Source organism: Coloeus monedula (assembly GCF_965178545.1).
Source record: "Coloeus monedula genome assembly, chromosome: 3".
Taxonomy (NCBI): Eukaryota; Metazoa; Chordata; class Aves; order Passeriformes; family Corvidae; genus Coloeus; species Coloeus monedula.
The window spans coordinates 84,271,546-84,559,903 of record NC_138783.1 but is presented as its reverse complement, the minus strand read 5'-3'; the positions used below and the strand labels follow the sequence as shown (position 1 = coordinate 84,559,903).

The window sequence follows — 288,358 nt, the reverse complement described above, 5'->3', positions numbered from 1 at the left end:
AATAGCACTGTACTTTTCAGGAATCGCTTTTGTACAGAAGTACTTCCGGCTCGGAAGTTCATACCTGGGGTCCGCTGTTCTCAAGAGGGCCTTGAAGGTAGGTTCATCAACGATGGAGGCTGGATACATGCCCTCGCAAATTAAGCTGATGACTGCAGATGTCAGTTCCTGATGTTTTTTGTTTTCATAGTTCTGGTAGGTCTTCATGATGAGGCTATCTTGAACAACCTGCTGTGATGACTCCGGCTTGATTTTTGAAAATGCTGTGGCAAAGGCTTCCCTCATTTGCTCAGTGTTACTTTTCACAAACTCACAGAATTCATCAGGGTGATTTTTCTCAAGGTGGTAGGAAAGGTTGGACGTGTTTCCTGAATAGGCAATCTGTGCCATGCAAATACGGCAGTAGATCTTCTTCCACTGTAATATGCATCCTTCTGCATTGGTATCAAACCCAAAGTACTTCCACACTTTACTCTTTGCTCTCGGGTGAGCCACTAACTTTAGGTCTGATGGGGAACCTTCTAAACTTTTATTCTCCATTGCTTCTTGGCCACCGTCCCACCTTTTGATCCTTCACTCATTAATGAGTACCTGATAAAGGCAGTAAGATAAAGATACAATGAGAAAGCACAAGTTTGACCACACTCAACTATGTGAAATCAGCGTTTCTGTGAATGTATCAAGAAACCTAATCACTAATTACATTTGCAAATTTAAAGATAAAATATGCAGGAAGTGTGACCTACAAGAAGCCCATTGGATTGCCAAAAATTAAAAAGGGTTTTAATATATCCCATTCTGCTGTGAAACTGAGCTAGAAGACGTGAGTAAATCTTTTTTTCTGGAATTTCATAATTCTGGGTAGAGAAAGCATAACCACCACCACAGACTTGATAACTTACTGTCACAAAAACTGGTCTTCTGCTACAGAATTTTCCTGCCTCTTAAGTTAGAACTAGACCAACATCCTCTTGCCAAAGAATTACTGAACTTCGCTGTTAACATTTATTTCAATTGAAACCTGGCACTGAAGGAGCAAAGGTTTTCTTGTTTGTTTATTTTGAAAGAAGTTCTGTTAGTTTGATCTAACTGTTCCAGCTTTTGCTTTAAAAAAAAAAAAACAACATAATAAAAAATCTGAGGTGCAAATTATGGCAATAATCTGCTCCTCTCAAATGTAAAGATGATTTCTGACTGAAATAAAATGAAAAGGAGCTTGAACCTACATGCAGCTCAACAATACGTCTGACACCTTTCCTGTCCTTCTCTTTCTGAAATCAAAGTCATCTCCTGAAGTACTAGTTCACAATCCTGGTTCCTGGAATAATAGTGCATTATAATTACAGGGAAAGCAGACAGGGAAGCACTAATAAATGTTATTATGCACATCAGCTGGAAAATAATTTTGCTGCATTTTCTTCAAAAGGCTACAAAAGTTGGGAGGGGATGACACTAGAGATGAGTGTGGTGATAAGGCAAGACTTGGCAATCTGTACCTTGATTATCTGCACAGGAAAACTTCTTGTGTAGTCACACACTTGAGGCCTACAGTGTCTCTGTGAACAGTGCTGGCAGCTGGCACCCACCAGAGCTGATCTCACTTCACCAAAAAGCCAAGTCACAGCACAGTGCAATTGCACCCTGACACTTCCCTATTTCTTCCACACCACTGTGACAGCAACAAGCCCTTTTCCACGGCCTTGGCCAGCATTGGAAAAGAGAAGGAAGACATTAGGTAAACATAGATGCAGCCTCCTCCACAAAAATGCAGAGAAAGAGAACAGGAGAGGAACCTGAGGAGCATCAGACTGAAAACAATGGCACTGCTACTTCTCTGCTCCTTGGGAGCTGCACCTGTGCCCAAGCCCAGAAATCCTCAGGTGGCAAGACTGGCTGGTTAGGGCAGGAAGAAACAATCTGACTTTTTCATATTGCTGCAAGGGAATATTAAAAAAAAAAAAACCAAGTACATGTGCAAGCTTCCCTGGGGTGCTTTGTGTTGTTGGTGAACATTCCCAAAAAAACCAATTTTCTCTCTGAACTATAGCTGCTATTTTGCAACATTTTCTGAATGTCTTGAACGGAAAACCAAACACAGGTTAACCAATACCAAACATATTTATCTAAACACAGCTGTTGGTTTAGAAGCAGAATGAGAGATGCAGGGCAAGCATTTTATTGGATTTTTTCTGAAGATTTACTTCTGGGTGTAGACACTTTGGGGTTTTTCCTGAGGGAGGGGCAATGTTCTGCCTACTAGCATGCCTTCTACTGTGATTCATTCAGTGCCTTTAAGTTGCCAGGATAAACTATTGATTCAACATGGTAATGCTGCCTAATTCCAAACATGTGCATATCAACAGCACCAAGGTATGCAATCCCACAAAAACTGATGATTTTGAAAGACCAAGTGGTGTAATGTGCAATGAGGTAACCCTGCCATGGCATCAGATAGTGCACTGACAAGACATGTCATATCGATACATATTATCATAGCTTTTAGATTCCTCCATTTCAATCCATGACATGTTATCTCGAGAAAGCACAGAGGCTCATGGCATTTCATTAAATCTTAAGAGTTTCCTCTGCAGTTACCTGGTAATTCCTGAAAGTAAGGAGGAAGGCACTGTAATAAAAGAGTTGATGCCCCTTTAGTATTTAAAATTAGTATGACACACCTTGGATCATAAAAAGTTCATCACCAACTGATAAAGTAGAAGTTATTTCAGAGTACGGGAGTGTTACAGTCTCACCCCACTCTTCATTCTTATGTATGTCACAGCTTTGCCATCGTTCTGCGATGTATCAGGCACTTGGCAGTAGTGGCCCAGAGCAGCATTGTCACAGCTAAGGATATGCCAGTCTACACAGCCTTTAGTAGGATGCTGCAAAATACACTTCAGCTGTCATGATAGCTCAAATATAAACTGCTAATCATCTCTGCCTCTCACTGAGTGCTATACAGCATAACTGGCATTATGAACACAAACCAAAAACCCCACACTTCTCTTTTCTCTCCAAGAAGAGGTAAACTTTTCCACTTTCAGTGAAACAGTGCTCAGAGTCAACTCCTGGCAAAAACAACAGCAACCCTGAATTACCACGCACAGGAGAGCACCTTTGGAGAAGCTGCTGTTTCTTTCCCTTGCTTCCTCCATACAGCTGGCCAACACCATCAGCCAGTACTGAGGCAAGGCTTCTAAGAGCCGGCAGAGAGGATCCCCTGATGGCTTTCCAGTGAGCTCAGCTGCCACAGGAGGAGGAGGAGAAGGAAGAGTCCAGACTTTCTGGCCCTAGCACCTCATCCCTGCTGTTCTTGGGCCAGGCTGTGCTGTCTCCTCATAACTCTCAGACCACCCATCTCATTCTCCTAACACAAACCCAGGACTTCTCTCTCTAGGGCAGGCCTTGGGCCAAAATAATAATGCTAGTGATGACTTGTGTCGTGGAGGGCAGCCGTACTACCCTCGCAGGCAGGGCTCGGTTTCCCCAGTGGCGAAGAAAATTGGTTCAAAACCCACACAAGAGTCACTCAGATTGTGAAACCAAGCACGAGAATGTGAGGAAATGGGTGTGCAGACACCCTGCAACCTTAGCTCTACCTCCCTGTGCATGCACAGCAATGGCACCCTGTGGGTATCCTTGTCCCACAACCTTTGTCTCAGTCAGCACAAGGGCAACCATAAAGCAAGTGATTCCTCATTCTAAAACTAACTTAATAACTCTTTTAGGGGCATGCGTGGGAAGAAGGTTTAACTGCTAGATGAAACTGCATCTTTGCCTGCCATCAATCCTTCCTACCTGGTCACTTCTCTACTCATCTCTGGATGATTTAGAACCTGGAGCTCACACAGCTTTGAGCAGGAAGTGCTCAGTCTCTCACTATGCTTTACTCATATAAAGTAAGGGCCCTCAAAATATGAATCAAAATTAAGAGATGCATGATCCTAAATCAACATTTCACAATTAACTGTAAGGAAACTTAGTACAAATGAGGATACTGAGTAACTAACAATTGGGGAAATAAAATACATGTATGAAATTTCAATCATTTTTAAGAAGAACAGGAGTCACCTTTAAGGTCTCCTGAACTTAATCCACATTACCACCTTCTTCAGATACAGTTTTCTACATATTACATGTTCCAAATTTAACTAAAAAGACTTCAACACTACTACATAACACTCAGCATTTAGGTTCCTCCTACCAAATTTCAATGAGATATGTACAGTAGAAGAAAAAATGCAGAAGAAAGATGCCAAATAAATTCTTTGAGCAGCTTTTAATTATATGAACCATTTTTCTTATCAGTAGGATGACTTTTGGTGATCATATTTCCACTGGTAATATCCTGGTGTCACAATTAATATTAGTTTATCTTTTATCAATCCACTGATTAGATTTGTGTTTTTAAAAAGCTGTTTTAATCAAGAACTTTAGTCGTGCAGAGCTTTTTTTAATTCCCTCCAATTAATTAAGATTAAGCCCTGTAAAGAAGTCCAAGCAGTAATTTCTAAGGAAACTATTAATAGTTTAAACCACTGAACACTAAAACTACATATTAGCAGTCATACTGTTTATGCAATTAGTACTTGGAGAAATGTTTTTAACTTAAGTTCCCCTTTATTTCTGCACTTTCCTCTATGCTGATTTTAGTTAGCAAAGCAATCGGTGACTGCACACACTGTTTAATAGTCCCAGCTCTGTATTTCCCTTCCCTGAGCTTCAAGATCAGAATTTTAGGTCAACTTTCCTACTCTGTGTTGAGGTGGGGGACATTCTCTTGAATAGAGAATGCTACTATCTTTTCAGTTTGCAACTCGAAACAATTACCAAGTTTTTGCACTGAACTTAGATTTCAGAGATCAAAGTCTTTCCCCAAAAAACTGTCTTGAATCCCATCTACAAAAATCAGATGAACTCCAGTAGGATGTGAAAGAATACATGTGTCACGTTTAAAAGCACATGTGCCAAGAGCACGCAACTCTTAAGTAAGGATAAGGAAAAATAAAAGTGAAACTAGTTTACTTGGATTAAAATCCTGAGCACTTCTTCACAAAAAGGAAATGAAAGCAAGCTTTTCTTGGAAAATTCAGAGGCAGAAGGGCTGCACAGAGACCAGAACCCTTTACTCATCCACAAAGCTAAAGGACAAGCCAACAGGCATCTCTCTCTGTTAAATCTTCCAAATGAGATCTGCACTGCTGCTGTACAGAGAGTGGGAAGTCTGACATGGAAACTGAGGTGAAGGAAGCCAGGATCAGAGGAATACCTATCTCTGCCTCCCTGTCCTGTCCTTCTCAGCCCCACTTTGCCACTCCAAGCTTTCCCCAGGAAGGCATTCTTACAATAAAATGCCTGTGCTTGTGAGAGTTATGGACACCCCCTCAAAAAGATACAGAACATTTTAAACATATACACCTTTCTAGAGTACTGTCTGAAAAAGGTACTCAGGATTTTCTTACAGAAATTGTAGTTTACTGATCCAAGCTTGTTCTAGTAACACTTTTGCTTTTTGTTGCACTGACATCACTATTTTGAAGTTATTATGGAAACGAGGTTCATCTGGGTAAAAAGGTTCCAGTTGTTAAGGTGAATCACTTCTTTAAGCAATGGCTGGACACAGCGAGTCAAAGCATGGCAGCACGTAACTGCCAAGAGGGAACTGCATGCAAACAACTAGCTGAGAACAAAACCACTTGTCCTTGGAAAAAAAACCATCCCAAGTTAGGGCTAAAAGAAAACTTTTCACATCTGTCAAATCTGCCTTGGTACCACTTAGGCAAGTGACATTTCCCAGGTTGGATCTTCACCGCCTTCCTCCGGCATTTCCAAATTCAACACCTTTTTATTCAATAGCAGACTGCAACAAAACACTGGGTCATATTTTTGTCATGCTATTTCTCTGTGGTTCGAAAAAAGATTTGGAAAGTGTTACACACCCTAGGCAAAATACCCAAATTTCCTCTGCCAAGAAACGCTAATGCTAGAAAAATGCTCAGATGACTTCAAACCATATGCACATCTGCCCTTTTTGTCACCAGGGTCGTCTCGTTTGTTTGCAGGTTTTATTGCTGCCTTTTGAGAATGAGAAATCTCATCCAGCAGAAGAATAAGGAATGAACAAAAAGTAGACAAAATGCTACCCAACGATGCCACATGTGATAAGAAGAACAAATACTCTCCTATCATGTGGTGTACTTGTTCCATCTCCTTCCCAGTACTTCAGATATTCTCTATGCCAATATCCTCATCTGCCTGAACTCCTTACTGAAACACTCGGCCTCTCAATATTACTTTTTTTACTGTTCCTCTGGTTAAAAATATCAACAGGGCCACAAAAGCTTACTTGCGGATAAGGACAGAAAGTTAAAGGCAGAGACTTCAATGCTAGTGGTATGCTCAGCTCTGATGATAACCTACACATCTGTCCAAACTCATAGCTTGCTCTAAGTTTATAAACTCAGAAACGTTTTAGAGTCTTCGAGACTAATGTGAGCAGATTGTTGTTTTTCTGGCAAACTCAAAGTTTCCCCTAAGTCAGCATTTAACATGCTGCTGATCCAAATCACTGAAAAAACCTAACTTCTCAACTTCTCAAACAACGACTAACCTGAAGTCCCTTAGAAAACCTACAAGTGTCACTCACTTGTCAGCTTAAAAGCTATCAGCGAGCGACAGCCGGTGTCAAATACTAAGATTTTGGAGCACAGGTACGTTCCCCTCCTGGAGCAGTCGGGACAGGGAGGCCGAAACCGGCGGTCCCGGCCGCCCCAGCGGGGTGGGGGCACAGCGGGTGGCAGCGCCAAGAGAACCCCGGCCGGGGGAAGCTGCCCGCCGCTACCCGCCTTCCAAGCACCTACCTGAGCTGAGGGAGGGAGCGCCCGCGCGGGTCTGAGCCGAGGTCTCAGGAAACACTGTCAGAGAGCCAAAGAGAGGAAGAGGAGAAGCGGGGACCCCCGGCCCACGAAGCCCCCACGCTGCCTCGAGAGGCCACAGTCAGGCCGCCGTGCAGCCAGGCGCCCGTCCTGGGCCCGGCCCCCCACCCCGCCCCGCCCCGCGTCCGGGGCGGCCGCGGCCCGGGGGCCGGACGGGGCGGTGGGGCCGGGGCCCGGCTCCGGCAGCGAGGGCGGGGTGCGTCGGGGGCGGGGAGGGCGCCCCGCCAGTCGCAGCCCCCCGGGGCCGCTGCCCTCGGGCGGTGCGGCGGGTCCTGCTCGGCCGGGCGAAGGGGAGCAGGGGAGGAGCCCAGCGGCGGCGCCCGTGCCCGGGCCGCCGCGGTGCCTCAGCCCCTGCCCCGCTGCGGGGGATGCGGCACGGGCCGGGCGCCCCGCGCTACAGCCAAGGTCGCGGCTGCCCTGCCCTGTCCTCTCCTCTCCTTCCCTTCCCTTCTCTTCACTGTCCGCCGCTCCCATCTGGGCCGCGCGGTCTCGGCCCCAGGGCCCCGGAACTGCCGCCTGCCCGCGGTGGGTGGGGGGAGGCGCGGCAAACTTTCCCCTCTTCGCGGCGGGGGCTGCCGCCCCCCGGCCCGGAGCCGCCCCGCCCCGCCCCGCGGCGCCGGCTGCAGTGCTCACCTGAGGCCGGGGGGCAGCGCGGCTGGAAGCGGCGGCGCAGCTGGTGCAGGATGACGCGGAGGCCGATGCAGTACACCCGGAGCAAGGGCACCAGCGCAGACAATAGCGACATGGCCGCCTCCCGCCCCGCGGCGGCAGCAGGCTCAGGGCGCGGCGGGGAAGGCACTGGGCGAGCAGGCGGCCGGCGCGGTGTTTCCGCCGGGCCGGGCCGGGGGGCGCGACGCGGCCCCCACCCACCCACGGAAGGGAAAGCGCCGCCGCTGTCACAAGCAGCGCCCGGGCTCGCTGCGGCTCCCGCCCTTCTGGGCATGTGCGGTGGCGGGGGAAGGGAAGGGGCGGCGGCGGGCGGACCGGCCTCGGCGGCGGCGGCAACGGCAACGGCAACGGCAACGACGGCGCGGCGGCTCGGCCCCCGCCGGGACGGCCGGGAAGCTGGGCAGGGGGAGACGGAGAGGGGCGGCGGGCGCGACGGAGCAGCGAGGGGGGCGGCGGTGGCGGTGTGACAGCCCGCCCGGTGAGGCCGCCGGGGTTGGGCACAGAGGCTCTTGCTGCCCGGTCTGTGACAGCTACAGGCAGTCAGTGCCTAGGCGGAGTGAAGCACACGGCGTTGCTTCAGGATCCCGTAGCTGAAAACGCTCGTCGGGTTGTCTCACCATTTCCCTTCACTCTGGCACAAATGAGGGGCTGCTGCGGCGTCGCTGGGTCTGGGCACGGCCTCTGACATCTCGGGCATCCCTCAGGCTTACTCATCTCGAGGTCTCAGTTGCAGATACCGATTTCTCCAAATGCAGCTCAGTGTACGGAGCCTTCCTGCCTCAGGAGCCGGAATTCTACACCTGTCTGACGAAGACCTTCTTTACAATGATTACTGGTATATCGCATGCTATATCTCGAAGGTTTCCTGTTGTCAGTTTTCAATCCTCAGCCTTAGTTTGAGTACTTAGTCCGAGTACTCGGGACAGAAACTATCTATCTAAAACTCCTGTCTACCACTTCTTCTGGTAGGTGGCTGGTTTCGGCTACAGGAAATACAGCGCCTAGCCCTGATGTCGTGATTTTCATTCACAGAACCGGGGGTTTTCAAAAATCCAGATTACCCTCAGTATCGATACAAACCAAAAATCAGTCATTGCACAATAGGAGACGTTGGCCCATATATTCAATTTTAAATCTTTAGGTAACTTTTTGTCTTTGAGAAAGATGAGAAGCCGTACAAAGTTCTGGAAGTGTGTTTGAAATGTAATCTCCTAGCCTTTAAAAAAACCCCACTCCATACTTTCTAAAAAAACAATACAATTAACAACATACTTTTTCAGTATCAGATTACATTGCTCAGCAGAACTGACTTCATGTCTTCTGTTAGAAATACATATCAAGAAAAAGCATGGTGTGTAGTTGCTCCAGGATAAAACCAACCATTTAATTTTATGGATCTCTGATGATTATTTTTCTTTATTAACACATAGAATTAGACAAACATAAGTAATAGACATCATGAAGTCACATCAATGAGGGATTCATTCCTAATGGATACTTTTTGCAAGCATGCGTGGAGCAGTAGAAAGAGCAACACAAAACAACATGAAAGAAGAAACACATTTAGTAAAGGTGAATTATTCTTTCAACTTATCTCAGTAAAAGTCAAATCTCAACTCTTTTATGTTGCTTTACATCCTTTTCTCAGAACTACACCATTAATGAAAGCCCTTTCAACATTAAATTGTTGCCTACAGTGTATTTACACAATCTGTATATAAATAAACCATACTTTCTCAGGTTTTCTAATATAAGAAAATCAATTGATGCATATTCAAGCTACTGCAATAAATACTCCTCTTTTTTCATTCTATGTCATTTTTTATGCTATCCAAAGAATTAGACTAACTTAGGGAAAACTAATGGGTTAACATTACAGTCTTACTGGACCCACTACTTTTTCTCAGGGTGTCAACAATGATTTTCAGCCCTCCATGGTTCATGAGTAGAGCTTCACAGAAAGGATAAGGAAATTTTTTTCCAACAATATATTATTTTTTTCTAAAGGCTTATGGGGCATGAGAAATGAAAATAATTACAAAAGGCTGTAGGTCTTTGATTCTTTTCAAATATTGTCTTATAATACATCCTAATTTTAATCAATATTTCCTTTTCTTTGGTTTTCAACAGCGTTCATCTTCTTATTGACACTTTGGTTTTTTTCTTGCAATCATTTACTGCAAAGCCTCGAGTATTCAGGCTGGAGTCTCATCCATCTATGTTAGATACCTCACTGAGACATTATTACCTCAATGAAGTTTTACATGTCTTAACCCTGGAAGGGACAAAAGTAGCAATCTAATTCCTCAGCTTTGCTGTATGGGCAGAGGACAGAGAGGCACTTCTGAAGACCTGCAGAAAGTGACAGCTTTCTCTGAGGCACTCAGAGTGCCTCCTTCTTTCCACCGACTACAAGTGAACTCACAGTGCCAGTGGGCAAAGTCAGCCTACAGCTAGAGCACTGATATCCTCTTGGAAACTCATCTGAAACACTCCTAACACTCTATCGACATATGATCCAGCCTCTCTGTCCCTACTGCAGGACTGACGTTAATGAGATCACAGTGCTTCCACCCACATTTTGCATAAAGATGCAAAAACTTGTAAGAAAGGAAGTGGGTGATGTTTCTAGACTCTAATTAAGCCCTGAGCTCCAACTTCCCAGCAGAATGGCATAATCTGCAACCATCGGGTAGCTTGGATGGTAGGTGTTGCAGGCTGAGAGCCTGCGCAGCCTGGAACACACGAGGCACAGGGCCACATCAGAGAAGGCAAAAGCAAATCCAAGGTTGGCCTAGCAGTCCAGATCCTCTCTGACACAGGGTGGAGACTTACAAGGTTATGCTTTGTTTTTCTTGTCTCCTGTATGACACATCTTTTCCACATATATGAATTTACTTCCCTTGGGTTTTTTTTGTCTTGAGATAAGAACTGGAGCCAACAACTCCTCATATCCACACACAGTAGGAGAGGTTAATGCTTTTTGCCCAAGCGTGGTGTAATAGTTGGGGCAGTCTTGTAAGATGTCAGTGACACATCAGTCCCTGTCTAATGGTAAAATGTACACTTGCACTCCCGTGCTTAGCTCAAGTCATGCTCTCAGCCTTATTGCACCTATGTCAAAGCTGATGGCCCATGTCAGAAAAAGCCAGACATAATTCTGACTGCTGCTAATTTTTCAGGCTTCTAAAAGGGATTTAAATGCCTGTCTTCCTAAGCTGGATTGTACTGGGACTTGAGGCAAGAGATAAGTGCCTATCTTCCCAGAACAGGATCTCCTTAACATGTGTGAATATAGTTAAATGTTTGAGGAGCTTTCAGGTTCAGTAGGGAGTTGCTCACAGTAATAGGCAGTGCTGGGAAACACTCACTTGGGGTTGCATGTGGAATTCATGTAGGGTTTTTTGCACCTGCAGACAATTTTGACAGTCTGCCTTTTTTTTTTTTTACATATGTCTTTTTTTTCTCCCTCTGTGACAGGAGGAGTAATTTTAGATACCCTCGAACCAGACATCATCTTACCTAATATTGGGCACTTGAGCATAGCAGGACTACATGGAGCAGCCTTCATAGTAGCTTGGGGAGGGTCAGTTACTTAGAAGAGGAAAGAAACTTTGCCAAAGGGAGAGGTGTCGGCAAGCTACACAGTAGAAAGTCCCAGGGACTGAGAGCAGGCTCCTCTGCTGTGGGCAATCATCTGATGGGACATACTTAGGTGTTTTCAGTAATGCTGGATAGACAGTAGATTGTCTAAGACCAGCCTTCTGTGTAACAGAACCATGGTACAGCATTTCCCCATGAAGGGGGATGGCTTTTGAACCCTCTCAGCCTTTTTCAGATATTTCACTTTCAAGAAAATGATCTCACTTGGAAAAAAATTACCTTTGCCAGTGTGGGTATAAGGAGGTGACAGCCAGGAACACGCTAAAGAAAAGAAATCTGAGGGATTTTTAGCCTAGCATTTAAGTTAATGGGAATGAGGCAACAGTGCTCAAATCCATATTCCCTGAAGAACCTATGCTTTTTAGACTAGAGAAGAACAGGACAAAATATGGACTAATAAGTGCAGTAGAGTCTTGGAATAGGGACAATTTCCCCTATTCCACAAAATGCTCAAACCACTCAGCTATTATGCAAGAAGCATAGTGTGCTTATTGCTCCTGCTGAGTTTTTTTTTTTAAACAACCATCTCTGCAGCAACTGTTGTATTTGTGCATCTAAGTATTCAGTGTATGTCACACTTTCAGGATGTATCTGGTCTGGAAAGCATGAGTAGTTTGGTCTGGGTTTGCATTCACCTTCCCTCATATGCCTTTTCCATATCAGGTAAGTTCTGAGCATCCCCCCTGCAGGTCAGTCAAGACTCATAGGCCAAAAAGTCAGAATAAGGTGTGCAGAAAAAAAGCAGTTACAAAAATAAAAATAATTTTTAAAAAATCTCCAAACATGTGCTTATCCACAAAACTTGCATGGAGACATAAGTATAAAGCAGATGAGGTGCTAACAAAAATACACAAGCTTTTGTTAAAAACGTCTATCATAAAACACTTAAAAATACAAAACATATTTAGAATTGAGCAGGGGTATTAACAGGCTTCAAACTGTACATGGCAACTTGTGCTTGGCTGAAACAAGAACAAGTCATATGGAAATTCTAGATGTAACCAGTATTATTTCAGCAGTGAAAATCAGTTTTTATGTAATTCCTGGATTTATTGGAAAATGTTTCTAAGTAGATTAACTGATTGATTAACATACATGAAATTTCAAAAGCCCTTTGACAAGATCCTGCACACAAGGGATGATAAGCACTCAGGGGATAAGAACCAGCATATTTGTGAAACAGAAAAATAGAAACACAATCCCACAGAGAGTGAAACAAAGTGATTGATTTTCATCAGGAAATCACAGCAAAATAAGAACAGGGTGTCATGTTTCCATTGAACATCCAACTCTGGCTAATACATTCCTTAATGCCTCAGATGGGGTAAGGGAAAAGCTGTTGCACCATAACGGCACCGTGTTATTTCTGTTAGTCAGGACAGGAGAGCAGCAAGGGAATTCCAGACATTTAAACAAGCAAGGTGTTCTGGCAATATTTCAACACCAAGAAAGTAATGCTATAAAAAAAAAAAAAAAAAAAGTTATTAATTATGCCCACTATAGAAATGGCTTTGTTGACAGTTCATTTGTGTTAAAAAATATCTAGTGTCAATAACTGTCATGTGATTATTTCAGTGTTTGTATAGGGATGTCTGCAAGCACCTGTGGCATTCCCTATGCAACACTGCCCAACCCATAGCTAAGACAATTTTGTTCGGGGTCAGCAAATGTACAGGAAGATTATTATGGTCCAAAGCAAGAGTTTTCCATGACACTCAGGTCCTCCATGTGTCTTTGATCTCTTACTTAGCAATATTTTAAGATAAACACATCTTTCATCAGAAATGTGGCTAGCATCATTCTAATATGAAGGAAATAATAAAACAGAATCACCCCTCAAAAACTGGGCATTGTGAGTTGATCTGCACCTGTATTTTTGTTGCATCCACTTGCAAGAATACTTGAGTGCCACATAAAATAATATTGCACAAGGCCAGGTTTGTGGGGAGAACGTAGCAGACCAGATTTCAGGTACATGTAATCCTGCCCATCCCCTTATCCAAACGGAACTATGACAACACTGCGACTGTTGGTATTGAAGTTTCAGGAGCAGAGTTCACTGGTCTCATCTATGCTGTTTGTGGGCACTTCCCTGAAGACTACGCTCACTGCTGTTGCAGCTGGCCAGTCAGCTTCAGGAAGCAGTGGGATTGAATCCTTTGAGGGCATGTGAGCTTTGGTTTTGGGCATGTCAGCTATAGATAAACAGGTGACTCCATGCCACCAGCAGGGTGTCCTTACACTGATGATGGATAGGTGACCAGGTCAAGGAAGCTGGGAGATGGAGTTTGAACATCAAGATCTTCAGAGTTGGACAGAAATGGCCAAAGTGGCAAGGACTGTGCCTCACGGACATGCATGTGAGGCTGGGCTGTGACTGATGTTTTAGACAGCTGGTGGAAGCACCTGCTGCTGCCAGAAGAGGGCAATTCTTACCTGTTGTGAGCTGGGGAACAGCTTTGTTCCCCAGTCTGTCTGTGTGTGCCTCATATCAGTATGAAGATACTTTTCCTCGTGTATTCCTGTTTCAGCAATTGACTTCTTAGACTGGATTCTTACACGTTGTCTTTAGGACCCGCTCTGCTTTTGTACTTGGCTCACTGGGGGCAGGTTCTGACCTCAGCACTCTCCAGCATCAGCATGGGAAGAGCATCTCTTATTTTTGCTGTTGTTTCTAAAGACTGACTGGGGTGTTTCCAGCTGCCTGTCTCTAGGACTGTGGCATATGAGAGAGCAAATGCTGTGATGGGTAAAGAGATGTGTAGAACAAGCTGGAGGGAAGATCAGGCCAAAACATGATGCAAGGGAAGACAAGCAGGTGACAGAAGATAGGAGCTGTGAGAAAGACTAGAGGTTGATTCACTTTGGTTTAACTTCAAACTTCGTTAACTTAAAAATGGTCTAGGTCACTGCTAACTTAGATCATGTCATGCAGTGGGTAGGATGAAGATCTTTCTGGTCTGTAGGGTGAGGATGTTTGAAAGCAAGTGGAGCTGAAGAGCCTGGTGCAGTAAAATCATCCATCTTGTGGCAGGGGCCAGCTGCCCCTCCCTGACCTCGGGCAGAGGTGTGCTGTGAGGTGGACCACAAACAGGAGGGATGCAACAGTGACCTGAGCTGGGACGTGTCTGGGGCCCGATGTTATGTTTCTCCATTCTATAACAAATATACTGGGGGATTATTGATTGTAGGAAATGGTCTCACAGTTCCTTAAGCCCATTTTATTACCCTTCTTTTTATCCCATTGCTCTGGCACAGATACTTTGCACTACTCTTTGTGAATGGGTCCTGTCTCCTTAATCTCCCGAGACACTTATTTCTGCTGCAGCTTCTTTGTCTAACCCCCTCAGCAATCTCTGCACTGTTACTTCTGCTTGTCCTGGGACAGCCAATGATCTCTCCCATTTTTCCCAATTCCATCTCACTTTACTTTCTAATCACCCAGACAAACCTCTCTCTCTGTCTGCCTACAATCACTGGATTCTCTGTTCTCTTGATCACACCTGCCTGTCAGTTGTCCAGAAAGATTACGTATGCCTTGAAATTTCCACTTACTTTAATAAATGAATGATTGCAATGTTATATAACTTGTTTATGTTCAGCCTGTGCACTACTGGTTTGCACTTTGGCTATTCTATAGCATTACATTAATTTACCAAGCACAAAGGAAAAGCTCACGTGGCCAAGACATTAACAGACTCAACATTTTAAATTTAAAGGGAAAAGTTGAACAAAAGAATAAGTAGGTCCTGCTGTTCTTGAGGACAAATTCACATATGACATAGACAAGGTAAGAGGAGACATCTGATGTCTGAGGAGACATTTGTCATTCCTTGTCCATGGGATGATCCAAGTCTCTGTAAACACTGAGCTTTATTTTTCATTCTTCATCTCATTTTTGTCAGTGTAAAAGCAAATCATAGTGTGATCAATGCCGAATTGCCTTAAGAACAACTACAGAGAAGATTCAGCAGGGTTCACACCTTACACTTTCTCTAATACTTGTCTGTGAGGAAGTGCAAAATGTTCCAGAATTGTAGTTTGACCCCCTAGAATGTATGCCCTAGAAATTATCACAGAAAATTCATTCTGCTTATAAAAATAATATAAAGGCTGGAAAAAGCCAAGGGCTCATCCTGGCAGCTGTTAAGAGCACACTTCTAGTTTTGACTGATCACTGGAACAGGCTCTCTAGGGAAGTGGTCATGGCACCAAGCTGCCAGAGTTCAGGGAGCATTTGGACAATGCTCTTAGTCACATGGTTTATTTTTGGGCAGTCCTGCGAGGAGCAGGAAGTTAGAAGCAATAACCTTTTCAGGCCCTTCCAACTTGAAATATTCTATGATTCTATGTCAGATTCCAATTTTACATATGATATTAGTCTTCATATTTTTTAGATGTCATAAACTATTTTGATTATACATAATCCATTACTTATGGTAATTTAATTTTCAAGTCTATTAAGACAGCAGTTTAATTCAACATCATCATCCTAATCTGCTGAGGCAGTAACGAATGAAACACCAGCCATTTTTAAAAATCTCTGACTAGATAATCTCAAATATGTAACAAAGTGGGTATTTCTCAGTCCTCTGGCTTCCCTGAGAGCTGAAATTTCTCAAGCCTGATAGATTAAATTCATATTCCCATGAGGTGCAGTGGTTAGAAATGATGCATTTCAGATTCTGGATTAGTCTTGGCTTCGTATTGCTTTCTAATCTGCTGCTGCTGTTTCAGTAATATCAGCCATTTACATTCAATATTTAATGACAATAAGCCTAACCTCAAGGACTCAGCTATTGCTGCTTGTATATATGTTAAATTCTTAGTGTTTGAGTTAGGGAGTTTGTGTGTGTGTGTGTACATCTAAGAGCATGTGTTTAAGTACCAGCATTCTAGTATAAAATGGCATAGGTATTTTACATACATAAGAAGCTTTTAAAACAGTTTTATAACGAGTATTTTTCATCAAGTAAAAGGCCTTAATCCAAACCAACCGACAATTCAAGAGATGAGTTGCAATCTTTAAACCTACTTCTTAAAGTTAGGCTATTTGTTATCTAGAAACTTGCAAAAATACCATCACACAGTCAGACCTGTCACTCTAAATGTTAATTGATAAGTTTAGAGTAAGCTGCTTTAGCAATACAGAACATTTTATTCCATAATCCCAGCTAGAAGATGTATTCCTACCTCCTGACATCACTTCAAAGCAGATTAATATAAAGTCTAGATTACTAAAGTGAGTTTAGACAACTTCACCAATAAAAAGTATATACATATACACTGTAAATGTATATGCATATTTATGTGTACAGAGAGTAAAATAAAATTTTGAAATTTTATTAAGCATGTGGAAGGGGAATGGCATTTCCTGCACCCAGGAGTAAATAGAGAAGTGTTTAAAGGCATTGGTTTATGCTGTTATTTCTTTCCACAAGAAAGCAGGGATCTTTTTGTATACAAATCACATTACTGCATTGTTACTACTTTGAATAGAGGAATTATATTGGTTATAACACTCACTAGCTACAAAAACTAGAGATGGAGAGCAAATTCTCCTGGTAGCCACATATTCAATTGCAAGCCCTAGCAAACAAGTTTTTATCCATCAAAAGTATAAATCCAGAAGCCTTTACTACTGTTTCAGATTAAAGAAGAATAAGCAACCAAAACCGTACATTACGTACAGGATGAGTAGCTTTATGCTCACAGTTTCACTTGCTGGGTTTCTCATTGCAAAACAAGAGGGTTTCCTGCAACTTGCATGTTGGGTCTTGCACCCATTTTACTTCTGGCCAGCCTGCCTTTTATTGGGGTTTTGCTTCTTAATTATGAGACTATTAACTACCAATTCACTATGCTTAAGTTGTTTTTTTCTCAAGGAGAAGCCAAGATAAAAACTGCATTTCATATCTGGCTTCCCTTGGTTTATGTTTGTCACTATATCAATTACACCCTTGTTTTGCATTGTCTTGCAACCGTTTACAGTATGTCATTAATAGCAATCAAGGATCTGATTCTGTCTTTCTTGCTGTTGTTGAATTAATAGGGAGAGTATGAAGTGAAAGAGAACTTTACTGCTTCATCAAAACACAGTTTGTTTACAGAAAGGTGCACAAATTTGCCTGTAACCAGACCCAAAGAAATGGCCTTTTTTTTACCTGCAGGTTTAACTTTTTTCTCTATTTAATTATTAACTCTTCCTGCTGCTAATCAAAAAGTTAGTTTAAATCATGATGTTATGAAAAAAAATTTTGCTCAGCTTCAGAAAGGCATGTGGAAGAATGCATGATCTGTAGTTCAGGGAGAGGATCTGGCACTGAAGAGCCACACTGGGTGAGATGGAAAATCAGCACAGATTTGTATATATCTGTTACAGCAACCAGGATCGGGTATCTCAGAGGGAAGTTTAAAATCTTTTCAGCAAACAACCTCCTACATGGTAATCTCTACTTTCCTTCTCCACTTATTATACTGCTATTTAGTAATGGTTGTTGTGCTAAGATTCTGAAGATTTTATATCCTTTTTTTTGTCCTGTTGCCATTAATTGTCTCTTTATGTATTTTTGATATGTAGACAAGACTCCAAATTATTTTTTAACTTTATTGTCTCTTCTAGCTGTGCTGCATTTTATTTATATGATTATATATGTCATGTCACAAAATATTTTAATATTTTATAATTTACCACCTTTTGATTTCATTGCATAGCCCTTTACTTTTGTACAAGGCAGGAAAGAAAAAAATCCCAGTCTATCTTTAAACAACTTATTTTACATACTGCTTTTTTGTGTTACTCATTTCCTGTGTACTGTAAAAGGTCTTTTATGTCCCTTCAGAGGGAATTCACAATACAACGCAATCTGTCAACTTTTATTTAGACACCCTTGTTCAAACTGTACAATGGAGTGTATTACTGTAACTGAGACTAATACACAGAAAGAGGTATTGATATAAAGAGTATTTAATATATTTATAGTGCAAAACTGCAAGTGTAAACTGGGCAGAGACTAACGTATGAGTAATAAGTGAACCACCGACAAGGGATGTTCTTGTTAAGGCCTGCACAGTATCAGCTAGTCATACCAGACTGCTGTCTACCCTATTTTGAATTGCAAGGTCATGTGAAAATACAGATGACAACTGCTCTAGATGTTTTCCTAAAATTCTGCTCCTAGGCTCTCTTGGCTGTCTCCAGCACTGGTGCACCTCATTATAGCCATGCAGCCCTGGCGTTAGAGGGTGAAATCTCTTCATGTGGTGAGAGTAATGAGATCGGTGCCGCCGATGGAGATGAGCCAGGATATCTAATGCTGCAAAATGCCTTTGAGAGCATCTGCCCTCTCATCAGCACACACAACTGCTCTCCATCTGTGCCATTCTCCGTACTCCAGGACTGCATCACCCCTTCACCAATTAGGCCATTATGCTGCTAAGGACAATTTGTAAGTAATATTTTTGGTCCACTTTCTTTTTCCAATTACATTTTGTTTTCCACTTAGAGAAAGAAAGAAAAGAAAGGTATTTCCAATGAGTTCTTGAAACATTTTAAACAGAATTATTGGTCTTAACTTTTCCTCTTTAATTATCTGCTTCTGCTACTTGGAATTTTCAGGGCTCTTTGAGTCCTGTAATAACTTGTGTGATTTAGAGTTACAATGATTTATTCCTGCTGGGGGGGGGAGGAACCATGCTGATTACTTCTCTCTTGTTTATGCTGTGTCATTCTCTATGCTCACAGTATGTATTGCAATGGGTTTTCTAAAAAGATAAAAAAACCCAATCAATATAATTTTCTAAAAGCAAATGCTTGATGTACACATTGATACACAAGCTGCTAACTATATCATAGGTGAAAATAAACACACCTGTTGAACACTACCAGGATACCAAGCACTCCCAATTTCCAATTGCAGCTCCAGCAGCCTTGGAAGCAGAAGAAATCCTGCCATATTTTGTGATAGTTAGTGGATTTGCAAAATCTTAGGCTTTGCCTATTTTTCAGTGTCCTTCTTTATTTGCCTATGGAATAAATGTGTATAGATGCTTCAGATTTTTTCCCAGAAGAAAAAAAAAAAAAGCAATTTCCCATATACCAAGAATCAAATGTGTTCCCTGTTATTTTCTTGCTTACACAGACCAGTCTACTGCAATCTATTATCTTTAGGCTTTTTACTATGCACTAGATTGATAGTTTCAATGATTTCCCCTTAATAAATTCAAGCCATTTTTCTGATCATTGCACTGGATGATGGTCCTAATTAGTACACATACTTTAGCTTGGTTGTTGTTTTTTTGTTTTTTTTTTTTTTTCTCCTAGACCAGCCAGTTTCCATTTACACAAACTACAATGATTCCAGTAGAGAAGTAAAACAACTGGATGTGGTTTTATGTGGTTGGTTTGCGTCCTTTGAATGAAATTCATTCACACCTTTAGAGAGGGACAAGAAGTACATAATTTTGAGTGCTCAGGAGGTGGTTTGTTGGGCATTCAGGCCTCCTGCACAAAGGGGAACTTTGCTCTTCTTTCAGTATTAGCATGGTGCCTGCAAATAGAAATCATATTACCTTCAATTATGCTTGCTGTGCATCAGTGGCACACTACTCACTTCAGGTTTATTTCACATTTATGAGAGGAGAATAGGTTTCACCACCCAGAAGATATATTTCTTGACAACTTGTAGCCACCAATAAAAATCTAACATAAATTATTAGTGACTAAAAACCACATGCATTTGAAATGTGGAGTGATTTTATCACGTCTGTCCAGTGTCTCCAGAAATTATCATTAATGATGATAGGAAATATTTGTGTTGGGGAGAACAAACGAGCAGGTAGAGATGGTGCACACCGGCTCTACACTCTGCTGCATATTAACTCATTTTCTTGACTGGGAATCACTCCACAGATTGACTGGTTTTATTTACCAGCCCTTGTAGGCAGAGTTTGGAAATGAGCAAAAAAGTGTGTTATGTTTATTTATTATATTGTTTTCTTGCTTCAGTTGACTCTCTGCAAAGCTTCTGTTTATTTTTCTTTGCTGCCTTGTACCTGCACTTGAAGCACGATGCTGCTGCCTCTGACCTCTCTACAGAGAAACCCAAACGCATCATGTCTCCATGTTGTGACTCTTCCGAGGAGCTGGCTGTGAAGGGAGGAGGGTCACTACCAGAATACCAAGCACTCCCAATTGCCAATTGCAGCTCCAGAAGCCTTGGAAGCAGAAGAAATCCTCCCATATTTTGTGATACTTAGTGGATTTGCAAAATCTTAGGCTTTGCCTATTTTTCAGTGTCCTTCTTTATTTGCCTATAGAATAAGCTAACTGAAAATATTCAAACTAAGAAATAAGACCTACTGTGTGCCTAGAAAGAAATATATCTATTAAGATCAGTGACAATTACATGACAAAACCCCTACGGACTAGTTAGTAGCGTCAGCAAACAAACATTGGTTTCCTAACAGAGATTCTTTTTTTCTGAATTTTTTTTTTCCCTCTGATAATCTGCCAGCTCCTCAAGCATATTTCTTCACCTCCTAATATTTTGAAAGGCACGGTCACTGTCTCTTTAGCACCCATGAGTTCCAATCAAAATATCAGCAATGAAGATGGATATCCCTGTCAGGCATCACTTCATCTCCTAGTAGATCAAGGGAGGAAAAGCCAATGTCATAAATCACTTTCCTTCAAGGGTATAGTCAAGTGACATGAGAAGTTAAAGGTTTAAAATGAAGTTTTAACTTCGCCTGTAACTTTCTCCGTCACAGAATGACAAAACCCCAGTGGATACAGTCCCACTTGAGGAAGGAGAGGGGCTGCATGTTCTTATGGCCCATACTGCCAACTATTTTCAGGCCTAGTACTAGTTGTGGTCCCTGGAACTGTTCAATGGGATTCTATGCTTCTATGGCCAGGAAAATCCAATTTGCAACTGTTGTATCTTCTCAAGAGTTACATAAATTCCTTAGGCTGAGAACTTTCTCTGATAATGGATGAAGGGCAAGAATCAAAGCCCAGCAAGTCCATGGATTGCATCTCAGTAGGCTTTGATTCCCTTTGACGTGACACCCAACTGCAAAATGAAAGGGCAGAGCTGCACAGAATATTCAAGAATACTGTAGAAAGGAGGATGGGGAGGGAGGGCTGGCTGGAAATACCCAGCAACCTTTCAGGTCTATAAAAACAGATGACAAACAGAAAATAAAACAGCAGCCAGAACGACCTTCCAACACAAAATGCTTCTCTCCATCAATCCTAGCAAAAAAAGCCTTGTTTCTCTCCAGTAGTCTCTTTGAGCAAGCCAGGAGCCAACCTTCATCTTCTAAATCCTTGGGGGCTTTTTCAGCCCTAAGAGTGGCCAGTCTGCTTTTGGGGCAGGTTTTTCAAGAGTGGGAAAAAAACCAGTGATAACTGAAATGTAAATGCTGTAGAAAATCTCTTATCCAAGCTGTGACTGTTCTGCTTTATCACTAGTCTCTGCAACGCTGCCTTCGAGTCTCAAATTTATTTACTGACCATAAGACCCCTGTAATTAAGCCATGATTTTGTTCCAGAAAGTGACCCTAGGTAAAAAAAAAATATATATATAAAAAAAAAATTTAAAAAAAGGCATCACATGATTCCACATAACTGCAAATGATATCCTCAATTAACCTCATATAACATCATTAATTGTCAGTGGGGTTGTAGTTAACTGGAAGGTGGATTTGGACTGCAGAACCATAAATCCAATGGGACAGCAGCTAAAAAAACACCAGTCAACTTGTGCAGCCCAAGCCAAGCTGCAGAGCTGATGGGTACAGCTAAATCATGTTGAAAATGTATAAACTGAAAAATGTTCCAGATGGTGTGTTCTTCCCCTTAAATACTCTCAGGTCTCACCTGGGGATATGAATATCTCTAGACATAGTCATACAAAAGGAAGCAATACCTAAGAAAATAAGTCTGGTATACAAAAAAAATATTTGAGCTCATACTTGAATGGCTTACTGGAAAAACCTTAAACTTTCCATACATATTTTTCTTCAGATACCAAGAGTATATTCTTCTCTAATCTCATAACCTAACCAAGGAGGGAACAGATCAAACAAATGTTGTCAGAAAAAATCAGAGACATTTTATGCTTTGCTAACATCCCAGTGCTGAAATGTCTGATGTTAGAAACAATAGAGCAAAAGATTTAAATGACTAAAAGCTATTTTAGAATGAATGTGTCTTGCATAAGTTGCATACACAGTAAGAAATAAAAATTAAGGAAAATTGCTCAAATGAAAAGCATAAACTGTGAAATTCAATAGACTACAACATGTAGGCCTGCATATTCTAGCTGCCATTGCTCTATTTGGCTTCAGAAACAAAAGTATTTAGGATAATTATAATTACAACCAGTAAGAGTTTCCACTCTTGGGGAAAACTTCATATTTCAATATTTTTTTTCATGCTGAATCAGAATTTTAAAAAGTCAAATTTGTCTCAGAAAAAAATTCTGAAAAGTTATGATTTTTAGGTCTTCCATATAGATACTGTCAAAACACTGTCCTATGTATATCAATATCTGCAGCATTTAGTAGAAACATATTGTAGCATTTATTTCCTTATTCCAATATGATTACAAAGTCAACATGAAAAGAATAGGAAAATTTAACACTTTCAACTCACAAAACAGAATATTTTGATGTTGAACAAGGATGTTGTGGAGGAGATTCTAAGCACTGTGGAAATGTCTGCATTTTGAGAAAAGAATATTTGTTAACCACTATTGTTTTACTAGCTAAATTTTGACACCTTCCAGCACCACTTCTCTTTGACAACATCCTGATTATATTGTCTATCTCTCCTTCTTGTTTCTTTCCTTCCTTTCCTTTTTTTCTCCTTTATATTAGTATAATCACAAAGCATTTTTATTAGTGTATTTGAATTTTTTTTTCAATGCCTATATGGAAGCCTTCACATCTTAGGACTACTGTGCAAAACCAAATACTCATAAAACCCAAGCAAGGCAAGTAAGCAGATAAAATGGTGGACAAAGAGAGGTGTGCATTTCAGGGGAGAGCTAGGATTAGAAGCAGCGTAGCCCTGGGCTTTAGACTGGGCTTCAGAATGTCATGCTTCTGGAAAAATGGCTCAGTGCATCAGTTCACAGAAGAGACTGGCCAGCTAAAGTGCTGTGCATAACCTCAAATTCTGTGTCTATTTCTGACCACAAAATTGATGCCCGTGGGAGTGCAGGTCGTGGGTGGAGCATCTGCAGGAGTCTGTTAGTTCAGATCAAGGCACACTCTTCTTGAGGCAGAGCTCCTGCCTGTCCCAGCAGACTGCCTGGCATGCACCCCAGAGGCATCTGGGCTACAGAAGAAGAGCCCCTTCACGAGATGCTCCTGGGTGTGCAGGTGTTCAGGCCATGCCATGGACCTGGTCCAAAGTAAGAACCCCTGGAGCACCAGATCCCTTTTCCTCCAGTCTGCTTCTGCTGAGCTAGTGCAGACATAGCCATAAAAATCCACATACCACCCACCAAATTTAGAATATTCCTGCAACTCTTTAGTTGAGATTGGACCTTTTTGAAAGTGTTTGTGAAGCATAATCCTTAAGAAATGTGGTAAATATGCTATGGAATCATACAAGTCTTATGGCAAACCACAGCACAGGTGCACCTGTGTTACCTACACATGAAGGTTATGTTTACACTGCAAGGTAGAGAAGTTCTCCTACACTCCCTGACTTGCCTCTGTAGCCCCTTAGTCTGCGTCTCTGTGTCTGGAAACTGCGTACTCAGGCAGGATGTCTTCTGTGACACCCTCACAGTAGATGTGTCAGCTGCACTGGGAGGTGACCAGCTCTCCTGAACACATTCTCAAATGCCTAGTTCATTGAAAACCCAAGCTGCAGGACACAATGACCTGCTGTTCTCCTTCTGACAGGCAACTGCATTGAAAGCTTTGCTGAAAGTGGGAAAAACAATGCTTGGTGATGACATGTCTCTTACCCCACCGCAAGAGTGCAGTTCCACAGCCCAGTTCATCCTGTCCCTGCCCTGTGCAGGCTGTGCTCCCCAGCCCTGACCTACATGGTCCCCAGAGGGAACGCTGCAGTGTCTCCTTGTGCAACTCTCAGGCACCTCTGCCACTGCTTCGAGTGATCTGCCTGTGTGTTGGACAAGCAGAGGATTTCCACAGAGCAGCCTCCACATCCAGACACCTGCGCTTGGTGCCTAAAGATGGGCACTGCAGGGATTTGCTCTTCACTTTTCTTTTCAATAAACTGCCTCCGATAATTGCCTTGGCTTTAGAGCTGAAGGCCTCTGGAGTAATGAACAACTGTTATTTCTAGTACAATGGGATCGTTGCCTGTAATGTTATCCCTTAATTGCTACTGCAGTGCAAATTATGAAAAGCAAGAATTATGAAAAGCAAGAATATCCAAATATAGAGACACTTGGCCCTTGTGACAGGAAATTAAGGTCTCTTCTCTGGCACTGCTGCACGCCCTGAACTCCCACTCAAGTCATAATGAATTACATACATTCAATATTTTGAAAAACAGGCTCTTAACCTCTACAAACAAGCTTATAGAGTTCATATTGTGTGTGTTCTGGCTCTCGCTATAAGTGTTCAGTCCTTTTTCAGATCCTACTGATCTCCTGGGCATCCTGGTCCCTTCAGAGTTAGTAGCAAAACTTGCCTGAAAAGGATGAAGTACATTTTTTAAAAATAATGAGTAAATCTGTAGGTGTAGTATCTTTTGAAGTTTTAGTGATTTGGATTACTGAATTGGTTATTTTTTACGGTAAGAAATAGCAAGCAAATGTTTCTGTATCATCCACAATATAAAATCTCTTATCTTCCTTCCTATTTTTGACACCTTGAGAGTCTACCATTTTCAGCATCTTGGATAAAATCTTTTCCATGCCTGTTCATGTCTTGCTTTGGTGCTGTACTCTTTAGAAGCAATAATGACCAGAACAAACTTAGACTTCTGAGAACGAGTGTGTTATCTCTACAGTGCCTTTTTAATATTTCAAGAATTAAGAGTCTAAATATTTAATCTCCACTGTGAAGTGTCTGAAAAGCGTGGTTTTGTCAAACAATAGCGGTAAACTGCTGAGGAAAGGTCCACTCCTTCTCTTACTGATGTCAGTGGGAATTTTGCCAGGAAGCTCAGCCTGATAAGGGTATAGCCCAAAGTAATCAGTTCTACAGATGATTACATGAAAAGCCCTTCATTATAGCATGATGATTGAGTATTATTACAGTCAAGAGACACAGACATCTTCTGGAACCAAAACCAAAAAACAGAATGCATTAAGGCTATTCCTCCTGTTTGGCAGCAGCCTTTCATCAGATGACTTTTCACATGTTAGCACAGCTACTTTGGTTTTGGCCACAGCCTGATATGCACAGCGAAATGAGACCAAATTTCCTCTTCCACAGTTCCTCTCTGCTAAAGGTCTCTCAGCCCATGAAAGCTGTGTTGTTTGGTAAGTAAAATATTTTTGGCAAACTCAGGAACATTGCACTTTTTTGTCCATCTTCTCACTTCAGTTCAAGGGCGTGTCTTGCTCCAAAGGTGCCTTTCCCAGGCTGGAGGAGGGCAAGTAGCTAAAGCTTGTGTGTGATGGCTGATGTCTTGATGAAGGGACACTGTGGCACAGATCCCCAGAGCCAGACGCCTGCTTCTGCAGCCTCACCCAGCCTCCCCGGTGCTCGAGCTGAGAGCAGGAGGAAGCAGGAGGTTATGGCCATGAATTGGGCACTGAGGGCACGGATGATGTGTGCAAGCTAACGGGGTGCCCTTGCAAACACGTTCAGGATCTTCACTGTTCTTCAGGAAGCATTTGTTAAGCAGATACACTGATGCAGTTTTGCACAGTTCATCCAAGAAAGTGAAGCTGCACAGTACCCTGCAAAAGCAAAGTCTGTATGAAGACAGGAATATGACTAGAATTTGTATTAACTCTGGATTAAAGTGTTTTATTATTACTTATGTACACGGAGGTTAATTTTCTCTCTATTACTTGGAGGTCAAACAGAAGCCTGCGCTCCCTACTGAAATCAGTAGTTTGCCATCCTAGAAAAATCTGAATTAATAAAGACAAAATGTAAATATTTATAAAACATACACAGTCACATCACTCAGTGTTACTAAGTCATTAATAGCGTCTGGTTCTGGTTTTTATTGTCATACTCACAGGAAAGTGCAGTGATGACAGTACGAAAACACACACACATAGCAAGTTTAACTTACATTTTGGGGAGGATTTTCTCCACTACATTACTTAGGAGAGAAGTTTTAATGGTGCATTTAAATTTATTTATTTACACAAATGTGTGTAAAGCACATTTGTATGTTGCTTACATTTCTTATTTGAAAGGAACTGTGAAACTGTCCCACTGCTTCCTGCCTAAAACTGCTCTCTGGATTGCAGCTCTGATTTCTCTGTCATGATATATGTTGTCAGGCTTTGTCTCCTCTTGAAATTATCATTAAAATGGTACACTGGCAAAAAGCCATATGTAATGGTTGGGAATTCTGAAATATTTTCCATTATTTTCGTAATAGCAGTTGGTAATTCCCTGAAGCTATGCATTCGATTAAATACCTTTTCTTTTTGCAGTCCTCTGAAACAGTGGTAAAAAATCACTGCTATTTCATTTTAACCTTGCAAGTGATGGGCAAAAATCAGTTGCCTAGCAAGCAGAAGTACTATTGTTTGTGCTAAAAGGTCAAGACAAAAATGTGCTGAAAACTTTCTGGATACTTATATAAAGAGATGAGTTATGACTTGGAAGTTATTTATTGCACAAAAGAGCCTGTACTTGACCCTCCGCATCCTGCTCTCACATACTTTATGTCACTTTAAGGAGAGGAATAACTACTTCTCAAACAAGCATTCTGATATTACAGAAAGATAACAGCTACCTCTCAGTTTAGATGAACTCAGAAATGTGCCTAGAAAATCATTTGTCATCTGCTATAGAAATGTCAGAGTTCCAGCTTAAGAAATAGCCATATGAAATCCTTTTCACTCTTTGACCATGTACGAAAAGAGCCAGCAAATGAAAAGTTATTGTGTTTATTTTCTATGGGCAGCCCCCACATCATAATGTGGTTATACTTTTCATGGAAATCCATCATACAATATACATATTACAGTTCAGACTATACCATCTACTCTAACTTATACTATGCTCTAGTTCCCAAGATCTTTGTACTGAGCAGCTCCTGTGTTACATGTTACAAACATGCTGCACCTTTCAGTTGGGTGTAAGTATTTCTGGGGCAACACAAGCTCAATTAGAGTGCAACATTAATTTCATACAGAAACCTTTGGAAGTGAGAGCTCAGTATGGGTTTAGACTTTGTGCAGATTGTAGTGGGAGGGTACAGAAACAATCTATGTGTTTTATGCAAACGGATTTTGCACACCTATAGCTCCTACACTCTGGAAGCACAATTAAACTGCCTGTCTACCACCAGCAGTAAAACCAACAGTTTTAAGAGGGGGGGTGTAGACGGAACCTCAGCTATCTTTCTTGTGGGATTTAAGACTCGGGAAAAATTTCTAGGAAAAACAGGAGAGAGCACAGCACCTCTCTCATGTATTGTGCAAAGCTGTCCTGTCAGCCACGCAGTACACTAGAAGGCATCACTACATCCTGTGTCTCTACAGTATAACCAGGAAGTCTGACAGACAAAGCTTTCACTTTACTCTCACACAAAGTAAGAGATCTGTCTGGACTAGGCAACCAAGGTGAAGCAAAATACTTCCCCTTTCCTTATGTACTGCTATGGATGCATAAAAAGGGGATTGCACATCAAAACATGAGGAGGGAGAAAGAAGTTTCTTATCTTTATTAAACTCTCAAACTTTGCCACCAAGTTTCCAAATTCAAAATATTTTCTTTTTCTTCCTCATCTGTCTCAACCCAGACCACCAGCTAATTCATATCTGGGTCCTGCAGTGAGCTCAGTTGGGCTGGCACAGCCTCTGGCAGCAGCTGAACTGCAGGCAGGTTCAGCATCCCACCTGCAGGGACTCTGGCAGGGTCAGGACTCTGGCAACTAATCCAGAAATCTAAGTGGCTCTGAAAATATTCAAAGAAGCATTAAAATAAAATTTCCTTTGTGTTATTAAATTATTCTTTCCCTCCAACTGTATTGCTTGTATCAACCATTTCTGAAATTACTGTTCTGGAAGCAAATGTACTTGCATTCTCACTGACTGGTTTTTTGAATTGATCATCTTTCTCGAAACCATAGAATCACAGAATCTTAGGCTGGATTGAGTTGGAAGGACCTAAGATCATCTAGTTCCAACCCTCCTGCCATGGCCAGGAGCACCTGCCACTATACCAGTTTGTTCAGGGCCACCATCCAATGTGGCCTTGGGCACTTCTGGGGATGAGACATTCACAACTTCACTGAGCAACCTGTTTCAGTGCCTTACTACCCTTATAGCAAAGAGTTTATTCCAAATATCTAATCTAAACCTGCCCTCTTTCAGTTTAAATTCATCCCTCCTTGTCCTATCACTACATGCCTTTGTAGAAAGTCCCTTCCCAGCTCTTTTGTAGGCCTTCTTTAGGTATTGGAAGGTGCTATAAGGCCTTCTCTTCTCCAGGCTGAACAACCCCAACATTCTCATCCTGTCTTTTTAGGAGAGTTACTTTTCAACACCTTTAAAAATAAAAAAAAGGGAAGAAGAGGTGGAGAGGTATTTATGATCTAATATCCTTCCTAATAACCACAGTAACCTGAATCTTCTAGAGGAAATTAGCATTTATCTCTTTCCTGGTGTAAATCATTCTAGCCCACTTTCCCAATTTACCTGATGGTGAAGTATTGCTAAGCAACACCACACTTGCAGGTCAGCTGCCACTTCATGACTATGCCGATGTCAATTTTTTTAAGGCCCACAATGTATTTTTTTCAAAGATTATGTTGCCATTTAAGAGCATTTAAAACTACTTAGCTAATCTTCCTACTGCAATACTTGCTCTTGCTTAGTCTAGAGTTGTGTTGCTATGGCTGAGTATTGCTTGGAGTGTCTAAATATTTGGAAGTAAAACCAGCCATTTTCTTCAGTGGTATAATGAAGTGTGGTATAAGATCAAGCCTGATTTTAATTATAAGTTGTCCCTTCTCTTCTTACTCTGCCTGCCTTCCCTGTTTTTCATGCCAACAGCAACTGTTTAATTTGACTTGAAGGAAAGCTAAACAGTTAGCCTCAAGTAGCAGATGAATCATTCTAATATCTGATAACTTTTCCAAATGAAGGCCTCTCTCTCCAGGAGCAAATGTCAGTCTCCATCACTTAACAAGCTTATCTGTGCCCATGTAGCAAGCAGGGACATGCTCACACTGAAAAGCTAATGGTGGGATTTTCACTGTGTTGCCAAACTGCTGAGTAGTACAGTGATATTGCTGATTTCCAGACAAAGTTCAGCACACAGCCTATGCCTGAGCAAGCACTGAAAAGTAGCATGTACAGGACATATTGCAAAAGTTCCAAACCATGCAACCCCCAAAAGTGCAAGGTGCTCCTCAGTGGGCCACCACTGGTGCTGGGGCATCTCCTGCTCTTGCTCTGGTCAGGTGCTGCAGAGGTGCCCTTCCTGTGGGAAGCCCTGGCATTGCCCTTACAGGTTCATCCAGACACTCACCTACTTCAAAGTACCAACTAAATATGGGTTTTCATGAAAGTAAGCACTTGGATACAGCACAGAGACCTATTTGATGCCAAGTATCTCATTAAATTGTCAACTTCCTTGCAAGCAGCACTCAGAGTAGCAAGAACAAGCATGGGAGATAAAATTCTCCAGCGACCTATGCTGGTAAACAAGGACTTCCAGGGCCAAGCGCTCAGGGCTGTGAATTCAAGCAGTGCTTGGCTGGCACTCAAGCCCCAGGAGCACAGGGAAGCCCAGGAAGAGCCATGGAGCAGGCACATCTCTACACCCAGGCAGCAGGTTTGCTGGGCAGCATCTCCCTCTGGAGGCTCTCCACAGATCCTGCTTCCCATCACCAGCCCCAGCTGGGCAGGAGAGTCCACCCCAAGCCACCATCTGAATGTGAGGCTTGGGCAAACTTGACTTCTCTTAGTACATTTTAACAGATGTCTGGCTCAAACTAGTATCTTCAGACTAAAAGAGCATTCTGTAAAATTAGTATTTTAGGAATTGTTTTTTCTAATCTGTTACCAAGTCTGTGAACCTTTTAGGATAGTAAAATGCTACTTTTTTCTACAATTCTGATCATTAGACAAACACTTTTCCTAAAAGTATGGGGAAGCTGATGGAATCAGATGAAATTAGAAAGTCAAAGTTGAGGATTCTAAGAACAGAATCTAATCAAATATAAACATGACAGTTATCATCACTGTCACAGTATTTACAGCAATTTTCCTGTTAAATTATCCATGTGTTTTCACCAACACAGAGGTTAGTCATTCAAGCCGTTTTAATTATATTTTTATATCGCTGTCTCATTTTTATTTGTTTGGATTTCTTGTTTACTAGATCTTTGATGGGATCTATACATAATGAGGTTTCTCATGCTTCCCTGAAGCTACATTTGGATTATCACAACCTTCAAAAACTTGAAGATGATCCTAAGAAAATTGAAAAGATGGAACCAGAGTTTTCACAGAGATCCACTGACTCCAGTAAACCTCTACAGAGCCCCAGGATCTCCCTCATCACAGTGGCAACAACATGCTCCCTGAATTTTTTTGATGGAAACCATCACATGCATTCAGCATGACAAAAGACTGAAAGTGAAAAATTTCTATCCAGCTTCTAAAATGTCAAGTAAAATGTCAGGTAGCACTGTAATAAAAAAGGAAAACCTAACATAAAACAGTAGTACTCTGATTAGCATGTTGCTTTCTAATGAATGTCACACATTGAGCAAAACCACTGGGCTTCAGAAATAATGAAGTAGTGACTGGATGAAAAAAATCACTGCAGTTCACCAGTAACTCCCAGAAAAGCTCCTTTAGGAAGTGAATCTTTGGATACTTCTGTAATTGGACACATCTTAGGATCAAATTCTCTCATCAAAGGGTAGATATCAAGATCTGACTAGAGTCAATGAGACCTTTATGGATCTAAGAAGAAAAGTTGGCATTCATTGGTGTTCCTCTAGGGAGAAGAGAGAGTAAAAAAAAAAAAAAAAAATTAATTAATGTTGTTCAGCTGATGGAGAATGACAGACCTTTTAGAGATGGTGATCAAAGGTAATTAAATTAGGTGACAGAGACCTCTCTTGTTGCCACTCAAAATGGAAGATCCAAGGAAGAGTGGTCATCCTAAAAAGTAATTATTTATGAATCCCACAAAATAAATCCAGTGGAATACACCCCTGAAAATTATCGGACATGAACCTAAATTAAACTCTGCACAGCAAAATATGTCTTGCAAATGGGGAAAGTGAAGTTTGCAAAATACATCCTTGATTTTTTAATCAATTATTATTACCACCCTGTAACCCAAGGGAAGTCTGCTGTGGATCAGGGAAACACAAGATCAAGGATGCTTCTAGCCAAAGGAATCTGCAGTCAAAGCAGACCACTCATGAGATGTGAAATAAACTATGCCTTGCAATTTTTTTTCAGCCATCTCACTGCAAATGTTCCTAACTCCAAACACCTGCCACCTTTTACACAGTCCTCCAGTAAGCTGTTTGTCAATGTTAGTACAAGTCTTTACTGTACCAAAACCAATCTTCTCTTTTTCAATACAGTGCTTTGAGAGACACAATGTATAATGTTTTATTACACTCTAGACATTTTACAATGTCTAGTAATTTTACTTCTCTTTCCCTCAGAAAATGTGGCATTATCCAATATGATTTTATCTTTGTAAATTCATGTGTGCTGCTCCTCATTTGCTCATACTTCAGATACTCAAAGACATCCTTTTCTACCATTTGTATCAGTAATTAACCATAGCTAAACAGGCAATGCACTGAATGGCAACGGTGGGATTCCTTGCTCCAATATTTTAAAGAATTGCATCCTTTCTCCCCTACACATTTATTGTCTATTTACAGATGTATTGTCTCTTTAGCTACCTACACAGGTGTTTTTCTTCAGCTGTTTCTCAACTGGTTACAAATTTCCAAAATTCATTATAGAGGATTAGATCATTATTCTGAGCTAAGGATCATGCGCAGGCCTTTTTTACGTAATTTTTAAAGAACTGATAGAATTTGTATGCAGTTCTGTTGCTACATGTTTATCTCACTTTTTGACAGACTCTGTAACCATCCCCTTTGAATTCTCAATAATTTGGTGTTTATTGCTATCCTTTTACTGTCCAAAATATTTCAGTGGCTATTTTCAATGGCAACAAATGAGTTGTCATAGACAAGTATGGAAATAAAAGTCAAACATCCTCAGATTATTTATTACCTCTTCACATTAAAAGCAAACCTTGGTTAGATGCTATAAACCTAGATCTTGTAATTTAGAGTCTAATAATTTCCAAAAAACTGGTGTAAAAGAATATATGCAACATGCAAACAGAAAGATTTTCTATGTCATATGCTTCTGTATGTTTCCACTGATATTTTTATAAAAATAATGAATGCATAAGAGGGTCATTTCTCTATAAAATACAAAAATCAAAGTGCTTGCTCTAAAAATGCAGACAGACAAGTTTAGCCAGGAGGTAATTCTAGTATAGAATGGATGTTCATTATTATTCTTTACAAACCTTGCAGGAAACGTGACAGATTAAAAATGTTCCAAGATCTGTGTTTTCATTGTCAGTGATGCTCGTGCAAAAGCAAAAAAAATTATATATCTTGGCAAGACAGTAAGACACCCACATAAGCTCAAGGCTATTCCTTTTCTACATAGATTTCAGTGTGAAAATGGTAGGAAAACCAAAATAATTTTCAAGCTCCTAGAGGGTACTGTCAACGGTGAAAAATAGAAAGACAACTATAAACATAATTATTCAAGTGCACCCTCTTAACTAGCAGGAAGATTTTGAAGGGCTAGCACAGAATTTTTTGAACGTGTTATTTTCCTGGTAAGCAAGACAGATAGATAGCAAGCAATTATGGGGTTTCCTCCTTTGCAAAACGCCTTACAAAAGAGATATTAACCAGACTGAATTGGTTCCTAGCAGAATGCATGTGGAGGGCAAGGCCTGATGCAGTTTTTAACTCCATTTCTTCAGCATCCCTGTTAGATGTTTTGCATAGCAGTACCTTCTGAACAAATTTTCTTGGGATCAATCTCTAACTGTCACTTAAGACTTCACTGGAAAATCTGCAGGACTGAAGAATGAATATTTGGCCCTTAGGCATGTAAATAAAGAGGTCATATTCGAAGTATTTTCCTTTTGTAACATGAAAGAGAAGATTCCCAAAGGATCCCTTGTGTCACTGGTCTGCAAGCCACTTCAAAAGGTACATGCCCTGCAAGAAAAAGGTACCCATTGCTGTGGTGGCACCTGTTACTGTAGCTGCTGCTCTTCCAGGTACATGGCAAAAGGGGGCAGTGGGGCACTGTACGTTTCAATAGATTAAACTAATGATCCCTGCAGATCTTTTCTCTACATTTCTTTGCTGCAAAAAATTATTACAATACCTAAAAAAGCAATCATGTTGTATTAATAATATCCAGACAGTTTAAACAGAACATCTCTTTTGCTTTCCCTGAAAATGGAATTCCTCTCCTTGTAAACGATTGACTGAAACTTCATTACTTCCAAATCTCCAGCCACAGGAAGTACTGCATTTTCACCCACTAATAATGGGTGAAACAACACCCAGTAATATCCGTGTTGGCTTCTTTTGCATTACCTCCTTCACATGCTCTCCAGGGAAGCTTGCATTCCTGCCTGTAACACATCTCTCCAAGTTTAAAATAACCAACAGTAGTTTAGGTGTCATCACATGGAACAGGTTTTGTTTCCTTTTCTGTGTCCCTAACTGTGTTGGTTTTAGCCAATGTGCCATGGCCAGTCATTGCTTATGTTGGGCTCTTTCTTAATTTATTGGGCTGTTCTACCTTCTGAATCTTTCCTAAGTGTTTCTAGACTTTGTCTGTACCACATGCATTTCGAAATGTGTTTGTTCATGCAACTTTAAACATTCAGCAACATCATCTGTTGCTTGCATATTTAACAAATGAGTCTTAAGGTCAAAGGTATCTTCAAACATTTCTAGTTTTACATTGTAATATAGTCAAATCTGAAGTTTGGGGTTGCTTTGGTTTTTCAGTTGGAGTCTAGGATAATGCTTCCTTTTGCTGAAAGCAGCAGTTCCCACTTCAGTGTAAGCTGACATAGATAATATGTCATTAAAAATAATGACATATTATTTAAGAGGAATGGTCACAGTAAAGAACCCTGCCCTCTCTACCCAACAACCCTCTTTCATCTTGTCAAGAACAGCCTTTAGTCTTTTTTTAAAATGACAAAGGTTTCCAGTGTCAATATACTCCTCAGGATGGCACTGCTCTAACCAGATTTATTAGCAAAGCTCTTACTTTACCATTATAAGCCAAAGTCTGGTACTCAAATATCATTCATTTCAAAATCTCACATTTTATTTAATGGCTACAACATGTCAGCACTGTCTCCAATGTTCCTTTGATGCAAAAAGACAAGGGGATGTGACAAGATAAACTTTGATGTGCCACAGCCAACCTGAAGTTTGAATTATTTATAAATGTTTGGAAAATTACATAAAATGATAGGGTATGATATGCAATCCATTACCACTACATTCTCAGATCAAAACACAGTAATCACCAACATCATTATCTTATCCCAGAGCAGTTTCAAGGGCAGCTCACTGGACTGGGATACAGAGAGTCGGTTTGTAAGCCTAATTCTTCCACTAGGAAGAGTAGTGAATTCAAGGAAGTGCCACCAGCCTCCTCAGCTTCAGTTTCCTCTCCTTTAAAGCAGGGGGACTAACACCCATCTTTTCTGTAAAGTGGACAACATGGTGTACATAGTTTTTGTATTTACAGTTTAGAGGCTGAATATTATTTCTGTTATTACAGTCTTTGTTCTATTTTTACAGTGATATTGTATTATTCCTACTACTTCAGTTTTCTGCCTCCAGGGTGCTGGGTCTTGAGCAAACACAAATGCAGGCTGGTGAAAGTCGACTGCTGTTTACATTCGAAAAATATTTTAGAAGCGTAAGACCATCCTTTCCACACCAGTGCACTTAAACTTACAGGAAAATCAATAATTTTCTCTACGATTGACTAGGCCTTTCCCAGTAGGTCTTGCACAGTTAAAATAAAAAATAAGCCCCCCTCAAATATAAACAGAAAAAATTTGCAATAGTGCTAACCATGCAAAAGGGCAAGGTTTTTTTGTAAGATGTTTATAGAAATATTTTTATGCTTTGGTTAACTCCCTGAGACAGAAAACCTTTCTTAATGGAAGAAATATTGTTTATTCGTACTTTTATTTATTCATTTTGTCCTTAACTAAGGACAAAAGTCCTTAAATAATAAAGCAATATAGTATTTCAGTGATGTACCTAACAAGCAATCTAAAACGAACTCTTCCTTTCTCCTCTCCTTAATTATTCCTAATTTCCTGATATAGGTTTCTGTACACATATGTCTTTGTACTGCTTTTTAATATAAAACTGTATATTAGGATTTTATCATTTGCATTTTATATCAAATTATAAAATTTATAGATAGATAGATAGATAGATAGCTGAACAAGTCCAGGTCAGGTGAAAATCAAGTGACTTTCCAAATCTCAGTGTTGGTGGTAACACTACAGTTTCTATGGTGCTTCAGCATCAAAATAAGGGCATTCCACATATCAAAGCTGAGGATTCTCTTGGAAGAGAGAATCCTTTACCCAAGGTGCTGAGAAGGAAAGGAGACAGGCATGGGCGGACCACCATCTTGACCAGAGATAAAGCCCATCAAGAAAGTTAATTCAGGAATGCCTTTAATTTGCAATGGAGTTTATTTCCAGTCTCATTCCTGTTGGCATAAGTGTAATGAAAAGCCATAGAAACTTCACACTCTCAGGAGTTCCAGGAGCTCCTTTTGCAAACAAAGTGGTTTCACCCTTCATTTCTGGGGCACTGACCCAGCTCATAAACTGTGTAATAAGACGTAATAAACTGTGACCTAAAATTAAGCAAAACAAGGACATCAAGGTATAACAGGCCACTTTCAATTCAAGCATCACTGGTAATAAATGCGTGCATATATGTGCATTTGTGTAAGATCTCTTTAAACTCACACTAACAAATCCTCTTGGTGCAAACCTTAATGTAACAGATATTACACAGAATGTTTTTGAAAACAGAACCATTATAATTGGTAAAAAAGAAGCCAGCAAAATGCAGGTAAATAAGAAAATTTACACGTGGGTTTAAATTTTTAAAAATTAACTTTTTACACATGGGAAAAAGCAAAATCAAGCTTTCTTTAGCAAGGACCATTATTCAAAGGACAAATTATTCTGGGCCACAAGTGCCATCTGCTACTATTACAGCAAGGGAAAGAAAAATGTAGTCACTTTCTGCTTTGAAAGTGCTTATTCTCCTCTCTTGTGATGCTCAGAGGTGATGATAATTTTGCACTTTTCAGTCTGTCCCCTATCAGGGCACAAAACCTGCTGCTTACACAGGAGAAAGGAAATCCAGCAAAGGTTTCCCGCAGAACAGCTCTGGTGAGAGGAAGCCGAGACTGGTAGGTGGCTATAGGGCTGCATGTTAGGATATAAAAGCATGAAGAGATTGTGTTGGAACTGAAATCAAGGAGTAGACACCATCCAGCCAGTTATGAGAACAACATTACACACTTACAACATAAGAGTTCTGAAACTACCTACTTTCTGAAATGGTAAGAGAAAAATAAATGGATTTCACAGTTTAAGCAACTGCTCTACTCATACAAATGTAGGTCAAAAAGAAATGAAGTTACAGTACCAGTGCAGGAATCACAGGAGTGTAAAACAAAGGCTATTCACAGGCTTAATTCAAACAACAGCTATTTTAAAAAGGGCACTACACAGACCAAAATGTTATTTAATAAAATATCCAGTAAACAGATTGCTACATGCTGGGTCACAATATCAGGTTGTTTGATAAGGCACATCACTCTAAATGTCATATTGTGCATCTGAGCTTGCTTTCAAGACTGCATCAAAGAGTGACTGCCACAGTACAGCATGTCCTGACGTCACAGCTCTGCAGTTCCACTCCTCGCCAGACACTGGGGAGCATCTATAAGGTAGACTCTTCTGTCTTCAAAGTGCCTCTTCCCATGAGAAATGCACCTGGGGTTTGCCACTCCCCAGAGGATTTGCCTGACATCCGTCCATCCGTCCATCCATCCATCCATCCATCCATCCATGCTACACTGTATATTAATCTTTTCTTCCAGCTACTAGCAAGGTATCGGCAAAACTTTTCCCACCCCCCAAAGCACAGCTACCACTGGTACATCCCATCCAGGATGCTGCCTTTCAGTGAACCACCTTCTTACTGAATCTCAAGAGGCTTTAAGTTATTTTACAGTTATCACAAGAACCGTTTGATTCTTCTAATCATCCAGAGGACCACAGTGTGTATAAGAAGTCTAGTTTGCCTAGCTGACATTCTTCAAATAGTAGCAGAATATCCATAAGCTTATCCAAGAATGACTGCATTGTGGTTCATACAGAGGTTCTCAGGAGCACTGATTCTTTTACCTTCTTTCATGAAATCTGCTGAACCAAAGACACACATAACATAGCTGTATGTTTCAACCATATATCATGAACATTTCTATTTCATGAGACAACCGTTCGCCTTTTAATTTAGCAACATTTTGTACAGAACACACATTAATTACACATTAATAAATGTTACTAGTTTTAAGTTCTGTGTATTATGTCAATCATTGCCAAATCAGCTCAAGAAAGGGTTCTTGGCTACACAGGCTGAAGAGCAACAGAGGTGGCTGGATGTCATCCTAGCTGCATCACTTACTTGGTTGCTACTTTCTGCAGCCTGAAGAAGGACTCCAACTGTTTATTAACGCATATATGTGTCCTCAGATCCAAAGCTGTGCTAACAGAAATTGGCACTTCTCCATCGAAGTCAGCTGAATGTTTGTAACAAATGAACAGCTCCTCCACAGCAAGCAAAATTCTGCCTTTCTTTATGTATCATCCCACATGCCCATAGGATTTTACCTACGTAATTAAAAGAGAATGACTCACAATAGTGGCTGCAGTGTCTTCCAAGCCAGTCCCGGCTTCCTCTGTTGTGCTCTACCCTCCTTCCCGCTGACCTTGTTTGTGTGGCCAAAAGCAAGACAAGAAACCCTTGGCTGATAGTAAAGGTAATACTATTTCATAATACAATCACATGTTTATCCTTGGAATTCACAGCACTTCCAACATGCAGACTCAAGCTAAATGAATTTGGTGTCAATGTCATGTTCCTGGGACAGGAACAGTCAAACATTTAATTCCTAACAGCAGCAGGTTCATAGAAGTCTGTAATAAATACATTGCATTTACTATCTCTTCACCTGAATACTGTGTAAAATTTTAAAAAGGGAATTGCCATGTGAATTTAATAGACAATACAGGACCTTACTGCTTCATACATAATTTAGTTTCAGAACTAAAAGAGCTTTCACGAACTCAAGTAAAAAGCAAGTTTCTCTTCCACTTTTAATTTAAAATCTCTCCAGGCTTGTAAGCCCACATGAGAGAAAAAATTAACGTCACTTCAGAATTCTCAAAAATAGCAGTTTATGCATTCAAATATGCAAGTTTTTTCCCAGGCTCAAAATGTTTTCATCATTTTTGATACATCTCCAAGCAAAAAAAAAAACAACTGAGTTATAGAAGTGTGGCTTTTCATGTGTTTAATAAGGTGGGGGGTGGCAGTGAGCCTGTATACCAACATGAGAGAATCACTGTTTAAACCCCTGACAACAGATGCACTGCAGCTCTCCTTTATTTTGGATTTGCACTGAAAATAATCACCCTTGATAGCTCCGTCTTCTAAATTCGGATTACACTTGGGTGCATAATGGAATGACCGAATAAAGGGGATCCACTATCACCTTGTGCAGCTACCCTGCTCTCCCCTGAGTCTGCCCACCACCCAGACAGGCAGGTGGGTATCGCAGCACAACTCCGAGCGCTGAGGAGAAGGGCTTTCCTACCTGGGAAGAAAAGCTACAACGGCCTTTTGCATTTGCATTTTTCTCTAGTTAGTAATCTGCTCTTCACCTAAACATAAGATGTGAGTAGCCTAGGTATGAGATGACAAGTTTGGTGTTGAAGCATGCCATTCCCATGAGATTTTCTCTTCAAAGCCATAGTTTATATTTATGCCAGGCAGTACCTGAAAATCCTACTGTACCAACTACCTGTATGGGCATGGCAGTTAATGTGACAGGCTTTGTACAGCTCAAAACAAACAAAAAGATAAAAATTGGATCAGATTGCAGAAAAAAAATTATACTACACAAGAGTATGCCCAGCATGATTATATTATAGTCAGAGCAATGTAACTGAATTAATTTCCAGTTCCTAGAAGTGTGCTGGAGTCCCCACAGAGGTGTAAGAATTAGACAGGCTATAAGAATATTGCAATTGTTGTCTTCAACCTTCAGGCTACTATGATCTGAGAAGGCTTCATCCTCCATGCATGAGCACAGTGATCATTCTGCTCTAGTGGTGCACTGCCGGGTGCCACTTCAGGTGCACACCTCACCTTACCCAGGAGTATTGTGTAGGAACTGTGGATGTAAAATTTAAGGATGATTAGGACTACTGGGAACAGACTGTCACGCAGTCCCAGTCCCAGTTCTGTGCCTCCATCCTTTTGGTTTACCTGTCTAGCACACATTAAGAGTTAAGGACAGAGTGTATAACAACAAGCCAGCCAGTGCTCATTCCCATAGAAGACTCTCAAGAATACATGCTTGAAAGGATCATACAACCCTAGGACAGTTCAAGTTGGAAGGTACCTCAGAAAGTCTGTCTGTAGTCTGCTCTACTGCTCAAAGCAGGGCCAGCTTTGAGGTCAGACCATGTTGCTCAAGAGGGTCTTAAAAACCTACAAGAATGAAGACTACTCAACTCCAGCTCTGGAGGCTTCAGCACAGAAAAGACATGGACCTGTTGGAGCAGGTCCAGAGAAGGGGCACAGGAGTGACCAGGGGAACATTGCAGACTGAGAGATGGGCTTTTCAGCCTGGAGAAGAGGAGGTTCTGGGGAGAGTTTATAGCAGTCTTCCAGTACCTAAAGGAGGCTACAAGAGAGCTGGAGAGGGACATTTTACAAGGGCACGCAGTGATAGGAAAAGGGGGAATAGCTTCAAACTGAAAGAGGTTTAGAGTTAGAAAAGTTTAGATTAGGAATAAATTCTTTACTATGAGGATGGTGGAAAGACTGCAACTGGTTGTCCAGAGAAATTGTGGATACCCCATTCCTTGAAGAATTCAAGGCCAGGCTGAATGAGGCTTTGTGCAATCTGGTCTAGTGGAAGGAGCTTTTGAACAAATTCAAACACAAAAAAGAAGCCCCCAGAGGAAGCAAGAACATGCGCACATTGCCAACTCATGTACCTAACAAAAAAGTAACGGAGTTCCTCAGTCTTCTCCATGTCATGAGGGAAACCACTTTCTGGAGAGGAACCACATTTTCCTTAGTCTTCCTTTTATCACCCACATACCTACAGAAGGTTTTTTTTGTTGCCCTCGATGTCCCTGTCCAGCTTTAATTCTGTCAGGGCTTTACCTTACCTAACCCTATCCCTGGCTGCTTGGACAACCTCAGTGTATTCCTCTCAAGCTATCTATCCTTGCTTCCATCCTCTGTAGGCTTCCTTTTTTTTTTTTTTGACTTTGTCCAGGAGCTGCTTGTTCATCCACATAGGCCGCCTGGCATTTTTGCCTGACTTCTCTTTTGGGATACATTGCTCTTGGTCGTGGAAGAGGCAATCCTTGAGTATCAACCAGTTTTTCTTGGACCCCTCTTCCCTCCAGGGCTTTATCCCACAGTACTCTACTGAGCAGATCCCTGAGGAGGCCAAGGTCAGCTCTCCTGATGAGCAGGGTAGCGAACTTGCTGTGTGCCCTCCTCATTGACCTAAGGATCTTAAATTTCACTGTTTCATGGTCACTGCAGCGAAGCTGAATTATGCTGTATCAGTCACTAGAAACACATACTGATGTATTTCTGTGTGCCCAGTGTTTTCCTTTTCACTGATACCAAGACTTCATTGAACTCCCACTCAGCTATTGTCCCTATTAAGTGTGTCAGAATGGCGTTGCAGTAGAAAATAAAACCAAGTCATTAGAATGGAGATTGGTTGTAAACTTATTTTTAAGCCCATTTATATACACCTATCTCACAAAGGAGGTGATGATAGTATGTTCAGGAGTGCATTAATTGTAAGAGCTATATAAGAAACATGCACTGCAGGTTACCTGACTACATCATATATAGTTTCCATGAAGAGTACAACTTAATCAAGACCTTGTTTATTTTTGCTGTAGGTATCGCAATGACTTTGTTGGGTATTCATTTAATAGGGTTCACAGCAACACAACTTACCACTGAAATGGATACTGAATAGCAAATAAAATTTTCTCCATGAGTTCAAGTTTACCCCAATATGGAATAAATGCAGAAGAAGCTATTCATACAAAGGGCACATTTTTTCCCTAGCACTTGGTAAACACATTGCTGTATTTCATGAAAACCAAAACATTTTCTTACTCAAGTGTTACATAAAATACCATAATACCCAAAAAGCATCATAATCCTGCAGCGGATGTGCGTAAGTTTTAACACTCATAAGTTCAGGAGGATTCTTTCATCCTTTGCACTTAAAAACATAAATACAGATGGTGTATTACATCAAAGGTTTGTACATTTGTACCTTTGCAAGAAGATGTTGGCTATTACTGGTTTGAGACAAAATATTACAGTTCTGCTATCTTCTCTCTGAGATGCTCTTTTCTCACATATATATCTTGGTCATAATAAGTTAATTACCTAATAGGACTTTTCCCTGGTAAGTAGAGATTTTGTCTCTTTGAGGTCAATGGAGAACACAAGACATAAAATCTATTTGTTACTAATGTATTTCTTCCAGCCCTCATAAGCTGAATTATCTTTTCTTCCAAAGTGAACAGAGCATTAGCACTTTCTTTCTAAAAATGATTCATTTATAACCCAAATATCCAATACCACTCATGTTTGATCATCAAGTCATCAACACTATCTGGTTTTCAAGTAAATTCCTATTGGGCATTAATAGTCAGGTTTCAAGGAAAAAGAGAAAAAGTCATCCATGTAAAGATTCTCAGCTTGCTCTAGAGTTGCTAATTTCTAATTTGATCACATAGACTGTACAAATGCATATACATATACACATGCATATGTATGCATGTATACTTCTATGTACATACAGTTTCTGTACAGGAAGGTGGTAGTTTTTGTGCTCCGAGCTTCTCATTTTACTTCGCATTAGCTGCACTTTTTAAAATTTGAACACTCTGGACTCTCTCTTCTTCTGTCTTGATAAAACATTCTTCTTTCTTTTCCCATTCCTTTGTGTTTCTTAATCAGTCACAAGCAATTTTTTCCACATCTTTTTTGCAACCATAATCTACATTCAAACTATGCTACAATGAAACTCTGAATGTCACCTTATTGGTATCCCTTACGTATGATTTAATGACTTGTGAAAACACCAGTAAATATCTTTAGCATTCCAAAGTAATATATCAAAATATTCAAAATAATAATGTAATTCTCAACAGCACACAGTGTTATGAGCCCCTCTAAGCTAAAGCTCAAATTTTCTCACTTGGGCAAAATTTTAAAAGTTATCAAAAGGCCTCTAACAAGAGTAGATGCTGCTGTGCAACTACATGAACCATACTAGCAATGCATATTAAAAGTAACTCGTATTTTTTTTTTTTTTAAAGTTAGCTAAATATATATTAGGATATTTCATCCAACAAAACTAGCTTAATGCAGAACAACAAACAAGCAAGTGTGTGCTGCTTTCCAATTCACTCATCATTTGGTCAGCCCACTCCAGGAAAATCAATCCGTGCAGTTTGTCTACAAACCGCATTACGCACTAAGTCACAGTTCAGAGGATTAATGCTTAGAAGGAAGGAGGAAACACCATGAATCAAAGAAAAACTGGGGAAAAAGTCATCTGTTGAGAAACGGCAGTGGAACTTTCCTGTATGTTTGAATGTCCAATTGCAGCCCTGATGCAGTGCCATGCAGCAGGGAGGGAGCAGCCAGGCGAGCATCTAATGGCACATCCGCACCCGGAGCAGAGCGAGATCTTCAGGTGGAGAGCAAATATGCCTGCTCTTTATAACTCCCTTACACCACCACCAGAGTTTGTATTAACATTACCAATGCAAGACTGTTATTCTAGCGAGGCAAGAAGCAAGATATGGCCTGCTCATGCTGCAGGATTAATACACTTGTTACAGTGATTCTGTATTCCCTAATGCTGCCCCCAAATTTGTCATTTAAAGGACCCTGCCAGTTTCAAGTGTTAGAAATAGCATCAGTTGTACAATTAATCCCAACAATCCCACCTTTGAGCTGTTTATAAACACACAAATGGGGCCAAGTGCTTGTCACATTACCAACAATCTAAGGATCATCACCTTGCATAGAACAGACAGTAGAAAATCGGTCCTAGACTGGGCCCTCCAACAAATGGGGCTGGAGCTGCATAGGGCAGATCTATGTGGCCTGCCTTACAGCAGCCTGAAGGCTCTCTACTTCACACTCACCTGGAGGGGAAAAAGTACAGCTGAGCACTCATGACACAAGGACATCTCGAGGAAGCAGCACTGTCCATCCTTGGACCTCGGCTAACCTTTCATCTCTGCGAGACCCTCCTACGCTGGAATCATCTTCAATGCTCATTTTAAGCCTGTTTTAGGGAAATGGTATAAGATGCACAGAGGGTATACCATGAAGACGCTGATTCTTATTAATCCATTTTATAAGGAAGAAAATAGAAAATAAGCAAATCTGTGATGTTCATTGCCCAGTTACTCTTCTTTCATGCCACTTACAGACAATATTTAATAAATCTTCAGGGAATTTGCCTGACTAGGAACTGCATAAAGAATGACTTATCCAGAAACATACTGCATGTTTAAGTCTGATGTGACAAGATTCCTGGGACCATGCTATAGCATGCTACCTTGCAGTAGGAATTAATCCATAAAATTCATTACACTTCTGCTGACGAAGCAGTGGTAACTTCACAGTCTTTTTCACACAAAAAAGGCAAAGATCTGAAATGCTGTTCAACACAATATTTTTTGAACAGCCTATTAAATAGATTTTGGACTAAAAACATACTTTCAAACTTAATTACTTAATTACTAATTTTTGCAATATGGTAAAAATTTCTTGGCTTAAGTAGGAACATGGTAACAAGTTGTCTTTGCCTTAAACAAAAGCACTACTCACGATGTTACAACCTGTCTTATTGCAAAAAGTACTTACAGGTGATCTATATCTACCTGATGCACTGCATCTCAGTCACAGGTGATATTTCAGAGTTCACCTTTGAAACACTACCTTACATTAAAAGAGAGCAAACTGGTTAAAATTGAGTTGGGGCATGAGCACAAACACCGAATAGAAATAAAATCATCACCAAACTTCAGAGCAAACAAGTAAATAATTAGAAAAATATGGTCTCTAGGTATTCCACTGTAACCAATTTACCCTTTTTACTGTTTTAATATCTCTCTCAACTTTAGTAACATCATGCTGTTACAAATTCAAATGCTCATCTGCCAGCATATTTCTGACTCCGTCAAAACCAACTGCAAAATTCCACACGCAGCTGAGCAAGGCCAGGATATCATTCCTTTCTATCAGGCATCACAGGAATAGGAAAAGGTGGGGTCTATATCTTTAGGGTTTTGCGTTTTCTAACCCACAATAAACAATACATGCAATATCGAACCAAAGCCAACACATCTGTGACTACAACTACAAATCAAATTCAATACTGATAATCATTGCTCCGCTTATTTTTCAGTTCTGTCAGGCTAGAAAATACCCATTTGAGTGTATACAAATCTTATTGTATATTTATATATAAACACATACATATATTCACCTTATTTAGAATAAAACCAGGTATTAAAAAAAATTCTACATCTTGTCTCCTAAAAACAATATGCTTAAAATAATAATGAGCCAGCTGGAAACACTAGTGATCAGACAATAACTGAATGGACTATTTCATGGTTTTTACAATTTTTAAGCTGATTAACGTCAGTTATGATGGGTAGTACAAAATCTGTGCGGTCATCTCAACGCTTCAGATATTTAATCACCCCTACACATATCTCTTGATACTTAAAGTTTTCTGAAAACCACATTAATTTGCCACATTTCATCTAGTGCTATAAATAACAGTTTGGTTTACTGTGAAATAATTAACACTTAATGGCAAAGCCTCCATAACTGTCTCACCCACTAGCTCCAGCCAGCTGGGAGAGGGGCAGAAGATGTGCACTGCTGTTAATTTGGAAGGGAACATGTGACACAACCTGACATATCAAAGTGTGAAGAGGTTTTTGCCACTTAGGTAAAAACAAGTGTACTGACTGAGGGGGAAAAAAAAAAAGGATGAAGAGGACTTGGAGGTTGTTTTATTTCCACATAATTATATGCATAAGGGAAACAGAGCTATAGCCATTTTTAAATGTGTAAGAGTTTCCCCCTCCTCCTCTCTCTTCCCTTGCTGTTCAGAGCTGTTGAGTAACAGACATTTCAGAGCGTGCATGGGGAAGTAAACAAATGCATTGCTACTGTAGTTGCAGGGCAAGGAAACATTGATGTCACTGCTGTTATAATCACATTAGTAGCGTGTGTTAACGGTAATGTCATGTTTGATCAACTAGTCAGGTGAAGAGCCCTACGAAATACAAACGGAACAGAAGCACAAACCAAAATGGCAAGAGAATCGACTTCCGAACAGTTTCCTCCACGTACAGAGCCCTGTTGCAAAGGTGAGCTTTCGGTCAGCAGTACTCAATGTCAAATTATCCAGAATCACACGATTACACTTTGCAGTTGGCTAGGTCCCTGTTCGCCGGCTTTAAATGTGAATTTGATTTTTCTCCTATTCCCCACTGGGTACACGCACCCACACTCTGCAGCATCCGAATACATCCCGCCAGGGATAACGCATGCAGCTAGAGTTTGCTCCTATTCCTGACAGCTTGTCTGTCAAGGACAGAAACAGTTACAGCCCAAGTGTTTGGGACCATTTATCTTTCAGCAGGTCTTTTCCACTTTCAACACAATGTGTTGTTGTTTCTCTGCTTCAGCACAGGGTATTCAGTACAACCAAACAATAAGAGCAGAAACAGCCAACAACAAATTCTCTCAGGTGGGAAAACGGCTGGGCAGGATACATCCCCTCTTGTGTCCCAACACGGTCAGCACATACACGGCCATCAACTGTGTACTTTTCATCAACATTTTCTGAAATTGCCCACCTTCAGCACGTAAGGGATAACCCTTGAGCGTTAACCCTTTTAGAGAGAGTAGGACATAGGAAATGCAGTGTCAGTGAGACCAGACAAAGAGCGCTACCATCCAGAACTTCCCATGCACATTTTTCTGTCATCTTCCCCACTTCCTTCCGTCAACCTGGCCCTAGAAAGGAGAAACTCATCCTGCTTTACATCCCCTCACCGAAGTCTGCCTGCTGGCACTGGCCGGATACCTGACGTCTTTTCCTTCATTGTCTATAACTTCCCGATTTGCCCCCGGACTGATGAAGCATTGACTTTCCCCCATCCCCTGGGCTCACCTTTTAGGTCTGCCTGGCGGCGCAGCCACCGCCTGCATACCAATGTGGGGCCGCAAAGGCAGCGCGGCGGCCGCCCTCCGGCACCCGCACCGGCACCCGCGCCCGGCCGCTCCCGCGGGCGCGCTGCCTTTTGCGCGTTGTCACCTCGAAAAATTTAAAGCGGGGGGACACGGGGACGGGGGCAGGCAAAATTTATCCCGGCCAGCAGGACAGGTCCTGCATGTCCCCAGGGGACACGCATGCCTGCGTGCAGCAGGCACTCAGGCACGCACATCCACTAGTGTGTGTGTACGCGGCGTGTGTATGGAGCGCCTGTGCCACATCCATGTGCGTGCGTGTGCGAGTGCGTGTGTGTTTGTGTGTGCGAGGGGAGGGCAGCGGAGCGGGAGGGCAGCGGAGCGGGAGGGAGAGAGGCAGCCCCGCCGCACCCGCGCATCCCCCGCGCCGCGGAGAGCGGAGACTCACCGGGTCACCCTGGTCTCTGAAGGTCAAGCTCAGGTTGGTTTCTTGATCGCAGTTGTCCTCCGGGCTCTTTCGGCTTGGTCCTTCGTTCGCTTTTTTTTTTTTTTTTTTTTTTCTTTTTTTTCCTCTTTTCTTTCCTTCCCCTTCTCTTCCTCTGCTCGGCCGCGGTGGCGGCGGCTGCCGCCCGGAGGAGCTCCCGCTGCCGCTGCCGCTCCCGGCCCCGCGGGGTGAATCCCGGCTCCTAAGCCCTGGCCCCGCGGCGCCGCTCAGATCCCATGGTCGCAATCCACATCGCGGCAGATGTACCACAGAATCACGTAGAGGATCAGCAGGATGGCGAAGATGAACAAAGCCACCAGGATAGCCTTGGTCACCGGAGAGATGAGGGACTGCATGTCACCCGCGGACCGCCGCCGAGGACAGACGACTCGAGAACTACACGGGGGCAGCGAGCGCGGACGGATCCCGCGGCCCCGCCGCCGCCCCCGCCGCCGCCGCCGCCAGCGACCCGGCGGGCACCGGCGGCTGGCGCCGAGCCGGTGGCGGAGTGCCGGGGGCTGCCTCGCTCAGCGCCCCCGCTGCGGCGCTCGGGCGGGCACGGCGGCTCCCGGGCGGGCGGGACGGGGCGGCGCGCACGGACAGCTCGGTGCGGCGGGGCGCCCGGCCATGGGCTCCGCGGCCCCGCCGCGGCTTCAAGCCCGCCCTGCGGCGGCGGCGGAGTGGGGCCGGGCGCCGGCAAACTTAGGCGCGGGGGCGGCCCATGGGGGACAGGTGTCAAGCGCCCGGTTGCCCTGCAGGTCTCCGACGAAAGCCATCCACGGAGGAGGGAAAGTTGCGGGCGGGACGCGGCGGGCGCCGCCGCCCCCGGCCCCAGGGGGAGCGTGCGGGGGCAGTGGGAGCAGCGGGCAGCGCGGGCAGCCCGGCCGCGGCAGTCTGGGACCGCGCCGGCCGGCGTGTTCCGCCCAGCCGAGGTGTTCCCTCCCCTCCCAGCCGCTCGCCCCCTCCTCCCTCCTCCTCCTCCTCCGTCGCCGCCGACGCCTCCTGCGGTCCCCCCGCCTCCCGTCGCCGCCGCGTCGCGGGGGAGCCCCGCAGCCCGGGTGAGTGCTGTGGTTGTAACTGCAGAGGGGTGCGAGGGAACGGGATTTCCTTTCCCCGTCCACCCCCTCCGCCCGCACTTGGCATCTCCATCGCCCACATTCCCCATCAGAGACCGACCTGGAGCGGGGCTCGGCGGCAGGGAGGACGTTTTCTAAGCAGAAAGGTCACTCCTCCCCACCTCCGGTAAATAAAGGGGTTTTTTTAATTCAGGCAGGTCGGCATGGGTCACAGCCTGCCAAGTTTCCCCCAGCATCTCTGTGGCCTTTGGCACATGTACCAAAGGTGCACCAGGACAGATAGCGTGAAAATAGGACAGGAAGATGGAAATTGGATGAAAGAGCATCACTTGCTTATTCCCCCCCAGCAGTAGCTCTGGTTTAGCTTTCAACTCACCCCCGAGTTCCGTAGCGCCAGAAGTGCCCGTGTAGCGGCACATCACATGCACACCAACCTTGGCACTCAGCGCCAGAAATGTGCCCAGACTCCTGCCTGCCTGCCCGGCACAGCTGACCAGGACCAGGCTTTCGGGCCAGGAGCCAGGTGCCCCAAGACCAGCCCTGTGCTGGGAGATAACCAGAGATGCAGGCACCCTTCCCTCAGGTCACCCAAGCAGGTGGCTGGCGAGGGCACCCTTGGTGCAACACAGGCTGCTCACATGGCGTGAGCTGCTTCTGGTACAATGCAAGGACTTGTCACCTTTGATCTATAGTGGGGACAGACCAGGTGCCTCTTCACAGAATGTGCTTGCTGGATTTCAGTTCTGAGTGCAGTTGTATCAAAAATACAAAAACACAGAAGAGTGTCATTGAACCATGTAAGAAAGGGCTTAAAGAAACCTTGAGACACCATCCCCTAAGAAGGACAAGAGCAACTTTATCAAGAGGGAGAAGGAAAGACTAAAACTTCAATATATAAAAAGTGGATAAATCAAGGATAATCAAATTTGAGAGGAAGAAGGTAAGATACTGCTATACAGGCATTCCAGGCATAAATACTCTAGAGGAAAAACTGTTATTAATGCCGAGCATGGGGATTTAAGAAGCAGTGGAAAGAAAGTAGGAAAGAGAAATATTAGGATCTTAAATAAGGAGGTCTCCGATACAGTGAAATGTCTAAAAGGTATGACATAATATCTCAAAAGAATGTGTTGCAGGACACATTACTCAGTTTTTCAGAAAAGCTCAACTTTTTTGTGCAGGAGGAATGGTTGGCTCTTTAGGGATACCCACCACAGCACTTCTGTCTGTAATGCTTTAGTTCCTCATCTGCAGTATTCAGATGGCCGTTTTTCCCACCTTTTTCCTTTGATATGAACACCTTCCCCTGCAAGATTTTCACTGAACCTTTTTTATCTTTTGAAATTATTACATCTTGTTTAGAGCTGTAGTGCCACCAGGGTGTCAGTACCAAGTTCATACAATGCAGCTTGGACTCCAGACACCAACTGTGCTCATTAGTTTATCATTTTCAGTTCAAAAGAGTGATAGATTCTGGAGGCAGATGGATGGGTTCTTGTGTCCAATTCTTTGAGACAAATGCTTTCTAACCCACTTGCCGGACATTAGTATTTCCTTTGTAGAAAGGTGTCATTCCACATAGAGTAGTGGTTCAGCTGATTCTCACGCTCAAGCATTTGTGCATTGCCATCAACCTTCCTTGGCTTGTCAGCTCTGGATAAAGTGGTACCAAACCTGGCAGTGCCAGACACAGCAGTAGCAATGGCAAGGGATGGCTGATAACCTCCGTACTTGTCAGCATGAGAAGCAAAATAATGCACCATCATTTCTGAAACCAAAATGCGATTGATTGTGTAACGTGCAATCTGTTCTGAACCGGTTTTAAAATCTGTTTGTTTAATTTGCATGTACTTATGCACGAGGGCATCCCTGAGTAATTAAAAATATATAGCATCTCCGTGTTTGATGTTCTGTCACTGGTGGAGCCTGAGCCAACACAGAAATCACAAGTTAAACAACAAATATATTGCCAAAGCTGTCCTTAGTTAAGAAAGCTGATTTAAACAAGGAAGTAAACATAAAAACCATCTTAGTTTTCAGATGTCTTATTAGTAAGCAGCAGGGAAGAAGGAAATCAATCTTTGCCAAGTGAAGAGAGATAACAGTGACAGAAAAATCATTTTAATTTCCACCTAGTAAGCTGATATTAAACAGGAATACTAATACATGCAGCTTTTAGTTTTCTCTTTCTCAATTCCCTTTGAAAGTGTGCTGCAGCAAATACACATTTGCAAGGAAGAACATGCACAAAAGATGGGTAAAAAGACCCACAGCCACATCATAATGCAGGCAGCTTTAAATGCCCAAATTAAATCCAGTGCTAAGGTACGGGATGCTTATGCGACGTAGATGGCACAAGGAGACCTGGCTGTTTCTCGTTAATTTCACCAGCAATCCTAGCCAAAATGAAGTTATCCTTGCTCCCTGTTGGCTCTCCAATCCTCCTGCCAGCATGTTTATTCAGACCTGCTAAAATCTGTTGGAAAGACAGGGTCAGTTTTATATCCCCAGGCTTGGACAGTCTGTGTCACCCTAGATTCCACTAATGGGAGCAAATCCTGACGACTCATGGTACATCCCTGGCCTGGGAGGAGATCCGAAGCCACTGGATTCCCAGGAGAGGGCTGCAGTGTTTGTGAAGGAAACAACCAGTGGTGTGTGCTGGTGGATAAGGCTTGTACAGACAGAGATTGCTGCTTGGAGAAGCTGCAACTATTAATCTTCTCTCACTGTAACCCCAAAATTGGCCGCAATGCAAAACAAATGTGTTTCCCTCTTTCTGTAAGGACAGGGGCAGACTGGGCAGGACACTGATGAGTTGAGGTTGAAATAAATCAATGAAAACATCTAACAAGCCTAATCCCTTTATTTTTTTTAGGGTAGTTACTTTTGCATATAATTTCAGGGGTGTCAGTGAAAGGCTTGTGATTGACACTGGTGTTAGCTGGAGGCAATTCTGGTGCAGACAGTCAAACACAGACTGATCATTTCTTAATATGATCTCTTATTGCATGCCCAGTTTCCAATGGCTTCATGGGAGTTTTAAATGCAAGAAAAATATAAGGAGAAATTTTCTGGTTTATTAAAATGATTTCCAGACTTACAGAACAATTCCTTGGAGAATGAGTGTCAGAAACATGTCTAAAATGCCCAGCGAATGCACATAGCCAACTGTTCCTGGAATGGGTCTGCGTTGAAGAGGGTCCCACATGTTAGAAACACTAAAGGCAATTGTGAACAAACAGGCTTGAGAGCAGCAGTTTGTCTGGCATTGCTGCACAGTGCTCAGTGCATGTTAATTTACCCCAACTCTCAGTCTATTATCTTAAAAATGGATATATTCAGTAGTTTTTGATGTAGAAGTTTTATTACTAACTTCAACAAAACCAGAATTTTACCTAGTTACAAGAAAGTACAGTTAAATTAGTGAAAAATTGAGTCTAATCTACTAAAATAATACTTGAATGTGAGCAGAAACAAAGGAAAACACATTGTTTAAGGGACTGATGTGCTTTTCAGAGCCTTCCACCTCTATAGCATCTTTCAAATCATTTCCAAGCCAGAAGTGATGGAATAACTGCCTGGCAGCTACCTCTGTAGCTTTAGTGATTTTTCTGAGTGGATATATGTCTATATCATAAAAAACACTGATGCAAGTGGCAGTAATTAGATTGGACAAATCCATAGATTACATGTCAGGCTTCAAGTATTGCTTTTTAGGCCAAAATGCTCTGTTGCTGAGACCGTATCTGTTTTGTGAATTAGAAGAGGATTATCAACCATCTCACATTTCATGATGATGGACACAACATAAAAGCCTGGGTAGACATGAACACGCAGCGTGAAGAGCAAAAAAACAGAACAAATCTCCCTCTCAAAAGAGTGAGTGAGGAAACAAGATCTGAGTTATCAGATACATTAATTAATGGACCTCCCTTTGGTCAGCTATTTGGATGAACCAAAGTAATGAGAAAAATCATAGGAGTTCATAACCCATATGCATTATTCAGAAGATGCAGTTTAATATAAGGGGGTGTAAGAGTTTACAGTTTGGAGAAATTCACAGCAAGGAGAGGTGTGAAATAATGGTCATTTATGGGGAGAAGAAAAAGCACTTATTGGCCACAGAAAAGAACAGATTAACTGAGTATTCGGCACAACACAGTTTTGAAAAAAATTGTTCTTTATAGAATGCTTGAGAGTAGAAATGCAGGCTGGAGACAGGAGTTACATATTGTCAGGCTGCATCATGTCAGTAATACCCTCCTGGGGTACTGGAGTTCCACTTTCCGGGTTAGAGTGTTTGGGAAAAGAAAGGCAAGAAAAAGCAACTAAAATTACTCAAGACTGTAAGAATGGAATCTTTATCAAATCAAAGCTTCAAATTTGGGCAGAAAATCAGGTAGCTCTACTTTCCCAAACTCTCTTGAAGCTACTGATACAAGCCCTCCTCTGTTTTCAGGGGACATAACAGCAGAGGATGGACAGATCTGTTTGCCTTTGGGCTTACTTAGAGGCCCTCTGGACCTCTCTTAGGGCATCTGGCTTATGGCACAGGCAATTTCATCTGGGGTAGTGTTTGTGCTATTCCCTCACACACTACTGGCTGCTCCTGATCTAAACTCATCCCAGAAAAAGAGGGAAGATGGTTTGTGTGATGATGCAGGAACTGGCACGGCCTGGCCGTAGGGACCATACTCACTGTATTCCCCAGGCTGAATTTCATCCTGCAGCTAGCTGAGGTTGTTTTTGATGCCAGCTGGATTTATTCTTGATGCCATTGTCTGCTACAGTGACTTGGGGTTTCTGAGAGACCACGAGTGTCCCTGTGGTTATGCAGTGGGGTTGAGACTTGGGAAAGCTCAGTCCCACTCCTGCCTGTGGCACTGCTTTGCTATCCAGGTTTGGGTGATTTACTTAATTCTTCCGTCCAGGAGGAGTAGAAAGTGGATGTGATTGCGCTGCTGTATTGTTGTGAATGTAACTGTGAAATACTGCATGTTCTTGAATATCATCCTTTTTCAGATATCAGCCAACTGTTACTGCATCTTAGGGAGAGTAACATGTGATTTGACAGGTACACTTCCCTGACGAGAAAAGTCAAGCTGTTTAGAGAATGAAGGTACTCCTAAAATTGCCACTTGCACAAACCCCAGCTGCACTTTTGTTCTTCAATTTTATCAACAGGAATTTGAAAACCTGGAATAAACTCAGCAAGCAATTTAAGAAAAAGGAGGTTCAAAGGAGTTATCTCTGACCTAATTGTCCATGAATGCCTTTGATACATGTCTTTTGGATCAGAGGACAGAAGAGAGCTTATGTTAGGCACGTGTCCATCCTAGGAGGTAGCTAATATGGCTCAGCTATGTTACCATCAGATTTCAAAAGAGAAATCTGATGAAATTTTAATGCCTTCTCCTTCCTACCAGTTACAATGGTGGAGAAGTCTATAAAAATATTTGGTTTTGTTTGACTCTTTTCAAATATGCTAACCGGGTGTTTTGTTTTGTTTTGTTTTTTTTCATTTAGTGCAGGAAGAGAGAAGTATACCAATTAATTAGACCCTTCCCTTCCCTTCCCTTCCCTTCCCTTCCCTTCCCTTCCCTTCCCTTCCCTTCCCCTTAGCTCATCCTGTACACTCCTACATGAACATCTTATAAATACTTTGGATCATGGATTTTTTATTTGCACTGAACTGAAATCTGTCCTTTTATATCATATATTTGGAATGAAAAATTTCTACTGGAAACCAAACCCGAGGTGAACTATTTGGAAAACATCTAGGAGCTGCCTGACATCATACTGAGTTCAGTGGAAGAGCTGGGGGAAAAGATTTCTTTTGGTTTTGCATGTAGCTTTAGAGAATCCTTAATGAGTTAAAGATTTGGATATTGGACTTTAAAACAGAATCCTTTCAACTTTAAATCATTTTCTTTAGCCAGTGACCACAGAACTGGACTTTAGGACTGATAGTTCCACTCACCCAACCACTAGATACACAATTTTGCTCTGATGGAGATTGGCTCCAACAATCAAGCTGTCATTTAAAGAGAAGAAGGATGTCCTGAAAAAGAGTGATAGCTCATGTGCAGTGTGAAAGAGATCGATATGCCTAGCAAAAGGCTTTATCCTGGGTCTGCTTGAAAGATGAGGAACAATGTATTCTGCAGGGAGTTGAACTAGTTTTCTCTTCTATCTATCTCTTGATAGCAGTAAAGAGACATTAGACATGGTCACTGTTAAATGCTGTTACCCTTTAATGGCATTTGGATTTTCCTCTGTAGATTTTTCTTTCTGCAGGAGTCACGTGTTTATGTTCAACTTGCTCCTCTGTTTCCGTGCCATAAGAAGTCAAACTGGCCAGCTAAGAGAAATGAATCCAAAGCTTGCTTGAGGAGCAGGTTAATACCTCTGGTTTGATGGGTGCTGGCAATATGTTGTACTTTCTTCACTGTGTAGCAGAGTGGCGTTGGTGTCCCCTCATCAGGGCCCCCATTGCTTTGAGCATTTTTTCTAAGAGCTAGCAAAAGGCAGCCTGTGTTTGGAGTACAGTCAGAGGAAAGCCAAAATGTGTGTGCAACAAATAAGGCATTGGGAAAAGTAGGTCAGGGCTGGTTATGACAGAACCACTTGTTTAAGCAAATGGGCAGGATTACCAGGTTTTGAACAGATCAGTCCTGAGTGAAACATTTAACTTGGCTGAGAAGCTTTGTTTATCACGGCATCTCAGGATCCTCTCAAAGCACCTATGTTTACTAGCAGATGCCCAGACATTGACAGGATGAAGCTTTAATGAAGTTTAGAAGGAGGTGGAGACTGTTACTAAATAGGAGACTGAATTTATTCAGAGCAAATAAAAGTTTGGTTTTAAGAAGTGTAATGAATTCAGCTAATTCAACTTATTCCCACATAACTACTAGCAGAAATTTCTAACATCCAATAACCTGTTGTGAGACTGGGAGAAAATACTTTTTTGATGGTCTAAAGAAGCCTTTCAAATTCAAGTTTGACCCAAGTATAGCACTCAGAATGCCAGATCTGTCTTTAAGGATTTTATTATTTTTCCTCTTCATTGCTATAGGCTGCACTGTGCTGCAGTAGGGGTGTGTTTTCTGAAACAGATATTAAAAAAGAAACCATATAGGGATACACAGTACAAGTACTGAGCACTTTTCCAAAAGCATAGGCAAAGAAGTCAAGAAAAGTGGATTTATGTTCACTTCAAAGCACCATGCCTGATTAGCAGGTGAAAAAAAGAAAGATAATGGTGCAGCATGATCAGTAACAGATGAGGATTTTGGCTGTGTAAATGCTATTTTCCTATCAAGATCACACTGTCTCCCTTCTGAGCCCAGAGCATGTGCACTGGCTGTCTTCTCAGGCTCTCCCTTTCAAAGGGGCATCTCAGCTCCGGTGCGTGGGTCAGATGCAAGCTGGGGAGACACATCCAGAACGTTTGCGTGCCTGCAGCCTCCTGAGCAGTAACATCCCACCATTCCTCACCAGCATTTTATGAAAGAAGCACAGTTTGCTGCACAGCAGAACTTATCACCTAGATTTTGACAAAGCTAGTCACAATAGCTTGGCACTTTTAATTGAACTTTATGGAAATCTCGGTAGTTAAGTTTGCCTGTCTGTCTTTTAACCATACTGTACTTTAGGGAAATACTTCATCATGGAAAAGAGAATATTCTTACCCCTTCAAGGGCATGGATGCTGGAAAGCAGGAGGGGAATTAAGGGGGCATATAGTGGATTGTTGAGAATTTTCTGCTGTAAAAACTTCCAAGGAAAAATATTAATCTGCTGAAAACAAGCTCCTGGTGGAAAAACTTCAGAACTGGAAAGAGCATTTTGGTTTACACTGGGAAAATGGGCATGTTGGTTCTGCCATCCTTAGCCAGATGAATCTTACCAGCTGTGCTCTCTGCCTACAGGACTTTATCAGAGGCTCGCTGTGGGGCTCCAAAATGCTTCAGTTCTCCACCGTCTTGACCCTTCTCCTGCTTTTTTCTCTCTGGTGTCTAGCCAAGCAGGGTAAGACTGCCATAACCTACATTCCCACTCTTGAAGTTTAAATCATCTCTTTGTGTAATGTCACCTTACCTTGAAGTATAGTTCAATGGGCAGAGGTGGAATGCATCAGAATTGGGTTCAGTTTCCTACTCTGCCCTGGGCTCCATGGATAATGCTAAAGAAGTCACATAGCCTGAAGACATCAAATAGGGATAATAATAACTCCCTCCATTAGAGGTAAGGGTCTCAGGATAAGCACAGTAGAGGCTATGAGTAGCCATATATGACCAAGAATGGAGCATATCAAAGCACAGATATGTATTGTCATCAGAAAGAGGAACAGCTCCAGGGACAACAGGCAGCAACAGGACAAGAGCTTGAAAACTGCCTACCTATGCTGTAGTCATTAAAGCCATCCTGAAGGCAGGCAAGGGAAAGTTAAAAATAAAATGTGCTCCTGATGCTTTGGGTTTTTGTGCCTTCTGCATTTGAAACAAGTTGTGGAAGCTACAGCTGCAAACAGCGGAAGCAGTGTTCTTTGCCCGGTACGACCAGAACAATCGTGCTCCATGGTGTCTGTGCCAAGAAGGAAAGGCCAGATCTGACCTGTGACCCCTTTCTAATGTCAGTGGTAGGTGCCTGTGGAAAAAATTAAAAGCTTAAAAGATATTCCTTGTCACTAAACATTCCTCTGAGGAATTGTGCAGAGCAGAATATGGAAGTGAGGAAGAAAGCTTCAGTGTTGGGGACAGACACCTTCCTACATTGCAGCAGTCCGCAATACTATGAGAAGATTTCTTTTTACACTGGTGAAGCAAATCTGGAGTAGTGTGTAAAAGTAAAGCCTGCCAAATATTGAGGCCAACTGATTTCAACACAAAAATGAAGCTGCTAGTTCTCATGTCTCATGGGCACTGAATATTTTTTGTTTTAGCACAATGTGCTAAATGGTGGTTTTGGTACAATAGAGTACAGGTTTTAAAAAGTCTGAATGTGGAACAGACTTTCCGACTGTTCAAGTGTCTGCAGAAGATTTTGTTGCAAAATCTGGAACCAGACATGATATTCAAGCATGAAATACAAACCACCTTCCAGCATCATACCTCAGATCATTAAATGATCGTATTTTTGTATCAAGGATAAATTTAGGAGCTAGGCTAAACTTTACTGAAATTGTCAGTTACAAATGTATCATGTTTGCCTTCATAAAAGATAAAACTAGCAAGATTTAATCACAGTTTAATTGATTAAATTAAGTTAATCATTTCTCTTAACTAAGGTGTAGAGTCTAACAGGAAACAGTTCAGACTCTTTCCTTCCGTATATCTCTGGACAATCTCTGCTAATTTCCTTTATAACATTTCTTACATTTTTCCTATTTTGTCAAAAACAGGAATTTATTTGGCAAAAGTATTGACATTTCTAAGTTACTGCACATAACAAACAAGTGGTATGAGAGCCAAGAGTCTTGAAAATATGTATCCAACATTCTGTCCTTTGCTCATACAGTGCTTTACACAGGATTAATTTCATCCTTTCCCTAGTGTAGGAATTGGGAGACCTGCTCTGAAACTTTGCAAGATCAAAACAAGAGTAGAAGCTAGAATGGGAAAGCGGCAGAAAATCAGGTTGCAAACACTTTGCAATTTTTGTTTGATTTATGCCCTTGCATTTGCATGACAACATTTTCAGCTGAATCCTGCACCATTAATGTCAGTGAACTTCTATCATTAATGGTCAGGAACTTGCTAGAATGTTCGGATTTTTATATTTTGCTCTTAAATTCTTTATCTGCTCTTCTTCCCTGTTCCATAGCTATTTCTTTGTTGATCTGGTTGTTTATGTTGAGACCAGTGATGCAGCATTCAGCTACCTCCAAAGTTTGCAGCTTGATCTCGGTAATGTGTTAAGCTAATGAAAACCTAGTTGTAGAGGCAGGTTGCTGAGTAACAGTAGTTTTGAAAACATGTAATAAGATTTCTACTTGGACACTAGTGAATTCTATCAAGAAAAGAGAGATCTCGGCAGGGAAAAATACCCGCATAGTACCAGTAATTCCCTAAGGGTGCCTGCTGGGTTGTTTTTTTCATTCATTTCTTCTTGTCTGAGAGCTCCACCTAATGGAATTGGAAGGAAGGTATCAGCCTTTCAGATTTCCATTAAAATCCCTCTCCTTACTTCCATGGTGTTGTTCGCGTGTTGCCAGGATGGAGTGTGGGAGAAGGTGCATCCTTTGACTTTTGGAGTAAAGTACAATTAGTGAACAGGAATTCTGTACTATGAAATCTCCTTTTTTAGTATTTCAGGGTTTGAACATACTGCAATTTCTATAAAGGCAAATTTAATATAGGTAAACTAAATGTCTCTGAATTTTTGCACTCAGTTTGCTTAGCTGCAAGATCTGTTATCTTGCACAGTCAGGGCTTCTTACCTGTGCATACCACTACTGCATAACACTGCAGCACTTTTCAGGGGTACAAAATAAATAGCTTGCAAGATCAAGGTCGGAATCTGCAGAGAGAATAAATGAGACCATAAGACAACTCATATTCACACAAACTGAGGAGACAATGCTATTGTTGCTGCTCTGAAGACATTGGTGGCAGAGTATTCCCAAAGATGGCATTTCTGCCATCAGTATTACCCCTGCAGAAATAATGAATGAGTGCCCCTTCCCTCTGCCCTCACTGAAGTCATGTATAATCATAAAAATCATGAACCTACCTTTTATATTATATTGATTCCAGATCTTCAACTTTTTTATTTTTGCTGCAATAATGTTTTCAAGCTTTTCTTTGCAATAGGGAGGGGGGTAGATATTTTCCCTTTTTGCAGTGAAAGCTGAGATCCTCACAGTAAGCAAGATACTTTAGTATCCAAGACCTGAGGGACATGATGTAGAACATCATCAAACCTGCAACCTATAAAACCCAAGACAACTGTGTGTAATATTTTTAATATCTTAATCCCATTACTGACAAGCTGTTATTTTGCCTCAGCACAGAGAGTTAAATCAAACAGAAGATGTAACACAGTCAGCAAGAAAAGCAAAGCAGAATGAATCCTTGAAAATGCAATGAGGATGCTGTTTGTGGAGAAATACAGTTTCCTGATACCTGTCAGAAAAAGAACATTTTACTCTTCTAAGTATATAAGCCAAGGGATGCTACGTTAGAAGGAGGGCTGTGGGTGCTGACAGGTGTCTAAGGAAAGAGAGAGAAAAGGCCATCAGCAGACAGGCAGTTCTACGGATGTTGAGAGAGAGCAGCTGAGTCAGATGCTCTGTATTCAAGGTTGTAATGAATGGCTGGAGGTCAGGTAAAGGGAAATATATCCAGACAATTCTGATGCTTTAAATACCATGTCAGTATGCCAGGACTCACACAGTAGTATTATTATTGTATCGATACTGTTACAAATATTGTATTATAAGCCATGGTAAACTGCCTCAATTCAAGAAGGAAAGAAGCACTCCAATAAAATCCCTCCGTGACTTGGTAGAAAAGGTAAAGAGGGCACACTATTGCAAATTTCAACTTATGAATGAAACTACTTGATTCTGAGGATGTACGAGAGGGAATGGACCGTGGAAAATGGTAAGCTCACTGTGGGAAGATGACTGAACTAAAATTAGAGAAAACTGGGAAGTTGTATTTAAATTCTAATGAAAGTTATAACAGTACAGAAATTATAGGGTGAAATGCAATTGCTACTTCCTGGATGGAATGTGGTTGGCATGCACGAAACCTTTTCCACATTGACTCCCCACACATTCCACCTGCAACCTTAAGCACATGCTGAGAGGGATGAAATGGAGGGTAGAGCATTGTGGAGACATCCCAGCCAGGCTCTGTAGTAATCCTTGCAGGGATTACTACTCGATGGTATCAGGTAGCCAGTGAAGTGCACAGCACCTGCCAGCCAGGGGACACAGGAGCAGCTGTGTTGCTGCTGAACCAGCAACTGTGGCAAAATCGCTCTCCTCAGATGAACTTGGTTCATTATAATCTAATTGTAATATTAACACATACCTCCAAGGTGTGTCCACCTCCAAGGTATGATCACCCCTCACTGGGCATGTACTGAATATTTTACTGACCATAGAGCATGGTGCTAAAACCACCAAGGCTGTGGGTTTGAGGCCTGTATGTGTAAGAGCTGGACTCGATGATCCGTCTGGATTCCAACTCAGAACATTCTGCTATTCTGGAATTTAAGAGCAAATTGAGAGAATTTTACACCAATCAGTAACAAAAGTATGTATGACTGGTGTCACTTAAGCTCCACCCAAAATGTAAAGAAATAGTTAAGAATGAGAAGAAATTATGGAAGACTCTACCATAACTTTTGAGATCAGCTGACAAGGCTGAGCCTGTCTTCTTCTCCACAGGAACGCCTATTGGATAAGAAGAAACTTACCCTATATGTGCTGAATGATTATCTCAAAATAGCTTTCACTGGTGATTACAGCTTGTCTGTCTATTGCTTTAAATTTGGTTTTTGCTATCAACTGCAATCTTCTAAACTTATCTTTTCACAATTTTCTATTATCAGATTGTTTATTGATAAAGTGTGTTATTCCATAAACTGTTTAGTGTGTGTCCTTCAAGGGTGCTAGCAGTCATACTTGATAGAAGTGGGGACATCCAGGAGGGGGTTCCCATTCCTAAATCGTTGTAAAGGATTCAGCTCTGATTCGTTGTCAGCGCATGCCCCTGAGCAAGTCAATCGAACTGCCCTCCAATACAGCACACTGATCAGTGGAGTCCCCATAATGGGACACTGGTAGACTGGCCAGGAACAAGGGTCTCAGCTTTCCTGGGGCACCCACAGACCAAAAAAAACATAGAGGGGTGAAGGAAACCCTCCTTTTATGTGACATTCACATACTTGCCCTAAAGAATGTATCATGCTGCCACTGCTGGTGTCAGAATAATGGTTGTAGGGACCGCTGGGGTGATACAGATGGGTATTTCTACATCCCTGTTAAATCCTGTGCTTGTTCCTGGGAATAAGTGCAGAAATATGGCTTTGTTCTGGAGGCCTTCCTTATGTGTCTGTGTAAATTTGTACTGCTCTGAGAAACTCAGAAATGACACATATGGCCATGCTTACACTTTTAATGTGGTGAAGAAAAAACATAAGGGTGTGAGTTTCCCAGAACACCACTCCTCGTGATTACTTCTTGCCTCAGGCTGGAGCTAGGAGAGGCTGCTCCCGAAAAGCTGTGAGGAAACAAAAGGCTACAGGTACTACAAGCTTTCTTCTTGGCAAGGAGGCATAGCCAATTCCTAGAAACGAGCAAGCTGACACCTACTTCTAGCAATAGACAAATTTTAAGTCATCCTGTGCCTAAAGTCTATGTAACATCTCATGTTTCAGTTCTGGTACATTCTGATTTGCCAAGTGGACACTCAAGAGCAATACCACAAATAATAATATTTCATTCAACAGTGTTTCCTATATTAAATGAAAACTGAAACATGCTGTGGGAAATGGAATGCTTTTTTAAATGAAACTTTGTATCAATTCAGCTACAAGGCATCTTGGACTGTGATAGTCTAATTTCTGGATTACTTTATTCCTTACATAGAGCAACAATGACTGAGCTTCACTTCATTAACTTTATGTGTCTGCAGTATTGTGACCATGTCTGAAGCACATCTGAACTCCCTTTGCTATCCATGGAGGGAAATAAGCACTTTCTGGTGTACCACCCATTTTAGAAAGCAACTTTAGCATGAGGTGTGTTGCTTCATAGAAAAGGCCTTTTCATTACACAATAAATGGAGTCTAGGCAGCTAATTCAGATGTTTATGTCCAGCCTTGGTCTGATGAATCATGCTCCTGATGCCTACACTAGAGTGCCATATGCATTTGGAAGAACAGCATGACTGTTTCAGGTGGCTGACTTCCAGTTCAGTATTACTGAGAAGCCATAGAATAAAGCAGTCTCTTCTTGGGAGGAAAAAGCCCGTGAGAGGTCTGGAAAGAAGCAATGGTGAATAAAATTTTCTGAGATTTACTTCTCAGTTGTTCCACTGCCCAACCCCGTGACTTCTACTGCCAACAACAACTACTTCATGAGGCACAACGGTCAGGCTCATCCTTCTGCCCGGGCCCAAAAGTTCCCCAAGGTGCAGTGAAGCTCTTATCCTGTCAGCTCTGTGGGGTTTCCCCCCAAGTGGAATGTGCAGAGAAATTTTTGTAGGAAAGACAGTATGGTTGACTGCAGTATGAGGCTGATTCAGTGCTCCAGCTAAAGTCCCATAGGGCATATGTTAAAATTGGCAGATGATGCAGAACTCATTCCATGTGATTCCTGCCATAGCTAATACTTCAAAGTAGCTGATTTCTGCTATGTCATATGCCTTTTTTTTCATGCATTTCCTGCTTCACTCCTTTTCCCTGCTGCAGCTCCTTTTTGCCTCAATGTTTGCTTTTCTTCACTGTACTGTATCACTGCTGGGCCTATGCATCATTTATGTGGTAGCTGTGTTTTTTGGGGTTGTGCTGCAATAGAGAGACAGTATCTGAAAAATGGGATTCAGCAGCAGTGCAAAGATACATTTTCATGGATCTCAAAAAAAGGATTGTGTAAGATGCACTGATCTTTTTACCTGCTTTTATTCTGCCAAGGATCTAAAATCAGTAAATGCTGCAACCGTTACTTAAGAAAGAGGAAATTAATACAAATGTGAAGTCAACTGAGTTGTAAAGATCAGACTCATTCTTTCATCTTTGTGAAAATTGTTCATACACTGTTGATGGACATGAAAGTAGTTTAGCTGTACTGCTGCCTCTAAAGCTTCAGCTACACTAGTAAGTTAAATATGCAGAGGATTGTTCTCTGGCAGGGGCCAACTGACCCTGAAAACCTGCACCTTTTGAGCTTGCAGACATTGACAGCAGCATGGTTACTTGCACACAGTGTATCTGGGCTGATCAACAGCCTGTGCTGACCCCTGAGCCATGCATTCAAATTCTTTGGGCATCTCTCAGGCTAAAACAGTGACCTGAAACATTTTAAAAGTTTGAAAACACATTCTCAAGGTGTGTTTAGTGTGAGCTGCCCACACATGGCCTCAATGTCCAGCCCAGTGTGACTGTCATCCGAGTGTTCTGCTGCAGGGTCAGGTGGTAAAAGGGTGTTTGGCAGTAAGCAATCATGGGGAAAATAAAACTGTGTGGAAACTATGCTGAATCCTGAAAGTGACTTTTATTGTTACTGTTTTAATCTTGGTATTCAGCTCATGAGTTATCATTAATTCAAAATTTATGAAAATTGAAACTTTATAAACAAGTGACACTTCAAACTGAAGAACAAATTGTTAACATTTCTTTTGTAGTGATTAATTCTATAAAATTTTAAATCTTAAAAAATCTATAAAAGTCCTGTGATAAAATTTATAAGGATATGGGAATATCTGCAAAAAACTATGAACAATTGGTAGATTGTTCTGCCAATTACTTATGGAAATGTGTATTCCATAAATATGGAAGTATGTTTGGTATTATATATCTGCTCACATGAATATTTTTTGCATAAACTTAGAATTGGAAAAATCTTGTGATTAAACTGATTAAAAGTAACATTACTGCAACACACTTCTGTTAGAATAATTTCTTTTTTCTAAGTCAATAGCTTGTAGGCTGATCTATTTATTTCTTTAGGGAGTATCAACTGTGCCAAAGACAGAAACTGTCTGCTCTGAGAAGTTAAATTATTTCCCTGGCTAAAGTCCAGAGACAATATTGTTCTGTTTGAAATATGCAGGCAAATTGGTGAGATCTATGCACCGCCCCTCTTCAACTTCACAATGTGAACATCTCTGGGGAGAAGTCCAAAGGCTTTTGTATGTGAACACAGGGAGAGAATAGTCCTACATACCATCCCATGAGGACTGAAGTGGTGATTTTGGAGCTGTATGCTGTCTCAACCTGCCAAATTTGACTTACAATACATTTCAGAAGGTCACCTGTGAAAGAGTTCAAAGTAGGAAAATGAAAACAAATCATAGTCAAAAATAAATCAATTTGGAGAAAACTGAGGATTCTCCCACTTCCTTGCCAAATTAAAAGATGAAAAAAAAAATTACTTCTGTCTGGTCAAATGAAACATCCTTCATTTAGAAGAAAAGATTTCATTTGTTTCTGTGAAATTTCTGGGGGAAACAAAGGGATTTTTATTAAAAACAGAAGTAAACATCAAAATCAGCAATTTAAGGTGCTATAATACATGCATATTAACTGGAACACAGAAATGATTGAATGAATCAGGTGATTTGTCCTTGTGGCGGTTATTAATATGCATAAGGTCTGACATTCTTTCCATGCTGCAGTGCAGGCTACTTTGAAGTTTCTTAAATTTCCCACTGCCATGTATTTCTTAACCAGAAGCAAATCTGTTCTTTGAGATGAACCTCTATGATTCTATGAAATCGATGTTTCTTTTCCTGCCAATGTAGCACATTATGAAACACCACTGAAGAACTCATTTTACTACCATTACCTTCAGAAGCATGTCTTCCACTGACTTTACTGAGAGCAAGATGGGTATTGCGACAGAATACAATATTTTCCTATGAAACCAAGACCTGTGCTGACTTCAGTGGAAAATTTTCCTGCTAATGGAGCATAGGATTGAGTAAGATGATTGTGTTTTTCACCCCGATGAAAATAGAAATGATGGAATTGCTTTCCTTAGCTCATCTTTTGTAAATAATTTGCTATGCTGCAATGATATTTACTTTGGGAGTATAATTTAGTAGGCCAGAAATTGTGAAATGTAAATATTAGAGCCTAACAGTCTGATTTAGTTTGAATGTGTGACAGCAATTGGTTAAGTTCTTCCAACCCCCTGGACACACCAGGAGTGCTTTTACTTAAACTTAGCCTAAAAAAACAAGTCTGGTTTTGTAGACACATAATTTTAGTAGCTAGAAAATTATTAGATATTATTCATACCATCATTTGAATCATTCTTAGCTGGAGGATAAGATTATGGGTTCATATTCTGTATTTGTGCTTGAAAGTTATTTGTTAATATTTTATGTTTATTAATAGACCAATAAGAACTTCTGTACTGTGCAATATTTGTATGGTGTTCTTAGAAGAGGTTTCTAATTAGACATGATGCAAATACTTCTCGTTCCTGCCTGAACATTAAAGAGAACAGCAAAATTTGGGGAAAAAAACCCAAACAAAATACTGATAAGGGATCAACCCTACATGGTATATATGGTCCTCTACTGTAGAAGCCTTCAAGAAGAGAATCTCATAGGGAAACTCATGAGATTTCACCAGTGGCTTTAATAGATTTAGAGAAAAGCCCACAGCAAACCCTGCTGGAAAACACAGAGAGAGGAGCCCAGGCAGCTTTTCTGAGTCTGCCATCACATCTCTTCCTGCTCCCAGCACCTGCTGGAGGTAGAACTCCTGAGGTGCTGGTCAATCATACACAGCATCTCAAGCCACAGAGAGAAGGGAGAGCTCCAGAGCCCAGCTGCCCACTGTGATGCTGACCTGGGTGGCACATTTCCCAGCAGCAACGGAGCCCCTTTCTCTCTCAGGAGGAACTTTGGGCCAGAGCAGCTCCTGCAGCAGAGTCCCTCGGGCTGCAGCAGCATCACTGCATAGAGCAGCTGCTGCACGTGTTGGTGGTAATTCAGTTCTGCAGAATACTCTGGTCTTAACCAAACTATTTTTGCAATCCATGCACTGGGTCTAAATGGAAGATGGCTGTGGCTTTGCTGCAGTGGATGGCAACTGCCAACATAGAGGAAGGAGGGTTTCTGTGTTTCTGGGACTGTGTTTCAGGGTCACGGGTTTTCAGCTTCAGCCCAGCTGGGCATTCTAGTTTTAATGCAAAAGCACTTAGATTCAATTAGGCCAAACTATAGGAAATCATTAAGAGCTCAAAGATTTCTAAATTAGATCTAGCTGAAGGGTGAAATGTACATTTTCACATAGCAGGCACAGCGTCTGCCAGGGGAGGTCTGGCAGGGCCGTTCCAGCTCCCTGCTAGTAACTCCCTTCTGACAGAGGGAAGAGAACTTTAGCCGGCTTGAGGCATTATATAAGATCAAAAATAGGGTTAGAATGAAATTACAATTACAAAGTGCTAATTGAATCGTGGGCACAGTGACTGCTGGAGCTAATTAGAAAGGGACAGGGATGTGTGTGCACCAGTCTCTCACTCAGGAAGGGATTTGCCCCAGTTCAGGTTCTTCGCATCACTTGATTTCCACTCAAAGCAGCTACTGGCAGACAGAGAGGTGTTTGGCTAATACAATTTCCCATCTAGGCATTTTAACATAGAACACTTGAAGGAGACAAGGGCTTAACAACATGCAGTATTCTCCCATGACAGATTATTCAGTTTAAAACTGATTTATTGCAATTTAGTGCCAGGCAAATGAGACTTGTCCTGCAATTGTACATAGGCATGGCAAAGCTTGAATGCTTCTAAGACAAAAAAAACACAAAGCAAAAAGCTTGTTGGCCAAGTAAAAATTAAAGAATATTAACAACAAAATTAGATAATGTTGTCAGCTACATCCAGTATGAAGAATTAAGCTTCCCTTCTTTTTTTTATACATTTATTAGGTATTGATTCATTTCCATATAGTGCAGTATACCTTGAACAACAAAATCAAAAGCACTGCAAAACTCATTTTTACCTTTCTGAAGCTTATTATGCTTTTGTGCTTCTTATAATGTAGATACTGTAAAAGAATCATATGCTATTATGGATGATTTATTCATACTTTTCTTTAAAAAGGGAGAAAATGGCTGTGTTACCATTGAAATTTTTGGCTTTTTTTACTATTCTTCTGTGTTGTCATTTTATCATGAAGTGGAGAAGACAAAGCCACTTGCTAAATAACAATACTTCTCTCTCCTAAAAGCAGGAAATGGGAGGAAGGAGAGCTTGCATTAGAGGACTGGCTACTGAGGAAAAAATAAATCACAGCACAACTTCACCCACTGTTACTCAGTGTGAAATTAAAGTAAGATCCTTCACAATTTCTTGGCTTCAGAAACATGTATACCTACTTAAGTATTATATGTATTTAGGTACGCACAAAACTGAAGCATGTGTTACATCCCACTGCCTGAGACCCGTAGAATCAATGGATACTGACACTGACTTGGAAGGGGACGAAAGTGGGAGGAATTTTGCCCACTTGTACCATTAACTCTCTGAGTTTTCCAGTTTAGTAATGTGAAAAATGTTAGAGCAGGAACGCACTACATACTTATTAACCATTTATACAATTTCTACCAATTAATTTGCTTCCAAGCATCACAGCTCTCCTTTTTTTTTAGTGTATTAGCCATAATTATACTTGATTTTCATTACCCCTTCTGTAAACCATGCTTACAAAAAAATAAGGAACTTACTGTTATCTTCATGTTGAAGTTATGTGAGTGGAGATCACTGGTAAAAAGGGTGCTAGGAATTCATGAGAGGGATGACAAAGTGACAGAATGGCATTGGTATATTTGCTAACTCAGTTTTTATTTCCATTGGTTCTTGTAAATATCAAATCTGTATAAATTGTTAAGTCAATATTGTAGAGAAAAACCACTGGGCAGCTCAAGGAAAAATGAGAACAGTTTCTATCATTTCCCGATTTAACACAGAACCAAACTATCGCAGCTCTTCCCAGGACAAGAATATGTTATAATGATGCAAAAATGATGTCAGAGACATAAGCAGAATGAAATCTTCTAGATATGTGTCTTTAACAGCACCTAGGAGCCAAGCCATAGATGAACTGTGACTTGGGATCTGTACAGTTTGAAGACTGCTCCTAACCCAAAGAATTTAGGAAATGTATATGGTAGAGGAGATACAGCAAGGCTGTTAGACTGAAATAGGCCTTTTTATGCAATGCCTTGTGAGACAAGCATGTGTAAGACACATTTTTTTGACCATGTTAGGCCAAAAAGAGACAACAAAAGAACACACAAGTCTGAGAAGACAGGGATGGTGTAATGAACAGATGCTGCTTCGTGCAGGAGAAAGGAACCTCGTCTGCATATGGCTCTGTGCCTGAAGACTGAAGAGCAGGTCCTAAATGCACAGGCCACTCTGACTGTTTCTTACAAGAATTTTAGGAATCTTTCTAAAAGAATAAAAGTAAAGCACATTTTCTTTAGCAAGTTTATCTTAGGAAATTAAATAATGGTAGAAATTCAAGCGTCATCAAAATAGCTCAGCATAATTAGCTACCTCGAGACCTTCAGAATTTATTTGCTTGCCTATCACAATTTCCAGAAAGATAGGAGAAAAAACAGACTTCTCTAGGCTGACTCAAGCAATGCTAAGTAGAGGAAATGTTAGGCAGAAGTGCAATTACGTACATGATCATATTACTCCAAATATATATTGATTAAAAATATGTAAAGTTAGAACAGGAGATCAAACCAGGCCAACAAAATGAAACAAAAATTTGCTAATTTCCTTATATGCTTGTATGAGTTAAAGATTTCCTTTCTGTCCTATCAGAGAAACAAAGAAAAATAATTTTCTTAATTGATTTAATCACTGCATTTACAGGTTAGGATTTTAAAGCTCATAATTTTTCTTACAAGCTGAACAAGGGATTGTTGATTTTATGGGCCTAGTTCATTTGTACCCTGTCATAATCTCTTGCCAATTTATTTTCCTATAATGTTAATGCCATCCTATGTACTCCAAGCAGTGAGCTCAGTAGCTGTGGCAAGATCCTGGAACATTATCCTACAGGCGGAGCATTTTCCAGTTGGATTTTTAAGGACAAACGAAGCTTCCAATCTTGGATGAGGTTTTACTGAGCTCCCCTAGATGGCACTCTGTATGGATACTACTAAAACTGCCGCAGTAAATCTTTCTCCACCTCAGCTTTATGTATTTTGCTAACCAATTACTCCAAAGTCATTGTAAAGTGAGGGTGGAAATACAATTTCCGTCTTCAGAAGCAGTAAAAGATAAAGCCAAGGGGGAAAAAGTAATATTCACAGTGGTTTGTGCACCAAATGGGGTTGGAAAGTTCTGCTTCTAGGGTCATAATCACATCATCACTGATTGTTCTTTTCTTTTTTTGATCTTTGTGTTTTTTAGAGGTGAACCCTTTTGTGCCATCTTGCCACTGGCATAACTACAACATGAATGGCTCTGTTTTTGTAGCAATCTCACAAGCTGGAAGAAAGCAACTCGCTAACAGAAGTTTCATGCCACCATTGTGTGTCTTGTTTGGAACTATAATATTAACAGAGAAGGATGCTTGATTTCTTGTTTCTGACACTTCACCAGCTCCAGGAGGGATTTTTTCTTTGGTGGTGAAGGTGCTGGACTTTTACAAATCCCGTCTTCTTCATTTTTCTACCATCTTCTGAATGCCTAGCTTACAAGTGGCATGCCAGGACAGCATACTTCCAGTCTAAAAGATTAAAAAAGGAAGTCTGTTTTTCTGTTCAGCCTGAATTTTGAGCATAACCTAGAGGAATATGTGTGGGACTGTAAATGCTTCCTCCTGACCACTTGGCTGTACCTCCTGGTGCCTGAGTGCATACCCTGAATATGCTGGCTGTTGGGGGACAGGTGGGCTGCAGGATGAGGTGCTACCCTCAAAACCCTTGCTCATAAAAGTGTAGTCTGCAAAGTGCTTTCATAGCTTAAAAATGCAGCTTGCTCGTGATTAAAATTTTGTAGCCAGACACAGCATGTAAAAATTCTAGGCTTATTTTCATTAATACATTCTATAAAAACAAAACTGAATGGTTATGTTCGGTGTCTGCTTTATCTTTTATTCAAAACAGGACACAGCAACTAATGAGAAAAGGAATGAAACAGAGCTACCATTTCAAGGAAAAATCTAAACAAATCCTAATTTGCAAATAACTTTCACCCAATGTCATGCTGTGAACTAGAAAGAAACACAAGAGAAGAGAAATCAACAACATACAATCACAGAATCACCAACGTTGGAAGAGACCTTTACGATCATCAAGTTCAACCATCAACCCAGCACCACCACTGCAGCCCCTAAACCAGTAAACCATCACCCAGCACCAGACCCGGGCACCACTCAAACACCTCCAGGAATGGTGACTCCACCACCTGCCTGGACAATGCCTGTCTCAGTCCAATGCCATTTCCTCTGTTCCTCTCACTGCAGGCACAGTAGAACAGACCGGCCCCCACCTCACCACACCCTCCATTCAGGTGGTTGTAGAGAGTGATGAGGTCCCCATGAGCCTCCTCTTCTAAAGACTGAACAAACCCTGTGCCCTCAGACCCCCCTCACAAGACATATTCTCTAATCCTTTCATGAGCCTTGCTGCCCTTTGCTGGACAGTCTCCAGCACCTCAGTATCCTTTTTTACAGTGAGATAAAAAAGAACTGAATGCAGTATTTGAGGTGCTGCCTCACCAATGCTGAGTACAGGGGGATGATCCCTTCCTTAGTCCTGCTGGCCACACTCTTGGTACAAACAACAGTTTGTATCAGCAACAATTATTTGCCATAATCTTGAAAATAAAGGTGCTAGGAGGACAATCCCATTATGAAAGAGTGAAAGGTGTAGGAAAGTTTGAATTTTGAAGTCACTGTCAACAATTTTACCAAAACAACAACAACAAAAAAAATACTGTCTCAAGGCCTGAACAGAATCTTTAGGAGTCCAGAGAGCTGACCCACATGTCTGAGATTGGGTTCATCATGGCAAGGTGCCTGACTCCTGGTCCTCTGACCAGAACTTTTCATTGCCCAGGGGACTGTTAGTTATCATGGGCTATTCTGGGATGGATTTTTCATGGTTGTTTGCATACAACAAGGACAAGTCTTTCTAATTTCTCAAGCAATTGCTAAGTATCTTTTTAAAACTCTTCCACTTGCAGGTCCTGACACTGAGAGCCACTAGGAATCATTGAAGGCTTTTGCCAAAATGGGGAAGGAATGCAACAGAAAACAGTGGGGTTTAAGGCACACATAGTTACACAAGCAAGGCCCTTGAAGGCAAAGAAATGAAAAAAACCACCACATGAATAATACTGTCATTCTATAACCCTTCCCAGATTCAAAGGTTTGCCGTCAGTTGTTTGAGTCAGTAAACAGGCTCTCAAGATCCAGCCACTGAAAATGAAAACTAGTGCAGTGATGTGTTTAAAAGCAGCTTGTGTATTGAAGCTGGTCAGCCTATTTATCCTCTTTATCACTTGCAGAAAGCCCAACTGCTGTCTCTTGAGAGGCAAATAATTTAGACTGTGTCTAGGAGAGCTGCGATCTAAGATAAATGGCTGTCATCAGAGTGATAGAGTGACACATACGAGTGGTGGAGCCTCATGACGGCAGTCTGATTGCTAGTTTGGCATCTCTTATTATCTGTGCTAGCATAAGAACAAATTTCTATAAATACGTGGTAGAAAGGGTGCAATTTGTTCTTCATATAATACCTTTTTTATGCTCAAGTGGAGCCAACTGAGTCACTGAAGTATCAGCACACTGTTACAGTGCTTTTTAAAGAAGTATTCCCACAGAATCTGGAATTGTGTATGTCTCTAATTATTTTATCATCAACATTTGTAAGTCAGTATTAGCACCCTGCTTCTTGCAAACTGCAGCTTAAACCCAAGAGCTAATATAAGGTGCTCTCAAAAAATCAGGCTGCAGAGGATTCAGGCTGGACTTTCCAAAACAGTGGGAAGATTTTCCCTGAGTTCCTCTGCATCTCAGTTGCTTCTTTTTCAAATGTGAAGCATACAATCTCCCTCTCCCATGGGAACAGTGCGATGGCAAATTCATTCAGTGTCTTGAAGCACCTATATCATGGAACAGAGAATGGAGAACAGATACATCACACAAGCTGGGCTGGAGTAATGACCAGTGAACAAGGCAAGAGGCTTCCCACAGAGCAGCACTCTGACAAAGGAAATAGCTGCTCAAGAAATGATTCCTTCCCCCCTGGGCACAGTGATATACCAGGACCAGTGGGAAAAACCCCAATCTTTTTAAGACTTACATCACACTACAGATTCCCAAACGGTACAAGACAGCATTTAACAGCTGCAAAATGTGCACCCCCTGTATATCTTTACTTTTGAGACAGTAATTGTGTAACCTTGCCAAAGTACCATTAACAATTTGATTAACATTACTGAAATCCTCTGTTGGCACAACCATGGAAAAGTAAAAACTGGAGTCTTCTTAAACTACAAAGATTACCCTGATTAAAATGAACTTTTCAGCTGTGTTTATCCTGCAAGTCCAAAACTCTGCATTTTCCCCTGCTGGAAAGAAGCTCACAGCTTTGCACTGGAAAAGCTGTGCACTGCCTTGTGCTGCTCTGTCAGTATTAATATAAGGTTACGAAGACTCGGAATACTTCTGAAGGAAAATGTGATAAACACATTGAAAATTTATTTAGCCAGCTCCCAACCCTTATCATGTGCTTTCCCACAGTTAGTGACTAAGGGTCCCTCTTCTGTCTTGTATCAAGGACCAATGGGAATTACATTTCACAAAGAAGAAGAGAAGAACCACAACTGTGAGTGCAGTACAACAGGAGATGTGTGTTATATATAGCTCTGTCCTGTTAAGTGTGACACCAGTGTTCCTGAACACCTTCATCATGTTTTGATTGACAAGGGACTCAGAAGCACACAAACCACACCAATTCTTTGACTGCCTTTGTTGACTAAGGATATGCAAAGGAGTATCCTGCTTAGATATTCTTAAAAATGGCTCTATTAAACGGCTCTATTGAACAGTAAGGAGGGAACATCCATGCGGAGAACTGAGCATAATGCTCCGTGCTGCCTGTGTGGCTCTCCCAACAGGTCCCAACAAGTTTCAGAGAGAATAAGGCACTTTGTGGTGCCACGGATACCAGTGTTCGAAGTACAAACATAAAACAAGCTTTGTCTACAGGGAGATGCAGGCAACGTCCTAACTCTCTGTGGAATCTGCAGATAATATTTTGCTTTAGCTAGAAAGGCTTTAGTTGTCTTTCAAAGAAGTACGAGTGTAAGGTAACTCCCTTTCTTCATGGAGTCACTTATCTGATATGGAGAGAGCTCAAGTCCAAACGTCCTCTCCCAAGCACTCATATCCCAGAAGTGCATCATGTCCTGTGAGATAGGCTCCTGTGAGGTTCTCTAAAACTCTTTTGTTTATTTAAAATTTCACTGGATAAAATTAAGGATCAGAGGTAGAGTAATGCAGAAGGCTGCACACTGCATCTGCAGGAGGCATGCTCTCTTTTCTGAAGACAAGGAACTTTAATCATTTTTTATGAGGTAAAAACCCACACCAAAATTTGAAAGATGGCAATGAGAGTGTTACTATGAAAGGATAACCTCCTGCATACCAATGAGAGTTTTGCAATGCAGGTTTTAAATGTTGGTTCAGCTTCCTTTGGTCTTCTTTAGACTGCATCATATGTAAAGTTAGAGAAGGAATTAATAGCCAGTGTTTTTTCTTGTCAGGTTTTCGGCATATGAAAAATGCTCCATTTTTGGTAAAAAGCATTTTTTTCTTTTCCTTTTTGTTTGGCCCATATTTTTTGGTTTCCTGGCATGTGCTGAAAGGCCAGAACTGCCCTTCTACTTCAGTTTCTGGATCTGTGTGCGATTTCATCAAACATCTGCAGATTTTCCATGCCTCAGTTCCTCCATGTAAACCACAATCTTGAGATATCATTAGCTGAAAAGTATGAAGAAAAGAATGAGGATACTGGCAGTTTGGAGAGCTGGCAGGGTTGTATTTCTGGAAATTTTATTTCAAAGCATTATTAGAAAACTTGTCAGTTTGTACAACTTGTTGGTAGCCCAAAGGCATACTCAGGAAAAGGGAGGTTTTATTTATATGGAATATAAACTGTAAGGCCAGGTAAAGAGGTATTGTAGTGTATTCTTAACAATGACAAAGAGGGGATGGAGAAGGAAAGCACTGCTGATATGACAGATTATTAAATTATATTGTTTGCACTGGTCTAGGTATATTTTCTTTTTCTGCTCTAACTAGAATAACTCCTCAAAATTCACCATTATTCCAGAAGCGGGTGGGGTTGATAACAGTGGAAAAGTTAATTTTGGAAGAAAGAATTGTGAGTCTTTGGCATGAAGCCAGTTACAGTTTGGAAAGCAGAGGCTGAATTATGGAGGAAGTGGTTTTTCTCTTGGTTTTGGTTGGGTTGGTTTTTGTTTTTTCAATTTAATCTCCAATGTGTAGAGCTGGATCAGAACAGCTACCACTCAAAAATCTCCCTTAAAAGATGGACTGTATGCAGTCTTCTGCATGTTGGTATCAGCTTCCCCTGCTAAGTTTCTACTTTGCAACCTCATCATAAAATTTCACACTGGGTTAAATTTTGGCATGATTTGGAAGAAGATGAGCCAGGAATTAATGAAGAGGAAGATTCAACAATGTGATAACCAGAAGCTAATGCTGCTTGAAAAACTGGGGTAGGGGAAAAAGGAGAAAGGGAAATGTTATCAGCAGAAGCTATTTGCTCTTCTTCATTTCTTTATAGATCTATTCCTTGTAACTGCAGTTCTCCAAAGAGATAGTTTTATCACTCACTATTTTTAGCAACACCAGTTGCTTCTGTGATTTCCTTACAGTCTAGTTATCAAAAAACTTCTGGAGTTGCTGAATATCAACTGCTAACAAGAGCCAAGTTTTGCTTATAAAGCCAGTTAGATGAAAATGCCAGATTCAAAGGCTGAATACAAAAGAATTTGTATAATTGTAAGTTGAGCTCATCCATAACAAATGTTAGTAGAGCAGATCTTTTGTTTGCCCAACCAACAGAGGCATTCACCTCTCTTAAGCTCAGTCTTGCTACATCTCTGCTACAGCTGCATAGTAAAAAAAAAATAAAACCTCTTGTAAAAAAATCCAACAATGCTTTCCTTGGGAATATGCATTCATTACAGTGATTGCACAGCACTCTGACTGTGTGTCCTTTTGCTCTTTACTTGTTCTCCAAGGAGCTGGGATTAGTGTTAACATGACATCCCAGCTAGCTCAGCAGCTAGTCCCTTATTACAGGTTCTACTCTGCATCTGAGATGAGACTGCATGTCTTATTAAGCACTGGCCTTGTGATGTGTGCTAGGAAAGTCATAAGTTTTGTATTCCTAAAACAAAGAACAAGCTATCTTGTCCTGGAGTTCTCTCATAACAAGATTTTGCTGTACAAAATTCTAACTAGTTTCCTCCCTCCATCACTCTTCTTAAGTCTCAACTAAAAGGCCACTAAAGTGATTTCTTAAAGGCTTGTTAACAGCTGTTCCCTTCCTATGACTTTCCCCTTGTGGCTGTTGAGTGAAATAACTTTCTGTAAGAGAAAAGCAGATGAATCATGATTATTTTCCTCTCATCTTATGAGCCATCAGTGTTTATCATGTAGATCTTACAATCACCAGGGATGACAAATGCAAAGACAATGAAGTCATCACCTAATTTTGAGGCCCATTTACCTCTTTAGCTAAAGGGAAACAGTACCTGGCTGGAAATAGAGGGATTTTTCATTTTATACATAAGACAGGCAATTGTAACTGAAGTACAACAGAGCCTTCAGAGGGATATAACCATGTGTTCTTTGTTCCCCCCAATGATGTTCTAACAATTATGTATAAGTAATGCAAGGTAGCAAGTGAACATTTCTGCTCACCCAGTGCTGAAGCAAAAGTGTGTGCACAGCTAGTGGTTTTCATCAGAATCTTAAACACTCAGTCTCTGACTTCAGGTTGTTACAAACTGCTCTGTAAATGGCTGGGTTATGTGACCTCTGTACAATGGCTGGTTGCTTTTTTCCCCAACAGAATGTGTCTGTTATCTTCAACATTCTTAAAGAGTTTTTCCTGATTAGAGATCTAACATTGCCAGCTGTATCTTCCTGATAACCTCAGCATGCTCTGGGGTCACTGAACAAGTCACATGCACATTTTACATAGCCACAGCTTACTAATAAAATTCATGCTTTTGGCAGCACTTTCTCTTAATATATATTTAATTATGGCAATGCTAATAGTGATCTCTTAAAGTTTGAGTTCAGAGGTAACCATAAGTACATAGTGTGACCACAAAGGTAGGGGCTCTTCAAAATCTCCCTTGAGGAGATGTGGGAGAGAAAGGGAGACAGGTAGTCTCCTACTCTGCCCCTCCACTGCCTGATGTGCTGGAGAGGAAACTGAAGGCACCCCTCCTGTCAATGACTTGCCATGTCCCACCACTGCATGCAAAAGTGACCCTCTGCATCTTCACCTCTAGCTCGGACACACCACATGCCTCCAAGAATGCCAGCCTCCATGGTGACCAGACGCCTTTTCCCTCCCCACCAGAGACCCAGTAGTCGTGTATTGATTTAGCAGGGAGATCAATGAGTGGCTTGTATGCAGATGGCTGTCATGTGAGGGTGGCTTTGCTTGGGACAGGGTGTTGTGCCATAGTCAACTGTCTTCCCATTGCTACAGCAGAGATCTGAAGTGCTGGTGGGTCAGCTCCTGAACAGCTGCAATTTACAGCATGTGTTTTTCTGGTTTACAAACAAGATCTGCCACAGCTTTCAGGTCTGTAAAGGACAAGATGGGTTCAGTGCACCAACTACATCCAACTGCAAGTTGTCTGATGAGAGAAAAGGACACGAGCTGATCACTAATCTTTCTCTCAGGCTTCTGCTTCCAGTATGTTCCTTCCAGTCAGATGGAAACAAGATGAAACTTTGGAAGACTCAAGTGGTATTGAAAAGAAAAACAGGGCAGGAGCAGTGCCCAGAGGAAACATGATGGAAGGAGCCCTGGAATAGGGAGATGAAGAAAAGGAACTTTGCTTAGCTTTCTTTCTCCTTTCTGAGAGGCTTCAAGAACCTTCCTCAAGATTTACATCTATTGGACAAGTTATTCTTAACAGGAAAAGTGAAGGGCCCACTCCAGGAATTAGGTCATACATTCCAACTTCCTGGCAATAAATAACGGAAAAGGATCTGAGTGAAGGTATCAGTCAACACAAAGATGTGTTTTCTTCCTTAAAGCCAGGAAGTCCAGTCTATTTTTTCTACTGCACTGCTGTCACGGCTCAACTGCAATCACTAAAAAAGCACCACACAGTCACTGGCTCAATCCCCACCCCAGTGGGATGGGGAGGAGAATCAGAAAAAGATGAAACCCATCAGTTTAAATAGAACAGTTAAATAATTTAAGTAAAATACAATTAAAAATAATCACCATAGTAGTAATAATGAAAAGGAGAGAGAGAGAGAGAGAAGGAAAGGGAGGAATAAAACGGAAGAAAGACAAGCAATGCACAATACAATTGCTCAGCACTCGCTGAACGATGCCCAGCCAGTCCTCAAGAAGTGATCAGCCTCTCTTGCCCAGCTCCCCCAGTTTATATACTGATGTTCTGTGGTATGGAATATCCCTTTGGCCAGTTTGCATCAGCTGTCTTTGCCATGCTCTCTCTTTGCTTCTTCTGTACCTGCCCACCGGCAGAGTATGGGAGCCTGAAAAGTCACTGACTTAGAGTAAGCACTACTGAGCAACAAAAATCCAAAACACAGCACTGTAACTTAAATTCATTTTATCCCAGCCAAACCCAGGATGCCTGCTCTTGTGAATTGAAGTATCAATGACTCCTTCAGAAACACTGGGAGGTTGTCTTTTAATTTTACTTGGCAGATCACAAACTTTATTATAAAATTTTGTCTATTGAAATTGACAATTTCTTTTTTAATGAGTGTTTATTGATTATAATTTCTAATTTTTCCCCTGTTCATTCAACTCTGACATAGCTGTGTCTTTTGGTCAATATCCACTTCCTAGTAGCTAATCAACTTCTACTTGCAAAATTCAGATTTTATCAATTCATTTTAATATGGCTATTTTCAAGGAAAAAAAAGAGAATGTAAACATTTAAACGAATATTTTTAACACAAAACTAAACACTCCAAAACCAAATCCAAATTAATCTCAGCAATCCTGATCACCATGTAATATTAATTACTTGGTGGCCATTATTCTCATTTTTATCTGGACTCTGCACCTCTGCCCCATGTGCTTTTGCTCAGCCTAGAAGCCTCTTGAGGTTATGTAGCTCTACAGTCCAGTTATGGATGGGAGGGCTGCCAGTACTAGTGCAAAGAGAGCAGTACAGTAGTCCAGCAACAGAGGTACAGAAAAAATAAGAATATTAGCAGATCTCTCACAACTCTCTCTTTTCAGCATTGTGGAGTTATGCATTAGACAGTGTAAATCTGCAGGGGTTCTATTTGAAAAAACTGAAGTCAGAAGAAAGCACACAGAAAATCAGGTTTTAAAAGAGGAAGGTTTCAGAAAAAGATATAATTCTCTAAACAAAGCCCAAGAGAAGATGCCCTGTATCTGCAAATAAATAGGAGTAGAAAATAACCTACCAGAAGTAAACCCATTCTTGGTGAAAAACCTCCTCTAGGTTGTCTTGTAAAGTCAAATCAGTTTTACTTTAATAAGGCATAAAAAGCCATTTTCAAGGTCAATAGCATCTTGTTGAATAGGAACTACTAGGAGCCTTGATTGATGCCTAATGGTAGTTGGCAATATGATGTGAGATGAAGGAATTCATAGCACCCATGGGAAATTTTAAAACAGTGTCAGCTTTCTCAGAAATGAGAAGTATTCTTGTAGAAAAGTTAGAGGAACAAACCTCTAAATCAATTACCCCTACTGACCCCTGCAGGCAAACCAAGCCCATCAGAGGATCTTTGAAAAAAACCCAGCCAACCAACAAATCTTCTGGCTCTACTTGTTCATTTAATTTTAAGCAACCAACCTGTTTGGATCCTTTGGAAATCCTAGGTACCTCATGCCTGTGACATTACTCACATGAGTAGGAAAGAGTCTCCCATCTCCAGGATCTTTATGGAGTACTTAAATGAGTGAGAGTGCATGTTATTTTAAGAAACAAACAAGCAACCTCAGGGTGGGGTGGATGTAAACAAGGAGGGTGGAAGGAGAGTTATGACAAACAGGAGATGGGGATGAATCACTGAAAGTCATGTGATGGAAATGCAGATGGCATAAGAAAGAATTTCCAGAAGAGGAAAGCAAAGAATGCTTATCACCATTTTAAGATTTTGAAGATTTTACGATTTCATCAACATTTCCCTGCCTCTGCTGTTTTTGAAGCAATCAGTCCATGCCAAGAACAAGTGGACCTGCCCTCTCCCTAAAAAGTCAGGATGGTAGCTGAGATCAGCTGTGGATTATTCCTAAAACAGTTGCTGGTTTTCATCCCTGAGCTGAGCAAAGCCTGAGGAAGTTCTTGGTTATAAAATACATTATCTTCACAGTTCAGATGTTTAATTCATATCCACTGCTCTGCTCAAGGGCTGGCTGTTAGTTCTAGATTCCATGCAACTTTGTGTGGAGCCTCAAACAGATGTGACATGCTGTTAGCATAATTCAAAAATCTCTGTATATTTTTTTTATCCTAACTTTCCTCTTGAAATCATGTGATTAAGAGTAGACCTCCTTTTGTTTTTTCAATTACAACTCTTCATTGTCATGGTTTCAGAGAAATAGTTAAAAAGAGGAACCGTGAATGCTAAGTACAGAATATGGTAAGATAAAGTACATGATTCTAAGAGACTACTGTAGTTTTGTAATAATCCAGAATTATTTGATGATCAGTATGAGGCTTGTCCTGAGCAGCCTGCTCTGGATGACCTGGCTTCAGATGGGGGGTTGGACTAGATGATTTCAAGAGATGCCTTCTGACTTCAATAATTCTATAATTCTGTATTTGCAATGTCAGACTCTTCATTATGATTGTAAAAGGGTTCATCTTATAAACAGTAAAAAGACCTGGTTTTTTTCTGTTGCTATGTTACAGTCATTTCCCAAATGTTTCCCCTGTAGTAGTGAGTGTGCGAGTGCAATACCCTCACATACAAACACAAAAACAGATGGTTCTTGCTCTTATCTAGCCATGAATAATGACTTGGGTATGATAAAAAGTAGAACTGGAATTTCTTTTAAATACCTGTGTCAGAATGATAATTTGAGCCAATATGAAGATGACATTTCATTAATTGTGTTAAGTCAGTGACAAAGACAAAAAGTATGAATGTGCCAATCTCATAGTTCTCTCAAAAGCCTTTATTATGCACCTCTGATATGTCTTGTTTCCACCAAGGAGGTAGGGAGATCTGAGAAATAAGCCTTCACATGCAGCCCCCCATCTCCCACAGTGATCATGCCTGTGTGTGGATGTGTGATGTTGCCTTTCCCTGGTCTTAAAATTAAGAACCAGACACGGTTTAAGGGAAAAGGGGTTTTTACTTCCGTATTTATTTAAGGATCCTTAAGGTGCACGACTGTGTCCAGGTGGAATGCACCGAAATGCACCCCGAAAATGCACACACGCGATGGATCGAATACACAGTTTATAGACCTTGCAAAGTAGCACATCTATCAAAGATTCTCCAATGAGAGGCTTGAATTAATAGCATGATATCCCCCCATCCCAAGGAACTCCCCCCTGGATGGACTATCTCAGTTTACAGGATGTGTTCTAGAGAGGACCTTGGTTTCTCAGGATAGCATAGGGCTTTCTGGCCCCAACTGTGAGGCCTCCAGGATGTTTGGTCTCCTGGCTTAATGGAATATTAGGACTATGCTAAATTATCAGGCTTAAGGAATTACAAATATGCATGCTAAAAGCACTGAGTATACATAAACACTATATAAAAGGGTATATAAGAGGTATATAAAAGAAAAGGCAAAAAATCACCATGGCATTAGTGAGAGTCACAGTATTTCAGAAGACTCTTAGGACGCTGGCACACGCTGGCACCATTCCCAAGCAGCCAGTGTGAACATATCTTTGAGTACATCACCTACAGAGCCTGAGCATTGTGAACCTGAATCACAGTAAGAAATCAGTAGAATCAATTGCACTTTGAGTTCTATGAAAAAGATAAATCATGGGGTACTACTTGCATTAAGGTAAGCAATCACACCTTGCCATTTTTTTCAAAAGGTGTCTTTCATGGAGTCTATTAAGTTGCTGAAGCCAGTGGCTTCAGAGTTCAAGTGAAACCATAAACAATAGTCCAATATGTACCACTAGCTTTAGAGCAACTCTTTCCAGCATTTACTTTCTGCTCTGAGCACTGTAGGACTAAGGAGAGTAGTCTAATTGCCTTTCATTAGTCAGATTTCATGTATTTTACCAGGAAGACTCAAAATCTTTTGTTTTTTAAGATAAAAGTGTGGAGAATTTTTGAATGCAAACATCTCTATGAAGCACACTTGAGACTGTAATGTACTTTTGGAGGACAGTAGAAAAGCAATCTTATTAATAGCCAATTTAAAAAAAAAATTTCTTTCATTAAAAGCTGTTACAATATGTTCAATATACTGACTGCCCAACAAAGAAATCCTGCAGGAGAGAGAACATTAAATCTAATTACCAAAGACTTGGAGTTCAGAATCCATAGTTATCGTACCAAAATCCAAGTTCCAACAAAATATTGTGAGAGAACAGAATAGATTAATTGAAGTTGCTTGCACCCTCTCTTTATAGAAATCATAGGCTATTACAAAACTAGTCCTATTTGTAAAACAACTGAGTGCCGAGGGCACACTGAATCATCACTATGCCAGAACCACAAACGTCAGGAATGGATGTCTTGCAGGGAGGGGGAAGCAGTAGTCATGAAGCTGTGAAGATTATTTTGCACTTGCTGATCATCTTTAATAGATGTATTTTACCCCTTCTCCCATTCAAAATGAAGGATGCTATTTCAAATTCTCAAGTTCAACTAAATAACACCACAGAAGGAAAGGTCACAATCTGAGAACAAATGTCAGCATCTAACAGCATTTTCACTAGCAGTTCTCTTTATCTGAAAAGTTACTCAAACTGTTTCACTCAGCTGGTTGCAGTAATAATTACTTATTTCTTTACTATGTAAATTTAAATGCTTATTGAAGTTCGCCACAAAAACCATATTTCTGTGGCTAAACAAAACAGTCCTTAGTTTATGGACTGTTTGCAAATGAATGAATCACAACTAATATTTCCTTGATGTATTACACTGTGCATTGCAGTGCTTCAACATGGAGAGTATACGGAACTGACTCAGCTGGTACCTCAGGAGCAAGTCTGTGGCTGGAAATGCTACTTCTCTGAGCCTTCCAGTAAAATTTTCATATTTAGCATCTGGAACAGCATCAACTTCATCTGGTTCTTCCAATACAAATCTGGCAACATGACTGTAGTGATCTCTTTGAAAATCACCATCTATCAAATGGTAGGTTGCTTTACTTGACATATATGGAAAGTTTTGCAAAATGACATCTTCCTAATTTTCCACTCATCTAGTGGGAGTGTTCATGCATTATCATTTTACTGAAAAACAGAGCATTTTTTCTAGCTGCAAGGATAACCTTGTTCTCTAAACTGATTAAACTCTTTTTGTGTGTCCTTTTGCCTTGGGAAAACAAAGTAGTACAAATGAACAAGGACCACAACACTAAACAGAACAACAATAACATTTGTCTCTTGTTCAATGATATTAATCATGTGCTAATAATGCACTTGTAGTGAATATTTACAGAATGCTTTCTCTTGTGTTTTGGTAATTGCTGATACAAGCCAGGAAGTATGTCACTGGCCTTCTTGGTCATCTGGGCACACTGCAGGCTCATATCCAGCCAGCTGCCAACATACACACAGAGCTCCTTTTCTGCTGGGCAGCTTTCCAGCCACTCTGCCCCCAGCCTGTAGCACTGCCTGGGATTGTTGTGACTCAGGTGAAGGACCCAGCACTTTGACTTGTTGGACCTCATACCACTGGCCTTGACCCATCAGCCCAGCCTGTCCAGATCCCTCTGCAGAGCCTTCATACCTTCCTGCAGATCAACGCTCCAGCCCAGCTTGGTGTCATCTGCAAACTGGCTGAAGGTTCACTCGATCCCCTCATTCAGATCATTGATGAAGATATGAAACAGGGCTGGCCCCAGCACTGAGCCCTGGGCAACACCACTGGTGGCCATCCACCAGCTGGATGCAACTGCAGCCACCACTGCTCTCTGGGCCCAGCCATCCAGTTTTTACTAAGAGAACAATGCACATGTCCAAGCAATGGGCTACCAGTTTCTCCAGGAGAATCCTGTAGGAAACAACATGAAAAGTTTTAATAAATTCCAGGCAGACAACATCCACAGCCTTTCCTACATCCACTAAGTGGGTCAGACTGTCATAGCAAGAGATCAGATGGGTCAAACAGGACCTGCCTTTCCTAAACCCATGCTGGCTGGGCATGATCCTGGTTGTCCTGCATGTGCTCATGATGGCACTCAAAATGATCTGCTCCATGACCTTCCCCAGCATCAAGGTCAGGCTGGCAGGCCTGTAGCTCCCTGAGTCCTCCTTTTGACCTTTCTTGTAGATGGAGGTCACACTTGCTAAAGTCCAGTCACCTGGGAGTTCCCTGGTGAGTCAGAACTGCTGGCAAATGATCGAAAGTGGCTCAGGGAGCTCTTTCACCAGCTCCCTCAGTACCCAACATCCAGGTGGTGACCACACAGACAATGAGGAACAGCAGATATATCATGATATATCAGATATATCAATCTTACTACTCCAGAATGATTTTGGAAGCATCACAGAAGCAACATACACAAAAAGATAAAAGATAATAAAGTATGCTTTTTTACTCTGCCTTTTTACTTAACTAGTTATCCAATTTTATTTTCTCTAGAATGAATTTTCTGCCCAGGAATCAAAATTAAGTCTAAAAGAAGGTAGCTACATTCTAATTGTAAAAACCTCTTTTTCAGGACAGGCAGGAAGCGGGATGATTTCCAGACATCTGTGAATCATAGCATGCAAAGAGAAGACAGATGGGCATACTTACTCGGCAGAACTTTTTTATAATTCGGTGTAACTACTCTTTTAGCTTTTTCCTTAATTACATTGACATGAGGTGAAAAGGATAACAGGTCCTAGGATGTTTGACTTGGATTTGCCCTGATTTGTACAACTGTAACAGACAAATAGTTCAGGATTTGTCTGATTTTAACAGAGGTTAGGACCAGATAAAGCCAGAGATTTAAATAAACCCATTATTCACATATTTAGGACTCCATTTCTACAAATCACATTTACAAGACATTCCATTGAGAAGGAGACTTAGAAAAGCTTGGACTCAATGCTGTCAGTTCTAAAAATCTGCTAAAACCCTCTTTGTCATTGTAGCTTTAAAATATATTTTTAGTACTGTGTTTCACTAGCCTCAACAGTATCAACCCACCAGAAAGTTATGCATGCATGAAGACCTGGAGGCTCAGGAATAAGGTTTAAATATTATGATTTTCCATCAGCAGAAAGGATCTGACGAGTTCGACTGCAGTGGAAATGGGTTGCTATTGCCTAACCCTGCCCCAAGCACCAAGTTTTTGGCCTGCAAATGCTCCCAAGAACCTACTTACTGTTACTTAATATCCTATTATCTAAGAGCAGTATTTTTGTATTCCACTCAGTGTGCTGCATGCTCCTCCCAGAAACACAAAACCAACTTAGCTCCAGTTTGAGAGAAGAAAGGCCATATCATACAATCAAAAGTCCACTGGGCAACAGCTCCCCTTCCTCTGTTTGCAAGTCCTCACCTAGACACAGATGTTTTAAGATTTTCTTTTAAACCTATGGGGAATTATAAGATAGAATTGGGTTGTGAGCTGTAAAACCTGCCTGCAGAGGCACATGGCAGCACAAAGGAGCCCATGGTGGCACACAGAGGCTTGTCTCCACCGGGCCCTGGGAGGAGGAGGTGTCACAGGGCAGAGCCCTAAAGAGAGGAGCCTGCCTGAAGCTGACAGATGAGTGAACAGCGAGTGATCACCCCATAGAAGGACATTGAGAAAGTGTGCTGCTGATGTGGCAACACGGGATAGGTCACGCCATATAAGGAAATACTGTGCCTTAGAAAAATGTATAAAACCAACTCAATCCTTTGAATAAACGATTCAGATTCCCCTGGGTCCAAGATTCAATTGCCAACAAAACCCAATACCGAAGATTAAAAAAAACAAAACAAAACAAAACAAAACAAAACAAAAAAAAACCAAAAAAAAAAAAAAAAACCAAACAACAGAGGCAAACCACCTATGATTGTTCTCTGCTTTCAGGTGGTAATAAATTAATTTTGTTATCTGGGTGATATCTGGGAACAATGAAAATAGGAAGCCTCTGGTCTGCAGCTGTGCTGATCTTCAGCTCTCTTCAGAGACCATCTATTGCAGTAGGGCTAGAGATTTAAATAGTTAAGATTCTTCACAAACCATAGGTGCTGTAGGAGTTAGAGCTTTGCCATACATAAATACTGCAGAAAAGAAAGAAATAGTACCTGTCCCTTGGCAAGACTTTCTGGGCTAGGCTTATTTATTTGGACTTTGCTGAGTGTGCAGTTTTAAATGGATAGCCCATGAACTCCTCTTACCTGTTTTTTTAGCCTCTATGAATAAATAAATCACAACCTATGAAGAGATTAGCAGTGTTTTCTCATTGTTGATAAGTCAGAACCCAGTCAACCAGTGTAGTACTCCAGGTTTCTGCTGGTTAAAAGGCTCTCAGAGTCTTAATTGATAGAAATTTAAAGTCTCAAAGTTTCACAATGGAGCAAATCTCCTTCTGAGGGGATGATAAACTGTAGTGCTTGGTATGGTGCCACTCAGCAGACATTTAGTCAGTACCAGCTAGGACTCAGAAAACAGTCACCCTTGACTGAGGTTTTGACGTTTTCCTCTGAAGTATTTTACCAAATCCAGAGCATGCAGAATTTCTGTGAGAAGTGAGGTCCTCCACACTGTCAGGAGAACATATTGCCTAAGAAGCTGCTCTATTGCTGAGTGAAGCTCTCCGGAGGAAAGGAAGAAAGGTCAATCTTTGTTCAGCCAGAAAGTTCAGACCCCTCCACAGATGCAGCTGGGGGCTGTACACTGCCCTGCACAGCTGCATCTGGCCTAAGCAGGCAGCTGGGATCTGCCAGCATAGCAGGAGAACAGAAAGTACCGATGACTAACACTTGACACTCACACCCTTGCATTACTTCCAGTTTGACTTAGACGACACTGCTCTTTTCCTGATATTTTGTCCTGCCATACTCTCAGTCACTTCCAGTGGGTAATGTATCTGACACGTTGATTTTTGTTATTTAGCATTTGATCTTTTGACAAAAGTCAGCATTTGGTCCCCAGCAGGCAGTTTTAGGACAGCTGAAGTGCTGTCTTAGCAATTACAGATGAGCTCGTTATATCACACAAAAGCCTTTTTGTGTCATGACTAATTTCAGATCCTCCCTGTTTCTTATGCAGATTCCAGCCTTGTTCCTTCACGAACAGCGAATTAAATTCCATGCCTGCATTTCCTCCTGGCTTCTCCTCTGAGACACAAACTTATTCAGAACAATCAGACAAGCTCAGGAGGCAACAGAAAGACAACACCAAGAGCACTTGCTACCCACCCTGCAAGAGTCCTTTGCATTTCAGTGCATGAGTGTCCCTGGCACTGCAGGACTACAGGAGCCAACCTTCTTCACATACCTGCACCCTTGGTCAATGGTCCTCTTTTTTTTTCCCTTTTCTCAAGAAAAGTGTCCTGCTAGGACAAACTGTAGATTGCACTCTTCTGCCCACACTGAAATTTTAGCTTTCTGTGCTCCCCTGCATGTTCTGCTTTGGAAGGAGAAGCAACACCCATGTCAGGTGAGTATCTGTACAGCTCTGGTACATACAGTGGTCCTGACTAACCTCTGCAGAAGGATATTCCTCTTCACAAGTGCAGCAAGGGTTGTTACAGAATTTTATCTGGCCTTTGCACTGCTCTAGCCCCGTACATGCAAATGCCTGATACTGGCAAGAAAAATATAAGAGGAGGTAAAGGGAAAGTATGATTGCCTGCCCTATTTATAGGTTTATTTATTCTCTAAATGAAACTAATGTACACACAGGTGTCCTGTTCCCAGATTCAAATATGAAAAATTAACTTATTTTACTGTGTCCAATTTGGGGCAAAACAAGGCTACAAAGAGGAAATAAAAGAAAAAATAATACATAGACCCTACTGAAACAAAGACTTCACTTCTCGTTTAATTCTGATGGGACAGCTGTCTTGCAGCTTCTGCTGCTCTGAGTAAATCTGGCAGATTTCTTCACTGACAGAGTATTGCTTTCAGAAGCAAAACTTATTTTGGTTACAGCTCATTACTCACATGTTTCTTTAAATATTTAATGAAAGCAACATCAGGTGTGTCAAAAGGCACTCCTTATGACTGCTTCTGCAATTACAAAGCAAGTCTCCTAGATTCTATTTTCTCTTTACTTGGGTAGATGCACTCCTTATGTAACAAACATGCCTTCAATTTCTGAGCGTCTGTGACTGTATTTACATCAAAGGACAGACATACTCCACAGCAGGACCACAACAAATTCTGATTCCCAGTCACCCTGATTATGGGATTTCCTGAAACATCCTGCAACTATCTCTCATGCTTAACTTTTCAGGAGAGAGGTGTATCTGGGTCTCCACCTTACTCAGTACAGAAATGGTGCAAAGTGGTACATCCAAAGCCAAGGTGTGGGAATCATTCCCAGGTTCCCCTGGTAGGAACGCAGCTTGTGCAACTGTTGATGGAACCTTTTCATCTGCTTGAGAAGAAAGAGCATGTTTTCACCACAATTCAACTATCTCTCTGTTGTGTGTATCTCTCTATCTCCCTGCTTTCCCAAAGACAGACAGCAAGAGTAACAACATATAGCTTTGTAGTCTGAACTTGAGAAATTAATACTGCCTTTTCCAGGAACACTGGAATAAAATCTTTTGAACTCCATCTATTACATATTAAACAGTAAAGGAAAAAAATGCTGAAGAACCTCAGTGTTCTCTCCCAGTGCCTTCCCTGGACTATTTTCACTTTCATCCTGTTGCCATTGCTCTGTTTCCTCAGACTGCAGCTCCATAAAGTGCCACTGCCAGTGATCTCTTCCAGTTCCCCATTTCTAAAGAAAGACAAAAGGTTGCCTTGGCTTCACTCAATACAACACAAGGGATAGCTTCCTTCCCCAGAACCTCAAGCACCAAGCACCATGCCCAAATCTCTCAGAGCCTTCTTCTAGAGTGCTCTGAAATCCAAATAAAAGCTGACATTGAATTCTTCTTCCTGATCTTTCCGCTTGTCAGCACAGGCTAACTTCACTCAGCCAATAGCAGGAACACTCCCTTAGCCCTATCCTCATCTGAGATGTATTTAAGCAACCAGTCAGCTGCTTTGAACAGCTACGCAACATTGAAAGCAGAGAAAATATTTTAAATTCTATGCTAAGCCTATAGAAATAATTATAGAAGTATAATCAACATTAAAAAATCACACTGAATATGACTGTTTGAGTATGTACTAGGGAAAGCAAAATCAAAATTATAGATATTCTAGCATAGAATTTATAAGAGAGACACAGAAACAATCCAGCCAAGCACTGTGGGACTTCCCTCTGAGCTAAAGATCTGAAAATGCTTGGTCTTTAAACTAAACATTTTGTGACCAACAATTATTTGGGACCAGCTTTGTTAGTAAGATTCACAACAATTTAAGGAGAAAGGTGCAATAGCCTGAGGCTGGAAATAAGCAATTTTTTTTCCTACAGTTCCTTTTGCATTTAGTCAAAAGATTACAAGTCCAGTGCAGGGGAGCAAAAAAAAAAAGACAAAAATTTTCAGCTTCAGTTGCTCACAGCACAAACTATGCTGACCTTTTCCAGACAATTACATAAACCAGCAATGATAAGCAGTAGGGATCCCTATTAAAATACAACCCACAGCTTTTGTATGTGTGCATGCCTTCTTTTTGACCCACAGTTACTGGCTACACAAAAGAAGATTTTATGAAGAAAAACAACAGATATGACAAATTCCAAAAGAAATCAACTTCCAAATATGAGCAGCAAGCATAATCACAGCTGAATCCAGCATTTGCTTAATTCACCAGGGACGGTCTGAGGCATTTTTTATCCTTTATACTCAACTCAAACTAGGCATGCCAGTAAAACCCCATTCATCTGTTTCATGAGTCATAAGCATCTTTGTTCCGTGCGCTTTGCTGACTGTTTCCTCTTCTGAGGGTGGAGAATGTGCTTTGTATAAAGTTTCAACTTGTGTGTGAGTTCTCACCGGCAGAGTGCATGTGCCCTACCCAAAAGACCATTTTCCTTTACAACACATTGCTGCAGCTGAAATCAGCTGAAAAATCTCAAGCAGGAAATCCCATAACTACGGAGTTGTGCTTCCAATAGATCCTATTGCTCATTCATTGTGCCCACTGGAACTCCCGTTCCTCTTTTCCCAGCCTTTGCAAATAAAAGGAAATAGCTGAGCAGGCCTTTGGTAGCTTTCTTTTTAACATACAGTGTAGGCAGCTGTATCTAACAAAGGAAGTAACTAAACCTAGCACTAGTGTTGCTTTCTTGGATCACTGATACAGTGATTGAGGTTGGGAAATAAGTTGTGGTGGGTTTTTGTTCACAGAAATCACCTTTCTGTGGAAAAAGAACAGTTCCTGTACAGTCTGGAGGAAATCAGGTATCAGATCATGGCTACTCCTCTTGATGTCTCCAGCAAGAGCAGGCATTTCTGAGACATTCCCCAAATAGTGTTTGAGGATGGCAGCATAAATGAATGAACCTTTTTTCTTGAAAAAAAGCTCAAAAACACAATTAGTAAAGGCCTCATAGCGACATAAAAATGCATCCTCCTCTCAGTGCAAAAAAAAAAAAAAAGTCCAACTTCTGAAGGAACATACTTCTGAGGATGTATAGCTAATTATTTTCTTCCACTCTTCCATTGTCTACTAAGGAATGTTCCTGAGCTCTAAAATAGCTCCACACAAAATGAATGTTGTTGAAATAATGAAGGGTCTGCAAGCCAGACACTTGAGAATTTGATTAAGTGATCAAGTGATGATTTTTACCTTCCATATGATAAGGATGTAAAAACTTAAGTGATATAAACTTAATCTAAGTAAACTTACTAGTATTAGTATTAGATTTTGTTATATAGCAAATTATTTGTATCAATCTCATCTTTTAGACTTGTAAAATCCTTTATACCATTGCACAAATGCCTCACTGAAGAAATGCTGAGTGCAGGGGAGAAGGCAATTTACGGTATACTGTGAATTACACTGGTAATTGAACATACTTGGAAACCTACAGGAAACTTAGAGTTGTATAAAAAAATTTAAAAGTTATATAAATTATTATTTGTAAATAAAGGCAAAGAGGCATGTGCAAGAACAGCATAAACTTGACATTCAGCTGTTGCCAAAACTGGTGTGCTGAGCTGATGTTTTTCTTAAATCCCATTGTGTTGAGTTTAAAAAGTTCACTGCAAAAGCACTGGGTGAGAACAGAACTTGTCAGGTCAGATGCATGTTTGTCCATTGCTTCACCCTCTTAATGCATCCTCTCCTGCCCAGCATTACTTCTGAAGCAGAAAATTCATTACCAAGAGACAAATAGATAAGCAAATCTTGATTTTCCTTCTCATTAGCCAGTTTTAAGATGTGAACACTAGGGCCAGTGAGCAGAGTTAATGCAGCAGAGAAAAATGCTGTGAACCTGAAGGTGTTTCAAAATATTTTCAGCAGTGCATAAGACAGTAAAGAAGAGATTCTTCTACCTCCTTCTGAGTGCTGTCTTCAGAAAGTGGGCCAGGAATCTATTGTAGAGAATGGCTGGCAGAGAAGGGAGGAGACCTTTGTACAAAGTTAAGTCTCTGGAAATCCGTGGGTTGTTGTTGCTATGTCAGAGAAACAAAACATTCTAAACATCTGCTTTTTCCTGGTGGTATCAGTTTTGTGGTGCCAAATCCCCCCAGCACCAGAATGTAACACAGCTGAGGCTCAGTGTGCTGCATGCTCCTGCTCACACACCCTCTGCAAAGATGTTGCAATAAAGATTTGGTCAGTTTTTCAGCTGTGCTAATTTCAGCTGTGGAGGCTGAAATGTATCCTTCCTGCTTCTGTATCCAGGAAGACAGAAATTATGTTTATGCTACCTGTGGTTTGTTCAGGTCATCCAATGCATCTGCATTAGGTGTTTCCAAGGACTGCACCAGACACATTTTATCTTGTTTAAAAAATCAGAGCTAAATTTTGGAAGTTTCAAGGGTGTCAGTCCACTTGTAGAGCTTGTAGGAAAGAAATTAGAAGAAGAGATTCTAGTGTTTCAAGATCACAAACCAGGAATAGAAATAGAAATCTCAATTCATAATCTCCGTATCTGCATCACTAAACAATCAGTGTCTTTGCTCAAAATGTGGAAAGTCCTCTTTGAATCTTTATACAAACCAAAAATAATTTTGTACATTCTGTACTCTAATATAAAGGCAGTGGAGGTCTGCAGGACTGGGCTACTTTAATTATAAAAAGACAGCTCATTCCCCATAATCACATTGCCTCACAGAATATTCACAGAGACGCTAAGGGCACCTTTCTCTGCCTCTCTGCAGTGTTCGTCTAAACCACAGGCCACAGCTGTCCTCAGTGTCCCATTACAAGGTAGTTTCCTATAGGAACCCATGCTAACAGGATGCATATGGATGGAAGGGACTGAGGTGGTAAAAATATATATTTGGCACACAAAGCACAGATGTGAACACACATTTAGTTCTTACTAATGTGCAGGAAGAAAGTAATTATAGACTTCTGTAATATTTTGCATCTTTGAAAAGATTCTCCCTGGCACATATATCACCAGATGCTGACTAGAACTGGGGACCATCTACAATAAAATATATAATTATGGCAGAAATGCCCTACACAGATGCATAAACTTTACTGCCCTTCTGATATATAAGGTATGATCAACTGATGTGTCCCACTTTCTTATCTGGTTTTGAAGTGCTGAAGTCTGTCACTTCACTCAACACAGTCCAGGCTGAAACATAACAAACCATCCTAGTCATTAGGGTTTGGCAACAAATGAGATGCAATGAGAGTCAGTAGCAATGCAAGACCCCATCAATACACATTTGTGCTTTTGATCCCTCCTCCACATCTGATATCACTATGTAGTTTTAGCTTTTTTTAAATCTTGGCAAGCATATAGCTTCAGATTTTACATTAGAAGGCTGCAGGGGAAGGGTCTGCAGTTAATCTCTCTCCCAACATGTTCTCCTCTCTGACTTCATAGCACCAGACATAGCTGGGGGTGCTTACCATTAAAGCTGTGGTGAATTCCTTTGCTGGCTCCTGTCTAGTGCTTTCAGCTGACAGCAAGGGAAAGTCTAATTGACTTTTCCAATTACTCAGATGCAGAAGAAGGAGACAAGGCAACAAAATGAAACAGTATATGGGGAAAAGAAAGTAAAGCAATGATAAGAATGGCAAAGAATAATAACTAAGATTTTTTAACTTGGTAAAAACAAGCCCCATAAGCGAAAATCTGGCTCTATCAGTACCAGTAAGACCTCATTCCAATTCCCCACTCCACTCCCCCAAAAAAAGGCAAGAGGATTTGCTGTCATTTGTTTAAGCTTTCTGATAGCACTCTGAGCACTTAGGAAAACAGCAGCATAAAAATAAATGAGTCACAAAAATGGATGTGGGAATGACAAATGCATGAGCTATTTTTCTCAAGTGATGCCTGCTTTCCACGTTTCTTAAATTCTGTGGAGAAGTTATTCACAGCTAGTGTTCCCAAGGCAGGATCAGTTATTCTAACTTGTTTTGTGAACTCAAATTTTATGTGTTCAAATGGAAAATGCTGTATTGTTTGACTTAACAGCTTTTCCTAAATTACACAGGCAGGAAAAGGGGGTGTTCCAGCTGTGTGGTTTGTATTTCACATGCATACCATTTTGCCTTGTATTTATCTTCTTTTTTTTTGTTTTTAATTTTGCAATGCAGTAAAATGTAGACAATCAAGAACATTATCATTTTACTTTAGAAAGCTGCACTGTCTTTTTTTCTTTAGATAATAAGAGGAAAATATTATAAAAAAAACTGTTGTGAATGTTCTTGATCAGAATTAAAGTGTAGATCTGCCTCCCCAGATCTCAGCATTAGCAACAAAACCACATATAAATATGTATATATTTATTCATAAGATACCCTTTAAGGGGAAAAAGAAAGAGAACTTGAACTATTTAGGCTTACTAAGTGCCTTTCTGTTACATATATGCCTTTTTTTTTTTTTTTTTTTGGTGGCTGTTCAAAGGGAGACGGGCAGAAATGAAGCAAATAATTAGTAGAGAATTGGAGGAAAAACTATTACCCTCTGTAGTCTGGACGAAACCCCCAACCTACAGTTTTACTTTTGGCCTTCAACTAAATTTAAATTACTAGTTTCCAAAAAAAAAAAAAAAAAAAAGTCTAAATATGAATCAACTGATTAATTAGTGAAATATATTATTGCTCCTTGCAAATTAAATAATGTAATAATTTTAACTGCTTTTAACTTCTTCTCAGCTGGACCACAATATCACTATCAGTAACTCCTCGACTCTCTGCTTTCTCCACACAAACATCTAGACTTCCCTATCATTACGCCCTTCTTTCCACCACTGTGGTACAGACTGCAAGGGAAAGGATACTAACAGCCCTCCTCTGGGAGCCAAACTCAGGAAATTAACTTATTTTCACCAACAAAGTGCACAGGAACAGCCATGTGTTTCTGTGTCATGACCCAAAAAAAAAGCTCTCTGGGCTGAGGAGGGAACCTCATGAGCTGGCTGATTGGCATCATGGAACAAAGATACAGACTGTCATTTGCTCCTAAACAGGTGATGAGATAAACCACAAGAAATATCTTAAAGCAGGAAATCCACTCTGATGCTGAAAATGATTTTCTAAATGAGAATTTAAAGTTTTCAAAGGGAAATAAGAAAAATGGTTTCCTAGCCATCTTTTGAAGCACCCACCCCATTAGGGGGACATCTGACTATTTGGATTCATTTGTTCCTCAGACCATGCATGACTAGCAATGTGTTTAGTTCTCTTGTGTGTGAGATCAGATAGATTCTGGGAATTCCCATATTTAAAGCACTGCAAGTTTCTCACAGCCATGATTTTGCATTCATGTTTATAGCTATGTCTTTTCTAGAACAGTGTCTTCCTGTCTTCATGAACAGGCACCAAATTGAGCATCTTTCCCAACACATGCATGACTTGAGCTTCTTTTGGTCACTGAGTCCGTAGCCAGGCTGCGCAATGACAAAGACCACTGTCTTTCAAACTGTGCTAGGGCTTGAAGCATAAATTTAAAAGATTTAATCATAGAATGGTTTAGATTGGAAGTGATCTTAAAGATCATCTAGTTCCAACTCCTTGCCATGGTCAGGGACACGTGCTAAATCAGGTTCCCCTATCCTCTCACTACAGTCCCTGATGAAGAGTTCCTCCCCCTCTTTCCTATAGCCCCTTTAAGGCTAAGGCAACAACTGTACGCTTCATAACATACTGGAGCAGCTGCAACACAGGAATAAAATAGTTTATTCCTGTCAGGCTGTAGATGGCTGAAGTTGCCAACAGCATTTGCCACAGCATCTTAATGAAGGCGATCTAACCAAGGAATACAGAGAGGTTTTTGTTTTATCAGTGGAGCTCAAAAGATTTTGCCCTGATGTGATGCATCTTGCCTGCTTTACAAAAGTCATTACGAACAAAATGCCTCCACAAATGGCTGCTAAATTCTTGCCATGATTGTCAGATCTGCTGGCCTCTTTCAAGAACCCAGCTACACCCTCACCGTGTTTATGAAACTGAGCAGTCACATAACCCGTCCTACATAACAGACGTGGAGATACAGAAGGCAACAAACCATGGAACAATAATTAGTTGTCATTAAACCTTAGCTTTATTCCCTGTTCTAAATCAGTTCTTTCGTCCCGGGTCATCAGCACAGCACATTATCTGGGATTATCTCAATGGACATTCCTAAATCCTGGTCATTTTAATGTTCATGCAGTTGGCACCAAACTAACAGCCCCTCAAAGGCCACTGATCCAGCTCACGTCCCTGGTGCAGGTGGCCTTGTAGCCCACACTGCAGGAGGCTTCAGCTGAATGCATCAGAGGCCATGCAGGAAAGAAAGCCCTAACAAGCCCTGGTTACACAGTGCTGCATCCCTGAGGCAGTGACATGTATGACTGCTTCCTTCCATTCTTACAGGAAAGCTGTTTTAGGAAACTTGATTCTGAAACAATGAGACATGCAGCCTTGATCTTGAATGGAAGATTTTCAAGAATAAAGGAACCTTCTCCTTTTTTTTACTGTCTAGACAATGTCAGTATTGGGAATATCACAAGCATTGCTCTGTTACTGAATATGAAGGCATTCCAACTCTGTTTCACTTCTTGTGAATATAACAGTTTATGACAGTGAGCTATTTTTCCTTTGAGGAGAAAATGCAAATAGGAACAAAAGTCTTAAATATGAAATGTTTAGATAATATGGCAAATGGCAACGGTATCTGAGCAACTAAAACATATACTCACATGTTTCTGTTTTATAGAATAAAACACCCCTAATATATGTCAGGAGTGCCAAAATCACATTCATTTAGACTTGGAAGGATGCAGCTCAATCAAACAGTGTAAAATGAATGTGGCACTTACCTGTTTAAGAACTGCTTCAGTCAGTTTTCTCTTTCTCTCTGAAGACCAGAGACAAGCAGAATGTAGCATCAGGAGAAATAACATACAAAGCATAAAGTTATCATCTTAGTTATCATCTTAAAATTTAATTATTTTGTTCTTAAAACAAAAAGAAAGAAAAAGAATTGGACATCAGAGGTTTTTTCAAAAGGAGCAAACATTTCATTACTAAAATGTCACTTTGCCAAAAAGAGAGGAAAGGTATTACAGATTTGTAATTTAATGTAAATAATGTAATATTTACATTAAAATAAAAGATGCTTAAAATATTCAAAACAAAGCTTCATGGTAAAATGCAGAGGACTTTTTTTTTTGTTTTGTTTTTAAATGGGTTGTGCATGAAAAACAGTATCTCTCTGTTTCAGATAAAATAAAATATTACTTTAAAAATCCTTTTAAGATAAATAAATTATTTCCCTTATGGAACTAATCTTTGATGGCATCCATGTCATAAAAGAGTGGTTACTTTATAAACAATTTTTTGCCTAATGTCTCTTCAAATGCAGATAAGTATGCAGAGAAATTATCTATAAAATCATATTTCTTTTTATGAACTGTTATGAAAAAAAAGTGTAATATACTTTGGACATAGAAAGGTATTTGGATAGTTACTGAAAGACAAAGACTGACAAAACAAAGTACAAAAATATGTGGGGAGAATCTGAAAAGGAAACAATACCCAGCTGGTATTTATAGTACGAGAAATGGGCTGAGCTTTAAAGGAGATGGGCTCTCAGTTGCCATAGACCTTGGTGCCAAACTATGAAAGCCAGTGCTGAAAGTCATGTAAGCACACTGCAATTATTGCTGCTATTGGAGGGAACAAGAGGTACCAACAGAAAGAGGACATTTACTGCAGGAAAAGCTGAGGTGGCAAAGATCAGGTAATTAGCCTTTGTAGAAGTTATTTAGGATCACCTGCAGAAAGTCCTTTCTGAAGCAATATTTGTTATCAAGCAGCTGATTGTAGAGGAATCTAGTCTGCCTCCTTGGGAAGAAACACTTAGGCTAGAGTATCTCAACACCTGCAAGGCAGAGAGCATTGGAAAATAGCTACCAAGAGGGGAGCCTGAAGATATTCTGGAGCCTCTTTGGACTCTTTTTTATTCTGAATATATCCTTAGAATTGGAAATACTACTGTCACTTTAAAAAACAAAACCCAAAACCCAACCAAACAAAAACCAAACAAACCTGATATAATTTTTATAATTTGTGACCAAAGATCAAATAGGGCTTAATTATGTTTTTAACACATTCTTGATACTTAACCCTTTTTAAAAATAACCATGATTGTATTGACTGACTATAACACATTGGTTTGTTTGTGGCTCTAAAACTCCATTTACTGATAAAATTACAGGAAACTTTGCTGGTGGAACTAGCCCCTTCTCACAGCTCAAGATGAAAACATTGGGAGAAAATAAAGTGTTACATTTGACTTTTAGTTAAAAATACAAACTAATGTAAACATTTATATCGTCACAGCAAGAAAAAACCTAAAGATCAGAGATCATGCTTCAGTAGATGCCATGACAGAAACCAGAGACGAAACCCTGCCCTTCAATTTGATTTCCAAATGAGTAAAAAACATGAGATACATATGGCAAATACTCTTCTAGTATGTGCTGTTAGATGGAGCTACAGCATTAACACACCCAAATATGCTCCTTGGATGTGTGTGTTCTTGGCCTCAGAAAAATTGCACCTGAAATATAGTCATTACAGGGTATTGCCAAATTCTGGTGAATTTTAAAAGCAAAAAAGGCAAAATAATTTCCAGGGTTATTTTCATACCAATTTTATACTAGTAAGTGAACACAAGTGTGAATCAAAACATGGTTTGCCAATCCTGGTCATCTCCTTTCTTTTTTCCCCAGTGCTGTCTTTGTTTGTCTGCTTCATCCTCCACAGACAGTGGCTGTGGCCCTCTGATGGCAAAAGGTGTCTCTGGGGGATAGAGCAGGAAGGTTTTCACTGCTCCATGAAGATCTGGGTTTTTAGCAATTAAAAATCTATTTGTCTTTCCTTTGCTTCTTTGGACATCTGGAGAGTTATGATGTTTCTGGTAAGGTTGAAAACTCATAGGTAAAAGGGGAAGAAAGTTAGGGTGAGGCAGTAAAAGAGCTACAAGGATCTTATTTCAGAAGAGGAATTGGGGTAAACTGAGAAGAAAGAACATTTACCTTCATAGCTCAGAGATAGCTCTTCAGCTGTGCACACACAGATTGTGTTAAAGTTTGAACAGTTTCACCTGGGTTTACAACCTCCAGCCTTCATTGTGATGCTGTATAAGGCACGTTTTTTCTTCAGGTCAAACCACAGGCCATGCATGTCTTTTTAAGTTCCTGTTTTTTTAGAAAAAAGCCGTAAGTCAACCTTGTCTCCTTCCACGGCATCTTCAGATCAGGAAAATGCCCAAGCTATCTGCAGAGACTTCCAGGTAGAGGCTATGGACAGGACAGAGACACAGTAAAAGACCTGATAGGACAACCATTGCAGGCTGGGCAAGAAAAGGATATGTGGTATTGGAAGAAGTGGGTCTCAGATTATGACTATTACTCAGACAATAAGAAAACCTGCCTTATTACTAAATTATTTTGATTTTTACAGATGAGTTGGCTTTAGATGTGAAACAACAAACCACATAGAAGAGCTGGTAACAACAAATCAGGAACTTCATTTTCACAAAATACCAGTGAAATTTTCAGATCACAAGATTAGTAAGACTGAAAAAAAAATTACCAGATATTTATAAATCTGGAAAATTTATTAGCCATAAAGTGGCTAGTACCAGCTAGTTGTGCCCCTTCTAAAGGATTGAACCAAGTGGAAAACACAAGCTCTAGTACAAGGCAGAGTTATTTCATGCCTGCTCTGACAGGAAATTGCTTTTACTTCATCTGAAGATGGCAGCTTTGATGAAGGGTGATTTTAGCAACAGGAAGCTACACGGAGGGCCCTGACCTGACATGGTAATGTCTGTGAGATAGCTAGGTTTTCTCTGTCAGCACTGCAGTTCTTGGGCAGGAGGTATGTTTTGGGATGATGTGATTAAAGAAGTGTGCAGTAGTCTGAGGAGTACCAGTTCTTGTTCTTTTTGGCAAGGGACAAACTTCTTAGGTGATTCTTAACAACAACAATAAACACTCTATTAAAGGACATCCTTTGAGCAACACTAATAATTTCCTGTGTATGTGCACATAGCATTGATGGCAAGATCCATACTGATGGATTACACAGTGCATGTGCACATATCAATCTTACCTTCTAGGCTTGGAGTCTGGCAAAAATGGTAGCTGCTAACCACAACATAATGCCAACTTCAACACTACTACTGCAAAACTCAGATATTTTAATGAAAAAGCTTAATTTAGAACACTGTATAATTTAAAGTGTTTTTATTACTACAGTTAAACTCTTATTCCTTAGGGTAAATCTAAAAATGGCCTGACTAGGCACTGTCAAAGAAAAAAAAAGAAACCCCCATCAATTTATGAACTGGTGACAATGACTTGACATTCCACTTTTCTGGCTGGCAAGGTCTTACACATGCTAAATAACAGGTATGGACCTCTCTGAGGAAAGTACCGGCCTATGACCACTGAATCCAAGTCAGCTGCATATCACCAGCTACCTTCTAAATCATACTGTGTGTGTCGCTGTACTGTTTATCATCCAGTCAATAACCAATGCATACCTGGCAAGTGAAAAAACAGGATTTGGGGACAGAGTATTTTTCATACATGCCCCTCAACACAGCGCAGCACAAGTGTCAATATGGTTCTGACCATGACCTGCAGCAGAAGCAGCGCTTCAGGCTGCTGCCACAACGTTGGGACACACCAGTGCTCAGCTGAAGGCATTCAATACACAGTACAAAAAGGCTCCTTTCGAAGCCCGCTCGGTTCGCGGGCAGGCTGCGCGGCAGCGATCGGGGCTGAGCAGCACCACGGTACCCCGCTCCCTCTCCATCTCGGCCCACAGTGACAACCCAGCTCCCGGCCTCAGTCGGCGGGGCCTGGGGCTGTCCCAGCTCCGCAGCTGGAAGGAGGAGCCCCGGGGCGCGGCGGCGGGAGCGCGGTGGGGCGGTGTCCCGGCCCCGGGGCGGTGCCGCCCTGGGCGCCGCTGGAGCAGCTGCGGCGGTACCGGGAGCGGCTGTCGGGCAGCGGGCGGTGTGTGTGTCTGTGTGTGTCTGTGTGTTTGTGGGGCGGACAGCCATGCGGCGCTGGAGGCTCCTTCTCTTCCCGGTGCTCCTCGCCGTCCTGGTCTCCGTCAGAGGTGAGGAGAGGTGGGAGTTGAGGAGCGGTCCTGCCGCGGCTCGGGAAGGGAGCGCTCCCCTGCCCCGAGTCCCTGGGGCGGGGGCCGAGCGCTGCCGCTCCGCACGGTGCGGGCCGGCGACGCGGTCCCGGGATGGAGGCGGGCGGGTCCCCGCTTGGCCGTGTCTGCCCGTCTGTCCAGAGCAGGGAAACGGCGCTCTCTCTCTCCAGCCCCTTTTTTTTCTTTTTTTTTTTTTTTTTTTTTTAATAATCTCATTTAATCGCTGGAAAACTATTCCTGAGCTTTCCGCCCCCCTTCCGCACTGGAACTGACTGGTTTAGCGTCTGCGGTCAGTACGTCGTCCTCGCCCCAGTAGGATGCAGGGGGGTCCTTGAAGTGGGTTTCAGGTCGTGGGGAGCTCGGCTGGAGTGCGGCTTCCATTTTAGGAAAGAAAGCGGAGTTACGGCAGTCCCAGGGCATCGGATAGTTACTCACCAGAAAGTCTGCCGTCACACGACAGCCTTTTAAAAAATAAATACGGCAAAACCGCAGGGTAAAACACGCTGGTAGTTTCCCTGAGAAACTTCACATTCCTTCAGTATTTATCAGGGACGATTTTCCTGAACCCTGATCAAAAAAGTGCATATGTAATAGCACATTGGTATTTGGTAAAAAGAAACATTTGGGGGTGGGGAAAGTAGCAAAGTACTAAGCTTTTTTTTCCAGGCGGAGGACTGCTGAACTGGAATATGCAGCCCATACTGTCATTTCCCATTTATATGACTTGTTTCTAAGACATCTCTTTCTTCTTTTACTATGTTAGTAAGCACATTTGCTGCTATGTCTATGGTATTTTCTTCGGGTACTTCATAAAACCAACACTTCTAATCTTATATATCTACCTTTTCACTGTAGAAGAGAAGGAAAAATACATGTTCCTAACATTGATGGGAAGCTGTAGATAGTGCACATATGATGCCATATAAGCAGTTTGACAGCAAGCCTGCTTGAATTCAGTTCTGCTGTGGCCCTGATGTGGTCTTGACTTGTAGGTTAGCAAAGCTGAGCTCTTGGAAAAATAGTACCATTTTTACAGAAACCACCTTTAAAAACTGACAGAGGACTCAGGCTGCTTATATTTATCATCTTAGTACTTGGTGGAAAACTTCCTTCTTACTAATGCAAGCAGTTCTCACAGTCATGGACAGCAAGATCTTTGCTGTGATGCTCTTAATAAATGGAAGTATTTTGGGCCACTGAGAAATAGTCTTCCTAAACTTTTTGCCAAGAAGTGTGGAGATGTAAAGAGATGTCTGGATTCTGCTTTACTGGAGGGAAGGTGCACAGCAACTGCCTCTAGGGGTCTTGTTTTGAATTCTGAAGAAAATGATGCTACATTTTAAACAGATTATTTTAGAAAGCTAGTTAATTTATATGAGTACTGGTTAATGTCAATAATGCAACTGAGTAGATAGGTTATAATTAGTTTGGACAATTTTTCCTTAAACCAAACGTGTAAGAATTTGAGAACTGCTGAGAATGTCAGCCTGGGGAGGGTGGGGCCCTCCAGGGGAATTTCAGATTTGTGCTCGTGCAGTCTTAAATGACAAAGGGAAAACCTGAATTACATGCTTTTGAAAAACTTAATTTCACTGTTGGTGGGCTGTCTGTAGCCTGAATTTGCAGAACTCCTGTAGAAAGTTAAGTGTCTTGCTTTACCAGCTGTTCAGGTGTCGTGCAACTGTGTGGAGGTGAGTGGTTTCGATTCAAGCAGAAGAATCTGTGCTCCAGACTGATAACTTCATATTGGATCATCCATTTTAGGCACAGAAAAGTTATTAGTGTGAATAATAGTGAAACCAATATTCAACATATCAACAAGGATTTGAATGCATTATTAAGCAAGTGTGAGCTGTGTAATTTGAACTTGCTTGGAGAAAGAGCTCACGGTTTTAACCTCAAAGCTGGTATTCAAGTGTTGTCTCATGTGCCAAGTATGAACTCTGCCAGTCTGGCAGAGCTGGAGTTTAGGTACCATTGGGGCTGTATCCATAGGGAGGTTGAATGCGAGTTTTTCTATCACCAGTTTCTATAGGCAGTCTGACATCTTTCCCCTGCTGAGGAGTGGTATCTCTCTGTTTCTCTTCCTCCTTTGTTTGGTCTGGTGCCCATCGAGGCCTGCACTGAGATGATTCATCTTGGTAAGTCAGCAGATGACTAATCTGCATTGAGTTTGCTCTTCGGAGTGGTGACTGTTCTTGCCAGCACAAGGGAGTGGCAGGGCCCAGCATGGGAGAGTGGAAATGAGGTGGGGACAGGGAAGGAAAGGGTAGGAGGCTTCCTGCTGTGGCTGGCTGTGAGGTAGGAGACCAACTCAGCCATCTTATACCTGCAAAATCATCAGGTTAGCCCACTGTCTGATTTGAGGCATGTGGTTTTCAAAATGCAATGCAAGAAAAAGCATTAGGCAGCATGACTTCTGTACAATGTGTATGAAGACCCCAGCAGATGAAGAATCAAACAAAAAACACCTTTACATGATACTCCATGTATGGACTTGATGATCTTAGAGGTCTAAACCAGCCTCAGTGATTCTCTGTAATTCTGTGCATGATGAGCAGCAAAAAACTGCTACATTCAGACATAGGGCTGAAAAGTCTCCCTTATCTACTGGAGAAAGATCAAGGCATGTAAAGCTGTCTGCATACTGAGGACCTGGAGTTTGGACTCCGGGATATATGGTTTAAGTATCTGTTGCAAGAATTGGGTAGAGCTTGTTGCTTGAAACACATTTGCCAAAAGGACACCCGCAGGTGAGCAAAATACAGGCTGGAAAATGAGGTACCCATGTTGTAAGATCAGTAGCCTGGGGTGAAATGTAGGTGGAGATCCCTTCTTTCTGAGACCTCTGTAATTAGAGGGCCCTGAGCAAGGGAAGGAGCACTTGTGCTCCTGACTTCTTGATGAGGCAGGTCGGTGTTGAGAGAAATGACTAGTTGGATGAAAGATAGTGAAATGATCCCTGTCTGTAATCCAGTAGATGGAGCTTTCAGCGGGGACAGGGAGGTGCTGCGGGGACTCCTGGAGACTGAGCTCTGCTTTGTGGGCTCTGGGGTTGTTTGCCTTTGAAATCTGATTTTAAAAATCCAAACAAAACCACCACAAATCACCACATAGTTTTCATTGGAACAATTTCAGTAGCAGTGCTAGAGTGCATACATGGCAGCATGAACTTTAAAAGTGCAGCACATGTTTCTCCATCTTTCTATATTCTCTAATGTGAAATAGCTAATAATTATTTTATGTGGTGTTATATAAAATGGCTGCTGCACTGTTACGTCACTGCAGCAATCCTTAAGCTTTCCTTAGGCCGTAACTGTTGGTTACAGTGATTTAATTTGGCAAGAGTTAAGTGTGACTCAGCCTACTGCCATCCAGCCAAGACCAATTTCAATATTTTCCTGATGTTACTCTGGTTCATATGATTGGGTCGCCTGTGCTTGAGACTCTTGCCTGCTTTAACTCTTGCTGTCTTGAACTTCTCACTGCAATCACCTTGTATTTCATCAGGTGTCATCTGTGTTAGTAAAATGCAATAATAATAGTACTCTCTGGTTAAGATCGTTTTGACAGGAGTGTTCCTCTTTCTTCTAGCCTTTTGCAAACTGCTTTTGCATCCTCTGGCACAGGAACCTGCTCTTTGGAGTCTAGTAAAAATGTTTTGAGAGAATGTTACGAGCAAACCAGTCTCAACTCATGGAACTTTTACTTAAATTAGCTTTCTGTCAGTTAATACAAACGTCTATTCATGGGTTTGGGAATTGAGAGAAAAAAAGTGATGCATCAAACCCTAAAGGCCCTCCCTCTTCCCTGGTTTTATTTTAAGCCCAAACAACCCTACCCACTCTGTATCAGCTTCCCTGGTTTTCACTGCAGGTTGTGCTCAGCCCATCTTCTGCTCCTTTCCTGAGGTTAAATGCAGAGCAAGAAGGTTGTAATGAGCTTAATGGTGTCTTCCTGCTGCTCCTTCATGCTTCATGCTGATCTTCCTCTGCTCTTCTTTGCTTTTTGGTGTCCCGCCCTCTATGAGGGTCACTTATGGTCCCTCAGGCCTGTCACTGTTCTGGTGTGGGTGGCCCTGGCATGAGAGGCCACACTTCCTCAGGGGTGTCTTTGCCACAGTACCTCCAGGAAGTCTCCTATTGGCGTGGAACCGCTACTGCCCAAGGCACATCGACAGCCACATATTCCCTCTGCAGTCTCCCTCTGTGAGTCTCTCAAACCATGTCCTCGTGTGTCTCCTGTCCCTGCTGGCTGACTCTTTATGTGTGCTCAAGCAGGAGTACTCTGTGCTCCCATGACCCATTGAAGGTTTGGTGTGCACTGGCAGTGTCATTGCCACCATGACACGACTGTAAGTGGCACAGGGCTGTTCATGGCCTCTTCCCGGACAGGGCAGCCTGCTGCTGAAACACTGCCAAGCCCATGTCCTGTACTTCATTGAACCATACAACAGAATCACAGCATGGTTTGGGTTGGAAGGGACCTTAAAGATCATGTCGTTCCAATCCCCTGCCGTGGGCCTGGACACCTTCCACTAGACCAGGTTGCTCAAAGCCCCTTCCAGCCATGCCATGAATGCTTCCGGGGATGGAACATCCATTCAACATGTACCCAAGCATTGTTTGGACATAAATCTTAAAATACTTACATCTTGTGTCTCCAAAACACGTGGCATGGTTTTGAAGTAAATTATTTATGGTACATAACAGTACATATCTAATTTCTTTTTCATTTTCTCAAAGGCCACCTAGTAGGTAATTCCTGGTCCTCAAATGATAAGGACTTCTTCCTTAGAGATTTCAATTGCTGCAGAAGGATAGACACGACCTTGTGTCTCAATTCTGGTGTCCCAGGGGGTGGCTGGTACTCTGTCACCCAGTTGAAATTGGGATAAATGGCTTTCTGCAGGACTGCTATGATGGGTTCCTGCGTTTTTGTTAACTAGCTCCCCCCAGCTTCATAGAGTTGAGATTCCCTCTTCCTGGAGTGCAGTTTTGAGTGAGACATTGTACAGGTCTACCTTTCCAGATGCCAGGGGATTAGAAGGAATATGATACACCCGCTCTGCTCCACAGCCTTCCCCTCTTTCTTCAACAGCTGTGGTTTCGAAATGATTACTGCTGAGACTAGTCAGGGCTGCATTCTGTCATGCCAACACACACATATGTTTGTTGCATCTAGGGTGCCACCTATGTTATCCTTCCAAGAAGACAGTCTTCTAGCAGCAGTTGTCTGAGTTTGCTGCTGCATGGACACCACTCCTACTGGTGTTGTGAAGATAAAGGGGGCTGATCTACTTGCCAGGCTTCTTCAAACTTCCTTTTCTCCCATCACGTCTACTGCTTCAGCATTCGTCCTTTTCATGCATGTCCTGTTATTCCACTGATCTCACACAGCCTGACAGCTATGGCTTCCTGAGACAAGTCCAAGCTGTGTTTTTTGCCTCAGTACACAAGCAGAAGTTTCATGAACCTACCTGGCTAAAAATAGCATTTTTTTGTGCCCACACCATAAGCCTCTGCTGTCAAGTCTGGCTAACTGGTCAGCGTGGCTACTATGTTTCTTAAATTGCCTTTGAATTTCAGATATTCTTATTCACGCCATGTGTTCAAGTAGATGTTTTTCTGAGTAGCTGTTTTATTACTTTCCATTCTCCTGATGTTGAACGTGGTTTTTCTCCCTGCTGCTGGTTAACACAACTCCAGTTTTGAGCCATTTCTGCACTGCATTACTGATCGCTCAGGAGGCTGTGTACATGTATTCTCAGGGCCACTGGGGCTCCCAGGCATGTTCTAAGGGGAACAAAGGCCATTGCTTCTGCAAATTCATGGCAGCCTCTTCAGTATATAACTTGTCGTATGCTGGGGCATTTTATAGCCAGAGTTCAGCCTTCTTTGTGTTGATTTACTGGCTTCAGATTAATCAGGTTGGGGAAAGACAGAGATTATCTGGTGCCCATTGCTTAGTACTGTTTTGAAGGTTTTTCCTTTAATCACTATATCATCAATACTGTGGAAAAATTCTCCAGAGATGTTGCCTTGAAGCTTTGTGGATGATGCCATGGAAGATGGTAGGGCTGCATTTCTACCCCTTGTAACAGCCAGTTCCAGATGTATTACACACCATTCCAGGTGAAGGCAGTTGGGATCTTGTTTCTTCAGCAAGAAGGATTGAAAAGAACACTTATACAGCACCAGTTGTAATATACCAGCTATATTTTTTGGCTTCTGGTGCATGTAAGAGCTGTAGTGGGCCTGGAACTCCATCATTCAAATCTCTGATGTCTGCTGTTTTCTGTCACTCTCCAGTGTGCTTCTGGACAGGCTGAACAGCACTGTCCTAAGGTAAATGCATTTTTAGAGTCTCCCTCCCCTTGTTTTTCCAGGGAGTCAGCTGCTAATTACTTTTTAAATCTCATCTGTGTCCCCTTAATCAGTTCAGTACCTCTTTCAGCAGATTATTTGCATAGCTAAGGTAAGAGCAACTGAGCCTGAGTACCTGCAACATTGCTGGGGTGACTCAGTAGGAGTCCTGTAGCCGGTTCCCTCCAGGACAAAGCACGCTGCTTATACCTAGAATGCCTTCATTCCTCATCTGTCCTTCATTCCTCATCTGTCCATTTGCAGTGGTCAAGAAAGTCAAGCCCAAGGAGAGTAGGGGCAGTGGCAACAAGTAGGGGCTACCAACCTTGTCTCTTCAAACTGAGGCTCCCTTGCACTAGAGGTAGGCAGGTATCTTCCCCACTTACTCTGTGAGTAACTACTCATTCATCACTGCTACAGGGCAATAAGGTGCACTGAGCATCAGTATCCTTTAGGACATGGTGTAGATAGGGCCAAGTGTGTGGCCACCTTACCGAGACAGCCCAATAAATTCAGTTGTCTGCGCCTGCTGGTAGTGCAGTAAATTCACATGGATTGTCAGAACAATATGTGGCCCAGAGGCTGGGGCAGGAGAAGGCAGTGGTTGAACTGAGTGCCAACTCAGCCCTCTGCTCACAACTCTGTTACCTGACAACTCCAGCCAGCAATGCTGCATCCCTGGAGGACCTTCATTCAGTTTGGTCATACCCTCTCTTATTCCATTCAGGAGCATCTGAATGGAAAAGTCCCAGCATCCATAACAGGGGTATACAGAATTCCCTTTCCCCGCAGCACTGATGGGAACTTGGTATTACCCCTGGACTTGCTGCTAATCCTACAGCATGCACCCTGCAAGTTATTCCCCACACTGTGAAGCAGTATTCCAGCTTGTGTATCTTGCCCTTTGCCTGTCTGTCTGTATTTTATCAGCTGCTGCAGAAGGTCTCTGTGCCACCTTGCAAAAGCATATAGAGGCAGCAATAGCAGCATTGAGACAGTTTTTCTGCAGACTCGGGACCCATATTGCAAAAGCTAGTGTTTGGAAGGTTGCTTGGTATCATACAAGGTAGTTTTAGTTTACTTTTCACTGAAAAAAAAAAAATTGTTTCTCTTTATGTTTGTAAATTCTAGTGTGGGAAAGATTTCCCAGCTTGCTGCAGAAAATTTGTTGCTCCTTCCACAGGTACAGTTTTCGCCTGAAAATAAATGCAGTGATAGTCATCATAAACTCCTTTTAAGCTGGTTTGGTCTCTGCATTTGATGTGACTGTGAAGCCCAGAATAATAAGATGCACAAGATTGTTTTTACAAAGAATTCCAAAAAGTCATAAGGCAAATTCCTGTGAAAGTCCAAGAACTTATTTCTTTGTGGTGTAAGGCCTGTTTACAATAGTTTTTCTAAATACTGAACAGGTTTTTTAAATATAGGACAGTTCCTTTAAAATATATAGTTGACATGTCAAATGCAGGAGTCATTCAAATGTGGTTTTGGGAAAAATACAATTTTGAAAGAAAACATTTACATTTTAAGTTAGGTCTGATCACACAACATCATTGGCTTTATAACAAATGCATTTGGTGTACTTTGTGCACATTTCAGTCACTTGTGAAGCATCCACATACTATAAACATCTAAGAAATGGCATCTTTAACCGTACTTATAAAATGAAGGCCTCTTGACTGGGACCATAGTTTGTTAAATGCAGATGTTAATTCAGCTCTACTTTTCTCATAGCTTGCATCCTGTAAAACTCCCATTGGATCTCTCTTGCTTCCAAATTTTTCACAGGAAATGGTATCCATTTCTTGATGTGTGTAAAGTATCCAGAAAGCTCATTTCACTCTGAGCCAGAGAGTTTTAATCATGGTAAAATAAAACTTTGGTTTTAGGATAGTAGTTGTTCTTTCATCAGTTAAAAGTTATAACTCAGTATACAAATTAATCTTTCCATGAAATAGAAGTTCTTTTTGATTAAACACCCATCAATTTAATTCGTAAAAATCTGATTTTAATTATAAAGCTGTCTTTGTATGATAGTAGGGGTAGTAGAAGTGAGATGTGATGAATAAAAAGTGAGGCGAACGTGTTGGGTAGTATACAGTGTTTTTTACAGCTGATGCTATTGTTGGACAAACCAGACAGCTCTAGAGTCACACAAGTCCTTGTTAAATTTAGAAACAAGAAATTTCAGGATAAGCTTTGGGGGAGGGGCTTGGAGAAGCCTATGCAGAAAGCTTTTAGATAAGGCTGTCTTTTTTTTTTTTACATTTTATATCGTTATCCTTCCATCTGCTCATTCTTCCCTCACCTCCAGCTATCCATACCTGTCTGTATTTTTTCTCCTCAACACCAGAAATGCCTTCCTGCCTACTCTGTGTTTCTCATTCCATCTGGGATGCCAGGCATCTTGCAATTGGATCCCAAATTCAGTAGTTGCTTCACCCTCTATTCCCTGCTCTCTCCCTCCCCAAGTTGCAAATGGTTATAGAGATATCTCTTCACCTCAGAGCTGTCACTGCTTGTCTTAGCCAGCAAGTTTGCAATCTGATTTACAATATTCTTCTTCTCTGTTCTCACAAAAACTTTCAGCTTTCCTTTTTTCTAATTTGGACTTCTTTAAAGGTCAGCTCTTTTCTTTGTATACTAAACAGAGATGTGGAACTTTTTTCCCCAAACTTCAGGCAAGACTTGTGATTCTTGTGTGGCTGTAGTGAGCTGACAACTCCTCTGCATCCAGACTTCTCCCTCTCTCTCTCTCTCTCCTTCCTCTTCCCTGCTTGCTGTTGCTTCTACTCTATCCCTTGGACATTGCCATTGTATCTTTGTCACTGGCTCCATTGCCAGTCCTATATCTTAGTACAGCTCCTGCAGCTTGCAATTCTTACCTGTCCTGCATCCATTCCTATTGCTTTCCTGTGGTGTTCTATGAAATGATTAAATTTCTAATAAATGAGCAAATTATAGTGCAAAATGAAGTCTGGTGTGTGTAATGGCAGCCTGCAAGCGATTAACACTGGAACATAAAATCTAATTTGGTTTTAGGAGGTGATATAGAATTCAAAGTGAAGATGATGAAATTAATTCTTAGAGTGGACATGGAGAATGCGTGTTAAAGGTTTTGTCTAAATATAACAGTAGTACTTTCACAAGATGCACTTGAACTGGAAATGCTTACAGTTCCACTGTGAACACATTCCAGCTGTTTTTCTGAGCTCATGAACACACTGAAACTGCTAAGAACATAGCCTTGGTACAAAAGGGAAGATTTGCCTTTTTCCTCAAGTACTGAAGGATAGGAAGTTGAAAGAAAACGTCTCTACCTTCTCTTAAGAAACAAAACTTATGCCATGTTTCTAGCTTGCCATATATTTGTGCCACCTCCTAGGATTTGAATCATTGCAAACACTGTGCTGAGTCTGGTTTCCTCAACCCACACCTTCCCCACAGGAAACCCTTGTCATAAAACCCAAAGTCTTCCTCTTCCTTTTAGCACAAGAGGTAGTAGCTTATGTCAAGTACACAGATTGAAAAGCCTGAAGAGTCTTTTTAGCCATAACTGAACAAGCCACAATGAAAATAAAGTCTGGAAAAACAAAGTCAATTTTACTGTTCAGTTAATGTTTCTGGTTAGATTACAGATTTTGTTTGGACTTTACTATTAGTATACAAACTGTACTGAATTGGTAAGGTGACACTGAACCGTGCCATGAATCAAATCCCTCCTGATGGGAGAGAATTTTCTAAGAGTCCTTGCAAGGAGTTTCAAAGATAAACTGAGACTTTTCCTGGAGTTTCAGTGCTGCCGGATAGTTGTTTGTTAAGTGTTGCCAGAGGAACAGAGCCACTAGCGTGACCCAGGCATAACATAGAGGACAGAAAGCAGAAGAGAAGTCTAATTATCAAGATTTACACAGCCTTTTAAAGATAATTTAACCAATAGTTAATAAAAACATATATTATTTTCACTTTCTTAGCAATTATTCAGTAACATGGGCAGGAACTGCAGAGTTCTCTATCCAGTCATTCCAAACTACTTTTACTGCAGAACATGGAGTAGGAGAAGAAGGTGTAGAGAACAACAACAATCCTCCATTTTGATATTTTTTACTCTTATCTATTTACTACAAAGGGAAGCCCAAAACCTCTAAAAGTTTTCACCCTGTGAGAATCTTACATAGTAGTCTATCACCTAATTCACACCACTGTATTTTCTAGTTCTTGCCTGATTGTGGGTAATTTTTTCCAAGGTTGGAGGTTAAAACAGTGTTGTTCAGGGGGGTAAGAACCCTTAAAAACAGGCAGAGAAATATTCTTGGCACTCTGGGTTCCTACACTAAGGAAGGTAAAGGAAGCAAGCTGTGAAGTTGTCAGCTTACGAGTATCAGCAGACGTAAGAGTTCTGCTTACTGTGAATCCTCACATCAACGTGCTCCTATAAAAATAACAGTATTCTTGATCTGGCTCTGTAAACATTGCAAGTGTGTATTTCAAATAAACTTTATTTTAAATAAGGAATGTATAAATGTGTTAATTGGTTAATTTGTCCATTAATTTGTTCAGCATAAATTAAAATTTAACTTTTTTTCCTTGATCAGAGTGAGGATTATTTACCAGTCCAGCAGTTGAGATTCTTGGCCCAATGCCTATACCAATTATTACCCAGTGTCTGCTAGATCACAAATTTTGGGTTCTTAGTACTTCTTCATCTCTTGTGGTAAAATTTTACTGTGTTTCATCTAATGCAGGTTGCCCTCATCTTTTGCGCCCTGAACCTTGCTGCTGCATTTTCTTTTTTTTCCTCTGAGCCCCCCACCACACTGGGAGTACTCTTTCTTCCATTCCTCCCTGCCCCAATCCAAGAGGTTACCAGAGAGGCAGTGTGAGGATGCAGACCGAACAAAATGCTGGTGTTTCCCGACTGTTGTGGAGTGAAGCCTTTAATCTTTCATCTTACACATCTTATCACTGTATAAAGTGTTTTACTGGTTTGGGATGAGCAGAGAAAGCATGCAGCCCTTGAAGTCACGCCCCAGACATCACACGATTGCCCTGAAAACACTTCTCCCTTTCTCTGCACTAGACTGGGCAGGGTACTGAGCTGTAGAATGCATGTGGAGGTTTGACTGCTTGTGATGTGGTCACTGTTTTGAAGTACACACTTCAGGCCAGGAGGTTTCATGGATGTCAGTCAGAAAGATTCTTGTCAGGAACTGCTGAAGCTGTTGCTAGATATAAGGGCAGAAAACCTCAAGTAGTAACAAGATTCTTCGAGACTGGAAGAGGGACAGGTGCTGACATACTGGCTTTGACCTTTGGAGGATGTTATGAAAATTTGCAACAGGCCCTTGCCAACTGAGGAGGGGGGCTAGGATGCAAAATGCAGAATTACAAGAGTAAATACTTATATGCATGAGGTATCCTAGCCAAATTGGGCCATCCTGAATGTGGTTTTACACATGGTTCTTTTAGCTTTCAAATGTTGAATATAAGACAATTTGACTAGTTGCTAGACACCCACAGTACTGTATACTAATCATACTAAAACTTGGAAAGCACCTATATTTCTTGCTGCTTTTCAACTAATCCAGACATTCTTGGAATCAGATTCACTTCAGTTAATTATCTATGATGCCAGCCAATACTGGGAGGGTTTTGAAGAGGTGTTAGAGGGGTTAGGGTGCTGACATTATGTTGGTTGCTCAGGCGTATATTTTATTAACTCTAAGCTCCTAAGAAATAAAGTAAGTATTTGCAGCGTCAAGCTGTCCTTTGGTTTCCTTTACTTAGGCATCATCAATACCAAAGTGTCCAGTAAAATTCCACTACCACATTGTGTTGTAATTTAAAATGTGAACTAATATACATTAGCAAATTAATATACTTTTATCTTACAAAGACTGATATAATAGTTAGGGAAGGGAACTTATATAACAAGAGTAAATGTGAGCCTTGTGGTCAGAATACACCTGGTTATGGAAATTCAGGCTATGTGAGTAGAAGCTGCAAGGCTTGTCAGCTTTGTGAAAGCTTAAAGTCCTGTCTGTTGAGCAGCTTAAACTTTGAAGCTGTAGACTGTAAGCAGCATGCAATTAAAGAATTTTGGTATCTTAGGCTTATAAAAAATGAACTACTGACATTTCTTATGCCAAGACAGAACTTCAAAAGTGTCTGAATGCAAAGCAGGTGCGTAGTGCCTGCTTGATCTTGGTGAGATTTGAGAACAGGTTTTCTAAAACTGCTTCAGAGCTCCTGATCCAACCCCATGGCCACAGAGGCAGTGGTGCAGATCAGAGGGGTCTTGGCCCATTGTGAGCCTCCCTAGAGGAACAGTGGTTACACTGAGACATGGGGAGTGCCTCTCCAGGAGGTGAAGGACTGGGCTGGCTTCAGCAGGTGCTCTGTTGATGCAAGAGAAGGCAGTGGCTCTCGGGCTGGCCTTGATGACATCAAGTAACGTCGTGTTTAATGCACAGAGTGAAATCAGTATGGTTTAGGGTTGCTATGAGGAAGGTGCCATGAACTCAAGACCAGTTACCTAGAAGGGTGAAAATTTCAGCATGCAGGAGCAAGAACTAAACAAGCTTTAAATAACTTAGGCAAGGCGATTTAGTCAAACCATCTGTGGCCTTTGTCAAGGGTATGCTGCACACAGATGCAGACAAGCCCATGCTTCTGTCTGCCAGTTGTATTTTGCTTTAGTCCCTGAATTGACACAAGAGGTAACTTAGTATTAATTAAAATGCTCACTTATTTTAGTAATGCATTTATGTTTGGTCCTTCATGAAGATGTTTAAGCCATAAATTATAACGTTCAGTCTCCGACAGCATGGAATATTACTTCAGCTCTTTCCAAGCTGCTGTTAGTGGCAGTGTCTTGGAAGCTCTTTTAGTCTTAAGGAGAAGCTCTGGGATCTGTGGCTTTTCTGTTTGATGTTGTTTGGCCACTGAGTGCTATCACCAAACATTCCAGATGTAGTTTGGAGGGAAAGTGGTCACGTCCATTATGGCCATGAAGAGTTAAAAACTGTAAGAAATCAGACTGCAGTAGACAACTCATCCCTGGTTTGGTTGTGATTAACATGTCAAATATTTGCTTTTATTCTTGATATTTGATTGAAGGGATTCACAGGAGTTTTTAGTTTTGCATAGCTCTCTTTTACCCCTTCTCATAAGCAGCTCAGCATTTGGCAGGACTGTTGCCATCATGTTAATTCTCTAGCTTTGCAAGTGACTCAGTTCTTCTGTGTGCTTTCTGCTGATATAGAGCTATTTCTTCTGTCCTCTTATTCCTATGTCAAATCCTGCCCCAGAAAACTCTGCTTGTAGTGCATAAGATCTCTGGGAACTCCATTGTATTTTCCTACTTTCTATAGCTTAAAGTGGCAACAAAAGTTACCCAGTCCACAGGAAATTTTTAAGCAAGCAAAATTCCCCAAACTGCGCTTCAAAATGTGAGGTTTTTTTCTTCTCCAAATGTCTTATTTTACCCTGTTTTGTTTAAAAACTCTGAAATTACTAGTTATTTAAGTAAATAATTTTGAATCAGAATACGGCCTTGTAGGCTTTTTAAAAATATGAAATTTCCATTTTTGGACAGAAGAAACAGTAATTCGAATATTAAAATAAATCACAAACAAGTCTAAAAACCCTTTGCTAGCAGGCAGATCAGGAAAATATTAGGCCACGTAATTGCCTAACTTTTTACGTATTGTGTTTTCAAGATGGGTGCAAATAAAGTAACTTTTCAGCGAAGCAGCTTTTGGATCACTGTACAAAAGATAAATATGATCATTATTAGGTTAGTCTTACGCATTTCTTTGAAGAAGAAATAAATCCTTTTATTGGTTACAGCAGAGATCTAGCTGACTTTAATCCCATTGGTTACATTAGTGAATGTTCCAGATGTGCGGAAAGCAGACACTCCCCCAGATGTAAAAAATGATCCTTGCTTTTTTTGGCTGATTACAGCTGTTATCCAAGTTTGGGGCACATTTATTTTAGGTAGGAAGGGGCTTCATTTGCTAAACAGATTTTTATGCAAAGTTTTTTGTTTTCTCCTCCTCTGCAGAGATACCAAACCTGAAAAGCAGCATTGATATGTGGTTCAGAGTTTGAAACAAACAGTGGGATTTAATTTCATGAGACTTTGGGCAGGGCTAATTATAAACTGCTGCTTAGCAGTGGGAGTAAACATCTCAACAGCATTGCCTGGCACAGATATCTTGCCTGTAAACCTGTGCACTGGCTGAGAGGAAGGAGTACAGTTTTAAGTACTTCCACTAGCTGCCTACCTCTGTGTGCTTTTCATGTTCCAGGTTCTCCATTTAAAGCCTTAGAGGTACAGTCCTTATAGTAAGATATGGAGAACCAATTCACCCTTCTCCCAGATTTTTTGTAATTAAACTACCCCTCTTGGTTTCGCCTGCATAGGACATTGAAGCAAATAATTGTCTGAATGTGAGCTCAGCAGTAGAAGTCTTCTACTGTACGTAACTAATGCCAATGGGGCAAAACCTGTATTGAAATCAAGTGCTGGTAAGCTTAAAAAACAACTGGAAGGGGTGTGATGTCTATGTTCTCTTATTTAAAGTGTTTCTTGAACAAGTTCCAATGTGTTGGCCTTTTTGTATTTTCTACAGGTTCTGTTATGGTTAGGTGTTGCATATTTCTATTCCTTGTGTTTTCAGTCCCCTGAGAAGAAAGATCACAAGATATGGGAGTATAAAATCCAGTTAGCCAGTTTTTGTTCTGGAAGTTGGAGAATTTGCTTTTTGCCTGAGTTTATGCCTTTGTGGCTACCAAGATCCTTGTCCTGCAAGAGGGCTGCCAGAACTCTTGTATACTCTACAGAGATGAAAGGCCTCTTTGAGCTCGAGATTTTTGCATAGGTCATGAAAAGAAGGGTCTAAGGAGCAGAGCAGACAGAAGTTGGGCAGTCACAGACCATATGAAATGTAACAAGAGCAAGTGCCAGGTTCCATGTCTGGGATTGGATAACCCTGGTTCTCTGTACAAACTGGAGGACGGGGAGCTGGAAAGCAACCTGCAGAAAGAGATCTGGGGGTTTGGGTTGATGGCAAGTTGAACATGAGTCAGCAGTCTGGCAGCCAAAAGGGCCACTTGTGCCCTGGGGTGCATCAAGAACAGCAGTGGTGGCTGCTCGAGGGACGTGGTTGTCCCACTTTATTCTGCTCAAGTCCTCGTGTGCAGTTTTAGGTGCCTTAATGCAATAAACAGGTCAAAACTACTAGAGTGTGTCCAGAAGAGAGTGACCAAGATGGTGAAAGGCCTCAAGGGCAAAACATACTAGGAGTGTCTGAGGTCACTTGGTTTGCTCAGCCTGGAGAAGAGAAGGCTGAGGGATGACCACACAACAGCTTCTCCAAGGCCGGCAGCAGAGGGACCCGTGCTGTTCTCCTCTCCCTGATTACCTCCAAAAGGACATAAGGAAATGGAAGGAAGCTGCCTCAGGGGAAATTCAGATTGGACATTAGGAGAGAGTTCTTACCTGAGAGGATGGTTGGTCACTGGAACAGGTAGGAAGGAATTGGGCATGGAACCAAGCCTGACAGTTCAAGGAATGTCTGAATGAGGCTCTTAATTATCTGGTTTATTTATAGTTAGTCCTGTGAGGAGCAGGGTGTTGGACTTGGTGATTCTTATGGGTCCCTTCCAACTGGAGATACTCTTATGATTGTAAGTCAGCCACTGATGGAATAGCAGCTGGTAATGTCCAGCTGTGGGATGGAGACAAGATGACCACTGTCACCGGGCTCATAGGCCTACAACTGGAAGACCAGTTGCAACATGCAGACTGGGCACCCTGTTGTGTGCACGGCCCTAGGGAGAGGAGGGAAGGAAGCAGAAGAGCCCTGGCATTTTTAGGAAAACGAAATTGAAGCAGTCTATTTCTCAAGTCAGAAAGTTATGTTTGTGGTGATTCATCACCAGTCTCCTTTCTTGATGTGTCACCATGCGCATGACTAATAGAGGAACTTTCCAAAGCTCCCGTTGCCTTCTGCAACAGAATGTAAGTGTGACTTATCTAATACTGTAGCAGGAAGTATCTGAGAGCAGCAGCAGGTCTTTGCAAAAGGTCTTTGCATTCTTACTTGCTTACTTGGATCTCTTGAATACCCTCTAGTTCTTCAGCTAATCAAAACCTATGTTTGCTCTTTTTGTTTTACCTACTGTTTTCCCCCCAACTAACATAAACTATGTTGGTTACTAGGGACAGCCTGCTGGAGATCTGTCTCTTGAGATCCAGGTATTTGAGCTACAGACATGAAAAGAAAATAGTGTAGACACTTCTGAAGCATTCTTGAATCTGCTCATGCCCCTAGGAGCTAGAAATACCTGCTGTATTGTGCTTTATATGCAGTATAATACATACTTTACTTGTAAATATCTTTGTTTAGACTTATAAAATGTTCATAAGCTTAGTTGCTCTGGGTGTTCCTTAAATCTGTAGAGAGTGCAGCATATTCTTGCTGACTTTCCTTTCTTGGGCCCTGATAGTCCTTTATTCTCGTTCTTTAGCTTTATCTCTTATTTTCTAATTACTTATTTCCTGGAACCAGCTGAATCATTACTGAGCTTTTCTCCTTTTAGGCTAAGTCACTGAACTTTTACTTCAGTTGGACCCACCCATACCAAAAGTGGAGTGAGTACATTTATAAAAGCAACTTCTTTAAAGACATAGGAAGGTTTGTCATGAACAGTGGAGAAACATGTTTCTTTGCTGGGAAAGCCAGCTTCCAGCACCTTTGAGTGCAGATTATTGTAATGAGTTCTATAAGCTAAGTTTTGACATTTTTTGCTACTTTATCTCGAAAAGTAATGTATATGAGGAGCCTGATATCTTGCTGCATGCTTGGAAAGCAGAATTTTGGTTTCAGAATAGTAATTCCAGTCAATAAAGTGTGATTTTTTTTTTAATTGACTCTCAAATTTGTTTATTCCTCTGTCAAAGCATTTTTTATATGAGATTGGCAGTCAGCAATCTCATCCTAAATTATTTCTCTGTGAGGCTCATGTGCAAAATCCCTTAAAATAGCAATGTCACTGAAAGCACCCCCTTTTACAAAGGTTTCCTCCTCTTGAGGGAAACTGCTGCAGCTTAAGCCATTCAGAGTTCTTGGGCTAAATTTTCTGTTGGCAATGGGAAACTCTTCATACGGCCTCTTTTCTGCTCCAGGTAAAATTTCAGCTGCACCAAAGCATAAAGTTGAGTGTATGCGCTTGTTTTTCCATCTGCCTGAAGAGAAACAGGGCTCTTGAAATACACACAAACCAGAGTAACGTTCATTGTCTTAGTGATAACACCTTTGACTTCGAGACAGATGGTGTTAACAGTTTGTGATGGGCCCTCCTCTGGCTGCTACTCTGGTGGGGTGTTTTGACTAGTGTGCATCTTTAACAGATTCCTCTGCCTGCCCTCTTGGACTACCAAATTCTGATCAGGTCCTGTCTTAGGCATACATCCCAGAGGACTGTAGCCTGAGAGGTGTATGTACTTGAGAAAACAAGCAAACTAGAATTCAGGTTTGACGAACAGCTATGCAAATACCTCTTAAAATTTCTTATGAGTGCTTTGACCTTTTTTTGCCTGTTGATATGGAGGTTTCTTGGTGTAGTCTAACCAAAGGAGTAACTTCAGAAGTGACTGGCATTTGTGTCTTAGCACCTGCTAATTTTATGGAGGTTTATAAAATTGTATTGCAAGTTGATGTAGATTTCAGATAAATGACCTGCAAATATTTTGCATTTTTGGAAGTAGTTTCTCATGAGCTAAGTATCTCAAAGAGCTTGTGGTCTCCATCTGAAATAAAGAACACCAAGTAAAGTTATCTTCTTGCTTTCTATTCAAGACCTATACCTACTTATTTTATCCAAGAGATTTTAAATGTGCTTTGCTCGTGCACCACAATAAAGCCATCAATTGCCTCTGTTTCCATGAAAGGGCTTGTCACAGACCAGGCAGGGCTGTCTCCTTTGCTTGGCTGTGAGCAAGGTGGTTTTCAGTTCAAATTTTACAGTATGGGAATCACTTCTTAGACTTCAGATTTCAGTTTCTGCTGTAGCAGCTCAGTTGACCAGACTGCACACTTTTTTTATTCCATTCCAGTTGCTTCCCTATTACAGGGGAAAAAAAAAATTCTTACTCTCCTTTCTTTTCTGGGAAAAAAAAAGCATTATTAGTGCAGTTATCTGAGAAGGAAAAGGGATTTCAATTTTGACCTCAGTTATGATAAAAGATGTCACCAGGTATATGAGCATCCATCATTCCTGGTATTAGACTCATGATTTGTCTTAACTTGGTCTGTCATGTAAGTGAAAGTAGCATTCTGCTTCTGGTTTGATTTTGATATTTATTTTTTATTCCTTTCTTCAGGCTTTGCAGTAGCCAGTTCTGATGCCTCTTTGGTAGTTACATTCTTAGAGGAAAAGCCAGACACATCAATTCTTTATTGCAGGTATCTTCTGAATTAAGGCAGTTTCAGTCTGGAAATAATTTTTTCTCTGGCTGGCTTGACACTCAGTAGGTAGAAGAAGTCTTCCAGCTTCTATGGGGCTGAAGCAGTGTATTCAGATGTCTTTTTCTTGAATAGGTGACACCTACTTTCAGACCTTTTTCTTATTCCATGCTTCAGTGAAAGTAGGGATGATGAAAAATCAGAAACAACCCAAGCAGTTGTTTTAGCTATCTTAGAAGCTTCTGCTGCTGAGATCACACCACTGTATTCGTGCTGTGAAGCCATTTTGTGTCCTGTATGTATTGTGTTGGTGTGTTTGCAGTTGGCTGGGTAAGCAGCAGTAATTCTAGCAACTGATTTAATACAGCAAGAGACAGTGTTCTTTTCCTAAGGACTGAAAATAGAATCTAATCTCCCTGGAGCGGAGACCCCATAGTGTTGCCAGCTGCATTTAGCTGTGTTTTAGGAAGTGGAGAAGACTGCCCAAGATCATATGTGCTAATATCTTAACCACCTTCATACTGCTAACCCTAGTTAGGGGGAAAGGCAAGTCCTATAAACACATGAAAATTAATTTTTAATGCCAAGATATTAAATCCATTACATAACTTTCATAATGGCCTTTGTGCCCCAAGGCTCTTCTTCACACTTGAATCTTGTATGTTCTCACACATTGGAGCTGTCCCCCGGCTTATTTTGTGGTTCAGTGGAAAGAAGGGTGGGAAAGAATATGCTGTGGATGGCACTAAGAAAGCATGCAATAGCAGTGGCAAGAATAAAGTGTGTTATTGACTGCAGGAATGTATGTTCCAACCCTTCAGGTCATTTCTGTAGAGCCAATTTTTAGTGCGGTTCCTTTTTTTTTCTGAAAAAACATAATAATTACCTGGAGAAATAGAGAAGAATGTCTGCCTTGAAATATTCTTCTAGATTGACTCAGCAAGCAGAAAACATACCTCAAGATTGATCAGAGACATGTTTATGACTTTATTAAATGTTGGGTTTGAGTAAGTGTTCCTTTTATCTTCTACAGGCCAAGATGACTTCTCCTTAGGAGATGCACTTTTGGAAGGTAGGCAGGAAAACCGTGGCTGCTTTTTTGACTTGTTTATTTCCAAGTATTACTGCATGACCAAGCACGACAACTTTGCCACATATGTTTTGTTCAAACCTCAGTGGAACAGTTCAGCCATGTGTTTGTCAAGATGTTGACCACATTGAACTCAAATTTGGCTTTGGAGCACTTAAAGATTTCTCTTAGAGGCAAAGTTTTCTTGCTGTATAGATTTGATCTTGTGCATTTTGTTGTATAGACATGTACTTACATTTGTCCTTTGTCCTTCATGTAGCTTCTGAACAGTGTGTTAAATAGTATTTAATTTTTTTTTTTTATTTCCCTAACCATACCTGACAGGAACTACAAAGAAGCCTCTTACAACTCAGAAGACACCACCATCAGATTTAGGTGAGATCTAATTGGCTTGTAATGCCTTTTACTGTAAAATCAAGTGTAGTGTGCCTACTAATCTGAGATCCTGAATTCTTCAATTCAGTGGTGCACAGGGTTGTGATATTTCTATAATATAAAGCAGTTCCCTAACAGCAAAAAGATTTCTTCATTTTGGAATCTGCTTTCAGAAATGTACTTTGTGATTTCACAAGCTTAAAGACCCTGCGAGAATCCCTTCTGTTGGCTTTCAGTTTGCATGTTTGGAGCTTGCTCACTTTGAGCTGGCCCTTGGCAGGTCCCATATCTCCAAAAGCAGCAAGTCACTTGGCAGGGAATGCCTGGTAACTCTGTGGAGCTTTCCTGTGAGTCACTGATGAGTGAGCACGTCATTCCATTCGTGGAGAAAACATTGTGAGGTTCATTTTTTGTGAAAAGTAGTCTGACTACTTCAGTTTTTGCATTACATGTAAAACTTCACTTCTTTCTTTGTAGATGATTTTGACTTGGTCCATGCTCTTGGTCCTGGTAAGTATCATATTTTCCTGGATACTGCTCAAATGTACCTAGTGCAATGTCTATCCATCCTTTATGACCTAAATATAATAAGGCACTGAGTTGATTAAGGTAGCAGACTGTAGATAAAAATAATTGCAGTCTAGTTATGTTTGTTAATCTTAATTTTAAGGTTCTGGATCACAAAAACTGTAGGAATTTCAATAATTGTAGCCAGCTTCTACTTGTTTCATTGCTGTGTTTTCACTAGATGGCACTAATTCCATAAACTATTACTTGCGGAAGTAAATGTTAAATCCAAACTAATCTCTCCCGTTTCAGGAAGTATTTTTAGTAGCACAAGGAAACCTTGATATGTTAGAAATAATTTGAAGGAAATTCAAATGTGAAGGCTGTGATGAAACAGTACAGAGATTATTTTTAAGATCTCTTATTTTCCTATTTTGTGGCAAGCCAAATGAAGTGTCATTGTGGGGACCATATGTCTAGTTCTATTTTGTGTATTTTGCCTGTTTTTCAAGTGAGGTACCAAGCTTTATATTTGGTTTAAACCTGGTAATTTTAAGAGAAAACAGCCAAGTAATCTGTACCTGGTAGAAAATTTTAAAGAAGTTTAGCCTTTGAAATCAGATGTGCCAGCTAAAATGCTGCAGAACACTGAATGAGTTTTTCTGTGTATGTTCCATCCTAGCAAGGATCTGACATGCCGGTTAACATGTAGCAGGAACACTCTTAGTTGCATCAAAACTGTGTTTAGCTAAAATAACCAAAGAAATACAGCATTAACTAATGAGAGAAATTGACATGGGGAAGTTTTGATAAAATGTTTTAGGTCACATCATCTTTCAAGGTCACTGCATGCTCTGCTTTTGGTTTCTTCACACTAGTAATTTTGCTCAATTGATTCTAACTCTTATTTGTCTATAGATGATCCCAAGCCACCTCCTCCTACAAATCCTAGAGACACTGGTAAGACTGATCTAACAGGAATTTCTGAACTGTAGAAGAGTATTTGTTAATCTCTCCTAGTCCCTTTGAACATTACTGTACTATAGTCTGGTTTTGTTATCTTAACATTTTCTTCTCTTTTTTTTCCCTAAATCTCTCTTCTGTGATTAGATAACCCCAAGCGAGATCACCCTAAAGGCTCTGGTAAGGCTTCTATCACAAACTCCTGGTTTTACTGTCTCAGTTACACTTCTAATAATTGATCCTTGTTAATTGCCTGCTATGTATATCAGGTGTGGCATACATCAAACACTGAAGACTGAGAAAAAGTTGCCTTGAAAATAAGCTTTGCACCAGTCTTGAAATTCTGTAACAGACCTGTTGAGTTGCTTTCACTTAAAAACAAGATGGTGTGGGGAAGAGGCAGGATGGGACAGTGTGTGTGTGCGCTTGGGGCAATGCTGTTCTTGGCTGCCTGTGGTAGAGCACCCATCTATTGGACTGAGTTCTTTCTTCTTTACAAAGTGAATCCCTTCTAGTCATGCTAAAAAGTGAGTAGGAACTGCCTGTGATCTTTATTCTTAAAGGACCTAAATTAAAGGTAAAGCTCCAAGTTAAAGGGCTGCTTCTTTTTTTTATTTAAAGGCCCAGTTAAGAAATACAATTATTTGTGTTTGAAAGATAGGTTTAAGATACGTGTCCTTCCCTGCCTGTTCTCTCTGTCTTTGCCTAACCCAGCACAAAACAGAATCAGATGCAGGCATGATAATGCCATTATTCACAAACATGGTGGTAAAGAGCCCTGAAATGCAAGCCTCAGTTCTTGTTCTTTTACCTGCCTGATTTGCAGCAGATACTTGAATTTGAGTCTTGCATGCCTCAGTACAGTGCTTTTGGCACCCAACTAAAATATCCTCTGATGCAATACTTGTAGTTTTTCTGCTTGAAACACATGTGCTTTGCGTAAACTAAATATTCATTTGGCAGTAGAGGGAAGGAGGAGAAGGTACCATGAGGGAGACAGGAAGGCTGCATGAGGTAGGGCCTAGTGGAAATGGAGAGGCACTACTTCAATATCCTGCAATAAAGGGAATTATATTTGGACTGTTTGTGACTTAAAGACCCAACTCTGAAGAATCATTCACAGCTGCAGCCTTGAAAATAAATGGTCATTTTCTGTCCACGTTCTTTCTTTGCTTTCTCAGGATAGTGAGATTTGGGCTATTAGTGTTTAGCAGCTTATAGAGCTCCTTGCTTGCTTAACAGGATCTGTGCAGTACTACCTGCTCTTGGACCTGACTTCCCTCAGTTGTTTAGGAAGTCCGGAGAAAGAAGTGCTGCTGTCAAACTGTGAAGTGCTGAGCTGAAGGGACTTGACATTGTGAGGGCTTTTAAAAGGTTAAATGTTGCTACTCTGGTGCTGAGCCTAAAACCACCACAAATTCAGTCAAATGGTCTTGAGAAAATTTCCATGTTACAGTATGCCTTGGTGTGTCTTATTCACTGAACTTAAAGCATGGTAATGTTATTTGCATTTTTTTGTAGACACATTAAGTGATTTTGATCTATTGGACGACAGTTTACCAAAAGGAGGAAGTGATGGCAGTGGTGGCAACGGTAAGATAGCAGGTTGTGCTTCCTATTGTTTCTATGGCTTTGATAAAGGCTTGCCCACAAGGTGGTTAAACATGCTCTAATTTGTAGCACTTTTGGTTCTGGTATCTGAAACTTAAGAGCATACCTTCAAGTTCAAAAGTAATGTGTTCTGTCTCTGCCAAAAATACCCCCAAATATTTAAGGGGTAAAACTGGTCTAGAGCAAAAACTTTCAGTGATTTTTACTGTTACACTAAGAAAGATGGCTTCTAAAACTGGAATGTGAATGTGGTATTTATTTTAAAATTCACCATGAATATAGTTTTTAAGGTCATCCAAGTGCTATTTTTGATCTTCTGTGACATACTCTCAGTTTCTTTTAGTTCTTGTAGTCAGCAAGTCTAGGAGTGGGTCAGAAGAGGGTCCACCCTGTGTTCTCAAAGATTTCCTTTGTCCCAAAGGATGAACTGATCTTTACACTTCCAAGTGATCCTTAGTCTTCACTTCTTTATTGTGGTGGTGGTGAGGCAGGTGAGAGGTGAGGAGGTGAGAAGTTGTGGATGCCCCACCCCTGGAAGTGTTCAAGGCCAGCTGAGCAACCTGGTTTAGTGGAAGGTGTACCTTTCCTGTGGCAGAGGGTTTGAAATCGCTAAGATCCCTTCACCACCGTATGATTCTGTGTAGGGTGTATCTACTCTGAGCAGTATAAAACCATTTCATAGCTTGCCAAACTTCGTTTGGTGATTTTCTATCTAATTGCTATGGTGCAGCTCAGTACAAAGATGGTCATTGGAACCAAGCTGCAGTAATGGTCATCCTTAGGATGGTGCTGGTTGTCCTTAGGATGGGGCCGGTCATCCCTGTGTGCATTACTGCAATTTTACTATTTCCAGATCAGAGTTAGTTTAACTATCTTAATGGAGTTTGAGACGTGCTAATGGTTACTGACTTCTCTGGAGAGTTGTCCTAGATACACTTATGCTTCTTTTTTGGGTAGCTTTCCTCTTCCAAGGTTCCTTTGGGGCAGTACTTGAAAATTGGAAGGGGCAAGAAACATGAGTAGAGACTTTGTGTGGTGGTTTCATCTGCACAGGTTCCTGCCTCAGTGGTACAGGTTGCATAGTGACAAATATACTTAGTATTTACAGAACTTCTGGCTTGCTTGTGGAGAGAATTGCAGTGGATGAGGCTGGGATTTTGGGAAAGATAGTTGATTCCATGGAAATACAGCGGAATGTTACTCTGAAATTATATGAGTGCTCTGCAGTGGTGCACAAGCTTATTAAACCAGATTTCACAAATGTTCTGTGCTCATTTTGTAGAAGTGCTGAGCACTCAAGGCTGGAGTTGGCACTGCTCTAAGTCATGCTTTGAAAACAGAAAGTTTCAGTGCTGGTTTAGCACATATGGATATAATAGATGGTTTGTAATTTTGCATAATTAATATAACAAAAGGTTTGTCAATTAATATATGAGTGTTCTTTATACATATAAAATGTAAACTCTCCCTTCATTTTTACAGAACAAAAGGGCCCAACTCCAAAAAGTGGCCAAGAAAATGAGGGTAAATACATGAATTTGTGTGAATGATGGTGTTTGGATGTATGAAGCTTGTTTTCTTGGGGTTTCTGTATTGCTAATCTTCTGCTAGAATGGTCACTACTGGGAGTGTCACTACTGGGAGGGTTGCAATTAAAAAGCTTTTGTGTAATCTGGAATTCTTACTTTCAGGCTCTGCTTCCATAATCCTTTAAAGTTTCTATGTTGCAAATGATTCCTAAGTGTTAAGGTCTCAGAGATGCTGGTGCAGTGATTGCATGCATACAAAGTAGATATGGCTATGAAAGGGTAGCTTTTTTAATTAGTGGAACTTAAAACAGGCATGCTTAAGTTCCTTAACAATGGGTATTGCTAAGAAATCACTGGTTATAAAATGAGAGGATTCACTTTTCACTATGCACAGAGTTGATTGTTACATTTTCATGTAATTTCAGTTTAATGGTTTTTGGAAGTGTTCACAGGGTTTACTTTGAGACAATACAAGTTTGACATGGCTTTCAGTTCTGAAAAGTGTATACAAATGTCTCTGTTTTTCTCAGCTTCTCAGGGAGCAATAGCTGGAATTGTAAGTGCTGTGGCTGCTACTGTGATTGGAGCAGTATCTAGTTTCATTGCTTACCAGAAGAAGAAACTCTGTTTCAAGCAAAGCGGTAAGAATTCCAAATTAGTTTTGTTTCCTACTGTCTAAAGAGAGGCAGTTTGTATTTATATGTGGACTATAAATTGATCCTATGCATAAGGTAGTTGTAATAGCCCAGTGAATTAATGTTCACAGGGAGTAACCTTTCTTACTAGTCATCTCAGACTGAAGAATTCCTTGCCCCAAAATTAGAGTTTCAAAACTAGGAGGACTTGAAGCCTTACATTTCTTAACATAAAAGTACTTCTTGCTAAAAAATAAGCAGGAGAGACTGCAAAATATACTTTTTAAGGAGAATCAAGTGGAGGTTGGGGATTAGAGACCTTTTCTTGCTGAAAAATACTTTGTAATTTCTAATTTTGTAAATTTTGCCTTTGTGTCTTCACAAATGCTTGCCTCCTTACCAGTTTAATGACAATTTACCCCAAAGTTCATCCCCAAATGATTCTTCTGCGGTCACCTATTGCCTGCTTCCTTTCCACCTAAATAAGATATAATTTGGATCAGAGAACTTTGGGAGTACTGTGGGTGGTAGGAGGGGCAGAAACTTTGGTTTTGTCTGTTTCAGTCTTTCTGACTGTTTAGTGGAGGGATAGAGCAGCCATTCAGCCAGGCACTGCTGTTTTGTAATCTGGGAAGTTTGGAAACCTTTCAGAGTAAATCTGTACCATGCATGTTAAAATTAATGTGCAGATAAAACAAGGGCAACTCAACTACTGTCAGTAGCCCATTTTCTTCACTGCTGTTTCTTCTCTCAAATTATCTCTATTTATCAAGAACCTCAGATATAAGAGAATTTGAATGCTAAACTTCTGGTTTTTTCCCAGCAGATGAAGAGAATGTGAATATGGAAAGCCATAGAGGAGCGCAATCTGAGCCACCTGGTAAGACAAGAATCTAGATGAAAGATCAGCTCTTTGGTGGGGATCCTATTAAATGCACTTTATTGACAATAGTGTAGCCAGCAGGACCAAGGCTGTGATTGTCCCCTTGTACTCGTTGCTGGTGAGGCCACATCTCGAGTGCTGTGTCCATTTCTGGGCCCCTCACTTCATCAAAGACACTGAGGTGCTGCAGCATGTCCAGAGAAGGGTAATGGAGCTGGGGAAGGATCTGGAGCACAAGTGTTGTGAGGAGCAGCTGGGGGAGTTGGAGTTGTTTAGCCTGGAGAAAAGGAGGCTCAAGGGTCATCTTTTCACTCTCTACAACCACCTGTAAGGAGGTTGCAGCCAGGTGTGTGTCAGTCACTTCTCCCAGCTAACAAGTGATAGGACAAGAGGAAATGGCCTCAACTGTGCCAGAGGAGGTTTAGATTGGATATTTGGAAAAATTTCTTCTTTAAGAGGGTTGTCAAGCATTGGAATAGGTGCTCAGGAAAGCGGAGGAGTTGTCATCCCTGGAGGTATTTAAAAGATGTATAGATGTGGCACATAGGGACATGGTTTAGTGGTGGGCTTGGCAGTCCTAGGGTAAGAGTTAAAATGACTAATCTAAAAGGTCTTTTCCTACATGAACAATTCTGTAATTCTATGATTTTACCATGACAACAAACTTAGAACTGAATCAAGCATTAAGTTCTGACAATATGGCCACTCTTCTCTAGTTTTTTATTGAACAGATTGGTTTATTGCCTTGAGAAGTCGTTGAAATGTAGGAGCTTAGAGAAAGTGAATAATTGAATTTTCTCTGCAAAAATGTTATCAGAGGCAATTGTGAAAACACAAGCCTGCTCCTTCAATGTGATAGATAACTGCAGTTGGACGTTTATTAGTGTATTATTTCTGATTGGAATCTGAAAAGTTTTCTAATTATAAACTGATACAGAACACTGCAAGAATGCATATTAAAAAATTTAGGATATTTGGACAGAGATGAAACTACCCTTGAGGCAAGGAGGACTGAACTCACTAGCATATTGTAATTAAAGCATTCTCTGTTGTGAACAGAGAATGATTCTTGTATGAAAGAACCATCACATAATTAATCTTTCTACAAAGGTGAGAGCTGTGGAAGGATCTCTTGTAAAGCAACAAACACTGACAACCTCACCCTTCCGTGTATGGTTGTGTAGGGGACTTGGCTGATGGAACAGGCAATTAGCTCCAGGAATCTGTGGATAGAACTGGAGGAAATGGTGTAGGTGAAAACTTGGCCTTCTAGCCCATGTAACTGATCAACAAGGGAAGAAGCACTATAACCTATAACCAGTGCTGAAGTTCATTGGATGGTTTTGAAATACTGATTATTAAAATCTCAAAGAAGTGTATATTTGCAGTATGTTCTTCTGTGAGTTTAATCTAAAACCTGCAGAACTATTTCTGGGGTTCTTTTATATAATTAAAAAAATAATTATACCTTATTTCTCTCAGGTATTGCATCAGTTTTCTATAAGCTTCCATCTGGTTCAATATCTTCTTTATAAACACTTTAAGCTGTTAAATATATAAAACTCTCAAGTACAAAACATTTTCTTGTGACTGGCTGTAAGGACTGAAGAGACTCAGGTATCCTCAATTCAGCTATGCATAAGTGAAGCAAGTAGTACCATTCAAAGACCTCTACCAAAGGCAGTTAAAATATGAGCTGTAGTTGGGTTATGCTAAAATTCTCAGAACTCAAATGTGAAATGCATCAGGTGATGCATACTTTATTTTAACCAATAAAGTCACACTTGGGATGTTATCATACATGGTTCTACCTACATACTGATGTCATATTATGTCCCAAATTTCATACCTCTATTATATTTTGCAGCCAAGCATGACCATGTGTTGAGCTAAGAGACTGGACAGCCATGGTCAGCATGGTGCTGCTCCTGATCTAAATTCTGGGAGTCAGCAGATGTTAGTTTTGCTTCTGGTTAGAGATGTACCTGCATGGCTTCCAGTTAGAAGCAGTCTTGCAGGTCAAATGGCATGGCATAATAGGTGTGTGTTTTTAAAATTTTGTGTAGACCTGTCTTTGACTTCCTGAAAATGTAGTTAACCTAGGAACTTCCTTTCAGTAACTTATTTTTTGTATGAGTTATGCAGCCTGTTTGCATCTGCAAGAACTGCAAGCCTGAGCTCAGTGCTGGGTTACACTGCAACTGTAGATAGCTTCCCTGATATAGTAGGATGTGGTTATTTGAGTGAGAAATCTGGGAGGTCATATCCCTCGCTATGCAGCCTATTGGCTCCACAGAATCAAGCCTCTGCTTACCTGAATTTATCACACAATGTCAAACATCTACTGAAAGTTTGTTGACTGCATAAACTATTACACAGTAATGCAGAAATTACATTGTATGCTAGCTTAGTGCACTAATCTTGAATTGTTTTTCACTTTTCAGTTCAGCGCACACTTCTGGAGAACTAAATTAAAGAAAGAGCGATGAAGAACATATCTTTGGAACTGGATAAACAACCTGCATTCTGCCTGAAAAATAAAAAAAAGGAAACAGAAAAAGCATAACATAAACAGCAGAGTCTGAAGTTTCATGAGAAAACAGTTCTTGTTTGAAACACCTCTGGGACTGTGACTTAGAGCTGAGTACTTCTGTATGGTTAGCCCTGTGAAGCATTGTTGCACACCAATACATGGCCTTAATGACAGGAGTGTAGAAGTATGTTGTGCCTTCACATTCTTTCCTTGACTCCTCTGACAAATGGGTGTGTCTCAAGTGCATGCAGTGTGTTTAACTTTTCCTTACCTTTCCAAAAACAATATACAATTATGGTTTTTTGTTATGTTACTGCTCTCAGGCAGTAAAAGCATTTTTTTCAAATAAGCTGTACTCAGTGAGTGGACCAACCAACCAACTTGGTGTATTTTGTGGGCACCTGAGAGCAAATGGCTCGCTGTGTATGGATGGTGGATCTGGGTGTGGGTGCTGCTGATCCAATCTGTGTAGCTGCCTGGCCAGCTGCCAGGGAAGAGATACTTGTGCGTGAGCATTCAGGAGACAAAAATTCTGTTTTTTTAGATTTTTTTTTGTTGCATCTGTCTGGTACAGATTGAGAAAACCCAGAGTTAATGCACACAGAGCTGTCAACCTTTCTGGCTCTTCCTGCTTAGCAAGTACTGAGCTGGTCAGTTGTGGAAAAGCCTGTTTTGCAGATCAGAACCATAATTGGACTTTGTATTTCTGGCAACATTGATGTTTGGCATTGTCTAAACAGTTGTGGATGAAGTACTTGGGAGTGGGGATTAACATCTTCAGACTTCCATAGCCAAAAGCTTAAGAGAAAATAGTGCTGAATTCAGAAGGCTTATCATACATGTGTAAGGGACAGAAACAGTACTACAGTTCCAAAGTACCAGCAGCAAGACTGACCAGAACAAGCCAACTTCACTCCACAGACATCCACTGAACACTAGAAATAGCAAACATGTGAGAAGTGCTTTTGGACTTGTGAAGGATTCCCCTAGGATGATGACCTATGGTTGCAACCTGTTCCTCTGAAAGCACTTGTGATCCATGCTGTGGTTCTTGAAAGCGACAGGAAGGTTTCAAGAATCTGTGGAAATGTGGAAAACTACAGTTCATAACAGCTAAAGGACTGAATCTGGAATAATAACTAGTTCTGTCTGGAAGGAATTGTCTGACCAGTTTTGTTGGCTTTCATTCTAATTGTTTTAAATTTTCATGCAATTTTACCATATGTGTCTTATTAATGGGCTTCAGCCACCTGACAGAGTTTTACAGGAAGATGACATTTCATGGAACATCTTAGAACTCATTAATGAATTTGGATATTAAACCTGTAAATATATCTGTACATTCAAATATGAATGTATGCCAAGGATAATTCATTTAAGAATTTCTTGTACGTGTTTCTTAGCTTGCAACAAAGCCTTACACAAATTTTAGTATTTTATTATGGAATTAATTGTTCTCTTTTTGCCCCACATCTGCTTTTAGTATAAAAGTGCTAAAATCTTTAAGTGTGTTTGATAGTGCAAAACTGATGTCTATATAACCAGATACATGAATGCCAAGCATAGAGAAAACAGAAGTCAGTCAGTGTTTGTTAGGGATAGAGTGGCAGGAGGAGCTCAAACTTGCTTTTCGCTAACCAAGACTCTTGAATCCTTTTTCAGCTTTTGTGAGCCTAAAAATTATTAAAACCTCCTATCAACATTGCAATTTTTTCTAAAAATAAATTAATAAAACAAAAAAAGGTTTATGTGTTCTTCTTTGTAGTAGTTCTGAAAATAAAAAACTTGGTGCTCACACATCTAGGGAAGGATCCTTTAAATAGTTTGTCTTGCTGCTCCATCAGCAGCTCAGGTTTATTTCATACAGACATTTTAATCATTTTAGATAGAAGTTGACCAGAATCGACAAAGCTTTGAGCTGCTTTCAGGAGATGCTCACTGGTGTGAAATGCAGAGAAGGCATCTGTCTGTGTGAAGGACAGGCATGGCTTTTGAAGAAGATTTGGTAACCCAGAATTTACTGAAAATACGCACTTAGAAGTCTTCGTATGGGCAAACTTAACAGTGTTCAGTGTTCTTCATCCAGTTATCATCAGATCAGCAGTAGATGCTTGGCAGGGCCATGTGCTGTCTCACCTTCTGATGTGAGAGGACCATAACTGAATCAGCGGGCAAGGCAGGGGTAGCCAGGTGCCTAAATAGTAACAAATTTACTGATTTTTCCTATTTACTGATTTGTGCAGTTACGACTCCACAGTCTGGAGTTGTGGAAGATGGAAGAAAGACTGGCTGCTGCTGCCTGGATATGAAAGGTTAAACAGAAGGGTTGAAATTTCAGTCTCTGCTCTTGTTGTGAGAAGGTGCCAATTTATGGGTTTCTGTTACCAGTGGATAAAATGTAGCAGTTCACTTGCAGTTATTCGGTGATATTTGCTATGTTGCTATTTGCCATGGAAATGTTGATCTTGTTCCTTCCTTGCACAACTGGCATTTCCTTACAGAACTAAATATCCTAATTCATTGTTTCTCCCATTGATTGGGACAGGAAACATTATCAGTTAACAATTATTCATCACTCTACTGAAGTAGTTCTGCAGTCATCTCCCACAGATCACCTGCTGCCCATCGTGGCCTTTTGAGCTGCCATTGACTTTCAGATTTGGAATTAATGTGGTTTCTGTACATGTTTCAATGACACTGTGCAGTGGAATGAAAAAACACTGTCCTTTTTAGGTCCAAACTGCAGGTTCACCCCAGTGAGGTACCTTTACCATTAAACTGAGTTAACATCGATGGCAACAAAGAGTGCTGTCCTGTTCCTGTAACACATCCTCTTCACTTCTGTTTCTTATTTCAGTCTACCTCCTTTGGATGAGGAGTTGCCATCAATTATAGGAGGAAAAATAATCAAAGCAGGATCTTGTTGTAGAATAATATGTCACTTCAGCTTTTCAAGGTAGCTGCAGCGCCAGTTTAGTTCATCCTGTTGGTGGAAAAGACTGCTTGAAAAATGTTTTGACGGTTTTCAAAGGCAATGTTCATTTCAAATACTTACCCAGATTTATCCAAATGAATTCATTGGGCTGTGCAAATGAAAACAAGGAATTCGTAAGCATAACATTTGGCAGCTTTTTGCTGTAGCTCTTATTTGTGCATATTTCAGTATCTCTGCAGAATTTTGAATGCTAAGAAAAACATTTTAGTCAACTTAGTTTTCAATGCATCTTGGACTGAATTACACTTCCAATGCTGCTTTTCTCTGTTGTTTTGGGTTTTTTTCACTTACTCCTTTTGGAGACCACCTCAAACACACTGTTCTACATGTGTTTTTCACTTGAGAAGATTATGAAGTAAGCCCTAACCTTTTCACAAGTTGAAAATATTACTTAATTTTTGCTCTTTTCTGTTACACAGATATAAAATGAAGAGATTACTAGAAATGGGAAAAGAACTTAAATGGAGCAAACCCACAGTTTTCCCAAATCCCTGCATTAGGAGTACTTTAAGAACCACAAGAATAAAATACAGGTTCCTCCATCTGCTTGTGAAAAATCATTGAATCTGTAGCTAGTACATAGTAATTGTATTCTTCTGTTGTCAAGAAATTGTATCACCAATTCACTTGTGTGTTTGGCTTACATTTAAATTAATGGTTTGTATTACTGGATGGTTCAATATTTTAATTAAAATACTGCTGTTTTTATGACAAAAGATGAGTAGTGTAGGATATAAGTGGCATTCCCAAGTAGTTCTAGTGTGTAATTCAGTTCTTTCATCTCCAGTAGACACATACAGCAGGTTACCCATGCCAGAGAGGGCAGTGTCTAACCTCTGCCCACAGGAAGATGGGACTGCTGCTGTGATGAGTTGTGACTGAACTCTTTTTCCCTTTTAGCTTGTCTCATCTAAAAGAGGCCTGATGGGCTAAAAGTATGTAGTGTAGAGAACAGACATACATACTGGCTCCTTTTCTACCTCCATTTGCATTTCCAAAATATTGGGGTTTTCCTTGAAAGACAAGTAAAAAAATATAGGCTGTTCATCCACCTTGTCAGGTGAACAGTAGGCAGATCTTTTGTTTTCCTTTACACAGAAAACAATGGGTCAATGATTTTTCAAGTGCTAAAACTGCAATTTATGGTAAGGTGTTAGCCCATATATTTCTTTTTAATATACAATATTTTTTACTTGCTATCTTGGGCAAGCTGTTGCATATTTTTGACAGCACTGAGATCAAGAAGTTCCTGCAATGCCCCCAAGAACAGGAGTGGGATAAGCATTCAAGACATCCTGACTCCTACGCTAGATCCACTCCTTCCAGTGCCACCCACCTTCATATTGTTTTTATTTAGCTAGATGGGGCAATAGTTGGCTTCAGAAGAATTGAACAAGAAGTGCATCATCTTCAAACTCCCTCTGAGAATGTTCAATACCACAATGAAGTTGTATCAGCAGATGATACATGCAGTGAGACTGTGCATTTTGGGAAGATTTCACTTGCAGGAACAACTGTTTTAAACTAAAGCTACTGAACATATGCGAGCTGTTTGGACTTTCCTGGGACTGGTACCTAACCTTGCCAACATTCCCATTCCCTTCAGGCAAATTCATCACTTACATGAAGATCAGCATGTGGGCGTGCTTTTGGTATTCTGGAAAAAAAAAATAAACAGTGGATTTATGGGATTGCTCCTTTCATGGTATAGTTCTTGTTTTAACTGGCTGGAAAAGTCACCTTTTCAGCCTAAATGTCCTTAATTCTTCTGAGACTGAGCAATTGGCCCTGACGTGGAGAATGATGATACCCAAATTGAACTTTAGAGCTTCTATTAGTAGCTATAAGCCAGACCTTTATAAACCATTCTGCTGTTTCAAATTTGGGCAGGGGAGAGGGAGGGAGTTGACCTACTAGAACATCAAGCTTCTTGAGGATCCAGTATCACCAAGTTCTATCAGTCCATCTTATGTTGCTGCGTCTGTTTTTTGTAGTTAGCATAAAAGCATGAGCTCGGTTCTATGTTCTGGGTAACTCAACAGAAATGCAGCTGGGGGCAGCCTGTGCCCCACATCAGACTGAATCACCCAGCAACAGCACAAGTGTTTCAGATTGGCCACCCATGGGAGCAGAGTCCTGAGCTATTTGCTGCCCTAGACAGAACAGCCCTGACAAAATCCCCTGCAGCTTACCCCCCAGCACAAGGGAGGATGCACACCAGTCACCCTGCTGGTGCAGGGCACCAGGGTGATGGCTGCAATCCAGTTCAAAGGACAAGCATGTTGGCACATGTGTTTGCTAGAGAGATGCTATGACAAAACTAGATTAAAATAACATCAGTAATTTAAAAGTATGTCCATGTACAGATAGATACATGACTTTTGTTCATTTTCCAAAGCTTTGTATCATCACACTCAACACCATCTGACGTATCTCCAGGCAGGATATGCATGAATATTTATATTTTAAAAAAAAAAAACTAGATTAATAGAAACAGTAATGATAGGCAATGTTTACCTGTGAAGATAAGCATCCACTGGGGAGCTGAGCATGCTTCAGTTCAGTAGTCCAACATCACATTTTAAGTTCATAAAACTAGATTTTTTTGTCATCCCTCTGTAGCCCAATACAAGTTGCTGCAAAGCAGATTCTTAACCCCTTACTCGAGCCACCAAATTAATGAATTGGATGAAGGTTAAAACTGAAAGGATTGCCTTTATCAGCTTTTATTGCTGAGCCAAGAAACAAGCAGGGAAGTGATGCTTTGAGGACAGAGTATGTCTGAGTGATTCTTTCAAGCAACTTTCAGAGAAGGACAGTCTCCCCTTACAAGCTACTTGAGCTCCCACAGCACCACACCCTGCTTTGAAGGTGAGGATGTCAAACAGGTTTGCTTTCCCCTCCGGAAAGGAGGTGGATCCAGAGTGTTCTGGCATCCTCCTCATTGGGTGCTGCCGCTGCTTCCCCAGCTCCATGCTTCCTGCCTGGGCAATAAATAAGTTTCTTTGAGCACAGGTGGCACCTTGTATGCTGCTCACAGCTTGGCTCTAGCAGGGTTGCTTGCTTTTGTTACCTGTCTGGTACACAAAAAGGTTTCTCTCTCTCTTGCAGAGCTTGTGTGTGGTGGTGAGAAACCTCTTTGGACAGAGCTGCTGATTACAAGTGTTTCCCTCAAACCTTGGCACTGCAGTTGCAACATCTACCATCATTGCTTGGAAAAAGCCCACCAGAGCAATCAAGGCACTGCATAGAAGAGCATGAAGAAATTCAGAAATATTTTTCTTTTGTGCCTTGGCTTCCTTCTAGTCCATGTAAGAGGTAAGTGAGCTTTACCTAGGCTTATTTAAAGGGCTAGATTATTAAAAATGAAAAAAAAAAGACAAAAATTCCCCAAACAACCTAAACCCCCAGCCCCTAAAAGGGATGCTTGTTTATTTGGAAATGCTTGCTAGCATTTTTTTTTGTTGTTGCTACTGTTTCATGAGCAGCATTCAAAAGTGTCTATATGTACTTCACGAGTTTCTAAAGAGATACATATCTCTTGGATGATTGCTAATAAGAGCTATGCTAGTTGAAGTTTGTTTATTATAATTTCTTATTTTCTCACTAGTGTTGCTTCCCTAAAATGATTCATAAGCTTAGGCTTGAGTATAAACTTTTTTAAATGGAAGCTGTAAAATGAGAGTTTCCAGGGGAGCTTACAGTTTCTAAAGACATCCTTAATCAAATACTGACTTCATGTTTTAAAGCTTTTCTTGGTTATTGATATTTTGAAACCTATGAGTTTTATTGTAAATACAAATTCTGATTCAGTTTAAAGATCGTGCTTTTATATTGGTGCATATGCTTTAATAATTATAAACTAATAGTTTATTAACCTTAGTCAATGTATTTAGGACTAATTAAGAATTGAATACATTTTGTATATATTTTTTGATGAATAAATATCAATAGGGAAAATGTAGCATTTTTGTACTGAGTCATTTTACTATATTCAAGCATAATTTCTTTCAGCAAAATATTCTTTCAAACTTTTCTTGATGTCAAACCAAATAGAATTATCTTTGTGTGCATCAGCCATGTGGTGTACTTGTAACCTTTTCTTTTTTGTGTATTAGCAATACTGCAGAAACTTTTAGTGCAGTGTTGGCTGCAGGAAGAAATCAGTCATTAACCGATAGCTCCAAAATAGCAGCTGCTGCTGATCCTCCCACCACCCTGTATTTAAACGAAGTCTCTAGGAGGCCTTGCAGTGATGGTCAGTGAAAAAAACCTTGTCTTAACGTAGTTCAATGGTTTGATTTTAACAAATGAGGAATTATTTAGAGGTCTTCAACAATTAGCATGGCATAGAAAGAGCAGAGCAGTAGGACTGTGCTGGCCTGCACATTCTGTTGTGAGCAGTGATGATTCATGCAGTCTGACCTCTGGCATGCAAACTTTCTTGTTCTGTAACTGTCTTATGTTGAATAGCTCAGTTCAGACAATCTGAGGCTGAGCAAGCCAATTTGCATATACTCTACTATTTTAATTACAAGGATAGTCAGCCTAATCATTCTTCATTTATACATGTGCTAATTTACAGTCAGTTCAGGCTCTGCTTTGGGGAAGAAGTCATTGCAGAAAGTTCCTGTGGGCTTTGGGCACAGTCTCATGACTCTGGAAACTATTTAATCCACTTTGACAAGCAAAATTAATTATTTTAACTCTGTGGCAACAGACGCTGAATTTTATCATCAAAGTATTCCCCGTGTTTCAGGGGATATTCACAAGAACATCTTCACAGTCCCAATCAAGACATGATACAAGAAAGGCTTGACCATGCTGGTGAAAAGCCGGTCTAAGTTCTTATGACAGGAATGATAGGGCATGATTCATCCTTTTATAGGCAGCTTAATTATTTTCTAAATTGTAATCCTCTGTCATAGTATCTATAAACTACTGGGCCACCTCAGCCAGACCAGATGACATCATTCCTCCTCATCCAGCATTTCCTTTATGTCCAACTATCTTGAGTTAGTTGGCTAGACTACCTTGACGGACACATCTCAACAGAAGCATAGCAGAACCAAGAACTGTATTGCACAAGGAAAGTGAAATCTGATACAGGTCAGAAACATATGTGCTCACTGCAGTATTCCATTTTTAGCTACACTCTTTAGCTTTTGTAATTTCCAGACTTAGATAGGTTACATGAAGGCTCCTATATATTTGAGCTTCAACAACGAATTGTCTTGAAAGGCTTTTAGCCCAATCTGAATGAAATAAACTTCACAGAAACTTCTTCCACTGAATTTCATGGTAACATCCCTCATCAGTTCCTGCAGCTTGGCTGATCTCTGGTAATTCAGGTTTGGCTGTGTCTACACTGCCCATTTAAGGTGTGCTCAGACACAAGTCACATTGCTCCCTGTTAACAGAGATCATGCATCTGTTTGAAACACTGGTCACATTTGGGTCACAAACCTGTGTGCACACCTGCAGTGGGGAAGCTATGCAACCTGGGGGCTCTCCTGTCTATGGACCTGAAAAGCAACTGAGACTCTCACTCAGACCTGACTGCTCAGAATGCTCCTCAGGTTCCCAGTATAGATATAATCTATATATCCATGGTCTTTAATGCTGACTGATAGATCACATGTTTAGCCGGTGACAAAGACAGTACAAAGACTGATGATGTCTGAGATGGTTTACATTTACTTCATCAGATATTGAATGCTACATAGGTAAAGGGAGCAGCATTTATTGCTAGTCAGTAAACAACACATCTCTGTTCAGCTAAGGCTTATAAAGTTTTGACTTAAAATCAATTGTAGTCTCAGTTAATTAGCTGTGCACTTTATGGGGAAAAAATTTTAGACTTGTTTGGATTTGAGACCCTATGTGGCTTAGTTCTATCAATAATGTAGTTTTCACTGGAGTTAAAAGAGCAGGAGAGATGAAAAACACAGTTCTGTTTTTCTAACACTGCTCCATGTAGCTGCAGTCCTCACTGTTGTTCTGTGTGAGGTCTCTGTGGACATGCTGAAGCATTTATGGATTCAGCAGGTAACAGATTCTCTTCTGCTGGCTGCCAAAACTGTTTCGCTCCCAAGACCTGAACTGCAATTATCCACAGGCATGTCAGTGCTATCAGCTAAGGGTGTGATTGCAGTTTGAAAAATCGACATACCTGAACTGGTTGAAGCACTAACAACGGCAGAGCTGTTGCAACATCAGAGCTTGGGAAGAGAAAACAACTATTGTAGTTACTCAGCTTCTCAGGTTCATGTTTTAAACATTGCTGCCACACTGCAAGCCTGGTAGCAGTGCCCAACCTGACTGAGTATGTATTTTTAGCTTATTTGCACCAGCAATTGCAAATTCCTTTCCATCCCATTGAGGATAAAAAATAACAAATAAATGTCAGAATTCTTTCAAGATTAGAAATCAATAAAAATAGACCTTTCTGTGGCATTTTGCCTCATAGTTGGAGGAGAGAGATTCAGTTTGTTTTGATTAGAGTCTTCCTTCCTTTCCACAGGCTGACATCTATGAACGTTATGGGAAAATACTAAAAATACTTAAATATGACCTGTAGTACAATATCGCAAACACACTAGCCTATCTGAAAGAAAGGCTTGGATGGGTTATGAAAATATAACAGTCCCACTTCCACTCAATAAGCTTTGCCTGTTACCAGTAGATTTTTAATTCCTGAAGAATTTATGCAAAAGTTAAATCACAGCAATGTATTTTCAAAGGGCAACAATGCTACAGATTAAATGATAGGAAAGGCCAGAGTAAGCATTAAGATTAGCAGGCAAGTTAAAGTCCTTCCTTACATCCCTGGTCTTATTACAGCAGTGGTGAAGGAACCAGGGGCTATCCATATTGAAGGTCAAGAGGTGTTTTGCATGCATTTTACTGGTGTACTTGGTATGAAAGTGGGACGAGGAACATTACAAGACACTGTGAGCAAGAGAAACAGCAAAGCCTGGCATCTCCCTGACCACCTAAATATTTGGTTCCCTCTGTTGTCTCCAAGCTACCCACCAGAGAAAGTGGGGATTAGCCAGCTGGTACTTAGGCAGCGAGTGGTCACTCAGAACTCAACACAGCTGTTGCCTGTGCCACACTAAGGATTTCAGTAGGAATACTCATATAGGTCTCTTGTTTGAGTACAGTTCTCATGTAATGTGACCATCATTAAGCCTGAGACTCTCAGACCAAGTGGCTGAAAAGGGGCTGGCAGTTTCATGAACCTGTAGTGACAAAGAGAAGCTTTGGATTAAGAGCCCACACCATGGGCTAAGCTCTGCTGCCTCATGACACAAAGCTGAAATTCTGAGATGCACAGGAATATGTATGGTGTTCCTTCATGGAAGATCCCATTTCTTTTGCTCTGCCTGCGATTTTACAGCACACACCAGCTTCTGAACTCACTCTGAAGCAAAATACAGAAAATTATATGTTTTATTTTAGGTTTGCAGGGCATATCATATCATAAAGAACATCAGTTACCTTTGAACAGCAAGGCAAATATCGTAGAACTAGAAGATTTTCTTTTGTGTTTGGTGAAGCTATGTTGCACAGAGCTAAAGCAGTACTGCCACTCCTACTTTATTAGTGCATCTCAGTTGCTGCTGATTACTTAAATATGTTCTTGTGTGAATAAGCGAGACAGTCCTTTTCATGTCCCTTGCATTTAAACTAAAACCAGAAGTGGCCTAGCAAAAAGCATGAAGTCAATAATCAGGTCCACATATTGTGGTCTATATACTGGACCTTGGATCTTAATTACAGATTTTAAAGCATACTCATTTTCCACCCCAGCGTCAAGGGGTTGTAATGGCAAACGTTGTTTATGGAAACTAAAGTTCCTTGAAGGAAAAACAAGCTACAGTAACCTCATCAGCAAATATGGATCATGAGGCTATTACATGAAAGAAATAGTACCTGCTCATTGAGATTTTGTCCACAGTGTCCACTCTGGGGTGTAAACCTTTATGTTCTCCCAGAAGTGAGTAATTTCCTTTAAACAAACATAATTGCTTCTGGAATAAAGTTGGACCAGTACACGGGTATGTTCCAAATCACATGCATGGGAAAATACATCCCATTTTCTCATTATGAAGGAAATAAGTTTCTTGATTGTATTAAAATCAGAAATGGTCTGTGCAAAGAATAACTCACAATTTCAGCTAAAATAACCCCATAAAATGAGTCTCACTAGTGATTTTGGTAACATATTATTCCCTTTTAGAAAATTTTTGTTCTCATTTTTGAGTCACTGACTTCTTTCTTGGTCTCTGCCAGCTTCATAGTGTTTTAAGCTCATTGTATTCATGAAAAAATTCCTATTTAATTACAATGAAGAAATCATACTCATTCATGCCTTTAAATACTGTAAAATCAACTTCTTCTTCCTTTCTATCTTGTTCACAATTAGAAGTTAGTTACTTCTAATTTATTTGTCACACAGGTAATCTCATCCCTATCACTACTAGCAATGCACCCAAAACCAATGAATTTAATCATCTTAATGACAAAATTATTTATCTAACACACATGCACATATATGCATTTTAGATGTGTGTCCAGAAACATGTAAAACACATACAAACACATTTTCTCATGGATTTTAACTTCCTTTTTGATATTAGATTATGCATATTAAAAGCCTGAGAAGTTAATTTCATTTGTCACACAACCTGATCCTCACTTAGCAATATTCATTACTGCTTTATTTAAATCTGCATCACTTTAAGGGCCACAAGCTGTGTTCATATGGATCTAGTCCAGGACTGAGCCTACTTATGGAGATTAAAAATTGCACAGTGATGTCGTGCTGGCCTTTTGTCAGAAAACTTCTGACTGCTGTTGTCATGACCAACTGATAACACTCACCTGCGGAATACAGCCTTGCTCCTCGTAAATTCTACTCAAACGCTGTGGGACCTCAGACCCTTGTGATCAAACAGATACATGGTTAAAGGGTGGTGGATCCATTCAACATTTAGATAACAAATTAAACCATAGACAAAAGATGCTACTGTCTACATTTGTGACTAGATATTTCAGAAAACTAATATTCAAAATTTGTGAACACCAAATGCACATGTGCCTGAGGACATGGCTTTGCAAGGACTGTTTTGTGGTGTTCAGCAGGAGCTTATGGGCATTTTCTCAAATTCTCTGTTATGAGTCATTGAGAACCACCCAACAAAAAACATTACTACAGTCATTTTATTTCTATGTCAAAACAGGGATACTCCCAGAAAAAAGGTTAGAAGTAATGCCAAGAAATAGCATACTAGCTGAAAAGCAGCAATAGCAGAGATAACTGGGAGATAATACCACCTGCAGAGCTAAATCTCTTTGTAACTTTATCCACATTAAAACAAAACAAAACAAAAAAAAAACCAAAACCAAGGCCAACAGCAAGAAACACAAAACCCCCAACCAATTAAAAACCCCCAATGGAACAAAGCTGTTTCTGCCCCACTAAAATTTCTTTCATTCTCATTTTCTTCAGTATATTTCCAACTCTACTATGGAAGCTGATCCCAAAAAAAAGGGATTATGTGGAAAATTAATTTATTTCAGTCCTTTTGTTCTATGGGGAGCTTCACTAATTTATTTCCCTTGTCATTTATCTTCAGAGTTCTCTGAAGTGACTGCAGTTCCTATTGAGCTATGTATCCTCTGAGAATCTAATATGGTTTTGTTTTTAGACCCACCATTATGTGGATGAAGTCTGAGCTGTTCAGCTATTTAACCAACTGTTTTCCTCCAAAATTAGATTCTTAAAAGTGTCTAGGTACCGTCTCAGGAATGGTAATGAGCATTTAAAATTCTGCTCAACAGAATCTTACTCCTTGTGGTCATTTGATGTTATTGTCAGAGGAAGTTGGTATGGAAGTCCAAGCAGTATTCTGATTTATTGCAATATAATTTACCATGCTGTACAGATGTCCTCATACAAACTGCCCATCTGTCAAGGGTTACATTTACATGGTCAGAGATTTCACTGTGGATTCCTGTCTTAATCCCAAGCAGTCATTCTGTGTTGGTGCCCTTTTCATTGCTTGGTTTATCGTTAGAAATAATTTTTTAAAAAATCAATATGAATACTTTCTGCAGGAGATTTTCAGTCTTCTTTTTTCTCTTCTTAAAATTTCTGTAGCTTTCTTCTGTTTCTCCCTTGAAGTCTCAAAACAATACCTTTTGCCTTTTCCTAACTTTTCTATAGCAGAACATACATACAATAGGAGAGGGAAATGTTGGTATTGTCCAGAAGGGACAGAAGGTGTTAGTAACTGTTTCAGTCTGTTGTTTTGCTTTAGTTCTCATGCAGTTGAAAGCATCTGCATCATCTTTCTTGAATTTCATATTCTGGTTAGATTCCACCTTCTATTTTTATTTTTCCTTAATTTCAAAGAAATGTTATGCCTGAAACTTTTCCACAGTCTTCCTTCACAAGATGATTTTGTCACATTCTCTTTACAGCATTAGGACCTCAGTAGCTGCTTTCCATATTGTTAGTTCCTGCATGTCATGACCTGTAACAAAGCAGCTGGTTTGTCCAACAGCTCTTCAGTATTACAAAATTATTTCTGATGACCCTAGTTCTGATTATGGTTACAGAATTATTCCTGATGACTCACTCCAACAAGAAACGGTCTCAGGCACTGATGATGGTGGTATCCTGATGCAATGGGGTTCAGGTCAGACAGCCTCCTCCAGTACTCTGGATGCTGATCAAAAATGAGGATTTTACCCAAAGACAAAATCAAAGGATAGTCAGGATTAAGTTGCTTGTACTGATGGCACTGAAGAAATGCTTCAGAAAAATAGAATTTGACCATATAAGTCAAGGCAGGAGGTCAGCCTGTGGGTAGTGTGTCTGCATGACGATCAAAGTGTTCCATGGCTGGGGTGACAGCCCACGGGCAGCAGCTCAGGGCCCAGTAAGGAAGGGCTGGTGGTGTTTGCACAGCAGGTAAATATGATAACACAAGAGAGCAGCTTCTCCTTGGCCTATCTGAACAAACAACTTCTTTGAATTAAATGGGCCCATGTCTCACAGCCATTCAGGACTGCGCTGCGCAGGGATGACAGCTGACAGCTTGTTCTCTGCCTGCTGCTGTTTGGATGGGTCTTTCTTTTGCCTCTTCGTGGTGTTCTGGCTCCATACAGAGCCCTCAGGTCAGGAGGTCATGGAAACTGCCTGCTGACTGACTGTCTTTTCTTCTGTCACACTCTTTCTAGGTCAAGGTGATTTTGATTTAGCTGATGCCCTTGACCACCCTGGTATGTAAATTTTCTATCTTTATTTTACTATGGCGTTTGCACCCAATAATAACTCTTAAGTCTTTTTCCTTGAGGAATAGAATATGAAGTGTTTACTACTTAAGTTAAAGATACACAGAACTGGAAAATGCTAGATTTCAAAGTTTCTATCATGAAATGAAAGTTTTCTTTAAAAAAAAACAAACAAAAAATAGCTTTGAAAACACATCCCTTCATTTTTGGCTTCTGCTGTGATACATAAAGATTTATTGAAAGCAGCTCTCTGCATTTGCAGATACCTGCTTTTGTTAGGTTGAAGCTGTTATTGTTTATTGACATGTCATTGTGTCCAACAGATGACATAATTACCAGGAAGCCTACAGTGATCAGAAGACCAACAAGACCTGTGCTCAGTGAGTAATAAGTAATGGGTCATTAAACTGATTTTGTATATGTGAGAAGCTTTCACATGAGGTTCTTCATCATATTTTCCCTTGTGCTTTAGCTGCGATAATGTGTGGATAATAGCTGTCTGCTTTATGTAAAATAAGTGCTCTTTTGACAGTTACCCATTACCTGTCTTCAGCTCTTCCAGTAAAGTGTTAAAGCATGGCTGGCCAGTCATGGTATTTTATTTCCTGAAGATCTTCTTCATACTTTTCTAGATTGTTCTGAACTCCCTGGGGAGTATAACAATGGGTAACTTGCTAAAAATGGCTAACTGTTCCTCTACTTTTTTTCCCTATTATCCTTACTTTTCTGTATATTTATTCATGAGGCCTGATAACAGACATGGAAAAGATCCAGAAGCAAGTTGGGGGTATTCTTTCTTCTCACCATTTATTTGATTCATATTACCTAGTACTGATTGCTACAATCACCTGTGTCAGAAAGGAAAAAAGGTTCTGAAGAGTGAAGAGCTGTAGTCCTGAGAATGCCAAACAACAAATTCCAATGAACACTTGTTAATGTTGAAAAAACCCAAATTCCAAACAAGAACAAAATTGGATTTGTGATGGAACGATTTATGACAACATAGAGTTTTTTTCATCTGAACTATGCTGCAATAAATTTCTGTCTATCAAACAAGATGCTTTAATTGGAAAATGCTGGATAACATTAGCCCACACAACAACGTTAGGTCTTTTTCTGGACAAACTTGGCAATAAGACTTTAGATGCATGAAAGTAGTTACATTTTCCATGCAATTCTCTGGCTCCCTCTTTGAACAAACAGGGGCAATATTTTGTGAAAGTGGTAGTTATTATATACTTTAAGGGCTGCATTCTTCCTTCCAACTTCATTTGGCAAACAAAGTTTGTGTCTGGCCTAGATTAGAAGTGTTTGTCTAATTTAAAATATTGCACTCAATGTGTATTTGTTCCTATCCTAATGCAAACATTTCAAGTAAGTTATTTGAATTGTGCCCTAAGATACTTTATCCTTGGTCATGCTTAAAGGTAGCTTAGGGATGCCAATATCGACATTGAAGCTGCATAAGTCAGGTGAAAGGAATTTTTATTTTTAGGGACTCCTAAATCTGTTAGAGATACAAACATCAAATAAATATTTGCCCTAACCAAATCCACTTCACTAATTTTTGGGCAGGAAGAACTCCATGTTTTCCAGACTCTTTCAGAGTCTCTTTCAGCACTACAGAGGACTGCAGAGAGTTTAAAAAAAGAAATTAAAACTTAAGAAAACCCAAGCCCAAGGTGTTACAAATCAATTATTGGAGTCGGAAAGTGCAGAAAGATGGTACAAAAGTATGTTCTAGCATCTGCATAATGCTTCATCTTAACTTCAGGGTGTCCTCTATGTCTCATTCAGAAGTGAGGCCAGCTGAGATTTTTGTTCAGCTGAGGCCAGTTACAGGCAGTGTCCTCTGGGCATCCCATGCACCTCTGCCCAGTTGAAGGTCTCCTGTAGGCCCCTCCCCAGTGTAACAAAATTCATCACAACATTTAATGGAAGGTTATGTTTATTTACAAATCTCAAAGTAAGTTGATGTTTACCCACTCACATTGTTCCTGCATTCTGTTTAATTCAGCCATATCCTCACACCCACATGCTCATGAGCACCAAGATGTGTCTGGTGAGCATTGTGTGCAACATGAGACAAAGCTTGCCAGCTACTGAGCTCTTACGCTCTGTGCTTCTTCTTGATCAGAAATGACAAGTAGAATCCACAGATCTTTTATATCCTTTAGGAGTAATCAGATATTATAGAGAGGTCCTTTATTAGAGGCCATAATATTTCTCACTCCAGTGTCTCTGAACCCTTGGTCAGGCTGCTGCCCACTGTCTTTTTTTTTTCTTGCTTGTTCAGAGTACACAGGCTATGTGCACAGATTTATTTTCTAGGTGGACAATCAGGAAAAGTAGTAATATACTGCAGCCTTTGGTGTTACAATACCTTTCTGCTTTTCCTCTGCTGACAAGTCATCTGTGCTGTCATCAGAGCACAGGCCTGCTGGTTTTGACAGAAACAACACATTCCTCAGTTTTACTGCTGGGAACAGTGACCTTTATTGTCTGTTCTTGTAACACTTCGCTGTTTTTTCTGGTCCCTACAGACACATGCATTTCCATTTTTATTAAATTCATATCAACCTTAGCATTTCTGCAACAAATCTCTGCATGAACCCTCCAGAGTAGAACTTGCAGTTCACCTGAATTCTTCATCCCAATAATAAATTGAATCCAGTTTTCAATTTATTGCTTCTTACAGTGTTAGCATTTGACAGGTAAAGGTATTTTTGAAATGCAACTCTCTGCTGGGCAGACACAGGGAGGTTCAACACCTGACAAGAACAAACCAAGTCATGTATTATGAATTTGATTATTTTCCTGCCAGATTTCCTGGTGACATCAAAACATTTCTGAGTTGTTACGCAAATGAGACTAGATACTGTGCAAAAGCAGCTTCCCACTCCTCCTGGATATAAAGAACAGAAGAAAACAGACTTCTGCATGGTGATTTTCTTGTGTTTTGCAAATTCTGACACACACGTAATGAAAAAAAAAGGTGTTTAATTGAGAGTCTATCTAATTGTCTGTGGCAATAAGCACTGTTACCAAAATTTAGAGAGGTTTTGCTGTCCCTTTTCTTCTGATTCACTGCATCACTCCACATTTATAAGCATCAAGAAAGGGATTCTTGGAGTTTTGACATCCATCTAATATATTTCTTTCAGAACTCACCATCATTCCATATACACCTTAAATACCACCCACATATTCATATCCACACCTGCATGTTAGAAACAGAGTTCCTCTTTATGCACCTGCAGCTCATGGAAAAAATTTTATTGGATGGAAAGGTTCCATCCCAGGTTCAGCACAACACATGTACAGCGCAGGGCAATGGTCACAGCTTGTTGATTTACTGGGTAACATGCACATACAGACATTTAATTCTATCTAAAAACCTTTATAGCTCAGGCAAAGAAAAACAGACTGTCTCCCAACCTCAGACAGGTGCATATGATTGCCTGAAGCAAGGGGTCACCATGACCCTTACGTAGATTAGGTGATTCAATCTCTCCCCAAGTAGGTTTATTGCTCCTTGGTATTTGTTCTTGAAATGGGTATTCAGTTTTTGCAGTTCAATAAACTACACTTAAGCCAAACATACATACACCAATTTTAACCACAGACATAAATGTTAATAATTAAGTGTATTTAAGAAATGGATACAGTCACATATTTTAGCAAAGATAATTTTATTTTTTTACTTGCAGGTATATTAAAGAGGTATTGATCTTGATTCAACTGTAAGATTTATTTTGACATCATTTAAATCAGGAAAAAAACCTTCATATTTTGAGTAGAAAATACTGTACTGTTTGTCAATTAGTGTGTGGGGAAATATTAGATTCTATTAGAGTTTTCGAGAAAAGTGTGGTAAGTTATTTGAATTTGTGGGACTGATCTGAAAAAGGTGCTTGTCAAACATTCAGTTGAACACATTCTAATGAAAATAACATTTCATTTCCCTCAAGAATTGTGTGTAACTCACTTTTCTACATCTTCCTCCTATTCATTTTTAGACAATGATCTACATTTAGGAGATGCTCTTGGTGGGGGTGAGTACTCTCTTATTTCCTTGACTATAAGGGGATTTTTTCTTTCATAGTCTTTTTCTGAGCCCTGCCTAATTTGGAAAAAAAGAGATTTCAGTACTGCAGGAGGTGCTATGGTCATGTGAGTCATTACAACTCATGTACCTGCAGCCCTTCTGCCTGAGGCTGCCACGCAGTGTCACCAGCCACCTTTGAGAGCTTCCAGCTGCCCTACCTTGCATGCACTGGAGTTAACTGGGGCTTCCTGTGCCATAGCAGACCACCCCAGGCATGGCCCATTCACTGTGGTGGCTCAGGGTGGAGTCCTCTGACAGAGGCTTGATGATGGTGATGGCTGTAGTTTCTTCAGCTGCCAAAAATGAGCCTGCCTAAGAATTAGGAATCAGAGGTAAGACTGGATGGAGAGGTTTGAGCTACTTGTAGCTCTGCTGATGGCAAATTAGAAATTCAGGAAGGAATGTTTCAGAGATGAGCACTGATGATACAGCCTAAGTTTGAAGCAGCCAAGCTGTTGTAACACGCTGTTAACTTCCAGGTATTCCCATAACACCCAGATCTGACCTAGGAAATATTCACAGTACTGTACTGAGCTGTGCAGACATGTGAAATCCTTGAGGTTGGGAATTTGTACACCAAAGTTTATTTAGCATGTTTAGAGATGTACCAAGGATGTGAAGTGCTCTAGAAAGGTTCTTGAATACTGAAGTTACCCAAAATGCAACTAGTATTGAATCAAAGCCTAGAATTCCACTTTAATCACAGCCACACAAAAGATCAATTACTTCTCAGCACAGATCAGTTACTTCAGCACAGAACCTCTGAATCAGCTGCAGAGGTTTGGTTTACTTATGTTTCAGTCTTAGAGAATGAAACCTTTTATATTGGGGTTTTTTTTTCCCATTTCAATGTTCCCCTGTGGTACTTCAGGCCTTCGTTTGAATGACATATAAGTCCACACTTTACAAAGCTGAATATAATTTTGTTAATAATTCCCATGTTTATATTGTCATTTGTTCCTCCCTGTACTAATTGTTCCATTCCTGCAAGTTTTTAATGAGTACTGTTATGAGAGGATAGGTTAAATATATTGAGTAAATAATTAATTAATAGCTTAAGTATCTTCATTAACCAAATCTTTTCATTCCAAGGATGGCAAATCGTGCTTCCCTTGGTTTTTATTTATTTGTTCTATTTTCAGTTCAGGTTCTTAATTGACCTTCAGACATGGTATAATGAGGTTAAAGTTATGTCTCTCGTTATCAGTACTTCTGAAGACATTATTTTTTCACCAGCTATGCCATACAATATGTCTTCTTATGCTTAGAGAAGACTAAGTGCAGCATCACAATAGAAATGAAAAATGGGATTGGGGGTTTTCTGCTTTTGTGCCACAGTGAGTCTTAGTTCATGACACAGAGAGCTGGAAGAGATCAAGCCCTTCCTCTACTGAATATAATTAACTGGGCAAAGTCTGATTCAGCAAAGCTTTACGACTCTACCTAAAATCCATTGACTGTAGGCTACACTCACTTGAAGTTAAGCATATACCTAAATAATTTTCTGAATCAGAACCTAAATGATGCTCAGAAACAGAAGCATATTTAGCATTGTATTTAGCAGCTAGGCAAGAATAAAACACAGCAAAAGGGCATCTAGCATGTTTGGAAGGTGAAAGATATAAGGACGGGGAGGGAAATTGCTATTTATTTCTGTGACCTAATTTTGATTTGTGCAGAACTAAATTCACTGCCTGGCTATGAGAACAGTTAAATATGTGATTGAATTGGTTGAAAAAAGGATGGCAAGAGAGGACATACTTTATACATGCAGAGCAGCAGCCCTAGATATTAAATTTGGCAGCCCTTGATACTCCAACACTGTATATGCAGTTTGGAAAGTGCTTTTATTCATCAGATCTCCTGCTCTATCCAATGCATCTCGTTCTAATCCTTTGGAAAAAATTAAGGCTAACTGCTAACACAAAGTTCTAAACAACAACAAAGCTGAAGTCTGAGTTCATTTTGCACAGATCAAGAGCAGAAAATTCATTATGCATTAGATAAATTCAGCATCTGCTAGATGAAACCTATCTGCAGGCCTTATTAATACCTGCTGATGGCAATGAGATAACCTGTTGCCTCCTGCGCAGCCTAGAACACCAGCTTCTCTCTTGGCTCTGAGTAACTGCACCACTGACACCCACAGTGACACATGGTGCCTCCCAGCTGTCAGCTTTAAACAATGTTAGCACTTGCCAGAAATACATGAAATATTTTCCTTCAATGTTTTTGTGAATTATTCTCCTCTTTTGAAAATATTCCCTGTTCACTTCCAAGTCAGTTTTTGTTGCTAGATATTTGTTGATATAGTGCTTAAGTCTTTTAAATTACTGAGAAGGTCCTTTTACTAATTCATGGGAAGACAAGTTAGAAATAGATATAAAATGTCAAATTATCCTACTCTTTATTTACAGTTCCCAGTTTTGCCTGTTCAACCATCTAACAATATTAATTATCAATAGGTGACATCTCAAGAAAACCTTTATACCCACCTCTACCACCACGCCCGGGAAGTTATGGTAATTCTGGTAAGACTATTTGTTCTTAAGAAAATGCAGCGCTATGAGCAGACATTTTGAATACTTTAATCTCTTATTTCTGTAGTAATAGTTTTTATCATCCTTTCCCTACATCTTCTTTGGCAGCCACTGTTTATGACCCAGTGTTTGGAAAGCTTGTTTCTGAGTTTTAGTGTTGGTACCATAAAGTTTTTCTGCCTGCTCAAAATGTGGGACACTGTGTCCTAAGTGGCACGAGACTAACATTTAATCTTGTTTGCATTTTCATTTTGGGTGTGTATACACTGAGCTATGTGAAGGTTCAAATTTGACATCTAGCCACAGGGCAGGGATAAACCTGTGTTCAAATCCATTTGAGATGTGCATCTGAGATGGCCCTGGGGCATACAGCAGATGGGGATGGGCAGCCTGTATTGCTTTTGAGTTTGGTTCCAGACACTCAAATAAAGTAAATGTGGCATATCTATTCTGGCTTTCACCCTGTACCTCTACTTACTTTGGGTGTGGCTGTAGTGGTGAGCCATGGACAGGTCCTTCTGGAGTCCTCCCTGGAAAGAACCCACTGACTCTCTGCTTCAGGGATCACTGGGACTCAAGATGTCCATGTTATATAAGGATTTGTGTTACTGAGGGCCCAAGACCACGTATCTCACAACTACCCAAAACAGACACAGAATTTGTAGACACCAGCAGTGCCAGTACTTCAGCTTTCCGGTGAATTTTGGCGGGTGACCATTCAGTACAAGACATATGACCCATCCACCATGTCGAAGCTGGGATTTCAAAGGTTCCTCACCTCTTCCTAGAACACTACAAAAGGAGTGGGCAAGGGAGCTGAAGGGGTTACCATTGTAGATAATTTTGCAGCTGGAATCTTTATCTTGCAGGAGGTTTTGATGACTCAGATCTCCTCGATGGGAAGCCTTTACCACCAGTTATAACAGGTAGCCTTTGCCAATTTCCCTTGCAACAGCTTCCTAACACCTGTAAACTGGAGCTGGTTGGTTTTGCTTTAGTGGTAATCTGCTTGTCTCTGAAGGAATAGGAAAAGACTCTGCTATTTTTATTTAGGTTAGTTATCCTTCATGAAAAAAATATGGTTTGGACCTTGAAGCTAAATCTTGAAACATGTTCCAAAACATGTTGTAGCACTCTGGCATATGCCAGAAGCCTGCAGGTTTTATCCCTTTGAATTCAGCAAGGAAAGTCCCAAAGTAAGGGGCTTGCTGAAGTAGATGGACCAAGGCTAAGATCTTGATGTAAACTACTGATGAAAGATCTGATTGTCTGGAAGTAGAGAAGAGATAGAGTATACTGGCCTCCCTGTGAAATCAGCTTGATGTAGAGTGTTACATATGATCCTTCTATTAGATGATAACATTCATGACCAAAAATGAAGTGTCAAGAGGAGGAACAGTTATTCCTCTGGCCAGCACAGCTATCAGTGAGGAGTGGAAGGGGAGCTCATCTCTTGCAGTCCTGTTGGGCCACCCCTTTTGCCCTTTGCATGTCACACTTTGCTGAATAAAGGCTTAGTTCTCAAAACATGATGACAAATATTTCGATTAAACTTCACCCTCTATTCCAGGAGAAGAGGAGCATCCTTTCAATCATGGAGGGAACACAGGTATAGTAAATAATTTACATTCTTCTACAATTGATTTCTGATCTTCATGAAATATTAAAATCATGTTGGCCCTCTAAAAGTAGCACATATACTAAATTAGGCTTTAAGACACTATTTTCACATCAGCTGTAATGTAACACAATTTCTATTCATCTGCTTAATTTTATTGTTTCACAAAACTATTTTCATCATTTGGGAAAAGCACACTTTAGTAGACAATATGCTTAAGACAAACCATCTAAGTGCCTCTGAAAAAAACCCTTCTCTTTCTTTTTCCACAGATTCAGGATTAATAGCTGGAGTTACATCTCCTGTAATTTCTTCTTTTGTAATACTGGTTGTTGGATCAATAGCAGCCTACACTGCTTACAAGAATAAGAAACTTTGTTTCAAACCACGTGGTAAGGCCCAGTTTTTCCACTGATTTAGTGCTAAAGTAGATGGGAATTTGACAAATAATTGTCTCTGCCACCACAGAGGTGCCTGACTCTTGTGGCTCTGTGTGTGGAAACCAGCCCAGGTGCCCCAGACCAGCCTCAGAAAAGCTGGAAAAGATCACCCACAGTGGAAATACTGAATGTTCAATATTCATTTTTCAGGTGGGGCTACAGTGTAAACAACTGAAAGGAGAATTGCTCTCATCACAGGTTCCTTTGGTTGGTGACATTCTACATTGCCATTTGGACAGAAGAAAATCTTCCTTTAACGAACATTTTCTTGAGACATTGCAATCCTGCTTTCTCTAACCTGATGTCACTTTTGCACCTCGAGCTTTATGTCATCAAAGATATGCTTAAAACATCCAGAGATTGTATTGCACTCTCTGACCTGAATTCATAAAGGTTGGATACAGATTTGGACTCAGAAGTTATCTTAAAGAAAGAAATCAAGTTTGATATAAGCTAAAAAGGGAAAGATTTGGGTTTGTGAGGATTCAAGTCACCAAATAAATTTTGTTTCTGTTTTCAAAATTAGCCAAAAAACTTCATCCTTCTGATAGAATAGGAATAAGGAGTTTGCCATTTCCCTTAACACTTGTTGGGTTTCTCCAGTATATTTCTGTAATGATTACTATGTTTAAAGAAAATTTGTAGTTGTATAAAGGATTAAAAATTTGAATGCCTTTACTTTGTATTTATGTCTGAATTTTAGCAAAGTGAAAGGAACTATAGCTAGAAAATTCATTTTTAATTTTATAATATATTGAAAAGATTATGTATATTGACAAACCACTGTTTAAAACAAAATAGAGAGGAGCACATGGTAATTTTATTTATTTATTTATTTAATTGATTAATTACTGAAATGGTATTTAGCTCTTCTTAGGAACTAGAATTTCACATATGTGTAATTTCTCTTCTTGAAAACTTAGGCCCTACTCTAAAAACCTTTGAAGGCATTCATCTAGCAAGACGGGTTTTTAAAGAAATACTTCTTATTCGTAACTTCTGAAAAGGGAAAATGGGTACAAAGCTTCTTCTGATTCATTTAGAATGAGTTTGTCATGCTTCGTTCTCTAAGCTCCAAGTCAAAACAACTTTTACACTTCATGCTACGTGGAGGTGTGGTTACATAGTTTTTCTAGCAAGACTATTTCATGTCTTTCCCTCGTTCCTGATCAACCTTGCTGGGCTAACAAATGTCCTCGTGTAGACAAACCTATCACAAAAACTGACACTTTTCCTGTCTCTCTGCCTTCATTTAGCTAACTGAATCAAAAAAACAGCAAATGAATGAAATACAGTTGAAAGCTGGCAAAACTAGCAGTTTACTGACAAATCTGCAATACAGCCATTTTAGCTAACTTTTTAAAGCATAAGGAAATCAGTGTGGCTTTATCTTCATTTTATATGCAAAGCATGTTTTTTGTTACCAAAATTCCTTTTAGATGGAGGTAAATATGATTTTGTGTTTAGAGGAATACATATACTAAACATGTACTTTTTCATGAAATAAAATACTATTTGTCTAAATTATATTTTAAATGGGTATATGTCAGTTTCTTGCTTAGATGACCACGATTTTTTTTTTTTTTGATTCTGAAAGAAATGATAATGTACATCAGCTTAACCATAGAAACATCTTGACAACATACAAACAAATGAACACCTTTGTGGCTATCACTTTTAATTTATGAGTGAGAAAATATTTTTAATATGGTGTGGTTAATATGGTTTTCAAGGACATTTAATATTTCTTTTAAAATAATAATCTTCCATGTTAATAGTTAAAACAGATTGATATGTATTTTGTCAGGTAGGCATAAAGATTGGATTAATGAAATGATAAGTGTTTTGCTGTTACAACTTCAGTGGTTTGTTCAGCCATGAAAATACATATTTTGCTTCTTTCTCTTCAAAATTTTCAATAAACACCTACTGTGTTTTATCTAAGATGATCTATGTTTTGTTTGTTTCGCTTGCTACTTTCTGGGACATATGAGGACTGATATGTTCTATATACAAGTTCAACTATGTCCCAGTAGGATAAAGAAGGAAATGCTTCAAATTAAAGAAAAATTACAGGAATTTTTTTTTTTTACATAATAAAAAAACCAAAGCAAACACAAAAAAACCAAAACAGCTTAATTATCTATTCTTTTCTTTTTTTTTTTTTTTTTTTTTTTTTTTTAAGTGTCTAGAGAAGGATCTACGGGCAAAATTTTTGCTTTTGCTATGCTATGAAAATTTATTTAAAATTGTTCATAACATTTTCAAAATAATTTATTACTTGTGTTGATGTTAGCCCCCAAGCAGATTTATTATGGAGAATTTGAGCAAAACACATGAATCTGAATGGATAAACCCTGACTACCCAAGTGTTTAACCCTCTGAAAATCTTTGGTCTAATGATGTCAGCATACACCCAATATACCAATATACCAGTGTGCAGCAGTGTGCACACTTTTAGGTGTTAATTTCTGTTTTAACTAGAATGATGAGATGATAACAATAAATTTAAAGTTATTGAAATAACATTTCTATTATTATTATTTCAGGTAATTGAGGGGTTATGTAGGGAAGCTCTAGGGCATTTAAGTCTGGAGGGGAAGGAAGGAAGGAATATAACCCAGCTGTTAGAACATCAGAATTCTAGCTTGTTTTACTGGCTCACATATTTAAAATCTATTCTATAGCATAAAAAAATTTACTGGCACACAAGTAAAACAGAAAATCATCTAAATGTAGACTTCACTTTTATTACCAAGGAAAAGCTTTTTTTAGTCCTCCAACTGAAATACAGCTGCCAGTTAAATGATTTACAACAGTAATCTTGCTACTCATTAACATGCTGTTTATTTAACTTGTCAATATAAGCCAAAGGTGAACACAGATCCCGGAGAATTCTGTTTCTGTGGGATAAATAAAACTTCATGTGTGTTGATGTCCTTCCTTCCTTTAAACACCTCACCACTACTACAGGGCAATGACAACCTCTTCTCCAGTGGACCTCTAGGATTCTCCCAGGGTGTGAGGGAACAGATGCTGCAGCTTCGAGTGGCAACAGAGATCCCTTGCAAATTGTTGGAAAAAAAGTTTTAAATAGTTGAGTGGCACCATTGGGCATTTTTTTCCAGTGGTACACTGTCTGAATTTGTTGACCTCTGCTACATAGATACTGATGTTCACAGCACATTCCGACACAAAAATGTCTCGGATGAACCACAACAGCCTAAAATTACCTTGCAGAGATATTGCATGGCTGAATTACGTCACAATTACATGGCTTCTAAGCTAGTGGCAAAAGCATGCTGTGCGAATAAATGTGCATTTATGGAAATATTTATAGCCCTCTGAATAGCATAAGCTCCCTGGAAACATCTACTTGCTTATCTGGGTGACAAGTTACCAGACCGCGTGTTATCTGTAGGGAATAGGATGGCCCCCGAGTTAGGGGTAGACTCTCTTCACTCACGGTGAATCCCGTGCATCTGGGTGACCACATGCCACGCTGCAGTCACTCTACTCATGCTCCGAGACCTTTTCCCACGCTCTGCCACCTTCACCATCACAGAGGTTGGTGTTTCCCTCTGGGCGCTGCGCGACGGAGCCTCCCCGAGCTACGTCCCTTCCTCTCGGTTTCTGCACATACGTTGTGTGTGCTGGGGAGGCTTTGTCGCAGCGGCGGAGGGCGCCCAATGCATCGGGCAGGATACGGGACGGGAAGGAACAGAAGGAAGAGGAGGCGAGGCGAGGGTCTCTCCCAGCCCGGGGTGGGCGCAGCAATGGAGGAGCCGCGCCTGGAGGGGGGCAGGTGCCGGGCCGAGCTCCGGGCCGTGGCCGCCTCGGGAGCGGGGCGAGCGGGGCGAGCGGGGCACGGGGGCGGGCGGCAGGAGGGTGCGCCCCTCGCAGTAAAGCCAGCGCCCGGAGTGGGGGCGGGGTGGGTCGTGCCAACCCCCCCGCCACGGTCTCCGCCGCTAATGCCTTTTCTCTGCTGCTGCGCAGGAGTCCCTGCGAATGTAATTCACCTGCCGGTGCCTCCAGCAGGAAGGAGGCTAATCCCATTGCGCGGTTTAGCGGCCCCCCCGCCTGCAGGTGAGGCGGCGGCAGAGGTGGGCGCCGCGCACCGAGCCCTGCCCGGCCGGCCCCCGCCTGCCCAGCATGTCCGGTGAGTACCTCCGCCCCAAGCCCCCCGCCCGGCTTGCCGTGAGCAGCTTCTCGGGGCTGATGGGACCGATCGGCAGCCCAGGCTGCACCCCCCGGGGCTTTTGCCCTTCTTTCATCCCGGTGCGGGCGAGGGTCTCTGCTGTTTTCTTATCAGCGGAGTGCTGTGCTGTAATTAGCAGCTGCAGAAGAGGATTTTAACTGTCTGGGTGATGGGGTGAAATAGCTGAACTCATTTATGTATTCTGCTTGTACGTACAGCTTGGCCTGCTTGGGTCTCTGCGTGCTTTCCTGGTGGATCTCCAGGGTGACAGGCTGGGGTTGGTTGCCTCAGTCTAAGGCAGGTTCAGAGAAACCTTTCTCATGCCCTTTCTTATACAGCATTGGTATTGGTCTTAATCAGTTATCCTTAAAGCCATGAAGTTTTAGGGCTAATCACATGGGGTGGGTGCAGGTACCGTTCTGTTTCTTGAACCTACTCAACTTTTCCCTTGGTTTTGAGAGCAGCAGCTCCCACAAAGCTTGGTTTATGGAACCGTTTGAAGGGTGTCAGGCATCTGGACCAATGGATCCCAAGTTTGAATTCATGTATGTGGCACTTCAGCACCAGGAGGATGCAGAAAGCAAATCTGCAAATGAAAAGATTAGAGAATCGTGGTTTTGTTTGTTTGAGGGTTTTCTTTGGTTTTGGTCTTTGGGGATTTTTTTTTTCTTTTCTTTTTTTTGATTCGAAGGAAGGTGTGGAAAGACTGGAAACATCTAACTAACTCTGGATTGCTTAAGCGATTATTACTAATAATTATTACAAATTATTACCATTTTTCAAACTCCTATATTACTGTTTTAGGTGTTACGCTTATTTGCATCTTATGATATTGTTGCATTTGAGTTTTCATGAGCATCATTTACTATCCATTAAATACCAACATTGCAGGGTCTTGAAGCAGAATGTAACAGTTCTTAACTGAAAGACACATAATAAAAGCTACACAGAATTGGAATCAAGTGCTCTTCCAACACAACAGCAGTAATCCTGTCTACTAAAATTCAGTAATGTTTTAATAAAAGATAAGAGAGAGTCTGGTTTTGGATGAGGCAGAACTTCATTAGGCCAAGAGAAATATTGTATGCCATTGAATGTCAATTTAAATTCTGTAATAAAAAGGTCTGTGTAAAGTGTTTCCTCTTTATCTTCATTAGTAACATAAATGTTAATGTTAGACCTAAGAAAGCATGGGAATTAAAACTGCCAGCTGTCATTTGTTTACTAGGGCAAGAACTGCCTCTCTGCTGGAAACTTGCATAATAATTTTTGGTAGGGGTCTGACTCAGGTTATTGTCTGACACCATTGTTCATTTTATCTACTTACAACAAAACACTTCTTGACTGCTTATAAGCTCGTGGGTATCAGCAGGAGCAAACCCTTCTGTTCCAGGATATGGTGGTGCTAGGTCAGAGAAGTGAGAAGCCTATAGCTTGTGTTATCTTTTGGGTAGTATAACACATCTTCACTGAGACATGCTTCTGGGGGAAGATCCATAGAGACCTTTGTGTGGGAGAGAGAGTAACAAAATTGTTGTCAGGGAACGTGCTGTGAGTTGGAGCTGTGTTATATCACTGTCGCTTGGGATTTGAGTGGGGTGCTTTGCCTCAGTGGCACAGGTCCAGGCTGCAGCCTGCTCATCCTGCAGATTGTCTCTGGAGTCGCAGGGGGAAGGTTACAAAAGAGCAATAGATGTATCGGGGAGGGGTTTAAGAAAGCAGTTGTACAATGTTGGTTAGTATGAATGGCAGTAGGCACTGGGGACCTAACCAGCCTGCTGCAGGCTTTCAGTTATTGATTTATCTGCTCTTGGTTTTGTGCATAAGATGACAATGTGTTACTTAGAATGTTTTTACAGAAAAATCATAACGTATGAGAGTCTGGTCTCCTTTTGCCATTTTGCAGTGGGCAGCTTGGCAAAGTTGAATTGTTACTCTAGGAGCTACAGCTGTAGCACATCTCTCCTTTGTCTGTCTGAAGAAATATAAAAATATTATTTAAAAGCTATGTCTAGTGGATTATGAAAAAAACCTCCCTACTGTTCTTAAATTTGTCTTGAATTTGGCAGGTGCACTTGAGTCACTCAGAGCTTGTTATTATCAGTCACTCCTGCTTCTCAAAATGGATACCTGGTGTTTGTTAATTCTCTTTTTCTCTTTGAACATCAAAGTGAGCACCACCCTGTCTGTTTGCTCTGTTTGTACTCTAAATAAACCTTTTAGGTGCCCTAGAATTAGTTTTCATGCCTGTCGAAGAATTTTGCCTCTGGCAGTGTCAGAGGTGCTACTTCTATGAGTAAGTAGCATAAAAAGTTGGTGATCTTGGCTAAAAAAGCTTTAACGAGTTCCACATAAGATCACCCTGACTGTACTGATTCACATTACTTTTGCTGTCTTCTCTGTGTAGCTGCAGAGCAGGTTCTAGAATAACTCAACAAGTTACTTCCTTGAAAATCCCTGTTTTGTTCTAAGAAACTTATTGTTAAGTAATAAAACTGAGGAGCTACTACTGATGATAATTTCTTAATTTGCACCATCATGTGCTGTGTGGTAATCCAGACAAAAGAAATGAGCAGATTTATGAATTCGTATGACAGGGTTTTAATGGGATTCTAGTTGTACACTTACTTTACTGATAGTTCACTGATCGTAAGTGGTATTATATTAGCCATAAGGATCTACAGCTTGAAAACAATTTGCTTGAAAACTTAATACCCCTAACAGTGGGTGTTGTCCATTAAAAATCTTATTGTCATTCAGCACAAAGAATTAATGTTATGCTTAATGGTTTCTCGACACTTAAAAAAACCCCCCCAAAACAAAAAACAAAACAAAAACCAGTTGCAGTGAATTTAAATACCTACACTTCTGGCTTTCAAACTTAAAGAAGATTTGATCTTTTAAAGTCAGTGAGTGAAACCCTGTGTACACTAGATTTCATGCACTGTCCTTGATTTCAGCTAAATGGAAGCTTTCAGGTAAAAAATTTACTTCCAAGAATGTATATGAAAACCTGATCCTCAGTTATAAAAATAAAATATTTACTTATAGGCTATATTCCAAAGAATTTTATAAACAAGGCAAGTCAAGTAACACTTCTTCCTTGAAAGCAAGGATTAGATGAAAGAAAAAGTAATGATAAAATATTTTGATTTTAAACCCCTTATGGATCTTTAATGAATTAGTGATAACCCTATATGGTTTTCAAATTGCTACGATATGCTTCTCTCCTTGCACCAGAAATATTTTAATGCTAAATATTTTCAGTCAATAGTTTTATTAACTATTTTATTATCTCTATAATGATTCACTGTATTAAGAAGGCCATAACATGTATCCCAGATCTGAGTCTCAAAACAGACAGGGTTTTTTTTATTTTTGTGAGGTATCAGTGAGAGTTTCTTAGAAGCGACAGTTGTTTGGCACTTTGCTTCCTTGTGGTTCTGACCACGGGGGTACAGGGCATGAAAGCATTTGGAGGATGTGGCAATTTTCCATACGAGCTTGCTGAACTATTTAATGAGTAGTTTGTGTATTTCTATATGTATTACTTAAGTAAAGATTCAGCTTCGGTAGCTAAAAGAATTTGCAAAAGCCATGTGAAGATTGTGTTCAGTTTTGTGGTTGCTGTTTAAAACAGTATTTTAAGATTGGAACTCCCACTCATTTTGCAATTTGTTTTTCATATTAACCTAACTCCCACATTCCTCTCAGTACTTGTTTTATTACTTTTCTTTGGCTGAAGATGCTTGTTGCCTAACACAAAACTGCTTTTCTTTCCTGACTTTTTGCATCTTTTCAGAGTAATTTTATTGCTGAAGTAGCCCTCAGTGGTTTTCTGGTTTACATTGATTTTTATGGATGCTTATATTTATTCCTTTAACCTTCTGGAAAATTGCAGTAGGAGCAGTTTACTTCACATCTGTCATTTTAAAGCTACTCCTTATTCATTGTTTTCTGGAAAGCGCATAACTTGCTTGAGCTGTTATTATAATGGCAGATTTGAAAACTCATTTTTTCATTTTCTTCATCTGGAAATTGTGATCAGAAATGTTACTGGAATTTGCTTAGCTGTGGGCTTTGCATGGATGATTTGGGGTTTTTTTGGCCAAGTTTGACGCTTACTGGGATTCTTCTGAGGTGCAGGGATGTGTGGCAATGTCAGCAAATGTAAGGTATGTGTGTTTGAAATAAAGCTGGCTGGCTGGAGATGAGTGAAAGAGGGCAAAAAGTGGGGGGAAAAGGCAGCACACCAGTAGGTATGTGTTTTGCTCTGGATTTGGAGGATGTGGAAAATAAAAATACTTAGTATCTGTTAGCTTATCACAGGCATCAACCATACTTTATTGCATACCGTGATGAAGGTTCGGGGTTAGAACTCATTCATTCTGGCAGCCTCTGTAGGCAGCCATGAGGTAATTTGTTGAGTTCTCTGCAACTTGTTCTGTGAGATTCTTTCCTAGTGTTTCTCACAGACCCTGGAAACTGTATGACAGGTTGTTTATGTTGGTATTGTTTGGTTGTTTTAATTTATTTAATGCAATTGCCTGTCCCTTAAGATGATGGTGGTTCTAAACAAGTATTTCAACACAAGTGTTTATTGAAGTTCTGTAGAGCTCGGTGGAGTTCCCCTCATCTGTGTGACCTGCTCATCTTGTTCTGGTTAATTTTGCAGCCTAGAATGTATCATCCTTCTTTTCCGAGGAGGCTGTTCACCTTGCTGAGTTACAGGTTCTCCCCAGGAGAGCTTCGTTTGGTTCTGGCACAGGGCAGAGCTGAAGAAGCAGCCCCTCGTGATCCTGCCACTGGCCTGGTATCTCTCCTAAATACATTGCCTCCTGTCATGCAGGAGTTTGGTCACTTTCTTTTTATTGTAACTTCTTTTCTCATGTGTTTCTTGATAATGAGGAACACTCCTAAATTTCCTGAAGTTACTTGACGTAGGGATCCTCAGCTTCTGGGAGGTGTACTGATCTTGGTAGGAATTTCTCTGTACTTGTTCAGACAGCACCAGGTACTGTACCCCAGTACAAAGAAGGCAGAGCAAAAATAATGTTGGGTTGATTCAGCAGTGTTATGGAAACAACATTTCTGGCTAGTACTCAACATCTTGTTCTTTTCCTCAGCTTTTGGCACTGCAAAACCAAGAACATTTTCCTTTTTGGTTTTATTATACTACGTTTGTGAAATATAAAATCTCAATATGCACAGATCAGCTTTTTTCATTGGTATTATGTTTAGGCAATAAGACTTAGGGAATTACTTGTTTAAGGCTAACCCAAAACCTGCAATTGTGAAAATCAGGCAAACAACAATAATAGAAATTAGAAACATACATTCTGCTCTCACTGGATTTTCTATTCAATTGTGTCTTTTGGGGGGAGTCTGTGAGAGAAGAGAGCTCATCACAGGAGCTGCAGGTTGTTATAAGCTGCAGATTGTTGTTTATCTGGAAGAGGAGGGAGCCTGCTAAAAGGGCTTATGTTAAAACTGTAAAGTGACTCTTCTGAATATTTTTTTTCAGTAACAGATCAAGCCTTTGTGACCCTTGCTGCTGATGATGTGTACTGTCAAGGCGCTCTCGTTCTCGGACAGTCATTGAGGAACCATAAGACATCCAGAAAATTAGCAGTTCTAGTTACCCCAGAGGTTTCCAGTGGGATGAGGTAAATGTTAATGTGTATTTGAAGATTTAAATAGTGGAAGAATAAGCAACAGCATGAAAGATTTAAATAGGTTTCTGTGGATTTCACAGCATTATACCTAAAACTTCCCCCTTGGCTAGTGATTTCTAAGAGGAGTCTCAAATAAAATCTGTTATAAGCTCCTAGGCCTAATAAGAATTCACTTGCAGAAGTAGAGCTTGTGGCTGGAATTTGTCTCATAATTGAGAACACAAGCTGAAAATTTGGAACTAAGGTTTTAGTGTCTTGCACTACTGTTTTTTCCTCCAATTTTTCTCTCTTAGAAAGAGCAAGATACATAACCACCTGTGACATCACAACTCTTCATACACCTAAGAGCTCAGTTTCACATGACTAATCTTCTTAAAATATTGATGGACACCTATCACGATAAGAAATTAATTTCTTTTTGCCTTTTTGTATAAATCACTTTGCAATTTGTGTTGTGATTCTACAGGCACTGCAGAATAGCATTTACAGAAATCTTATTGAGTCTGAACTCAAGCCCTGTTATTTGGAGGACTGATACACGTGTTAAAAGGCACATGCCATGCCACAGCAACTTAAACTCTTAGTTCTGCTATGTCTAAGGAAGTGTGCAAGCTCCTGTTTTCTGTATGCCATGTGAATGTATTTGCAATGCATCTGGCTCAAGAAACATATTTTTGCTGTGGCTGGATGCACAAAAATCTGTTTTTACAGACTTTTGAAGTATGGAAATTGTCAGAACACTGTAACCTTCCTCAGGGAATACAGTATCTGTTTGGTGCACATGTCAATACTAAGTCTGTAATTCTTTTCATGCCCATTCCGTGGGAAGAAAAACCTTTATAATATAGATTTTAAATAAAGGACAGCATTTTTTTAAAAAAAAGTAGATCACTGAAATATACTTCTAAAAATCTGTACTGTACTTAGTTCTTTCCCAGTTAATTCCTGTTCCTTGAAGATCAATCAGGCAAAAACTTAAGAGCCTGAAATCTGGATTTCAACCAGCACAGGCTTTTCTTTTTCTGTATTTGTGAGACAAAGAGGACTTTGATTATAATAGTGTAGGGTAAATAAATAAGATATGTTTAAAAGACTTTTTTTTCTTACTTCTTGAAGGAAAATTACCTACTTTGGTGTTACCTATAGAATTCTCATGAAATGCATGCATAGAAAAAAGATGTTTAGCTAAAAGTCTTATTTGAGATGCTATATAGTAGTGAGGAACTATATGTGGTGAGCAAGTATATATGCACCTTATAAAAGTTGCAGTTTTGAAGCTGTGTGTACTTGGGCACAATAGGTACAAATGAGTGTGCTGGCAGTGCATGTCTCACCCTGTAAAATGCAGAAGGAACAGTATGGTGCTGTTCTTTAGAATCAGTTGTGCAGGATGAAAGCTGCTTTAATTTCTATTGGTGTTTCTATAGGAGAGAAGTGACTAAAATAAGAATTGTTTTCTCCTTCATAGAGCGGCTGTTGCTTTTGAGATGTGCTGGTCCCCATAGTGGAGGAGACCCTGTTTCATGGCTTGATAGCTGCCACTGCAGTAGGCTGTTTGCAAAGACTTTTTGTTTCTGACTTCTTACTCTAGCCAATCAATGTAGCTTTGGTTATTGCCTTAATTAATGTGGTGCTGTGTGTCACTGTTTTCATGCCTGAAGCGAACTTTGATGAACTTGTCTAAATTCCCTTCTTTCTCTACACTGCTCACTCTGGTAGGTCAGTCCTCAGCAGTGTATTTGATGAAGTGATCGAGGTGGATGTGCTTGACAGTGCTGACTCAGTCCATTTGGCTCTGATGCAGAGGCCAGAACTGGGTGTAACCTTCACTAAGCTTCATTGTTGGACTCTTACTCATTACAGCAAATGTGTCTTCATGGATGCAGACACTTTGGTGAGTGGAGTGGGAGCCATGGAAACATTTGTGTCTGTCTCTGTGGGATGCTTCCTTGTCAGGCAGCGCACTGGTCTGTGAAGTGACCAGATTTGCTGGCGGTCACAAGGTCGCAGGAGCTCCATCCTGGCACGTTTTAGCAATTCTCACAGTTGTGCTGGCTGCATAAAAATAAATTCAGTTTGGAGAGCAGCCTCAGGACTGTCCTCAAGAGAGATCACAAACTCTATGCACTGGGTCTTCTGACAGAAGTTTAAAATAGATCTCTCTCACATACATTTGTTTGGAATTATTCTGGTCAGGAAGGCAGGATGGTTTTAAAATGGAAAAAAAAATCCCAGACACATTAATTATTTTTTTTAAAGTTTTTAGATGTACAGAGGTAAAAATGGCCATAATTTTGGCAAGGACAGTCATGTCAGCCTTCCCTTGCGCTTTCATGGCTCACTTTGAAAGACTGGAATGCATTTTAATTTAACAGGATTTTATCTGAACTAGAAACCAAATTAACTAATTCTTCTTGAGGAGGAAGGCTTATGATTTCTTGCTTTACATTAAAGGAGGAAGGCAAATTTTTGTCTTTGTTTTAAATTCAATTAAGTAATCTTACTTCTAAAAAATTTCCTTCTGGTTTTCACAGTGGCTCAGTTGTAGGTGGGGTCCTGACTTTCAGTGACTGCACAGCTGTCTTTCCACAAACTTTAAAAGTTATCTGGACCTTAACCGGATTGATTTTCCCACTTCCTTGTGAAGCTTAAAAGAAAAAAGAAAAACAAATCACTGAACTTGAGTTACATTAGAAAACTGGTAGCAAGACACAGTTTTTCTACTACCCCTTTAGTCAGTCTGTTGCTTACTAAAATGATTTAGATTCCCAATTTTCATCCAGTTCTGTTGTAGTTACCAAGAATAATGGACTATGGAAAGGTGAGTTAAGAAAGAAGTAAATTGTGTGTTTCCATGGTATAACATTTAAAGGGGCCATGGATAGTCTCCAAGGTTCATAAAATAATTTCACAGGCTTTGCATTTTATCAGAGAAATCATGGAGAAACACAATTTATGTTGCCTTATTATAGTAAAGATAAAGGTTCTGACCCCTAGCATATTTTACAATGCCCCTCCTTTTATGCTCTGCAAGCCGTACATATACGAGGCCAAACTAGCAATTTACTCCATTGGTACTAATTTGACAATGCATGTTCTAGACAAACATTTGCTCTAACATTTTTTTCTCTTTTCCTACTCTCCCTAAGGTACTTTGCAATGTGGATGAGCTGTTCGATCGAGAAGAGTTTTCGGCAGCTCCTGATTCTGGCTGGCCCGACTGCTTCAATAGTGGTGTATTTGTGTTCCGGCCCTCCTTGAGGACTTACAACCTCCTGCTCCGGTTTGCTGCTGAACATGGCAGCTTTGATGGTAAGGGGCAAGGCTCAAGGAATGAAGTGCAAGACAGTTTCCATGCTATCAGGCAGAATAGAGGAAGGCAGGAGTTCTCTAGGATTTATCGAATTGTACCCTACAAGAATTCAAGGTGCAGAACTTTGCCTCTTACGCTGTATTTAAGGCCTGTTGTCTTACTATGGACTGTTCTTTCCAGAAAAGAGCAGTGAAGGGATATGGTGTCTGAGTCTTCCTAGGTAAGTTTTAATTCTGCTGTCTGGCTTAGGAGAGAGAAACACAGCTGATCTTCAGTCTTCTGCTCTGAGGGACACCAAACACTACTCTTTTCTTCATATATTACAATAGAACTTCATTTACACTGAACTTGCATTGGAGTGAATCAGGTATTATTCACTTCTACATGCTCACAGAGCCATATTTTCAAGTGCAAGTTGCAGTCCCATGAACACACCAATCTCATTCCCCAGTCTCACTGCCATCCTTGGATGTGAAATTTTGATACAAGTTTGAGTGTACACACGTTACGGTAATACTGTTCTATGTATTCTTTAGGAGGGGATCAAGGCTTGTTGAACAGCTTCTTCAGCAACTGGGCAACAGCAGATATTGGCAAACACTTGCCCTTCCTCTATAACTTAAGCAGCAGCTCTGTATACACCTATGTTCCTGCTTTCAATCAGTAAGTAATAACACTTCTGACTGACTGTAAACCTCTGGAGTTTGTTAACGAACATCCTTTCGTAGGAGAGAGTCATAATGGTGAATTTGGTTGATAATAAATTTCAGTATCACAAATGATCTCATGTAGAAACCATGCAGTAGAAGCTTAAATATAAGGTGAATGTATGGACACAGGGAGAGTCCCAGAGTTGGCTACACTGTCTTTTATGTTCTTTCAAAGAAGTTTCTTTCATTTTTGACAAAATGTAATTATTTTGGCATTAGGTTCTGACAGGTTTACTTTTAAGGTTGTTCCTTTGTTCTTGAGTAATTTCTTAGGGAAACAGTTGGCATTGCTTAAATTTTTTTGAGCCATTCCTTAGGTTCTTCTATGAAATGAAATTTGTGCTACTAATTATATGACTCCAGACAATGCAGTTGAGAAACTTTTCTGGTAAAAGGCAAGTTGGATTTAGGGTGTAATGAATTTCTGTTCCAGTTGCATAATACACTCTAACCGGAAGATGAACTTAGGCTGATGTATTTATTAGTAATTTTTAATATGGGATCAGTAATAACCAATTTTGGTGATTAAATATTTGAAGTTATATATATTTGTTTGTGAATAGAGCATGAAGGAGGACTGGAAATAGTACTGCATGAGCTGGTCAGTTTTCTTCATGAACTTTTCTACTGGAATCAGTAACTGGAAGCAAATGGCAGTGCAACTTTCTGTTTTCTGTATGTTAAACATGATGAATTAAACCAGAAAGATAGAAAAGAATATCAATATATATCATTTCAAATGTGTTGCTGTTGCAAAATGTTAAATTACCTTACCTGCAAGTAAGCATGTTCCTTCTAGGAGTTTATATAAGCTTAAAAAAATATTTTATGTGTAGACCTGTATGTTTGATCTCTACAGTTTTGGTAGAGATGCCAAAGTTGTTCACTTCTTGGGAGCAACAAAGCCCTGGAACTACAAATACAACCTTCAAACAAGGAGAGTTATGCAGGATGGCACCACCTCTGGATCTTTTCATCAACTGTCATTTCTTGCCCTCTGGTGGAATATATACAGTGCTAGTATATTGCCTTTGTTGGAAAAACATCAAAAGATGGAAGACTCGGAATCTGAGGAATGCAAGGTAACTGATAAGGGGTTAGTGGGAATATGTTGGAATCAAAATGAAAAATTCTTAAAATTCTGTGTTTGCTAGAGGAAGAAATTATATGGTGTGGTGGACTGACCCTGGCTGAATTCCAAGTGCCCACCAAAGCCACTCTATCACTCTCCTCCTAAGCTGGACAGGGAAGAGAAAATGTAAGGAAAGGCTCATGGGTCTGGATAAGGACAGGGAGAGATCTATCACCAGGTACCATCAAAGGTGAAACAGGTTCGGCTTTGGGAAATGAATCAAATTTATTACCAATCAAATCAGAGTAGAATAATGAGAAATAACCCCACATTTGGAACACCTACCCTCATCCCTCACTTCTTCCTGGGTTCAACTTTACTCCCTATTTTCTTTAACTCCTTCCCCAAATGGCACATAGGGATGAGGAATGGGAACTGTGGTCAGTTCATCACATGTCTCTGCTGTTCATTCCTCCTCAGGGGTTGTATTCCTCACACTCTTTCCCTGCTCCGGTGTGGAGTCCCTCCCATGGGAGACAGTCCTCCCTGGACTTTTCCAACATGAGTCCTTCCCATGAGCTGCAGTTCTTCATGAACTGCTCCAGTGCAGACTTCCCTTCTGTAGGATGCAGTCCTTCAGGAACAGCCTGCCCCAGGGTGGGTCCCCCATGGGGTCACAGGTCCTGCTGGTAAACCTGCTCCAGTGCAGGCTTCTCTCTTCATGGGTCTGGTGGTCCTGCCAGGAGCCTGCTCCATCATGGGCTTCCCATGGGGTCACAGCCTCCTTCACACATCAACCAGCTGTGGTATGGGGTCCACCATAGGGTGCAGGTCGATCTATGCTCCACCATGGACCTCCATGGGCTTCAGAAGGACATCCTGATTCACCATGGGCTGCAGGGGTATTTCTGCTCTGGCACCTGGAGCACCTCCTCCCCTTCCTTCTTCAGTGATCCTGGTGTCTGCAGGGCTGTTGCTCGCACATATTCTCACTTCTCTGCCTGCAGTTGTCCAGTTGCAAGGCAACTCCTTCCTCCTTCTTAAAAGAAGAAGGAGATTTTCCTCCTCCTTAAATCTGTTATCCCAAAGGCGCTACCACCATAACTGATGGGCCGGGACTTGGCCAGGGGCAGGTGCATTTTGGTGCCAGCTGGCATTGGCTCCATTGCACTTGGGGGAAGCTTCTGGCAGCTTCTCACAGGAGCTACTCCTGTAATCACCCTGCTACCAAAACCTTGCCATGCAATCCCAATATATGTGGGAAAGCTTAGTATTTGCTGGTTGGTGGTAGCACTGATTGCTTATAGAAGTGTCCAAAGTAGTCATTTAGGAAGGATTCATAGTACTATTTGCTTTCCCAAGATATCCTGCAGCCATCTTCTTAATTGATAAAATTTTTATGGTAATGTATGAGCACACAAAAGTATGATACAAATTAGCCAGGGAAGGGATAACCTGGAGATGAAAAAAACAGACTTTTGTTTTTCTTGAAGCTAAGTTGTTACAGACCATCAAACTAGTTCTTGAACTGTAATAAAATTTACCTTTTCAGAACTACATTATAACTTGTTCTGTGAGGGTCATAACAAATAAATCAGGTTGGCAAAAGTAGTGTTAATTGCATTTAGGATGTTAAATACAGTACTCTTATGTCATCAAACATTTACTGATCTCTTCATGCTTTTTTTTTTCTTCAAAGGAAATGCAGCAATGTGTGCTTTTCATTATTAGAATAAAAAAACCTGTTGATAAATAGATGATTTCTTAGAGACCAGTAGCATAAAGAAATGTGTAGAAGTACAATTTTTAATTTTGTATCCAGACATGACAAATTAGATCCCATTTATGCATATGTAAATATTTTCTTAATGTTCTATAATATTAAATTATTAACATACTTGAACTAATTGCATAGTCCCATAAGATCAGTTGAATATTTACCATCAAAGCCTTAGAGAATAATTTGGCTTGTTAACTTCATGACAAATTGGAAAGCAGAGGAAGGAATGGGTAGTTTTTGATCTTATGCTTTAACATGCCTTAATTGTTAAGGCATTGAGTATTAAAGAAATATTTCAGCTATGGTAAATGAAGGTGGAAATACCTGTTAGATTTACCTCCTGATGATGCTGGTATACTCATGATTGCAAAACAGCAAAAGCCTAAACTGCAACATTATCTGAATCTTGGTCCATACACCTTTCTTGCATTTATTAAGTTATTCCTTTAATGATTAAATCCCTGTAAGGAAGTGCAACTGTTGCAAATAAATTATTACTCGCCTGAAAAATTGTATTTCAGTGGTGGGATGTTTTTGTTTTCATTAGCATGCTTTCAATGGAGTTGAAGTTACACTGAAGAAGATCAGTCCTTGTGTGGCCAGTTCACTGCCAATGCCCGAGCTCCCAGAGCAGACAAATGAAGTAAATCCCACAGCATGCTCACCCGAGGAACTCGCCTTCAAAGCCGTGAGTGTGTTGTATATTGTTATATGCAGTAACAAAGTCAAATCATATGCTAAAAGGAGATTCTTTCATTATTCTTCTGATCTGGAAGACTGTCTCTTCAATTTAGCTGTAGCTATTGAATTTTCTCACTAGCATTAAAAATAGTCTAAAGCCTATTTATTTTCTTTAATCTTTAGTAATGCATGTATGATGTGTCTGGAAGTTGAAAGAGTTTGCTTTGCATTTTAGGAAGTGGTTATTTATTCAAAGTTGTTAAGTACTTAATCAAATGTAATATAAAAAAACCTGCTACCAAAGTAGTATTTTGAATATTAATTCTTTTGTGAATTAATATATTTAGAACTAGAATCCTTTCTATCATTCCTCTGTAGAAGTTTTTTTCCCCACAAGTTTGACCCAGAAAACTGTTCCTCTAATTTCTGTGACTTCAGCAACAAGGAGAGTCTTGAAAGAATCTACTAATGAATATTGCAGTCTTTCTGCTTCTTTTGTCACTTTTCTTCTATTTGTGTGTTTCTGTTGCACTGAATCTCCTTATTTTATGCAGGCATTAAGTTGGACATAATAGCACAATGCCTCTGCAGGTGTAAGTCATTAGATATTGGATGATACACCATATTACCCCATGGTACCACTGTGAGAAAATTAAATTAGTGTTCTAATGTCATCTGCTATTGAAACTTGTGAACTACACTCTACAATGATGAAGACAACTCTTAAGATGTTCTTCCCTTAATTTCTTTAGACTACAGTAACTCTATAAAGTAAAACTGTAATTTCCTTTTCCCCTTCCCCCCTTCCTTTCCCCTCCGAGTGTGAAGGGACTGAAGGAAAATTGCAAGCCTTCCAGTTCCATAACTTAAGAATAATTTATTTGCAAAGGATGTGTTTTCTTGTGTGCCTTATGCATCTGACTCCACTGGAAAGGCTCAAACCAAATAGGGACACATGAGCAAGATGTTTGTTTGGGGTAAAAAAATCCTAATGCTCACCTAAATTAGTTTCATTAAAATTTAAATTTCTATTAGTATTTTGATAACTAGGATTGGTTTATCAGAATTAATTGGAAAGTAATAGCTTGCTTCTCTCCTTACTTAGGAATGCCATCATTCCACTTTTTCTTGCTCAGCTTCAATAGACTTGTGGGATTGTTTTGGAGGAAAAGACTTTAGAATGGGGTCTGTCTACTCATTTATGTTTTGCTATCTGTCAAAAGCAAATATTTGGGACAATATTTTTTGGGGAATCTATTATAACTCTGTTTTGGAATGCATTGTTCTGTTTTTATTTCATGCATATAAAAAGCTTATGTGAAGCAAGCTGTTTTCCTAAAATGAGATTTTTCTTGTTGAAGTTTGGCCCCATGAATGGTAAGAATCTACTGTAAGCTCCCTTCCCAGGCTGTATGTGTAGTCACTGAAGAATGACAGCCACTTTGAACCTATTTTAAGACAAGATGAGCTGCCTTCTGGAGATACTTATCCTAGATTGATTATAGTAGTAGGCATTGATTCAAAGCCATTTTTGATAGCTAAAGCTGGGTGACATGGATTTTCTCCTTGGTGATAATGTGCTTCCTTGCTTTCCTCCCATCCATTGCTTTACCCTACCCCAAGACTGAAAGTGATTGTATTGTATTGTATGAATTCTGACAATAAGGAAATTTTGAAAAAAATATTCTCCTAATAAAACCTCAGTGGCTGTATTTTAGCAACCTGTGTATGAAGTCGAACCAAGAGATCCTAATGTCCGTCTCTCTGAGCCTGACAGACCTTCAGAACAACCGCTACTTCAACCTGTGTTTCAGGAAACCTCAGAAATGGTACATGTAGCTTTGTGCATTGAACATCTGTTGATAACTGCATGTGTGTCTTTGCTGCCAATGTAATTTTGGGAAAGCTCAATTAATTATAATGCAATTTGCAAATAAATTCCTTAATCTCTTAGCTGTGTAATTCCTTAATTGTTTCCAATAGTGGGGTGTGATCCCTTTCTAGTTTTCTTTTCAAAACTTTGAGTTTTTAAATGTGTATTTTCCTGTGCTAACCCCCAAGTAATCAATGCATGGTGTTAATTTTAGTTCTCCAGTACTAATACAAGCAAAACTGTTTGGGTATTTCATGTTTGTTTGTTCTGTTTTGTTTTGTTGTGGGTTTTTTTACCTGCTGAGGTGATGTTTCCAAGCAGGTGGAAAGGGAACATGCAGGAGCCTGAGTGACTAGGCTTTCCTTTCTGACCTTGCACTGCATTTATGGGCACTTGCACACGTGGGCAATGTGACAACAGGGGCAGACTTGGTGTTGATGAGGTTGACAGGGTGTCAAGGTTTTGTAAGGTACACAACACAGCCATTTTCCTAATGAGGGCTTTTGTATGATTGTGAGGCACTGTGGTGAAATACTTCAAGACTGAGAAAAAACCCTGTAGCTCCTGTGCAGCCAGGGGTGTTTGGGCCCTAGCTGAAATTCCTAATTTCTAAGAACATGATGATTCCAGTCATCTTGTTAATGGCTTCCAAAGCTGTTGATAAAACTTGCCAATGATAAAGAAAGAAATCTTCACACATTAATGCAGGCTGAAAATTAAATACCAAGTACTGTTGCATGTCTGCATGTATAGGAAGCAAGCACTCTTCTCAGAGTATTCTGCCAGGTTTAGAATCATGTACAGAGTGGGATGCAGGTAGGGATGACACACATGGAAGGATGCAGTTACCCAAGCATTTAGTGTCATGTTGGCTGTTTGAAATACTTTACCTTGTCTTGCACAAGTCCCGTGCCTTATCTGCCCCAAACTGGCAGATGTAATGGATATTTCAGGATGTTTAGGCAGTTTAAGACATTGATTCCTGCCCATTAAGTTCTATTCTGAAACATTTTTACCTTGAATTTGTGAGGGCTTCACTGGGAAGTCGTTCTAGTTGATTAGTTTTGTTTATAACGTGAGATGAGTTGTTTTTCTATGAACCTCTTCGAGTAGTACTGAAAGCAGGTTTTCAGTGGCTGCCTTGATTAGTCCTTGTTATATTTAATCTTTATTACAGGTTGTAATTGTTGGGATGTCCCCTTTTTGCTGGCGTTGGTGAACTGTGGACACAGTTTTTCTTTTATGTGGTAAAAATTATCACTAATAATGTCTTTCATTTGTGCACCTATGATGACTTGACTTTGAACCAGCATTTACAATTTTGGACTGTCAGTCAAAATGAACTAGCTGTTGGTATAATGAACAGTGTCCATCTTTTGAATTAATTTAATGAACAATGTGTCTCCCATCTGCTAAATAATACTGATCTCACTGGAGTTCAAATAAAACAAATTACCAAAAATTCTAGAAATGTATGTTCCCATGAAAGCCTGTTGGAGACAAGATTTGAACAGATAAATCATAAATTATTGTGGCAGATATTCTACTCTAACCAGGCCATATTTGTAATATTTTCATTGTACTGTTGCTGAGTATGCCAAGACCTGAGTTAAGATCAGTAAAATAAATGTTTGGTATGCTCAAAGATGCCATGGAAAGCAGTAAGAGCATGGGAAAATGAGGTCACATTATCAAAACAGGAATGAGCATGTGAATATTGGGGGGTTTTTTTATTGTTTTAACTGGAAGCGTACAGTGCAGAAGTTTGTCATTTAAGGTTTAACTTCACAAAATTGAAATAAGAACAACCAAATGACTGTTTTCCCACTGTTCTGCTTCTTCCCACAGAACGAGGTTGCACATTCTGTTTCAGAGCTGTCTATTCACTTCAAACCAGCAAAACCAATTCCAGAAGATGAGCGGAGAAAATGGGAGGAAGGGCGTATGGACTACATGGGGAAAGACGCTTTTGAACATATCAAAAAGAAATTGGATGCATTTTTACACTAAGACAGGATGTCCTGTTATGCCCATCATGATACATTTCTTTATAAATGCAATTCTTGAATACTTGGGTGTCTTAACCAGTTCACCTGAGGCCAGTTAGAGGTTATTATGGATCCTCATACATTCTCTATCTTAACAGATAGAGACCCTTGGTTTTTAACTGATAAATGTGCCTCATCTTCATTGTTCTCCCATAGTGCCTTCTAAAGAATAATGAATGGTACCTCTCTGAGTATGAGCTCTCATGTACTTATCACTCTTCCCTGATGCACCCCGTAGCATTCTGCAGAAACAGTCACGAGTAGGAAACATGTTGGAAATTGAGATTATTTTCGAAGATGAGCTTTTCCAAAACTGAGATTATTCCCAAAGTACTTTCAGAAGTTGGTATAAAGTATTTAAATAATAAAAAAACCCTTATTCTTGAAACCAAATTAACACCTTCAAGGGTGATCATGACGTAGACTTCAATACAGGAAAGAAGGGAAGAGATGAAATCCTGACCTCATAGAAGTCTGCAACAAAACTTTCTAATTTAAGCATGTTTAGGATTAGAGGAACTTCAGACTTCATCCAAGATCACTAGTGGATGCTCTACCTATTTATAGGAAGCTGCTCAGCTCCATAACTAATGTGAGAAAGAGTGGTCTAAAACTCTTTAAGACACACTGATAATGCATGTTAACCTTTTAAATTGTTGCTAGAGGATACTGATGCTTTTTAAAATATTGTGAGCTTTAGTTGCATATTCTGATTTGTGTGGTCAGAAGAAATGCTGACAGCATGGTGTAAACCTTCTGGTGCTTTATATCAATTTGTTTACAGTACATCAAACTGCAGCTGATAAAGGCCTTTTTTGGCTTAGCATTGTTGCCCCATACTGCAGGCAATTTGAGTGCAACTGAAAACAAAATTGGCACTTGTGTTAGTAAACAGGCCCTTTGAAGATCATTTAAACAATAGCTCTGTGTGGGAACCAATAAATTTCTGAGGATAATTCCCCAAAAAATCTACTGATGAGACTGCATTATATTAAGGATACTTACAGGGGATCGTTTGCTGTATTTGGGTACTTAAATTTGACTCATCTCAGTGAGTTTGTTTTAACAAACAAGTAAAATACTTTCTTTCAAAGCAAAAAACTTTTAAAGAAAGAGTCTTGGCAGTTGTGCTAATACAATAACAGATTTGACCATTATTTGTAACCTCACTCAATATTGGAATAAGAATTCTGCAGTGATGTTGCAGGACTTGAAACGTTTAGCAGAGAGATACCTAACGAAATATCTTGGGAATTTTGTCTAAAAGTAATGATGTACCATTATGCACAGATGCTAGCAGGAAAAAAAGGATAGCAGGAGGAAAGAAAATTTTATTTATTTTTTCTCCCCAAAAATAATGAGAGGGTGGGGCAGGGAATAAATGTACGAATCAGGAAAGGAATGAAAGAGTCAAAAGGTCCCTTAAAAGAAGAAAAAAATATCTTTGTGCACCTTAGAATTACTTCCTAATATTCACATTAGTGGATTTGCTTTCACTTTTGTAGGATATTTCTGATTTTATCTAGTTCTCATTTCTCCTTAAATTTTTAAAGTGGGAATGCTATTGGTGTGTCTGTTGAATACAGGCTTCTAGGTCCAGTTAGGTGTTTAGGGTCAACAGAGAAATTGAGAACAGTCTTCTGTGCATCTCTCTCTCTGTCTAACCTTGGCACCCTCCGCAGCCTGTGTCCCTGGGTAGATGACCTTCACACATCAACACAGGTAGGTGTGTTCTACCTCTTGGTGCTGTGGCCCAGTGCAGCAGCATGGAGATGACAGCAGCTGCAGTGTACCCTTACTCACATGGCATTTGATCTTCTGATTATCCCTGCTTCTTAGTGATCCTTATGCACTTCTGAGAAAGTCCTCTGTTTCATAAACATTGTTGCTAATATAATTCTAACAGCTTTTGAAGAGTGTAGAAAGCTGTAGTCAACAATGTGAACTCATGGTTCATGCAGCTGTACTTTTTACATTAACTGCTAGATCTTATTTGGTACATTGATTAGATTATGGGAGAAAAATTACTGGTGTGAAATCAGTAACCGAAAGGTTTTAAAAATAGGAATATGAATGTAGTAAAATGTGTCATTGAGCACATTTCAAACTGTTAATATGTATAATGGTACTCTGTGTGGCTTTTACAATGTTTTAAAAAGAATTGTAGTACATTAATGCAATGGAAATAAAAGAAATGGAAAAGACATATGAAGTCGTGCCTATCAGATGATGAAGAGCTATAAGTTGTTTACGTTGTGCCAGGGAATATTACTTGCAACTGACTAGTTACTTTAATTTCTTTTCTAATTTTATTTAATTGCTTTTGAGACATTAGCATTACCTGCTGAGCAGAATTAAAACTTGAGAGTTATAATTATTTCTACAGACATACATAATGATAATGTTTAGGATCTCTTGAATTAGCAAACAGTAGCTAGTTTACTGTATTTCATGGAAAAGTATAGCTGTTAAAAGCCCTGCCCTAATTTTTGTGTCCTGGCTTCACAAACAAAAAATTGAACGAGTTTCATATAATGTAGTGTTGTAGTGGCTTTTAGCACACAGCTGTTGCCACCTGGGTGTGAAAAGGGAGAATTCTGTGTATGAATCCAGTGCTGTGCTTGAGGCAGCATTCTGGGTTTTTATAGCCATCATTCTGAAATCCTGGGGTCACAGGCAGGTCTGACGCGTGTTACAGGCTGCATGAGGCCATGAACCACAGCACTGAGGTTTGCTGAGTCAAAATGTGTCTTGGGAAAAAAACTTACCAAGCTTCACCTGGAATTTTTCCCCACATTAAGCTGTGGTATAGCCTCAAGTATTTTTGAGGTAAAGGAAGTCAAGAAATGTAAGCTTTTTGGTGGCACTATTCATCTTTAAACAAGGCTGGACTGTGACCTACTGTTGTGTGGCAGACTCTGTATTTAGAGAGGACAGCTTGTGCTTAAAACAAAACATGCTGATTCTTCTGTCATGTGCTTGGAGTTATTAATAGCTTGACTTAGAGGGTACTTTTATTTGCTATACAACAATTTTCTTGGGTGCTCTTCATGTATAAGGAGGAGGTAGCGTGGGTGTGCCACAACGAAAATTCTTGAAAATTTTAGACATGTGGGTTAATGTGCTTTCCTAGCCTACAGGAAAAGGAGACTGGTGTTCTTGAAATATCGCTTTACTTACTGCCTAGTGTTTTGTGAGAACTTTTCCAGCTGGGTTTTTCTTGGGGAAAAAGTTTTCTTTGTCTCTCTATATCAGTCAGCTCACAGCAATGTTTTTTCTAAAGCAGGTACTTGAAAAAATGCTTTGTTTTGTTCGGTTTTCTTCACCTTGATTTTTCTGTCCACAATGGGAGGCTGGGTTAGTAGCAGGTGCTTGATACTTTTGTGTACTCCTCTAAACATCTCACTGTTCCCCAGTAAGTTTGCAGTATGCCTGTTTATTCCTTAATGGATCTGATTCTGTTGCTTTCCTAATCTAAACTGTTTTGATTCCTATGACTCTGAACATGACATTAAATCGGCCTGTTTTCTTAATTCATACCTCATTAATTCAAATCTCACATTCCAGTTTCCCCCCAGTTTTCTTTTCATTATTTTGGGATTTTATTTCTGTGGTTTGAATTTTTGTTGGTTTGGGTCTTTTTGTTTGTTTGTTCATTTTTTATCAACCCAATATGAGATATTAAATGCATTGTAGTAAATTCTTAAATAGCCTCCAGAAATATGTGTCAGCTAATACTGCTCATTGAAGTGGTCTGTATTGTCACTATATTGGTTGCAAAATGTTTCAGCCAAAATTCTGTTCATCCTAAATTGGATGGCTCATAAATAGTTTCTTTTGTGCTAAAAATTAAAAGCTGTGACACTCCAGTTATATTTTGCATTCTGGTATAAACTTTTTGTTTGTAATAACATTATACCATAATTATACCAAAGGTAGCTAAAAAAAACAGTAATATATAATTGACTTAAACTTACAATAATTGCTAGAAAAGTGACAATTATAGTAATAAAGGGAAAAAATACATTTGCAAGATTTTTTTTCTTGAATTTTACTGACTGTTGTCAGAACCTTTTCAACTCAAACAAATTGGAGGGATAAAAACTCTAAAATTCCAAGACAGCCAGCCTCTGACTTGTGATTATTTTAAGACTTTTCAGGATGGCATGACATTAACTGCCTTGGAAAAGTGTTTGTTCAATTTTAAGGCACTGTACAGCATTCTGAACAATGATAAATACATGAAACAGATAATTTGTTTGTTTTAGAGCAGTAGGATTTTCAGAGCCTTCTCACAGTATCAAGTACTTGGAGCAGAACTAACTGCATGTGATGGATGGGTACCTGTTTTATGTTTTGTTTCATTGAGAGGCTTTTTTTTTCTTTCCAAACCTCCATAAATTCTTTCTGTTTCCAAACCTTTTAGTTACAGCTTTTAGACAAATGGCAGAGCAGAAGCCAAGGTTGTTTGGATCCTGTAGTTTTTAACCCCATTTATCTCAACGTAGGCAGTTACAATTTTTTAAATATATATTTTCTTTTCTTGCTTTCAAAAAATCTTAGTAATGCAGTAGTATGGTAAATCAATAGGAAACTAGGTTTTGAATAAATCTGATTTTCTTTTTTTAATGGAGTTGATTAGATGTAACATTACAATCAAAACATCCTACAAAAGTCTTCCAGTGTCTTATTGAGTTCAACACTATATATATGCCTCTGTGTGTGTATTTTAACCTACAATCTGTCATGAGAAAAAGGTTTTTAGTTATTCCTTCTTGGTCATTTATGTAAACACCTCTTAAATATATTTAGAGTTCTTGGGAATTTCAAGCTGGATAAATTTTGAGCTCAAATTACTTTTCTCAGTTTATTTGCTACACAGTTATTTTGCATCCTTAAATGATGGGATCTTGTGATCTGTGTGCTGGCACTCCCTTGAGTCCCAGCAGGGAGCAAAGCAATGTGTCTAATATTTAAACATGGTGAAGTGAGGCTTCATAGAAGCTGATTGTCTCACTCCTGTGAGACTTGACAATTGCTCTGTTGAGTCAGCCTAATGCAACAATTCCAAATGTCATTTAATAATGATCAAATGAGTTAAGCGGAAGTCGGCTTCATGCAACATGAATGTCAAACATTTACACAGTATAACCACAGCTCTTTCAGTAAAACAAACTTCATTTGTTACAGAGTAATAGTTCCCTCTCTATGGTGTCTATATTAATCCATTTGTAGGCACATTCTGGTATGGCTAACAATGGCTTGGAGATTGGCCAGTTGTCTCAGGTTTTCCCAAAAGGCCCTTTCATGTAGTTCTTGTGCTTTGCTTCAAAGGGAGAAACCATGAGAAAAGAAGGGAGAAAGCATACGATTTAGGCTTTATTCTTATATTAATATATTTTTCAAATCATCATTATAGATGATTTTTCAAGGAAACCTATGGAACTCTAATGAGTTTCTTACTCCAAGAAGGCTCTGTGACAGCTTTTTTGCCTATTAATGCATTTTATGTGAAAGGATTCATGAGGACAACTCGAGCGTGATGTTGGGTTCGTCTGCTTTATGGGGAATATACAGTTGCCAGAAGATCAGAAGAACAGCTTGTGCAGAGCTTACATGTTCTCAATTAAAGTGTATATAACGATCTGCAACAACTCCATGGCCAGGATCTGCATGAAACAGGTAAAACAATTAACCTCCTTTTCATGCTTACCACTCTCTCCTCAAAATTTGTACCTTTTAAGATATACTTAGCTTTAGACAGTGAAAGGAACTTAGCACCACAAATAGTCATCTCTCCTGACCCCCTGTTTTTTGAAGTGATGTGCATCTTAGTCAGAAATTTCCCATTACTTTGCTCTTCTTGTCGCCTGCAGATCCTCTGTGTGCAGTGTCTGCCCTCTCCCTCTCAGTGTGGGAAAAGCACATTTCCCTGTGCCCGGCTGAGGTCTCTTAACAGTTGACAAAAGCTGGTTCTCCATGCTGCCAGCCCTAATTTTTCCTCATCCTGCCTGAAAGCCCCTCTGGTTTTCCACAGATGCCAGCCAAGATAAAATTATCTGTGTTTAGATATCAGAAACGCAACGTGGATATGTGACTCCTTAGCATCTGACTCTCTACAGCAGTTCAGCAAAATTACCTTTCAGAGGAATGAAGTGTTAGACAAATGTTTAATGTTTACATTTAGGGTGATTTTTTCACACTGTGTTTAGAGATGGAGTTCAGCGTCTTGCTGATGTACCGGCCTTCCTAGTCTGGCTTCCTGAAGTTTGGATCTATGCTTGCATGCTGAGTGGGTGCTTGAACACCTTTCCCATCCCCTGGCAAATGCTTTCATCATGGTCTAGTGTGGGACTGGGCATGGTCTTGTGTGTAAGTCATAGAACATGCTGAGTTGGAAGGGACCCAGCAGGATCACTGAGTCTACCTCCTGGCCCTGAGCAGGACATCCCAAGAATCATGTCATGTGCCTGAGAGCATTATCCAAATTCTTTTGAACTCAGGCAGGCTTCATGCTGTGACCGCTTCCATGGGGAACCTGTTCCAGTGCTCAGCTACTTTCTGTGTGAAAAACTTTTTCCTGCTATCTAACCTAATGAGTGGAGGGGGTGAGTGGGGAAGTCAGTGAAGTGAACTGGGAAAAAACTTATCCTTGTTCTTAATTGATAATGTAGATGCTACTGAACTGACTGGCTTGACAGCTTTTGGCTTTGTTCCCCACTGAGCAGTACAATTTGTCCTACCCTCCTATGCTCTTTTCTCCCTGCACAAATCCAGTGAAACGCAGCTGCTCTGGTTTCAATCCCCCCATAGAAAAATGTCAAATCTGGCAAGTTTGTATCAATGATGGCGTGGATTTAAATGCTGTCAAGAAGTGAGAACAAACATAATTTTAGATACTTCTGTCAAATGTGACATTGAGGCATCCAAGCAGTTCATTATCATGCGTGTCCTTTGATTTATGTGGAATGTTTTCCACATTAACTTTCTTGGTGACATTTTAGAGAAAAGGTGAAATGGGAAGTAGCCTGAAGAAATGCCTGGTCAGCTTTTTGGAGACTTGCACTTGGGCCTGTATCATGGTGACCACCATGCTGTTTAAACAGCGGCGACTCACCACAGCCCTGACCTAGCACACTGGAGGTGTAAGTCAGGAGGTTCTCTGAAACACTGCAATGGGTGCATAGTCCAGGCACACACTCTCTTCTGTCCTGAAGTTGGTGAAGGGGACCTGCTGTGGCACCTCAGGAGAAGAGAGAGTGACCTGCTATGGGCCTTCTTGTCTCTTCCTGCTTCTAAAAGGCAAAAAATGACACACAGGCAGCCTTGGTACTGAATAGAGCTGCAGTGGTGTGGCTCCTCAAGACAGCAAGCTTTAAGTAAGTAAGTCACCTGAAGTCCCTGCTCTGCAGCTCTTACCATCCCTTGTTACTTTTTAAAACCTGGGTGACCTTTAGCTGTATAGCAGGAATTGAATATACCATGTTCAGGAAGACTGAGTAGTTTGAATCTGAGTCTCGTGCCCACAATACACTTTTTTGGTGAGGAAAAATTACAGAAGCCTCCATTTGAAAATCTGATTTGACACAAAAACCCTGCAAGAGTATGGTTAGGATTGTATCTTGAGAGATTAATTTATTTAATCTAAGGGCAGCAAGAGAGGATTAGATATTTTAATTCCCTCTCTTTCCCTAATGACTGTAGAGAGTGCTGACAGGTTATCTTGGAGAAGATAACCTGAACACAGAAGCGATTAGTTTGTGAGGTGAATTTTTTTTAACACCTCCTACTGAAAACAATGTGCTTTTTCACAAAACAAAGCACGTTTTTCAGCAGGCATAATGGCACTCCTATGAAATCAGAGGCACTGTCACTCAGGTGGGACCTGCAGACTTATGAATTGGTCTCACAGACAGGTCACAAATTTCGCAATCCTCACAAGGCAGCGGGGTAATGATTTTCAGTGCTCTCACAAGTGAGATGACTTAACTGCGTGGAAAACACGTCAGTAGGAAGTGTTGTGGTTTAACATTTCAGAATAGCTAGGTACTTTGCTACTGATCCTGAGATGCTAACTTTGGCTGTCTAATTTTTAAAACATACTTGTCAGTTCAGTTTTCCCTGAGAATTCTTACATAATAGATGAATGTACAGATGATGAAGCAAAAAATTTCTGTAAATTAGTAGGTGTTTATTTCTGAGAGGCCAATGAATTTTGGTATATTTCCAAATTAAATGTGCAATTTTATTTTTCATTATTTTTGCATTGTCATCATCCTTTCATTTTTGTGCAAAAGGTTTTTTTCATTAAAAAAGATAAGGCTTGAATAGGAATACGTTCTTGGGCTCAGTCCTGTTGTCTTAACAAGCATATTTCACATACAAAGATCTGCTATTAAAAATTTGCTTTCTTATCAGTTATCACTTGTTTGAATTGAAAATCAGTAAGGAAAGAAATATTCTTTCATTTACTTGGTATTTAATCCTGAATTATTCACTTGAGGGGTAGATTACACAGATGACCCGATTTTTTTTTTTTTTTTTAACCACAGGCTTACTAAATTACCATGAGTAAGAGAAAAGGTTGAACAAAAACAACCATTGATGTCCCTTTCAGTTATTCCAGTGTAATTTAACCTTTAATCTCTCTATGACTGTAGTCACGTGAATGTGAAAAATTATCGATTTCTTTAAAGCTAACCATATTTTGATTGTGGTGTTAAACTATGCTATCTCCTTTGTTATTTTCTTCATGGCACCAACAGAATGGGAACATCCCACAGCATGGCTGCAGCCATGGCTTCCATATATTATTGTAAGGAGACAGCTGTTGTGGGACTGGAGTCAGAGTCTTGCGATGCTCTTCCACAGCTCTTCTTATTCTCCTCATTACAGCGTCAAACAAGGGCTCAGTGTCAGCTGATAGAGGATTTGCCTCAGACGGATCTTGCGAGAGATTGAACAGCAGTGGAGGGTCATGATGGGTTACACCATCCCCAAAACATGGACAAATTCCTCTTCTGAAACAGGCCCCGGAGCCTTCTGGTTGAAATACTGGCGTAGCATAATGAGCTTTCCATACAGTGCCACCTGTCAGAGAAGAAGCACACTTGAGCAGCCTGATGTCATTAGGAGCTGGGGGATGGTCCTTGAAAGGTTGGTTCATGGTGAAGTGATCTGCTTTGCTCTTCCGAGGGGAAGCTCGGTCTAGCACTGTATTTCCCCATCCCTTTTCTTATTAAACTAGGTCTAGCACTGTATTTCCCCATCCCTTTTCTTATTAAACTATCTGCCTTTCCCAGATGGTCCTCACTTCCCTGCCCCTAGCCCTGGCCACACCCTCGGGTCCTCCCTTTCCAGTACCCAACTCCGCCCATGCCCCGCCCCTGCGCCCTGAGAAAAGCCCCGGCTCCCTGACGCCTGCCTCTGGGAAACTCTGTCGTCTTGTGAATAAACATTCCTCCGAGGTCGCCATGCAGGGACCCTTCCCGCCTCCTTCATCATCTGGTGTTGCGGAGCCCAGGTGGCCGGAGCAGGAGCGCGGGGCCGTGCGGAAGGGCTGCGGGAAGCGGAACAGCCGCTCTCCCCGCAGCAGCCCCGGGAAGGTTTGCGGCTTGCTAAACCACCGCAGGAAACCAAGCAACGCAACAGCGTGGAACAACAAAGAAGAACACAGGACCATCCCTGTCGCATACAGGGAAAAGGTGTTGTGGAAGTTAGGGAGTCAGATGGTTTTTTTGTGGCTCATGGGTGCACCTTGGCTCTGGGTACCATGTGCAGTATATGGATGGTTCGCCCAATATTTTCAGTACAGACGGAGTCTGCCACTTTCTTGTTCCCCTTTAAAACTTTTCATGCCTCTTGGAGGGGGAGAAATGGAGAATGTAGTCCCCAGTTTCTGGGTGTAAGTATTGGTAGATGGTTGTTCTGGCTCTGTACATCTGAGTGAAAAAGCATATTTATGCAGAAACTGACCACAGCTTATTTCTCTGCTCATGTTCCAGTACACTTCCAAAAAGGGTGGTAATTGCAGGCCTTTAAAACAGTAAAATCTGGAGTCTAGTTTTTAAGTTTACATGAAGAAGGCAAATAGTTCACAGCTTTAGAGCTTGTACTTCATCAGGCTCTTGTACTGACCAATGGGATAAGCACAGGTTTGTAACTTGTAGTGAAAAAGTGGTAAATTACTAGGACTACATCTAAATGCAGTTCATCAGGACATTTTATTTCTCCTTCCCCCCTCTTTTCTCTCCTATTCCTTACCCCACATTTAGAAAGCACTACACTGAACTCAGAGGCGAAGATGTGCCCAGCAAGAAGACAGCAATTAGATACTATGTCTGAAAAAGGAGACAAGAAGAAAGAGGACATTCACCACTTGGAGCCACTTCTGTGCTCAAAGCATTAAAGAGCTGACAACTCCATTGTTCCTACATGGAATATTCTTTTTGGTTCAATGGAGTCAGCTGAACTTTTCTCCCTTTCTTCTCTTGTGTCCAGAGCTGTTCTTTATGTCTGGAGCCTGCAGCTTTATGGCTCACACTCTGTCTTGTCACTACTGCTAGAACAATATTTTGTGAATAAATAAAATTTTAAAACTTCTTAGAAGGTGAAGGGGAGCACATAAAAGATATTAAGGTTTAGGTAATATCTTAGCTTAAAATACCCAGTTGCGGGCTAGCTGGCTGGCTCTGTGTCTCTTAATTTTCACCCCATAGCTTTGACATCCTGCTTCTGCACTTTTATGGAGGGATGCTGTCTCAATGGTTCTGAAATGTTTTGGTGTAAGAAAATGAAGATAAATGTTAGATACCTCCATTTCTGAAATTGTGAAAGAAAGGATAAAGAATGTGGATTTCTGAAAGAAAAAGGGTTAGAGCGTGGTGGTGATAATGCCAAGCTTGTGGGTTCAATCCCTGGATGGGTCATTTCCTTAAGAGTTGAACTTGATGATCCTTATGGGTCCCTTCCAGCTCAGAATATCATGGATCTGGAAATAAAGCTGAAATCTTTCAACTTTCTGACAGCTTACTAAGGACAGACAGATACTCCTTAGGTCTGTTTGAGTATTTGCTTTGCTGCTGGCTGGATGTGCTCTGCATCCTTAAGCTTATCCCTGTCTTGTTACTAAAAAGATGTTTGTCTTGTGACAGAACTGCAAGCATCCTCTGTGATATCAGGGTGCCCAGAGCATGGGATTTGCTTCTTACGTCTGTTGGTCAGGTAGCATACATAGGTATTTGTTAAAAGGAGTTAAACAAGCACTCTCTCAGTATGTGACTCTAGTTGGAGTGCTGTTGTGGTATTACTAAAATAAAATATGAGATAGACAGATGGACTTATCTAGATGTACATAGGAATTTGTGATCAGTGTTCAGAAATACTGAAGTACATAGTCATTCTTTTCCATAAATAATTGAGCTGAATTCTTTAGACCTTATATACTGTATGGCAATTTGGGGTAGTGAGTGTAGAATGTCTGGGGAGAATTGTTCTGATTCTGCTAAATTTTAGCATTCACTTTTCACAGCTGCAGATAATTACTGGAGTTGCAGAGTGGGAGACAGCCAGGTCCTTGTTAGTTCACTTTGAAGGATAGAGTGAGGCTGATTTTAATTAACCTGTGCTGGTGAGCTGAGCAGACAGCTGGGTCACAGAAGGATAAAAGAAATAAAAAGGTAGTAGAAATCAGTACTGATAAAGCAGTGGGGGTTTCACTCATCTCCAAGAGGCAAAGAGGGATATACAATTTGCTACTGAAGTAGCTCTGACAGAATCTGAAGTGTGCATGTGCATGTTAGGGCAGTGTGTTAATTTAATATATTCCAGGGAAAGGAAACCTGCTGCTCCAATCCAAACATCTCTCAAACCCATCTCGTAACAGTCAATCAGTTTAATGAGCAGAAAGAAATGGACTGTCACTAATAAGACTTATGGTGCAGAGGTAAAGGAAAGGATTCTTTTGGCTTCAGTGAAGGCCTTAAAGGATGGGTCCTGCCTGGGTGACATCAAGACACAATGGCTTCATATCTAGGCTGATCAACAGAGAGATATAAACAGATAATAAATATGAAATGTGAGTGTGACATACTTGTAAACGAGCTAAAATGGACTCTAAAAAGTCTTATCAGCCCAGTCAGAAGAAACTGCAGTTGGAGCAAAGAATCAAAATTTTTGGCCTGGCTGAGAGCTGAGCTACATATTTGGTTAGCTGGTCTTCTATATGCAGAACATGGCATTGTTTTTAGACCCCTTGCCATGAACAGTTGAGGTTCAATGGGAAAAATTGTAGAAAGGCATGCATAAGAAATCTAGATGTGCACATGGCTACATAGGAACATGAAATGCCACAAAATCTACCCTGCATCTGCATATTGTATGCACAGCTACTTAAGTAGAACTTACATAGCTTAGAAGAACAAGCAATCTAAGTTAGGTGAGAACAGCAGGACAACCTGAAAATCAATTCTTCAAATGCCCCACTTGACTCAAGTATGTATTTAGCCTTTCAGTAAGGAAGTGTGGCATGACTCGTCAACAGGAATATTTTCCAGGAGTTGGGGCAGTCAGACACAGCTTTCTCTCCCCAGAAACTTTCTGTGTTCACAAAAAAACGGTGTGCATCACAGAGAAACAGAGAGATCTCTAAGAATACTGAGAGATTCTTGAAGCTCTATGTCCCAGGAAGCAAACCCCTGCATCTCAGGCAAGGCAGGACAGCTAACAATGAGAAGAAGAACTGAGAGTTTGAAACAATGAACGTATTCCATATATAAATATATGTGTGTATACATATATATATAGGTGTGTGTGTATATGTGTGTATGTACATTTTTACATGATACTCTATGGAAAGCTAGAGGACATTGCATCATTTCTGACCTGCAGGAGAGGGATGTTTATACTCACTGTCCTTCTGGTGCCAGCGCACTGCATGCAGAAACACACCGCAGTAGTGGAACAGGAACTCGTGCCCAGAGTGCTGCACTGTCCCCTGCAGCAGGGGCAGCAAGGTGTGCCCATCCACGACCCTGACAGAGAGGACCAGAGTCACCAGACAGTTTAAGAATTTTAAGTCTGCAGCTGGAGCATGAGCAGTACTCACTCTGTATGTGTGCAGCATTAGGATTTCAAGTGTCATCATTAAACCAAGGTACTGTTTAGCTAATGAGCCCGGAGATTTTTAATTGGGTGGACACCAATAATTAGCAGTTACTAGAAGTTTTTGCATTTACAGCTAGTTCACACATCCTGCCTGGGGAGATCAGTCACCATTACTGTAATTTTCCTGGATGTGATAACAATAGTGAAGGCACAGTTCACAGGTTTTAATTCTGCTACCTGAAATGGAAATCGCTGACAGCTCTGTGAGCTGCAGGCTCTGTAAAAATATTAAAAAAAGAAGCCACTTACTGAACTGTCTAATAGTTGGTTTAGTTACGCTCTACCAGTACTTTTATGCTTTTTGCTGAAACGGCTTAGCCACCCACACTTTCATGTGTCCTTTTGAGAAGTCTCTTTTTTTTCCACAGTCATCCTTGTGACCCAAATCAACCAAGTTGCCTTCAGTGACAGAAGGGCTGAGTTAGCTAAATGACCCTTGGTAACACCTATGCTTTTTTCTTTGCCTTTTCCACATAAGCAGATGAGATGGGGAAACCTGTGCAGAAAGAAAGCTAGAGAATTGCCTGGTTTGGAAACAAAAAGAATTTAACCTGTGGCTGTTAGGATGCATGACACAGTTTCTGTCTAAATAAAGAAAGAGATGCAATATGGTTTATGAAGCCACCTCTGTACCTGTCCTGAGGCACTGCCCCTCCAGCCAGTTGCACTACTGTAGGATAGATGTCCATAAGGCTTGTAGGTTCATCAATAACTGTGCCTGCAGGCAACACTCCTGGCCATCTAACTATACCTGGAACACGGATTCCTCCTTCCCAGCCTCCCATTCCTTTTCCACCTGTTACAGAAGGGGTAGAAGTATCAAAAAAGCTAAAAGAATAAAAGATATCACATGTTTATTGCACATGTATAATAAACAGTTTTAAAGCTTTTAGAATATTCATGTAACTTCAATGAAACACTCTAAATCCTGGAAAACAGTAGACTGTCATTCAGTAGTGGCTCTTCTCATTATTTGTATGTGCTGCTTATTTATCTGCTTGTTTTTTTTAATATGCAGTTTCCAATAGCAAGAGTGAGTTTTACAGATATTTATTAATTAAACTGTATTTTTTAATCTCGCTAGTTAGTTTCACTGGGATATCCCCTGTTCTGCTCTATGTGGACTTAAATAGTTATGTTTTCCTATTATTGATATCTAAATTGATATTGTATCCCCTCTTGTCTTCTTTCTAAGCAGGCATCATTTCATCTTCGTCCTCTCATACTGAATTCCGTCCCTGATCACATTTCTCTTTCCCCTCTGGACTCTCCTGTTACTAATATACTTCTGTTCAGCTAGTGGAAGTGAATTCCTTAGATCAGATTCTAAGCTACTCAAGTGAGCCTCTTGGCCTTTTTGCATTTGTTACTGGCATGGAAACTTCATAACAAGAACTAAAGGCTAATTTTGCATTTAGGACTGTGTGTGGGTGGATCCCAGCTGTATCAAACATTGCTTGTGTGGCTCAAGTAACTTAGTGCTAGACAATGTGCATTGTGGTGCTGAGAAGGTCAAGGTGCACATGACTCTTCTTCTACAGGGAAACATGATGGATGCAGCTTTCAGACTTCATTATACAGTAAATGCCAGAGTGGCTTTTAAAGGCTTAGTAATCTGGAGGGAGCACATACAAGAGATACCATAGATCTTCATTTCCCTAGAGCTTATGTTGCAAGCCAGCCATAGAGAGTCTAGAAGAAACTTCTATATGGTGGGTGAGAAACTGGAACACTATATTAAGAAAATAAACATCAAGATACCTGCCAGTGTTGACATAGATAATCTGTAGAGAGGAACCTTTTGAAATTCAGTAAAGGCAAATGCAGGGTCCTGTACCTTGGGAAGAATAACCCCATGTCCCATTACAGGCTGGGTGCAGACCTGCTGGAAAGCAACTCTGCAGAGAAGGACCTGGGTATTCTGGTGGACAACGAGCTCTCCATGAGCCAGCAGCGCCCTTGGGGCCAAGAAGGCCAAGGGAATCCTGGTGTGCATTAGTAAGAGCATTGGCAGCAGGTCGAGGGAAGTGATCCTGCCTCTCTACTCAGCCCCAGCCCTATGAATAGCAGATGCCCTGATTTTTTTTCAGCCCTACAGTCCAAGATAATAATCCCATCATATAGTTTATTAAATATAGTCTGTTCGGATATATTTTTCTCTATAATTTTTTTTTTTTTAAGGGGAAGTCTTATGCATGTACGCACTTCTAAAATTTTACCTTTATATATCCCATTCCATCCACCCAACTGAGAATTTCCTCTGTGAGCCTCTAAGAATCCTCCATGATCAGATCCAAAATAAATGAATGTGGTATTCTTCAAGTCCTCATTGTCAATAACATCCAGAAGCCTGCCTATAAACAAAGCAAAACATCATAATTACATCAGGAGATGCAGTCAGATTTTTTAGGTCTTGACTCCCAAATTCACTGAACACTGAGACCTTCCATTTGCCTGAAAAATTGTTATGATCTACCATATTCAATGCAAAGAGAGCTTGACAAATTAGAGAGACGGGCAATCACCAGCCATGCGAGGTTTAAAAAGTGAAACTGCTGGATTCCGCCCCTGGGAGACGGCAGCCCTTGCTATGTGTGTATGCTGGGGAAGGAGATGCAGGAAAGCAGCACTGCAGAAAGACACCTGGGGGTCCTGGTCGATGCTAAGTTGAACATGAGTCAGCAGTGCCCTGGCAGCCAGGAGGGTCAACCATATTCTGGGGAGCATCAGCATCGCCAACCAGGCAAGGGAGGGGATTGTCCTGCTCTGCTCTGCACTGGGGCAGCCTCACCTCGAGCGCTGGGGGCAATTGTGGGCACCACAATATGCAAAAGAGAGCATCCAAAGGAGGGCCATGAGGATGATGAAGGGCTTTGAGGGGAGGCTGTATGAGGAGCAGCTGAGGTCACTTGGTCTGTTCAGCCTGGAGAAGGGGAGACTGAGGGGAGACCTGTTAGCACTTTTCAACATCTTTATGGGGGGCTAATGTAGGGGCAAGTTCTCTTCACTCTCAGGACTGGTGGCAGGACCCAAGGAAATTACAAGAAGCTGTGTTCAGGGAGGTTTGAGTAACATATCAGGAAAAAGTTTTTCACCCAGAGGGTGGTTGGGTACTGGAACACGCTCCCCAGGGAAGTGGTCACAGCACCAGCCTGACAGAGTTTAAGAACTGTTTGGACAATACTCTCAGGCACATGCTGTCATTCCTGGGCTGTCCTGCAGGGTAGGAGTTGGACTTTAATGATCCTGATTGGTCCCTTCCAACTCAGCATATTCTATGATTCTATGAAATAATAAGAGCCCAAGAGAAAGCTGATGAATGTTTATAAAACTTTTTATAAAACCAATTGGAAAATAAATGAGTGATACTTTTATTCAAGCTACTCAAAATACTCTGTCATCTTTATTCTGTAGATTCTGCATCAAGAATTGTCTTAACTATGTAGCCTCAAACATCTTGAAAAGGTTAAATAATAGTGCTGCTCTGATTACTAACCACAGAAAACTGCTGTGTGTCACCAGGAACCGAACAAGGACTCTGAGACCAGGCTGCATACTATCAACCAAAATAACTTCCTGATGTCAGTGGTAAAAGCTTCACAGACTGTAATTCAAACCTAACTTCATAAGGAATCTTTTTGGTACTGATTGCATCAAATGTTTATATAGAATGTGATTTATCTTCAATTAATTCTCTTCATCATCTTCTGCATCAAAAGATATTTGCCAAGAACAGCTTCCATACCTACAGAAGCAGCAGCAAAAGCTGAACTGCACAAGAAAAAAACACAAGCCAGTGATCAGCACTTTTGCTCAATCTCTTTTCCTTTACAGACCTCCTGTCTCTCCTTGGTGAAACTAGTTATTGACCTTATCTACAAAACCTTCTCCCAAAAAGTGTTTAGATTGAGTCTAGGCATATTGATTCTGAATTAGATCCCAAATCAAGAGCTATCCAACTCTGGAGAATTCTATCCTCACTAACTGCTATCCAGTTTCAACTACATGTTCCTTACATCTTGACTTCTGCTATCCAGCTCTGCTTACACAGCCTGTGTCTGAAGATGACTAGTGCCAAAAGAGGAAAGAGGAGCACGGCTGAGTCCTCTGCTTCAACTGGATCTTGCAGGAGTTTTCAGCCTGCCCATTGAAAGCAGTCAGGCTCCTCTCAAATTACAGTTTTGTAGATGTGGTTATTGGGGGGGAAAAAAGGTTCAGGGATTGAATCATGACCTCGACAGGAGGCAATTAATTTGTTAATACGGTCTTCACTTTTGACTAAATACAAACAGTAGCTATCTCTTGCCCTCTCATAGAAAAGGAAAAACTAAGTTTAGGTTTTTAAACCTAATTAAGCCAATCAGAAACTTAACGTGATTGGTACACAAGAGCCTAGATTATGACCTAAGTAAGTCGTCACTGACTTCACACAATTTATTAAGTGACACTCCATAGCTTTCTAACTTGGACTTCTGGCTAGGAGAGGGTTCTGATCTATTATTTCTCTGATGAAAATGAGTAAGTACACAAAACAACCACCATATAAAGTAATATTCAGCAGCAACACTCTTTACATCTTCTAAGACCAGAGCTGGAGAAACGTCATACATTTTGATTAACAACATGATCAGGCATATATCTGGTTATTTGACTGCATGTAACACTTCAGCATAGGAGCATCTCATTTAAAAAAAGATAAAGAACAAATTATAAGGACAGTTTAAGCTTTCATCTTAAGAAAATTAAAAAGAGGTATTGTATGGTTATAGTATGGCAAACCCTGAAACCAACTGTGTAACCAAGGTGAGTTCACTGATTTTTACAGATGCCAAAAGGGAGTTTGGTGATCACCCCTTTAATATCTTTTCCTCATTCAACTGAGTGAAGAATTTCCTTCAAGACCAACACTTACCCACCATCCAGTCCATCTCCTCTACGTTATCACCATACAGGCCATGCCTGCTTCTGCCCTGAAACTTCTCTGTGGTAATGAGAGGGGTGTGAACATGTAAAAGGGAAACAAAGAGAAGAAATGGTCTATGCTTGTTTCTGAAATAAAAGAAAACAATAGTCATTTCTCTTCAAACTGTCACACAACCCGAAATATAACAGTGGTATTGCAGTTACTATCTCAATTAATATTATTGTTGTTGTGATCTAACCAAAAAGATTTTTTTTTTTGACATCTTTCAGTCTTGAGGTTGTAGGAGACAGAGGGGATTAAAACATATCCCTCTAAGATGTTTGTTCTGTATTAAGACCAAAACAGTAATGGGCCCTTTCTTTTTCCAGTTCCAAATTAGACAGGTGTAGAACATTAAATAAAGAACTAGAAGAGGTCATAGACAAAAGATTGACACATTCTTGGAAGCAAGGAGAATAGGACTCACTTGCCTAAGCTTAAACATGGATATATGTCACTGGGCATCCGAGGTGCCCTCATGGAAGAGGCAGATATCACTTGCAGTGGGTCATATCAGTAGGTTTCACCCACAGCGAAACTGTATCCCTTCAACATCAAGCCAGGTAGGATATCCTAGGAATCTGACATTACTTATGCTCAAAGTTTTAGAGAAGGAATTTGCATTACCTCAAATTTCCTTTAAAAAACAAACGCACAACCCTTAAACCCTGACAGAAATATGGATATGCCCAGACTTAACACATGAATACTTTTAAAGACTCTGTGTTTTTTTTCAATTCCAGTTAAGGTTACTGATAGTAAATGAAGGGCACCTTTGGGGAAACAAAAGAAACAAAACTGCAAAACTAAACAAAACTCACTACCACTCTCTCTTTTGTAAAATATTAACTTCATATGACACTTTCTCATTTTTCTGGTCCTACTGGCAGAAGGCACAGTATCACTCCCTCCCCCCCGATCTGCTCCTCACCTCTGTTGATTACCTTTCAATGAATGTAATTGCCTCCTTCAGCATATTAGAAGTAGTTTTTTGTAGGTTCATTGGTTGTTCAGTGATATCATGGTTTCTCATCAGGATACAGTTCCAGTACTTGGTGAAACCATAGCTGGAGAACCAGGAGATGAAATGAAGGAGACCACAGATAGCCAGACAGATGATTATTTTCCATTTTACTGGAAATAAATTGGCAAGTTTTCCAATCACAAGAGTAAATACTGCAAGGATGATCATCTGAGTGTAAAACCAGTATGTATCTTGCAAAGACTTGGCCAATTCAGGGTCGTCTGTGCCTTGACACTCATTCACAAGGGTAAAAGGCATACCATAAAAATAATCAAACCCATGATTTAAAGGATGGTGGCAGTGATCACGGTGGGTTTTGCAGTTCACACCCATATGCCACTTCCCTGGAAATAAAAAACAAAGATCTTAAATCCAATATTACAACTCTAGGGTGTGTTTGCCTGTATTTCTCAGTTAAGGTGAAGCCAAGGGCAGAGCTGGTATGGAATGGGGATGGGCTCAGGGAGCAATAGTGCATTGGTACTTTGTCTAGAACAGCTGCTTTTCCTCACCTATCTGTTTAAATTACATGCAGGGCAATGGTCCAGCTCAGACACCTCCCAGAGTAAGAACAAATATGGTTGCAAAAGTTGGTGCTTATTATTTTTCACATGATGAAGTAGCCATGCATTAATGCATAACCTGATAGGGAGAAACTGAGAAAGCCTTGTGCCAAATGAAAGAGCTAAGTGCAAAAATACGAACTATTTTACACACAAGTTCTATCTGACCTTCACAATCCAGGAACAAATTTCAGGAAGAAGGTGCACAAATTATCTCTGTGTGACCATATTCACTGTACAATGAGTAGCAGAAATAGGCTATTACAATTATCCAGTAGAATTGGACATATTAGAATATGTTATACACTGATAATGAACCTTACTGGAGTCATATTACAGGGCAGTGTACTTATCATGACAATGAAGGACAGTCTATAGCCATGGGCTTAGGGCTATTACCTAGACAAATAACTTCTGACAAGTGCTGACCTGTCCTGTACTTCACTTGCGTATTTGAATGTGGTTTACGCTATAAGCTGCATCAGACTGCAGTGAGCAGTGTGTGAAGTCAGTACATCACTGAGACTTGCTTCATTTTAGGAACTAAATGCACACCTCAGGGTGTGGAGTTGAGCACAGGTGTGAAAAGCACAGTAATTGCAATTAAGCACATCACAAAAGAGTATAAAGAATTTTAAAATAAGAGGTGCTTCAACGACACAGCCTTTAATCACTGTTCAGGCAAAATTAGCAATAAGTTACCAGAATTTTCTTTTTTTTTGGACATGTATTTTGATATAAGATCCACTGAAGTCAATGGGACTCTTTCAGCTTTTTGACAGAATACACTTTTGCAGAAATTAAGGGACATCATAACTGTGATAATCAGCAGAATGCTTAAATAACAGAAACTACAGGCACCAGATTGGAAGGGACCACAGTGGTCATCTGGGCCAGCCTCCCTGCTCAGGGAGGGTCGTCCCAGAGCACATGGCACAGGATTGTGTCCAGACAGTTCTTGAATATCTCCAGTGAGGGAGACTCCATACCCTCTCTGAGCAATCTGTTCCGATGTCACCCACACATAAAGACGTTCTTCCTTATGTTCAGGTGGAGATTCCTGTGCATCAGTTTCTGCCCCTTGCCTCTTGTCCTATTGCTTGGCACCACCAAGAAGAGCCTGGCTTCATCTTCTTAGCACCACCACTTCAGATTCTGACAGACATTGATGAGGCCCCCTCTCAGCCATCTCTTCTCAAGGCTGAACAGGCCCAGCTCCCTCAGCCTGTCCTCATAAGAGAGATGCTCCAGTCCCCTAATTATCTTCATTATTGATGAATAAGTTAAACAATACTGGGCTCAGCGTTGACCCTTGGGGACACCACTAGTGACAACTAGACCTTGTGCCACTGATCCCTCTGGGATCTGCTGTTCAGCCAGCTCTCAACCAACTTCCCTGTCCACTCATCCAGTCCACACTTCCAGAGTTTGCCTATGAGGATGTTGTGAGAGACAGTGTTAAAAACCTTGCTGAAGTCAATATAATTAAGACCACTGTGCTGAAATTGATATAATTAAGACCACCGTGGTGTCTTGGTGCTAACTGGCAGATGACATTTTTCTGCTCTAATACATCAGTGAATATCTCTGTTGGCTCATCCTAAAGCAATCTGTACTGGGAAAACAAGATTCTTTCCTATGAATTTACTTCCATTTGCAATGTGTATTTACGTATTCCATACACCTCATTTTGGATCTACCAGATATGCTGTACTGATGCTGGGAGTTGTGGATTGTGTTCTAAAAGCCCTGCTGATTTTGAAAGCTGTGCATACAAGAAAATCTAGTTTAACCAATCTTGGACATTTTGATCAAAAAATATATTTACAGAAGCAACCTAATTAGAATAACAAACAATGAAAAAGGCAACGAGTTTCTTTGTCTCATACCTACAAGTGCTGTAGAATAACCCTGCTGGTAGAGTATTCTGGCAAAAGTAGTTTCATTTGGTGGGAGCCCCCCAGAACCCCCGTTCCAGAAGAGAACCTGCTGTTGAGTGCTAGATGCCATGCCTAGAGAGGAATAATAATATTTAAAATAAAACAAGCCAGGTTTCAGATTTTCAGTCTTCTCAGACTCTGCTTTCTAATGAATGGGACTCAGCTGCCTAAGACTAGTGCCTCTTCATAAACCATTTCCTATGCCCTAGGATATTCTGCTTGACCTCCAGAATGATGTGTTTTCCAAGTTCCATGTCGTTATATGCTAGTCCAATGCAGATGCCTCAGCTATGACGGGGTGTCTAAAAATGGCAGGAAGACACTTACATCTGGACATTAAGCAGCCTCTTACAATCAAAGTTCTATCTAAGCACGATGTTAAAAAAAAAAAGATAGTAAGTTTTTTCTTAGAACAAAAGGCTTACAGAGTTAGGGGTACACACTTCTGAAATGTACAGTTAATGATTACATTTCTCCTTAAGCGAGTCAGAATCACATCTGAAACTATACTGATTATTACTGCTATATGCAGTGGCTGAAGTCTTCTGTCATAAATTTACATGGCTGAAGTAAATCTATTTTAAAACACAATTGCTGAGAACTATTCTACAGTCTGACACATTTCACTGTGAAAAAGTTTGCCAGGATATTAAAAATATTACATTTAATATAATCCCAGTGCCACTGAGCATACAACATTTGCACAATTTTCCTCTTCATTTTTCTACCTCTGGGTGCTTTGTACTCTTTAGATTTTCATCCATTTCTGTGTTGTCATTTAGCCACATTAAATGTGTTTTATATGGGGATTTTCCCATAGAAATCAATCATTAGTCATCTCTATTTTTTGCCCATCTCACTGAGACTCCACATCCCAAGATTAACTGTTCTTTAAAATGGTTTATTTAAGGGGATTTTTAACATCAACACTGACTAGACTAACTGCAGCAAATCATTGGCGAGAGGCCCAACCTGATCTGATAGGGTATCTGCCAGTCAGGAAAGCGGCTCTGCTTGGAGTACAGACAGCTGCTGCAGCAATGTGCTGAGTAAGTCTCACTCCCTCCTTTGCCAGGCCATCAATGTTAGGGGTCCTAAGGAGAAAAATCCCATGTCTGATAAAAGTGTATTACACAGAAATTCATAGCATACCACTCCTCCTACTTTTGTTGAGACTATCACCATCAAATTTACAAAATTCTGTTTACCTACAACTCAGCTAGAAAAGTTCTGTGTTTTATATATATTTTGGAGATATATTTATCTTGGCTCCTTAGAAAAGAGTTTTCCATAGGTATATGAGTTTTTATTAATAACTAAAAAAAAAAAGGAGGGAAAAAAAGACAAGGTATCTCAGCTTTAACCCATACCAAAATCCTACACAGCATAGGGAAAAAGAATCTGTTCACAACACAACATCCAAGACAATAATAGGCTAGAACAAAGACATATTCTCTCAATCAATCTATATACAGATTGGTAACTGCACTAGAGATAAGTGTATCACACAGACTGACCTGTCATTTCATAACTCTAGTAGAATTGTTAACTGATATTAAATTCTAATGTCAGAAAGAAACAATTCCTTCATATTTCAACCCTGGAATTGTGGAAATTTACTTATTATACACATGCCTGACAAGTACAGTGCACAGACACATTTGGAAGGTTCTAAGTCCCAGAAAGTTTCTCAAGCACGCCTGTATAATTATGACTCCAGCAGGAATTATTGTAGAACATTGATTTTGTACATAGTTTGAAAAGAAGTATATCTAGATAAACAAATAAATTAAGAATGAATTTTAATGCTAAGTATCATCAGCATTTTTTTAAAATGAGGTTCACCCAGAAGAGGTAATTAATTTCATACCTTATTGTATCATTGCCATAGCAACCGACATCTCCAATACCAAGATCATCAGCCAGTATCAGTAAAAAGTTAGGTTTGGAAGGATTTGATATGCAGGTTCTTGGAAACAAGCATAAGGTTAGCCAAACGTTTAGGCAGCTTCTAAAAGCAAAAGAAAAGAGGTAATATTACAAAAAACAACTGTAAGTTTTACAATAGACTTTAAACTACTATTCTCAAAGTTTTATGGGGACTCAGTATTAGGTGCAAACAGCAACCAAAGAGTGCCAGCAGATGGAGCTCCTGAATATGTACAGAAGTCCTTGAGTTTTATGATACTGGTATCATTTTCTAGGGGTTTTATTCTTATTTATTATTATTGTTGTTGTTGTTATTATTATTTATTCACACAGGAATTTTGTGTCTGCATTTCTTTATTGACATTTGCTCTGATCTGTGCAGATATTCCCAGCAGAACGAGTGGTTGGATACTTACAAGAGTCTCAAGGCACCCCTTGGACAGGGGTATAGGATGCTCCTGTTAAGGCTCCTGGAACGAGTGGGACAGGAGCACAAACGTGATTGGTGTGGAGTCACGCTGGTCATTATGGAATGGCTTGACTGTGGCATTTACTGCACCCACTGCCACACACAGTGTCTGGAAAACGCTTCTTAAACCATGGGACCATCTGCAAAATCAAGGGACAGCAACAGGGCTAAACTTGATTATCTTCCTAGAAGACCCTAAGAATATCTCTGCACGTTTTAGTTGCTCAAGGTGTTTGCAATGGAAGCTTACAGATGTAAAATACCTATGCTAGAACACATCTTCTGATTGTTATTTCATAGAAACCCCAATGTGATAAATGCATAGTGAGCATACTATACTATGTATTATATAAATACTAATAGATCCAAATTTGTATTAGCTGCTCTTAGATTCTCATTAAGTTGGGGTGGTGGTAGCAGGGAAAAAGTGAGATTAGCTTCTTACATTTTCTTAAGCACAACACCTAAAATCCAGGAAAGAGCCTCAGTGAATGTCTCTCTTACCATTGTTTTCCCTGCTAAACTTCATAGTTTTCCATTTTATGAAACAGCTACATAGTTGGTCATATAAATTCTGGTGAAAAAGAAAAAAAAAAAAAGAAATCAGAGCCTAGCAGTTCTGGTGATTTTGCATGCGCTTTTGCAAGGTCTGGCCTGCTTCCAGCTGCTGATAACTCCAGGTGGACTTACTACTAGGATCTCAAATCTTTTTGAGATGGCAGTGTAGCGGTGTTTCACTTTCACAGCCTGGATGCAGTTCCCCCGAGGGCCCAGTGAACTCTGGTCCCATATTTCAGAGCTGGGGCAATGACGTGGCAAGTGCATGCAGCCATTAATCTGTGACAACAAAGAATGACTGATGGCTCTGGTCATCACCTATCATGGCAATATCTTCACGGTGCTTTCACAACAGAGGCAGAGCTCTGCCTTCCCAGCAACTGTTAGGCAGCATTACATTTAAAGAGCTTGTGGTACATGATCAAGCCAGAACTATTGCAGTGAAAATCTTCAGTCTACACCAAGTAGCTGAGGATCAGCCCTTGTGAGCTGTAGTGGAGCAAAAGGACGAGACAGACCTGAACATCTAAGAAACCCCTTGACTTCCCAAGGGTTGATAAGCTTTCCAAGCTCATACAACAGTTCTGCTGTCTTCCACTTTCTCCCCACAGGTTCTTGCACTACAGCCAGCTGGTCACAGCAGGCACAACAATATTTAGACAGAAACTTACGTAGAGCCCCTCAGCAAAACTGTGAACTTGAACCAAGGAGGCATACTGGTAGTATTAAAAAGATCTTAATACCATTGGTTGTGGCACTATCTGATTTACTGCAAGCCATTTTAGGAGCACTACTCTTACTGAAGGACTACATGAATGACCACACTTACTGAAAAAACCCACCACAATTTAAATATGCATATTCACATTCCTCTGTTAGGGTCTGATTCCTTCTGAAAGCAGAGCTCTCACTGACAGCACTATGATGTGATGAACCCATTACTGGGCCCTAGGGCTTGTCCAGTTTCCTCAGCTGTTAAATGAGAAAACCCAACATAATTTATAAATCTAACAGCAGCTGCGGTGGTCTATTTACCCACTGCTTTTCTTATTCCACATTGTTCCCCCCCTTTCCCTTGCCCCTAGACCTGGCCACTCCCTTGGGCTCTCCCTGTGGGTTCCTGTACCCCAACTCCGCCCGTGTACCACCTCGGGGCCCCTGAGAAAACCCCCCTGCACCGTGGTCAAGATGTCCCTCAGCCTCAGGAAACCACCTGGACAAGATGTAACATTAAAGATCTTTGGAAGCCACCACGAGGGTCCCTTCTCTGCCTCCTTTGCTGTCACTGTGTTACAGAGCCCAGCCAGTGGGAGCAGGAGCTCAGGGAAATCCAAAAGGACTATGGGAAGGCGAATCAGTCGCTTTGCCCTAAGCAGCCCCGCTGTGCTCTCCGGGAAAGCTGCAGCTTGCTAAACCAGACCTAGCACTGCAACAAGCAGCCTCTAAAAATCAGCTATATCTTACAGAAATCCAAGAACACATCAGATAGTAATTCCCTCTGTAAGCCAGTAAGCCACAATAGAATGATCATCAGGACTAATAAAAAAGACCAATCCCTTTTAAAAATGTGGAAAACAAACCCTCTTGTCAATTATTCTTGTTCGAAATCCCTCTTGCTCCTGGAGGTGCTGAGCAGTCCTGATCCTCTAAAACATGTGTGGGTGAAAGCCAGCAGTAACTTGCTCCTGTTGTTCTTGCTCTCCCTTTCCCCTCTCTCCAGCATGGACCCACTGGGATCCCTGCCAGCAACAGCCAGCAAACTGGAACAGCCATCAAATGGGAACAGCTATGCAGGTTTTACATTAATTCCAGGCAGAGTACAAAGTCCTTATTGTTGAAATACTAGCACAACAGGGCTACTGCCTTTTATAGATTCCCTATCCAGTTAATTGTGTGAAAGTTTGTACAAAGTCTGCCACTGCTCTATTTCAGTGCTTCAGAAGAGATGCTATAAATAATAACAGGGTATGATACAAATTATTTTGTTTCCCCCACACAGCTTTTCCAGCCTTCCAGATGAGATAAAAGGACTAGAGCTTTTCTTCTGTCGTGTTGTCTCCCCATTTTCATTGCATTTTCTAGAAAGGCAGGCATACCTGTGCTGAAGACATAAGTGTTTATTTGTAGTGTTTACTGTCCGTCCCCTTCTTTCAGATCTTAACTCTGGTGTAATACATTTTACAGTTCAGAAGGTCTTTAGCAGTTTCTTGGAGAAGCCCTATTTATTTGCTGACATTTTGGTTCTTCGTGTTACTTGAACAGAGCAACTGCTGAATTTAAGATTGTGTTCTAGAGAAGTCAGTAGGAGTCAGTGTGGTGGTAAGAGGAAGCAGCTAAAACTATCAGTTTCATATAATCCAGTGGCTGGGATAACCAGGGTAGGAGACAGTTGTTTGGTTTTTTTAATCTCCTTCCACTTATGACTATATGCAGTTATTTTTATGTTTTGACACTGGGCTACTTTTATTCATATCTATTTGACTATAATACTTATTTTGTATGACTGCTTAGCAGCTTGTGATGCTTCCGGCACAAAGACTTTTCTTGAAAAAAATTACATTTCTCAAAAATTACATCATGCTTTGAGAAGGGCAGATCTTTGAAAACTGCCAATAACATAAGTATTAACTTTCACTGGCTTTCATCCAAATTATGACTAAACTTTTCTTTGACTATTTACATCTTTCTCACCAAGTGCTCACTACTGAAGATGGGCCCATGCTGCTGCAGGCATGACTTAAAAATGCAGACTGAGACAAATTGCACTGCCCCGCCACCCTCACCCCACAAAAAAAACCCCAAACCAAACCAAAAAACAAACAAACAAACCCCACACCTTTACATTTATCCCTGATAGCAAAATTCTATCTGGAAGCAAAGACCTCGCATTCTGTTTCTCACCACTACGTTAGTGACCTAATACAGAGTTAACAGCCATGATTACTTATTGTCTTCAACTAAGACACTAAATTTTAAACAAACACTTTTTCTAACAAAATAAGTAAATAAGCAATAGCAAAGGAGAAGGGAGATGAATTTTATCTCTGCAGTTTGAGCCCTGAGGTATTTCCTCCTCTTCAGCTAACCAGTTTTCCACTGCCCCTGAGCACAGAAAGCTGCTCTTTACTCCCTGCTGCAAACAGGCAAATGCTCTGCCAGCAAAACCTTTTTTTTTTTTTGAGTCACTGTGTGTTCTATACTGCTGTTTTCTTTCTGGCTTTTTACACATGCCTGAGTACTAGAAGCACACACTGGCATTCATTTACCTCTTTCTCCCTTTGACAAGCTTTCTGAGTGCACTTAAAAGTAGTGAACGTAAACATTGAAATGACACATACAAAATTCCATAAAATCACTTCTATGTCAGACCTTGGGAAAAAAAAATCCCTAAGAGATAAGAAGAAAAGTGTTCATTAACTAAACTGGCTGAGCAGATTTACTACTTGCAGGGATATTTAATAAAGGGGAAGCAACATAACAAACAAACTACAATAACCTTTGTCCATTTACTACATTCAACAACCGATTTCCCTAGAGTTCTAGGAGGATGAACTTTGACTTCATCTACTACTTCAAAAATACAGCCATTAATAAAGCTCAAGGCCCTAAAATCTGTGTAATTTCATTGCAAAACACAGTGCAGAGTCCTTTCTCCTTAGAAAGTCAGGCTGGAGTCACACCACTGCATGTTTTTGTTTTGTAGGTTTGGGTTTGTTTTAATTTTTTTTAAGTAGTATTAGCATGATCCCTTTATAAAAGTCATAGTTTGCAAAAATACATATATTGCTACCAAATACTTTTTACTCCAATATGACTCTCAAATGGACCTTGTGTTTTTAGAACTGACATTGAAGTAGTGCAAATTATTAACTCAAACATTTTTATTAGCTTCTTATATGCAATGAAATTGCTCTCGCCAATTTAGCATGCAGCAGGTCCGCTCTTTGAAGGGCAAATTGTTTGTCTCCTTTGTAGCTGCTGCAGAGGTATACTCCACATCAATATTTTATACCTCATATTGTCTGTGATATAGGTTATTTTTACCTAGATAAAGCTTCAGATCACAGTTCACAACTCGAGGACAATCCCTCACTAAATCAGATTTGCTCCACCTCAGGTGTTATTCAGCATCTCAACAGAGATAACAGAGCAGTACAGGAAGCCAGAAACTTGCCAACCTGAATAGAATGGCAGCAATGGCTGCAACAATGGCAACATAGTTCCCCCATCCTCCAACTATTTCACTTGTTGAATATATTCCTTGATTAAAATTAATCACTCTTGATATGTTCCGTGAAGAAAAAAAAGAGCTAAATTTACAGAGAATAAAAAAATACAAACCTCCACTTCAACAATATCTCCTCATTACGAGAATATTTACTGTAGCCAGGCATATCCCATGTTTCACCCTCATCCCAAAAAGCCTGGCAATGCCACCATTCATTGGGAATCCACCAGAGTGAAAGGAACCACTCATTCTTAAAAATGCTAAGAGCAATCCAACTCCAACAGAAAAATTTGGAATAAATTCTTGTCAGTTAAGCTAAAAACCTGTAATTACACACAACAAAAGAATATGCCTTCTTGTTTTCTAACTTCAGATATTGAAAGAAATAATTTGCACACTGCTGCAAAACCAGAGCAAAACTCCAAATTCTTTAACACTTATTTAAATATTAAAAAAGTGAATTACAATTATTATATATAGAAATATTTAGTGGTGATGTGCAAAAGTCTCTTTCTGCTTAGCTGTTGGCTGAAAATAAATGCTTGCTTTCCACCTTGTATAAAAGCATGCTACAGAACAGCTTCATCTCAGTAAACAGTATATTAAAATGTAATTAAAAATGCTAATTTCATATTGCACTATAGCTCTGGAAGAAGCATGTTTAGCACACCACATGCCACATACTCTGCCACCTGTTGACCCCTTTCTTCCATAGCTTCTAGGTATACAGATGTTCAGGAGATGAGAGGCAACAAGTAGGGATAGAGAGAGAGAAGAAATTAAAAACTCCCAGCTGGTGTGAGCACAGTCAGTTTCTCAGTGCTTGCAGCTGGTGAGCCAGAGGCAGGTGCTGCTCATCAACCAAAATACAAGGGATGCCCTTGGAAAAAAGATGCCAAAAGCAGGAGATTATCAATAGCCCCTCTTTTATTTTTCCTTTCCATTCTGCACTCTCAGGGAACCAGCTTCAACAGTGCTCACTGAAGGGATACAGATTTTAGTGGCCTGGAAAATATCAATCCTTGCTATTTGGTACCATGATTATGTTACCACTTAGCTTTGTGCATTGTCAGTAAGTAATACTCTCGTGGCAGGTAATCCAAATTTTTAAATTTATTATGCACAGCAGCACCCTGCCTTCAGAGCAACAGCAGTAAGGGATGGTCTGGCCCTAGGCTGTACATTACCTCATGCATTTTCACATTACAATTAACACTCCCTGGTCTAAATGATCTAATTGTGCCTTCTGCCTTCAAACTACTCACCTAGGAACACACAACTTTCCTTCCAGCCAGGACAAGAGCAGCACACAACTGGAAAATCAGAGACAGAAAGAGGGCAGAGGAATGACATTAAAAGAACAGCAACTAGGGGCATGTCTGCTAGAGGAAGAGTGAGGAACACAGGGAGGCAAACCGGGGGTAAATCATGCTTTGTGTTAACCCCTATGAAGTAATAATAACAATATTAAAATAAATAAAACACTGGAGTTTGGTTTGAAACACTTAAAAGCGAAGGAAAGCACAGCTTGTTAATTATTGTGCTCTGCTGATCCCCCCCATCACACACTGCAACCCTGATCACAGAGTTTTTACTATTTACGACCTGCTGGAGCAGCTCCGCCGGCAGGTGGGGGCTGAGAGCTTGCCAGGGGAGGCTTGCAGGGAGTAAGAGCAGAGGCTGGCGGCCGCCCCCTCAAGGAGAGCGCAGCTCTGAGAGTTCGCTGCTCCAGCACGACTTCCCAGCGCTGCCTGCATGGGAAGGGAAGCGGAATCCGCCTGGGACAGCGCCGGCTTTGGCGGCCGCTCCCACCGCGAGCCCCAGGGTCCCCGGGAGCGGCGGCACCTGGTGGCAAATTCACCCCTTGCCAAAGATGGCTCAGCTCTGTTCAAAGAAGGAAAAAAAAGGTTGTCTCCAAAGGAAAAACATAGTAAGGGTGGGGTTTTTTGGGGGGGAGGGTTTTTTTTTGTTTGTTTGGGGGATTTTTTTGTTGTTGTTGTTGTTTGTTTGGGTTTTTTTTGGAAACACACAACCCAACCAAAAAAAAAAAAAAAAAAAAAAAAAAAAAAGAAAAAAAAACCCAAAAAGGAAAATAAAGCCAAAACCAACAACAACGACAAAAAAAAGAAAAACACAAAAATACTTCCAAACATCCCCAAATCCAAGCAGACCCCTTATTTTTTACTTACTCCATGCTCGTTCACTTACTGCTGGAGCTTTGTTCTCACTTCCCTCTTCACCTCAGGCTTTCTGATCTTTGCTTCCAAGGAGGGCTTATCAAAACCACGGCTCATATCGTCGTATCAAGAGTAATTGGCAGGGCCCGGTCTCCTTTAAGAAAGTGGGCAAAGGCATTTAGTTCATGCTGCCTGCTGCAGGGGAGGGCTTCCCTGCCTGCCCCGGGTAACACGTGTTGAGTAAGGGAGCGTTGCTCTGGATGGAGCAGATGCTGGGAATAGAGCTGCTGGAGCTGCCAAGGCAAACGGAAGAGCTTTAGCAGTAAGTAAAGCTCAGGGAAAGCTCCTAAATCTCGGGCAGTGACACTGTCGGCTACAGCACACCGTGTGGAGAACCACCCTGGGGGTGGAAGTGGTAGAGCCCTGCCTAATGCAGAATGAGCCAACCAGCTCCCTTGAGATCAAAGAAAATCCACTATCGTATTGTGACGTTGATGTGTGCACTCCAGTTCTGGTAGCATGGCTAATTCCTCGTATGTTGTTATAGTTCCTCTCTTTGTGAGTTCTCTCCTAATACACATGTGGTTGCACAATCTGGCTTGCCACGCATCTTTCCAGTCCCATGGGGGCTTTTTACTGCCTGTGTGTGCTTATACTAGTTTAAAAAGAGGGTATGAAGGTATTACACTGTAATATTCTGAATAAGGGCTTTATTCAGAGAAAGGCAGAAAACAGGAGAGAGGTTCTTGGTGTAGACATATTCTTACTCGAAGGCTAAAATAAATATCAATAAAAATACTATGGCAAGAAGGAGAAAACAGAATTTACTGACTAGCCCTTGGTAATTACAATGGTATTTACAACATCATCAGTGGATGTGGTGTATGAGAATCAAAAGGAGCATTCGGGTCTTGAATGTTATCAGCATATAGAAGTAGTTACTGCAACATTTTCCTGAAAAACTTCTGCCCCAAAAAGTAATAGGGAGCTGGGAAAAGGCCATGGAGTGGGGCAAAGAAATGAGAGTGCAAGGAATGAGGTTTCAGCTCAAGTTAAACTGTTGAGGAGAGTAGGATGCTTGCATGCATTAGGGAGAAGATATTAAAGGAAAGCTTCAGAAATATGAAGAGAAAGATTTTAATTTTTTTTCTTTTTTTGAGGGACTTGGAAAGAATTAGGGAGAAATGGTACAATTCAGGAGGCAGAGGAAGATTCCTGGATTACAAACCAAGACTCAAGGAAAGGATCCACTCTGCAAAGACCCAGTGAAAAAAGTAGGGATTTGGGTTTGGCCCTTTTACTCCAGTGTAGGTCTGATCACACCACTTCCAACTCTCTTATCGGTGGGAATTCACGCTTTCCAGCTAGAAAGGCTCTTCCATCCTGTGTCTCTGGCCATCTGCCATAATGAGAAGCAGAGTATGGTGATGTGATGCTTTTAAAGCACTCTTTGTTACCAGCATCTTTAGTTTGGCCTCCAGAGAAAGACTGAAAGAGGGTGAAATAAATCAACTTCCTTATCTCCTAGTTATCAACATTTTTTCTTGACTTCTTAACTTCTTTCATATAGATTGAACACATATTTTTAAAAATACTTGCAATTTTGACTTTTCAATTTTGTGTTATAAATAATTCATTAATTGTAACAATTAGTAAGAAATAAATGAACTGCCTAGGGGCAGAAAGTCAACTCTGTAACTGGCTCACATGTTTGACTTTTGCAAGTATCCCAGTCTTCTGCTGAGATTAGTAAAATCCTTTATAACAAAAACCATCAACAAACCGTGAAGGATACTAAAGTGTGCAAGAGCAAAACAGTGAAGCCCCAGTGAGAAAACAATGCTAACTGAAGTGAAATCCTAAAAAGCAGGACAAGTAAGTGTTTGTTCTTTACATATTAGTAGTAATTTACAATAATAACTTCAAATTGCTTCTTTTAGATAGGATACAAATGCTTAGTTGTAAAATACCATGTGATGATATGACACGTAGTGGAAATTATGAGGCCACATTGTGTCCATTCAGTTTCATGGTACTGACAGATGCTGTGTGAGTTTTTAAATTTATAATCCTGATTTTGACATTTCCGGGTACTGCCATTGATTACTTATATTTTGATTTGCCCCTGAGATGCTATTTAACAGCACAGACGGTCTTGTTTGAGATAGTGTTCAAGTGTAGACATCACAGATACCAGCTTGCATGTTCAGAGACAAAACTATTAATCTGTGAAGCCTGACAAATTATCAGAATATTCTATCATGGTGTCCACAGAAGCTTAGCTTGAAATACTGAAAACTGTGATCTTTTTGATGATTACATGCTGAAGTCAAGCTGAAGCACTTGACCAGTGTGTGTCCAGGAGAGCTCAAAACCAGCTTAAAAATATTCCTTTGATTCTAATGCAAAAAACCACCAAAAAACAAATAAACCAAAAAACCATAAAAGATCAAATACTACTTAGAGAATTATTCATTTTTTCTTCCTCTTCTTCTGATTCACAGATCTCCTTTCAGTAAAACAGACAAATATTTTATGTCCAATTTTTAAATGAAAAGAGGTAACTATGTTTTTAACAACTTAATTTTCATGCTCAAATGTTGCTTTCTACTGTGTTTGAAAACACTTTCAGTATCCAGGTTTAGATCTTAGGAGTTTTATAAGATGTTCTTGAAATCCTGTCTTGAACACTATCTATGTCATCTTAGGTTATGACCAGCATAAATCAATGAGATGAAAAAGTCAGTCTTAGCGAATGATTTGCACTGAAATAGTAGCCCATCAATCTTGTAGGAAAAAAAGAAAAAGAAATGTGAGCAAGCTGATTAGTATTTGCTAGTTAGGATGTTTCCAAGAATCTTACTGTCAAGGCAGCCTTTATCACTGCCTGGCATCATTCCAGGCATAATGTCCATTCTACCAAATGCTGAATGTTTGTTGATCCCCTGGCACTTTGAAGATCATCAGGGGATGATCACTGTGCTTTCATGTGCAAACACCAGTATCCATGACAAATCCTAGCTCAGATGTTTTCCAGTACCCTCTAGTCCTAATGGATATCCTACAGTGCTATGAAGTATTTCAGTGCCAGGAAAACTGGCTCGCTGATATTCACAGGTATTACATCTGTACATTTCTAAAGGTGTTGAAAAATTGAGAGGATATAAAATCCCAGATACTAAACCGGCTTGAGAATGGAAGTGATATATTGGAAAATGACTGAGAAAATTGAAAAATGCCAGTCTGAATACAGTAATTTCAGGTAAAGAAAACACTTCATATTGAATATGAAAAGACCTTTAAATCTCTCCAAGAAAGAACCAGTTAAATAGAATACACTCAAATGAGGGAAAATAGCAGACATTCCTATCAATGCAGGAAGTAGCAGCAATCAGAACATGTGAAAGTGATGGATTTACTGAATCTCCTGAATTTTTCACAGAAAGACTGAGCACCTTTCTCATCAATAGCACTGATGGAGCATCTGGTTGAATTAGAAGAGTCTGTGAAATGCATGAAGTCACAACATAAAATAAAACTTTGCTTTTAAGCTGTAGGGCTTTGTTTACCTACAGATTTCCTGGTGACTAAATTGTGGGAAACAAGAGGAAATAAAACCAAAATAAACCAAATGTTTACCAAAGAAGATGAACAAGATAAATTGGTCCTAGCACTGTAGTTAGAAGAACAGCTAAAAACAGTGAAATAAAACAAATGGGGAAATTATGTTCTCAGATACCTACATATTCAGATATACCAGTGTAAACATGTCTATGTGAACAGATGTATTTACAGCCCTACAAGGAAAAGCATTACCTGCAAGGCCACTTAATTAGGAACAACTATTTTAACACAAAGAAGGAAAAAACTGCAGCAAAAGAAAGTACTAAAGCAAAGAGGTAGACCTAAGTAATTCTAGCTCTTTGGTGGAGTGAAAATGTAACTTGTGAAGCAAAAAATCCTTAATTCTGCATTTCTTTTTTTCATAGAAAATTATTGGTTGTTTCCATAATTAGTGTTTGGCATCTTTCAGAGAGTCTTTTCTGAACATGCTCCTTGTCAGCAGGAAACAGTTATGACTAAGATCTGGGCAGCAGGGTAACTTTTGCAGTCCTGTGCCCCAATCACTGAACCGGACATCAGTGTGGTGCTACTGTGGCCGGCAATGCCAAAAGGCCCTTGCCGGTGCTGTTTAGGGAGCTGGGTACTAAGGGAGCTTTGGAAAAGGAAAATCCTTTCCTTTTTTTGTTCTCCATCAAGAGAGGCTGACTCCAACCGGAGGAGTCCCACCCTTCTCAGAAAGTACAGCTAGCCACTGCCCAGCTTGTCATGTTTCCAAGCTTTACTCCTTGCCAAGGCCAATCAGCTGCCATCATCACTGCCACTGGAGTAACAAGCTACAAGGAAAGAAGAAAGCCTCTCTGTATTGGGTTGACCCTGAGTTGATGGACAGTCTTTAAGACCAATTACGCTTCTCACAATTTACATATTTAAACCGCACAGAAAGGCGGGACTTCCCTTTTGGTCGGAGCTCGCTTGCTGGAAGGTGGGGGCTCCGGAGCCTCCCGGCCCCGCCAGGCTGGGCCGGGGCCACTGCCCCTTTCCCCCTTTCCCCCTTTCCCAACGCTGTGGCACGGACCCTGGGTGGCTGGGGGGCTGCCCCAGAGCCGCAGGCAGCTAAAACCAGCCATGGACTGCTCACAGCTAAAACCAGCCATGGACTGCTCACAGCTAAACCCATCCAGCGCGGCTTCTGGGGACCGGCGGGTCCCTCTCCTCTCCATGCAGAGCCGGCGGAGTCAACGGGAGCCGGCAGAGCCTCCTGTCTGCAGCCAGCACACTTCGTGCTGAACTGAAGAAGACACCACACAGCCAGCAGCACAAAGGGAGCGAGGCTTTCCCCACCGTAAAGCCCGAACAAGAACACTCTTCAGCATGGCGGTGTCAGTCAGAGAGAAAGAGAAGTGAGTCCCGTGGGACGGAGCTGAGCATGGCGGCGGGAGAAAAGAGGGCGGTGCCGCGATTCTGGCGGGCAGCTTAAAAGAAACCTTCTTGCATGCCGTGGTAAGAAATTGTAATACCACAAACTGTTTGTCTCTTTAATCCATTTGAAGAACATGGGGGGATGGAGTATCTTCGTGTGCCTGTGAAGATTGTGAAGAATGCCGATGCCAGGCTTTATAGTAGCAAGAGGCTGTTAGAGACTTGTGGCAAAGAAGAGCCTTTGTGTGCAGGCCAAAAGAACTTATCCTTAAAAAGATGAATAACCCCATGTGATGGCCCATGTTTTGCAGTGTGAAAGAACTGTGAGATTTTTCATGGGAGAGATGTTCTACACACAGCAGATTGTTTGTTTCCGGGCGGATCTGCTGTTAGTGGCAGTTTGGGAACCACGTGCAACTGAAGGAAAAACCCTTTTTTCCCTTAAGCATAAGAGAGAGACTTTTCAAGAACTGGAACACTGACTAACATCCCATGTTTTGTTATCCCTTGTGTGAGCTAGGTAAAAGGAGAGAAGTGCTGGCTGGAGGGGGGGGGGGATTTGCTTTAATTTTGTTTTGTTATTGTCTCTTTACTTTTAATTCTATTAGTAATAAAACTCTTTCATTGTACTGCAACTGTTTAAGGTTTGTGCCTGCTTTGCTTTTCTCCTAATTCTTATCTCACAGAAAGAAAACAAGTAAGTAATGAATATTTTGAACCAAAACCACTACATTTAATTGGTGTTTCTGCCCGGTTTCGAACTCAACCCGCTACACTCTCCTAAGAAAGATTCTGTGAAGAACTGCAGGCAAGATTATTTTCTAATTATTTTGGAAGCAATAGTTTGCAAAAATTTATTATAGGGTCACCTTATGCATTGCCAGGATAACAAAAGGGTAGGGAGATAAGGATAGCAAAATTAAGGGAGACCTCAGTCTAGGAATCACTTGGAAATTCAGCACAAAAACCCAAAGCAAATCTTTTGAATATACATTCAGAATCATCAAAACATAAGTTATATCATTACTTGTACAGCTCTAATCTTGGCCTGCTTCAGTGCATTTGAGCTACTCATTCAATTGTCAGCAGATGCAAGTAAAAACATGGTCTTCAGGTCATTCTATCTTGATCCCTCCCTGAGAGAGTCCAGTTTAAAGCTACCTTTACTAAGTACTGTGCCATTCACTGGAACAATTACTTTATAAAGGCTCAGTTTAGAGAAACAAATGACCAATGGATCAACATTCCCAAAGGAAACACTCTTAATCTAAATACATTTTTGAGAAAGTTATCAGGTTCTATCCTTTATAGGTCAATAAGTTTATTATCACCTTCCTTATCACACCAACAGAACGGGAACGTCCCACAGCATGGCTGCAGCCATGGCTTCCACACCACGTTGGACACAGAGAGCTGCTCTGGGACTGGAGTCAGTGTCCTGCGATGCTCCTCTATGGCTCTGCCAATCTTCCTTATGACAGTGTCAAAGAGGGGCTCTGTCTCAGCCGAGAGAGGTTTGGCTTCAGAGGGGTCTTGCGAGAGTTCAAACAGCAACGGAGGCTCATGATGGGTCACGCCTTCCCCAAAGCATGGGCAAAATCCTCTATCATAACAAGCCCCAGCTCCAGGAGGACTGAAGATGGGAGTCACATAATGAGCCTTCCAAACAGCTCCAGCTGGCAGGAAAGGAAGAATCACAGAAGGCTGGTTATAACACTGTCAGTTATCACAAGGAAGAGTGAACGTTTCTCTAGGGTTCATTTCTGGATGCGCTTCAGCTCTATACTTATTAGTTAATGCAGTATTGTCATTTCTCCTGGTGCTGTACAGTACAGGCAGTGCTAAGTAAGTTCTTTACCACATTACGCCTGGAGCTACTTGGAGAGATGCAATCCCAGAACAAAATGTGTTAGAACAATGTGCCCTCCTGTAGACTGAATATAATCGGAAAAAGCTCTGTACTCACTGTCCCTCTGGTGCCAGCGCGCAGCATGTAAGTGAACGCCGCAGTAATGGAACAGGAACTCGTGCTCCGAGTGCGGCACCGCTCCTCGCAGTAACGGCAGCAGATCCCGGCCATCGATCACCCTGGCAGGAAAAGCAGAGAGCACAGCGCTGAGGTGAGCTGGGCAGGACTGTGCTCCTCCTGCACACCTCCTGCTGGAACAGGCAGCTCTGGACAAGAGAGAGGATTACAGAAGATGGCAGGTAGGGGCTGAATCTCAAATGTAGAGAAGAGGCGACTGAGCTCCTAGACATTGATGTGTCTAGAAAAGCAGCAGGACTGAAAAAGAAAACATCAAACTCTTAGAATGTGCTTCCAATCTAGATTTTCCATTGTTTTGGGAAAGAAGGAGGAATAAAGATACTTTTGTTTGTACCTGTCCTGAGGCACTGCCCCTCCAGCCAAATGAACTACAGTAGGATAAATATCCATAAGGCTTGTAGGTTCATCAATAACTGTGCCTGCAGGTAACACTCCTGGCCATCTAAATATTCCTGGGACACGGATTCCTCCTTCCCAGCCTCCCATAGCCTTTCCACCTTTCATTAAAAAAAAAAAAAAAAAAAAAAAAAAAAAAGGTTTGATTTAAAATAGAGAAATTTTACACAAATTTTATTGTATTATCATGTTACCTTGATGAGTCTTCTTTACTCTTTTGGTTTTTCTGCTAAGCTCCTACTGAGCATCAGTGAAAGTGTATTCACTAGACCAGCCCCCCAACAATTTGAGAATTTATGCTTGTAAAGGACACCTGCCCAGGTTAGAATTTACTGCATTGTTACATGACGAATTAGAATGAGACATATTTGCTTATTGGTAATAAACCAGTGTTACTCCTTCAGTGTGCAATGTTCTCTAAGCCTTAGGGGTGTCCTAGGTTCTTTACTAGTTGTTGCTGGGTTGTCACTGTCCCTGACAGCTCTTACCTTTGTATATTCCATTCCAGCCACCCAGCTGCCTTTTTCCTTCTTGTCTTTCCAGCCATCCACCATGATCTGAGGCAAAGTAAACTAGTGTAGTATCTTTCAAGCCTTCCTTGTCAATAGCATCTAGAACCTGGCCTGTAAACACAAGAATATGTGTATATTAAAAAGCAAAAATATCCCTCATATTACATTAATTTTAACCTCTAACTTGTAAACATTTACCATTGTAATTTCTAACCTAGGTAAGGCTGCTCATTAATATTTTTTAAGATTGGTATTTGTAGTTATGATATTGTTGTCTCTAAAAGCACAGAAAATTTGTGATGTGTTGTAACCACTTTATTATTGGTATTTTAACAAGGAGTGCAAGAACCACCATCACAGACAAGAAGCCTGTATTGTCAAGGGCCAAAACTACCACGTGCTGTAAAAATATGGAAAGAAATTATAATCTAAGGCCCCAAAAAGTTAGATTCTGCATCAGTGGTGGCCATCATGAAAACTACAGGAAAAACATAAGGTTACCCTTTTCTTATGTTATCTAGACCACAACTGGGATTTGCATTACATTACTGCGTGGATATAATATGCATTAATAACAAAGTTCCTTTAAATTTCAAAGTCATTCTTGAGCTGCTTCTGACGTTCTTAATTATATTTGTGGTGTTAAAATGTTTGATGGCTAGGTTTGAAACCAAAATCTTCCTGTATGTGTACCTGACTTTTCTCTCTTGTGCAAATGTGGGTACTTTTTGTCCATTATGACTGAATGATAAATAATTCTCCTTCCCCTCCAGAAAAACAGGCTGAAAAATAACTTGAATCTTTTTTTTTATTTTTTTGGGGGGGGGGGGGGGGGGGGGTGTAGCAACACCAGTATACATTGGTGAACATTTCTGGATTTATGATTGTGGCTGAAATTCAGTACTCTGCTTAATGCAGCAGCCACAAATAGATAGCCTGCTGTTTTTCATCTGGAATTAATTTACTTACTGATTTTGTCACCTTCTGATGCATCCTACTTAGAAATGACTGTACGAGGCTGAAATGACCTAGTCTTTCCTAATCATAGAAAATGATATAATTATCACATATTTAGTAAGAAGAACAGGAGAGCTCCTTGACAGGATCTAAGGGGACATGGTTAAAATATATGTGACCAAAAAAAAAAAAAAGAAGAGTGAACATTTGGTCCAAGACTGGAGAAAATAAAAAACCAACACTATAAATCAACAGTGCTCACACAAGATTGAAAAATGTTTATGAAAAGCTTAGGATTTTTTTGTACATGCTTTTAATTATCTTTCTCATTCTTTTAATAAAACCCTTTTATTTAGACCTAGGTAGGAGACATTGTTAGAGACATTGTTATGTGCTGTGATGACTTACCCACCATCCAGTCCATTTCCTCTACGTTGTCTCCATATAAACCGTGTCTGCTCCTCCCAAGAAACTTCTCTGTGGTGAGGAGAGGGGTGTGGGAATGCAAAAAGGAAAGAAAGAGGAGGAATGGTCTGTGCTTATTTCTACAAAACAGAAGTCAACACTGTGTTATGAGGGAGGAAGGTTCTCAGTGCATATAGAAGTCAGTTGTAATGAAAAATGGTATTATTTGCATATAGATATTTCAACAATCCCTTCAGAAACACCTTACTTTGTAGGGTATTATAACCCAGTGATTAGGATCTGTCTGATAGAATAATGTTGGGCCTTTACAAAATTATCCTTTTTCTACCCTGAACCATGTAAAACTTCCAGATTGAAGATCCACTTTCTGCTGTTGCAAAACACCACTGTGCTACTGAAGTGAAGGCAGCAAGTTCATCTCCTGCCAGCTGTTACCCACTTATCAATCCATATGATAAGGCTACATCACAGCTCTGCTTCTCTTTCCCTGGCCCACACACACATTCCTGACATCACCTGGTATTCCCTAAAGCTGCAATGTTGGTCTCATTGATAGGTATACATATTTCTTAAATATAGCCTAGAAATATTCAATAAAACCAATGGAAATTGGGAAATGTTACCAGCTTTAGTGAAGCTAGGAGTAAGGGGCATCCTTAAGCAGCAGCTGTTTCTTTAATTATATGATATAATTATTGATATTATTTAAAATGAATAAAAATAATAGTACTTCTAATCCTACATAATATTGTAAAAAATAGAAAAAACTTAGGAAGACATGAAACAGAAATGTGCTGTTTAAAAGTTGCAAAATGCACAAGAACCAGAAAATTTGTGATCAAAGGAAGCCCACTTCACCTTTCAATAAATGAAATGGACTCTTGCAAGACAAGGGACGTAGTTCTGTCTGTCACCATTGGCTGCTCAGTAATTCCATGGTTTCTCATCATAATGCAGTTCCAGTACCGTACAAATCCATAACTTGAGAACCAGGATACGAAGAACAGGAGACTAAACCCAGCAAGGCAGGTCAGTGTTTTCCACTGGACTGAAATCAAGCCAGTCAGTCTTCCAAGGACAGCAGTGAGTGTAATGAGGCCAATCATTTGAGTGGAAAGCCAGAGTTTCCTTCTAAAGGCTCTGTCCATCTCCGGTGTTTCTGTTGGCTGACAGTCACTTATTAGTGTAAAAGGCATCCCGTAGAAATAGTCAAATCCATGTTTTAAAGGGTGATGGCAATGGTCATTGCGGGATTCACAGTTAACACCTTGATGCCACTTCCCTGAAAATAGAGGTTATTAAAATATAAAGAGATAATATTTTAGAAGAATGGACTTTTCCTTACACAAAACATTTCTCAAAAAATGGTTGGTTGCTTTCTGCTTGTGACAACTTCTCCATCCTACACAGAAATATATCAAGTATGTAGTTGTATAAGGGGATTGATGAAAGTAAACCTCTACAATTTATAAATTTTCAACACATTTGTTCGTGCTCTGTACATATATTCATGCCCTGTAGCTTTGATCAAACATTTAAAAAAATGTACTATAAAGGAAACTAGAAACTGAGAAAAATTCAGAGCTGAGCAAAAATGTACAACCTTCTTGGTGACCTGTCAAGTATCAAACAGGAGGAAGCTGTCCTTTTGTAAGCATTGGGCAAAATAACCTTGTTTTTTTTGTCACTTTACCTTCAAAGTACTATGCAGACCTCTTCCTGGAAGGTTTTGAAGTGCTTGATGTCAGGACCATGGCCACGCTCAGTGTTGGTGCCAGATTGATAAGGGGAGATGTAGATAGACTAGTCAAACTGGCAGCTCAGGTGACTGTTTGCCAGACAAACCACTGGAGCCAGAAAAACTTGAGCTCAGGAGATCAGGATTTCTCATGAAGCTGTACATTTGTAAGTAACTTTGATGATCATTATGTCTTCATATACTGAATGAGAATAAAAGACTTTGTTTTATAAATATTTTTGCTGTTTATTTGTGTTTAATCAAATTTTTAAAAGTTAAAGCCTCTTTCTTTTAAATATTGAAGTCTTTGTATATCAGAAGGAATATCTCTTGGCCTTTTGCAACACAATTTGTTCTTTGTTATCAACATACCAACTATTATGATGAATGGCACATCAAAACCATGCTTTTGCTTCCCCTCCAATCTATTCAAACAGACTGGTTAGACACTTACATGGTGACATAGCAAGTTGGCTCATTTGGTTGAAACCCTAAGGTTTGTGAATGTCTGAATCAAGTGAACAAAATCTAACAATCATCAGAGGTTTAACTGCATTTTATGCAGATCCTGGATGCCAGATAAAAATGGACATTAAGAATTTTACCTGAAAACTAATTTGAAACGAATTCTTATTGTGGAGAGAGGAACTGTGCACTTACAGGATGATGTTATCCTCAACAAATGGTTTGCTGTATTACCAGTACATGTACTGGCAGCCAACCCTGAGTAGGTTTCAAGTGAATTGCAGTGCATTACAATAGGAGCAGAAAAACTGCCTCAGAGAGGAACAATTGCTGCTTCTCGGCTGTGAATATAAAGAAAGAATGCACGTTCTGTCGTAGGTGGATGAATTGCTTTCAGCTAAAATCTCTATGCAGTTTACCTCCTGACGTATTTAGAGCCAGCTGTAGAACAAAACAGGTTTGTAATCAATACGTAGATGTATTGGTCATAAATACAGGTGCAGCTAAAGTATTCTTGGAATTCAGATGCACTCCAACACTAAATCTCCAGCTGAGGTTGATAAAGGTTTCTGACATGCTAGAAAAGGATCAAACCTCCAGAAGCTAAACTAAGTGTATAATTAAGATAAATTAATCTCTGAGGGCATTAGTTATACAGCACTGGTTTTCTGACTACAAAGTACCTTCAAAGCATTTCCCAACAAAAAATCTCATTATCACCTCAAGCTGCAGGTTATTAATAGGATTTAACTTTGCAATTAAACTGGTTGTGCTCAGGGCAAAACAATCACAAACAATTCAGGTGAGACTACTTAGTGCTCATTCAGCTGTGGTGGCATGGGTAGATGTTATGTTAAGATTTTTTGCTTCATGACTTGAATGTAAAGTTCTTGTGGGTTTTTTGTGTCACTTATCACTGGTGCTCTCCGTCATCCCCCATGGTGCAATTAATCAGGATCTGTCAATCTGGTTAATCCAAGTGATGCTTTTGGCATCTGTGATTTTAGCTGAGATGCCCACAGGGAAAATGCCTCCCCATTTTGCTTCTAGGAGGCAAGCAGCACAACTCCGCTGCAGGGCAATTCCCTGGGGAGAGTGAAGACAAATCTGATTGCTTTGCTAGTGATAACATGCTGAAATCAAGATGAAGCATGCATGGTCTGTTTTATGAGCTGATTAAAACAACTAAAATAATATCACTACAAAACTAACAGGAGATGAAGCTTCAGTAATGCAGAATTTAAACTGCTTGGAAGGCTTCTTTTAGTTTTGTCTTTTGTGTGGTTTAGATTTATTCTGTTGAATGAATACAAATCTATTTCTGCAGGAACTTCTATTAATACATTCAGTTGGTTTGTGAAGCTAATATTTTTATGTGTCAGATACAGATTTTGGATTTTGACATTTTACATGCTCAGGTGAGGTAGGGCAAATAGCTGAAACATCAGCCAGGAATATTTGTACTTTATCAGCCTGTGGAACTATGTGACATATCTAAGATAAATAATTATTTGAAACAAGATCATGACCAAAATTTACAACTGTAAAAAAAAATAATAGTCCTATAAAATATAAAGTAAAATGAAGTTCTCATTGATGCTGAAGAAGGCAGTGGTTTTGGGCTGTATGGAAATCTTGGTGAACTACAGTGGCATGCTGTGACTGAAGAAAAACATAATAGCTTTGTTTTTGTTTCTGAAAGGCCCAATCTTGTGACACTATTAACTGTCTCTAATGTCTTAAGTAGCAGCTGTTGCCTTTTGTGTGAATCTGCTCTGAACTGTGTAAAACATTATCATGCATATTTAAATGGCACCCATATTTTTACTTTTCTTTCAATGAAATAGTATTGGAATAAGTATCTTATACCTGGTATTCAGGAATTAATGACATTTTCTGTTATGTATTTTAACAGCCACGGCTGTGCTTGAAAGTGGGTTAATGGTAAAGATTGTCCTCTTTGTCATATGCTTGTTCTTTTAAGAATTATGCTTTTTGGTCAGAGTTTCTTTTTACATATTATTCTTGATCAGGAAATAAGAATATTACAACTGAAGTACGAGCAGTTACTAACTAAAACAAATAGTTTGAGTGAGATGTGCAGGTAAAACACATTCCAGAACATCTTTAGGAGAGGAGTGTCCCCATACCTATCAGTCCTGTGCTGTAGCCTTGCTGCTGCAGTATTTTGGCAAAAGTGGTTTCATTTGGAGGAAGCCCTCCTGAGCCGGCATTCCAAAAAATAACACGGTAATCGTTTACAGCGTCCATCCCTAAAAATACAATAAGAAACAATCTGAGTAAGTATAAAGGGTTGAGTACTTTTATCCAACATACTTTTTTTTTCCTGATTTCATTGAAATGAAATTGGTAAATATTTATCCTAATGCTGTTTGTTTGGGAAAATGAATCTAAGACCCTGGACAAGATTAAGAAAGACTTAAGACTCTCCATAGTACCTCACACTGAGACCTTTTTTTTCTCTTTAATTTAATTTCATTTGGAATGGCATGGTTGTATAGGAGATTTTACATGTCACAGTAGCACCTAGGCTGTACGAAATGCACCTGCTTAGTGTGAATGTGAGGGCAGGGAGGAGCATAGGGAGACTTCAGCCCTCTATCACTCTCAAACTCCAGCTCACTGAAGGCTGCTGGGGAGCTCAGGATTTCCTTGCACAGTGGCATGGCTGGTATCTGATCTCTGAGCCTCACAGAGTAGCTATCTTCTCTTCACCTGCAGGTTTACACCCTACCATTCAGCATTTTGTACTGGAATAACCCCATCATACAGCGCTACATAAAGTTCAATCTGTCAGCGTAGCACTGAACGTCTCTGGCCCTGTTGTTACAGTGGGAAAGGGTCTGTACAAGCCCATGTGTGTTTTCAAACTACCAGTCTCAATGGGAGCTGTCATGATAAAAGTAGGATGATGTATCAGCTTCAAAATGCCTCTGGAATGAAGGCTCTGAAGATAATTTGCAATAGAACAAGTTACTGGTAGGAACATGTAGAGCTATTTGTTTTCCATACCTCTTCATCTCAGGGATACAGTTTGACAGGATAGTGTTTTTTCTTCAAAAACACAACTGGGAAAAATAATATTGCTGTCAAACTGTTATCTCCTAGGACAGATTAATTTTGGCAGATACGTAAAGAAGCTTTCTGATGAATGACTCGTTCTGCACCTTGACTGAAGGGAACGGACACACATCTGCACAGACCTACTCTGCTCCCTGCAGGGCTGAGCTGCCTCTGACATCTGATGAAGAGTCACCTATGACAGAAATTAATTTAACTTGTGCTTTTGTTAAGAGTGTTGTTATTGTTATTAATGTTTTGTGTAATGACTTTTTTGAACGTAACAGTTTGCTCTAACTCCATTCTGACTGCAATCTGTACAACGGAGCTTCAAAACATAACCAAAATTGTGAGCTGGGGGAGACCAAGATGCCCTGCAGAGCTGATTTTTCTGTTCTGCTTCCCCCCTCAATCAGTTCCCTGTAGCCCACAGATACAGGTACCACCTCAAGGGTATTTAGCCTGTCTGACATCGCGTGTGTCTCAGTGAGGAGTGGCATGTCTGTGACTCCTCTATTTGCACCCTCATTTCTTCTGTGCCCATTGTATGACATTGTTCTCTCCAGCAATAAAGCAATGTTTAAAGGCTGTGTGGCTTTGCAAGGCAAACCTGATCGGAGGGGATATCTGCCAGTGAGGAAAGCTGCTCTGCTGGGGGTGCAAAGTGGAGCTGCAGCAATGTGTTGGGTCAGCTTCACTCCTTCCTTTGCCAGGCGATCAATGTTCGGGGTCCTAAAAATGCAACCAATGCCACCAGATATCGTTCAGAGAGTCTTTCAAGGGAATAAGAAATTATATACTTATCTTTATTTTTGGAAGTTTCTTCTATTTGAAGACAGCCAGGAAATATATATATTTTAAATTCATTGTAATTTTTCTCATATGATGGGGAAATATTTCTCTTTTTCTTTCTTCATTAACAATCAGTATCTGGATTAATTTCAAGTCAACCATTCCTTCTTTTTCCCATGTCCTATGAAGAGTCTTGCAGAAATCACAGAATTGTAGAATGGTTTGGGCTGGAAGGGACCTTAAAGATCACAAAGTTCCAACCTCCCTGCCATGGGCAGGAACACTTTCCACTAGATGAGGCTGCTCAGAGCCTCATCCAGCCTGGCTTTGAACACTTCCAAGGATGGGGCATGTACATCTTCTCTGGACAGCATGATCCAGTGCCTCACATCAAAGATCTTTCATCCCTCCAAAACTGCATTTCCTACACTAGCTTCTTAAAGAGCAGCGTATCAGCCTCAGTGTATCAGTGTAATGGTAATTTAGTTGCCACAGGGTGACAGTGCTTGACTAGACAAGATGCTACGTGACTTACATGTACAGATACAGATAAAGGAGCAAACAAGGTACTCCTCAGGATGTTTGTAGTGAAGGGAAAAGGAGAAAAATGGAAAGAAATCCTGCATGTTTTCACACTGTAGTGGCAATCTCTCACAGCAACATGAATTATGCCACAAGGCGAGTAAGTAGGTGAGAAGAGGCTATTTTGCAAGCAACTGGCAACCAACAAAAACAAGCTTGCCTAGCACACTAGTTACAGACAAGATAATATCTTACAGTTCAAAATACAATACCCCCCTCTTCCAGTGCGCCTACTTCTATTTTAAATTATTGAGCTTCAGTTTTACAATTTTGTTTTTGCAATTATCAGTTCAATGGTGTTCACAAGTAGACAAAACCTTCAGTAGGATTTTGAAAGATCCTGGATGTTTTGTTGCTTGGTACACTTGTGGATTCCTCCCTCAAAGACACTCTGCTAGGAAACAACATGTGCAACAAGGTTTCTTACTCTCTACAGCCTTTCGCCAGAGGTGCAGTCTGGGGTAACTTGGCAAAGAAATTGGTGTAGTTCCACCCTTCAGCACAATTGCCATCTCAGTTAGCTCATAAACATTGCTCCTCAAAGCAATGAGGAAGCAATAGGTCTGCTTCCCAAACTGCTGTTTCGAAATCCTGCCATTCTTAGCACTGCAGAGAACCAATTGCTAAGAGAGCCCAGGGACCCAGTCATCCTCCTAGTACACCCCGAGTGTAGCTCACTGCTCTTGAAAAGAAAAGCCATGCCTTGGGGATGATGCTGTGGAAGCCTGGCCTTGCAGAACCCTATCAGCTACTTATGATCACCAGCTGCCTGTCAGGAACTTCCTGACTGAAGCCTTTCAGGGTGAGATTCCAAGAACTTTGCTGCATGAGGGGAGGGATAGTAGCAAACTTGGTTTTGTTCAAACAAGTTACAAGCCAGCAGGCAATACTGTGGCACAGTTTTCAAAGAGAAGGCAAATTCTATGTCCTTGAGGCTCAAAAGAGAAATATTTCCTCGTAACTTTGCTCATTGCAGTCATTTAACTATATTTTGATGTGAGACTGGGAAAGAATGGCAACACAGAATTAAAATGAGATAATGAGGCCTGTATGTTGAAAGAAGGGACAATATTTCCATCTTTGGGTATAGATGTTTTTTAAGTGTTAAGCAGTTAAGGAATACGAAGCAGCTCCACATAGCAGAGCTAGCCCTGGGAATGCCCTCTAGGCTATGAGATAATCCTGGGCAGAGGATTTCAGGTTTACATTAAATACCAAACCAGCTCTGTTCACCCTTACGGCCAGTTTCCTTACCTGATAGTATCATTCCCATAGCAACCTACGTCCCCTATGCCAAGATCATCAGCCAGCAACAGGACAAAGTTTGGCTGAGTGATGGTGGAAAGCTGTGTGGGTGGTGCCTGCAGAAGCAGACCAAAAATCAGGGGTGTAGCCAGAGGAGACCTGAAACACAGAAGAAGGAAAGAAGCCAGTGACCTGGCCATTCATCACTCCCCCTGCATGTGGCCAGAGACCCTCCGATGTGAGCTTGGCTGCAGACCAGACCATGCTGTCCAGACAGAGGGTGTGCTAAGTGTTTATCATTTACCCAAACTGATGTAATGAAGAGGAAATGGCCAGGACCATAACTTTAAAATCTCCTTTCCTGATTGTTTCCAAGTTTCCTGCAAGTAGTGTCACATGGGAATTTACATGTAGCAGATGGCATACAAGTGATTTTGCTTCATGGCTTTGGATGTTTATTAAAAGTTGGTCTGGGAAGCTGAGAATGGGATCAACTTCCTCTGACATGTTTTCTGCCCAGATGGGGATCTTTTGGTTGTGAAAAAGTTAATAACAGGAAAAACAAACAAAAATCACATTGTGAGATAAACAATGCTACTCTTCTGTAACATGGTATTGTGTCATTATTAAGTTTCACTCACTTTAGATCTAAGTATGATATAACAGAAACTCACAATTTTTTTCTTACCGATGAGATGTTAGTTGCCAAATCATTTCTGCATTTGGAGTGTTCAAATCCTGAAAAACCAAGAGTACCTTGTCATAGTTACATTTTCCCAGTAGTCACTGCAATAAAAATAGATTAATAACTTAATCAAAGCCTGTTAACATTCTGTTTTATTTACTCCAGTGCACCTCAAATCAGACCCTAAATGAAGAAGAGTAAAGGCATTAATGTTATTTTTATTGCCCTTCATTTATTAGAGGAATTTTTCTTTTTGTGTAAAGAAGTTTATCTCAAAATAGCGAAATAATTCTATTTCCCTACATGAACCATCTGCATAAAAATTACTTCCTCTTCAGAAAAGATACAAGTTTTTTTAAAATCCAGTCTTCAATATAATTTATTTTTCTGTAATCATAGACAGTAGCAACATTGTGCTTTTTCACATAAGGTGCTAAGTTTCCTCTCAGGCTTGTAAGAGGTATTTTTAGTTGTAGAAATTCTAGTCATCTTTTTCCAACAATTATAATTTCTTAGAAAAATTCATGACCTCTTGTTATTTAACTCTGAGAATGAAGAGGTTTCTCTGGGGCTTTTCCTTTCACTGTCAGGACAGTGAGACAAACTAAAGACTTTGAAGTAAGGGCCAAGTGAGTTTGGTTCAAAAGCTTTAAAATAGACTTCTTTCAAATTTATCCCATGTCTGGCTGAACTGTCCCAAGCATCTCGATTTTATAAATTATGTTTGTTTGATACTTATTTTTCTTTTCTAGAAATTATGTATTAGGCAGTTTAGTTAATATCCATAGTTCTTACATTTTATCCATCAATTCTACAAACTTTAATGGAAAAAATTAAATTTCTGTGCTTAGAAAACTGTCATCCAAACACATGCTTACAAGCACCAGAATTGATGCAGTGTTGGTATCTAGATACTCAGTTTTCTGCATTTGAGTTTGTGCCTTTGCTGTATCCTAAGTAGTTACAGGGAAAGTACTGGAGAACACCTCAGCCATCTTTTACATTTGCATACTGTGAGCCTCCAAAACAGTTGAAGTAAAAGGGAGTTGGAAATAATCAGATTTAATAGTGCAGTTGGTTGTCACTAACCACCTGCGTTTCACAGTAGAGAGACACTGATTTAAAGCACAGCCTGGAGCTCAAGGCTGAGCTTCCCCAGAAGCTGCCTGTAAAATAGCAGGCAATATGCAGAAACCAGCTACTGTTTTATTATACTGACTGGTATTATTCCTGTCAAGCCATTTCCTCAGTGAAAGGTGATGGGAGCCCAGGCAGAGGAACTGCAAGCAGTCCCCTCTGCTATCTGAACTGAATTCAGCTTAAAGCAAAACCCTTTCCTCCCTCTCCCACTGTTAATCCCTCCCCCAAATTAATTTACTTTTTGTCCCTTTCTTCATCTATTTTAATAATCCTGGGGGAAATAGCTTGCATATTTTTCATATTTTACCAACCGTTTTCCTGTATTGATTCAAAGTTTACAATCAGTCTTTACCTTTCCAACAAAATATTTCCAATATACTAAAATCCCAATTCAAGCCAGTTTTCATAAGAAAAATATTCATATTTTTAGGTGTACTCATATACACTCTTCTTAAGAACAGCATGCATTTGTGGCATCAGTTTGGCAGCAGTCAGTAAAAAGTCACACAGTTAATACCACTCAGTTCAGTACAGTTCAGTCTGTGAAAATTTCTTTTAAAAGTTCCTATTTTGTTGACTTGATACAGATAAAAGAAAACACAGACTTGTAAACACGTAGCCTGCAGCTCTCATTTTGTTCATAGTCTTGTATAAGAGTAAAGTTGTTGTAACAGGAAAAGTATTTTAAAAACTTCCTTGGGATATTTTTATCTACAAAAGCAAAAAAAAAAAAAAAAAAAAAAAAAAAAAAAATTCCAAATAGGCATTAAAATTTTCCTGTGTATTTCCCAACATAGTAAGGGAGGAATACAGTACCTGGTCAAGTTATGTTCAAAGCAGGCAGCTGATAGACTGGCGACTTAAAACCATTCCAAATTTTTTCAGCTCGAGGACTGCTGCTACTGTGCAGTGTTTCTGAAGGCAGTCCTGAAATGTGCCCTAGCTGCACGTCCCACAGTTCACCACAGGAAAAGCGTGTTATGCCAGAGCTTTCAAGCAGCTGGATGTTCTGGCTTATCGTGGAGTCTCAAGCTGCACGTCCCCCTGCTGTTCGCACAACCCTGACATTCACACAATGAGTAAGGGTCGGGCTGGGGAACGCCACAGATGTGGCTAAAATGCTTTCTGCCTAACCACCAGTCTCTCGAGGGACGGGAATGATCTCCTTCAAGTCTGAGACACGCCCCTGAAAGGCACCATAAATAACAGCTCCCAGTAAACCTCTCCTCACTTCCCCCAAGGAAAAGAGAAAATAGCTGTACTTACGGAGCAGCAGTTCTTTGTTGTAGAACTAGAAATCGAGTTAATTTCTTCACTTTATGGCAACCCTGAGTGTCCGCTGCTGTGAGGTGGTTATCTCTGCACATACAGGGAGAAATAGTTCTAGGGTGGGGAGGAAATGCCGGTAGGAGGCTTGAATTTGCTTTTTCAGAAAATGAGTCATTCATCTTCACTTCTGAGTGCTGCCTGTTTTCTAGTCATAGCTCAGAGGCACAAATTAAGGTTACATGCTGGCTAATGCTTATTTACTTGATTTTTTTCTTATTTGAGTCCTCTTGTACTGAGTGTTTTGGGACAGCATGAGGCATTACCCAACAGCAGTCTTGCTTTACTAACATAGAATGCCCTGCATTTTCGTATCTTAGAAGGGAGAGTTGGTGAGTTGGTGTATCAATTGCAATGCTCAGGTTGGATTGCCAGTGGAGTATCTCTGAGGCAAGTTACAGCACCATGGGTATCCCTTCCCTGTTCCCTCCCACCGCAAGAATATCATGCTGGAGTGGTTATGTCAACACACGCAGTAGAAGAGCTGTGTCTGGTTTTACTTCTCTCAGTGTCTGCTTTCTGACCCCCACCTGCGTTACAGAATCCCAATCTGTACCTCTCTAGTTCCCATTCCCTTTACTGAGCCTTTAGCACTTCAAGGATTCATTAAGGTCTATAGGATTTCTTGTTGTCTGATGCCCTCTACTGCTGCATTTTTTCTAAAAGGAAACACCTTCTGAGCTGCTTCTGGGTTTTTCTGTCCAGGCTGCAATCAATCCCTGCAGGACCCTGCTGACTGAGAGAGCCTCTTTTGCAGCTGGGGCCATCTCCACAGCTCTCATATCCTTCTTGTGTTTTTTCCAGGACTTCTTGCAAATTCTGTAGAGTTTGTAACAGAGAACCACAAACTGTAACTGCTATATTATTTACCAAATTTAGAATACAGCAAAAAACTGAATGCATGTCTGCAGTTACACTGCAGGAACATGCCTTTGCTGTCTTTTACACAGCCCTCTTTAAAGGCAGAGAGAGCCAGACCAGTTTGCTGCTCTGAGTAGCACTTGTTGAATCTGGCTGCTGGGAATTGCCCCCCGGGCACACTTATGATGTAATGAAGTTAAAGGAGGGAGGGTTGTGCTTGTGGTCTGAAGACTTTCAGAGTGACAACTTGTGCCCATTTTGGTGTTTGATCTTTGAAGGAGGGAAAGGTGAATGCCCTCTCACTGGTGCTACTTAAAGAGGACATTTTTAAAGGGTCTTGACAAAGCTAATTCTCTTCCCAACCACTGCACTGAATTTGCACTAGCTGGTTTAATGAGGGGAAATATTTAAAAAGTCTGTATTTTTTCAGAATGTGGAATGAATGCCGAACTTTGCAGAAGCCTTGTATACTCCCGTCTTTTTACCCTCGTTTTCTTTACTGAGTACTGGAGGCAGTAACACTCTATGACCCTGTTAAACTGCTTCAACATCCGAGAGCTGAAGGCTCGAGTTAGAGGGGTTTGGTGTAGGATATGATGATTAAGGGGCTCCCTCTAGCGACTACTACCTTGTATTTGTTTCAGACTACAGTGGATCCACTCTCCATCTTTCTAAAAGTCATTGCGCAATGATGTTATGGTGTTATTTCTTGGAACTCTGATTTACACTAGGTCTTCAAGGGCTGGATGCTGGGACCAGTTGCAGAGCCTTACCTGTCGTCCTGGAGCACACAGTACAGGTTTGCGACGTTGGGAAGAAGGCTGGTTTATGTATTCCAGGACTATTCCAGCTCTGCAGTGTGAGCCAAACTGCAGGAGGTGGGGGTGAGTGGGAGAGATGGTTAAAAAGTGCTCTCCTGGTCTGGGGTAAAGCAGTAATTAGATGCCCCAATTCCTGTCTAAGGCTCGACTTACCTAATAGCTGGTAAGTAATGCAACTAATATACTTAGAAGGCTGTAATGCAATTAATTGTCCACATGGTTTCCAATAGGAGACATAATCCAGTGCTGTGCTCTCCTGCACCACAGAATGGTTCATGTCACCTGGCTTTCACTACCAAAAAACTGGCTGTTCACATCTAAGCCTGCCATCCAGACTCCATGATTAATGGTGAAAGACAGTCACAGTGAGGGCAGTCCAGCTGTCCTATAATGCTATTCTAGGATGAGATGAAACATCCTTTGAAGGTTCCAGTCTATTTTTAATGTCTGTACAGAGAGAATTTGTATGGCTCTGTATTCAAGCTAGATTGAAATTGGTTAAAGAGATACAAAACCATACTGTTTGTCATTCTAACAGAGCAACCAAATGAATACTACCATACAAAAAAATTTATGAAAACTATTTTTATTACAACATGTTCAATATCGTTCTGAAGGATGAGTTTGTATTTTTTAAGTTTCAGGAAAATCACCTGATATGAATTAAACAATCCTACTATTAGAACAATGCAGATGCATTTAATTTAATTTCTAAAACCTGTATACTTCTTATTCTTTTGGGATTGAAGCTGTTAAAAGTGAAGTATTTAGTTAGATTTTCAACTGGAATGGAAAAAAGCATAACATAAAATGTCAAAATAGGAGGAAGATATGCTCTGTATTGCATTCTTGTTGTGTATTTCTCAAGACATCCAACTGCAAGGCACAAAAAGGTGGTGACATATAAATGTTATGGGAGATCAAGGGGGTCCCAGAAAACCCATGTGAGTACTTTGAGAAACCTCACTGTTCTTTTCTGCAGCACTTGTGAGGCCTCACCTCGAATCCTGTGTTCGGTTTTGGGCCCCTCATGACAAGAAATACACTGAGGTGCTGGAGCATGTCCAGAGAAGGGCAACAAAGCTGGTGGTGGATCTGGAACAAAGTCTGATGAGGAGCAGCTAAGGAGCTTGGGGTGTTTCGTCTGAAGAAAAGGAGGCTCAGGGAAGACCTTATTGCTCTTTACAACTACCTGACAGGTAGGAGGCTGTAGCAAGGCAGGAGTACTTGGTCTTCTCCCAGGTATCAAGCTAAATAATCAGAGAAAATGTTGAAAATGCTTCAAGTTGTGCCAGGGGAGGTTTAAATTAAATATTACAAAAAATTTCTTCTTTGCAAGGGTTGTCAAGCATTGGAGCAGGCTGCCCAGGGAAATGGTTGAGTCACTGTCCCTGGAGGTATTTAAAAGACAGTATATGTGACACCTGGGGACATGGTTTAGTGGCGGACTTGGCAGGCTGGGTTACGGGTTAGGCTCAGATGATCTTAGAGGTCTTTTCAAGCCTAAATGACCATGTGATTCTATGTCTGAGTGAGAATGTGTGGGTACCAATCTAAACAAAACAAAAATAGTTACAGTGAAAAGGGTTTCTAGAATTTACGTGAAACAGATTTAATTGGGAAATATTCTTCCTCTGATGTTTTACTATCCAAAGACAAGGAGATCAGTTTTAGGAGAAACAAAGCCCATCACAAGTGCAACATACTTATGAAATTATGATTCCCAATAGCAAAAAAATATTTGTCTACTACCAGATATGAGTTGTTTCTCATCTACATAATGTAAACACTCTCTCTTAATTTCTTCTCTGCTAGCCACTGGTAGCTGTACCAGTACAAGCATTTGGAGATCGAGAGATCTGTGAAGTTCCTTAAAATAAATATTTTTCTGAACTGTACTTTGGTTGAATGAATAAATTGTAGGAAAGGTTTCTATTATAATGTTGAAAGATAAAGCAACTCATACCAAAAATATCTTATCCCCTCACCACCTGCAATTGAGAGAGGTTTGGAATCACCACAACAAAGTGCTGAGACAGACACAGGTAGGCACAGCAGAGTGAGGTCAGCAGTAAACACTAAGCTTTCTCACCACCATTATTATAAATTTGGGAACTATCAAACAGGATTTTGGCACTTATCTATGTCATTGGTTTTGGAATTCAGGTGAGACTGAGTTTCACCATCCCAGCTTCTGTCCTCACCTGCACAGCTAAATCGTTCCTTCAGCTGTGGGGGACTGTCTTGTGCTTGCCCTGCAGAGCAAGAGTGATGAGAGAGGAGACCTGAGGCACACATTTGATTCCCCTCCCAGGCTCTGGACAGTGCTTGACTCCAGGTGCCCTACTGCTTCAACAAGTGCACTAACTACCAGGCTATTATCTGTAATAAGGTCAGGACACCACTTCCTTCTCTTGTGGCCAGGTTTTGGAATGAAACTGTGTCATGCTCTGGGCTTTTCATCAGTAGGGGTGACTAGTCCATGAATGTCAAACAGATTTCAGCTTGAGATAAGAACTGATACGTGCCATTTAGCTGCCCTGTGGTATATGTGTTGGCAGAACATTTCATCTGAATTATGCCTTTGGTGGCTTTCAGTACCTTGGTAACATGTTCAGTTTTCATGGTGCTTGTGGACCTCTCTACCCAGGAGTTCACTAAAAGTGTTTTTTGGGCTAGCACATACAATTCAGAGAGTGCAGATGAAATTCCTAATGGCCTGTGAAGAGGCACTGACTCTGCTCCCAGGGAAGTTTTTGTTGCTGGGTGAGTGAGTAGTGGAAGTTGGATCAGAGTCTATGGATTGAATAAATACATGGCAGCTCAGCTGAGTGTAATTCAGCTGGGCTCAATTTTGCAGGAGAAAGGATTTTGTAACAGGATTAAGGAGAAGGTTCTGCCTTACTATAGCAGAGGTGAGTAGACAGACACAGGCAGAACTCGCCACTGCTGAGGATACCCCCAAACTGTACTTAAGGTCTGAACCTTTCTTGCTAAGCAGAAGGAAAGGCCCTATTTGTTTGCAAAGTCAAGGTAAAGCAGTATTATAACTATCCATGCATGTCTGACATGACTGGGGGTTTTTGATTTTGTCCAGAAGGAGAAATAATAAATTAATAAAATTAAATAAAAACAAAAATGGAGAGAGAAAGAAAAAGAGAGAAAGTATTGCACCTTTGGAGTTGGTCCAATATTTAAAAATAATTTAGAGTTTCAAAAAAAAAAAAATTTATCTGTAAACTACTGTACAAATAGTTGAGATTGCTTGCATACTTCCCCTCTTTACTAAACATGCTGGGTAATGTCAGCTGGTACAGCCTGTCCCTACAGGAGAGGTGCTCCATCCCTCCAACCATCCCAGTGTCTCTCCTCTGAGCTTGCTCCAACAGGTCCATATCCTTCTCGTGCTGGGGACCCCAGAGCTGGATGCAGCACTCCAGCTGGGGTCTCACCAGAGCAGAGCAGAGGGGCAGAATTTCCTCCCTCGCCCTGCTGGCCACACTGCTTTGGATGCAGCCCAGGACACGTTTGGCTTTCTGGGCTGTGAGTGCCCATTGACAGGTCAAGCCCAGCCTCTCACCCACCGCCACTCCCAAGTCCTTCTGCAGCCAGGCTGCTCTTAATCTGTTTATCCTCTTAAATGCCAAGTTACAAATCATGCCATGAAGACTATCCTCTTTCCTTTGTTTTTATATGCCATTACCTGCTTATTCTAAATTTGGATAGCTACACTGTGTGAGGTGTTAACGTGAGTGTTTTTTAGTCACAGAGAAAAAAAAAGGTATTTTTCAGTATGATTCAGAAGTGCCTGTTTCTCCCCATGGGCTACAGTGGGGTACCAGATTGTTACCTCAAAACATGGAGGCCTCCTCATGGCAGATGCTGATGTCTTCATTAAGTCTTCATTTAAAAAAAGTCAATGTGATCGCCTATATTCATAACCATCAGGGTAAGAAAATGGAAAAATAAGGCACTGTTTAGCCACAGTGGTGCATAATGTTGCCATTCTCCCTGGCAGACCAGAAGTTTGTGCATCCCAGGGGATCAGTTTTAGTACAATTCCTTTGTGAAGTGAACTAATGAGTATATATAAGCAATCACCATCCCCAAAGGAGCAAATATTTGAGCACACTAAAACAACATATCAGCTCTAAAGCTGTGAATTAGAGAGTAGGATCAAAGGGATGGGGTTTGCATTATTCCCAGTTTAACAGAAAAGAGGTTTTCAGCTAATATGTAATGTGTGTTAGAAACTAATGAAAATGTGAAGATAGCTACAGGCATGCAAGTAATGCCTTCAAAGAGGTAGGATACTTATGGCAATACAAGTACTGCTTTTTCTTCTTGCCTCTATGCTATTAAATCAAGGTGAGGAAATGGACTTACTGAAAATTTCTCAAAGCATCACCTTCTAAATTATAGAAAAAATATTCCTCTTTCCACCCTTGTTTGTCAACTTGGTTAACAAGAAAAACAAAACAAAGCATTTGGCTGCTCAGAGGTTGGACAAGGATCCATTAATGCTGGGAAAGTATGTGTGAATAAATTATAATTTTTCATACTAGGGTGAGCTCATGTTGCAGTGCTAGGTCTGGTTTAGCAAGCTGCAGCCTTCCCAGAGCACAGCGGGGCTGCTTTGGGCAGGGCAGCCATACTGTCCTCCTGTAGTCCTTTTGGATGGCCCTGAGCTCCTGCTCCCACTGGCTGGGCTCTGTAACACAGTGACAGCAAAGGAGGCAGAGAAGGGGCCCTCATGGCAGCCTCAGAGGACTTTCATTGTTGCATCTTGTCCTGAGGCTAACACCTGGTGGTCAGGGCGCAGGGGGCTTTTCTCAGATCACAGGGGCGGTACATGGGCGGAGTTGGGGTACAGGAACCAATAGGGAGGACCCGAGGGAGTGGCCAGGGCTCGGGGCAAGGGAAAGGCGGGGAACAATGTGGAATAAGAAAAGCAGTGGGTAAATAGACCACCACAATGTACATTGAGAGTGTGTAGGCTTAGGTATGTGAATAGAGGGGAGTGAGAATTAATAACAAGGTGGGCCTAATCCATATCAGAATAGTGACCAAAATTCTTAAAATGTTAAAGCCTGCAGTTTTTCTGACATTGGGCCTAGGAGGTAAAACCCATATATGTGCTCTTCAAAATTACTAGTTTTCTCCAGGCTTTGTGTGTCAACTGCGCTTACTTTCAAATTCTTCCTCTCAGCTAAGTACTGGATTTCAAAAAATGAACCAGAAATATTTCTCTTTCCTTAGACAAACCAAAGAAAGTTCAAGGAAGCAGTTTTGTCGTGGGCTTTTTGTTTATTTTATTGTTGTTGTTTGGGTTTTTTCCCTGCTCAAAAGCAAATGCAATGCTTTAGAGACAGCTTTGTCTCTGTTAATTAGAGCCCTGGGCAATCACAAACCATTTGAAGTTTAACAAAGACAAGTTCCAGATTCTGCCCCTGGGATGGGACAACCCTGGTTGTGTGTACAGACCCGGCCATGATACACTGGGGAGTAGCACTGCAGATGGGGCCTGGGGGCCCTGGTTGATGGCAAGTTGAACGTGAGTCCCCAGTGTGCCCTGGCAGCCAGGAGGGCCAATCATGTCCTGGGGGGCATCAGGCACAGCATCACCAACCAGGCAAGGGAGGGATTGTCCTGCAGTGCAGACTCACCTTGAATATTGTGTGCAGTTTTGATCATGGCAATGTAGAAAAGACAGTGAGCTGTTGGAGAGCACCCAAAGAAGGGCCATGAGGATGGTGCAGGGCCTTGAGGGGAAGCTGTATGTCAATCAGCTGAGATCATTTGGTCTTTCCAGCCTGGAGGAGACTGAGAGGAGACCTCACAGCAGTCTACAGCTTCCTTATGAAGGTAAGAGAAGTACCTATCTCTTCTCTCAGGTGTCCAGTGATGGGACCCGAGGCAATGGCCTGAAGTTGTCTCAGGGGAGGTTAGGTTGAATATTAGGGAAAGGTTTTCCACCCAGAGCGTGGCTGGGCATGGGAAGAGGCTCCCCAGGGAAGTGGTCACAGCACCAGCCTGACAGTTCTAGAAGCATTTGGACACTGCTCTCAGGCACATCGTGTGATTCTTGGGGCTGTCCTGAGCAGGCCCAGGAGCTGGATGTTGATGATCCTTGTAAATCCCTTCAAACTCACAATATTCTATGATTCTATGATTATTCATAGAACTAATTCATAATTCATCATAGAATCTGGCAGAAAAGCTTACTTCACTGGCATTGGTGCTCCAGAAGCTTTGTGTTTATTTTTCTCTTTTCCTTGCTATTTTTCTAATTTTCCACTTGCAGTGTCAGAAGTGATACACTGAGTTTAAAGGGGAGAGGAATTTTTATTAGCAGCTTGTTGTGTGCCGAGATGGGAAGCAACGGGAGCTGTGGCTCGGTGTGTGCACTGCTGCCCTCCGGTGGGGACAGACCGGCCGTACCGATGGTCTGTACAAGACTCCTGCTCTCTGGGAGCAGTGAGGATGATGATGAAGACAGTAAAGTTATCTGCTTTGTTTTTTCCCGCCTTTTTTGGCATGTTCTGAGTACAGTAGTGATGAATGAAAGAGTACAGAGACAAAGCCGTGCAAAAGGATTCTGGATAGAAAAAATAAATAAAGAAAGAAAATAATTGATGGAAAAAGTATCAGACTATGTTCTTCTCCTGTTTCCACTGCTCATTGCATCCTCTGATGGTGGAACATGTATTTCTGGCAGCCTAAGAGGTAGGAAAGTGTACTATCATCATTTTACAGACAAATAATGTCAGACTCAACCTCATTTCTCATCAGCCTGCTCTGCTGGTTTGCATCAGCCCTGACTCACTTCCAGTGTAGCAGCCCAACAGAGCATCATCAATATGATTTTTCAGGTTAAGCACTGGTAATTTTGGCTGGTATTTGTGACTGATAATTGAATAGAGACGTGAGTACGACCCATCATGGACTTCCTCTCAAAAAAACTACCAGTTGCGATTAAATACCAGACTAACACAGGACTGAAAGATTGCAGGGAGCAACGGAGTCAGTGGGGGAAGACAGGCAGCAGCAGCAGCATGACAGTTTTCCTGCTGTTGTCTCAGCTTTACACACCCCTCCCACACAGCCACATCTCAGTTACCTCTCCCACTTGCCATTGCATCAGATGTGCACTTCACCCCATCCACTCACTTCGCTCTTATTGTCCCCTTCCTGGGCTGGTGGGGAGATGGAAAATCTACTCTTTGAAAGAAAAAATAATCAACAATGATTATTGCAAAACAGACTCATTTAGCTTTTCAAATCTCTTTCAAGTCCCTTGTGACTTTCCCATTCCAAAGACAAACAAAGCTAGGTAAGAAATCCTGAGACAGCAGTTTGCCACCAGACAGTGCTGTCCTCTGGCAAAACTTTCCCCCTTACTCTTCCCCCTTTAAAAATGCTAGGTTTGCTCTCCAGTGGTGTCAGGAATTATGAAGTGGCTTTTTTCTAGTTCCCTTAATGTCAAGACAAACACTTCCCAAGCACAGGTAGAATGTGCCCAACCCTTCCACAGCTACATGAAATAGTTTGTCTGAGGTTTTTGGGGAGTGGAGCTTCCCTTTTTAATGGAGGAAATAGAAGAAGGCCCCTGGATATCCTGTCTCCAACCCCCACCAAATGTTCCAATGAAAAGTTAAATGCTCATAGTGAAGATGAGCCAAAATTTTCTTTGCCATCTCAGTCCTACTACCTGTAACAGAAGTTAATTTGTATACTCTCACATCTCCCTTCCCATTAAGATCCCTATCACATTCAATGCACACAATGTCCAGTACCCAAGCAATGATTTAAGAACTTTTCCTCACACTTTTCCCAAGGCATGCCTCTTGGTTGACTGCACACTTCTAACTATGCTTGCCTTCAGATCAGAATTTATTTCCCCCTGGGCTTTTTCAGAATAATTGTTGCTGCAGTATTTCCACAGCAGAATTCTAGCAGAAATATACAGCCCTCTGTGTATTCAAAGCATGCTCCTGCTAATTTCAGTTACAGCTGTGTGTTTCAACACTTCTGCAAATGAGATCACAAGGGCATCAGTCAGACAGACAAAGAATGAGGAACGTTCACTCAGTGACCACCTGTTAAAAATCTTGTTTGAGGAACTCTACAGCAAAGGCTAGGGAAGTCTGGAAATTTTCAGACAAAGAAGAGCTTTGTCAAAACCACAGTTAGTGGAGCCCAGCATGTTCTCCTTAAAATATTTCAGACTAAAAATCTTATGAAAGTGAAAATGATGTCTGGGGGGAACTCAGATTAACTTCCAGAAGGGCTGTTGGCTGTTGAGCCAGGGAAATTGAAAGTGGAAGTCTCTAGATTCAAAGGAACTCAACAAGGCTCCTCCCTAGGCCAAGAAGCTCTGGAAAGTAACCACCCTGAGCACAGTCAGGAAGGAGAACTCACATACATGTTTTGATAGAGGACTTCTTGCAGCCGTTGGAATAACTAACATTCATCAGGATTAGGGACAGGATCTGTAGATTTGCCAAAAAAATTTTTGTAGAAATGGTTTTAAGTCAAAACTAAAACTACTCCAGCTTTAAAAGAAGAATAAAAATCAACATCTGTGGCAAGTAAATGTGACTTTTCAGCCAGCTCTCACTGACAGAAAGGGAATACAATTCTGATTTAAACAGGAAATTGTAATGTCTCTTCTTGCATGTTCTGCCTCATTTACTACTTCCTTTCAATATTTCCGAAATATATTTCTGGCCTCCAGCTTAAAACACTTTCCATCGATATCCCATTTTCCGCAGGATGAAGTATCTTCTTTCTATCCACTGAGTGAACTGGTGGGGGTGGTGGGGGCAGGAAAAAAAAAATCAAAGGAAACTTGTGAGAGTGAATGAAGATTATTACTTGGCCACATGGTTTGATTCAATTTACACTCTTAGGTTTGAGGTCATGCAGTACCTGATGACTACTAGCAGCTTGCTGTGCTTAACTGGAAGCTGCCCTGCTCAGTACATAAATGTTTGCTTATACTGTTGAAGAACACACTGAGGAACCCGTGTTTCATTTACACTCAGGAAATGAACACCCTTCCTTCCCCAGCTGGACCCTTTCTGACCCATCATTTTCAGTCCTTTCTCTGCCCCTCACATATCCTGCTGTCTTATCAGAGAATCAGCGGAGGGAAAGGGATCATTTAGAAGTTCTGTACTTCATCCCGCTCAAAGAAGGATCAACACTGAATTCAGACTATGTTTCTCAGTGATTTATCCAAAGAAGTGTTGGAAATCTGTGAACAACCTGCTGCAGTGGCTGAATGCATTCCCCACAGTATGACTCTTCACTCCCTTCCTGCTCAGATTTTGGCTGACACACGGCACATGCTGTATGTTATCCTCTGATGCATGCTGGGGTCAGTGCTGCTAGGCCAAAGCAAAGGCAACATGAAGGCACGACGCAGTGGCCAGAAAGGGCTAAAAGTCCTTATGCAGCCATGTTACCTGCAGCTTGCTGTCTCCTGCAGCCATCCTCTTTGCCTGTTGTTTGTCTGGCAATCTCTTCATAACCTGCTAACTCCTGGAAATGGTGTAGATCAAATGTCCAAGCTGGAAGGTGTCAGCATACCCAAGCAGTTTTTGAAGTGGTTGCAACAGCAGCTGGATTGCTGACGCTTTCAGGCTTCACAGTGTGACACAGAGGACACCTGTGCCATGGCAGAGGAGGAAGAACAAGAGCTCTTCCCAGCAACTAAGATTTACTCATGGGTGCATGAGTTACGAGTTGTGAGCTATGAATAAGAGAGCTTGTGAATTAGAAATCAATCAATCAAATCCTAGCTAGGGTCTCTCCAGTTCTGCAGTTCAGCTCCAAGTCTGGTTTGTTTTCCCCATCACTGCTGAGATCTATGTAACCTGAAAACTCCATGGAAGTCTTTCTACATCAATTATTTAGCTTCCCTCTTCCCTGTGTTTGCATCAACTTCCTTCTCACTGCTGTTTGGACTGACCTTGAAAAACAAGCTTAGACCTTACTGATGTAATCCAGACACAAAACTGCTGGGAACATTTTCCTCTTCTTTTTGAAAGTCCCATAGAGATAGAATGTGCTTAACATGAGAAAGCATAAAATATTCTTCAAAAGCATATACCTTGTCAAAGCATGAGTCCAGAAAAAAGAGAGGAAGGAAGTACAAAAACCCTGTTTAAAACAAAGCAAACCTCACATTACACACATTTCTTCTTTCAAAGCAAAGTCTTTAAACCTTGGAAGAAAAAGTAGCCAAATTGTTAAAATCCAAAGAATGCATTTTTCCTAACCTCATCTTTAAAAGTGTAGAAATTTGAGGGCTAAAGTTATCCAAGAGAATTCAACCTAAGACATAAACCAGAGATACAGAAAATGTCGACTCCAGCAGTTTAAGCTTGGCAAAACTATGGGACCACTGAAATGGAAGTCTTAAAATGGCAAATGCTGAGCAATTTGAGGAACAGTCAGATGTAGGAGAGTCATGTAATGAATATACTCTGTGTGTTGGCAGGGTGTGTGACTGCACATTATATAAAAGAGATGAGATACAAGTTACATTAAATACATTACATTCAAAGCAGCTATATATCTGCCAACTGCACATTATTAAAAAGGAATGAATGATACAACTTCACACTTTCTGTGAAAATGTACTGGAAAGAAAAAGTCCCTTATGTTTCCCACACTGCTGCTTAACACCGCATGAAAAAGAACCAGAGTATTCACACAGTTTGTTGCAATTGCAGAAACCTGTCTGAAATTCTATATCCTTGATAAAAATGTAGAATATTGTATGAACCAACTAGATACTAATTATTACCCATCACACTTACTTAAATAACATCTCCCAAATGCAGAATGCTTCACAAACTCCCACTCACTGAAGCGTAGGTGTGATGGTGGTCTGGGTGCACTTTGCTACCTTCTGTATCCCCAGCTTGTTAGCAGAATGATCAGGGATGAAGTATTCTCCTTTTCTTTATGCTTTGATCAGGAAATGCTGATCTGTTAAACTCAACTTTGTGCAGGAGCAGGTTAATTTTGAGAAGACAAGTTTTCTCATGAAGGCAGTAAAAAAGCTAATCTGACAGCAACAAAACTGCTGGACTTGTCAGTAGAAATATCTGAACAGTCTGTCAACTTGCACTCTGCACACATGTGGGAGTTCTTGTGGTTCACAGAAACATGGTTCAAGTTTTTGGTGAAGAAACTTGAGGTTCAGTTTCATCCTTCTAAGGAAGGGAACACCTTTGAAATTTTTTCTTTCAGAAGACAAAAGTTTTCCTACAAGCCAAATCATGCCCCAGACCATTTCCAAACTTCTGCACTTTGCACATTTCTCAGCAGCAGAAGGAAGAAATACAGCCAAGGAAATGGCTTAAGCTAAGCACACACAAGCCCACCAAAACCACTGGGGAAGCTTACACAATAAAAGTTAAATTTGCAAGTTTAGCCACCAAGTCTCTGGGAAAGCAACAGTAACAACTTTTTTTTCCCTATCAATGCTAAAATCAACAAACTTCTGATTAGAGATTCTGGGCATCATTAATGTATGTCACTAATAACAGACAACTCACTGCATGCTAACAGTTTTTTTACCTACATGCAGCGTTGCACAACCTTGGTTAAACTGAGGGGTCCTGTATAGGATTTAAAATGCCTTTTTGGCAAACTCAGCACATAAAAGTTTAATAACAATAATAATAAAAAAGACAAAAAACCCCCAAAACAAAACCAACAAAACACCAAAAAAACAGCTGCAGCTTTAGCTCCACAACACACAAATAAAAACATTTTAAAAAAGGGAGGACTTGCAGATATTTTGGAACTGTAGTTAAACTTCATAAAAATCCCAGTGTAAAAATCCAATACTCAAATGCTTATTGCTGAAATGTCTTCTTGAAGCCCAGAGAAGATGAATTAATTTTTTCATTAGTTTACCATGCTCTATAATTCTGAGATCCAAATCTCTTTTATTTATTGTCTATCACCATGAGAAATCAATCAAATCACAATTCATAAAAACAGACAAGGAGACTACAATATACAGAGCATCTTTTCTTTACTAAGTGAGCTTATATACCACAATTCTCAGGTCCTAAAAAATATTTTCAAATTAAGTACAATTCATTACTTGGGGTTTTACTTTTTATCTATTCCAATACCACTTCAATGCTGCTTTAAGATCAGGGGAAAAAGTACAATAGCTCCTTTGACCATAAAATATTTGGGGAAAAAAAAGGCATAAATACTATCTACTGAACTAAGTGGCCAGACAAAAGAAAGGGAAAAAGGACATCTGTTTATTCTTTCTACAGCTCTGAATATTTTTGTCAAACAGAGTTAAGCACTATATTCAAAACTGCAGAAAAAGCCTCTGAGATGCAAGTGTATTTTCTTAGTTGCATGGCTGGTTCCAGATCTATTGGATTTTTCTTTTTACTATATTGCGTAGAATGGATCATAGCAAGAAGCAAGGGAAATACAAAAAAATATGTATGAAGTAATATTTCCATTAGATAAACTGTTCAAAAGAAGATAAAATTCTATGCCCAAATGCCCAAGACATATGTCTGTGTATATACTTTCAAATATATACAAATATATCTATATACTGTATATATATACACATCTATATATGACTGCAGAAATGATGGAGCCAGAAATCCAATTCATGGTATTGAGTCTAATTTCACTGTGTTTCTTCCTGTGCCAGCCTTGTTTACATAGAAGTGTAGACATATCCTTAACAAGCAGCAATGCTTTGAAGATTGAGCTGTTGAAGCATTTTACATGTCCTTTTTTCAGTAAAATGAATTCTAATTAGTAAATGTTAACAGATTTTAGTAATTTATTCACTTTTTGTTCACACAGAAGAAGCAAGACAGTAGCTACTATTCTGTATATTTGTTTTCATTATCCCAGACATTTAGAATTCTTCCTTTCCCAGTATTTTTGGGGAAAGAAAAAAACCCTAAAACTCAGAACCCACCTAACAATTTCATTTTGTGGTGAGAAATCTACTGTTCGATGTTTCTTCCCCACACATTATATATCAAATACTTTATTGATGAAATAATGCAAATTTAAGATACACTTTTATTTTAGATTTCCTTTTCAATCATGGATAACAATTCGATAGACTGCAGTCCTGCTCATGCTGTTATTTTTGGTCAGCTCCTTCTTTGATTTACCATACGGACAACAAATTGTTTCAAAGCCAAAACCTCATTGCTTTATAGTTGTTATCCAGAGTCTCCCATTGTCTAAAATGAATTGGCTTTCTGGTAATCACATGGTGGCTATATCACAAGCATGTCTGGTATGTTTCCTGTTTTGGGTTTGCTTATTAAAGTGAAGAAAATTTTTAGAAGCCTGTGATGAATTAGGAGAGGCTGAATTGGAAGCTTTATTACAATCCAATATTTTTTCTGACAAAGGCATAGGTAGAGAAGAAAATGGCATTAAGCATAATAACAGAAATGAAAGGCTTCAGAGGAGCCTTACTGCACCAAAAAAAGTACCGTCTCCATCCAAGGATATTTTAGCCCTTCTCCGTGGTATTGTAAGTTGAAGTTCATCCCCTTCTTCTAATTTTGCAATGCCTGGCAAAAGATTTGGAATATTTTTAAGTTAATATATCAAATACACTATTTTATAAATGGTATTCAAAAGTCATTATGTGTCATCTTGCAAATGTAAGCATGGCTTGTTATTTGTGATGAGTGCTTTTATCTTAAGGCATAATCTTAGAGTTTACAGCCTATCCAAAGCTGACACTTAACATCTTCTGTGAAGCTGGACTTAATTTCCACACTGCACTCAGCATAACACAGTTCACTTAAGCAAACACTGCAAAAATTTCTAACAGTGGTGTACCCAGGTTCCTCATGTTATGGTGATGAGACAGTCAAAGTCAGCATTGAGTATTACTGGCCCTAGACCACTCCATTCCCACACTTCTGGAGGAGGTCTTATGAGCTTTACCAACCTAATGAATCAGCTTATCCACTGCAACTGCAGAGCACAAAAGTGCTTCCTGCCAGCCACACATCAGCTGATATAACCAAGAGCATCTTGCCTTCAAGCTGCAGCTGCTGAGCTGAGAACACATCTAACATCTGCTGTGACACATGCTCAACAGCATGAGAGAGAGCAGTCAGAACTGCTTTTCCAGGTGAAAACAGAGCAGTGGGAATTTGGGAAGCAGGAATCATGAAGTGGCAAGATAGAGATCCTAGTTAAGAAATGGGAACAGTAATACAAGGGTAAAGTCAGAGTATACATGAAATTGAAGGTGGTTATGTTGCCAGAATGTGAGGCTGAGGGGCCCGAAAATTAAAGGAAATGTTTGGACAGCCTCAATTGCCAGGACAAAGTATCTAGTTAGTTAGTTAGTTGGAATTTAATTTTATTTGGAAAAAAATTAGCTTCCTGCCACATCCCATTTGTTTAATGCCATTTATTGCTGGCAGTCAACTCCATCACTCAATGTTGCCCACTTTTTCATAACACACTGAAAAAAAAGTGCTGGAAAATAACCAAAGAGAAAACCCTCAAATCCACCATTAAGGTGAAGTGACAGACAGATAAGAGATGATAGATGAGGTTTTATAGGCCTTGACACCAACTCCTTAAATACTACTGCAGGAATATACACATGCATTGAGCATTGAGCCTGCTGGACTTGCATTAAATATTTTAATTGTTCTTTTTTGTGGTGTTTCTAATCTGTGCAGTCATAAAGAGCACCTTATAGGAATTAACTGTTTTTCATCTAACCAAAGACTAAAAATGCAGTAGCCTTTAAAAGGAGGAGAAATATCACAGTATGGTTTGCACATATTGGATGGCTAAAATTCATATGTGACATTTCAAAGGAAAATATAGCTCTTTAATATTTTCTTGGGGTAACTAAATGTGGAATTCAACTCCTAAGTAAAACTGAGTTCTTCAATAAGGACAGTAGGTACTCCTCTGCCTCAGGCATATAACTGGAAGCACCAAAATGTCTAACCATTTTACAGACTCAATCAAGAGAGCAAAATTGTTCAGATCACCAAGTTAGATGCATAATCTCCAACTGTTGATACTTTATATAAAACTGTATCTTCTGAAAGTATTCTGTAATTTTGCAGTTAGTTCTTTATGACTGCTACAATACAATTGCCCAACACTAGAGATTCCATTTGATACAGTTTATTTGCAAACAAAGAGAAGGAAAATGCAGATATTTACCAGCAGTATAGCAAGAATTATTTGGATAAGATTGTGGCATATTTTGGATGCAGCGAAACAATGTCACCAAGCTGAGATCATCACCAAACACATGAGCCTTCTTCCTCTGTATTAGGTGTCCCATAGCAAATGTTGTATCCGTATATAAAACCTACAGATAGAGGAGGTGAAAACTTCAAACTTAATGTATGGAGGCATTGAAAAATCCTTACAAAAGTCAGATGCTGAAGTGAACTGAGCTTTCTCACCTGGCCATATATGAAAAAATAACCTGTTTCTTTGATCACTATTTTATTTCCTTGTTCTTCCAGAGCTGTTCCACGTTTAAAGCTCAGGAGCCAAGGGACAATGCTTGAATCATCTAAAAGAAAAAATAATTTTGGGTGATCAGAAAGGTTATATTCTTCCTTTTCACTGGCCAAAAATTAACAAAGATGACTTCTAGACAAAACTTCCAGTCTTACTAGCTGGATTTCCCCACAGAAAAGATGGTATTTGCAAGAGACATCCAGATATAGGGACCTTCCAGATGCAGGGACCTTGTTGTTTTTTGTTTTATTTTGTTATTGGTGGGGTTTCTTTTAATTTTTAAGTTTGTTGTCAAAACTCAGTCAAAACTTCTACTGCTTAGAAGTTAGGAAAATTTTTTGAAACAGTTATCCCATGGAATAGTTAACTACAAATCATGGCACATATTCTTACCTTTCTGTTGGATATCACTTTTGCTGTCAGCAATCAGTTGCAAGCAGGCCTGCAGCACTGCAAAGTGAAAGCATTTTGAAATCAAAGAAACATAAGTGAGTAATAGAATAAACTTATGAAACTACTTTAAGAAAAAAAAAGGACACAAAAGAAATCTCTTAGTCTCACCACTTATTTTAAAACAGAACCTATTGGTTTTAACACAGATCTTACTCAAGTGTGCAAAACAAAAATTCCTGTCACAACACATGCTAGATAACTTTCAGAGATCATGCAGCTAAGTTGGAGGCCTCAGGTAGCAGCACAAGTAACACCCGCTTCTTTTAATACCTGGTCGTAATAAAATTATGTAGCAGTAAGTCAAATGAGCTAGAAATCATCAGGTCAATTAGCCTTGTTAATTTTTTAAGCAAAAGCTTGAAAAAAGCCCCAACCCTGCCAGCTATGATAGATAGCAGATTTTCTGTGTTTGCCATATTATTTAGAGAAATTACTTTCCAGTTATAGTGCTATAAAATATTAGTCGTATATACTGGTTATATGATACTTTCATAATAAATTCTCAAAATCCATATATATGTACTTTCAATATGTTTTCAGATACTGTCATGGTTTAGCATAGTTTGGGTTTTTAGTTAAAGAGGGCTCCATCAGCCACTACAGATATGTACACTCAGTCAACCTATATTGAGACTAAGAGGGAAAATAGAGAGATGACTCCTAAATGCACACATAACAGATAGGTTAGTATCTGTCAAAATGTGTTGCTCAAAACTGTAGACTGGTGACACTAATGAGAAATTAGGTGCTTGTTCAGAGAAAAATACTGAAGAATGTTAAAATACAGATTTGCAAGTGAAACGAAGATCTTATAAAAAATCCTGCTAAGCATAAGTGTCAGGCAACAGGATAAAAGGAAAAAAGAATAGCTGCATTTGCCTGGAGCAGATTTTAATCAAAACATCTGGTTCTCATGCTACTTCGAAGGATGGAAAACTGAATAGTAACATTTACTGCACTTGACAGAGACCGAATGAATTTACTAAGAGTCAAGAGAAGAAAATTCTGCCATGGATTGCTCCATTTTGTTTATCACTTTTCAGCCAAGAAGGCTGAGGGTCAGATTTGGCCACACAGATTTGGCTATAATGGGCAATGCCATGGATCTGTGGGATCCTGTTTCTATGTCTGTCAGTGGTACCCACATGAGCAACCAAGTGTCCAGTAGCACAAACCTCTTGCTGCACAGCAGGTAGTGAGAGGGTTTGGGTGGAAAGCAGACTCTTTCTAAGTCTCCTTTTTAAGGGGTCCTTCTTGAAAACAGCAGAAGAAGGCTGGATGTTCACCAGCACTCAGCCATGCCAGCTGGCAGCGCACAAGGATTCAAGTGCACATCTGGGAATGCTCCAGTGCCAGAATGATCACAGCCTGCAAGCCCTAGTTATGTTAATAGAAATGCTATCATCCAAACTCCTGTCTCCCACACTGAAATGTGTCCTTGAGTCCTATCAATACACATCAGTAACGTGCTACAGTCTATAGATTTTTTTCAAGCCAAGAATTTAAAGGCATCTGAATTATCTGCCTTCTGGTAAGGAATAAAAACACCCAAGCCAACCAAAAATTTAAAAAGGTATTATAATTCAGACATTTTTCTATCACACTTCTGAGCAAAACACTTTTCTGGAAAATTAACTTCTAAATAAAATTAAAATGGGATTTTGTGGAGATGTACAACACAGCACATCAGTCAATTAATTTCACAAGACATTAATTCTTCTTTGGGACAAAATGCCTTCCTAGTGAATGGAATTTGCTGATTCCCTAGTATTTCAGTAAGCTAAATCAAAATTTTAATTCCTGCTTTTAAAAGAACCAACTAGTATGGCCACTGGATTTTCCACTAACCCAGTGAGAGGATTTGTGATGATTCCCACTAACCAGCTGCTATCCAGCTGGGTACCAGTGAGTAGTGTCTACAAGCACTAAAACTTATGGCTACTTTAGCAACTCTTGTTAAAACTGCTCGGCAAACTTGGTGGGCATTTTTGAAATTATCCTAATTCTCACTTTGCCAGTCTGAATTTCTGTTTCAGCTGGTTGCAGCACTGAAATACTAGTCAGCATTGCTGAGAACTGCTCACAATAATTAAAATCTGCAAGATCAGGACAGTCTGAGATCATCTCCATCTTTTTAAAACACATGCTAACTCTATTCTACAGACATCAGATCTACACTTAATCTCTAAAAAAAATTTCTGTCTCTTTTCTTTTAATACATGCAGATAGGAATAAACCTCCACAGAATATAGTAAGCTTGTTTTTGAAAAAAATGGATGCAATAGTGTCCTTCATGACAATACGGAGACAGAAACTAGCATTGTGGCCATTTTGCCTAAAGCTACAAAAGACAAACAATATCTAAAAAAGTGCTTGAGGGACTGAACAACATCATGCTTCAAAAATATGTTCTGAATCCAAAGTTGACCCATAACTATTTCCAGTATATACAAGTACTTCACTTTGACTTCAGTGGAACTACTTACATGCCTAAAATTAAGTAATTCATTGAAACAAATTCCAAGTAAACACTACTACTATTAAGGAGAAGATATGGACCTACAAAGCACATTTTTTGAGTGAATTAACAGGAGTTTTCAGTAAAAAGTTAACGTTGTTAAGAAATGCTTCCAATTCTATTCCAAGAAGTACCCTAATCTTACCTTAAATACAATATGAAGAATATATGTATATCAAAATACACATTGAATAGTTGCTATTGGTACTGAGAAGAATAAATCAAAAGCTCTACCTGAATCTTTCAGCCCAGTATAAAATAAACTTGAGCAACATCTTTGTAGTCCAAAGGCTTTTTGAATAATTAATAATGAAAGCAGAATACAGGATTGATAAAATACATCTTGAAAATGTGTAAAAATATCTAGACTGAGTATCACCATGAGATCTAGCTGTATAAAAGTGTATCTAGAATGCTAAAGCATTCCCCACCCTCTTTTGACTTTAAATAATAGCTTTGCTTTGACGTACATTCTTTTTTTTCCGCTGATTTTAATTGCTCTGCAGGCTGTGGGTTGGCAGAAGTTCATTTCAGAGTCTGTCTTATTCCATGAACAGAAGACCCAATTCTGAAGAAGTTAGTCAGTCCAGACGCCTTTATAAACCACAGCCGGCACACGAAGTGATGTGTTCTCTACTGGTTGAGCAATGTAGTCACAATTTAAAAAAACCTACTAGCTTTTGCTGCAGGGCAGCAACCCAGCTTTCTGCATATCTCCATGACTTAAGACCTTGTACTGGTAAAATAAAATTTTCCCTCACATGCAAGTTTTGTTATTATCTAAATTGCATAATAATTTTAGTATTTTGCGATCTCACTTAATGATCCATCCAAACAAAATTTCAAGTTTACTATTTGTGAGCTCATGTATAAAATTTAAAGTTTTGATATCTGAGGCCTGAGACATCTGTGCCAATTTTTGCTGAAATAAAACCTAGGAAAAACCCTGACCTTGAAAAAAAAAACCTCAGACCTGCTTATTTAGGTTCCTTTTTTATCTAGATCTGTTCTCTGTAGGATTCCCAAGCACATTTAAACACTAGACAATTTAATTTGTAAGGGACAAGCATTTTCTTGAACCATTTGTAGTTCTTCTTCCCTTAACTTCTTGATTTCTCATGACAAGATATCTTTTTCTAGTTTTTGCTTGTCCATTTTTATAAAGTGGTGTTCATGAAGTCTATCACAGCAGAAACCAGGACAACTGGTTAATTTGGTGCTTTTTAATAGAGATGTCTTTATATGGCATTAATTATGGATTCAGTCAGTCCCTGCATTAAAAGGCCTTGATCATACCTTGCAGGTATGACTAAGATCTAATAAATATCTTCAAAGAATTGGTAGCATTATTTTGACCTTCATAGAATTGCCAGTAACATGTTACAATCAGAAAAACAAGGGAATTGTTTACTAGGAATTCAGATTTCTATTATGAAGTCTAAAGCAGAATGTTGGTTTTAAAAATTAGAGCCTATTTGGTGTATTTTTGATTGTGCAGTGTTCTGCATAATGCACAGCACTGATTTATTCACTCATCCATTCAGTGAAATTCTTCATGTGAAATTGCAGGCATTGCATTAAGTAATTTTCTACCCTTTTGCATAGAAGGGCCTATTTCCTTTTGAATTAGGCTGTTGTCAGCAGAAACAAATCAGGATAACATATATTTTCAAGAAGTAGGCCTTTCTTTTTTCTTTTTAATTTGATTTGAATTTTTATTTTATATTTGACCTCTTCAAACAATAAAATATGGAGTATTGTGAATATTTGGTAAGGGAATTTTATATGTGGCATTTGTTTAAGTTAGTAACAAAAGCTTGCGTCTCAATTCAAAGATCACTAAAGTCAAGTACCACTTGTAAAACTTCTTGCTATACCTCTGTCTCAGATATCTAAAGCAACAACATACAGAGTCAAAACACTTCCAACCAACAAATGGATTTTCCAGTACAGCAATTTTATCAGGAGGGATGGCAAAATTCTCACACCATTGTTGGAAGGCAGTAGTTATTTCCCATGGACACAAATGATACTGGAGTGGAACTTGAGAATTGCTAGTAAAAAAAAACAATTGCCAAGTAACATGCCAGGTTACCCTGCCTCACTGATTTGTGGAATTACATAGAAGCTCCTACATACATGCAAGGAGTTGGGCAACCTCAATACAACAAATAAATGTAGTCCATGGGGACTCCAATCTGATCCCAGCAGGTCACCTGCATTTGAGTTTACAGAAGACCTGATTCTCACCTCCCTAGGCCATGGGAATCAGAATCCCACAATAATCATCAGAATGAGGCACTGAGGGAGTGTGAAAATGAAATTTGATGTTTGTACATTGGCTTAGACAATGGTACATAAATCTTATTCCTGGGCTCAAGTGCACGTGCAGCTTAGAGAGAAACACACAGGCAACACAATCAATAATTATGAATATAGTATAAAATTCAGGAGAGGTCTTTTGTTGTGGACCAGTTTTCCTCCACACACAAAATTTATAGAGAGAAAGATAAAAAGAAAAAGTGTATCTGTTGTTACGTGTCCTGATATGACATTTGCCAGAAGCGTACGTTTCAAAATCACCCATTACCTCCTACTCATTGTATCAAGAACTCTGGTTCTGACTGCTAGCTGTGCAGCTTTATTTGGAATTGATGCTTGAAACACTTCTCTTCAACCTACCCAAGCTGGGAATTTTCACAAGACACAAAACATGCAACTACTGATGACTAATAGTCTTATGCATCAGCACAGACAAATGCATACCCCATAAAATAAGAAACAACATTGTGTTAAATCCACTTCCATTCAGTTGTCCTTTAATCAAAATGCTAATTTGTGGCCACTTGTGTGCATTAAAATGGAAATTCAGTATGTTCAAGAAAGGCTGTGCTGGGTCTAAAAAAAGAGTGATGGGGTATCCATTCCTGGAATTTAGCAATTAAAATCTAAAAACCCCAGAACTGAACAATAACTTTATTTATTAAAAAAAACCCCAGTTCTATATTTTACTTCTGCTCTCTGTTGAAGCACAAGAGAAGCAATTATATATCAGTGATGTTTTCAAATATTAACTTTCTAAGGAATCGATCCATATAAAAGTAAAATGATGGGTCAACAAATAATCATGAAATCAGACTCTACTTTGAGACCTTGCTGAAGCAAACAGAAGTAGGACAAGAACAGGCACCTCACTCAATATTCTAATTTATTTGCCATTATAACAGAATGAGTGCCACACATCTGCAGGACAGTTTGGAGGCTGATGGGATTCTGGTACCCAGATATGGATGTCAAAAGATCAAAATGCAGGGCCTGTAATTCTGTGTACATGACCAAGTAGTAGACTGGATTCAGCACCATGAACAACACCATGTTCTCCTATTTAACTCACCCTGCTAAAACAAAATCTAACTTTAACTAGTAGGTTCATGGTCATCAGTGAAATCTGATCTGAGGAAATATAGTATCTTACTGAACTCTGAAAAGCTAATTTTTTTGTAATTTTTTTGCAGACAGAAAGCTAATTCTAACAACTTTTTATATAAATGCAAGATTTGCAATTTACTTTTTTTCTTTTTTATATATAAAAATATGAGGTTCATGTTAGAAAACATTTTTGTACTAGGTCAACTGACGTAGTTTTTCCCTTTAAAATGGATGTTCATATTCTGTGTTGTCATCCATCCTAAACAAGTTTAAAGACAGCTATACCTTAAAAAATGTTTACAGAAATAAGTAGCTTAATTGAAATTTTAGTGTTAGAGGTATAATCAGAGGTGGCTACATGATGAGAAGAATCTAAAGTCTACACTGAAGCACAGCTGAGGAGCCCCAAACACTGCTCACCTCAAAGAGCAATAAGGCTAAAGATGAAAGCTATTGTCAAGGAAACTGGATTGCTTGCAGAGTATTGATGCTCTAACATTCATTTAAAGAAAAGACATCTCCTTATTTTTTGATATTTGTACTTTAGATCACTTGTTTTTATTTGGGAGTTCCTAGGGTGGGGAGGGCAGGGGAACTCTGTGGTTCCTGTGATGGGAAACAGGCTACAAGAAATACAATTTAAGCAATCATGACCTCAGTCCTGTTTGCGAAATCTTTCTTAGCCAAGATCCTGAATCAAAGACTACTAATGAAATAGAATAAATCCCATATAAACCTGTGGATTTTAGGTGATGTCCTAAATTAATGGGGTTTTTTTGAATATTGGGAGTAAGTAGAGTGATTATACTCTAGAACTTAAATTTCATTTAGCTTACTTGAAGCTCAAGTGAAATACATTTCATATTAGTTGCCCAGTGAGAAACACATTTTAAGCAAAGCTTCATCTAGTCTTTACCAATAATTTACTCCATTTCAAGTTCTCTAAATAGTTTAAGATATCAGTTAAAATAATATAAAAGTATACATAGGAAGAGTGAACTGATTTAGCAGCTCAGGAATATTTTTAGTTACTCAGTGCAATTAGAGTATGTGCGCAAACTGGTATAGTAAAATTCTGTGTTTCATCTTATAAGGCCCCATTGTGTTTGGAAAAAGAAAGAAATGCAGGTATTTTATCCCCAAAGGAAACAAATATATCCCATTATTATGTCAACACTATAATATACATTGGAGACCTTTTATGGAGCACAGTCGTCAGTGTTCTTTGCAGAACCTTTTAAAAAGGAGAACCATGACAAAAAAAAAAAAAATCTGACTGGATAGGAATTCCTTTATTAATTTTACTATTTATTGATAGGTTGTTTTAATGTAGAAATGATACTAAACTTCTGAATTCCTTGTAGTCTGCCTCTTTTGCCAGGTACAAGCCAGCCTTTCTCCTTGAAAGCTCCTATTTCCCTAAAGTTCTCATTACTTCTCTCTTTTTTGTTTCCCAGAAAAATGAATTGGCATTTTTATTAATAGATTTCCCTCCCTACTATTATCAGAGAGAATTGAACAATTGAAAATCTGAATGATTTGAAGTTGCCTTTTTCAACTCTAACGCTTCATGCAGATTTGGGATACAACATTCAAAGTTCAACCTGCAGATAGCATAAATATCTGGTACCTTAAACAGTATGTCCCTACTCATTGCAGGACCATTGGACTACATGGCCTTTTAAAGGTCCCTTCAAAGCCAAAACATTCTGTGATTCAATATTCTATCCTTTAAGAGAATATGCCCATGGTTAACACCATTCATCCACCAATAATTTTGAAAACCAGAATGGGCTCTGGGAGCATGGATAAACTGACAGGAGAAAGAAAACGTGAATCAAACACTCCTGCTTTTCTCTAGACAGGATCCAACTGCGGCATCCCAACCCACTTCATCAGCTGGTATTTACCTTTTTCTTCTGTGTTGGCAGCAGACCGCCTGCCCCTGTTTCTACTCCCATTCCAGATTTCCTTTTGGAAGCTCTCAACTGGGCCAGTACCAGCAAGCCTGCTCTCCTATCAAGGAGAAGCAACAGTCAATGAAGGCAGCCCCACATTTGCCCATGTCCTGCAAGTCAAAACCCACCCCTCCAGCTTACCTGCCTGGCGTCAGCTGCAGACACTTGCAGGAAGGAAGAAACAGGGGTACCTGCTTTATTTTCATCGGGGGACACGAGTGGCTGGTCTAGCGGAGACCGTGCCTGGACGCTGTAGATCAGCTCGCTGCGCAGAGCTTCTAGTTCTATTTTCAGGATGATAACATGGTAAAGAGACACTGCTGCAAGACAAGAGGACAGGAGCATTGCAAGCCACGGGAATGTGACAGAAAAAAGTCCCGTGGCGCCTGAAACAGCACCAGGGAGGGCAGAGGGAGAGGAGGCGGTATCCTTCTGTTGGATGACGTGCACACAGTCCACGGATTTCATCGCTGCTCTTTCCTTACTAAAGCCAGAGGGAGAGTTCAGCTGTCCCCTTCCGAGGTGCAATCCATGTTACCAGTTGCTCTCTGAAACTAAGGGCATCCAGAATAAGTGAACAAAACGCCCAGATCATTTCCTGTCATATGAAGCCGTTGATAGCACCATTAAACTTAATGTACAGAGTGAGCGTCTAAGATTCTGTCTTCCCTTTGTTTTCACCTCTCTGTGCTGCATTTTGGAAATGAATACTTTCTCACAAGCTACTTGTTCAATCTACCTTCCTCCTTTCACTTTCCACTAGTTATTTATGTGGCAGCTTGCTATAGCCATTTCCCATAATCTTTCAATTTTGGCACAGCCAGAACCACCAGTAATTTCGAGCCTTATCTAGAAGTGCAGAAACCATGTAAAGTTTCCTGGCAGCATTTCATCCAGTGCTCCTTAAAAGACATACACGTATGGCAGGCATGTGCCTCTGTGTGTGTGAAGGCATATAGATGTACTCTGTATATACATTATATCATCTATATTAACACATTTATATTCATATCTAAAGTGCCAATATGCATACAGAGGAGACAAATCATTCAAAATAAGTTTTTTGTCCTTTCCTGAAAACAAAAGTGAAAAATATTCCCAGGTATGAGTCACAAATTATGGGTTTCTCAACTGTATGAAGTTGCAAATTCTGCAGTTCAGTTCATCAAACTAACTTGAAAAGGGATGACATTTTATTAAACTTTTCTCATAAGTACAGTCTCTCTAAAGAATTCAAGAACCTTCATTTATGCAAAAAGGAACACAAAGAAGCAGGGAGAGGAAATTTGGCAGGGGGGAACTAGAAGAGGCGAAAACTAGGGGATTGAAAAGAGTAAGAGAGGGGAAATAAGAACAAGGAGAAAGGGCAAATAATTATTTAGCGAATTTAAAAATTAAACATGATGCAAAACTTTCAACATGCATGCTGCCAACACTCAGGTGAATCCTGAGTGTCTGGTTTAAGTTCATCTTTTAAGATTTTGTAAGTCCTTTCATCTTAAAACCCTATATTAGGAATTCCTTTCTTTGCAACAGTAAGGCTACCTAGATATTCCACACACGTTCATATATTTTTTTATTCTCACACAAAATTCAACTTTTACCACTTTGTTCAAAGCTCCAGTGGTCTGGGACAGAAGAAAAAAGATAAACAGTATCACCATTATGGCTAAAATCAACAGGTTAACCCCTCTTACCATGCAAGTAAACTTTATCTTTGCAAAAGAGAAAACTTTTACAGGTCAGTCCAAATACTGTGTAATAAATCCTGATGACAACACCTATCAGAGTAGTTCAGATCAAGTTCTTTCTGTTGGGAAGGAGAAGGAAGAAGGAACAACAATAGAGTAACAACTTTCATAGCTGCTTCCTCTTCTGTTTCTTAAGGCTACAATAAATTTAGTGTGATTATAAGCTTTATCATCTTCCGTTGTGATGCAAGGCACTCTTTTCCTTATTTTGTCACCTCCTGCAACCACACCATCCTGCACAGACAAGTAAATCTGTTCCCAAATGCAAAGGAAACAAATACACCATGTATCTTAGCTTGCATCCAGAAGCCCCATACATACTGTCAGAAATTATACAGAAATTGGTGTGGGGTGGAAAAACCAGAATATCCATACCATTTCTGCTCCTATTTTCAAGGCTAAGTTAAGCTGTAAATGGGGCTGCATTTTGAAGTAAATTTAATGTGAACTAATGTAGGGGTTTTTTAACAGAATAAGCAATTATTAGAACTAAGCAGACATGCCTTCAAGTGTCTCTAGACATCTGAGCATTACCAGCCTAGTACTGACTGCTCCAAAAATAAAAAATAATGTGACAGTTGGAAAAGAAGTGCTATTTTAGAAAATGAAACCGAGTGAGAGAATGGAAGTTATAACTAGCTATCCAGGAATACCAAGAAACTATTGGCCAGTGAGGTCTCTGCAGTCATTAATGTATCAAAAAATAACAGATCAGTGTATAAATAGCAGTGCTCTAGCCACTTCTAGAGAAAATAGGCTGCTCCCAGCCTCCACAGCCTCTTTAAATGGGGTCATTATTTGGGCTGACAAAATAATTGTGGTGACATAGAGGACTTCTGTAAGACATCTGGCTGTGTCTTGCTTATCATTCTGATCAATGAGAATTTCAAAGGGGAGATGAGGAAAATCACAACAGCCCACAGATGGGAAATTGTTAAATTCAATAGGCATTTGTAGCTGAGCATCAAAGGGATCTCTCTGTTGGCAACCTTGTGTTGTTCTGTAGATTTATAAGCAGTTATGTTGTTTAGAAGAAAATACAACTTCAGACAACTTCTGTGATGACAAAAATGGGAACAATAAATAATGACAGTAAGATGTCAATAATGAAAACGAGCATGAGTTACCTAGAAATAGACTTGGTTGAACAACTCCTAATATAATCAAATGGAGCTTCAGTTAATTGCAGATTGCTAAGTGCATTAAATTAAATCACAAAAATTACTTAAAAAAAACCCCAAAACCCCCCCAAAAAACCCCACACCAAACAAAAAACCCCATGCTAGTTGCAGAGCCTAGAACCCGAGGAGTCAATGCCTCAATGCTTGCCACTACGTCTTCTCATAACATACTCTCCTTATGATTCCTCTTGTTGGCAAAGCTGCAAAGTAGTCCTTAGCCTGCTTAAAGCAAAGTCAGTAAGATTAGCACATGCTGTTTCTACTGTGTTTTAAACCAAGGTGTGATTAAAGAGGACCAAGGAGTGCTTGGATCAGCCTCCCATTAGGAGACATGGGAAGGTGATGATTTCAGCTGAACACAAGCTCTCAGTGCAATATTCTTGTTGAAACAGAGGTATACTATTTGGATATATATGCTAGGGGAAAACAGCATCATGCTTTTATATTGACAAACCTATTTGCATATAGCTAAGACTGACAAAACTGAACAGTGAAAAAGGTCAAAAATCCAGAATGAATACAAGAGACCTAGAGAACTAATCTCAGAAAGGGTATTCAGTTTTTGGTTAGCAGCCTGCTTCTACTGGACAGCCTTCCTGAAAATCCTTTTGCAAACATTTGTACCACATCAACAATTTTTGACTCAAGACACATGTGGGCAGAAAAACCTTAGAGGCTGCCTCAGGACCAGTTCAAAGCAGCATTTTTCAAACTATTTCTACAAAAGAAAATGTCACTGCATTAAACTGCAGAAACCTAGCCCTGGGCATCTAACTCTGCAAGCAAATAAGAATAAACGCTCATAAAAAAGGTATCCTGAAAATATGTCTTTTTGCATGCACAGTACATGATCTGTGCATACACCATAGTGTCTCCTTAACCCAAAGGATGAGCTATGGTGAACACTCAGATTAACTGACCAAAAAAACCTCTTTAATTTAGCTGAGGAAAACTATAAAGAAATGCCTTGGCTAGTCAAAGAATTCTACTTAACCAAGTCTTTTACTTCCAGGGAAAAGGGCAAACTTTTAGGTAAAATTCAAAATAATAAATAAATGAAAACCAAAATGCAACACATTATTACTGAAGACTCTTAAAGGTGAGAATGTTTCATGAAAACACAGGAAAATGAGTTCCTGAACAAAATTAAGGCTTGTTAAAATTCCCAAGATGTTACAGCAGAAACAAGCCCTGTAATTTTATGCAGGCAATTACTTTTTTCATTTCCATTATGCAGACTATCAGATGAAATTATCAAGATAGGTCCTGCTAACCTGAAAACTTATAAAAAAATCAACATTACATCTGTGGGGAACCAAGGCAGAGATAGTAACCAGTTATACAGGAAATTTGTGGTTGAACCAGAAACTGAATTCTTGATTTCCTGAAATCCAGTTATGTTCTTTAACCACAAAAGCATCTTCTTTGTGGGGGAGGAAAAACCCATAATGAAGTTTAATGTGCAAAAGAGAAGCAGTTGATATGACTGTGAAGGCTTGGGTAAAAACCCATGAACATGAAAGTTTGCTTAAAAGCCAATGTTCTGTTTTTAAAAAGGATTTTGTGCAGATGCTGCAACCCAGAGATCCAGGCAAGTCTGTCGAAGGCCACACTAAAAGTATGTCTCCAGTGGCAAGGGTCCAGCTTCACATACTTCTGAAGCAGCCACAAAATGGTCCCTGTGGTTATTACAAGAAAGAGACCATGATATCTTGCCTTACCACACAAGACAGTGCAGAACAGATAGAGGAGCACAGAAAAAGCAAAGGTTCCATTCTGAAATTTTCCATTTAATTTAAAGTCCTTTCTGAAGATGGACAAAATAGAAGTACTATTTTGGAAGAGATCAGAATAAATCCTGTATTATAGTTTTCTGCTATTAAAGAAATCTGTACTAAGAGTATTCACAGATATCCCTCTGAAACAGCAGACATTCCCTTCAAGAACACTTAATTAGCTCTTTCAGCCATTAACTACAACTTATACGGTAACAAATCCTGGCAAGTTCTGCCTCACAAATGGATCCAAAAAGTAGTCATTTCTGTGTACTCCACTCCTGTGGCTGTATAACTTACATCTTATTATTTTAACTTCTGTAAGCTGTTGAATACCTTGCAAGTAAAGGATGTGTTATACAAACAGTTAAAGCCTTATTTGTTAAATTACCTTATTAAAAGGAAAACAAAAAATTCTATGAGATTTTTCTGAAGCGAAAAGGGTAATCTTTTCTCTTTGCCTCAAAACTGCCAAGGATAATACAAATGTCTCCGCACATTTTAGATATGCCATCCTCAATTTATTCCTTGCAATATTTTATTTCTCTAGATAGCTAGACAATTTGGGTCCAAATGCATACTATACAAAGTAAACCTACAGCTCACTTGCAGCCATTGTCACTTTTTATATGGTTATTACAGTGCTTTCGAAGAGAAAAGGAAGTGACACAAAGGAAAAGCAATTATTATAGGTGTCTTTCAAAGTATGCAGCAGAGCCAGCTAGAAAATAATTTAAAAAACATATAAAATATAAAAAGACAACCTAGGATTTATATACGACAGCAGCTAAATGCCAGCCTTCTCCCCTTCACCCCCTCCCCCCCCATGATGTTACAGCAATTGCTTCTTACTGCTCAGGGAAAAAGGAGCTCTGTCATGCAGCTGAAGCCCACTTCTCTTACAGTCTCACTGGCTTTGCTACCCAGCAACATGGAGAACTGCATTTCTCCACCTCTTTGACACTATGCAACTTAAGAGATTTTGCACAGATGGGCTAAAAATGTATTTGTATGGTAACAAAATAAACACGGAGCCCTGGCCCTTCATGTGGGAGTGGCCGCTCTGCTGCTGCTACAGTCTGGAGACCTTCAAGAGAGAGCACAGGACAAGGATTCAAGTATTTTCAAATCATAATGTTATTTCTTCGTAGCCGTATGTAATTGCTACACTGTCCCTGAATCCTGGAGGACAGGCAGGAAAGGGTTCTCTGCCTGACCTTTCCCGTTGAATTTTTGTAAATAATTAGCCCATACCAGACATTAAGTGTAATTCAAACCAGCTGTAGAACTTCCTTTCTATCTGACTTCAAGCAGCACAATCCGTTCCTTAGTTACTTGTCAAAGCTAGCGGCAACATCTCTCTGAACTTGGTACATGAACATACGTACATTTCTGTCAGCCACCTTGCAGCTTTGCATTATTCAGCTCATTGCTTCAGATTATTAAGTACGTATCTCCAGTTGGGAGTGAAACCATGTTCTTTAATACAGTAAAACCAAGCCTGCTCTTAAGCTGCACTGCCTTTCAGAGAAAGAAAAACTGCTGTTTTTCCAAGCCTTACAAGCGTTACTCTACCCCCATCCAAGCTGAAGCATAACAAATTAGTCACATCAATGTTTTCAAAACAAATCCAGAAAATAATCAGTGTATCTTCCTTATCTACTTACAGAGACAGAACTCCGTACAAAGTCTAAAATGAAGACCCTGAATAGGTTCCAACAAGAGATTTAAAGCTCAGGCATGTTCAATATCTTTGCAGCAAATAATTTTGGCTTAGACAATGGTTCAGAATTTTCTCAAAACCTTATCTACCTTGTCTTTTTAACCTTTTTAACAGACAGCAAGCCTTTGGTCTAGGTTTCATTTCATAGAGTCATAGAATGGCCTGTGTTGGAAGGGACCTTGTTCCAACACCCCTGTTGTAGGTATGGGCATCTTCTACTAGATTAAGTTGCTGAGAGCTTCATCCAGCCTGGCCTTGAACACATCCAGGGATGAGGCATCCACAACTTCTCTGGGCAACCTTTCCAGTGCCTCACCACCTTCACAGCAAAGAACTCCCTCCAAATATCTAATCTATACCATTCTCTTTCAATTTTAAGCCTTTCCCTCTTGTGCTGTCACTACATGACTTTGTAAGAAGCCTCTCCATCTGTCTTGTAGCCTCCCTCAGGTACTGTAAAGATGCAATTAAGTCACCCCAAAGCCTTTTCTTTTCCAGGCTGGACAAGCCCAATTCTCTTAGCTTTTTCTCATAGAAGAGGTGCTCCATCCCTCTATTAAGTTTGATGACCCTCCTCTAGACTCCCTCCAACACCTTTATGTCCTTCCTGTGCTGAAGAATCAAGAGCTGGATGCAGCACTGCAGGTGGGGTCTCACCAGAGCAGAGTAGAGGAGCAGAATCCCCTCCCTTGCCCTGCTGGCCATGCTGCTTTGGATGCAACCCAGGACATGTTTGGCTTTCTGGGGTGCAAACTCGCATTGCCAGGCCATTTCCAGCCTATCATCCACCAGCACACCCCCAACTCCTTCTCGGCAGGGCTGCTCCAATTTTAGTTTAGATGTTCATATGCCCTCATGAATGTTTACTATGATTTAATCAGTACTTGCAAATTCAGACAAAATTTCAAATACGGTGTTTTGCCTGATATGAAGGCCTATGCCTGTCTACTAAGCAAATGAATATAACATCATGAGACATTCCAGGACACAGTTTATGTTGCACTTTGTAGCCCAGCTGCTTATCAATTTTCAAGTAAGAAAAAGCAAATGCAAGACTTATGTTCTCCAGAATAGCACAGTGCAAGTAAGTTTTAGTGATATAATTCACAAGACAGCAACCTGCTTCTCATTCAGTATTCAGATGAAGTACCCAATCTGGACTTGTTCCTGTACAGTCATTTCTTTCTTTACAAAAATTAGAAGTACCTTTTTTATTTTTTTTTTCATTCCAAATTAATAGGTATCTTGAACAGTGTCCAAATGTACCACACATACACCCCACACCCACAGCCCCGTTTCCTAGGTACTGGGTTAAAAATGAACTATAAGCCTTGCAGTAATTCAGGAGAGGACACACACTGCAGCCTTAGAAAAGACAGCAGTAAGCCCTTATTTTCTGGGTATTTCATATTAACCATGCCGAATGGGAGCAGAGGCGATATAAGCTTAGTAATGCATTTCTCTGTAAGAAAGTAGAAATTGCTTCAGACTGAGTATCCCACTCTGGCTACATGAATTAACTATAAATCTGAGTGGCATTACAGGATTTAAAATTGACATTTCAAATATTGCCAGCATAGGTGGTAAAACTAGTCAGAAACACTTCAAAATACTTCCTAATGGACATAATATTTAGACCATCTCTCGATCCCCAGACAACAGAAATTTTGAAATGCAAAATGTGTTAGAAAGTGATGGAAAGCTACCACATACCAGTTTTACTAACACTTCTTGAAAGTAAGGATACATGACAAAGCTTAGAAATATATTTGTAATATGCTTTTTCCTCTGCTGTAATAGCTTTCCACAAATGGCACATCTAACAATGCAGATGTCTAGCCCATGTGCTCTGGCTTTAGTAAGTGACAAAAACCAATACCTTGAGGTTGATCTGTTACCATGCAAACAAAACTACCCCTTCACAGATGCGGAAGACAGGCCACAAACTAGAACAAGACATTAACAGCACTTTTAATGTATCAATTTATTGCATATGTCAGTACATAAAAATAGAAAAGTGTTTTTTGTAAAATTAACTTTATTGTAAAAACCAACTAGAATGATAATGTAAAACTTTGCCACAATTAGCACATATACAATAACATTTATGCTTTGTCTACAAAACTTAAGAATACTTTATAAGACAATTTTGCCTTAACTATATATTAAAGAAAAATCAAATAAAAAGCTTGCATCTCATAATCAGTGACTGTTTCTGAATTCAAAACACAAGTGTTATTTAGAACTTCAATATGCTATCTCTATTTACACTTCTGCGGGGTTCTACTCTAAATTATACAAGCAGGATGGCATTGCAAATTATACCTAATGGGATACATCAGGCTGATCCCACTACATGCAAGAGGCACTGATTTAATATTTGGCAGGAGTGCCCCTAGCAAAATCAGCTGTCATTAACAAAAATAAAATTGTATTTTCCAATAATTGAATTATGAAATACAAATGGAGGTACGTCTGCATCTTTTTGCTAACAGAAAAGACCATACCTTGGACTCTCAATTCAGTCTTGCATTCTTCACTGTGAACATCCAACGTGACCCAAATTATTAGCTTAGAGATGCTGATATGCATATTTTGTATAAATAGTTAATCCTTCTGCCCTTCAGCTGAGAGATTGTCCATAGCCTACCAAATGCATTTGTGCTCTATTTCTAATTTTACCTGAGAAATGGACATGAGGGCTGCTAAACCAGTTAATGTTTCTCCAGAAGAAAGCACAGCTTACCTCTCTGCATTTCACAGTTCAGAAACAAATCCTGGGAATGTAAACTTGGGTTAGTAGGAAGCCTCAAGTATTTCCACTAATTAAAACCATACACATGTGTGCACACACAAGGTCTTATGCTTCCTTACAAGGAACTCTACTGCTACAGCTGTTCAACTCCTGACCCCCCTGTCCTGGAACTTTGTTTTTAGTTTTGTTTTTTTTAACTTAAATTTCCTCTTACAATAAGAGAAAATTCCTTTAACGAACATATTAACTAAGAGGCTTTCTTACAAACCTTTGAAAAGAACTCCTTCCCAAACTAGAAATTTGTAAGTACAAGACAAATACTTGGGAAACATCTATACACAAATGGTTAACTGTTACGGGAAAACATATAATGGTATTAAATAAAACAAGTGCAACTGTATCATAACACACCTTTTGGCAATTTAAAGTTATTATTACTATGTTGCTTGCAGTTCAGTTTTTAGCAGCAGATAACTGTGGTTTCCACCACACAGTCCACAAAATAAAAACAAGTCTTGACTTGTCAGAAGAGGTTTCTGCCCCCTCCACCCTCCCTCCCTTAAAGAACTGTATGCAGAGCAGTGGAATATTTGCATAAAAAATCACTTCCCTCCTATTTTCCTTCAGTGGATCTCATAACCAATGCAATGAAAAACAGCATGGATAACTATTCATTCACAAGTGTATGTGGCCAATCCATTAAGGGAGAAGTAAAACTGTGCAGATGTGGAAGGTAGAAGAAACCACCTAAGTGTAAAGGATGCATATATGACAATTGTGTCAACTCATACCCAGTACCTGCAAAATCAAAGTTTCATATTTATGTCCTGCAGACAATATAGTGAAAATATATGGCTTGATAATGAAAGTAATGTTTAGATACAGCCCACTTTGAAGAGTTTCAGATTGCCATAATCTAACACCACACATTTGACTTTGTCCTAGCAACTGTGTGCTCAAATAGGAATACTTCATTTGTATGCAAGTACCGCAGAATACTAGGGGTATTCTGGGGTTCAGAGTTTTGTTTTGATTGGTGGAAAGTGGGGTTAAATGCCATGTTACTTTAGAAATTGATGCTTTGTGAAACTCATGCCCAATGGTATTTAACGGCAAGATATGACAACTTCTGAAACAATTACTTTCTCTTCATTCTGTCTCCAACAATTAATCTATTCTTTTGGCTTTATCAACTGATTTTTAGAAAAGCAGTATTTGACTGCTAATTTTCCTTCTCTCCCTCCACCTCTATTCTAAAGCAATGTAAAGTAGATGAAACGACCTATGCAAGCAGCTCACATCTCACTGTAGAATACATCAGGGAAAAGCAATAGTATGTCTATCAACTCCTTTCTGCTATACAAACACTGCCTCATCTCCCAACCCCCAGCCAAACTTCTCCAACATACCTTGCGCATGTGCCCCCCTCACCAAAGGAAAAAAAAAAAAAAAAATACCACCACTGTAAGCCTGAAAAGATAGTTTTGGTTTCACTCAGATTCAAAAGTATGCTCTATGTTTTTATGTCTATAGATCCACAACAATGTATAGTTTTTTCAATCAACTCTAAGAAAACCTTAATAATAGGATCACAAAAGATACTTACCAGAGAAAGAAGCAACTTCTGGTATGTATATGTTTATTTAAAAATTTAAAATTAAAAAAAAAAAAAAAAAGACATGTATGAAAAGATGTATCATCCTATCTACAAACTGCTGACAACTATTACCCATGTGTATGTAAGGACTATAATTCCATTAGGAGGCATAATCATTAAGGCACCAGTTCAGGAAAGCAGTTTTATTCAACCAGAAAACTTAAGCACAAGCTTAAAATATGACTGTCCCTCAGGAAACAGATTTTAAGTGTGTGCTGAGATGCTTTTCTGAATCAGGACAACATGGCAGAAAAGTTTATTTAAAATTTTGAATCCAAAGGGCAACTTTACAGATTGTGTGGATGATTTTCCAATTTGTTCTTTCCATTAAAAAAAAAAAATATTTAGAAGAGGCAAACTCAGCTGCACCGGATGAGAAATTAAACCTGCAGAAGAGATTTGAACAGCTCCCAAATGCCATTAGAGACTGAGCTAACAGCACATCTTTGATCACAGAGTCATCAAGGCTGGAAGAGACCTTCAAGGTCATCTAGTATAATCATCAACCTAACACCACCATAATCACCCCTAAGCCAAATCCCCAAGTGCCACATCCAGATGTCTCTTGAACGATTCCAGAGATGGTGATCCCACGACCTCCCTGAGCAACTTAGTCCAATGCCTAACCACTCCTTCAGTGAAGTTTGTTTTATAATATCTAATTTGAACCTTCCTTGATGCAAGACCATTTCCTCTCATCCTTGCACTTGAAACATGGCAGAAGAGGCCAACCCTCACTTTGCTACAGCCTCCTTTCAAGTGGTTGTAGAGAGTGATAAGGTCTCCCCTGAGCCACCTTTTCTTCAGACTAAACACCACCAGATCCCTCAGCTGCTCCTCACAGGACTTGTGCTCCAGACCCTTCCCAGCTCCACTGCCCATCTCTGGCCTCGCTCCAGCACCCCAATATCTTTCTTGTAGTGAGGGGTCCAGAACTGAGCACAGGATTTGAGATGTGGCCTCACCAGTACCACATCTAGGGGGACAACCACTGCCCTGGTCCTGCTGGCGACACTATTGCAGATACAGGCCAAAATGCCATTGGCCTTCTTGGCCACTTGGACATACTGCAGGCTTACATCCAGCTGGCTGTTGACCAGCACCTCCAAGTCTCTTTTCTGCTGACCAGCTCTCAAGCCACTCTTCCCCCAGCCTGTAGCACTGCATGGGGTTGTTGTGACCCAAGCGCAGGACCCGGCCTTGGGCCTTGCTGAACCTCGTGCAGCTGGCCTTGGCTCATTGCTCCAGTTCAGTCAGTATCTGCAGAGCCTTCCTACCCTCAAGGATATGGCCACCTAGGGCTTCTGCTCATTTTCATTATCCTTACTGTAACAACTGTACACATTAATCTCTACTCATGTGATCACTAGTAATTATTTGAATTTGTTTCTTTAGGAGGTATAAATAAAGGGCACAAACATTTAACTACACCAGTAGAAGTCTGAACACAAAAACCTACTTTTACCTTGTATGACCGCTCATTTTGCCTTGAGAAACACCACCTCAAATGCACAAGCAGACTAATAATAACAAATAGTTTGCCTGTACATTACTGAGGAGAGCCTGAGGCAGAAAGGAGCTTAGATTGCACTGATCTCTTTTTGAAAGTTACTTCTATTTTCTATGGAAAAATTGCCTGGGTAAAATCCTGAAGTCACGATGTTAGGCACATACAACCTTCTGTGCACTATTATAATAAAAACAGTAAATGAAAACAAGGCAAGTATCTTTTCATCTTCAGCTGCAGTTTGACATACGTAATTTTGCATAACCATAAAAACCAGTAATAACCCAGGATAGTATACCTGCAAGTATACTCTATAATTTATGTTATATTATTTAGCACATTAAAGATTTCCCACTTTGCATAATATAAAATTTCAAGAAATAAAACATTAATCTCATGCATGGCACACTTTAAATAAACTCTAAGAGAAGCAACAAATCATTGTGCTAACCATGGCTGTCCAAAAAGCTCACACATACAGCAGTGAATACTGAAGAGCCTCCCGTTGTTCTAAATACATTCTGTACTACTTTTGTAGCAAGTTTCTTTAATAGCATCTGTTGTACATATCAAACAAATGGAATATATGGACAGAGATACCAAAAAAGTATGAGAAAGACATAAAATGGTTCATTTACAATGCTGCAAATGTAAAAGTTATCTGGAACACCTTAATAAAATATCAGACCTTTCCAAGTTTAATTTCACTCTTTAGGCAAGTACAGACATGACATACATTTAAAAACAGACATTCTTTTACCACTTATCACAAATCAAGGTACAGTGCAGGTACTTGCCCTGCCCTACTCCACCCCAAAGAAGAATATCAACTATATTATTGTTACGTTAGATGATGTTTTCGCCATTTCTTCAGGGGAGTGACTCTTTATTACTTCTTTGATGAACTGTTCAAGTGCAGTGAAATAACCCTGGCACTGCCAAGTGTCATTGTGAGTTCCATCAGGAAATATCGCCAATCTCTTAGTCCGAGCTGGGGATAATTCATAAAGTTGCTTCATCATAACTGGTGGAATTAACTGGTCAGACAACCCAGAGATGAAGAGAGAAGGCATTCTGCACTGAGAGATTTTTCTGTAGGATAGAAATTTATTTTTGTAGCACCATAACGGAAGATACCTCATCGGAAAGAAAGAGAACAAAGTGCTGGCCATGTATGGGATGCTAAGAAAGGTGTTCTCCACCACAATGGCAGAAATCCTATGGGAGTTTTCAGAAGCTAAGTGAATAGCTACTGCTCCCCCCAAGGAACGGCCAAAAAGAAAAATTTTTGTTTTATCAAGATCAGACCGAGTCATCACATAGTCTAAGACAGCCTCAGAATCTAAGTACAAGCCTTCTTCGCTTGCTTCTCCTTCGCTTTTTCCATACCCTCTATAATCGACCAGAATTAAGTTTACTTTCAGGTTTACCAGCATTAACAAAGCATTTGGCAACCTGTGGCCAATGTTGCCTGCATTCCCGTGAAAGTAAATGATGGTTGGAGAATACGCTGCATTGTCCCCAGTGTATCTCAGCAGAATAAGATTGAGAAGAACTCCATCTTTGGTTTTGATGAAGATGTTTTCATGTGGTATACCAGTAGGCATCGGAACATAAAGGCGTGATGAAGAGGGCTGTTCAGGGAAGTAAAGCAGAACATCCTGGAATTTATATAATATACCCGCTATTGATACAAATATTAATATGAGTAGTATAATGCCTCCGTACAAGTGAAAAGTCACTATCAAGGGCAAAAGACAAATACGGCAGAGACTCCAAGACCAGGAAGCCAAAGCTAGTAGCCATCTTTTAACAAAGGTCCAAAGCATCCATGATTTTTCCATTGTAGAAGTCACTGATCTTTTACTCCAAGTAAATCCTGCAAAAGAACCCAAATGTATAGATATAAATATAGGGAAAAGAAAAAGAAAGCAATTTAAGCATTTGTACTTGGAGGAGATTAATGGCAAGTCAATGTATTGGAGCATTAACATAAAATTTGGTGGCAAACTCCCTTTGAACTTTTGGAAACCATTTGACTGTGTAAAACAAGCAGAAAAGCAATCATAAGGGAAAGGCTTTAGAACTCTTCAAAATCCCACTTACAGTGTTTCTGATGGCAAAGTCCATTAACAGCACTAAAAGATTGGTTGACTGAGACCACAGTAACTTCTGCTTTCCCTCAGACTTTCCTTCTAGCCAAGAGAACAACCATACAGATTGTACTACTAGTTTGTCAAAGCTGCTCATGTAAGTAACTCTAGAAGTCAGAGAACACAAACAAAAATAGCCTTTATTTCTAAGTTGCTAAGTAGCACACAGTAAGCCTGTGCACGTCACTCTGCAGCCACTGGAGGCTCACCACACATCCCAGCACTGCTATGGGTTAGTGGCTGTCTTTCAGCATCTCAATCAACTGTGGTTACAGAGCAACACCTGAACTGCTTAGAAGAGAGAGACTCCTCTATTCTGTATACCTCTATACCACATTGTAGTTACATTTGTGACAGATTTTTTTGCTATATTTTGATTGCTTCTGATTTATAACAATCATTTTCTATTATCAGATCAGTAATCCGCATTAAGTCCTTAGCAGGATGGAAGATTTTATCATCATGCTAGACCACTGAAAACAGTCAGCTAACTACATTATTCTCTGGTCATTGAAAAGCACTGTTGAAAATACCAAACATGAAAACAGATTCATGACAAAAACATACAGCATAAAATGAGGAGAGTGATGTTAATGACAACAGATTAAACCTTCTTTCCAACCAAAAGAGATAGTTATGTCTCCCAGCATCCATACAGGATCTCACAGTATTCACTCCTGGTTCATATTCATATGTAAACAAACAAAAACTGCCAAACCTACACAAAAACTACAGTAAAAGACACAAAGTTATAATCTCCTAAAATGATATAGCACAGCAATAATCTGAAATCAAACTCCAAAGGAGTTTGACATGCAGAGATGCATCCAAGCATTTTACACCAACCATAATGGTAGGCTCGAGTGACAGAAGGTGAGCTCTGCAGCTACAGCCTTTGCATTCCACGGATATGAGCACCCAATCTGACCAGGAAAAACTGCCATCTCTAACTATTTTATGCAAAAATTAGAAATAAATCAGAAATAAAAATAACTCTGTCACATCTTAAGATTCATGTATTAACTAAAACCAATGTGATATTAAGCTTTTATATAGTGTATCTATTTCAAATACATAAAACTGGTGAAATGTAGTCTAAAAGAGCAGTTATCCCAACTTTGTTGTCTTATATTATTTACAAGGTCATGTTTACTATCCACATCCAAGTATGCACAAATATTGTCTATATGAAAATATAATTCTTGTGATCTGTTCCCCTTAAAAAGAATTCACAATAATTAGGAGACATATAAAGTAGCTACTTCAATTTCTAAGAGAACTTCCTAAAGAAGTTAACAAACATTTCCTGCATTACATTTCAAGACTATAAGAACATTGATAAAGAGACAGTAAAACCATTCTCCTTACCAATGCTATTAAACACTTTGCTGACTTTCTTACAAAATGAAAGGAACTCTAAAAATGCTTTCTCAGAAAGATATTCACAAGAGTAAGAGACCCACTGTTAAACAAAACTACTAAGAGACAAAGAAGTAATAAAAATCTCACTTGAAGTGATTAAGTTTTGCAATGGCTACCCCACATACACTAAGGATTATTATTTGGAGACTGATACCCAGAGCTGATTTTATAAGCCATGTTGGTTTCATGAGACGTGCACCACTCCCATTTTTATTTCAGCAGGCTAGTATTATCAAAATGCTATACTACTGAGATACTACTGCTGTGTGATTACTTCTTTTATATATATATATAAATATATATAGGTGTATATGTATATATATATATAGGTATATATAAATACTTTGCTACTGGAGTTGCAAAACCAGTACACCCTACAACTAAAGTTTAACATACAGCAAGTAGTTAGCAGGAAGGGCAAACTACACAGCCACAAATGTATCACACTCACTATATATTTAAATAAAGCTGACTACTCGGTAGTACCGAACAATTACATTACTATTTACTAAAGTTTTTTTCCCAGCTATGTGAAACTTCACTAGTTCAATCATTTCCAGGCCTTCACATCCTACTGCAAGACTTATTAGCTAGAGAACTAAGATAAAATTTCTCCTAGGTTCTTCCCCACCTTCCAGTACCAATTAAAAGACCACTAGAGCAGAAAAAGATGGTTTCTCAAACAAGTACACAGGCTTAGAAGAGGCTCAAAACCAAATCAATACAAGCTCATTCTCAATAAAGCTACAATCCACACTTTCCTGGGAACTCAAAGCAACAGACCTTCCAAACACTATCTGGGACAGTAGAAAATGATACAAACAGAACAAAATTTCCACTTGAAGGACAGAAATAAAAAGGGTAAGCTAATATAGTAATATTCAGTGAGCAGTAAGGTCAGCACTTTCTGAATTCTGAGATTTGAGACTGTTCAACATACTGCAAGACAACACACACACACAGAGAATTCTCTTCTTGGTCTTTATTTCCCACTCCTGGTAGGCTGGATGGGAAATTACAAACCTTTCAAGCAGTTTACAATGTAACATCTTATGCTGGAAATATTCTGTCTTGAATTGTGTAGAGCATGTGTTGTATTTCTCTTGTATCTCTAATTTTGTGACTAATAGGGGACCAGAAAAATCTGGAAAAGGCATGAGAGTGGGAGAACAGTGTATTTAGACTTTGATGTCTGACGTGGTCAACTTGAGAAACAGAGCAGACCCACCACCTTGACAAACCTGATCCTCTCTCTAGACAAGACTGCTTCTGTTCCTAGACTACAAGTACCAGTCATGGACTTGCCCCATAACTGTCTGATGTTCCAGTTATAGCAAGAAGCATTCACCCCTTTAAGTTCTTGGAGGGCATTCTTGCTTCAATTAAAAAAATAATAATTTTTGGAAGAAATAATGTATTAGAACACTACTGTATTTCAAGTAATTGTTGCAACTTTGAAAGCAACAAGATTTTGCTGTAACAAGGAGTCACATCCCATTTTACAGCATTCACTGTATTTCATAATCACTGATTATTTAAACTAAGTTAAAGGCTAGGTAAATAAGCATAAGGACACTTTGAAAAAAAAATTTTCCCCTTGTCCCTCTGGTAATGTGCATTAAAAAGGCTAACCTTTCAGAATCCTGATACTTCCCACAAGTATTTATTTGGTGATGCTCATAAGCTTAAACGACCAGCAGAAGACAGTACTGAAATACAAAGCTTCACTGTGAAAACCATTGCCACGTAGGAACAGCAATGCAGCCCAACTCAACGTTAAGACCTAATGAAAGTAAGACTGAGCCAGATTGCTGTTGTACCTGTGGCTTAAACTGCCTCAGAACTGTACTGTCTCTCAAAACAGAAAGGAAATTTGGAAGCTGTGAGTTTCAGCTTTGTGTTGGGATATACATGTATGTTGATATAAACACATTTCTCTATTGATGCATCTCCACCGCTGAATCCAAAGCCTAGGAACTACTACAGACCTCTGTGTTCTACCAGATGAGCTACATGTCCCAAAATTAGGTAATTACTGAAAATACAAATCACTCACAACAATAAAAAGTTTGAGAAAAAATAAACTCTTTATGATTAAGGCGTTTTAACAATATTCTGCTTTGCCCTAGTACTATTTTTTAAATGGTTAATGCCATTGTTGGCAAAAAAAAAACCCACAAAAATTCAAGTGTAATTAAAGTACTGGGGAACAATTATTGTTCATTTTGAATGGCAGCTGAAATTACTCCTGTATCTGCCACAGGTTCTGTTGTTTTGTCTTTGTCTACATTTTTAATATTAAAAAGTACCATTTTCATACACTAATCATATCATAAAACATTTACCTTTAGATGTGATGATTTCCCAGGCTTCATCTCTGCCTGAAAAACAATTCCATTTATGAATTTTGAGTAATATTGTTTTGAATTACACATGTAATTTACTGTTTATTTTGTTACTTGAAAGAAAATTAAAAGTGATAAGAGCCAAAGCCCCTAGAAGTTACAACTGCTTCACTAATGAAACTGTGCATCTCATGCTCCTCCTATCAAGCTGAATGCTTATTTGAAACATTTGATGAACTTCAAAACATCTTATAATGAAGTCCAAGAATCACAATGAAATGTCCTGGACTATATACACAATACACAGTATATAACAATACTGTAATATTATAATAATATACATACCTAGCTATAATGATCTTAATAATAATATAGCATATATACATAGTGCATAAAAACAAACATGACACTGTCTCCTTAAAACTAACTTCTAGTGCATAAACAGCTTTAAAGTTAGTGCTAAGAAGCACAATCAGGTGTTTAATGGCTGCTTCCTCATTAAAGAGCTTTAAAAAAAAAAGTCTTAGCACTCACTGCAATCCTTTGGATTTCAAAACAAACAGACAAAATCAATTATTTCTCTGTGTTCTTAAGAAATACCTAATGACATCTGTTTGTCTCCACTTCCTTTTCCTAGACTCTACCTCCTTTCAGATACAGAGAAGATTTGCACAAGTGTTATATTTACTCATATTTATTCAGAAGACATCTGTAAGTAGAAATATTAGGTCCTCAACTGGAAAAAAGTTAGTTTCAGAGGGGGGAAATGATCCAGAAGAAGACCTACAAGCTTAGTAAGGACAAGAAAAATACTTTTCTTAGTACTAAAATCCTACAGAGACACTCATTAGGAAAAAAAAAAAGAGAAAAGCAACAGCAAAGTAGCGACTCCTAACAAAGGAAAAAAGTACAGTAAGAATAACTTCAGTGTCACACATTTAACGGCTCTGGCTTTAAAAATCAACGAGTCGCTTGTCCTACTTATTTCAAACAGCCAACATCTACAGCTCTCTATCAAGTTGCATATATTCACAACTGAAAATGCTTTCCCCTGAACTCGCGTGATACTTTTCCCAACTGACAAATGTTACAAGTATCATCATAATTCAATGTCTTGAATTACGATGTTACCGGGTAAAAAAAAACCCCAAGCAACAACAAACCAAGGTTGGCCATATTAGAACCTTCGCTTTCTAGGGACCATAGGCTCCTAAAACATAGTAATTTTCAAGCTTGCTAAATTATTTCCTTTTTGACTTAAGAGAAACACCCAGTTCAGCCTTTTCAAAACAATCACTCGGCCCATTAAGAACACTACAGTTACCACTAGCCCCACCTTCTACAAGCACCCATTTGCAGGAATTGTTCCATATGGCAGTAGAGACAAACGAAACACAGGAGCAAGACCTTGCTGCCAAGAAGCTAAAGATCTCCCGGGGCTTCGCAGAAAGGCGCCTGCAGGAACTTTTATCGGCGCTGTCAAGGGAGCAGCTCCTCGGCAGCCACGTCCCGCTGTGCAGGCACAGGAGCCACACTCCGCCTGGGACAGCGTCTCGCCTGCCGCCGTTCCGGGGAAGAGCGGCGTTTAGTCTCGGCGAGACCCCAAACCCGGCGGCCGCCCCCGCCCCCGCTCCCGCTCCCGCTCGCCCCGGCGCGGCCTCACGGGCCAGGGACCGCCCCTCCCGTGCCGCCACCGCGACGGGCCCGAGGCGCCGCCAGACCCACCCGCCGCATCCTCCCGGGCGGCCGCCGCCGGTGCCTCGGGCCAGCGCAGACCCCGACGCGCAACTTCAACCACCGCTCCTTCCTCCCGAGGCAGGAAGTCACCGCAGCCGCGGTTCCGCTTCCAGGGCACAGCCCGGCCGTTCTCCCTTCTCTCCCCGCCTTTCCCCGCCCCGGGCTCCGCCACCGTTCCCCGCCCCGGCCCGGGGGAGGAGCGCTGACCGCAGCGTCAGCAGGCCGGTCCGCCTGTTCCGGGGTGGGGGGCGGCCGGTGTTACCCCGCTCCGCAGGTAGCCGTGGTCCCCGTGAGTCTCCCCTGGCGTGGCCGTTCCTCCATCGTCCCGGCTGTCTGGTCCCGTGCGAAGCGGGAGGTGCCCCGCGGGCGGTGTCCGCTCCCCCCGCGCTGCGGCCACGGCAGCGCCGTGTGGGGGATGCGGGGTGCGCGGGTGCGGTCCCTCTCCGCGGGACGAGCACGGGAGCGGCGTCCGGCCCCGATGGACACCGCTCCCCCCGCCGGCACGGAGCAGCCGGGCGACAGGGGCCGAGGCGGGTGGTGTCGGGAGCAGGCTGCGTTCTCGGGGAAGGCGGAGGAGGGAATCGGTGTTTGAGCAGTGAAAGGTCCCGCCTGGGCAGCAGCGGGAGAGGAGCGCGGTGCCTTCTCCTGCTGTGCAGACCTCTGTCTAGGTGATGCCGGTGTTTCAGTGTCTCAGCCTCGCTGCTGAGTCTGATCTTTAACTGAGAGCAGCGGAACCAGCTGGTGACCTTTAAGGTAGTGGTTAGATTTTAGTTAGAAAAATGAGTAAAACAGTAAATCCTAGTAAGAGATGGGGGTTTTTTTAGACAGAATAACGTGGTGGCGTTTTGTTTATAATTATGCAATTTTGTTTTGTTCCCAGTGAAAAACAGACTGATGGCTTCTGCACCTGTTTCGCAGCCTCCTCCCAAAAAAACAGTGGCCTCTCACGTGCCTTTTGCCGATCTGTGTTCTACATTGGAGCGAATACAGAAGTGTAAATCTCGTCCAGAGAAAACCAAGTATTTCAAGGATTTTCTGGATTCCTGGAGGAAATTCCATGATGCACTTCATAAAAAAGAGAAAGATGTCACAGATTCCTTTTACCCAGCTATGCGACTTATTCTCCCACAGTTGGAAAGAGAAAGGATGGCATATGGAATTAAAGAAACTATGCTTGCGAAACTCTATATTGAACTGCTTCATTTACCAAAAGATGGAAAGGATGCTGCAAAGCTTTTAAATTACAGAACACCTACAGGCTCACGTGGAGATGCTGGAGATTTTGCAATGATCGCATACTTTGTGCTGAAACCTAGGAGCCCAAAACAAGGCAGACTGACAATAGAACAAGTAAATGAACACTTAGATGCAATAGCTAATAATAATGCTGCTAAAAACAAGGGTCAGTTAAAGAAAAGTCTTCTTCAGTTAATTACCCAGAGCACAGCACTGGAACAAAAATGGCTTATCCGAATGATTATAAAGGATCTAAGGCTTGGTGTTAGTCAACAAACTATATTTTCTATCTTCCATCCTGATGCTGCTGAATTGCACAATGTTACTACTGATTTGGAAAAAGTTTGCAGACAACTGCATGATCCGTCTGTCTCACTTAGTGATGTTTCTATCACGTTGTTTTCTGCCTTTAAACCAATGCTTGCTGCTATTGCAGATGTCCAGCAAATTGAGAAACAAATGAGTAACCAGACATTCTACATAGAAACTAAGCTGGATGGTGAACGTATGCAGATGCACAAAGATGGGGATGTGTACAAGTATTTTTCCCGAAATGGGTTTGACTATACTCAGCAGTTTGGTGCTTCACCCCTTGAAGGTTCATTAACGCCATTTATTCATAATGTATTTAAGAGCAATATAAAAAATTGCATTCTTGATGGTGAAATGATGGCTTACAATCCTGAGACACAAAATTTTATGCAAAAAGGAAACAAATTCGACATCAAAAGAATGGTGGAGGACTCTGATCTGCAGACCTGCTTCTGTGTATTTGATGTATTGATGGTTAATGATCAGAAGTTGGGGCATGAAGTACTAAGCAAAAGATATGAAATATTAAGTAGTGTATTTACTCCAGTAAAGGGCAGGATACATGTTGTCCATAAGAGAAGTGCCAGAACAAGAAAAGAAGTAATTGATGCTTTAAATGAAGCAATAGATAACAGAGAGGAAGGGATTATGGTAAAAGATCCCATGTCTGTATACAAGCCTGACAAACGTGGGGAAGGCTGGTTAAAAATCAAGCCAGAATATGTCAATGGACTGATGGATGAACTGGACCTTTTAATTGTTGGTGGTTACTGGGGGAAGGGGTCTCGTGGTGGAATGATGTCTCATTTTCTATGCGCTATTGCCGAGACGCCTCCTCCAAATGAAAAACCGACCATTTTCCACTCCATTTGTCGTGTTGGCTCTGGCTGTACTATGAAAGAGTTGTATGATCTGGGCTTGAAACTGGCTAAATACTGGAAGCCCTACCATAGGAAGGACCCCCCTGGTAACATTTTGTGTGGAACTGAAAAACCTGAAATGTACATTGAACCTTGCAACTCTGTCATAGTTCAGATCAAGGCAGCTGAGATTGTTGACAGTGATATGTACAAAACTGACTGTACTTTGAGATTCCCCCGAATTGAGAAGATAAGGGAAGACAAAGAATGGTATGAGTGCATGACTTCAGACATGTTAGAAGACCTCAGAAGCAAAGCACAAGGAAAGCTGGCATCTAAGCACCTTCATATAGATGAGTATGATGAGCCACATGAGAAAAAAAGGAAAACTGTTTCAAAGGTGAGGAAGATAATTGGCATAGCTGAGCAATTTAAAGCTCCTGATCTTTCTAGTGTAAGCAAGGTTTCAAATGTATTTGAAGATGTCGAGTTTTGTGTTATGACAGGAACGGGAAAATACTCAAAGTCTGAGCTGGAAAGCAGAATAGCCCAATGTGGTGGCAGTGTGGTGCAGAACCCAGGGCCGGAGACTTACTGTGTCATTGCGGGAGCTGAGAATGTCAGAGTGAAAAACATCATTGCTTCCAACAAATATGATGTGGTGAGGGCAGAGTGGCTCCTTCAGTGTTTTCAAACCAAAATGCTGGTGCCTTGGCAACCAGCCTTTATGATTCACATGTCTCCTGACACAAAAGAACATTTTGCTCGTGAGTATGATTGTTATGGAGACAGTTACACAGCAAACACAGATGTTGCACAGCTCAAGGAAGTGTTCTCAAGAATGAAAGACAGTAAGGCAATGCCTCTGCACTTGATTGCAGAGCTAGAAGAACGTTACTGGCAGAACAGTTGTCAGCTCGGTATATTCAGAGGAAGCACTGTTTATGTGGACTGTTACGCTGTTGTTAATGAGCCCAAAAGCAAAATCCCTGGAAATACACTATCAATTAGAGCTTTGGAGCTCCGTTTTTATGGTGCAAAAGTAGTTTCTCAGCTCAAAGAGGGTGTCTCCCATGTTGTTGTAGGAGAAGATCATTCACGGGTAGAAGAGATGAAAGCACTCAGGAGAACATTTCGGAAAAAATTTAAAATTGTATCTGAGCTGTGGGTAACACACTCAGTGGAGGGAGGAGTCGCAAAGAATGAAAGTCAGTACTTGGTTTAAAGCAGCTTTTAAGATTGGAGCAAAGGCATGATTGGACTGGTATTTTGTGAGGTTATCCTAAATTTTTCATGTGTTTTCATGTCTGTTTAAAGCTGGCTCTGGCTAAAGAATAACACTGAATTGCTGAAATCAGAGGAAGGCTTTTAATTTTATTGTTGCGGAAGCAAGAGGATGCTAAGCTATGTTGAAGGGGAAAAAAGCCACCACAAGATAAATAATTTAAGCCTTTTAATCCACAAACAGGTCTGAGGAGAGATCTAAAATTTTAAACAAATAAAATATGTTTGAAACTGGCTAGTATTTTCTAGCTTTAATAATGCTTACCTCCATTGTTCAAAGTGGAGACATTAATTTATTATTTTATGGAGATTCTGCTATTTATCTATTGTTTAATTATCAATTTGCCATCACATTCATGTTTTTGTAGACTTGTTTTGTATGTATCCCTTATGCTAGAGAATTCAGTAATTTATAAACTTAATCTGTACTATTTTAATTTGCTTACATTGGTTTTAGCATTGAGCACCACAGCCTCAGAAGCACTTTGATTTTAGGATACTGTGTAGATTCCACGTTTCTTTGTGTAAATAGCCTTTGTACAATAGAACCTAAACTTTTCATTGAGGTGATAATGAATTAATAATGATCTATATGTGTATGAAATCCAAATCAATTACTTAAAAATTTTAATAACCTCCTGTGCTCATTACAGTTTAACTGTGAGGTGTGACAGGACTAGGCTTTTACAGGTAACCATCAGTTTATCTTTTAAAAATGCTTCTTTGTCTATTGTAGGATTAATTTCCAAATATCCAGCTCAATGTATATTTTTCCAATTACTAAATAAAATCTATTTTTAAAGACTGCCTGGTATTTGTTTTTAGTTAGCAGTAACTTCTGAAAAGCACAAAACTTAGTTTCTTGTTTTACTGTTAGATAATTCATGCATTAACTTTGAGGGGAGAAAAGTTGAGGCCTCGTTTCTTGTTATGTCAACATTGGAATCAAACAGAAGTGAAGTTGGGCAGATCACACGGAGTCGGTTTTTAGCTGAGCCCTTTCTTCAGCGCTTTTCGTGGTCATGTTCATACAAAAGTTCCTGTAAAAAGAATTGGGAAATGTTATATGAAATGTTAATTGGGAGGACTGTATTGATACCTCTTAGTGTATTAGCAGCTCCTTTATTATTTAAGGTGTAGTCATTAGGTAAAATGTAATAGCCACTGTCCACGTATTTCCTGTCACCAGGTCTGCTTTGCTCTTTTTCTTGGGTGCAGCTTGTGTGGTGGGACTGTGCTTTTTGTTGGTGAGGATACTGCCTTGTGCCTGTCTTACTGTTTCCTCAGCATGCTTTCCCTCGTGGAGCAGCCCAGTTGCATTCCTTGACACAGCCGGGATTTGAATGAATGAAGGAAAGCCTCACTTCTCTCTGTTATGGCAATCCTCACCTTTCTTTTGTCTCCCTGATATTCATCTGGTATTTAGTTTGGATGTGAACTCCTTTACAGAACCAAATTTAAAAATTGTGGAAAGCTTGTCACCTTTTTACTGTAGTACATCTGTTTGGTGAAACACTTAAAAACTATATGGTTCCTGTTGCTCAGTTTCCAGTTACTCTTTTCTGAAAGAGTACATCTGTATGTTTCAAGAGTCTCTATTAATATCCTTGACAAGCAGAAGGCCCACTTACTCAGGTGAAATCAGTCAAAATCTCTCAGCTGTAGTAAATGACAGGTAAGATGTACTGTTCTCTTAATGGCATCTCAATGATCTGGTGAGAGATTTTAAAAAGCTCTGTAGTTTGCTTATGAGGTTTTTATAATACTTGGTGTCACTCTTTCTGTTAAAATACAATCAAAAGCGATTTAATCTTTCCAGTCTGTATGTAATTGCAGTTTGAATTCTTTCAAAAGAGGTGCATGAAGTTATTAAATGTCATGAGAAGGATTAAAAAATGTTCATTCGAAGGTGACTAGGGAAATGCCTTTTAATGTAGTTCAACTGAGCATAAAGCATTTCCAGCTGGTAACAGCTGTTGTACCACTAAACAGTAGATGGGCCTATAAAATTTTATGGTACTATTTTTTGCTGTGAGCTTGGCTTATTGCACAAACCTAGCAGTGAAGGTGGAGCTTGTAGGTATAATTAAAATGTTTCTCCATGTTGCTTTCTAGAAGCAAGGAAATTAAAAGGCATCAACCTCAAAATTATTTTATTTTAGAAAAAATATATTTAGCATTATTTTTGGATGTTTTTAACAGATATAGCTTTTCTTTCTTTGCAATTTTGCAGAAAATTATTTTGAGAGAACATATAAGGGATAATTTAAGTTCAAACTGCAAGCTTAATGTTCACAGCATATGTGGTTGTATTTGAAAACTGATGTAATAAGAATGTTTCAACATGTATAAATATCACTAGATTAGTGACAAAATATATTTAAATGTATTCTTTTGTTAATGTTACAGGTAGAGCACCTATGTAAAGCTATGAAACCACAGTTCATTTTTCTCCCTGTGATACATAAAGTAATGTATGTTTTTGAGGACTAAAGTTGCCAGAAATAAGATACCAGGGGAAAAACAAGGATTATTGCACAGAAAATGAGTGGGTATGGTGTGAGGGGTTGTGTATTCCATTCTCTCATCCTTAGTCTTTCCCAGAATAGGATGAATTTACACAGTCTGGTTCTGTATAGAGTTGTACTAGTTAGAATAAGTTAATCAGTATTACTATAGCTTTTTATGAAGTTCAAATTAGCCTTTTGAAATAGACTCAGGTAGAAGGTTTTTTTGGTTTTTTTTTTCATTTTTTGTAGAAGTCTTTGTTCTAATTTAAATTTTTATAATTTGTCTTGCATGTTGTGTTTTGTTATAGTAGAAGACCAGCTTGATGGAGAAAGGTAGAACACTAGATGATGTTTTTCTCAGCTTTAGGAAGCCTTCTGACACTGTCCTGTAATGTTTTCATAGATAGCTAATGAAGTATGGGCTAGGTGAATGGACAAGGAAGTGGACTGAAAGCTGGTTGAAATGCCAGGCTTAAAGAGTTGTCATCAGCAGCCGAGGTACAAGACAAGACAAAATGAAACAGGAACTTCTGCTTAAAGCTAGGAAAATTCTTACTGTGGGGGTGATGGAACACAGGAACAGGTTGCTCAGAGGGGTTGTGGAATCTCCATCCTTGGTGACATTCAATATGCATTCAGATACAACTTGCTCTACCTGACCCTTTAACTGGACAGTGTTTGACTAGATGATCTTGACAGATGCCATCCAGCCTCAGTTGCCCTGTGAATCAGGTCCGAACTGAATTTCCCATTCTGATTTTAGGTGTCTTGTGAATGCTCAAAGTGTCAAGTAGTAACATATACATTGCAAATTTAATGGACTTATTATTTGCAGGGCAAGAGATACCAGTATAGCTAACTCTCTTTATCAGCATGACTTTTAAAGCTAAGCATTAAACTGGAGTAAAAAACAAAGCAAACCAAGAAAACCCAAAGCATAAACCAAATTGAATTACAATGAACATGAACATCAAGGTTGTTCAAAGTCTCCTGTGCAGTGGAAAGAATTCCCTTAAGTGGTGTGTATAAATGTTTAAATACTAGCCATATCTGAGAGAACAAAAAGCTGGTTTCCAATTTGAGGTGATACATAACTGTACCAATTGTGAAAGTGAAAACAGACTTCAGTAATTTAACTACTTTCATCTGACTGCCCAGTCATGGTTTGGGGAGTGCTAAAGTAACATCTTCTTTCTTGTCATGGTAGACTTTACAAACATAAACACTATGGATCCCAGGAGGAGGTAGGATTTCTCCACGTTTTTGCGCATGGAAGCGTCCTCCTGCAGCTAATATGCTACAGCCTCAGCAAACTCTGCTACAGCAGCAACAGCAGCAACTAGAGGCAACATGTTCTCTGAAATCCATGTTTTCAGCCTGCACATCTCACACCTGCAGTTAATGCAGTAACTGTCTGGCCAAAGGCAGTTGGATAGGGGTTCCTGTCAGTGCATAGCTACGTGTATTCAAGTAAAAGACAGCAATAGATGTGTAACACAGCTAGTCTCAGCTTAGGTTTTGTGGTTGCTTTTTTCTTTCTAAGTCTCCCACAGCTTCTCTCTTGAGTTGGCCTCTTTTGACTGGTGTATTACAGATTTTGTATGTCAAACCGGTGTGCTGCCAAAGTGGAATGATTTTATACATACAATTTAAAGCTAGATTGCATACCTCTCTGTTATGCTTCAGTCTGCCCTGTAAACATGTTCACATATAATTACGCCAAACAGTTACATCCATCTTGGATTTGGGGGTTTTGTTGGGTTGTTTTTGTTTTGGTGGTTTTGTTTGTTAGGTTTTTTTTTTTAATTTTTATTTTACTTAAAATCTCTGAGTGCTATTAGAGTAATAAAAAATTAAAGACTATTCAAGGTAAAAGTAAATGTGAAGATGATAGGTATCACATTGTTCAGGTCTCTGAACATGGTTGTATGAAAAAAAGAGAAATAAACAGGATAGCCAGTTTTGCTGATTACATCTCTCTGTAACTGAAACACAGCAGGTGCTGGGAGTGTGCCTGGCACGCTGCTGTAGCAGCAACTGGGGCAGACCAGTGAGGTCACATGCATCAACAACATTAACAAAGTTAATGAATAAAAGACAGTTAAGAAAAAAACCATAATTTTACTGGCTTTTTTCCTCTGAATTATGTGGTAACTCTAGAATAAATTTTTACTATATGGATATATCTAAATTCTTATGCTTGATGATGAAGAGCTATATAAACAGAGCAACTGCTGCGTACAGATCTCATACAGGTTCCTGGGACTCAGTAAAGGCATCAAAGGTGCAGGGCAGATTATATTTAAATTTTTAAGACTGAAATATTTAAGATTTTTTAGTGACTGGGAGATATAAATAAACATTTTACCACTAGGAAGAGATCTGGGTCTTAATATATAATGGTACTGGAGAAATATTCTACAGTATATGTTTTGGATAACCTGCCTTCCTGACCTGTATTTTTGCAACACACAGCTAATTTCACCTTTCCAAAATCATGCTAACATTTGCTTTCGGTGTAAAATGCTTTTAGAATTACATGATATTTTTCTACATGCTTTGTACTGGGTTGTCTTTGTTTATAAATTCTGGTCTGACTTACACAATTCTGTGGTTCTTTTGGGGTGCTGAACCCTTAGCCCATGTTTTGGCTTCTGCCCAGGGATGGCTGGCTCTGGACTGGATGGCTGCCCAGGACTGTGGCTCAGTCATGACACTGCTCTGGACTTCTGCAAATGCATTATTGTCTGTCCAGCATGTGAGTGAGCTCCAGGAATTGCATGGGGGGAAGGAGTTTTCTAAATCAGAGTAGCCAAAACCTGCTAGAGCATGTGTAAATGTGCACACACGTAAAAGAGTGTGTATATATGTGTGTTTGTGGACACATATATATAAATATATGTACAAATATTGAGAGGAAGAGAGATTTATGTGATACTTATGATGGCTCTCTTCTGCCCTCAATTTTTATTATTCCTTCATCTTTGGCAATGCTGAGTAATATTTTTAGAGATCCCAGAAGTGGATGGGAAGGCTAGACAACAAGAATTTGTGAGTGTTTCAGAATTTGTACCTACAGAGTGTCCCAGGCTAACACACCTACACACAGTCACTGGCATGACTGTGCCTTACACACAGACCTCTTCCTCCCCATCCAGAAAATGGACTGTGGAAGTTTTACTTGGTCAGTAGAAACAAGAAGTTCCCAGGACTCAGCACAGACCATTTCTCGTATTCTGCTGCTTACACTAAACAGAAGTGGTTCTGCAGTTCCCGTTCTTTAAACTATATTGTCAACCATCACCAGCTATTTCTCACTCCTACAGCAAATGTTCTCATTTCTTAAAATAGTCTGGTGATGTAAAAGCTGCACCCTTAGCCCTGGTTTGGTCCTTCTAGCTGGGGCTTCATCACTGTTTTGGAGAATGCTATTTGGTCCAGACCAAGCAGCATTATGGACAACAGCATGGTAGTGGCAGTCCTGCGCCACTGATCTGTGGGATGAAGAATTGAGCCGGAGTTCAGTGTCTGACATGGAGAAGAGCCTTGAGACCATGGGAAATACATGCTATGCCCCAGATTATGTTCAGGAGCAGAGAAGAAGCATGAGGAAGTGGCTGGGTTTTGTGGTCCCTGAGTATGGGTACAGCTCTGCTGTGGGAATTTGAGCTCATGGGAAGACTTGTAAGTGTTCACGGTTGGCTATGCACTTATAGGTAATGTAAAAACAGGATGAGTGCACAGAGGCCAAAAAAACAGACCACAGCTGCCTCTTACACAGGCTGAGGAGAGATAAGGAGTGCTATGTTGACATAACCAAAGTGTTCTGTTTGCATCTCCAGCAAGGACAGTGGCTTCGCTGCTGTTCAGTTAAGCCTTCACCCACAGTTATCTGCCCTTTGGCTATATTCCAGAATTTCCATCGGGAATTTCAATACTCATTTATTACTGCACAAAGGTTTTAGCAATCAGACAACACACAAATGACATATTATCTTTTACAATTATATTAAAAGCTTACAGGAATTAAAATAAAGATTAAAATCATTTAGCAGCATTCACACAATAACGGTTCCCCAAAGATCAGCACAAGCAATCAAACATTGGCAGGAAATAAAAAGTTAGGCAGGTGGCCAGCATAGATAACTTGGCTCATCAGTATTCAAGCAGGAACATCCTTGGCACTGTTAGTCAGCCTAATTTCCCCCTCCACACCACAACCACCTCCAGCCCCAGACTCTTTTTTATCCTCCACTTAACTCCTTTTAGGTGGGGTTGCCCCCTGCAGAATCCTGTGCTAGGTCTTGTTTTAAATGCTGTTGAAAGAGGGATACAAGTTATTTCAATTAATATGTTTATCAGTATGACCTGGAAGTTAGTTAAATACAAATAAAGAAGTTTAAGCATCAGCATTAAGCAGTATGTGCAGTGCTGAAAATGGTGTGAAATGATTTCCATGTACAAGACAAATAGGCTGGATTGGCTGTGTTACATACATGAATGTACTGTGAGCAGGTTCAAGATGATCACAAGGAAGAAATAAGTTTTGCCAATATATCCATCTAAATTAAATGTTTACCCATCAACATTATGTACATCTAGCTCCAAAGCAGAACTGCTTAAATTTGCTAAACAGCCTCTGGAGATCTGCAGAGAGAAATCAGGTCCACCTGTCTCCAGCTACTTGTACAAAAACTTCCCTCACTTCCATGGTATCATGCAGTTCACTGATTTGGGTGTCCAGGCTGTTCACTGCATCTGTCAGCTTAGTGCTCTGTGAAGACTTTCTAAGATAAAGTGATTCATCCTCCCAGGAGTTCTTCATCATAAAATGGTCAACATATACCCCAGAAATTCAGAGGTAGAAAGCCTCTCTTAATCTGTCCCAAAGAAATCCGTAAAAGTGAAATCTGATTCCCTTTGGCTCTTCACACCTCTTTCTCCTTGACTTTCATAATCATGCATGGATCCATGTTTTGGGAGAACAGTTAAAAGACCTTTCACCTTTCTATATATTCCACCTACTTTAATTACAATTTGTGATTTGAGTATTCTCCAGGAATAAGAGAACCATGTTATTGTTGTATTGTACTGAAACATCCTGCTGCCTGGTTCTCTGACTAATGGACCAGTATCCAAGAATGGGCCTCTAGAAACCCCACAAACTGCATGAAACACTGTGTGAGAGAATGGACTGGTTAATGACTCAAACAATCGACCTCTTAACTGCCCAAGTGCAGAGGGCAGTGCACACCCATCGCAGGAGGCTACAGCCGGGTGTTGAAGAAGATAAGGGAGAAGGCTGGGAAAAGGCAAATCCCACGAGGTGGGATAGTGCTTTTTGTCATGCCAGTGTCCTCCCTTACATAATGGCTCAGGTATGAACACTCCCCTCCACGGAAGTATCTGGACATTCACAAGTAGCCTGAAGGTATTCACTCCTTCTGACGGTTTATCGTTGACTCAGCTGTGCTGACCTGAGAGGCAGCTGTACTGTCTTAAACTGTCAGACTCCTGAAGTGTCTTGTGATCCACAGCTTTACATCCTTCAGTGTGAAATTCCAGTAATCCTACCTTCACGCCCCAGGGAAGGTACCTGGGCATTCCCACCTGAACCTGAGCACATATAAACCCAGTGGATGCTGTTCTGTGGGTTTCCCCCACCCCGGATGGATCAAGACAGTTGACCATAACTTTGAACAACAGACTTCAAAATTGCAACAATCAAGTCTTGTGGCAGGATCCAACAGGGCGTGACTGTAGACCTTTCTACTCTTATTCTTTCTCTTTCTTTTTCCTATTTCTTTCTATCTATCTCTCTACCTCACAATTACTGTTAAATAAAAATCTGTATTATTGACTTCAGCATATGGTCTCATTTGCACTTTCATTCAGGCAGTAGCATCTCTCTAATAATTTTAATAATTGGATCTTAACACACTGTTAAGGGCAAAGAAAAATCTTATTAACTGAAAGAAATTTACTTCTTTCTTTTCTCCTCCAAATTTAAATATCTAAGGTAAGACTGGCACAGAGCTTCAATTCTTCCTAAAGTTGGGTGAACATAACTATTCTTTGAAAAGGACTGGTAAACATCAAGATTTTAGAATGGCTTTGTAACCTGGATTCGTGAATAAAGTATTTGCCATGGAAAGTTTCAGTGCCTGCTCTCAAAGCTGTTTCTTTGTTTGACATCATAGAGAAATCATGATAGGAACTGACACAGCAATCCATATAAAAGCCCCAGCCATTGGCCCACAGGATGTAGTGAGAAGTCTGGGGCTGATGCGAATACTGTATTTCCAATAAAGTCCTCAATTAAAAGAGAAAGACTTCACATACCACAGTTCTTCTGCTGGTTGAAAACACCTGTGAGTTTCCAAAGTGTCAGGTCACAGTTTCAGTTTTGGGGAAATAGCTTACCTGTCAGCTACCATATTGCTCCTGATTGATTAGAAAGTGTTGAAAGGTACAGGGGTGCAGTCTGAAAATGGGATATATACAGTGCTGAGGAATTTTTATGGTACCACTAGAGTTGACTTAAACACATATGTGTGCTGAAATATAAAAGAGAAATGGTTAATGAGTAAAGCATTGGCCAGAGTTCTACCACTATTTGCAGTTCTACGTGGAGTCTCCATAGATGCATTGTAAGCAGGTTCTTTATGAACTCTTGCATCAGCACTAATCCTCATGTAGTGGTTGCAGGTAGCACCTCAGCCCAGCTATGGGTCCGTTCCCCAGCCCAGCTCTGCTGCCCAAAGGTCGTCCCTAAGCTTGCACCCCTGCGTGCTCCCATTCCAGGATGATTTATAAGGCAATGCTGACGTTGTTTCTCATCTCACCATCCAGGGAACTTTTATTCCCTTGCAAGAAGTCCATCTGTCTCTGGCATTCCTGCTTCCAGACAGGTTAACCCTTTCTTTCAGTTAGGCCTTCTAACCCTCCATTCCAGATCATTAATTGGCCACAAATTACCGTATCGAGCAGTTGCAATTAGACCTTCCCCTTTAACAGTCAGATTTCAAAGACTGGACCATGCAGTGGAGAGCACAGATAATTTAACTCCTTTCCTCTTAGAAGTTATACCTCAAAATTCTCTCCCTGTCCAAGCTCTGCCACCAATTGCTTTTGGTCTGTTTGGGTTTTGGTGGCATCCACAGAAACTCAGCATGGCCGAGTCATTGCCTGTTTGATGTACCCAGTTGATGTAACAGTTTGTAACACTTTGGATGCCTTTAGCTATTTGCAAAGAGGCCATGACAGCATAATACATACAGCTATAAAGTATATAGCAATTCATTGCTTGGCACGTATGGGTGTTAGCTACCTAATAAAGAGCTAAGCTAAACGTTAGTGTGCTCAGCCTTCACCCCTTCCCATGTGACACTCACAGACTCCTTGGTAGCCAGGAATCAATAATGAAGTCAGGTCAGGAAGATCCTGAGTCAGGTAAAGGCACCAAGGTTGACCCTTGCTGCTCTCTGGATTTCATCTCTTCCTGAGTTCTCTTTCACTTCCTTCTTTTTCTTTCAGAGTTTTTTTCTTTTCCACCTTGGTGTTTTTTCCTTCAGAATCTTTGTACTACTCACAGACTCAGTTTCAATAATCCTACCCCTGCTGTCAACTTCACCTTTCTTATCTTGCATGGTTCCACTCTGCAGATGTTGTCACAGCTCTTTCTTCCAACTTAGCAATTTCCTCAGAAGTCTGAGCCAGGTTTCTCTACCAGAGGTAAGCCTTGGATACTTGAAACACAGTCAGCTGAAATCCTGTGAGGGAGGAAAAGTTGTATGAAGGAGATACATTCATAAAACATATATATCTATATTTGATGGAACTTGCAAGACAACCACTTATTTTGAATTCAGGGAGAAGCTGCATGCATTATGTTCTGTGTGTAGTAAAATCATCTTTCCAGAGACTTGCTCTTTTCTTTTCTTTTCTTTTCTTTTCTTTTCTTTTCTTTTCTTTTCTTTTCTTTTCTTTTCTTTTCTTTTCTTTTCTTTTCTTTTCTTTTCTTTTCTTTTCTTTTCTTTTTTCTTCCCTCCCTATGAGAATTTTATGTGAGAAATCAGAGGCAAAATGAAGGAGACTGCAGCTTGTTAGGAGTCAGACTTCTTTATACAGAAAGCAGATTATTTACTTGTTCCCTCTCCCTCCCTTCACATTTTCAGTCAAGGTGCCTGAAAAGAATGAACATTGAGCAATCAAAGTGTGAATGCCTGTGTCTGTGTCTATTCATATACAGTAACTTATGAACCAATGGGCCAATTCTATCAAAATTTTACAAGGAGATGGTGGTATCCCTCTCTCTGCCCACTCCTCTGTCCAAGCTCCAGTGTGGTAGACGCCTGAGAAGAGAAGGAGATAATGGCCTCTATGAGGGAAAGAGTCTGTGTACCTATCCTGGGAAAAAAATATATCAGGTGCCAAAAACACTTCCCCAATTTTCTCATCTTCTCCTGAAGTCAATCCTCCCAAGGCACAGAAAGAGTAACACAAGCTTCTTTGGTTGTGACTCTACCTCTCCTGCTCCAGTCTGCTGCTTAGTGCTCACGTGAAGAGGGAACAATGAATGCCCAGTCTCATGAAAATCTCATTCTTCATTAGGCATCAAAGATTCTAATCATTAATCTGCAAAACTCTTTGAAACCACTCCCATCTGGTTCTGTTGCTTAGAGAACTCTGCATGTTCAGCATTGCTGCACTGTGTGATGTATATCCTGATGCGCACCACTCTTGCAAATGCCATGATTTTTATTTGTGCTGTTTATTCAGACTCTCAGAACCCAACACACTCCTGCTATGTTACTGTCTGCTGTAATATGGTGCTGTTTGTCATTTTTATTTAGTGAGAAAGATACTAAAAATGTAATGCTATCACACCTGTTTTATGAATATTCAGTGAATCTAAATCGGATGGAAATAAAAGAAGAGTACTCAAATGAGAAGGCAATTTCTACCTGGACAGAAAGAGCCAAAGATTAGGAAAAGAGACGGATAGACAAAAAACTGTTCCACAGATTGTTCCTTTTAGTTCGAAAAACTACATCATTGCCAAGCTCACAGCATAGGGAGAGTGATTTGATCACCAACACACATCCCCATCAACATTGTGTAATTTGATTATGGTTTGGTTTAGGTGGTATTCCCGTGCTTCACCAGAGTTACCAGATAATGTGTGAGATGAAGGGTTGCTGCACTGCCCAACCCTACAGGAAAACTATTAATTTTATATTTCTGTTGATAATGGAGTTTTCAGAATATTCCTTTTTCTCAGGACACTGCAGTTTCTTCTTCAGAAATTTTAGCTATGGTTCAGTCCAAGTCTTTGGCAGTGCTGTGCTTTTCCTGAAATGGTCACAATAATATGTCACCAAAAAGCACTTTTTAAAGAAAGCTTTGTTCTTCAGGATCCAAAATATAAGATCCAAATATAAAAACATATATGCTGATACAATTTCTTCTTTAACTTGTTCCCACATGATTTGATAATCTCGTTGGGTAATATTGTCAGTTTTAATAGTCCTGTGCTCAAGAGGTATATCTGTTTCCTTAATGGTTCACAGTGTAATGTTATTTACACTAAAATAATATCAGCTTTCATTTAGGGAATAGTTAAAAGAGCTGTAAGTCATAGATTTAAGAATTAAACAAAAACTAAAACTAAAAGTGTATATTTCTATGGATAGAGGTGGGTTCTAAACACTCTTCTCCTGAATAAAAAATTCTACCTTTACAGTGAAAAACTTAGTGTTGTGATCCAAAGGACAAACTAAAATTCATGGAGGGTATTGGAAACAGATGTAGTAGCTAATATAAAAATTAATTGTCCCAGGAAAAGCAAACTCAAGAGGGAAAGAAACACCCTTGTGCTGTGAATGATTTAGACATTAATGAGTCCATGTTCATTAGCAGTGATGATTGTTAGCACTTAAGACAGCATAAAACATCAATGTCTCCTTTTAAAGACACTCATAAAGCAGACAAATTCCACAGCAATCAGAGTTGAATGAAAGTACTTAAAAGTGAATAACAATCAAATCAAGCAATGACTTTGGATTTCTTTTTTTTTTTTTTTTTGTCTGGCTGTTCTTGTGCTCTGTAACCCAATATCACTGGCAGCAGCTGGCTCTTAATGCAGACAAAAGATTCCTCATGAATACTGAGTTGACATTTAAAGTCTTATGATCACTCAATTTAGGGAATACATTTGTACATGAAAATTCAGCTGACATATAACGGAAAAAAAATCTGCTGAAGAAACATAACTTTAACTTCCTGAGCACAAAAATAAAGCAAAGATATTACTCTATGTTTTTGAAATTACCATGTCTCTGTAAAGGTTAAATAAATGAGGTATTCAATCCACAGTTCTTGAATCATCAGTCAGCATTCCCAAGTGCAGAAGTGAACAGGACCAGAGTATGAACTATGGCACCTCTGGAGTGAAACATTTAATGAGAAAATGCACGTTTGAAAGATATCAATCAGCTTGCATAGGCTGGCCTTTACCTCCTAATTTCTAGTAGTTCCAATGATGTGAGAATTTTCACCTTGTATCATTCTTGTTTTCCAAGTCCTTTTTCATTAAAGCCCTTTTTTATCTTCATTTTGTTAAAGTTGCAAAAATAGGATTTAGCTGTTACAAACTCACCTTAGGCAGAGTTTAGACTTCCAATTAGCATCTGCAAGACCTCTCTAAGTACTACCAAAAGGTTTTAAAGCTTTGTAAGTTATCCCTGGTAACATTCAAGGTCGGGTTGGACTGAGCTCTGAGCAACCTGATCTATTTGAGAATATCCCTGTTCATTGCAGGGGGGTTGGACTAGATAGCTTCCACCCGAAACTGTTCTGTGATTCTGTGATTCTAAGTTCCTCGGTACCTTATCTTAAAAAAAATATTTTGTCTCCTGCTACTGAGTATGAAGGGCAGTATGTCAGTTTTCACATCACTGAGCATTGTTAGTGATGAAAGCTGATTGTAATCCATCCACCGCTTCATAAGGACTCGGCTCAGTTATCACTTCCCAGCAAACCTGCTGCTGTGGTTCAGCCTGGTATGCAGTGAAACTCACTGTTTCTTTAAAGTGATGCTGGTTGTTGTTATAACAGATGTTAACATGCAGGAT

The 288,358-nt window shown here is 40.2% G+C and overlaps 9 protein-coding genes across 12 annotated transcripts in view; 4 read left to right on the top strand and 5 right to left on the bottom strand.

Moving 5' to 3' along the window:
• The window catches only part of ZBED1 (zinc finger BED-type containing 1), a 12,473-nt gene extending 4,791 nt beyond the window's left edge, over positions 1-7,682 (bottom strand). For both annotated transcript variants that reach the window (XM_082277393.1, XM_082277392.1), the window contains exons 1-2: positions 7,572-7,682; positions 1-591 (exon numbers count right to left, since the gene is read on the bottom strand). The exon at positions 1-591 is cut by the window's left edge. In XM_082277393.1, coding sequence (XP_082133519.1) covers positions 1-540 — 540 coding nt within the window. In that variant the 5' untranslated portion in view covers positions 541-591; positions 7,572-7,682. The remainder of the gene's footprint in view (positions 592-7,571) is intronic.
• Positions 7,683-100,545: 92,863 nt separating this feature from the next.
• Positions 100,546-131,369, top strand: CD99 (CD99 molecule (Xg blood group)). Of its 2 annotated transcripts, none has more exons than XM_082279139.1 (11): positions 100,546-100,678; positions 120,592-120,630; positions 120,973-121,023; positions 121,501-121,533; positions 122,449-122,490; positions 122,641-122,673; positions 124,015-124,086; positions 125,587-125,628; positions 126,164-126,274; positions 127,095-127,148; positions 129,596-131,369. In XM_082279139.1, the coding sequence occupies exons 1-11, from the start codon at positions 100,618-100,620 to the stop codon at positions 129,619-129,621; spliced, it is 564 nt and encodes a 187-aa protein (XP_082135265.1). In that variant the 5' UTR covers positions 100,546-100,617; the 3' UTR covers positions 129,622-131,369. The 2 variants fall into 2 exon arrangements, with proteins under 2 accessions (XP_082135265.1, XP_082135264.1); XM_082279138.1 differs by having other exon boundaries at positions 127,092-127,148.
• A 4,567-nt stretch (positions 131,370-135,936) lies between these two features.
• Positions 135,937-153,695, top strand: XG (Xg glycoprotein (Xg blood group); the record flags this gene model as incomplete). The annotated part of the gene is made up of 9 exons (XM_082277833.1): positions 135,937-135,997; positions 143,933-143,974; positions 144,310-144,366; positions 148,006-148,041; positions 150,560-150,625; positions 151,504-151,560; positions 152,205-152,243; positions 152,525-152,644; positions 153,616-153,695. 9 exons carry the CDS (start codon positions 135,937-135,939, stop codon positions 153,693-153,695), a joined length of 558 nt encoding a protein of 185 aa, XP_082133959.1.
• Positions 153,696-156,710: 3,015 nt separating this feature from the next.
• GYG2 (glycogenin 2) lies at positions 156,711-174,004 on the top strand (the record flags this gene model as incomplete). The annotated part of the gene is made up of 9 exons (XM_082279469.1): positions 156,711-156,851; positions 162,415-162,556; positions 164,285-164,459; positions 165,715-165,877; positions 166,415-166,541; positions 167,448-167,670; positions 169,988-170,128; positions 171,840-171,950; positions 173,843-174,004. The coding sequence occupies exons 1-9, from the start codon at positions 156,845-156,847 to the stop codon at positions 174,002-174,004; spliced, it is 1,251 nt and encodes a 416-aa protein (XP_082135595.1). The 5' UTR covers positions 156,711-156,844.
• Positions 174,005-182,702: 8,698 nt separating this feature from the next.
• On the bottom strand, positions 182,703-196,786 carry LOC309571122 (arylsulfatase D-like). Its single transcript, XM_082278330.1, has 8 exons — positions 196,669-196,786; positions 195,646-195,768; positions 193,114-193,537; positions 192,119-192,255; positions 189,426-189,560; positions 187,840-188,002; positions 186,952-187,073; positions 182,703-183,132 (listed from the first exon to the last, which is right to left on the bottom strand). Exons 2-8 carry the CDS (start codon positions 195,764-195,766, stop codon positions 182,762-182,764), a joined length of 1,473 nt encoding a protein of 490 aa, XP_082134456.1. The 5' UTR covers positions 195,767-195,768; positions 196,669-196,786; the 3' UTR covers positions 182,703-182,761.
• Positions 196,787-197,687: 901 nt separating this feature from the next.
• Positions 197,688-225,469, bottom strand: LOC309571123 (arylsulfatase D-like). The gene is given in 16 exon segments (XM_082278331.1): positions 197,688-197,707; positions 198,042-198,234; positions 205,089-205,183; positions 205,186-205,324; positions 205,326-205,350; positions 211,372-211,716; positions 212,007-212,128; positions 212,422-212,584; positions 212,972-213,106; positions 214,361-214,497; positions 215,237-215,660; positions 218,732-218,854; positions 220,273-220,394; positions 222,291-222,440; positions 222,970-223,019; positions 225,373-225,469. Coding segments are annotated over 14 exon segments (2,154 nt in total). The 5' UTR covers positions 222,996-223,019; positions 225,373-225,469; the 3' UTR covers positions 197,688-197,707; positions 198,042-198,086.
• Positions 225,470-240,602: 15,133 nt separating this feature from the next.
• Positions 240,603-251,498, bottom strand: TNFSF13B (TNF superfamily member 13b; the record flags this gene model as incomplete). Its single annotated transcript, XM_082278967.1, has 6 exons — positions 251,157-251,498; positions 250,968-251,073; positions 243,051-243,107; positions 242,597-242,709; positions 242,349-242,499; positions 240,603-240,715 (listed from the first exon to the last, which is right to left on the bottom strand). Exons 1-6 carry the CDS (start codon positions 251,481-251,483, stop codon positions 240,603-240,605), a joined length of 867 nt encoding a protein of 288 aa, XP_082135093.1. The 5' UTR covers positions 251,484-251,498.
• A 9,248-nt stretch (positions 251,499-260,746) lies between these two features.
• On the bottom strand, positions 260,747-271,090 carry ABHD13 (abhydrolase domain containing 13). 2 transcript variants are annotated; one of them, XM_082278147.1, is made up of 3 exons: positions 271,010-271,086; positions 269,285-269,320; positions 260,747-265,243 (listed from the first exon to the last, which is right to left on the bottom strand). In XM_082278147.1, exon 3 carries the CDS (start codon positions 265,206-265,208, stop codon positions 264,195-264,197), a length of 1,014 nt encoding a protein of 337 aa, XP_082134273.1. In that variant the 5' UTR covers positions 265,209-265,243; positions 269,285-269,320; positions 271,010-271,086; the 3' UTR covers positions 260,747-264,194. The 2 variants fall into 2 exon arrangements, with proteins under 2 accessions (XP_082134273.1, XP_082134274.1); XM_082278148.1 differs by lacking the exon at positions 269,285-269,320 and having other exon boundaries at positions 271,010-271,090.
• Positions 271,091-271,161: 71 nt separating this feature from the next.
• LIG4 (DNA ligase 4) lies at positions 271,162-275,464 on the top strand. The gene is made up of 2 exons (XM_082278747.1): positions 271,162-271,295; positions 271,902-275,464. Exon 2 carries the CDS (start codon positions 271,916-271,918, stop codon positions 274,652-274,654), a length of 2,739 nt encoding a protein of 912 aa, XP_082134873.1. The 5' UTR covers positions 271,162-271,295; positions 271,902-271,915; the 3' UTR covers positions 274,655-275,464.
• The last annotated feature ends 12,894 nt before the right edge of the window (positions 275,465-288,358 follow it).

Bases quoted from the DNA above. Each gene is read 5' to 3' on its own strand.
- CD99 (XM_082279138.1), top strand. From the start codon at position 100,618: ATGCGGCGCTGGAGGCTCCTTCTCTTCCCGGTGCTCCTCGCCGTCCTG. The intron at 124,087-125,586 runs GTAAGATAGCAG...TCATTTTTACAG, and splicing joins TGATGGCAGTGGTGGCAACG to AACAAAAGGGCCCAACTCCA. The intron at 125,629-126,163 runs GTAAATACATGA...TGTTTTTCTCAG, and splicing joins AAGTGGCCAAGAAAATGAGG to CTTCTCAGGGAGCAATAGCT.
- ABHD13 (XM_082278148.1), bottom strand. From the start codon at position 265,208: ATGGAAAAATCATGGATGCTTTGGACCTTTGTTAAAAGATGGCTACTA.
- LOC309571122 (XM_082278330.1), bottom strand. From the start codon at position 195,766: ATGGCATCTAGCACTCAACAGCAGGTTCTCTTCTGGAACGGGGGTTCT. The intron at 193,538-195,645 runs GTATGAGACAAA...TTTTATTTCCAG, and splicing joins TTATTCTACAGCACTTGTAG to GGAAGTGGCATATGGGTGTG. The intron at 188,003-189,425 runs GTAAAATTTTAG...CTTCTGTAACAG, and splicing joins ATGGAATGGGATATATAAAG to GTGGAAAAGGAATGGGAGGC.
- LIG4 (XM_082278747.1), top strand. From the start codon at position 271,916: ATGGCTTCTGCACCTGTTTCGCAGCCTCCTCCCAAAAAAACAGTGGCC.